The following is a 288358-nucleotide window of genomic DNA, read 5'->3' as shown; positions in this document are numbered from 1 at the left end:
TCCGAACAAGAAGGCTCCAAAAATAACCATGACGGACGGGCCAAACAATGGATCTGGTGTAGATAAGTTAAAACGTCTGTGACAGCATATACATCGGGAAAACTGGGCAGGTCTTTAAAACTAGATTTAAGAAACACATATTTAATTTTAGTAATGTGTAGTGGCTTAAAAATGTAGAATTGGAAGTATCCGATCGGACCTCCTCCATGGATGATAATAAGGGAATAATGTATCATCCATGATTAAATTCTGATAACATTGATAAAATTCTGACAACGGTGCTAGATTAACATAAAACTAATAAAAATGTTTGTTATTATAAAATAATTAAATTTTCCTTCCGGTGTGGTCGGAGGAAGTAGATTGTATACGTAAAATATATGATTTATTTTGGTTTATTATTTAGTTTGTTGTTAAATAATTTAAGTTATGCAAAAAACGTTACGCATATAAACCTTGTTTAAAAAATAGGGCTAATTTCAATTATTGGTTGGTTATAAGGGCAAACATTAACACTGACAAACTGCGTCATTTTATGCACAAACATTGTTCCTGTTCATTGTAATATTGAATGGGTCACTGTAAGTTATTATTACTTATTGCCATAGAAACTCCAAACGTGTAAAATATTATTTTGTATTTAATTTCAATTATGTGTAGTGGCTTAAAAATGTAGAGTTGGAAGTATCCGATCGAGCCTACTAGCGTGACTCTATTTTGGTGCCAGAGGATAACGATGGCGGTAAAAAGTCGATTCAACTAGACAAACGTTATTTTAATTTAAGACACTGCTATGTACACGAATATTGAAATCCACTATGTGTTGTATACTCGGACAGAAAAACACTGAAAGATTCAAACGTACGTCTGACATTAAAACAATTAACGTGCTTAATAAAGTCCATAATATCGTGAACAGAAATGGAAACAACCATGACGGACGGGCCAAACAATGGAACTGGTGTAGATAAGTTAAAACGTCTGTGACAGCATATACATCGGGAAAACTGGGCAGGTCTTCAAAACTAGATTTAAGGACCTCTGTCTCAACTCACGCATAAGTGAAGAAAATATAATTTTTCGTCCATCATCTTATCGAAAATAGTCACAACACGAGGGAGAGTTTTATGAAATTTAAGCATTTTACAAAAGTTTAAGAATAGCCATAAACTGGATTCTGTTGAAAAATATGAAATTTATTAACATTTTAAACATCTGTTTAAATGTTTAAAAATACTCAAACTATATTACTTTAAAAGAGACAGTTTGGTGTAGTTTCTTTGTATTTTTAACAATGTTTCTGGACAGTACATCTTATCATCAGCTGATAAACCAACGTGAAAGAAAGTACCAGGAATTGGAGTGACATAGCAGCTGCACACTTCTACCAGCCTACTGTCCGCAAAGTCGTGATTGTGTGTGCACGTGAGACCTTCGTAATGTTCGTTTGTCGTCTGTTTATTTTATTGTTCTTGTGTATACGTAATTTTTTGTTATTTAAACTTTAAAACCCCCATATGGAGCACTATTAACCATTTTTAACCACCTGATGATAGAAATTGTGTTCCGAAACATGTTGTGGAACCTGCATTTGGAACTGTGATGACAATGTATAGTACCAAAATCATGCATAAAAGTTATAAAAAAGTACCAAATTATCAATTGATTACGATTATATTTTTATTAATATATCACATATGTAAAAGATCAGTTAATTAAAAGTATAATTTACTGCTGTAGGATTAAGTCTTGAAGGAAATTCGTATATGTTTTAAATCGTAGTCTATTTTATACATATTTCATTATTCTACGTATTTCCCAAGATTTTTATAACTAGAAATTTATACTAGTACAATTTCCAAATCCAAAGTGTAAGTGTATTTATTTTAATTGTAATTACAGTGCAAGTGTCCTGAGTATATGGCTAAATGTATAGTTAGAGCTTAAATTAGACTACCCATACATGTAACCTAGTAATTTGTTAAAATTTATCTACTCATCCAGTTTTTTTATACTACATTACTTATATTACTGTATACCTTGTTATATAACGGATTATTAAGATAAAATCATATATGAGTCGTGTTTTAAAATATTGGAATACATATTTTATAAAAGACGCTTTAGAAAAATTCTTTGAAATTAGATAAAATTTCAGTTATCCTATAAATAAATTCAGTCAAGGGTTCAAAAGCTAATACAGATATAGAAATAACCGTTAGTATGTTATACTTATTTATTCATTGTAACACTTTCAAACTTTAATAATCAAGGGACGTTACTCTATATTCTATCAACAATTTCACTTACATAACTTTCGGTTCTTCTGTAAAATGAATTATAATAAGAGTTATTTTAGTATAAAATAGTTAATAGCCTATCTGTATAAACTAAAGAAATATTTCCGCAGTATTATTATATTTTTGGAGAGATTACCTTAGGAGATCATCATATTCGAGGAACTGTCTACTCCGATAAGTTCGTGGAAGTCGTTTGCGTGTCATAAGCTCTATAAGGAAAGTTAATTCAGTCTAGAATTCCTGGAAACATTAACTTTTAAATACTGAGAAATTAAAAGTTCACAAAATCCAATACTGAAGTTAACTCTATTTATTAGTAATAATGGCACATGGCGTCCTAGCACAAAAAGGCAAAATTAAAAACCGCATTAGAGTAGCAATAATTTAGTTGTTTTGCTGCAAGAAAACATGATCAATAAATAGAATTTATTGTAATGATATATACCGATTTATCTCATGCTTATTATTCTTTGTTCTTTGCAAAATTGGTTTATATGCGTTTTATTTATATGTGCTTTATTAATAAAATAGGAATACATAAATTTAATTTCTGTTATAATTTGTTACACTTGATTGATTCTTTATCCTTCATTTGTAACTGGTTTAAGTGAGACAAGCTACTGTTCCCACTCGTTGTATATTTTTCAGTTTAGTTTTAGTTTCGGTTGTATTGTTGCACTCGTAATTATATCGACGTATGATTTTCTACATTTTCGAATAATTATCGTTCTGTTGTTGTTTTGTTGAACAGTATTAACTTATTAATGTATATACATAGTATGCATATATACATGCAAATCCTTAGTCCGTGTAACATTTTGTTACCTTGATTATTGTTTCTAGTTGCTATAGACTTAATCGTTTTTGTTTATATATTTTCTTATAGTACTTTATGTAATATTTACTACGTTTGTATATTTTAAAAATGGATTTTCCGTTAAACAAAAAAAACCCTTGTATTTAGCTTTTATAATTTGACCAGACGGCAGTGATACAAATTTTATTTTAAACAGTTTTAAATAATCGAGCTTACAATAATTGATCAATCTTTCACTTACTCCATCATTTTCATTTTTATAAAAAAGTTGTAGAGTTCTGTCAGTGAATCAATAGAGTTTTACTGCGTTTCATAACTTTGCTAAATATTTGATATAAATTAAGAAAAACATCATGTTGTTCCAAATAGGTACAATCTGTCCGTCTAACTTTCTTGAACCTCCTTAGTCATATCTACTTGAAATTATAAAGCTTCAATTAACTGATAAGATGAAAGTTTGTTTCGATCAACAAGGAAGAAATCTCTAAATCTAACAGAGGAAGAAACGACGCTACACGACATTGCTTGTTCCCCCTACGTCCTTCATTTATATATTTTTTTGGTTTAAACAAAGTATTACTGTACTTTCTACATGAATATGAGCAGTATGTGACAATACGATTGTGATTATTCTGTACTATATGCAGTGATAATTATTACATTGTAAAGTACATCTATAATGAAAGTTATATATTTAATATTACATTTTACACCAAATTTAAAATTGATTTTAATACGAGATTTTTTAAAATCTGGTTCTGCTTCCGGCTCTAATTGTGAAATAATAAATACTGTATACTGTATGTACTGTAATAGTAAAATGTGATTGTGTTAATACTAAAGACCTTTAATTATCAGATATTGCCACACAGTTCCAATTAATTAAGTTTTATCCGACAAAGAAATTTGATAACATTAAGCATAAGTACCTATATTATAAAACATGTTTGCAAAACCTGCCTCCAAACCAATATAGACAACTTTGAGTGTATAGTTGATAAAATTAAATAAAAATAATGTTTTGTAAAATAGATAGTCAAAAACGTTCCAAATTAAAATGTTTCTTAAAATGAGAGGTATTTGGTAATGAGAGTGTTTGGTAATGCAGAAGCAGTAATTATTATGGAATAACTCAATTATTGGTAGTTTCAACATCAGTGAGGAGGCTAACACACTGAGAAGGGTTAGATATGATATTACGGCCTGGCAATGTTCAATAGTGCACTTATTGATGGAGAGAAATCGATTACTATGGAATAATTTCCTCTTAGATCTTTCCCAATGTTTTGGTGGTAATAAAACATCCAATTTGCAACCGATCTCCGTGCTAGGCTACAGGAAACTCCACACGTTGGTTGAGGACCAGTAAGAGGAAAATTGTCTCCCTCTTTTGCGCAACTATCTGCTCCTTCATTACCTGTGATTCCTCTGTGACAGGCACACATGTTAGAATAACTTTATTGGTTTTCGCCAGTGATTTCATGGCCATACAAAAGTTTAATGTGCATGGTTTTGTTTTTATAGCCTCTTTCCATATTAATCTCGAACTTTCGCAAGGGCAGTGACTCCAGCCTCAAAAACAGTTGCCAGTTTGCCTAGGTTAAAGCTAGAGCTGGCTCTATATATTTAGCTGGCTAAGCTAAATATGGCTCCTCAAACATCTGCCCCAGTACCCTTCAGTCTTCGATCCGGCCTTCATCATCATCATCGCCTCATAAATGGATACGGGGCACCTTAGCAGTTTTGAAAATCTGACCAAATCCACACCACATTTATATCAACTGTAATAAGAAAAATTATAGATGGAGACGACAATGAGAAAGATGAGGAAGTGGAACAGTTCATATACAAGGCATTATTGAAATCTTATCGTTGTTTGTCAGTATGTGATCCAATCTATGTCCAAGGCAGAACTCAAAAAATTGTATGGTTAAAAGGTAAAAGTGATTCTTTTAAAGGTAAAAGGGCCGTCTATCCGTTAGTCGTAATTCGGACAACTCCTTATAGAAAGATTCTAGAGACATGGCACTTGGAACATATGTTTATCTTGATCTAAGGAACAAATCTATTCATTTTAGATTGGGATCATAAAGTTAAGAAACAGTCTGTCTGTTTGTTCATCTGGACTATAACTCAATCGTTCTGTTCGTACGTTATGTCGAGTCCTTTGATACTTCGCTATACTGGTTTATTAGTAATACTTCCTAGTCAAAACATTTGACGAATGAGATTTTTTGGTAAGAGCAAACAAGTACGAGACTCCTATTAAAATAATAACCAAATTATTTTAATTCTTATTTCAAGAACGATTCAACGATAAGATACATTACATTACATGTAATCTTATCGTTGTTTGTCAGTATGTGATCCAATCTATGTCCAAGGCAGAACTCAAAAAATTGTATGGCTAAAAGGTAAAAGTGATTCTTTTAAAGGTAAAAGGGCCGTCTATCCGTTAGTCGTAATTCGGACAACTCCTTATAGAAAGATTCTAGAGACATGGCACTTGGAACATATGTTTATCTTGATCTAAGGAACAAATCTATTCATTTTAGATTGGGATCATAAAGTTAAGAAACAGTCTGTCTGTTTGTTCATCTGGACTATAACTCAATCGTTCTGTTCGTACGTTATGTCGAGTCCTTTGATACTTCGCTATACTGGTTTATTAGTAATACTTCCTAGTCAAAACATTTGACGAATGAGATTTTTTGGTAAGAGCAAACAAGTACGAGACTCCTATTAAAATAATAACCAAATTATTTTAATTCTTATTTCAAGAACGATTCAACGATAAGATACATTACATTACATGTAATCTTATCGTTGTTTGTCAGTATGTGATCCAATCTATGTCCAAGGCAGAACTCAAAAAATTGTATGGCTAAAAGGTAAAAGTGATTCTTTTAAAGGTAAAAGGGCCGTCTATCCGTTAGTCGTAATTCGGACAACTCCTTATAGAAAGATTCTAGAGACATGGCACTTGGAACATATGTTTATCTTGATCTAAGGAACAAATCTATTCATTTTAGATTGGGATCATAAAGTTAAGAAACAGTCTGTCTGTTTGTTCATCTGGACTATAACTCAATCGTTCTGTTCGTACGTTATGTCGAGTCCTTTGATACTTCGCTATACTGATTTATTAGTAATACTTCCTAGTCAAAACATTTGACGAATGAGATTTTTTGGTAAGAGCAAACAAGTACGAGACTCCTATTAAAATAATAACCAAATTATTTTAATTCTTATTTCAAACTGACTAAAATGAGAATAATTAACGTGTATTTTTAACTATTAAACATCGCAGTGAATGCATATTTTTAAATGGAGTGGAATGAGGTTGTCCATAATGAAAGATACATTACATTCTAGTTCCAAAACCACAATAAGGTAAAAGACTATGCCAGTCTAGGGTTATGAACTGATCCAGTGGCAGTGCTAGGTTATTGCAGTAATAAAACATGAAATGTAATAGTTAATATTTATAGCATTGATATTGGAGTCCAATTTCATAAAAATATTATTACTGGAAATATAAGGAGTAAATTACTTAAAAACATTTACAGGATTAAAGTTGTAATTTTGAAATGAACAAAATTATCTCTCGCATTTAAATATTTATAATAAACCTTCTGAAGTTTTAAAATAATTTTATCGTAAGAATTAAATAAAATTATAATTATACTGTAATTATATAGTAATATATAATTACAGTATATCCATATCGGTTTTTTCATAGTTTATTTTCCCGTTATTTTAATGAAGTAACTGTGGTGCAAATTATTTTGTGATTTATGCACTTCCTCGTTTAAGTATTAAAAGCCATATTTTTTCCAACTATAAAGCGTTTTGATGAGCAATAGTTACTTATATATCGTTAAATAAGAAATCTTCCAAAACTCAGGACCAAATATAAGGTTGTAAAAAGTGTTCAAATGTAAAATTATTCTTAGAGGGGAAACACTCAAAGTAGTTTTACTACAAATTATAAAAATTGCATTTATGAAAATAGGTTGTTAACAGTTTATGAGAGTGATTAGTTCTTTATGTATTAACAATTTTAATCCAACCTTTAACTTTCCAGATAAAACACAGAATAAACGGGCAGTGGCTTTAAGTATAATGGACTAAGGGAGGAACTGTGTTATTTCAAAGAAGGCAATAACAAGAAACTGCAATGTTAAAACACGTAGTTGCTGGAGGGTATCTACGGAATTTTAGGCATGAAAAGTGTTTCTCCTTCATGACAGCCTGTGAAGATTACCGCTTCAAGGATATTGTTGTGTGAAGCTTTTATCTGCAGGCGAGTGCCCTTACAAAGCTTATGAGGTATTAGATTGTGTAGAAAAGGACTGAAAATCATCATTCAGGCATAAATTTCGTAAAGGAATTAACAGGTAGGTTTAAAGTGTGAAGTTGCTTTATTGGGTAATGTACGGCATTCTTTAGGTTAACCGTAAACCTTTCTGACATTGTAACACCTCAGTGAAAAATTTGTACAAAATTATCGTTTTTCAATATTTTAATATAACGTTGTACTCTTTTCGTGTTAGATCGCAGATTTTTTATTATATAGTCATACTTTTAATTTTGTTAAGACATTAAATATTAAAATCTGAAAGTTTGAGAACATTAGATCAACGATGTAGTATATTTTAAATATCAATGAATGGATGTCAATAATATAATGGCTTTTCACCATTATATTATTGACATCCTATCTTATCTTATCTAATCTTACCATTTAATCGATACGTTACTGAATATTAAGGTAAGGTGATGTAAGACAAAGGTAATTGAGAGATATTACCCACCACTCTGATCCAACTCTAGCTACTTTGGTGACAAGACATCCTAAATAAGATAAATTCTACATCTCAAAGAAATACCTTATTTATCTATTATGCGTTTAATCACTAAAAATATAAAAAACTAAAACAATAATATAAGTGCAAGTAAAACTGTGAATCTATGTGGATATAGTTTAGAACGATTTATCGCTTTTACGCCACGCTCTAAAATGTAAGTGAATGGTTTACGTTTTATGTTCGACTGTTTCTATATGCAAGAATAAATAGTCAATAACTGACTGGAATTTAAAATGGTAGCACACTTGTGCGGCTTGAGGTACACGGAATAGGAACAATTTTAATTCATCAATACTTTCTATTTTGGGTAATATTTTGGTTAGTTCCTTAAAAAAATGTTTCGGGAATTTTAAAATGTGTACAAAAACTAGGTTTATATGAAGAACTTAGGAATATTACAATATTTTTCATGCGTATTTAGTGAGTCCACAGTTCATAATGCATTAAAACGTCTGTAAACTTCACTTTATGCTTGTTTTAGAAATGTTGGAAGCATGTTTTAGTGAAGTTTTTTAATTTGCAAAAGTAAATTAAAAACGATGATAAATTATATGAGATTTAGCTTTTAACTATATCAAGCAATACGTCATATCTTGTAGTCAAGCCCTGAAAAAAATGATTTAAAATTAAATTCAACATCATGTAAAAGTTCCTGTTTTTATATTTATATTACCTAACACATTATAGAAATTCGACATCATGAATAAATATAAAAAAAGATGTATGCGAATTTTCGACACAAATGATTGTCGACAAATATTGAACCTGTGTAGTTCATAAAAAAATCTAAAGGTAATTTACACCCGTTTATGCGGTTACCTCTTACAAATGTCTTGCTTTCTGGTAGCACGGGACAATTTTCTATTATTTATGAACAATTATTCTCCTGAGAAAAGCATAAAATCATAAGTATTTTCCAAAATATTAAACATTCGATTTTAGTTTTCATAAATGTAAAAATTTCCGATACTCACTGTATAAGAAATATCAAAACAGGACCATGTGTTTGTAAAAAGGAATATTCTAAAATATATTCATTTGGATATAAAATTATTGGTTACCTTCATGAATGCAAAAAACCTTTAAAGTTTTGAAAATCTACAGTAATATTAGTCGTCCTGTACATAAACCAACTCCTCTATCCTCATATAATTGAATATTTTACAAGCGAATAATCCATTCAAAGTTATGAGATTATGACAACAATACTTACTGTAAGCGTATCCTTATTCGACAATATTTAGTTAACTAAACTATGTAAGTGTGTAATAAAGTACTAAGGCTAGGTTTAATGAATTATAGTGAATTTATAACTTCGAATTTATATACTTTCCTTACCGTGAAAAATGCCATTTTGTACAAAATATTGATTATTCATCACAAATTATACTCAAATAATTCTCCACGCCCAAGAAGGCTTCTAAATCGTCATAACTGTAATTTTAAACCAGTTAAAAGGAGTATTTAAATGGATGTTGGTCCATTAGGTGACTCTCAAAGTGATGGAAGGGAAGCAGGAAACCTGTTCATAAAATATGTACCTGTTCCCAACACTAACGTATGGTCCCGAACTAGTCGATAAATCATTCAAACTGCCCAACGGTATCTAACTTACTAAAACCTGCAGTTATTATTATCGTTGATGGAAGCAACTAAACTTGCCATCCTTACAGGTTTGTAGTTCCTTCGCTAACTACAAAGAAAGTAATATGATCGTTGTAAAGCAATAGTTCTTACATTTTAATCTTTATATGTAAGGCTAAATTGGGGCTAAGAAATATGGATTCATTAAAAAGTGGATACATCTTATCCTTTGATAGTAAATACTACTAAAACATCCGTGTTTTGTTACGCTATAATTAACATGCGCGATGATAAATTTTGGTTTGAAAGATCCGATAGTGAATTTCTTGAAATAAAAACACAGACTACCATTAAACCTTCTTAGAAACAATGTGTATAAGATTAAGCAATGTTGCTCCTCAGACTGCAATGGTACCAAAATGTCAGGAGAACATGAACAGGCCACATACTCGTATAACTGGTCCTAGGAAACACAGAAAATCCATAAATCCCGTCGTGAAATTCAAAGCTAACCTTAGGTTTTATTCATTGTCATCGTGAAACGTACCTTACTAGCAAACTGCACTTTCCAGCCATTTAAACTGAAAGTGGTCATATGATGGAATCAATGGGATTCTAAGTAGCAAAATCTGTTTCTTTCCCTCCAGTGTCTGTGCAGATTGTTGATTCAATAACGTCCCTGTATAAAGCTTTAACCTCCAATCACGTTCATTAGTTCAAGTTTCTGAAGAATAAGATTTTGAAGATGAATTATTAAACATATAGCAGTTTATATTTAATTTCCATGGTTAGGCTGGATATACTGAAAGTAATTTATAATTGAGCATCTAAGAAGTAAGGTAAAATTCGTTATGTACTTTTCTAGTTTTCGTAGTGATAAATATTGTCATTTTAAATATTACTATATTTTCCACGCTAAATTCAATCATGATAGCACTATAAACTTTGAAACATTTTGCTTTTGTTAAAAGCCATTTTTTAATTTTTTGTACCATCATGATTTGGTTGGCACATTCGATTAAGAAAATGATTTTAGGTTTTAGGAAATAACCCTTTTTAATTGAATAGGTGACCCAGAAATTAGCTGCTAATAAAAAACCGTGAAGATTAGACAAGAATTCTGTCGTAGAATAATATCAATTCCATTAACATAGGCTATATATATTCAGGGTGTAATCTGTAATCGACTTTTTCTAACCTGACAGTGTTTTAAACCTTTTTGGATCTGGAAACCTTTAATAAAAGGCAGTTATTGTAGGGTTACTGGATATATAACAGCATTATCTTGAAAATATAAGTCAAGAGTGTAATACAGTTAACTATTTCAGACTGTATGTTAAAGTATAAAAAGATTAGATTTTATTGTTTTTTGTTTTGTAGCTACCACAATTCTTTCATACATTATTATATAACTCTGAATATAACTATCCAATTTGAGATAGACTTTATGAAAATGTAAATGATTAATTTTTAGTTTTCACAGTAATACAGCAATATGACCATGAACATCATACACCCAATGGGTGTCATAAGACAAATTAAACCATTTTTAGTTTGGTTGTATATGAGTTGCTTATTAAGTATATTCCTCGTTGCATTGAAAACCTTTCTGAATTTAGAATAAGAATATTTTCTCCATAATACCCAAAACCACTATTTTAATGAGACAAACTGTAGAACTTGGTGTATGTAAAGTTATTATCACATATAAAGAAGAACAAGCTTTCAAATGTACAGTTTAGAACAAAATTTTTGAAAAATCTTGGCACTAAAGCTTATTTTGGTGGTATTAATCGGATGAAGAATGTCGACGAGTTCAGAAAAAAAGATCAAGCTTATCGTCAGATTTTAGTATACTATTATTCTTCCAAACACCATTCATAAATATCCATCGATCACTCTCTCAGGATGACGCCGCAGAGTAGTGAGTGACTACCCCACAAACAGAGACGCTAACGAGTAATAATTTGGTTGTGTCTCATATGCTGCAGAGAAAATAATTTGGCATAGCAACCGCGCAGGTAAATGCTGCGTTCCTGGACCTCACGCTGGATTCGGGACTGTGCGGGTGTGCGGTTTTATTTATTGGGAAGCGTAAGTGACAAAGAGGACAATGCGAAGAATAAACACGCCCAAAGTGGCAGACGGATAACAAGGCTCAGAACGAGGAAAAATGAAATAGATGCTGGAGTAGGAGCATACCCAGTGTTCCCTGCCAAACTGTGCACTCTTTAAACTGGTTTTATTCATTGAAATTTCATATTCTTGCTATGAGGTTTTTCATAATTTTGAATACATTTCAAAGTGACGATTGACCTCATAGTCATGCCTACTTAATAAAATAAAACGAGTGTTTTTTTTAATTTTAAACCATTCTAATGTAGTAGGGAACCTAGTTCTACTCTGGTTTTGTCAACGTATCCCGATATTTTTCTCAGAAAGATAATGTTACATATTGTATTATTTGGCACGACGCCTGTAACTCTGGATGCTGTGGAACCTCTGTTATACACGTATCAGTTTTCGTACATTTGGATTTTCCAACCTTCCCTGTTAATTCGGTGGTTATTTGGTGTTTTATATACATTTTTGTACACCTCTGTTTATAAGTTGAAATAGTTGTCACATTAATTCTGTCCAGATATTTCTAAATTTCTGTCAATTAAGTGAGGAGTAATACAAAGCTTCAACAATTTGGCTTGAAATTTATGTACACAAATATAATCCATTAAACTATACTATGTATATGTACTTACATATCAGCCTCCATTTGCATGGTAAAAATAAATTATTGTTTAGATACACCAAGAGTTTTTCCAAGTAAACTAACTAGATCATTCCCTGTCCATTAGTTCAGTTTTCACGAAATACATTTTAAAAATTATCCTTTTAATGAGCGTATTACAATATTTGTTAAATATACGCACAGTTGTTGAACATGTTTCTCATTTCTAATAGTATTCATAAATAAAAAACGTATTCACAGAGCACATCCATACAAGACCAACTATCTTCGACTCTAAAATAGATATCTTCACCAGAATCATTACTTAAATGTTTTTTATAGCAAAATTAAGTATCCATCATAGATCTGTTAACGAATGTATTAAGGTATAATCTGTAAAGTAACAATATATTCTAATAATCATAGTTTTAGAACATAAAAATTGTAGTATACGTATATAATAAAAAATGTTTAAGGGATTTCTCAGTAATCAGCAAATTATTCAATGGCTATAACAAAAAACATTAACTGAAATGAACAACATTTATAACTTGCCAGCAACATAAAAATAAAGTAATTTTAATGCTTTTAGATCATGAACATAGAAGTTGCCAAATAGCTGACGGACACCTTTATGGATAAGATATTTGTAATGTATCCATCAACTCACACGAAAATTTTGAAGAGACGTTTTGTTTTCTATTCTGGCCTGGAAGTTTTCTTAGTAGAGTGTCCATCGAACTAGAACCCAGGCAATCCTGAACCATGTTCACTGTAGCATGATAATAGCTGCAATCTGCTGTTCTACGTACATGAGGAGACGAATCAAAACAGTATACCAGTGTATTGCATTTATCCTGTACCGCCATGAATATCACCAGTAACCGGCAAATGCAGCCGTGTGGCACATTTAATGTTTGCCTGGATTGCTCATCATCTACTTTTGGTCAAGCGGAGGTGCACTGAAATCTTTTAAAAAAATCTAAAAAGAGGTTGTGCATGCCCAGCAATCACGCTTGAGGCTTACCGCCCTTCTATTTTATCTCAACTAGCGTGCGAGATATTCACTACGTGCGGATTTGTAAGAGGTAAAGCTTATGGAATTCTCAACTTCAATATTGAAATAATTTATTTGGGTTATTTACCAGGATATTTATAAATTCTTCTTCTAAGATTTATGATTTTGTTTAATTTCTTTCAAATAAATAAATAAAGACATTTATTTATCCTTCGGCAAGTCACATAACAAGCAATAGACATCCAATAACAATCCAATAGCAATAACCTTGCTTAGCTGTTCTTTATAATTTCTGAAGCCAATTTGAAGCAATAAAAAATCATTTCTGAGTATAATGTGATGTAAAATGTAATCATAAAAGCCCAAGGTTCAGCTGGATTACAGTTTTATATTCTTTCACGTTGGCATTGAATAAGCTTTGAAAAAAATATCTCTTGAGAGTTATATTTAACAATCTGTAAGTCTCTCAGACTTAGTCTTGCCTAAGTATATTACTTGTAAGAGAATAGTAAAATATATTGTTACTTATTTATTTAAATGATAATACAATAGGCAAAACGCGTCTTTGTCCTACAAGATCAAAAGGGGGAAGATGTTTTGGCATTGGCTACAAAACTCGTGTAAATGGTTTGTGAACGTTATTTTCTTTATGCATTATCATATTAGACTGTTATTTAGGATAAAGAAATAACATTCATTTTCTTTTAAACTAAAATAAGGTTATCCTTTATAAGCTGTTGCTAAATTTTGTATTTGGGTGACAGGAAGCGTAATATAAACCTGTAATCATTGACGCCGTGTATCCAATATCTCCCGAGTCCAATATTCAATAAACCTCAAACCGATATCATGAACGAAGATTGGAATTTCACTTTTATATAAACATAAGAGAATTTATGCAACTGACGTCACGTTTTAAAAGTTCCTGTATGCATGTTTACCTATACCAGAAATAATAACGTTGGGTTTTGAATAAACACATATACAGGATTAAAAAAACTATTTTTTTGTTGTATTGTCTAATACACACTAAATTGTTTTATTGTTTAAATCTGCAAAACAATGTTTACCATCTCTAAAAGCTCTTACATCGTAATGTATAATGATATTCCTGCAGTAGTTTCAAATTTGTAAGTACTATAAAAAAAGATGCAAGATAAACATTTAGACATAAGCAAAATAAGTTCAGTAGTTACATTTCCTTCAGTTTTCATTTTTAAATCTCGAGATATATATATATATATATATATATATATATAGAGCCAATTTAAAAACTAATATTCACATGAATGAGCGTTTTTCAGTAAGAAATCAAAAAAATCATTAAACCATAATATATGTGGGTTTGCATTATCCCTTTCAAAAGAACAATGTATCTCTAAAATATGGTTCGACGTCTCCAGTCGACCCAGTAATATCTGAATGTCTGCATTTAAAGTCATAAAGTATCGCCATAGTGTTCAGAACTTTTTCATCTCGTATCTCAATAAGTGAATCACGATATCCAGGCATTCTCAGTAAATAATTGCTCTTGATCCACTATTGTATAAACGTTTTGTTGTAATATGTAGTGCTTTAGAGATGACTAAAAAGTGTATGAATTTTCTTACTATTCGGCGTCTAATGTTCAGCTTTCAATATGGAGTAAGTTTGAACTTTCAGTTGGACGTATCCAGTTAATAATTCAACTGTAACTGAACAAGATAGTAAACAATGTGAGAGGGCATTAGTTCAGCAGACCCGGAATAGTACTAATATTTTTAAATAATAAATTATCTTGCTCATTTGGAGTTTTAAGGCTTTTAATGTCTTGGATCTGAACTTGGGCTGATACACCTTACATTAATTCCTCACAACGCTACAATTGTGTAAATCAAATTACAGTGATAATAAATGCTCCGTCCTAACGTACACAATTTAAAATACAATAATGCTAAGAGTAATTAATTAGTATCAGTGATGTATTTACAATTTTTTGAACAATATCGTATATTTGTTTTGTTTGCGGATTGACGTGAAATGATTGAAGTAGAACTAAACTTTTTGATTGGCTGTTGGATTGGTTTCTAAACTTTCCAGTAACCAATCAGTACACCCGGCATTTCACAATGTACAGTACTGCGTGTGATGCACCAAATTAATGACATACAACATGCTATGTAACGATTCCAGTTATCGTAACATTACAGCATAGTTTTAAAATTAATATAGTAATAAATATAATACTAATATATGCTATGCTATGCTAATATATGCGTATAGTATATGTACTAATACGTACTGTATGTACCATATGTTATTTATGTAGTATAATATGTTCCTTGCCTATTAGCGTACCAAATTAATATCATAGTTTATTTGCTTTGAAAATGCAATTAAAATCTAGTAGCTGAGTTTCACCTGTACGCGTATTGTTTAGTCTCATAGAGAGTACAGACTAGTACATCAAAGTACATTCTGAGAATTGAAGTAACTTAGACGTCATAGTGGATGCAAAGATATACTACATCCCTAAGGTAAACTTTTACTCATCCAAAGACAGCGTAAACACTGGGAGGTAAATTTCTACCCGACCCAGTCCTCACCGGCCATAGCAACTTTCGACTGTACAGTTTGAAATGAGTAATTTTTAAAGCTCGGTGTGTTCTTATGAGGAAGTGGAGCACGAAAACGCTAACCACACGTTCTTCTTCTGCATACTGTGGGTAAACGAAAGAAGGTGACTCGAGATTGGAATAGGCTAACTCTCACCGTACACCATTGTTCAGAATATGGTGCCAGAATGACAAACTTTGAATATTGTATCTACTTATGTAGAGGGGGCTAAAAACCAAGAAGTTAGAGGAAAGGTAATACAGCCCCAATGTTGCCTAACTATCCTGATACTGTTGGTTTAGGTAGGCACCTTCTTGAAGTAATGTGGAAAGCAGTCCCGAGAGGGAGTGATGCCTGAACTGGTGGGGTTTTAGTGGGTTGGAGTCCCACACACCAGCGGAATACGCTGACGGTGTATTAGCACTTCCCCACCGTAACAAAAAAGTGCTCATCCAAAGACATTGTAAAATGTTACATTTTATAAATGTTGAACTTTACTTCAAAAAGAGTATCTTACAAATTCAAGTTGACTATAATAATTATTGTTTCCGTACAGCTTTATTATTATTAAGACACCCCTTTGAGAGTAGAAAGCTGATTTTAAATTAAAAAATCGACAATATAGAAAAATGTAATATACAGTTCATAATTAATAACAAAGAAAATAGTTTCCCATCACAAAAATAGGAACTAGGGTCTTTAACTGTATAACACCGTTCACTTTTGGAAATATATTCATAAATTTTAGATTTCATAAACATCGAACTGTAAAATTATAAATAGAATGATTATACCCTTTCCCAAAAAAAAAGAACATAGTTCGATATCTTTGAAAATGTTTGTTAGGTTATAAAATGTAGGATATAATCATGGTGTATTTACGTTGTGATCAAATTTGGTTTGTTATAATAAATTTAACGTGATACATCTGTTGACTCACCGGTCAGTGAATAGGTTATGTATATTATAAGATTATACAAATTTAATGCACTGAAATAGAGCTATATAACTCAACTCGAAGCAATATAATGTTTAATTATTGCAATTGTTGTTCTAGAACATCCAAGCTTGGGATCTAACGAGATTACTTTGTATAATCTAATGAGCGCGTGTTGCTGTAAGAATTATAAAGGGAGATGAGATGTATAGACGTGGACATTCTTAAAGAACCTATTCTTCGGGCTCGGTCGAGACCATTTTGTAAGTTTATAATTTCTTAGTATATTCCTAATAGGTTACAGAAAAAACTTGTTTGGCCTAATGAATGAAAAATGATCCTAACTTGCCACCAATCTTGTTTTGAACATAAAAAAGCCGATGTCATCGCCAAACGGAGGCTTTTACTCAGAAACTACAAACAGGACAATGTTTTTAGCGATGTGAGCTCTGAAATGTTATAGCAATTCTGTGAATATCTCCGACAGAAGTAGTAACAATGATGTCTATGTTATATCTGCATCAGTCATACGAGATTGGAATTCGGTTGATGACAATACATAGATGGTTAAAATTGAACATAAAGATATTCTCATGAAAGAAATTTGAAAAGGGCAGGTATAATTATCACGAACTCATATTGCTGGTGTAAAACCGGGAATATTATTTATGTTATTACGGTGGTAACTGGTTTGTACGATACTTATTATAATTTTCCATTTGGGTTTTATTGTTACAAATATAAATAAAAGTATAAGTGGAACGAAACTGACATAGTCTTATCGGACAGTCATGAAAAGTGTGTCAAGGAAAAAAACTGACAAGAAATGATTATAACGAGCGATCGTCATGATGGAGCTCGCAGACAATAATATTCCTATTTACATGAGCTTATAAAAGTTTGAAATGACTAACCCGCATTAGAGTGTTCTGAACGCGAAGTATATTTACCGAGCCGTTTATCAACACCGGCGAACTTCTGTTTGTCTGTCGGCTCGGCTCCCCACCCCACCCCACATCCTGACAAATAAAACTTCTCTCGTCTCATTTGAATTTATTGTTGAGCTCTTTAAAAGAAGCCAGTAAAATCATTTATTTGTAAAAGCTTTTTTCTGTGTTCGTTAACTCTCATCGTTTTACTTAATGCTTTATTTAACAATGTAAAAGTTGTTTTAATCTGAAATTGTTTTGTAAGTTTACCTCTTATAGATAGGAAAAACGTGTGTATTACTAATAAAAACCTACTTTTAAGCAACTACTGATTTTATGATATCTGGGGGACGAGCCACGGGGTATAAGAATAAAATCTTAAATTCATATTAAAAACAGTCCCTCGAACAAGAATCCAAAAGGTCTATTCCAACCAAAATGATGGTGTTAATACTTGTCTTTAGTTGCGTTAAGGAAATAAAAACAACTGACACTAAAATATGATATTGATACAAAACCTTATGAAAAAAACCCTTTTCGAAAGCAAGTAAAAATATATGTATAGTGTATTTAGGTGACTGGGATCTCAGTGAGAATGAATTAATGACATAATTTGCGAGAAATATATGGTAAAAAATGTTAAGTTGTATATTTATTTCATAACATATTTCCGGATGAACCTTACATATTAAGGTCTACCTTATGTAGAGCAGTACAATGTTTAGAACGTATTAATGATATCGGCACGTAAAATATTGTGAAATAGTTCGCAGACATAAATATGATACAAATAAATAGAATTCCTTAAATGTATTACAAACTTTCACAGAAAAGCCCCACAGATTTGTATTGCATCAATTAAAAAAAATATCAGCGTTCTTTTCAACTTTTAAAGTTTTGCATGAATAATGCGACTACTTGTACTGCTTCAGGAAGTCGATTTTGACAGATGTAGATATGTGCAAGCATATTGTTTTATCAAGTATTGTAATTTACAAAATTAATTTACGCTTAAAAGGACTACAAGTAGAAATAGCTAGCGTTATTAGAGAGGAAAACGTTATTAACTGAAAGAAATAGAAAGAAAAGTACTCACAAACTTAAAAAAGTTAATGCATGGGCTGGGATAGTTGGCAATTATATTGTTGGGCATTTTATAATAAATGGTAATTATAATGGGAATTCATATCAATTCATGTTGAGAAATATAATTGCAACGGCTTTACGTACTTTTTTAGACCTGAATTGTAAGAAAAAACTATGGTGCATCACCTTCATTAGGTTGTACAAGTAAGAACTCTGCTCGACGGAGAGTTTCGCAATCATAGGATTTGACATGAAGAGTGCTAGAGTGGCCAACATTTCATCCGATTTGAAACCACTAGATGTCTGATGGGGTTATTAAAACACAAGGGGTTTCTAACAAAACTTACCAAAACACATAAGCTAACTAAGACCAGGAAAGAAAATTTGGGCAAAGTACCTCCTGATATGCTACAAAATTATGTTAACGATTTCACTCATTTGGACTCTGTCAAGAGATTTAGAAATAAGTAATTGTCAAATTTCAGTATTTTTTTTAATGCTAGATGTTAACACGGGTAATACAAATTTGATTTATTTAATAATATATGTATACTATTAATATGTATATTAGCACTTTATTGATCATGTATTTCATCACTTGTGACACAAAAGAACAATATGGTACAGAACACGTTATCATGTATTTATATACCCACTTATAAAAGAAATAACTTTTTGTTAGACAACTACGAGTTTTGTAACAAGTAGATTTGACGAATTCTATGTATATATAATTATAAATATGTGTGTATTTATCACTATGATCACATTGAAATTGCACCAGTAATTCTTAGATTCAAATATGTATTAAAGAAAATATATTACAATTTTCATTTACAGCTCTCGCTGTTTATCAATACACAAATCCAAGGTTATTGTGTTATTTTTTAAATGGAAAATATTATAACTGATTTGTTTTAAAGTCATTATAAAAAGCCAAAATAAGTTCACCTTATATATTTTATTAATATAAGTTAATTTATAAAAACTGTAGTGCATAAAACCAACCAATCATTTGGGTTTTGTATTTTTTAGCAGTAAACAGTTTTCTGCTCAGAATAATGTGTGCGGATAACGGTTAAAGCCGCAGAGTTGAATAAATATCAAACCGTAAGCCTATGACCTATCCTACATAATTCATAAACTTGACGCGGAGTTTGTGCAGCTGCCTCTGCAGAGATTCTTGCGGAACACATATTTTTGTGTCATCTTCACCGGAACTGTGTGGAGCGAAATGCGACGAGTTCTGAAAACGCGTAATAGTTTGTGGGACCAACGCCAGTCACCCTTTATTTACTATTTAAATACTTTATCACGGTTTTACGGAAAGTGGAGATTTACACGACTTGTAGGTTTCAATTATATCAATCTTAAATTATGCAATAAAAATAAATGGCACTGGCAAATTATTATATTTAGTAAGGTAACTCCAAATGTAAATTTTTTAATAATTTCAGGAACACTTAAAACTGCTTCATATGACACTGCAAATTACAAGTAACACTGACCTATATTGTGTCAGATTCCATGCAGTAAATACACATGTTTTATAGTGATTAGTTAATGCTTAACAAAGCAACGACTGATTAGCATTATTGCCTTCTACATAGCATTAATACAGAAAACAATTCAACAAAACAAAATTACTACGAAATTACCTACTATTATTATAAGATCGTAGGAGAAAACTTAAAATAACCTAAAAGGAAATAACATCAACAACGAAACTGTCGAGAACATAGCAGCCTGTTGTAAACAAGTAATATTGATAGTAAAAATGTCTAATAAAATTCGCTCTAGTGAATAACTATAGGGCTACAATTCTTTCAATCACCTGCAGAAATGGATGCGTATAATTGGCAAGTCCAGTTTACCTGCTGTTTACTGAAGACGGCTCTCCACAACGAGGCCAAAATATTTCAAGACTAAAAACTATGTACAAAAATGAAAAGTTTCGTTGTTTGAGATACTGTTGTGGCGTGTCCTTCCTAGTAGATCTTCATCAAGGCGGAACTCCAGCGTGTCCAAGACAAGGGCTTGTTGTTGGGTACAATGAGTGTGCTACAGATTCCATGATGTACCGGTCTCTTATCTTACAGCTGATTTGCGCTTCATTTTCCGAGAAATGTGTACGTTTTTCTTAATTACTTAAAGTCATTGATGGTATAACAGACTATTTCTGCTGAGCTGTGTGAACTTACATGTTCTACTTGAACAAGATCAAGATTAGACAACAACTTGCGATCTACCAAGCTAAAGTTCGTGTACACAGACAGTGGAACAGCTTTACTCTACATAGACCACTGGTATTCTCATGATTTCTTGCCGGTTTTAAAATTAGCATTTAGAGAAAAGGGAACAATGAAGTGACGTAATATAAATTTTATATGTATTTAACATATTATTGTACGCATATAACACTGTGTTCCTGAGTATTAAATTATGTATCTTTTAAATTTTTTACGTCTCTCAGGTTTTTGCATTTTCCTTCTTAAATATTGCCAACTTTGTAATAATTGTTCTCATACTTTCACTCTTAAGCTATCTTATTAACGTTTCTTTTATTAGAGCTAGTATTAATTAGAGAGAGGATTGCAGTTATTCTAAGAAACATTGGTATATGTATAAGTATAATATATGATATAAGTATAATTGAAAATTTAATCTCCGTTGGAAATAAACTAAAAAACTAAGGCCCATAAAACATGAACATTTAGCAGAAAATAGTACTAAAATAAAAATGAATAAAACGATAATAAGCCATTGACTATATCAGAAGTTTAGCATTGGTCGATCATGACATTTCTCCTGTGTCCAAAGAGTCGACTCGAGAACGTCGTCAGCGAAACTGATTCATGAATTTTATAGTATATTTATAGTATATCTAATACAATAAAATAAAATAAGTTATAAATAAAACACAAATCACAAGGTGCTTGCATCAGCAATTAAGAAAGAAACATACATACTGTGAGTTATTCATCAGCAAAATCCAATCCCTTAAACAGTCTAAACCAATAAAGAGCTTTGCTGTTAGGTTTATAGAATTCCTCAACCTCTCCTGAATGCGTACCGACGGGAAAAGGTCGTAAATGTATTCCCCAGTTTGGACCATAACCACAGGCCTGTCTCTATTTGACGTTCCAAGATTTACATTGACCCACACCACTAGGGAAACGGTTAGCAAATGCTAGTCCTTACGAGTTAAATCCCTTCCGTATAATGTTAAATAGTATAAATAAACTAAAATTTCATTCTTCGTTCCTTAAACTAAAACTCGACTGTCCAGCTAGCACTGGACGAGAATTTTCGTAGAGCGAAAAGACTACTGATTTGAGAGGTGATTTGCAAGACCTAAGCCTGCTCTCACGCGATGATGGTCTTGTATGATGGGTTTATGTTGTGCAGATATAATTTTCCCATATTAACTTAATATCGCTTCCTTTCAGTAGGAGCTATATTACACAGCACTTCCTAGCCATGGTAGTGGGGTTGGATAACCATACTCAGCAGTGAAGTATACTAGGGACAAGGCAGATGTGTGCAAAGCTTTGACATTAATATCGTTAGTAATAACTTTTGTGATGAGCTTCAACAATTTCAAGATATTCTGTCATTTTAAATAAGTTTTAAAACAAAGAATATACAAATTTGTGAATTGAATTGTTTCCTTAAAAGTGTTTTATATTAATTGTACAAATACTTATTACATACAAATTAATTGTAAATACTTAAATTATTCAGAAAATTTAAAGAGAAGAATTTATTTGCATGCAGCGGCAATGCATTTTTAAATATACACACAGAGAAGCAATAACAGAGGTTTTTAATAAGTAACTAGAATAAAAACAGGAGATACCACACGTTCATAAACCATAGGTAAATAATTTTTAAAGAGTCTTACAATAAAATAAAAAATTAAATAAACTATGGATAAATAACATTAAATAATACAACAATATTAAATTTGATAATACAAGTTGCATAATAACAATAAACAGTATAACCACAAATATGTGTGATAAAAAATATCGGTAAAAAAATAATCGGTAATTATATCAACAATGGTAATGTAAAATTGTGAAAAATAAATAAATTCTAATCAAAATAGACTGCATGAGTCTAGAAAAGGAAAATAGTTAAAGAAATATGATCCTATGACAGAAAATATGATTCACATGGTGAAATTCTACTGAATCAGAAACATAGTTTCCAATGCGCTACGAACGAGTGAAAGGGCTATCACAAATTCTTTGTAATATTATCCATTGTATACATGTTTTAAACTTCAACTTAGCCCTCTGTCTAACGCGGTATTTAGAAGAATTTTGTTTACTAATTAACGTTTTTATTGAAATATAGTCTCTAAAAATTCCTTATTCCAATGACATATAATAAACGAATGGATTTTACCGTTTTACCAAACTATGCTTCGTTATAGTACTACTCATAATAAATATGTATATTATTTGTTATAATGTTCATGATATGTCTTCGTATTTATATTTATATTTGAATTTTGAATGGCTCCGAAAGTGGACTAGGAGTAACAGTATACTGTCTACTTATGTATATGTCGTGCAGCCATTTAAAGATAATTTTAAAACTCATAATTTCAAATTAATTCGATTATAAACCAAAGCAGCTTTTAAAGCTACATAAGTATCTCAGAACTCTAAAATAAGTACAACTTATTTTGGGCTTATAACATCATAGAATCATAAATCGTATTGTATTATGATTGTTTGCCTTTCACAAATGTAATGCGTAGTGAAAATGTGTGCCACGTTATATTTTCCATTAAGTTTGAAAAGAAGATTTCATTTTGTTTTTTTAATAGTAGCAGGTAAATGTTCTCATAAGTGCTAATAAGTTGTTTGCATGCGATGTGCTACAGTCGCTATATATGTAGATATCTAATTGTTTTACTAAATTTTATACTCTACTTTTGTAATAAGCTAAATCAGCAGAATATTCTTATCTAAAAAGATAAATTGTAATTAATTTTTGCTACTAAGAGATCAAGAAGATATCACGTACAATGCGGTTTTATATTTAGGAATAAGAAGCACTGAATAATTAAGGTACAGACATAGAAGACCACATGAGTTGGTCTACAGAACTTCCAATCTAGTTTATTTATACTAAGGTAATAAAGTACAATTGTTTATGAGTAGTTAATCAATTTTAGAGAATTTTAGCCTTATGTCAGGGTGCTTTATTTTGAAAACACATCATAAGTACTTGATATAACTTTTAATATCCGCATGTAATCATTCACGGGTCCAAACTAAAATTGTACGACTGAAAAAGTCCACACGGCTAAAAAGCTTACAAATAATATAATAGACATAAAATATACTTGTAATTTATGTGTATCAAAATTTATTTTTTAAGATAGAACTGTCATGTTAATTTTTAATCGCAAATAATGTATACAGTAAATATTTATTAGAATGTATAAAATTCAGTTCTATGACAGTTGAGTTATAAATAAGTTTATTTGTTATGTATTAAATTGTTATTGTTATGTTAGTTATATTGTTAATTTATTGTTATTCCTTAATTATTATATTATAAGTTATTATATGTGTATAGTTTGTTGTTATCAAATTATATTGCTTATCAAATACAGGGAGATGGTGGTACAACAAAGACTGCTTGTATAGCCTAATAAAATACAGTGTATTACAATTAAATTATAATAACCCCGCACGTGCGAGTGCACATGGGGAATGATAAAATGTTAAAAAAAATGTTTTGTTGAATAAAGTTTTTTGAATTGAATTGAACAGTAAATAAAGTAAAGTAAAAGTAAGTATAAAGTACGTAAAGTATAGAGTAAAAACAATTATAAAGTAAAAAGTATATGAAGTATAAAAAAGTAAATTATTGGTATAGTAAATAATCAAATATATAAAGATTAAAAATATTATTAATAGACAAACACATTTTGTTCATTCAGTTCAAGAACTTTTCATTCCATAATGCTTCAATGGGACACTAATTAAAAAATGTACATCATATACAATTAATACCTCCCTATATTTTCAATGATATTGGCACTAAAGTTTGATACACATATCAAGTATTAAGATTAATCATTACATTAATACACGGAATATCAAATCTGTTTAACTGCACTTAACTGTATGGTTGTGAGGAACATTGACTATTTGGAATAATCTATTTGTATTGTTTCCACTGCATGGTAACATCTGTGCATCCCACGTGACACTCGAAGATAGTAACGCGTGTTTCGACAACACCTCCACACCGAGAGCCCTCAAACCTCGCTTCCCCTTTATTCCATTTCGGAAATGCACCAGTCGGCGCTGCCCACACCTACCGGCCGTTTTCAATAATACAGGCAATTGATTGCGTGTTGGTCCTTATTGGGTTTACCTTTTCGATGTCGTTTTTTGTTATCAACTGGGAAACAATTTTCTCTCGTATGTCTTTTACCTGAATCACTAAACATAATTTCATCCTGTTAACTAATTGCTATTTCTATAAAAAATCATCACGTAATACTCATGTAAATGAAGTTAATAGAAATGATTTCAGATTTTTTGTCAATTACCTTAGTTAAATGTGACCAAGCATTGAAATATGTGCGTAAACAATAAGGTAAAAGAAATGTATCCACCGAGCTGTGTTATTGCATGTGATATAATATTTACCGCTTTCACAATAGCATAAACAAACGTGATGGCCTGGTAATGCACAGAGAACCCGTAAAGTGGGATTTCAATCTAAAAGTGCCTGTACAAGTGACCAAGAGTTACCAGTGTCAACCTTTCTCACTTCAATAAATCGATGAACAGTATGTTAGTTCAGTGACAGCACAAACAATAATAAGCTTTGCATTCTGGTTAGTGACGAAACTGTGATGTTTGCAATGTTAACAACGATTTCATTAGGGAACGATATACTGATATTTCATTTAAAAAGTTTATGGCAGTTGTCGGTCTAGTTATATCGAATTGGTTACAGTTTTGTAGTAAAAAAAAAAAAAAAAAAAAAAAAAAAAAAACTATCAGTTTGATCTCTTTAACTATCATTCGTACCAAAAATAACTGCATATAAATATATATATATTTATTTATATTAGGGCCAGACCAAAACCTTCACAAAAATACCGTCTTCCTTAAATTAATCTACAGAAAATCTCATTCTCCTTTACTTTATAAATATAAAATATCTACGGGAAAATGTACGAAAAAACGCTAAATTAAGGAGAAAAATATTATGTAAATTCTTTTCAATATGAAAAAAAATTTCTAATCCGAATCAACTATGTTTAAATTGAATGAAAATTCTGTTAAATTAAACTTCAGTTAAGAATTGTTATCCTACAAAAAATCTATCTTTCCTTGTTCTGTTAAAAAGTGAATGTCAATCTATAAAATCAATGGAATCAATGAAGTATCGGTTGAGGTTAGTTTAAATATTTGGAAATCAAGATCTGTTGAAAATGCTGTAAAATCTATTGGACATCAATGTACGAGTATAATTGTTGAGAATGTTGTAAAATTTGCTGTCAAACATATTGAGGTTAAGTTTAAATCTGTTGGGAATCACTATAACATTCTGTTTTAAATAATGAGCATTCTGTTTAAAGTGATTAAACTTTAACTCGCAAATTTAAAAAAATATTTCTAGAACAAATAAAAATTCTATTGAAAATAAATATAATTTCTATTTTAAATCAGTTAATTAATGAATATATCAGGAATTAAGTTTTAAAATTTTTAGTTTTTGTTTCTATTTTATATATTTTGCATTAATTGTTTAACAGAATATTTATTCATCAGAACTGTTATTTGCTTTCAACATTATTTATTTCAAACATAATTTTTATTAATCTTTAGCAGAATTACATCAAAGTTTACTCTAAAGTTATAGTATTTAGTGAAAAACTATTTTCATCACCTTTGCAAAGGGGGTCATGTCAACACAATGCATGCATGATATCCTTCATTAAGACTATGAGAAACTGAGTAATAGTTCTGGGCTGGAAAAGGACGCAGATTAATAAATTAAAATTGGAAAAGAGATATTTAACTATTTGTGTCATCCTATGAGATATTTTTAGGACACCTAAAGCCTAAAGCACATGTGGCAACAAACACTATCCTTTCCTTGTTATCAATGAAGCGGAACCAACATGTTTATGGTTTTACCCATCTTATCTACTTTGAAGGCTTTCAATTCTTCCTTTGCCCTTTCAATTGAGCAGTTGGTCGCTTATAAGCTGTGTACGAAATATTTTAATCAAATTTACTTTGGACTATTTATAGTCAGTGTCATTTTATTTATATCTACATGGAATTATCAGAATTTGATAGGTTGACTGCTTTGATGACGAGAGGTTATGGCGACCATTTGAGATCATACGGTGTTGTAAACCTATTGTAAACCTATTCAATTATTAGTTTTATTATTAATCCTATTACATGGAGACACATGGAGTAAAAACAGGAGAAGGTCAGGTAGCCTTCCACAGTTGATGAAGATAAAATATTAGATGTAATGCAGTTTTTCATATAAAATCCTCATTTATCTGTGAGCTTTGCAGCATATAATTGCACATAGCTCAATAAAAATATCCTAGTTGAGATTACACAAACCTTTTAAAGTTCAATTAGTAAAGCTTTGAAAAGATAACTTTGATTGTAGGATTGTATTTTGTGACATTATGATGTGTAAAACAGACACGGGACCCGAGCTAATAAACAGAATACTGTATAGTGATGAGACCACATTATGACAAATGGTAACGTAAATAGGCATAACTGTCTGTATTGGTCCGACATAAATCCACATTGGTATTGAAGCTCATTCCTCGACGTCCATTAAAGGTTATTGTTTGGACAATTAACAACACGTTAGTTGGACCTTTCATAATTGACGGACATTAAAACAATGAAAAATATTTAGATATGCTTGCCAGTCAGATTGTGCCTGCTCTTCAACACATGATTGTTTGGACAAGAGACTGACATCGTTTGGTTACAACAGACAGAGTACTTCCACATTATGGCCGGAATGTGCGACAATATTTGGACAATAATTTACCAAGAAGGTGGGTAGGCTGAAGGGGAGCTGTGGAATTGCAATATTCTGGCGCGACATGAAAATTTTAGTCTGCCAAACGAAGCCAATTAACGTCCACAACTTCAATTCTAGAAAAGGCTCAATTTATTTCTCGAGAGTCAATTTCTAATGCTATCTCAGCTTTTTGCACACGGCTAGCCCACTGCTAAAGTGATGAAGGTCAGCAATTTGAGCGGTTTTACACTAAAGCAGGTAAGAGGTGCCCAGCTTATCCCTTTACGTTGTAACTAAATTTTGTGTGCATAGTTTTTGTAAGAGTTGTCTTAGACACTTTCTCTAGGTGCTTTCAACCTCAAATTCAAATCATCTTTATTTAGGAAAAACACATTATATATTTGTCTATAGTTCCCATGCAACTCATAGGTTGCGCGTGAGATTAAAGTAATGATTATACAGTTATTATATACATTTATACAATGTCCTTACGACAGGAATTACGTGATATACAACAGCTATAGCATGGTATACAAATACATATTGTATGATATAAAAATGTAACATTTTACAATTATAAACTTCATATTCAATAACAAATAACAAATTAAAAGGTTATTTAACCTTTAAATAACATACAAATGGTTTGGGGTTGTTCTTTGCAATGTAAAGGGATATTTGCCTATGCCGTTTGAAAGGAACGTTGTAGAGATGTTTTCTTCATGTCATTGTATTTCTATTAAATTTGAAAATCTAAAACTACCCCCTTCTCCCATTGAAAAGTGGATGAAATATTTTATCCTCCAAATAAATCGAACAAACTATTTTGATAAGTATGGTTTGGTTATACATTGATGTCTCGATTGGAATAAATTTGGTGATCTCATGTGAAAAGACTCATTATAATTTTTTTAGCACCTTTCAAATTGGATATCGGCAAGGGCATAAAAAAGGCAAGCTAAGATAGTAACTATTTGAAACTGCATATAAAGCTATAAATATATGATTCATTGATCTAATTATTATATTTCATCTAATACAAATATTTTTTATATTAAACTATGTCAAGGGCATACAAGATACAATATTATTCACTCTAATATTAAATTAAGTAAATCAAACTTTAATGAAAGTAAAATAAGGAATATGGTGGGAGAAGACGGAAGTTTTGGGTTGCGGTAAATGAGGTCACAGGCCTGTGGGGAAAGGACCACTTCCCGTTCGAATTCATTTGTGGTCACGGCGCAGCGGCGAGTGCGCGTGTCCGAGTCGCTCTTTACGGTGTTAACGGATTCTGAGATTACTCCGATTACTTTATCCATGTAGGATCATGGCTAGATTTAATCCATAATACAACGGGAACCGCCGATCTATAGAACACTGAAGCATCATGGTGTTGTGACTATTTGAGCCACGGTCTCACTCTCACCAAAATTTGAAGTTGGTAAATATTTAAGGGGAATGTTAATGCCAGATTGTCGTGTAGCACTAAAACCATTAGACATCCTTGCTCTTTATCTAAAGGAAAGCAGGTTTTAAACACAGTCACAAAAGAAATGACAATATAATACCATTTTTATCGAACATCTAGACTACATTTGTCGTACATTTTTGTAATAAATAATATAAGGTTTAGTTGTGGTAGTGTAATAAATTTTACGGGTTAGTATAATAGGTGAACAAGTTTTATTTTTATAAGGATCGTGCAAAATTTATTTCTAAATTTTATAAATATATTGGTTTGGTTCCTCATAGCATAATTTGGCTTATTATACTAGAGATAAGCAATTGAAGTATTTAAGTAAATAATGTGCCTGTATTATAAATCTAGCATAATGTGAGTACAATTTTAAACACTAAATATATGGGGTAATGCGTTCTAAGTTTACTAATTATTTGAATACAGACACGACAAGAAAAAGTAATAGAAACGAGAAAGATATTCACAGTATGATACATATAAGGATAGTGCAATGAAGAAACCGATATTAAATAGTACAGTGTGATCCGAGTAATAGTTTTGAACTGTATTATTTAATAAACATTAATAAAACAGTTATAAAAAGAGTTTTACAGTTCAAAGGTGAAGTATGTAAAGTCGTAGCTTCATTAAGTGGATTTCATCAAAAAGAATTTCTTGGTCGACATCAAACGGAATTTAATTACAGTTTACACCTTGTTGTATTTATAAACTCTTCTTTTGAAGCTAAAAACAGTGAACTATGTTTATTTTCCTAGTGTCTGGAAACTTAAAATTAAAATTTCTGAACGAGTTTCAAGATTACACACTTCGTTCTTCAAAATCAGGTCAACAGTTTTGTGTCAACACTTATTAAATCAAACAGTTTGAGTAGTATTTTCAGAAAATGTTCTACCTATCAGCAGATAATTATAATTTTCCGACATAATCAGAAAAAGTGGATAGTACAATTCTGTTTAATTTCTCTTTTTAATAACCACAGATTTTTTCAAAATATTTGGATAAATCTTTTTTAGTGAAATGAGCAGACCCATGGTGGTCTTATTTTAGTTTTATAAGGATTAGGTAGGCCAAATACATGAACAATTATATGGAAAAATCAGACAAACTGAATTACCACAACAGATTCAGTTTTGTTAAGTTTATATAATTTACCTCAGAGATGCCAGGAAATATTACTTTTTGTGTTTGGCTTCAGGAAGACACTCTACTGAAGGCGGTATGAAGATCCTTCCTGGAGCAACGGGGAAGGATGGAGTCTGGAGATTGGGGTTTTAAAAACAACTATAAATTTCCTCAGAGCTGCTGTGGGAAGCTTTCCAGTCTACATAAGAGGTTCAAACAGGATTCCCTTTAGGATTACTTTTTTTTCATTCGATGACCATAAATTACCATATGATAGGAACATATAGTTTATCGTTTTAATGGTGTGAGTAATTTCTATTATGGAAGTAGCATGGAATCCGTCCTGGAGCAATGGGACAGGATTACGTGCGGTGATTTGGAATTTTTCAAAACACCATTATGTTACCTCACAGAGTTGTTGTGTGAAGTTTCAGATGACGCTTCTCTGAGAAGAAACATGATAACGAGCAACTATACGAAATAAGTTGCTAAGATTCAGTTTTCTTCTAATTAATATCACTTTATTTACGGATGCTAGGAAACATTTCAATCTTCGTGTTGGTGTTTTAAGTATGTTTCCTTTGGAAGCGGTGTGTGATATATTATAGTTTACTTAAATACGAGAGAGGGTAGGAGATAAGGTTTTCTGAAACCCCTTACTTATCCCAAAGACCAATGTGAAATTTTATAATTTATTCTTGTGGGATTTCTCTAGGGAGCCTTAGAAGCTTGATAAGGGCAACGAAACGGAATAATTTACTGAGTTGTATTTTTCCACGTATTTCCATAACTTACCTCACGAATGACAAGAAATATTTCGCTATTAATCTTAGGAATTTTATCTTAGACTTCCAGAGTAGTGAGGAAATATACAGAGTGTCTCGTGTGTAGGCAGCCCAACTTCAGGAGATTATTCCAAAGGTAAAAACAAAAAAGCATGTCATGTTAAGATATAATCTATCTCGCTCGTTTCTGTCTATATTTGATTTTTATAAAATGTCAATATCTCAGGAATTACTTTAGATAAAGTCATTAAACTTGGTATAAGTCTTGATAGTTTGCATATTCCTTAAAAGTATTTTTTATTTTTGTAAATTTCTTTTTTAAATGGAGATAATTTTAAATGTATAAAGCTAAATATATAAATATTAGTAAAAAATTTTTACAAATTTGTAGTAAAACCTGTAAGAGACCAAATTGTTGAAAAATTGAGTCGTACAAATTGTGGTATAACACTTTTTAAGATTGGACAACTATTAATTGGAAAATGAAATCAACTGAATCAAATAAAAACTTGATAGTAATTAATAAGAAATGTTAAATTAAAAAGCTAAAGCATAAAAAGTAATTAAAAAATAATTTCGAAAACGCACTGATAATAGGATAAATAATTGAGAAATCACATTCAATAAATGTGTGGATTCGAGCCTGTGAGAATGTGGCATAAGCAATACTGTACAATCGGGGATCATCAGGTGGCTGTAATATTGGCGGTTCATAGTTGGAATACACTTTTTATTTATTATTGAGTATAGTTCTTTACTGAACAAAAACAGTAAGATTAAGATGTTTTTCTAGTCATTTTTTGCTGGTCACTCCACTATTATTCTATTATCTTATTTAGTTTCTTAATACACCGAAATGCCCGTTCATGCAAACTTATAGTTAATAGACATTCGTTTTATTTATGGATTGGCTAATGCAACCCATGAGAGGCAGTGTGGCTGTATGCATAAAATTTCCTAACAAAAGAATTTCGTACAGAGAAATGTCCGCGAATGTTCATATGACTTTTAGGGAGCGTGGAACGTTTACTCTGATACGTTGGACCGTCCAATTACAGTGACAACATAAAAGCTCAAAAATGAAACTTTTTGGAAAATCAATGTTGGCTGCGCTTGCAGTTACATTATTCTCTTCAAATAAGCTTGAAGGTTTACCACAAAAATATTAAATGCCGTTGAAGAAGACCCCAGTGCAAATTTCAAAAGATTGCCATAGAAGGAAGGAATTATATTTGGCGTGTTTTAAAATTGAAACAGTTTTATCCATATAATACTCAAGGAGTCCAAATTATTTGAACACGGGATAAGCAGACCATCCTAGAATTAATCTGTGTCAATGATTTTGAGAAAACTTTCTTTGATTCCACTATTTATCTCAAATGCTTTGTTTATTGCCTAGGCAGGATTTTTGAAATGAGATGTTACCAGTTACCAAGTACGTTTTTCCCTCAATGTATGTATGTGTATCTTTCATAACCAACGCGTGTAAAAAGTATTGAAACGTAAGATAAAGAATATTAAATGGCTTTAATACGATTAGACAGAAAATGACAGTTTTTGAACGAATTGAAAGTTCTATGAAAAAGCGGCTTGAACGATCCATAGACGTGAATAGTAGACACATTGAGCACAATGCTGTTGGAGCGCTAGTACTTTTGTGTTAGTATAGTTAAATTACATATTTGTTACATCTTTTAATCATAAGAAAGAGCATTATGCTACCCTTTTCACATATAAACTACTCCTACTGTACCTATTTTTTGATAAATAAATTTAATTTTCTCAAATTATAAATTTCGTATTAATAACAAGCAAGTTATTATTTGATAAAAAGTTTGATTTCTCAGTTAATAAATTGTATGTTAAATGTTTATACATCATAGTTTATAGGACTAAATTCTTCAACATTTTTGTTAGTCTTGTACAGGTTTTTACTCAAGTTTTTGAGATATTTAGCTTTACATATTTAAAATGACTGTCATTAAAAAAAATTAAAATTGAAACTTTTATGGAATATGTACAATATCAAGCCCAATATTCATACTAAGTTTCATAATTCTATCTTAACTAACTTCTAAGATATTACGCTTTTTGTAAAAATCACATGCAGACAGATAAATGGAAAACGAAGCGAGATAGATCATATGTTCACATGACATGTTTTGTTTGTCTTCACCTTTGGAATAATCTCATTAAGTTTGGGTGCCTACATACGGGACATTCTGTATAGTATATGTATTTTGTGATCTATTAAATTAAAGTTGCAGATTCATTCTTTGAGAAGGCCAGTTGAAAAGAACCCATACAGATTAGACGTTTCTTTGGATTTGAATTGAATGCAGTAATTCTATGTAAAAGTTTACTTTCTTTAATACTTAGGGATGGCACGTCAGTAGGAGAACACGTTGAATATATTTCATGGAGTAGTGGTACATTATGGAGTGCGAAGATAGCAATTTCTCTAAACGACCGCAAACCTCAGACGTGGTATTGAATATTTTTCACTTCATGTCAATTTTAGGTACCGATCCATTAGTGATTCCGTTTTACATAACATGGAACAACAATACGGAATAAGTAAAGGTTTATTGCCTTGATTGAATGAATTACCCACGTAGAATTGGCAGGTTTTAATACGAAAAAAATAGCTAATAATTGGAGTTATTAAACACGAGGTTCTAATTCAGGAATACATCTGTATTCGTAACTACAGTACAGGTTACAAAACAATGTCCTCTAATATGTAGTTTAGTTTAAAAAAATGAAAGCTATTTAAAGCTAATACCTCACAAAGTTTTAAGGTCGTGTCAAATTTGAAATAGGCTAAAAAGTGGTGGTCTGATACCAACAAAGACATTCAATACAATTTTATCGTTAGTTATGTGATATTTAACCTGGGAAATACTTCTTTGATAATCGAAGAAACGGTTTTTATTTGTTTTGTTAGACTGCATAATCATTGTTCAATAAACATATGCGATATGGTTGTACAAGTATAAACAATAATTTCTCACAGGGAAAGAATTCAATATAAACACCATGATATGTATCTCTTCTCTTGCAAGAAAGTTTACCGTCTACAGTGTTTTGTTTACCCAAGTATTAAAATGATATTAAAAATATCTACATTTTCCACTTATTTTAAGGAATAGACTGCCTCTTGAGATTTTTTTGTAAACGTCCGTGTTTTGTAACTTATTTCTAGTAAACGTCCCTTAGGAGAGTTCACTTCTGGTTAACTTATACCTTCCAGTTAAACCTGCACTGAGTACAGAAAAAACATGTGTCACTTACATATGTGTAACCCTTTAGATGCCCAGAAACGACAAGTCACTAACAGAATACGTTAAAGATAGTTTAATTTTCTGTGTAGAAATGATTGAGGTAAATGGTTGCATAGTTGAAATGGTTATCTCCAAAGGATGGTAGTTGCATGCTAACTAAACATTAAAGTATGATACCCGATTTTCTATTTACACTTTTAAAATAAAAGTTTTATGATTAACTTTGTTGAAGTCTTACGCAGAAAAAAATTCTTTAAATGGGTGATATCTTACTTAATAAATGAAATGAGTTTAGGTAAACTTGGTTTATAAAATTATAATTCCAAAATACAATTTCCAACTTTTTATGGCCAATGTTCCAGTCCTTGTAATCAGTAGCTCCGGGGAATACTGACGAAGTTATAAAGCGCTTTAATGAACTTCGTCGGTCATAGCATACTCCATATTACAGGATAGATGAATAAAAGTTGTGGTATAATATATACTCCAACAATAAATTAATAACAGACATACTTATATCAAACAAACACTGAACCAAGTAAACTATTCGTAGGCATGTTGTAATTTAATTAGTCGTCGTATAATATTTCAGTTATTATTTTTAAATTTGTTTCTTATAATCTAAAATATATGATGTACTATACAGGTTTTTGCAGAACCCTCGACCAATATATTCAGGTATTATTCCTTGACCAAAGCAAACCAAAATATAATATAAACATTTTCTATAACTCAATAAGTACCTGAAAGTCGCCATTTTTTAGCTTTTTTATTTAAGAATGACTTGTTGTAATAAGTTGAAATTTGGTATATAACTTTATAGGGCCTAATACAGAAAGAAACTAAATTGTTAGAAGCTTCATATTCAAAATGGATGCTTCCTAAAATATTTAAACGTAAATATCTTAAAAAAGATATATGATAATAATTAAATTTAATAAAAAATCCAACAATACCAAGTTTAAGAAAATCCAAGTTAAATAATAAGAAAGATTAAAAACTTGACCCTTTTAAAAATTGATTACTACACAATATCCATTGGAACAGCACTGTTTATGAACACAATATTCAGCAGTTTTAATTTTAGCTGTTCTAATTAGTTGATTATAATTAAATTGTTCAATTTAGATCATAATATCCTTATCTATTACAAAATTTAGTTTTATTTTGATTAAATTTTATATTAACACTCAACTGCCATTCTAAAACAAATAGCGAATAAAAACAAATACAGCTGAAAGTTCGCTCTTATGTTTAAATATTCATAATGATGCCTGTACATATAGAAAATAAAAAAAACTGTCGGTTGGATCAGTGCTTCTGATGTATGCCGTGACCTAGTTAGTTAACATCTTTTATTGACTAACTCTGACACGCTTAGTCTGTACAATAGCGAAAGTTTACCTAAGTTAAACTTTTTCTACTAGTGTTTTTCTTTAATTTTTCTTTTTATTTAGTTACGTGATTGAAGACATAGATTTCTCAATAATATAGTTTATTGTAAAATATCAGAGTAAGATTTAATAGAATTGATGAGAAAAGGGTGCTTCGGAGATCTACAAGTTCGGAGCAATCGTATCCTCCAAAGTTTTCCATAAAACTTGTTTCTTCGTCTTATAATCTGCCATTAATTTGCTCTTTAGTGTTTTAAAAAATTCCTCTTATTTTTTGACGATGTACGTCATAATACGTTTAAGCATAAAACTTATAAGCGGAATGCATTACAATGTTGCAACGTAGTTTTTGTAATTACTGCAGTGGAAGTGTTCACTCAAAAAAGATTAATGTTATTTTTTTACAATATCAGTATGCCAAAGAGTTAAGAAAATCTGCCACTATACGGTAGATTTAAAACAGTGAGATGTAAAGAGACACATTGTTGATTATGCAGACAAATACACAGTAAAGGGGCAAGGACCCTTCATGGCCATTACTGGAGTCGAGCCAAGTTGATACCGCATAACTGGGTTAAGCTTAATTCTGGACAGTTGCATAATGAAACAGGAAGTTGCATTATTTCCATTAAATTTCAATGAGAAATTCCAATGAGTTTATATTTTACAATCTAAAATATAACGGATCCTAAAATATATCCTAAAATAAACTCAGTAGTCCTGAACTTAAACTATCTATTAAGATTTGTGTGCATTAAACTATTGCATATAATTATTCATTATGTAAACAAAACTGCTACACTCGATCAATCCTCTTATAGGAAATCTAACAAGAAACGTCGAAGAGATCGCAGTTTGGGACGGGAGAAATGACAAGGTGTGTCAGATCTGTGGCTCCAATGACGTCATGGACCGTAAAGAAACCGTTTCTCATCTTCAAGGGAAAGTGAGAATAATCCAGGCAGTATCAGTCGCATAACACAGAAACAAATCAAACTATATCCAGGCTTACGTAAAATCACATTCAGAAACAGAGGACCCACAAGCTATAGCACACTGAATTAAAACATATATCTATATGTGTTTAAACATGCCGTAGATCAGTAAAAGTATAAATCAGCCGTTAGAGATGTCTAATAAAAGTAATATAGTCAATTCTGAAAGTGTAATCGACTATAGAGAAAATCAGGGTACAGAGATCTGGGAATGCATAATGGATAATAATTAAAAATTGAAACATGTATTTCATATAGGTTCCATTCATTTATAAACCTCACCATATACACTACACTTGGTGATATAGAACATTGGAAAAACAAATTACTCACAACACCTGTAAGATACAATACGCTTTATTTAGAAACAACGCCCTATTCATATCTAGTTGTCTGCAGCAATATATCACACTGTAATAGCTAAAATGTCACTATTAATTTTCATTAAAACCTTCTAAAGTCAGCTTTGCGATCAGTTAAAACTCCCCATGACATAGAAATCTCCAAAATAGGATAAACGAGTTGATCCATCTTTTGAAATGTATTTCTGGGACTCTTAAATATATATTTCACCTTAGAGGTCGGTTTGAATTTTTTCATGCCGGAATTCATTTTATACTCAATAACAAATGCAGATAGATCTAATCTTCTTTGAACAGAACGAGTCTGTATAATGTAGTGATTAAGTTTTATTTAATCCACCTAAATGACATTATTTTTTTTTCTCTTTATGCGTATTTACTCATAAAAAAATAAATACTGTTATAAAAATAAAATTCATTTCGGTGAACATCAGTGGTATGTTTGTTTAGAAGGACAGATACGGGTTTCAGATCGTTACGAAAGGGATTTTCTTTCTGATTCGGAGTTTTTAATGTTTAGAAATAGAAAAAGGTCTTGATAAAGGTGGGTTAGGAAAAAGCTTTTAAAGAAACGAGAGCATATTGCTCTTACCCTACTTTGAAGTACTCTAGAAGCTAGCGGTAGACAGGTTAAGTAGTCAACTTAACTGCTCATGCCAAGTGCCTTTCGAGAAATTTCCACATAGATACAGTCGGACTCAACATGAGCTAATACATCTTTGGTTATATTCAAGTTTTCTAGTTATATAAGTGATTAATTTTACAAATAGATGCACTGCTTACCTTGCACTCGAATGTAAAATAGACCATGATTAGTCGTGCTTGTGGTTTAAATCGTAGAGGCGGTATGAAACGCAATGAGAAATTTGTGTTAAAAAAAAACGCCTGAAAACACCAGTGGCTTCCAGTGTTTAGCCTGTAATGGATATAAATGCAAAGTGATCAAACTTTTCAATCGATTGTCACTTTTAACAATTAGTGACAAAAATAAAATTGTGGAATACTTCTGGGCAAATGACTGCTACGTTTTGAAGAATTAAATATATACAGGAGATTATACATACTTGTGAAGGAAATTTGATCAGGACATTTGCCATCGTTCACAAATACCATCGACACGATGGCAAATGTCCATAAAAATCCTGTTTCCTTCAAAATCCTTCCATCGTCAAAAATAAACTTAAAACAAAGGACCTAATACTTGTTCTTTAACGAAAACCAAAAAGTGGCATGATAAATGTAATCCGTACCATACTCGTATATTCAAAAACATAAACTGGACTGTCATGGTAGCGAGCAGCACAGTAAATGTTTGAAGGAACGTATTTATGAAAATTATTGGTAAATAATGGTTGGAGTTCGTATGGAACTTTAAAATAAACTTAAAGAATAAATCTGGACATTTTTGCATATTCTTTACTAGAAATTCTTAAGAGGTATATAAGCTGTAGGCTTTGTAGACGCGTATCTGTGTAGACAAGCCTGGTAAAAATAATAGTACTGCAGAGCTTTTTAAGAGGTAAATATAGAGCAATCCGTTCAAGAGATGAAATGACGTCAAGTTTTTGTTTAATATAAATCTTTACATGCCAACTAATACTTTAAAATGGTCTATAGAAATATAAATGTATCTTTGCGCAAATAAAAATTTTCAAATAAATTATAATACTCTCATACTTGTGAGATTTGCATTATAACAAAGTTCTACAAGTACGCTTTCGTGTATAAAGTTAAAATACAATCTCAAGATTGTATGTAAGTTTGTTTTAATACATGTTACATATAAATCTAACAATGTTTTATCAAACACGTTTATTATTTGGGATTTCTCAAGTATATATCTACAAATCACGCATACACCTTTATACACCATTGCATCGGGTAAAAATACTAACAAGAGTAAAAAGGTACTGTATCGTAATTGACAGTAATCAATAAGGGATACTATTAATTTCGTTTGATCAAAGGCCAAAAGTTCATTTCGCATCCGTAATACAACTGTACATTTATTAAAAGAATCAATGTCAGCGTACCCGTTTATAGATCAAATGTTGATATAAATTATGGTGCACTTGTTTTTTTAAATTTCAGTGGTACAGTTCTTCCCAGTTTAAGCTATCAATAGTTTTTCTGGCATAATTTAATTTCTTGGAATAATCATCATGGCAATTTTCTTGTTTAAAATATACAATATTTAATAAGACTGTATTAATATCTATATTAACATTTGAAATGTACATTTTGGCGATGTTCTCTTCCCAAAGAGGATAAAAACTTTATATAAATCAAGTTCCAGGACTTGATGCTGTTGACAAGGATGTCTTCTAGTTATTTAAACAGTTTAATTCCAATTGAGAGAGGTTTTGTCTTTAATAAGAATGAACCACTGTCATATAAAATAGTTAATGATAACAAGGTAACACAAAGTAGATAATGCCAACATAGCTAATTAGTTTGCCATTAGCGATAGTCTAGTTAACCAGTTTGATTTTTAAAAATCACTTGCCAAAACCCACCAGGTAAATTAAACAATAGTTTTACGTTATAATCTTGGATTTTCCACTGCAGAGAAGAAATTTACCATCCGCTTAAAAGGATAACAAAGAACACAGAGGAGAACGTTCTCTTTTAATTTGAAAGACCCACTACATCCACTTCAAACGTAGCTAATACATTGGGTTAGGGTTTCCATTAGTGAACGTGAATGAAACATGTTTTATTTTTAACTCTTTTGAATAGACTGTACATATTGCTTTTTGGATGAGTATATATTCTCTATTTGAACTGATAACGATCATGTTTTTAGAGACACAGTAAACTTATACGATTATCCAGCCGTATCTCGAAAATGATTTTAAATTAAGTTATAATCACTGTCCTTCCATAATATAAGTGATATAATACTAGAGGGCTGACACACCTATCCTCGCACGGAATAACAACAATAACACAATAATAGAACAGCAGAAGAGTATTATGAACACTAAATCTGTGGGGTAGGGGCTTCACGCAGAGTCTTCACGGCTGGATGATACGTGATTAAATTTGAAGAATAATGGTATTTTTAGTACTACATAACATTCGTATTATTTATTTTCTCTCCTATTTCTAATCTTGTTTTTCATTTATGTTTTTAAAAATATAAAAGAGTTCAGTTCTGATGTATCAAAGTAATGTTTATATACATAATTAAGTCCGGAATTTATTAGAGTAAATATAAGTAATATAAAAAAAATAAATAGCAGTAAGGTTTAGTTTTAACCACACACTAATTCTTTTGAACGAACCCGACAACAATAAAAGGCCCCAAAATAAAGCAGTTGCATAATATGAGTAACCCCAGAAAATGTCCTGACTGTTTTCGATGTCATTCACTAATTATATTTTTATGATCAAGCTCGTGAAGTATGCGATATATGATTTTTAAAAGCTGGTTGGGATACAGCTGAGCGTTAACTTTTAACATGAACATTGAAATCACTGCTTAGCGCTTGGATTTCATTGCTGTTAACCTTCTTAGAATTCATAAGTGTTTTATACTTCTAGATGCAATCTGTGCATTAACATTACTACAACTGGCCTGTGCGTCTACATTCATAAACCTGTTTGCTATACAAGAGACATGTAATAGTCAACAGGGCGTATTTTTGTTTACCAAGGTTATTGTGATATTCAAGGCAGGAACTTGTATCTTGTTCGGATAACGAAGGATCCTTTAAAGCTTCAGTGGCGCTTGAACGTTTTGTGCTAATTTCTCATTCTCTTGATTTGCTGCAGTTTTGTTGTAAAAAAATCATTAGGACCACGACGTACCGTTTTAAACTTCTGGAGAGTCAGGGTATATCCATCTCAACTCATGGATAGTCTCTGATTCTGAATCCCGTTCTAGGTTACGTCGGGTCCAAATCATCATCTGTTTCATGACAAACACGACAGCAGGAAAGTGAATATCTAGCGTCAAACTGACTGCCTTTATCACTGAACTCATACTGGCTGAATTAAGCGGTCGAGTGTAATACGGTGGTGCTGATAGGAGGTGACCAGTTATTCGACACTGAGAAAGAACGTCTAAGCTGATATCCGTGCCATTGACATTAGTGTGGTAAGTGGAGTTCCTGTGTTAAGTGGTCCGCATGCTGTGGAATATAATCGGTCATTAACCTTGCTTCGATCTCATAATTCAATATCTTGGCTGAGGATTTATACTTTCCATCTTGTACTGGTGTGTGATTTCATTGCTTTCAAATTCGTCTTTCAGAGTTGGAGTTAAACTATTTTTAGAGGTGCAGGGACTGCGAAGGTTCAGGTGGCTCTTCCAACTTTATAATGCTTGGACATCAATTGAATGAACAAAGGTAATTTCTTTTGTATATGAAAGACTTACCCACAATTACTTTTTAAAGTTTGTAATTGGCGATGGATGATTTGAATGGATAGTAGGATTTCCTAGCGTTATATGTTACAAAAATAGAACACTATTTTTCAAAAATTGAAATCTACCTTCTTCTTTAGGCGTTAAGACTGTAAGGCAAAAAGCTATATGGCAAGTTCATCAATATGTTTTTTTATTTTTCAGTTTTTGGGAATTTGTACTTCAAGTGTTAGGGTTTCGACACATAACAATGCCAAATGTTGTAAATTCTATTACCATACGAATCTTTCATATTTCAATCCGGTTGTTCCTTCTTTTCTCTTCATGTTGCTGGCAAAGTAAAAAGGTAAACAACGACAGATTACCTGGTGTGTTCCGACGAATCAAAAAGCAGTTTTTAGTAATTATTAAAAGTGGCTTTTGAGGATTCAGCATGATATATTATCTCACCTAATTTGTTTTACGGATCTTCACATAATTGTATTGTATTCCTTCAATGTAATGTGTAGCGTATGGAATATTCAACATTCTTTATTACGAGCACGTGTTTTTTTTAATTATTACATACCATAAATAAATATTAAATAAAATAGACCGGTGATAAAGAATTGACGACAATTGCATTATATCTCATTAAAATTATTAATATAGCTAAGAACTTAATATAAGTCACAAGACTTAAGTTATAGCTTGGAAGTTGGTAATGTTATAATTCCACAATAGTTATTAAAATATTTTTAACGGGGTCGCGGGTTTTTATGTGGTGATTATTTAATTTTATTGCTAACCTACTTGTGAAGCCTTTTTTATCACAGGTACTTATTATAAAGTATGGAACATCGTATACTGCATTGGGATTATTGTTACACGTTTATTAGTGAATAATTACCACTCCAATCAGTTTGTAATTCCAGTTTTAAATAAAATTTTCTAACTAAAATATTTCAATATAATTTTCGTGCTCTACAGAAAACACTTTGTTCTGTATAATTTGAAATTACACCATAAGAATACCCGAAATGTCATATTGTTGTAAACTACTCAATTATATTGCTAATGATGGTGTAATTCATATCTTATTAAATAAAGTACTATATTTATGTGGATGTGAAATTAGCATGTAGGGAAGTTATAAATATACAGTTATTTATTTTTAAGTTTTTTGTACGGATTAAAGTTTATTCTAATGACTAAACCAAAATAAAGTTAAATGCGGATAGAGCTTTCGTTGATATATTCATTCAATATGGTTCGTTGTAGAATACTTTAAACCCGAGTGATCGCTTGGTCATGAATATTGACAATATATTGTCAAGTTTAAGACATAAGCTGCTGCATGACGAGGCAGCCACGTCCTATCTTTGACCTTTATAGTGGATAGAAACCCCAGAGAACTGCTCCCAACAGGCTACCATTGCCCCAACCCCTTCTCTTGCAGGGATTACCTAACACAACTCTGAATCAAAGATCGAACTATCGATATAAATAATCGTTTGTAAATTATACCTTTAGTTGTAATTTGGGAAATTTTAGGTTTGAAAAAATTACAAGACTAATTATTCAGCTAAAGATGGAATAACGTTTCACCTATTATTAATTTTAACAATTAATAACTTTATTACATAATTTTAAAAATTACACTTATTTTCTTTAACCTCTGACAGTTCTCATGGACTGGCACGTGCCTTGTCTACACCTTATCAAACAGAGTAAAGAGGAGAGTCGAAGCAATTTAAGGTCGGTAGTACTGATAAAAAGTGCAACGGTCACAGATAGGATATCCCCACGTCATCAGAAACTCATATCCAATGCTCGACTCCTCTAATCGTAAAGCCAACGAATATTCCATTAGAATCAATGCCATTTAGTACAACAAAATGAAATAATTTCTACAAATACTAGTGACGCTCTTAGTAATGGAGGTACATTTTTGGCAGTGGTTAAGAGGTGTACAGGGAACGACCGGTTGAGTCTTCCGGGATCATGACATGAGAGAGTTCTCATTCCGTTGAGAAAATTTGAATTATGTAACAAGCATTTCACGACTGTAGGTTCCCTCTTTGTGGCCTGAAGGTGACTGCTGATAAATGCATGTCTTATACCGTGATTGAACAGTGGAGGGTTCTTTAACTAGAAATATTTAGCGGTCAACCATCTCAAAGATTCAGGTAATATTCATGCTTTTCTTGCACATAATTATTTTAAATGTAAGAGTATTTCACAACCATTTTGAAGGTGCCAAGATAATTCTCAAGTCTTAAATAAAAAGTAATTTGCCGATAATATGAAAAATCGTGTGACTTTGGTGAAGTAACTTGAAACTCTATAAAAGAATTAAAATACAGTTCATATACTGATTTTGAATAGCAATAAAATATTGCAAAGGGATAATGTTAATTCTATTAACAATAAAATTTGTATTGACATAATACAAATACAAAAGCTAAAAATAAAATGACAGCTGGTACTGGTTATTTAAGTAATTCTTAAAATGGTTAACGCATTATTTCCATAATCATATTAGTGTTATGATTAATGTTAAGGATTTGTTTTATCTATCTGCATTGTGGAGAGATAAATTCTTTAAAGTAAAGACATTTAAGTATTTGAAAACATTATTTAAAACAATCAGTAACTATATTCTACTGTTAAAGACGATAGGATATGCCTCTCCAGCAGTCCTATAGCCAAAGAATCATACTGTTTCTATGATTTATCTTTGAAACTTACAACGAAAACTATATTATAAATATTGATAGACTTACACAATTACATGCAGGTTACGGTTGGTTTAAAAAATTTATAACTCAAATAATAATTTAGTGTTCCAGTGATCTAGATATGGTATGTTGGTTACGTCTAAAAGAAATGTTACAAGCAGATAAACACATGAAGCGAACGGGCCTACTGGGGCTGGTAACTGAATAACTGGCTTATTGACACATTCACTAACACGAGACACTGGAAAACTCCAAACATTGCCGATGTGTGTATTTAAAGTGTACATTTTGAGCTCTGAAAGCAATCCATGCTTTCGTAAAATACATTTGAAATACTATAAAGAACTTGACAGGTCCTTCTTGAAGTCCGTTTGTACAATAACTCGTGATAAATAGGTTCTAGATACTTGAAATAGATAGTTCGTAGGTTCTAAAAAAGTTATACGACTTGAATTTTTTAATAAAAACGTTTGGAGCAGGTAAATAACGCGCGCACGCGCGTGTGTTATTAATAAATTAGCTATAGGGTAATATATATAGGGTGTTTCATGAAACGTTGGCACAACTTCAGGATATATAATAGACACAAAACACTCATATGGACATATCTCCTATCTTGCTTCGTTTAGTGTCTGTTTATACATATGTGTTTTTTTTTATTTTTAAAATCATATTTACGAAGCCGTTTGAACAAATAACATGAAAATTAGCAGTTATGTAAAGCTAATTTAATAGGAAATGCAAAAAAATTGAATACCTATTATCAATTTTTATTTAAAAATGGTGGCAATTAACATTTATCAAACTTTGATATCCCTAAAATGTTTAATCCAAAGTTAAAATTGCAAGAATAATTATTTATTTTTAATTTATAGAATTTTTTGACCGGTCGAGAAATAAAATAACTACATACATTTTAGTTGGTGATTGTTTATGTTTTATTACATTTTGTATTTATCTACTGTGTACTATTGGACTGTACTGTACTATTTGTTTTGAACTGTTCTTCTGCTGTACTAACTTATTGAATAGTTTAAAAGAAATATTATTTGTCTTTATGTAAAAGTAACTTAAAATACACTTTACAAAGAATTATAGAACTAAAATGTACGAATAATAAAAGATCATACATAGATTCTCGAGGTTCACTAACAGATACTCGAGGTTTACCAGTCGGAGTCTTCCTCTTGATTGATCAATAGTGATTATGCAGAACTGCCTGGATTCCACCCTCTAAGTAAGGGTTTGCAAAGTTCATTGTTACGGGTTGAGTAGTAGTTGATTAAAACAACGGATTGCGTATACTGAAATATTTGGATCACGAATGAAGTGCATTGATTATTTACATCAGTGATATGTCTATAGTTTCGTTTTCCAGTAGGCTATTATAGGAAATTCCATTGACCCTAAATCGTACACATTGTACTGTGTGCATGATACCGCTATACTAACTCATTGTACTACTTGTTAATTGCTTAAAAGTACTGAAATATATCACACACGAGTAAAAACACAAACTGTTTTATAATAGGTTTAAATTAATAATCGGCTGTTTTGTTGTTTTGTGCCATATTTCAATATAAGTCACTCTTGAATATTCCATAGTCATATAGTATTTAATTAGGTGTCCAGGAGAGATTAGAGATTTACTTCATATTTTTCCCTTGACATTCCCTTCGCTCAGATTTAATAACTAGCCAAGAAGCAGAACATTTTACTCCGTGCTTTTAGTATCTCGATTTCATCATGGTGTCACATAGCGCTTTTAATATTGCACCTGAATTTAATTCTGTGTTTAATATAAATTTTTGAAATATTTCGTGAAAGATTATAATTGAGATATATCTATTTAAACGTTTTTATTAGTTTCGAAAAGGATCATAAAACCTTACATTTTATAGAAATTGTTTTCTTTAAGATAAACACATAAAAATATGATCTTGTTATCATGAGTAAGCAGTGCACAGAAAACTAATTAAATTTATATTTTGAATAGTTCTAATCCCAAAGAAAAATTATAATTGTAGATTTGTAGTTTCATTGTTTTAGTTTCTTGCATGTGTATTTATTGATTTGTAAAATACAACTATGAGGAAGAATCTAGCTGTATCATACAACTGTCACTAATGTAAAATATAATCTTATGTAAAAAAAAAACTTTTTGTAAGATTATTTTTAAATTGTCGAAGAAACTCCTTTAAATTACGCGGCATGAAAGTATTTTAATGATGGTCATTAACCTACTCAAAAATGTAATTTATGACTTTAAGTTAGTGCAAACAGTTTTCGGTTAGGTTATTGATTTTAAATTCATGCCATAGCCCATAATGGACAACATTTTTGACCACACAACATTTACTCGTTGAGTAGTTATTTGAAAATCTTTTAAAACAGTTGCAAGCAATAACGGCTAAAGATATTGATGTGGAGTAAAAGAAGAACAGCAAAGTCTGGATGTGGAATAATAATGTTAATAATTACATTTTTAATGAAATATAAAATAAAGGAAATTATTTTGCTTAACCACAAAGTCTTGTTAAATATTTTCATTACAAAAATAGGTCCGGGATTCTTTGATCAAACGAGTGACAATAAGGGTAGAGAAATCTTCAAGGGAAGCCTGAAAAGTACCGTTAAAATGGACGTCAATTTTGTATCCCAACAATATTTTACATGGTTTCCCGACTTGATTGGTTGTGTAATTTATACTTTGGGCATAGTTATATATTTTAGGTTTAGGCTTGCGCTAATTTTAAACATGATCTTATAGCATTGTTATAAGTATGCAAACTCACAAAGAGAATACATATTATACGTTTGTAAAGACACGTGTTTTAGCAGTTTTAAATATTTTAAATTAATTCGAATCGTCAACGTCTACTTTGTAATGTGAATGTGATTTCTTCAGGTGTACCCTTAAATAGATTTACTTGCAGTTTTAATATGATGTATTTTTAACATAATATACTATAGGTATAGTGCAGTGACATACAACACGTTCGCTAGTAGCAGTGAGTGATGTGTCACCTAACATCAGATACTTAGTCGCGTCCCCCGGCAAGAGTTAATCTGAAACCTTTATGTTAATCGATGTATGTTTCTTAAATTTAGGTCACTTCAATTGAATTATTTCTTTAATATGTAATCCTTGCATACTGATATTGGAAATTTAATCAAAATTTTATTGTAACAGGAGATATCCGACTGATGTCACAACAGTTTTTACCACATCAAACAACACTTCCCCTCATAACTGTTTGGCATGAAATATGTTTACTGGACATATGTTTCAATAATTAGTAGAGATACAATTTCAGAACTTTCTTCAATTTTAAATCATCTCTGAGGTAAATATTCTAAGACTTCTAAGACGTTATATTAAATAATTGAAACTGTGCTGCGCATTAAACGTCTTAGTTCTTTGTCAACTATCAAATGAAAAAGTGAGGATTTTATACTGTTTGTTGGGAAATAAAGATCGAAATATAAATAGCAATGTATATTTTACAGCATTTCGAGTAGGTTATATGACAGATACGGTATATATAAATAAGGACAGAAATTATAGAGTTAAATAATTAAATTCTCGCCTGTATATTTTTAAAAGTCCAGATATAATTAGAATTTTTGAAAATATAACTAGCTTCAATGTATAACACTTGTGTATAACACAATGTATAGCAGCGGATCTGATTATTCTATTGGAAATTGTATTTGAAGCATAGGTTATATAACTATTAATAGGAAAGAATTAAATATTAGTCTTTTTCTAGTCACCCTTCCACATTGAGGCGATTCATCAAATTATGAATAAATAAGAGCAAAGGAGCTCTACTGTTCTCGTGAAATATTAAGAAGGATACTGCATAATGTTAGTAGTGTCTTCTTCGGAGTTTTTTTCTTTTCAGGAATGAGAAAGACAGTTGAGTTACATTTTACATTAAAGTATATATCTTTTTACACTTTTAGGTTTTGTGAAATATTTTACAGCGTCTAGTTTTTTTATCATAAAAATGTAGTTTTAAACATTTTTCGGGTATTTTATTTCTACTATTATCAAATACGTACTAAAAATTAATTCCATTGTTCTGTTATTCGTAAAGAACAAAGCATCCAAAATAACAAAACTAGAATTAGGCAAAATACAAAAATATTAAGTAATAAGCATGAGCAAATGAAATATTTAAGGTTTTACCTTAATCTTTGCGTGTAATATTGTCATCCGTCATAGGAGTGTTCCTTTGTAAGTGTTTTAAATGTGCCAATACAACATTCATTGGGGACTGCAAAATCTGATTGTTATAAATCTTGGCAACCCAATAAATATCCAGGAGTAGCTCATCACTATCTGAAACTGACGAGACATTGGGCTAAAGAGATTACTTGATCAATAGGTTTAGTTTACTGATAAGGTTGGAGTGGGTGGAGCTCCAATACAGGCATTATAAAGTCTGACCGTGAAGAACACAACTCCCCTGCCCACTTTCACTGGTAGAGGCTCAAAAAATATCGAAATTCCCAATCCTCAATAGCTGTATGGCAGAGACGGGGAGGGTTTTAAATTCATGATCATAGGTAAAATTTTACTCTATACATTTCTTTTGGATTAACACCAAATGCTCTTGAAACAATGAAGATTAGTTTTCACCGTAGGTCTTTTCTAAACTCAAACTGCTGATGTGCTAAATGGAGGTGATCTATGCAAACAGAAAACTGGTCGTTGACGTTCTACAGTTAAAAAAATACTGTCGGTTAAAAATTACAACCACAAAAGAAACACACGTTATTAAACGTTACCACAACAAAGACAGAGTACTATCAGTTAGAACACAGCCTTAAGTAGTGGGTAAATAAAAGAGAAAGCAAGTTATAATTTAAATCTTTATATCGACACAATATTGCTATTTTCCACTTTAATATATTGCTCCATTAGTATTGCAGCACAAAGATGATATTCAAAAATATTGTAGTATTGGTATATGTTTATCTGAACTTCAAAAATAATTTAAACGCGGCTCATGGAAAAAACTAAAGTTTTAGTTAGTTTGTTTTAAGGATGTAGCATTCATAAAATTTACAGTAGTAGTGTAGCTGCTATGAAATATGCTATCTGTAATATACACTTAGTCTTACTGTGACACAATTTACTGAATGCATAGTCAATAGTATGCGTATGAATGTTTATGCCGGTTCCGTCGTGAAATAACGGTAAATGCTTTTAAAATACAAAAAAGATTAAAATGAGTAGTTTTGTGGTCGGAAAAATTTATCTAAATGTATTTCGATGTTTAATGAAACATCGAAAAAAAGTATTTTACAAGATACCTCTCAGTTACCCTGTATATTAAACAACTAACTATTAAGATACCGGCACGTCAACTTCGGCGCTGTAGTTACATTTTAGGACATATTTGTTCACAGTAGATGACCTGCAACGCCGAGGGTTATTGATTTCATGTCACTCCAGCTCGATACAATCACTCACAATCACTCTCTACCTACGATTCCAGTCCACATCTTTTTAGCCTTTTCTCCCCTCACAAACCGTTTCTCTCGTATATTTCATGACATTTCAGATACAGAGTAGAATAAGTTAATGCAATTCAAGCATGAGAAAAAACAACTTTTTTACTTTCAGAGCAGATTATACTTAACTTTAATTTTAACATCAGAGTAGTGCGAGTTGGGTAATTTACCAAGTTAATTGTTCTCTTGATGTGATATGTCAATAATGCGATATGCCAATGTTGTCCAACACTTTTTCTTTCTAACTGTAAATAATTAAATGTGTAAAATGCAACCTTAAGTCATGCGGTTACAAGGTAATGTATACGTCGTGCATCACTTGTCTCAGACCTGCTCTCCTTAAGAATAATTTGCACGTCTCCATGGGCTGCAGGTGTATACGAGGATCCAATCAAACAGAATAAAGTAGTTATTAGTACGTAATATTTGTACTGAATAAAGTTGTATTGTCATACACAAGATTTAAACGGCCGCTGTCTCTAAATTACTGACATCTTAGACCGTGGGATTACTGGAATTTCCGCCCAAACTATATAGCATATCAAACCATTATAAAGTAATTTGAGTTATTATTGAAATTAATTTACACAGTGTATTAGGTACTTGGAAATATTAAATCGCGTACACAAATGGGTTTTGTGCTTGAATTGTGTAATGGTTACATTTCTCGGTATTTACTGCAGTTGGAGTATATAAGGTTGGACAATTCTTCCGAGTTATGTATTGGGATACAAACCAAACATTGCATTTATTTACTTATTTATCAGAAATAATGTAACTTGAAAATATATATATTTCATAGCGAATCGTCGTGTTAAAATTTATACCCTTCAATAAAATAATGAGATTTTGGATTTGAAAAAGTTCTCAAAAAAACCTTTACGAGCAAAATATCTTTCATCTTACTTTGAAAGCCTTATGCCAATATTTTACCATGTTAATATGAAATGTACACTTTTTATTTTGAAAATTAATTATAAATACATCTTCAAGGGGCTTTATCAAGTTAGTAGGGGGAGGGTATTACCATTATAAACACTAGTATTATGAACAAAATAGACTATTAACGTGGTTCTTTGAACTTTGACTTATTGACATTTTAATTCCCAGATAGATGCAGCGTTAGCACAGTAACTCACACATTCTTACTTAGTTTCTAATTTAATATGTTGTATAAAGTTACATATTTAATTTACAGTAAATGTCACTTTACCAACAACAACGTTATGCTTCAGAATCAGATATAAATTATAAGATGTATGGAGCAAGATATGTTTAATTATATCTCAAATGATACAGAATTGATTTTGAACTGAGTGTTATCAAATCAGTTCTTGATGAGTTTAACAGTGTCGTAGGCTTTATAATTAACACTATTTTCTACAATGGTCTACAAAACTTATTTTTGTAATTTCAATAAAAGTTATATGAAGGAACCCTAGGTTCATTGCTCAAGTAAAGTTTTTGTGTTTGTCGAGACATTCTAATGGTGACGTTGTGCCGATCAATACAAAGTGCTGCGTTATTTACAGCTTTACTCGAGTTGTGAGAGTGGAACTTTTGACCTGTATCCCCCTCCCATTATGTTCTCTTTTCGTTGTCAGGACAACATGCAAGTAATGCGGAATACAAAAAGTTTGCAAATTCCGAGGAATAACTCGAAACACCAACCTTATTACAAAGTAACTTATATAAATTTAATATAGCTTCAAAGCTAAAAATGTTTCATGGTATTGGAACAAATTTACAATCATAGTGTACTAGGCCATATTACTACTAAGTATTTATGGCAGTGGAACGGGAGATGCAGCTACCAAAACACTAATTGGTTCAATCAGTTACTTCTGCATCAACTGTATTTTGAAGTGTAGGAGACTAACATGCTCCAATTGCATGATACTCACCCAACCAATAGCAACCCAATGGTACTTATATTCTTTATATCTTTACACAGTTCAATTCCAGCTTTCTTAAGACTCTTAAAGGCAAAATACAATGAGGGTATTGATTAATATTTTGTTATTTATCATTTATACTCTGTCGAGAGGATTGTGGCCTCTGAAGTATTATGGATCCTAACCGATTCTAGCGCTCTCACACGCACCCTACCGCACAACCGTGACGCTCGCCACAAAACAAACCGCGTTGCTAGTTTCCTCATTTAACCATCGGCATCGTTTCCGATCTCCATTGCTAATTCTTATTGGATTCTGTGACTTTTATTAAAATATTTTGTATACATATGAAATAGTTTTATAAAATTAAAAATAGCTATTATATTAAAAATATATAAAAATCATCTATATTGTCGCGATTATTGTATAATATTACATCCATACCGTGAATTTTAATGTATTCGTACAAACGCATATTTCATAAAAAATGTTTAACAGATTCCAAAGTATAAACATTATTCAGAGTAGGCAAGTTGTAGTGTTATGGCCAGTGTGAGTATAAGTAAGAGTATTTTTCCTTCAAGAACCACATTCACCGGACAGAATATATAAGAACAAGAAATTATTGGTGAAACTAAAAAAAACAATATTTGTAGAGTTTAAAGAGCACCCCAAGAGGTAAGATTGGATGATTTTAAGTAATAGGCTATACTGATACTTTTATAACTTATACTTAGTATTTAGAACACTATGTGCCTTATTTTCTTTATTTTCAGGTAATACATTTCTTTGTCAGCACTTTCCTCAAAGCAAATGTTCCCAACCAACTTACTAATAAATAAAAAAAAATTGTAATTTACAAAAGGTTTATTTTCATAATCATATTTAATAGATTTATTTAGCAATTAATTTTCCCATTTTCTCTTTTTTAATGTCTTGTGGTAATTATATTATTAGATGAAGAATCAATGAAAAAATATAACGCAAGGGCTAGTCTTATTACCAGTGTAGTAATAAAATAATTAACGATTTAATGAAATATAGAAAACGATTGTTTTTAAGCAATGCTATAAATAGTGCCGTATTGAATGGAGGAAATCAAAGGGAAAATGCTGTGCATTGCAACAGCCCACCAGACTGATGGAAATTCGGATGATGCCATGCAGTAATAATAACTCAAGAGGATACAAGCAACGTTGTTTTCCCAACGTCTCCGTGACAACGATACGCGGCGATGGAGAGAGGCCGATGGGAAAACGTTTGCCAGGGACTTGTAAAGGTCAGACGTTGTGTCGGGCGGTTTTTACGGCGGCTAGATAATGAATGCATCAATATCCATTACATCAATGTTTAATGAGCTTTTCCATTATAATGTTTCACCGCTAAAACACTTCTTATACGGCTTCTGGTTTTTAAGATTAGTTCAGTTTTATTTGAGGATAAAATAACTAAAATCATACTAATTTAGTAATACATTTCAATTAATGCATTGTAACATTTTACATGGAAAGATACATATAATACAGCAACAACCTATCTTAACTATAATAAAACATAATTTGATAAAAGATTCTATACTTTGAAGACTTTCAATAGCTTTAACTTAGTTAATGCTTAAAGTTGGATATTTTATTTAATATGATCAAGTAGATCTCTTAGGCTAGGTATAAAAACTTATGTATTATATCTAGATAATAGGATGACGTTTGAAAAATAATAAACACCCTTAACAATAAAAATATATTAATATTGTTAATATTAAATTAAATTAAATGAATATTTGCAACAGTATTAAGCATAGATTAAAAATAGTGTAAAAATAAAGAAATATGACACAGACACCATTCTTGATTACACGTGATAAGGCAAATAATGTGTCCTCGAAAGTACTTACGATGGGATTATAGCTACAACACAGGATCAAAATAAGATTCCTAAACAACATAGATTGAATCCATTACAAATATTTTTATCATATTTTATCTTCAGGTGTTCCAAACACCAGGTTCCGTTAAAATTTCAAGATTAAATCCAAGAACTCGAATTTTGACACATTCTGTGGGTAAAATTGAATTATATACTTGTTTATCAATTTACAAAAAAGATTTTTTTCCGGTTATTCATCCATAACGATGTATTTTAACTATAAATCTTTTCTTTTAGGTTCTGTCCTTTCCGAAAACGCAATCAAAATGTTCGACGTAATAAAAACCGAGCTTCAAGTTAACAACTCTTAATTACACAACAATGAGATACTCAAAAGACACTAGACTATACATTTACGTTGAATAATGCATTTCCTGGAAAAAATTAAAGTGAAATATCCTGACTATAACTTTGACTTTGATTCTAACTGAGAGATAGTGTTGATTGAGGCCCTGACTGTAAGCGTTGTAATTTTTCTGTAATTGTCGTCATATAAAATTACACAAAATATAACTTTCTCGCATCTAGCTATTTTAAAAACATGTGTTAAAAGTAAAATACAAATAAAAATCAACGAAAAAATCAATTTATAATTAAAAATATATGACTATTTTACATGTATTTAAATTGCGACTCTAAAGGGATAATAAGTTAGCGAAGGAATTTTACCATTAGTAAGAATTACAAAAAAAACGTACACTGCAAGTTATCGTACGTCCTCTTGGCCTAAAATAACGTTAAAAAGGGACATATCACCGGTTGTGAATTCAACACAAAAAGCCAATTTAACATGATGATAAAAGAATAATATACATAATAAGAATTAGTTGAACAATCTAAAATTTTCAATGCTGCTGGATTTAAATCATCATCTTAATCTGGTCGAAACTAATATGAGTGAATAATTTATTGCAATCTGGCGCTTAATCTATGTTTCATTGCGAGGTGATTGCTGCAGCCTTAGGTAAATGCGATAACACGATTCATTTGTTACTTTATAAAAGAATCAGTCATTTATATATATTTGAAATAAAATTCTTTCAAAGGCAAATATTTAAAACACAATTAATACTTTATTTCCCCTTGATTTTATTGCTTAATAATATGGAATGTTTGTCTCAACATTTATTGAAATAATCGTTTAACGATTGTTAATGGAATGTTAATTTTATAATATCCTTTCATGGAAATTGCTCAGAATGAATAATATTTTTTTATTGATACATAAGAATTCGGTTGAGTTATAAAAACAGCTGGTTTAAAGAAAGAACCAATACATTGCACTTTATTAGTGATATTTCAGTCTCATGTAAGACGAAAACAGAAAAGATAATGTTCTCGAAAACAACATAAATATCACTGTGACCAAGTTCTACGCTGTGAGATATTGCGCTAGAGGCAACCTGTGCAAATGCTATTTGAAGTGTTCTACAATCGCGTAGCGGTGGAATCGCAATATTCCGATATTAATATTTTTGTAAAATAAATACACACTATTTTAATTGCTAGGCTATTTGAAAGTAAATGAAAGTTAAACAAGTAATATGGATTTTGCTATATTATGTGTTGACCCATGATGTTTGTAATACAGTATATTCAAGATATAAACCAAGTGGAAAATATGTTATGGTGGAAGATATTTTAGTGAAATATAAATTAAAAATACATGACTATTATATTTATAAAATTAAAAATCAATTAAATAATAAAAACCGACTATTTTAGTTGAATTTTAAAATTTACTATTAGAGTACAGTTCAATCAATTTTAATGTTTTGGTTAAGACAAACGGATGGGGAATAAACATTATTAATAATAAAAAAGGATATATTATAAATAAATATTACGTATTTAAAAGGCATATTTAATTTAGTGTTTTATTTCAATTGTTGTATGAATTTATTGGATGGTATTATCTTTGAAAAGAAATTTCTGACTTAATAGAAGAATGAATAACGCTTTTATTAATAAAAGATGGCCACAACTTTGAACCATACTGAGAATTATCTGAATAGTAAAATAGTAAAAAACGAAACCTGCAGTTTATAGAATTTAAAATATATTATAACATATATAGTCATAACTTTTTAGTACATTTTCATTGTTATAATAAATGATCACAATTGATTTATATCTATATATTGCATTTTGTTGAAACATTTTTTTAATCCTAATCTGTCTCATTTTACCAGCTTCCTCTTATTGGAAACTAAATGCTTAATTCATGAATAAACAACTCCAGCAAGCTGTCCTGGTATAAATCATGATCCTTTGCACCTACGTTCTGTAAAATATGTTCACGCACTCTATAACATAACACTCAAATACCTTTCTTAATAAAGGTGACATGAAGGAAAATCAGTGACCTCGGGTCATTATATGAACGAGTTTGTTACCTCTAAAAACGGAGTACTGTCTTTAGCGCGGAGATATCCCACTATCATCTAACTGCATCAGTTAATATATCTAACCTTTGTTACATGCACGGTCCTCTGCTGTTCGTGTTGAGATATAAGCCTATCAAGAAATTATTATATTAGTCACAATCGATAAAATAACACCTTTACTATTGTGGTGAAATAGTTATTATTGTAGGTGGAGTAGCAAATAGTTAAAGTTGTCCAACTCTGTTAGCTACTGGTTGTAGCCACCGTATTTGTCATAATAAGCCTATACATCTAAAAAAAATATGTTTCGAGGATTTTACACAAATACGATTAAAAAAATTGTTCAATGACATTTATAAAATCAGTGTCGCAATAAAATTTACTGTTTTGATATTTATAATCAAATGGTTACTGAAATATAAAAAGCTTTAAAGGTTTTAAAGCTGTAAAAAATTTCTGAAATTTCTCTAAACCAAAAGGATTAGAAAGCTTTTACTTTTTCAGTTCTTTGAGAACTACTAGAAATCACAATTCAATTACTGATTTGTTTGAGTGGCGTTGTTTTTAGAAATGAGTTTATATCTCGACACGGTGTTAATGGATTAATCTAGGTTTAAATTGCCCACAATATTATGAAAGTGAAAGGAGTTCAAAAGAATAAGGATTTACGAATTTTTTTACATATGGCCGACCAACTTATCCTGGACAGTCAATAAAGCTGCGCAGTCCAAAATATTCACTTTGGTAGCAAAAGGTCATTGTACACATGCAGCTTGTAATTGGGTGTGCTCGAACTTCTTCAACCTTCAACAAACAAGCAAAACCTGTCTTAACCCTTTATAGGTCACTCATTTTGACCGGGAACGCACATGGTTGGAAAATCAACCCACCTGAAAGAGGATAGTGTGTGCACGCCTCTAAAAAAGTTTGTAATATTGAACTGAAACTTTTTTTTTTGTGGTCAGTGGTATACACAAATACTCTTAAAAATGTTAGAAATATTCTTATATATTTCTCTTTTCTCTAACACTATGGTTGATTTTTTCAACCAGTGAGTGTTTAAGGGAATAGCTTTACCTCCGTGTTCACTGGTTGAAATATCGACCACATTTTTGTGGATAAAATAACAAATTATTTGAGTTAGATGATTTGTTTATTTGTAACATATAACTATATTAGGACACATATGAAGTGTATAAAATACATTTTTATGATATAATGTAATAATAATTGCCTTTATAATGGTATATTAATACAATATAATAAAGATTAACTAAAAGAAGTTGTGTTTTTATAATAATACAAAAAAATATGGCTAGATAAGTAGTTCGTGTATTCTTTTCAAAATAAAACCTATTTTAATGATAGAAGGATTAATAGTAATTATTTATTTACTAAAAGAGAACTGAAACAGAACAAGCCCTAATCAACTTTATAAGGTTAAAAATTGAGAAAATTAACATGTTTTGAATTTTATAAAAATAAAAAACTTTGTGACTTGTTCTGTAGTATTTTACACTTTTGTAATTAATTATTCTGACAGATTCATTGGTCTTTATGGAAGAGCGCAAAACAATTAATGCACAAAGCAATTTTACACTTCTCGCATTCAATTTGCCACACCTCTTAGGCTTTTCTTTAGTACTACATCGAGCACAATGGCGATTTGGTGTAGGTATAGGAAAATGAAGGCCAACATCTGCCAATAATACCTCATTTACATGGCTTCCTGGAAAGAATTTTCTATCATTTCTAATGGTACCACATATAAACGAGAATTTAGCTAGCAGTTTTTGTAACATGGGATGGTTTGAGAAAAAATCTGTCAAAAAATAGGCAGTATCCCAGGCCCTCAAAAGCCTTTGATAATCTCAGTATAATACTTTCTCCTAAAGTTTTCCTCACGTCCTCTTGTGGTTGATTTTCCTTCATAAACTTCAAAACAGAGCATAGACCCTGTTACACTACAAGCCAAACCCATATTTTGAAAACCCCACTTGGTAGGCTTATTTTGGAGGTATTGTTTCAAAGAAGTACGTCCCTTAAAACAAACCTTGTTTCTCATCTAGGCTATGCTCAAGTATCTGCTTGGATTAAAAACTTCCCTATACTAAATAAAAACTTTCCTATAAAAATATTATAATAAACATTTAATTAAATATTTAAGTATTACGCGACTGTAACTAGAAATAAATTAATCAAACATTATTTTAGGGGAAATAACTCGCAAGCCAAAAATTTTTAACTTGTATTGCTATTATATTTTGTAAATACACATGTTTCTGTGTTCATTGGTATATGTATTGCCAAAAATATATCAAGAAACTATCAATTTATAAACCACTGAAAACCTTGATGTATTTGAGGTTAGAGTAATTTTAATATATAAGTTTAATTTTCATACTGACAGTTTCAGATAAAAACTCTAGATATACATGTTAAAAGGCAGACAATTTAACCATAAACAAGTATCAAAATATATCATGTTATAAATAATTACCTGTTATAAACCAGATTAAAATTTCCTGATGAACTACCCTTATCTCGATAGAAGCTGCAGGCTCAAACGCTCACTGGTTGAAATTTTCAACCACTTTTAACAGGCCAATGAGATAATATGGGTTCACGTTCAAACCTGAACCTTTCAACCAATGGCACCGATGTTCCTTACCTAATACAATGATACTGTGGACATAGAACCCATTTTCCTTCAGCAGGTCATTCAAAAATGAACCTTATTATCAGGTGGTTGAAATTTCAACCATGTGCGTTCCATCAAACATTCCATATAATCAGGTGTGCGTTACTGGAAAGTTCTTGGTGGTTGATATTTTCAACCATAACCTATAAAGGGTTAAGCCATCCTCAATACCATTCGAGGACTCTCCGACAAATTCACTGACCACCACCCTAAAGGCTAGTAATTGTAACTCCTGATAATTGTCTAAACATAATTATCACAAGAACCTAGATTTATGTTATGGTGAGCCACAGCTATTAAGTAATAATAAATACAATAGCAGTTCTAGCCCCAGGAATGTGATCAGTAAATGTTATGAACCAGTAAGCATCTCTCTAAATAGGCAGGAAATACAAATATTATGCACCCTTTTAAAAAAAAATTTCATATCGAGACAGTTATCAGATTCATTTTACACGTAAAAAACTATAATGGATCATGAAATGAAACGAAATTATCGGCTGGTTGATGTCTAGCCTAACATCAAAGCTGCAGCATTTCACTGTTTGTGTGCAAGGGAATATGTACTGTTAGTGTAATTCCCAACAAAAAATAAAAACTGTATCAGCAGTACTAATTACCTATCAAACATTTTAAATTAAGTAATAATTAAAGCAGCATATATGTGAATTCTTGTACATTAACAAAAATCATAATTACTGACAAATTAGAATCTCTTCAATATGTTAAAATCATCTTTAGCAGGTCTCAGATGAAACATAACGAAGATTTATACGCATTTATCATTACCACTAAGTTTACAGTTGAAAATAATTTCACTTAGTTCTTTGAAGTTGAAAATGTAGGGTTACATTACGAGCAAAGATTCTACTCCAGTTCTTTTCACCGACGGATTCTTTTCCCTGGGCGGTAATACTCTCAAAATATAAAACAATATTTGTTTATTTTATGTAAAACTTTCCTCGTCTGGTATTTTAAATAGATTAAAGTTAAAAGAAACTCATCATATGTCACGTTATTTGATAAAAATAGGTAGATCCTATCAGCATACAGGATATATCAGATTTGGTTTTATTAGGCAAGGATCAGGCAATTTGTTATATTCTATCCTAACAACACGATTAATTAAAGCAGAAAACAATTAGTGTGAAGTCTACAATAGTTATGGATATCTTTGCGTAAATCCATATACATATACACACACACACACACACACATATATATATATATATATATATATATATATATAAAATTATTAAAAAAATAAAAGCAAATTCAAGTATAAATTTTTGTGGAAGCCTTATAACAAGAGTGTTTTAAATATAATAATCTTGTAGTAAAGTTTTTAGTAACATATCAATAAATACGCCAAATTCTGCATGAACAATCACTCAAACGTCATATTATAAATGTTCTATTCATATAACTTGTTTTTAATTGTAGAAAGAGAATAATAAACACGTGCTCCCACCAGATTCACATTAAATGGGTTCTAAAGGAAGCTTAGTACCCATTACCTTAAGAGCAGCATTTACTACGTTTATATTCATGAACGGTGCTACCGCCTCCATGTTTAAAGTTACGTAAAATTGTGCATTAATTTATGTAAAAACTATAAGTGTCAAATCGTAGACAAAGAATAATAAACATGAGTTTCTACCATATTTACATACAATGAATGATAAAAGAAACTTAGTATTGTTAAAAAATGTAATCTAATAAGTAATAAATTCACTACCATGCCAATGTTGTAAGGATATATAAACTTGTATATAATTAATTGGATTTTAATTTTATTAATAGTAAATATTTTCCACGAAAACAAATATCATATACAATTCAGCATTTGTAGTGTACCATATACTTCAATTGAAGGGTATTGCATAAAATTAATTAATACTAATTTTGAGTTGTTAACCCTTTTAAATACAATTGAAAGCTTGAATTATTTGGAACAAAAACTATTAATTAACCGTCTGTAATAAATTTGTGCCAATGTGATTAAAAATAAACGTCTTACCAAATAACGAAAACCTCCAGCTCTCCAACAACATTAACGCTTAGGTACTGATCTTAGCTATGAGACCCGTAACTGGCTAGGCAAACAGGTCGGCTTGGGTGAAGGTACTGTTTTAACTGAAGCAAAAATACAAAAACAAAAGACTGACCAGGGTTATGGCCTTGTAATGTAGATGTATCGCCTAGAACCCTTACTTGACCTCTCTTACGACATTAACACATTTTAGTTCTTTAAATACAGTTTTAAATTTAGCTAGGCTTTAAAAACATAATCAAGGGGACGGTTTTTATTCAGCCAATCCTTCAACATGAGTTTTGTAAGTGTTCCAGGCAATAGTACTAGCTCCGTCTCTTCATATCAATCCGTTTCATGCCACATGAAAAGTGTTCCTTTACGTTGTTATGTACTAAATAAACCCTTAATATAAACATTTCTCTTTGGCCTTTGTGTGTATGTAGTCATAGTTTATTACCAGTAATTAACGTTTTAGAGAAGGAAACTGTTCATAGAAAAGATTTTGCAAAAGCTTTGAATAAAAGGTTTATTTAAAGATTTTATTTATTTAAACGCGTATTACGATATAGGATGAAATCATAGACATTAAACAATAAGGTGCTTTAAATTAAGTTATTGCACTTCCGCTATATCCCTTAGTACAGCGGTACCAAATCAATACTATTGTTATATTAGCAAGTAGTTCGAACTATTATAAATTATTCTTATAAATAAAGGGTTTTTTAATTGGCAATATAAAAATCCAACAAATTCGACGTAATATTAAGTTAAATATGTCTTTGAATGGGCAATTAAGCATTAATAAAGATTTTATCTATTCTTTAAATATTGTGATACAAAATTTTCTAGAAATGTATACGGTTTTTGTATGTGGATACGAGGTCCACTAGTACACCTCACCGATCCAAAAAATGACAATGACATAGTACTAGTATAACTGGTTGAAACTTTGTTTAAGGTTTTATTTTCTCAATGGAAGGATTTTTAACTTAACGGGATGCTTTCAGAAATTTTTCGTCTTTCAGTGACACAAAGGAAACTTCCAGAACAGCCAAAAATGGAGTTTGCTTTGCTCAACCTTGATTGCTATATCTGTGTAACATGTCTTTATTCAAGAAAACGATACGTACTCAAAATGATTTCGGAAGTAGTATAGCAAAGAATCTGTGTTCTCGTAAATCAGGCAGTCAACACCACAACACTAAAGTACCCCTAAGATCCAACACAACGTGCATTCTTTAAAGGTGATGAAATCTGCATTCGAGTGGGTTAGTTTAAAAGTAGTTTTTTAAACATTTATAGTCACAGTACTGTAAAGTACCTTTCCTAAAGATGAAATATAAAAAGAAAATTAATAATTTGGAGAAGAGTTGTTAGTATCTAAGGTAATAATTAGAAACATATTATATCAGGACCTCAGTTAACCAAAGTTAAGGATAATAATTGTTTTACTCTATGAATTAGAAAACAACTAGAGGAAATGGTATACTTTTATTTATAAAAATATTTCTTCTATTTGGAAGTGTAACATTTTGTAACTTATATTTAATGTAGAAATATGGTATTTTATGAAGTTATTGATCACGACACTGCATAATATCAACATTTTTATTTTCATTTTTTATTAGGGCCTAGTTACAAAACTGCCAAACTTCGTATTGAAATTGTCTTTAACTACTCAGTCTACGAGCAAATTAATTATACTTAAATATGCTTTATTTCCTTCTTTAAGGGAATTATCTTAAAGAACTGTAACTCTGAATGAAGCAAATCACTGGATCATGAACCAATTAATGGTAACATCGCCAGTTTCATAAATATTAACTTAAATATTAAATAATAACTCGTATTAAAATTAAGTTAAGTACTACAATTTATTTGAAGTTTGAAGGGATGCACGTGATTATTTTCAGTACAACTTATAAAATAAATGGATGGTTGCACACAAATACAAATTTATAAAAGCCCTGCGATTGATGGAGGGATCATCATCATAAAACTTCACATTATTGTCCAGAATAGTTACCATACAAACGGACAAGCAACGATATCAGACTTGCCTTAAGCTATTGAAGAATGAAATACAGTCAATATAGTGAAAAACAGGCTGAGCGAGTTTTTATGTCTTTGATTGCATACTGAACATCGTCAACGTACACGGGCAGGATTGTTTACGCTTAACTAAGATACGTTGACTATCTCAGATTCCTCTCGCAGTAGCTCTTCATCAGAAGATTGATATACGGAAGTGAAGTACTTTCCAAACTTTGAACACTGCATATTCGCGTGAGTTACAACACTGTCATCAATATTGACAGTTGGAACGAAGAGAGAATCTTCTAGAAACTGATTAACATATTTCTAAAAGTTATTTTAGATGTCTGTATATGGATCCAGTTCTAATTTCACAATCGTTTGCGAATCTTAGTTGGTTGTAAATTGCGTAATTATCTGTAACTAAAACATACTAAACTTTTCCAGGAACCATTCCACTTTAACGAGGTAATCCAGTTGGCTAAAAACCACTTAAAGTATCTAAAAAATTACAATACGATTTTTAGTATTAAAACTGTATTGAAATATTATAACATAAAATTAATCTTCAATTGCTTATGTAATTTTTAAGACATTTACTGTGAAAATATCACAAGAGATCTTTAACTCAGAGCAATGAACAACAATTAATACAGGAAACAAAATCATTTTATTTGTTTTAAAGCAACGTTTAAAATATAGGGTTTACTTTTTTAGCTTTCGTTAAGTCTTGAGGGTGCAAATTCTGTATTGGGTATATGATGGGCACATAAAGTGATCTTTAATGCACACAATTAACCAAGCACAACAGACTGGTGTTGCAGAATCGTTGCATTCGATACTATCCAGTACACTGCAATATTGCAGTACTTTGTACTTATCGTAAAACTTGTCACTGAGAGAAACCTATAATGTGCGTAAGCATCGACTCATAAAAATAAGAAAACACAGGAAAGGATTTTCCTTCCTGGATTCATCAGGTAAGACCTATTTAAAACGAGTGAGTCTGATGAATTATGATCGCTGTAACCAATAGTGGGGCTGATAATATTGACTTGGATTGATTGGTGTATGAACGAGAATTCGAATACATCGAATGAAGTTAAGAACTATAATTTGTATAATATTCCAAATAAATATGAAAACATATTTAAAAAATGAATAGTGGAATGAGTGATGAACGTTATTCCAAAAAATAACAACTAAAGAAATTTATGTTATTCCAAACCAAACCTTTTTAACTAACGAGGAGAGACTATTATTAATAATAAAACAGTAATAAAATAATAAACTTTTGCATGTGTATTGATTATATATTTAAAATTATATATTATACGAAGAAAACGGGAAGGAAAAGTGCATGAAATTAAACATTTTACATATTGTGAGCATTTTATGGGGGTACAAACAAAATTAGCGCTAGTCCAAGCGCACCGCTGGCAAGCAACGGACATAACATCACCGTAATAGGGAAGAGATGAGTGTTTTTTTTTACTATCGAACACACTTGATATTAAGAGGGAATAAAGAGATTTGATAAATGTTCGTGACAAAAACAATAGAGAGCGGTCACCGAGATTGAGAATTACGACACGATGTGGCACTGCACGGAATTGAGCGTTGAGGTCAGCGGTGGTAGAGACGCTGGCGTGATCTCATCAGGCGATGTAAACCACCAATCAAAATGTACCTCTGAGAGTCGTTTGATTGGCTGAGAGGGATTATAGTTGCGTAGAGCAAGCAAATCTTATATTAGCACAGTGTACTAGAAGCGCAATTATAAAGATTGAATTTTTCCAAATGCGTTATTAGGTCAAATATAGTCTACAAAATATTTATTTTGTAATTAAATAAGTTTGAATATATCAGTATTTATCCAAACTTAAAGATTTCTTAATTGAATTTAAAAAATCAACTTTTTAAGTCGTTTTTTTAAATTTATATTTTAATTTAACACATCCCGAACAGAATGTACTGCAAATATGGGGAGCCAATAATCATGAAAGTTTACTTTCACATGTGGAGTTCTACAGGAAATCACTCCAAACCGGTGCTGAAACTTAGAAAAAATGTGGATATGGGGATTTATAAAAATAACTAACATTTCGTCCATCGAAAGTTTGCAGCAAGATGTTGATATATTGGTTAAATAAAATGTTTGTTCATTTTATGATTTAGATAATTATTGTTTGTATAATAAAGTTTCCCTATTTGCAGCGTATTATGAACAAATATAAACACTCAAAACCCTTGATTTGAATTAGAAACATAAATTATAATCAATGAAAAGCAATTTACAAAGGTTCATAGACAAATAAAACACTCACTGCAAGTTATGTTTGTATGTACTCACAAGTTTTGACTTATAAAGAGTAGCGAAACAATCTTCAAAAGACCTCTTGCTTCATTCGTTTGCATGAGTTTTTACCGTAATATTTGCAAACTCTAAACGTTTTAGCAATAGAATTGTTGCTTTTATATTATATTTTCCTTAAGACCATATAAAAAATACCATATGTAGAAAAAATATAATCTTTAATAGCTATAAACGATTTTATGTTGAATTTAGTAGAAAATGAAGTATAAAAAAGTGGCTTTTAAAAGATTGTATGATTTACAAACTCAGATATATCGGATGGTAGATATTTGACTAAATCCAAATTTGCTGTTATTTTGTTTCCAGAGATAAGTGTAATAGCATGTTTTTATATATTAAAACATCAATGGTATTGTTAACAGAATCAAATTTGTATATCCGAGTGGTTAAACAGAGTGGACCTGCAACGTTATAAACTTTCATAAAGAGTATTCCTATTTCATACATTAATTATGAAATATGAGTGTATGTTAGTACACATGAGATGAGAGTATGATATACTCATTACTTATTAGTTGTACAACATGCTACTGTATTACAGTAGTGATAATCGTCATGCCCATTTTCTATGTAAGCCAGAGTTAAACTCGAAACATGGGAAAGGAGACAGGGTCTGTATAGTATTGATCTGTGCTCTACGAATTGCGGGTAAGACACGCAGGTACAGGAATTGATTCAGTCTTATAATGATGGACACGCACTCCTCCTCACCTATATCACCTATATAGCTAACCTAACTAAAAAGCTATTAACGATATAAATAGCCTAGAGGCGAATTATAAATAGTTTTATAAAATTAAAAAGGAATACTTAAAGTGACAGTTGTTATTGAAAAGATTAAGCTTACAACCTAGGTTAAAATAAAGTTAATAAAGAACGATTTGTATATTATTGAATACTAAAAATATATATTGCAATATACAGTGCATACATTGTAAAATAAATTTAATGAATTACTCATACAAGTTTACAAAATGGGTCTCCATTTGATATAGTAACTTAATATATGACTTACATTGGAGATAATGATATTATTTTTAAAAATCTTATAGATTACATTAATTTCATAGACGATGGATATACTAAATCACTTGTGGGTTATGAAAAATTTTCGTGTAATTTCGTGTACTTGTAGCTTTATTTAACTTAGACATGGCTTAATAAGAAACGGTGAAATATTTCAGTTTCTGTAAAACAAATTTGGTACAGAAAAAAGAGGTAACGTAAATATTAATATTAATACCGTTTTCATAATCTGTAATTTTGCTGTAATACCAGCTTGGGATTAGCGAAAACACTTTTTTTTATTTTACATACAGATAATAACTAGTAAAAAAAAACTTGTGACCTGACCATTCGTGAGTGAAATCTACTTTATTACAGTGCAAAAGTTTCAACTTTTAGAAACACAATACAAGACACTCGTACACAAATAAAAGAGGTGTAAAAAACGCTAAATCAATATCATTATTTCGGGAGAAAACCGAAATTAGCACATCAATCGATTTGTTATAAAAAATCATATGTATAATTTTAATTTAAAAATCTCACCGTTGGTTAAAACGTATTTTTTAAAAATTCTTCGCCTATTTTAGCTAAAAACTCTATTTTTACATTTCTAAACTCTTGCTATCACTTAATATGTAAATAAACTTTACTGGTTATTACATAACAGCATAGGAGTTACAAAATAACAGGTATTGTTTCTAATAATATTTGTTGCGATCCATCAATTTTGAATAGCATTTTTATGTATGAGTTAGCTGTATGAAAAAAAGTTTATTTAATAAACGTTTTGGATTTAGCTTCTTATAAAAAGAGTTATATCCTGATATAGCGCTTTGAAGAAGACATATTATTTGAAAAACAGTTAAAACTTTGTAACTTTAAGTGTGTTGAATTAGCCCTAAATTTGGCTATATCATAATAAAGTAATAATTCCGGTTATGACAACTTAGCAGAGGGTGCTTTGACCGAGGTTTACGAGCTTTTGTGCGTTTAAAGACCTGTATCATGTGAAGTATCAAATGAAAGGGAGTATAACCCTCGGCAACTGCAGTTAATGTTCAGCAAGAGCAATAATCAAAATTCATAAAGGTATCCATTAAGATATACACCCCTTACATTAATTAGTATTTAATTAAATATTGAGGTACGTTATAGGATTACTTAACTGATACCATATATATGTAATTTGCTATTGAGTTCCCAAATCTGAAATCTCTTCAATACACATTAATGTTATCTGCAATCTTGAAAAATAGAATGTTTACATTTATTTTCTTGTTGTATTTAGTCAAGGAATTCAACAATGAAGTTAAACTTCAAGTAGTTTTAATCAATCAAACGGTTTCTTCCCAATAGAACAGGTTCACAAAATATCGAATAAAGCGTAGTCAAGTATTAAAGCGTTGATATAACTGGTAGTTAATGTTAAATACAACAATTGGGGTATTTCATACGAGAAAATTATTCCTTATTTACTTCAAAGAATATCGGTGAACCACAGGCGTTTAAGTAAATGGATCCAGAGGCCATTAATCATAGATTAGGCTGTAACATTGTACAACTTTCTCATTTAGCATCTCCTCCCTCAGGCCAGTGTAATAAATCAACTCTGAAATCAAATGCAAAAGTGCTTTTTAATCCTGACCTTTGGATTCGGTACATCGCTTGTACAAAGGTCACCACTGGAGAGAACAGTTTAATATTAAAGTTGACACAAACATAAATTTAATAATGTAGTTTATAACTTATAAAAGGGGTCACACCATGAAATTCGCATTGTATTATATACAAAAAACTGCGATAGAGCTTTCTATTTAATCGGTAAAGTTCGTTGTAGATATTATTTTAACTTATCCTTTATGATTAAGCCGTTAAGCTGATTTACTTAATACCCCCTCTCCATTAAATTACATAGTCAATTTTTAAGTGGTTTTGATTTCATATTTACACTATTGACCATAGATATACGGGTTTAAATTCTTTAAATGATTTAGGATTTTTTTATTTGTTTTACGTTGTATAATGTTATGTTTATTATAAATCTGGTTGAATTGGAAGGGACTCATATTTTACGTTTGAACCTGAACCTTTGTTATATGGATCAATATTTTTCTTATGTCTGAAGGACGCCATTGACCAAAATACATTGTATTCCTTACTAATTGTTAATAGTTTAGATTTTTAAAATGTTTTATACATAAACTTAAAAAGTATATGTGTAAAAGTTACCCAACATTTCACCTGCAGCAAGTAGGGAGGGGGACGATACAACTAGTTTACCTACTGATTGATTTTTACCATGAAGGTGTTGAAGGTTTGGTATTAAATTTACATGATTTTATTATTCATCCACAATTTTCATAATATCCTTTAGTTTTTTAGTTGATAATCTTTAAACATTTCTACCGAGGTAATCCAACGTTAATATTTTACAGTTAGAAGAGTGTAAGAAGTAGGGTTTTAAATGAAAACTCATTTCTAAAAGACTCATACAGAGAGACGGCAAACGAAACATTCCGACTCACGTTATTATAACGTTTTTTGTTTAACTTCGCTTGAAGAACAAATCCCCAAATGATTACCGGAGAGTTCGTTCATATAACAATCATTATATGAAAATATAACGCTACTCCCATAGTTGGAGAAGTGCGTGCTGTGATTACAATATGAAGAAATAATATTCATACTGTATTTAAAACAAAATATGTGTCAATATAATATTCTAACAAAAAATAAACGATAAAAAGTTTTAGTTATTTTAAAGTTATAAATACATTTCCCCCTAATACATGTTTTATACTACTAATTGAGTTTAGTAAATTTAAATAATTCGAATCCAGGAAGTCAACGGATAAATTCCTGTTTAGAATAATTTTCAAAATTTATATGGTTCTTAAATGACATAAAATTTCTTATTCAACAATGTTTAATTATTTTACTCCATTCATTCCTTATTATGTTATGCCTTATCCATATTTTACCCTACCTTACATCCAAATTAAATAGTGTATGATTTGCAATGTCATGCAATCTCTCCATTACAACCTTAACCTTATTGTTTACTAATGTTGAAATAAATACAGATCAACTATCAACATGCAGTTTTGAGTTATAAGGTAGTGTGCAATCCTCAGATATAACCCATAACTACATAAGCATTATTTAATGTGTATGCATGTGTAACAATTTAGTAGAAGCATTATTGAATCCAGGTGTCGAGTTTAGATGTGACGTGATACGTCAATTAAATACGACGTCATTACTGACCCGCACAATTGCACCCTCTTCACCACGACATCACCAGTGCTTGTACCCGGCCTATTGCTCACCCACTCGCTTCATAACTTGGTCCTACGTTCTTCTGTTCGGAATGCTACGCAGTGGAATGGAAAAGTAGCAAAGTGCACTTAACTACATACATGAAATGTACACTTTGGAGAATATAATTGTAATAAATGTCTTACCGAAAGGGTTGATAGTTCCAGAGGGTCCAACCAATATAAGCGTACCAAAACAGAGGAAGTGGAGAATTAAATATATATATATATATATATATATATATATATATATATATATATATATATATATATATATATATATATATATTTCAATAATGTTTAATACAATTGCCATGCAAATTTATGTGTTTCCAAGAAAAGCTCCAGGTGTAATTTATTAGACGTTTGTATAGTTAACAAGTAGAAATTTATAAATTCCAGGCAAAAATACATCAGTTTTATTTTGATAATACACATTTCTTTAACTACTTAGAGAAGCAAATACATACATAAAACACGTTTTTAAGTATAAGACCATGGTATATTTACCATAAATAATTAAAACTAGAGCGTTGAAAGAATATTTTTCTTAAAACCAATTTCAAACTGTAAATGAAGAGCAGTAAAGATAAAACATAATCATTGAGTATCAAGAAACAGGAGATTATTTTAGTGTTAATCAACTATAAGATCAGGCACGGCTTTAGTTCTTCAATATGTTCTATCACATGTTCGGCATCATCACTTTCATCCTCAAGACGTTTATTGTCTGCATCCTCAAGAATAATTAGAGTTTAACCTCATTTTCTTATCGGTATGGGACTGGTGATTGCTACTGAAGTCTCAAGGTTGACAACAAGTCGCAATGTGGTTATCAATAAAATCTTCATTGGTTAAAAAATATATTCAAATAAACATTCTAAATTCCATGTTTCTCGTCTCACTGGCGTTTCTGATATTGTCCTTTAAGTATGAAGAGTGAATCCTTGAATTATTTGTCGTAAACGAAAATAATTTTAATACATGGTGACATGTAACTAAATAAATTGTATTTATAATATACTTTCAATAAATATGTCATTACGTTTGGTTTATGTGTGTGTTCTAATTTATAGATGAATTCTCGACTATCGCTTGTCAATTTAGCAAAAACACTTCTAATTTATTGAAAAAATATTAACTATTGTTTTTATTACCTGATGATTCAGATCTATCATTCGGTACCGCCTTTGTTCTACCCTTTTCTTTAAATCCACCAGTCGGGATTTATTTTTCTTTCTTAAGCGCTATTAACATGTGACATCACATGTTGATCTTTGAAGTATTTTCCAAACGCATGATGCGTCTCATCCATTAACCTTTTTGATAAAATAGGACGCTAGCAAAATGCAGTTCTGACACTCTGATATTCTTCAACCTTATTGAAAGAAAATTGTTTATCTCTAAAGGTTTCACTTTACAAAAACAGCAAGAGGGTGAGGAAACTGTCTATGTGATGAATTGTGTAACCTTACCATAAATCATTTTAAAATAGAGTTTGTAGTGTAGATTCAACAACGTGCCGTTATTATGACTACAGTTTAGTGGAATTTATGTATATAACTTTTTATTTATTTAAATTTGACCTAAGTTCTTTAACGAAAACAAAACTTAACGCCTTGTTATAGAAAAGCAAAATTTGTGACACAATTAAATTTTTTGACATAAGGTGTCAGCTATAAAGTTACGGCTGAAATAATGAAAATATTGTCTTCAGACGTCTAAGGGCAATGAAAGAGGAGTTTCATAGCACTTTAATTTGAACAAATATTGCTCATATGTTAATTTTCAAAAAAGTCATTTAAATTGAAATAATATAGCTACGATAATATCTGACAGAACGTATAATAACTACACCTTCACACACAGTAATTAATCTAATCCTGTGTTCAAAAGTCTAAGATATGAAGAACGTAATACTAGTTCTCCTACATAATTTTCAAACAAGATAGTCTTCATTCTTGGTCTCAATATAAAATGCTATATGTCTTATTCGATTGATAATTGACAGATATTTATAGTAACATCTTTATATTTTTTAATGTCTGTCAGCAAATCATGAATGAAATCAGTGACGACTTTCCTAAATTGAATTGAAATACATGATCGTCTGTTTTTCATCGAACGCTTTAGCTCTATGTATTTTCGAGTAACTGTAGCGAAATTGATTTCATAACCTTCATAAAGTATTGAACAAGCACTTAATTCCTTAATTTCCTCAAAATTAATGAAAACATTTAATACACGGTGTTTTACTTAAATAGCATACACAGTAAAAAGAATATAAATAAAAAAATACGCTTTGCGTACTGAATCGACAAGCAACATTTCGAGTTAAATACTAGAAAGCAATTAAAGATTTTAGAGTATATAAATACATTACCTATTTCTCTCTAAATTATCTAATTAGATATAAAACTATACCCAATTTGGTATAGGAGGTTTGTTCACCAAATCATGATAGGGTTTATTATACATATTGCTATAGAGCAGCTAACGGTGAGTAAAATAGAAAAAAAATCACAGTGAATACTACGAAATTGAGATTTTAATGTTTAAAAACCTGACAATTTTAGGGTTTCCTTATTGCCTTAATAAAAAAGTGCTTGTCTAAGAAAAACAAGAAATTCATTGTAATAATTAAAGTATAAGTATATAAGTACTAAGTGTGTAAAATTACGACTTTTTCGTATGTAGTATGTTTTTGGAGATGATAATAAAGAACGTTGACAGTTATAGCAATATATGGATGGATACACCAAGTTACCTTATCAGAATTACACACACACACACACACACACACACACACACACACACACACACACACACACACACACACACACACACACACACACACACACACACACACACACACACACACACACACACACACACACACACACACACACACACACACACACACATATCTATATATATTTATTTATTTGTAAGTATTTAACTTTATAGAAATATTTAACTTTTTTAAATATATAACTTTACACACACTTTTTTCAGTTTATCTTGTTTCTCATAGGACAGACGTAAGCCTCATAAGTTACTGTTAAGTCTATAAACATGCTTTAGGTATATTTTTTACCCAGCACGAATATAAATTTTATAAATTTTTATAGCAATAATATTAGTACTAAATATAATTGTACTTTTGACGTTCCAAACCTATTTTAGATACACAACTAAACTGTTTTGATGGAAATTATTCTAAGTAAGAAATTTACAAAAAAGAGACCTTTGTACTTCAAAAAGCAACTTATTTAAGTGTTATAAAACAAATTGTTTCTAAGAGCTCAAACATTTATCTATCGGGGATCCAAGTATGTTTTTATATTCAAGCTTTGGTCTAGAAATAACAACTTCATTAAAATGTTTGGTAGATTACGTAAAAAACAGGTTTATAGGTGTACAGGATTAAATATAGAAAACGTTAGACATTAGATGTAGCCTTTGGTGGAAACAGAACTATGTAATCTTTCCCAGATCCGATTTTATCTACTGAAAATGTACAAAGTTTGTTGTTTGGTACAACTACCGGTATGAAAACAAACAAGTATACTACCATCTGCTTGTTTACGGATCTGCATAAACTTTACAACCGTGACTCTTGGTATGCAACATAATATAATCAGTATTGTTTAGAAATGTTGTATATGTGTTGTAAATGGGAAATCATTACAAATTTGATGGCAACCAAAGAATATAATTTTATAATGTTTATATAACAAATCTAAGGTTTCAAATGTCAGATCGAACAATATTTTATGTAGTATATAAGCAATATTCATTTGATGTTCTTGACCACAATCTCCATTCAATTTCATAGGCTCCGATTACGAAAGACAACGCGTCTCCAAAAATGATAGAAAGTTTAAAACTTTGATATCACCACCTCTTCTAGATATCGTCGTCAATGCTTTTAAAGAGTACAGTTATTTTAAAAGGGACAATTTAAATTCCGTTGTAATTTATCAAGAAAGTGGAAGACTATAAATTATTTTAATAGGCTGCTTATTATTTATAAATTATAACTTTTCCCTCTGACGTTCCTTAAAATTACGACACGTTTCATCAACAGTGTGACATAGCGTACTGTTTGTTTTTCATTTAAACATAAAAAGAAACGCCATTGCGGAGATGCCTGCAGTCGTTAACGAAATTCAGAAAGTAAATTTATATTTATTAATCTTGACAATGATACAGCAGAAAGAATAAGTTGTGCTTAATATGATCTATTAAGCGCGCTGGACAATCAGAATGTGTTCAAAGGTGTATGATTATACGGTGGCGTGGGGTTGCTGGGAGATACACTGAATCGGTCTGAGAAATCGCTCCAACTCGTACATTAAGCAATATTAACTAGTCATTGAACATAAATACAAGGTAATTTTGTGTTTCAGGCAGTCAGTTTACAATTAGTGAATTGAAATTCATTTTCAAATTTGCTCTCATTTTATCTGGCTATCATTTCAGAGATTTTATTTTGGTCTCTTTCATTTCAAGCAGGACAAGCATTCCCGATTTAATTAAAGTTTCTAAACTGGTGTCGATAAACGAATAGCCTTGGTACGTGACCCAAGCTGATCCAGTGATCAAAGTTAGTTAATGCGGTGTAAACAAAGATACTTTACCCGCGTACCATGTGCTCTGGCAGGAAAGTTGAGCTCAGTGACAGGCTATACTTGGGTTAGACTATGCTTATTACGTGGTTCTCCCTGATTGTCAAACAATGCAAGAATATCACTGGAGTTTCATGATATCTATATTACTGTGATTTCAACACGATTTTTAAATTAACATCGTGTAAACTGCATTTATATCTACACATTGTTCCTTTGTTTTGATTTAACAGATTTACAGTCACTTTTGAGCTCTCATTGAATAATAGAATGAAAACTAGAAACTAAAATACCAGACAACTACTGTTTGTAAATAATGATCTCCTTTCGACACGGTAGGTGATTTTTGTAACGACCTCGGCCGGATCCTGAAGTACGCCTTCGTGTTTTTATTGTCGAGCGTTAATACAGGACGTTTGTTACTGTCAATTATCTCGCTATACGCAGTACAAAAGATGGTTGCAATCGACTTGCACATTTTACAAACAGTTTTCATTGCATTTTTAATCATTCTCTTTCGGTATGTTGAATTTTAGAACTGTGGAAGTGTAAGACAAAACTTGCCAGGAGGCTTCGAAAGTAAAGTCTCTTTGTTTTTTTACGTAAAGTAATATTGACATTGACGATACAGTTTTATTCAGGAGATAATATGATTGCAACAAGACACGGAACTTCTTACAACTAGCAAGTGAAGTGAAAGGCAAACATGCAATCCCAGTTGACGTCTGATTAAAGTGATAAGTTAATCACTTCTTCATCTTATATATTCCTCTGACTTTTCATAACTAGATACATAGATGTATTCGATAACAGGTTTATTATATACCCCTATGATAGAATATTCAGTACAGTATATCAATATTTTTTGCATTGATGTAGGATTGAAGTTATTAAGATATTTATCAGTAAAATACATTTATTGACTTTTTACTACCTACTGTAAGACAGCCATAGTCCGCCTATGTAGTAAATACTCTCCGAACTCACTTTAATTTTAGATCCTTTAATATTATAAATATTTAAAAAATATATTCAAATACATATATTTATGTATGTGTATTTTTTAAATTGTACATATTGTTTTATTCCAAAAATTTAAAGGCCTTTTTTTGTTTTGATAATATTGTCGAAAATAAATATAGAACATGTATATTGTAATAACAAAAAATAAATAATGATAAAAATGTAATGAGTTGAATATAAGTTCAGTATATGTAGTTTGAAAAGTTATGAGGTTGAAAATACAGTTTGGCGCAATATATAATATGCAATTTTCTTTATAATCGAGAGTGTGTCCCAACTTATCACTTCACTTGAGCACGGCTTTATGAGGGGTCATTTAGAGGCAGTAAACTGATACATGTATAGCATCATATTTTAGCACTCGAATCGGACATTTTTCTCTGTTTTATTTAATATAAAGTTATACAATTTAATTTATCACGCATTTATCAATGGTGTTTATAATTTTTTCAAATTTGTGTACTTATTGCCAAGGCATCTTAAATGTGGGAAACTCTAATTTGTACTACATTCAGAGCTAAACAATCATTATACTTAAAAGTACTTAAAGTACCGGCGAGCGTTAAAATTAACATTTTATGTACACCAAATCAGTGATATGTGCATATTTTTGCCCAAATTCCTTGTATAATTCTTAACCAAAACAGGTAATTTTCCACAAACTTAGAGAGGGAATTCAAAATAATTTACCGTGTTTACGCTAATAGTTTGATAAGAGCATTTTGTTACTGGCCTACATCTATAATGTTATTATGCGTTATATGGATTGATAAAGATTTTTGTTTCTATTTCCACGCATGTGTATGGAATTTATTATGCGACCAATTCACCAAACACACATATAAGACATATTGATTCATATCTGTACTCGTGTCTGCATACGATCCAGAGAACTCAGCTGTACGCTTGATGCCGGAAAGCTCAGAAATGATTAGTTCCATTACACAGATCTAATGGCATGTTATGTATACATCGTCTGCCGTTGCATCGTTGAGTTGCCACTTTGCCAATGTTTCTATGAAATGGTCGCAATCAACTATTAACTGAGCGTTATCGAAGCCTTTAACTCTAGGGGTTGGACCTTACTACTGTCTGTATGTCTCGCACTATAACTCGAGAACAAACTGATTTATAGATTTAAAATTTTGCTTCAATTCATTTATATTCAGGAAACATCCAGTTCGATGTTGGAGTATGCCATTCCTTGCGATTTTGCTGAACGTCAGCTAACATTTAGATACAAGTCTTGACGACAACGAAAAAACCGGAGATCTGTAACCAAAATGAGTACAATCATATAAAATTTTAAAATTTGATATAGTACACAGATAACCTAATAACATGAGCTTTACCATTTTGCTGAATTCCCAGCAGAACGTGTTCATGGCACATGGTGTGGCGTTCTCCTATATTGTTTTAATGACGGAGAAATAAAATGAAATTAAGTTTGGGTGTTTTAAGTTTGATTTTATCATTTAAATACATTACTTCAAAAGTACGATACATATTCACTATAGAAGCCAGGCACCACATAATTGTAATAATCTCTTACACACCCAATGTGATAAAAGGTGGCCTACTTGTTTGTTGGAAAGTTTACTATCATTATTGGGTATCGGTATATTTTAAATGAGAGTAAATCATGTTGCCGTCCCTAAATTCCCTTTTGCCCGTAACCCCACTTTTACTTTGTAAAGCTCACTTATCTTATTTTAAGACAGCTACCGACTATTGCATTTTCTCTTCTTGACTTTTCTCTGGAATAAATCCTTTTATTACAGAAACTTATTTTGAATGTTTTCTGTAGGTACCAAGTTGGTTTTTGAGTTTGTTGAATTTTATTTTATATATTGAAACAGACACAAAAAAACCTAAATGTTCAAAATCTGTAGCTTCTTGTATAAAATCTCTAATAGTCCTATTTATTCTGATCAGGTTTTTGGTATATTTATTTATTTATTTCCTTTCAACGGTCAAAAACCAATTTACATTTATTAACTTATGATAGATGATTAAATCATACTTAAAGAACAGGGCCAAACCAAACATGCAACTGGACTCTAAATCAGATCTAGGCATAATTAATGTATAATGAATGTAATAAGAAAGTATAAATTATATTAAAAATTAGTGATAGTATATAATAAATTAGTGATAGTATTAACTTAAAAACACTACTGTAAAAGATGTGATACCATATGGAGAAACAAAACGATAAATAATAACAGTGCAAATAAACTATAAAATTATTAACAACAATGAAAGATAAACTTTAAATGAATAACAAGAGTAAAAAATATTAACATTAATGACTGATAGTGGTAAATAAAAAAACTGAAAAAATAAAAAATATTTAACTTAAATGCATATTTAACTTAAATGCATGCACATTACTGTCTAGGACGTGACATATGAATAAATAAAGAGATAAATAATAACAGTGCAAATAAACTATATAAAGAAACAACAATGGGGAAAATACTATAAATGAATAACAAGAGTAAAAATATATATATAGGCACCAACAGAGAAAAAAAACTATAAAAACAACAAATGCAAGAAATAAATGTAAATATATAACCATATATATATACTGTATATATATATATATATATATATATATATATTGTATGTGTACATATATGTTTTATATAATATAATATGTGTATGTATATATATGTGTATATGTAATATATTCCTTACTAATTGTAAATACTCGTATAACTACAACACTTGTTGATCGACCACACTAAAAGTCTGTACACGCACGCCAATCAATTGAATAATTTTTAGTAATAATTGAAACATCAAAAAATGTTTTATTAGTTACAAAATTGTTAGAAAGTTTTATATATTATAATCTACGATTATATTATATATATTCTATGTTCTATGTGCTCTAAAAAGTTTACTTAACATTCTATAAATTGTTGTTTACTTCTTATTTATACCAGATAAATGAATACATTTGTTGTTTATTTGGATTTTGTGCTACATTTAGTATTCAGATTAATATATTTTCAATTAATTATTATTATTAACTATTGTTGTAACAAGTATGTTAAACATGTTAATAACCACTCTAAATATAAAAACTCAACCCTCTCCCTCATAAATATTGTATGGAATTACACAATTAAAAATATGAAACATGCATCTGGATAAATAACTAATACTGATTAAATCATAAAAGTAGTCTTGAACTTATACATTTCCAGATAAAATTGTTCAGTTTAAAGCATTAGTGAAAACAAAACAGGTTTTTAAGGTAAATCCAGCCTTTAAAAGCGGACGCAATTGCAATGAAGAAGCTTAGGCTATGCTAAAATCCCTGAAAATTGGCAAGAGACAAAATTACCATCCATTTACTTGCTTTTAGTCCAATTAGAACATTTTACTCCAATTATTTAAGTTTAAGGCTTAATTTTTCTAAGTAGAAACGAATTATTTGAGACATGAATATTGTTATGTTTTATGATCAGAGTGTAAAAGAAGTAGTGAAGATATTTACAATATACTATTAGTTATTCGTTAATGTTTAGCTGGTGTGTAAGAAACTCTGCAGATTAACAGGGGACGTATGGATGCATGTCTATGTGATTAGTGACTTCTCATAACATCATATGGAGGTTCGTATTTAATTTCAATTGGTGTTCCATATAATGTCTCAAATAGGTTGTCAGAGAACGTATTATCGCAGAAGAGTGAACTAATAAAAGGCTTTTCGACATGATTAGCCTAGAGAACATTTTTAGAAATGTTTTCAGCATTTTAATCATTGCTTATATATTTTTTGTATAAATAATCTAAATCCGTAGGTTTGGGTTTTTATTCTGGAGTTTTCAAAATTAAATTTATAACAAGATTCTATTACAGTCAAAATCCAAAACTTCAAAACTTATCATCTGTAAAAAGGAAACTTAATTTTATAGTAGTGGCCAGATTCTGTAAAGTTTAAGATTATACAGTTTACAGCCTAATGATGCAGTTTGTAAAGATGAACCTCAGTGGTAGATTTTTTGTAAAGTCCATTTTCTCATAATTGATAAGGAAACACCTATAATGAAACACACTGTATATTTTGACTATATATTGTAAAATCTTTAAAATAAATATGAATGTTTAATTATTAACAGATTCACATTAAAAATAAGATAAGTAAAAAAACCATTATTACTTTTTAACCGGTACCTGATGATATATATTTTTACATCGGAATGAAAGCATGCGAAGAGTATTTTGTAACTCACTCTTAAGTTTTGATTTCATTTTAGAAAGCAAGAAGGTTATTAAATGTATATAGAAAACTGTATATTAAAACGAAAAGTAGAGTCAACAGACCGTCCCTTGGGAAAACACGTCGCAGCTACTAGACCTCCCTGTCCACACTTAATTAGAACTGCTCACTTCTGTAATTTAAACGTTCCATCAAGGAATAGCATAACGTAATTTTCCAAAGCATGGGTGGAAAATACAGTTTCCATGAATTATATTGCCAAGGTCATAGCAATGTAAGCATGGATTCATTTTAATTTTATCCTCAAGGAAACTAACTAATTTAATTAAACAAACTTGTTACTCAGTTTGTTACGTCGATGTATTGTTTATAAAACACAAGTTAAAGGCTACATTAAACTCAGTCGTAGGTATTTTATTATCAGATGCATCAACAGCACAGTGAACCTCAGTTTAAGGATTGAAATAATTTTGGTAGTGTTGGTGTTTCAACCCAAGAACTGTCCTAGAAAGAAGTTGAGAAACACCCGTTGATAGTATGTCTTAGTTGATTAGTATCAGCACTTCATAAGTATGAAAATACTGTGCAAGATATAAATTTACAAACATATAAAACTATGAGTTTAACCAATAATCGATCAGACATGGGTTTCTAATGAAACATTTAAAACTATTTGCATTGCAATACTATTGCAATAAAACATTTTGCAAATTTTCATATTCAATCTTCTCCAGAAGATTGCCCTGACTGATGCCCTGCATCAAATGTTAACAAGTTTAGACCAAAAGTTATTAACAATTGTATTTAAACATTGTAAGTAACAGGAATAATTTTGCAAACACACATGCGCAAATGCACAGTGAATATTATTTTAATATTCTACAATGAACACGGAAAGTATACATAGTTTACTATTCAATTAGTGGTTTATTTTGAAATTCTACCCAGGTTTCCTTCTCAAATATGGATAACTAGTACCAATGGCACTTTAGTTACTTAGCCAAGAAAGCATAGTTGTTTGCTGTTTGAAGTAAGTAAACAACACTTAGTCATCTTTTATGTATTTGCCCAAAGATTTCATCCGGATTAATGCTGCAGACTTCCTAATGTATACCAACACTACATAAAGCTTGCATTAGACCCTTTTAGCCTACTTAAAGAAGAATTATTGCACTAATCCTTGTAGTTTAATGTAGTGTTGCATAAATGATTATCACTCAGTTAATTATCACCACTTTGGTTGATAAGTATAAAGTTGTTCTCAACTGATTATCAAGCATAATAGGGAAAATTAAATTTGTAACAGCTGAGATTGTTATTGATAAGAATGACGAAGAATTTATTTAATGAATAATAAACATTCAATTTTAAGAAAATTATACACATTCATCTGTAGAAATATAAAGAATATAGTTGAAATAAACAATAAAATACTTATTTTGGCTGGTATAGAAAAACATAAATATAAAATTATACTGATTTTAATTTAAAATAAAAACAAATTTGTATAGTATATAATTCTATTTGTGTAAGATAATAGGTACCATACATCCAAAATAACGCATCATCGGCAAATATTACTTAGATATAAGGAAACATTTATGTTATTTCCTAAAAAGAAACTCCATACAGATGAAAAATTCAACACTTAGGAACTAAATATAAATAAATAATTTCAAATTCAAATAATGAACTTTATAGTGAGATGTACTCGTCTCTATACCTCACGGATTTTGTAAGAAAGATGAGTTCAAGAATAAGTCAAAATTGACATGTTTTTTTCGGTTCTCAAAGTCTGCCAGAATTATTACAAGAAAAATAAAAACAAACGCGTGTGTGTGTGATATTGTAACCTGATATCTGAGCAAATGGAATGAATAAAGACACTTTTAATTGCAGGTGCAGTACTAACGGAACTCAATATGTCGAATTACAGCGCTTTGATTTATCACAATAAGTGTTTAAATTAATTACAAATTTAAAAGTAAGACTACAATTATGAAATTTAATTTGGTTCTTACTGCGCCTCAAATAAAATCGTCAGTAATATTTTTTTATATTCGCAGAGCATTGGTATTCAGTTATTATGTATAGCTGGAAGTATTATCAAATTTATACTTGACATTGATATCCTTTCGGAGTTTAATAGAAGTTATAGTGAATAGTAAAGAAAGAAATCATCAAAAGCGGTTTTATATTTTAAATTGACTTCATTTAGGAAACTGAATTAATTTTAATAATGGATTTTCAAGCTGAGTACATACATGCAATTTTTCTATGCCAATTTCGTCATCGGTGAATTAAATACTATTTGTTCTTTGTTATTAGAATAAGATATATTAACGTTACTATTCATGAATAAATATAAGCAAGAAAACACTTTTGGCACTAAAGCTCTCTTCTTAAAATTATTTTTACACAGATTGGGTGTGATATCACTCAAATTTTGGATAAGAGTAACAATGCAACGAAGTTACATAATTCTTGTAAGACTCAGTGAAATAAAAATAAAAGTACTTTACGTCATCGCTGAAACCAATAAGTCTACAGGATATCCCATAACTCTCTGAACAAAGTTATATCGCATTATTGCTCAGGGCAAGGGAAGCAGATTTCACCGTATAAACATGGGTCTTGCGTGCTTATTTTCCCAATTTTTCTTTCTGTCTGTGCTTTTCATAAAAAGGTTAACATTTTAAAAACTACGTCTTTTTGGACACTAACGAAGAAAAAAACAAACCTCTTAATTAACAGTAACAAACATTCATTCAAAAATACTGTTAAAAACGAAATAAATGTTGCTTTAACTAGTTTAAATTTTGCTTATTAATAGTAATAAACAAGCAGTTTAAAAAAGAAAAAAATCGTAAGCAACATATATTAAAATAAATTCATTGACCACAAAACAGTTGACACTTCTCTATTCTGAAATATATGTATTTAAATTCTTTTGCATCATAAACAAAAAACAATGAGATAAAGGCATACTCCAATTAGATTATTCTCCGGAGCTGCCGATTATTAAATTTGGTGATGGCTATTTGTTTAGATTATCAATGTGAGCCATGTCTTGCCAAAGTAAATTTATTTGTTACTTGTTATTCAACTTATTTATTACTCGGTTTAAACAATTGTGGTGTCATTAGATTTGAAATAAAATATTCTAAAACAATTATTCTTATAATTATTGAGACATATTGCTGGTTTTTATGATATTAACAGCTAAACAGTTTTAACGGCATTCATTTTGAAATATTAAAAATAATATAACTTTTTTGAAATAACTGACCTTGTTACCACAAAGGTTTTACCTAATTTTGGTATGATGTAATTTATTAGTTTTGAAGATATACTGTTTTTATCAGAAATACATACTGACAGACAGATGGGAAAGTAACCACCGGAGACCCATGTTCATATGGTGAAATGTGTTTTTCATACTTGTGCAATAATGTGATATACCTTTGTCAAGAAAGTTACGGGTCACCCTGTATATACAAGCCTAAAAGGATGTGATAGAATACCGACAATGACAAGGTTACGGACATTGCCCTTCGTTTCATGTTATTGCTCCTTTTATCCTTTCAAATCATTCATAACCAGTAATAAACTTTGAACAAAGACATGACAGGAAACAAAATGCTATTGCCGAAGTAAGGACAAAGGGCTTTCACAGAGAATCTTGATTCACAATGTAACAAACATCAAGCACACAAGAGGGCTTTCTGCCCCTATATTTAAGAGAATTTCACGTATCGTCACAAATACGTTCGGAGTAGCTCTTCTCAGACTGTGTTTGAAATGTGTTGTCCTTATGAATTATAAAACATCAAACTTTTATTTGTAACCCAATATATTTTATATTCAACCTATTCTGTTAAATTTGATTAGCTTTCTTTAAATGCTATCGATTTCACTGTATATTACAAACAATCTTTCTCACCCAGCCTTTAATTACCACAGGTAATCTTAAATTACCAAAAAACAACTTTGCGCTTGTAATAATTCATCAAATCACTAAACAATGTTGTGATGAATATTTATTCTGAACAAATTTATCACCACCATTCGAAAACTATACTCCAAAGTTATGTTTTCTAAATCTTACCAGCGAACCAATTTGAATTTGTTACATATTTTTAACATTTTAGATACAATACACAAGGTATTATTTAATAATGTATTTAAAAGATGAATTCCACGATTAAGTTTCCGAAGTGGAAAAAAACGTTTCTTAAGAAATCTATTAAAGTGAAATAAAATTCCCTGATAGTGCAATTTACAGAATTATTACTCTTTCAAAGTTTTATTACATTTAATACATAGCATTTAATAATTACATAGCTAAATAATTGAAGAATTTTATATTTTCAAACAACATATATCGGGATTTACTTATTAATGTATATTACGAAAATAACAGAAATGGAAATATAAAAAAATAACAAATTTTAAAACCCGTATTTCTACGTGAGAACATCTGCTGAAAATCACGAGTGAAATTTCTTCTTACAAATGAGGGACTTATGTTACAGGTCCACAAACCGTAACCTTCCAAGCAAAGTATAGTGCGCAGTCAATGGCTGTAGAAGTAGGAATATTTCGTAAAGATCAATAATGATCTCGGGAATTTTTGAGTGCAGGAGCCGATATTCCCTGTGGTGAGGTTTGACAAATCAGGTACATGAGGTTTGAAAGAAAGACACGCAAAAAGAGAATCAACGAATACGTTTAAATATGTTTGATTTTAATTGGCTTTATAGTATATTATTGAAGCCTTCTATATTGTTTATTAAATATGTGTTTATTTATATATATGTATTTGAGATTTTGTTTACTTAACTATGTACGGCTTAATTTTAAGTATTAAAGGTTTTTTTTAAATTTTACGTAAGTATCTGATTAAACATATAAAATAATTTTAGTTAGATTAATAGAAGAACGTATTTGCCTATTTTAATGTACAACGTATCGAAAGATTATTGCAGATAAAGTAATAAAACTTTACACATAAGTACTATACCTAAAAATCTACTTCTTCAAAACATCTCTCATCTCTCAAATGAGGCAAGAGAAAATATTAAATGAGGGCATTGGTAAAGTTGCACATTCAAATAAAAAAAAAATTAGGACAAAACCTAGCCAAAAATGGTGACGGTCTAAAGTTACAAACTTGAGCTTGTTGAATGAGCTTAGATGTCATTCCTTGTGTTGGAAAAATAATGACAGTTCTGTGGTTAATATTTTAAAACGTAACACATACCACCCTTACAAAGTACAACTTGTGCTTGAACTATCTGAAGATGATTTTTATAAATATAACATTGTCACCTAGCTCTTGTATAAAATTAATTATTTTTATGTTGTTGTTATTATTATACAGGGAACAGTATATATTTATTACCTTACTAGAACAAAAGCTTATTTTAACGGGACACAAAAAAAACCAAGTGCATAATAACCCTGTCAGAAACTTTTTCATTCATTCCTGAACATGCATAGTTCGTCAAATCCACGGGTAAAATTTTACATTCAAAGACTTTGAAATTTTTTGGAATGTTTCTAGAATTGCTACCTGAACTTAAACATGATATTATTGATTAATTTTCGACTAAATAAACTGAAAGGGAAACACAGTGCTGTAAATCAATCGCCTTTTTCACATATTAAATGACTTGTAAAGTATTACAATGTTTTTTGAATCCAATAACTCGTTGAGGTGACAAAATAATACGGAATGTGTATTTGTAAAAATTCATGCACGCTGTTAATTAATACAGTTTTTGAAATCTTAAGATCAAAATTATCTTGTCCAATCGAATTATATTTTATTTTAGAATTCAGTTCCAAAGGCTAAGTGCAAGAAACGGTTTAAGATTTATCAGTTAATATTTAAAAATATCTTATATATAAATATGGCATAAAGGCGGAATTCAATAGTTAATGATGATAAAGATAGATTAGAGAAGAAATACAAAATAAAATTGAATTAAGATTTTATTAACAAAACATACCAAATACATGTTATATGTGTTTCATAAAATACAAAATAAAATATTTCATATTATTAACATTTTTTTATTGCTGCTAAGGAGAGAAACGAAACCATTGCCAGAAATTATGTGTAGGTTTAATTTTTGTAGAGTGGTCATGAGATTGGCAGTTCTATTTTGTATGATACTTAGAAAAAAGAATGTATTTTTTTACTGTAGTTCTTTATTAAAACTATCTGTGTCGATTAAAATAGAACTTCCATTGAGCTTTTTACGGTTCCATTATCAATGAGCGGTAGGTGTGATTTTAATGATTTCAATATATGTAGATGACAACGGACATGAATAAATAGACAACATTGTGGAGGGATAGGGGCCAATGGATCCATCACAACGGGATTACTAATAAGCCTCTAAAGCCATCGGATGTCCATGGTGAGCCTTACTGTGAGAATAAACTTTACCAGCCAACTCGCTCAAACATTCTCGTGGTTCAGATTCAATCTAGAAATGATAAATGACTTCATATGGGATTTTACAAATAGGTAAAAGATTATTTTCAATACAATACTATAAAATACATATTGTTGCAGAAAATTCAATAGAAAAATTTGATTACTAATTAATTATTTCACAAGATTGTTTAATTATTTTTTAACTTGTTATAATGCAAGTCACATGGATTCGATCAGAGATACGGAATAGAACAAGCAAGCAATTACTTTTACGGGATATACTCGTAATATGGTTTTGATGCTAAAATGTCAACTATAAGAAATAAATACAAATTACTTGAACAAAATCAGTTGGTTATATTCTTTGACTAAATCTTTCTGCCTAAACTAAGAAGATTTATTGACATTGAAAATTTATTTCTACTTAAAAAAATAATAAATAGCAATTTACCGCATTCTATGAACCAAACAACAATATCTTTGAGACACAAATAAGATTTACACAGTGGGATAGCTAACAATATTTTTACTAAGGAACCTATTAGCATCTAAATTGGCTCATTGAAGAGAATCAATTCAATAGGAGGGCAGGAGGGTATTTGATCACATTATAGGGAATAAAACTCTTTCCTTAAGGGTCGTTGCAGTTTTAATAAATGGTGGGAAGAGGAGATGTGGTCAATTTTACATATTTGTCCTAAATTTAATAATATTAATTGTAATGAAAACATGTATTGAAACAATAGCCGCTTGTTTCTAATGTATTCTGTCATGTCCATTACGATTAGTGTTCGTCACAGTTATTTTATAACAGTGTGTTTAAATAGTTCGTATTTGTCTATCATTTGATCTATGTGGCGTGTGCGTAATCACAAACACACAAACACACACACACACACACACACACACAAACGCACACACGCACACAGTAGTGATATAGTATACCGGAATGCATTAACATAGTTTACAACAAGGTTATCGTGTGATCAGTTTGACAAAGACACATGGATAGCGTGATATTGTTAGAGACTCCAGAAATAACAAAATATCAAATCGACCAGTCAAAGTGTGAGCACTAGTTGAAGGTTGAAGCTAGTTGAAGGAAAGACAGAATTGGACCTGTATAGTTACTGCTTGTGGAAAGAATTATAGGTTTGGATTGAAATAATCAATATTTATTTATGGTGCTGTTATAGTGTAGTAGAAACGTTTTTACTTGTGAACCGTGTACGTGAACAAATCTTTAGTTTAGCTTAGAAATATAACTAAAATAGTTTGTAGGCTTTTTGTTATAACCTATTATAATAACCTGTATACCTTTTATAGAAGATTACAATTATATTATTTTTACTTCACCTTTTGGAATGTAAATTTTAAAACTGATATCGGTCTTCAGGTTATTTTCAGATACCGCTTATGAAGGTGTATGGGGCTGTATATCAGGCAGTAAGCAGTCAGTGATGAAATTATGTTTCTCATAGCTTTTTCAGTGTTACATTAATAAAAGGACACGAAACAGTTGTATCATTACTTTTAAAGTCTTAATAAGTTTAAAATTTGATCAAAATTAAGATACAAAATAAAACCAGTAGGAGATTATAATTTATATAACTAAATTTATTACATTTGTTGTACTTCAGTATTAAATTTAGTTTATATATATATATATATATATATATATATATATATATATATTAATAAGGAACAAAATAAATTGTTTATACACCTTGTATAGTTTTTTTTGTCGTGATATCTAAAAAAATTACCAACAAGTTTTTTGATGTAAAAAAACATTACCCATTTTATACTTTGAAAATACAACACTTGTGGATACCAAAGTAATGTAATTAGTTTTGGTTCTATTGAACCGTAATTCGTAACCGTAACCGTATGTAACAGAGTTATTACTATATTTAGTAATAACTCTGTTTGATACATTAAATAAGAAACGAAATGTCTATATCAGAGATTGAGCCTCTAATACAAACGAATCTCTTTTCTAAATTAACATAGAAATACGCTCGGAGTAGTGTACAACTGCATAAAGCATAAGTTGGAGAGTGTTCAGCTTTTAAAATAAAAGTTTGTTATAAACAGTATTTTAACAACTTCCATTGAATTATACTTTTGCATGACGATGCAAATGACACTGTAGAACATAAGAGATAATCCATTGGACATGTAAGATTTTGTTTATAATGTAATAGAAAAATAAAGGTCCGAGAAAATTTCTCACCTCAGTATGTAATCAACTTGGCTTGAGGGCAGAGTTCACTTCACAAATCCGAGGCGATCTATTTGCCGCCAGTAGAAAATCTTTGAAGTCGAGATAAAGGTTTCTCCAGTACCCTGAGGCATCTACTTTGTGAGGCGTCTTAGCTGTGATATAAAAATGTAACGGTTTTGTGCGGTTGGAGAAGATTAATAAATGGTTCATTTGTCATATATATATATATATATATATATATATATATATATATATATATATATATATATAAATATATGAAATCCATATGAGACATATTTGAATGAAAATGAATATTTCTATCCATTTTAAGAGGATATGTTGTTATACTTGAAATAAACAATGTACATAAACATTTTAAGTATTACCGCAGGTATGAGTTTTATTTACTTTTTTTATTTAGTAGATATTTATTCATAGACTCACTAATGGTCTTCAGTTTCTTGATAAGGAATATAAAATAAGCGAACTGTTATTGCAATACGCAATAAGGAAAATGCTGACACGAAAGTCTCAATTACACGAGCTGAAGCAGCTGTCGTAATCCTTATTGACTAGCCATTTCTTATAGTCCAACAAAGGCTATTCGTAAGCGGCTTGTTGGATGGAACATTGTTACAAAGGAAGCTTTTACTGTTGATGATGGAAGTAATATAAGGACTTGCTGAACTGATGCGCCCACTGAGGTTCTGAATCTGCCTCATGAACATAGTAAACAAAAACAGGACACAAAGCAACCAGGTAAACATTCTATAAATAGAAGTTATCAAAATTTATACAAGCAAATCTTTTATATAAATAACAAAAGTAAACTGGCTCTGGTAATCTTGGTTTTGTTTTTTCGATAGCATGAATCTACTTTTACGTAAACAGTTATTTTTAACCGGTTCTAAGCAAACAAACTGTGTTTAATGTACAAAATTTGCAATTTTCTATAGAAAACTTACAGAGAAAAACATGAGAAAACATCTAATTTGAAATTCAATAAATTAAAAGCGTCATAAAACATATAAGCATTTCAAAAAATAGTCAATGGTTAAATTGTAGCATTGCATTGACATGTGGTTGACCTTATTTAAAAATATTGTTTAGTACATTGTTCACTGTTGAATCAAATAGGTTATATTAAATGTTTCTCTAACCTTTTAATTACAACATAATAACTGAAAGTGAAAAGATAACGACCAAGGTATATGATATAAGGAAACAATACATTGGTAATTGATTGATATATTGCGAGGAACGCAATTGCTATATAAATTAATGCTATAGTGCGTTAATGTTTCTTTTATACAATTACGTTCCTATCAGTACCTACTGCTAAGAAATGTTAGCTGACAATTACTGTCTTATGTCAGATCTTCAATTTTGCATATCAAAATATAACCCATTATAATTTGTCAAAAAATATTAATTCTTACCTTTCAGCGCATTATTGTAATTACTACCACATTGGCTGTCTTATAAGAAATTTTTCCAATAATACACTGGAATTATAGTAGGTAATAGAGTGCATTATTGATTGTGCACAGCCTCAGCAAGCATAATAATAATAATACAACCTTTATTATCTAAGAGGTGAGTAACAATATTGGAAGCTTTACCTAACAAGCTGTATAACTTCTCAAGTTCAGTAACAGTGATTAACTGATTTATACGGTATTTGGCAACAATTCAAAGCACTATGTTAAATGAATGTAGTTGTATGTGACTTCTTGCTCGACAATTTTATTGACAACAAAACATATATCTCTATTATTATTTACTGTTAACAGTGTAAAAGTATAAGGAATGAAATGCTAATTTTACTACTAGCATACCCATAACATAATATAATATTAATATATTTACCACTAGACACTTACTGACTAATCGCTGTATCTGAAAAACGTCAATTTATGTTAAAATTATGAAGTAAATGCTTATTAAGGGTGTTAAAATCTCGAACTCTAAGTAGCCAGCTAATAAACTTTTTAAAACTTAAAATTATAGTTTTATTTTTAATTTTTAACTTCTTATTGGTGCCGAAAAACATCGTGGACTCGATATAAGCTTTCCTTTGTTATGTAGATGTTTTAATTCCTCGTATAAGTTAAAATTAGCAGATACCTTTTTGAAAAAGGCATCTGCTAATTTCAAAAAGCTCCGCTGTTTTTCGAAACATAACTTAAATCTCTGATTTAGTTTGTAGTAGGAGAGAAGGTGTCCGTTATGTATAATTGAAAATTTCAACGAGATTTTATCAAACGTATTTACTTTAAAATATATATTTTGTTAAATTTGAAATAACTAACGTACTTCGTAACTGGTGATTTTTAAAATGAAGTTACGGAACTTGAATTTACGTTGTAAATCAAAATGAGAAAATATCAAAGAAATTGATTGAACAGATTTTTAAACATGACATTTTGATACTTTTACTTGTACTGTATTTAATGGAACACTTTTCATAGATTTAGGTAAAATGCTATCATACTCCTCTTTTATATGTGACAAGGTCTTTTGTTACTTGAAATTTTCATATGATTATATATTTTTCAGGTACAGTTTAGGTAAATAATATTTGTTATTTACTGTCATATAACTTTAATTTCACTATATCGTCTCTTAAGGTTTTAAAACGATATACGTCACATTTAAAAATCCAAACTATGGAAATTAGATACGAAGCTAGGCTTTTTATCTTTTTTTATCAATGGAATCGGGAACTTGAACTTCAACCTTTAAATTCAGTAACATCTGGTTTATTCTGTGATACTGACGGAATTATTGACATGCAATAACGCCAATAAAACTTTGGAAGAGCTAGAATTCGAGCTAAGCACAGTAGACGTCTCTGAGCAGACTACTGCAAACGACGACTTTTCTCTGAGAATGGCGGGAGAAATCGGAAAGGCGCTATTGGAAGAAAATAAATGTTTGAAAGCAGAAAACCTCCAATTAAACAACAAAATCATAATACTAGAGGACCAGATATCGGGTCTTAAAGCTAAAAACAACAAATTTGACATGAGACAAGAAGAGCTTCAATGTCTTTTAAATGACAGTGACCAACACAATATTAGAATGAGAGATGAGAAGGCCTCCTTACAAGACTTCTTTGAAACTCGGGACTCAGAACAACTTAAGTTAATCATGCAACTAGAGAGTGAAATTGACAACCTTAAACAAAAACTCAGGGTACCCGATTCTAGGAGGAAGGAGAGTACTTGTGATTTTATGAATGAATCAGCTCATCCCAAACGGGTAGATGATTGCAAAGACGATGTTGCCTCAGAAGATACATTTATAGACGTTAGCAGAATAAATAGAAAGTGGACACTTCTGGATAAAAGAGTGTCAGACATTGAGGATAAACACTCACTTCATCATCTCGGATCGAGTACTTACAACGTAGCACCGAAAAAATGCATACTCCAACTCCGAATTCTAATTCAACAAAGGATACCAGTCATTTGCAGATTGTCAATAGGAAACCACCATCAAGTGCTAAACTTCGCCTTGAGGGAGAGTCTTTAGAGGACTTTTTCGAGAGAAATTTAGAGGAATACCTAAATACAAATAGAAAATCTCTATCACATCATGACGCAGCGAGTATGACCAGTCAGCCTCCTACTAAAACCAGTCAAGAAGTGGAGGATTCTAAACACCCTAAGAATGCAGTGGCAACTCCGGAAAACAACCAGAGTTTTTTAGATGTCAACAGCAAAATAAAAAGCAAGTGGAAAAGGGCCAAACAGGGGAGACAGTTTGTAAACTCAAGCAGAAAGAGTATAAGAGCATAAGAATTTTTCACCAAAACGTGGATAGAATTGGCAATAAGATTGAGAGACTGAACCATCTACTTCACTCCATGCGCCCGGACATTCTTGTTCTCATCAAGCATGGACAGAGCGCAGAAAAAATCACCAATACTAGGCTTATTAACTATAGCCTAATCTCAGCGTATTCTAGAGACAGCGTTTCAAAAGGAGGAGTTGCTATTTACAGGCATGACGATCTCAAGAACGAGGTGTCTACGTTAAACGTCGAGCATATGAGCATTTCTCAGATTTTCGAGGTCTCTGCCATCTCTATTAAAATCAATAAGAAGAGGAATTTGTATGTGGTAGGAGTTTATCGTACTCCCAACAAAGATGAAGCATCTCTTTTAACCGCCCTGCAGACCTTATCAAACACCCTGGATTTATGGCATGCTCATAACCAGACTATCGTTATCATGGGAGATTATAATGTTGATCAGCTCATACCAACAAGAGCAGGAACAATGCTTAACGAACTTCTGGCAACATTCAACATACAGAGAATGACTTTACCACCTACAAGAGTGTTTAAGGACTCGTCCTCGTCGATCGACATGGTTTGCATCTCTTCGGATAGTTTGGAAATTGCAGAAGTTAATATTATAAATTCTGGCCTATCGGATCATACCGGTCAAATGTGTAGCTTAGATTGTGCAACTGTAAGAAGAGTAGCTACCACAACTACCCGTCGGCACCTCAATACTGACAATTTGCAATGCTTGAAGAATTACTTAGGAGGACAAAGTTAGGATGAGGTTTTCGAAGCTGAAAATGTCGAAGATGCTTACAACCACTTTTCGGCCATCCTCTCCACCGCTCTTGACGTAACTTGTCCCTTGAAGAAATCTCGCTCTAAGCCGTCGTTGTCCATAAAACATATATATGACGCTGATGCCAAGATCCTTAAAGATCAATTCCTCGCCGCTCAAAATAAGTACATGACTAGCGGGAAAGAAGAAGACAAACAGATTGCAAGTCAATTAAAAAAAAAATATGACATAAAACTGAAATAACTCAGACGCGAGGCAAGTTCTAACTTCATATCCAACGCTAACAACAAGAACAAAGCAATTTGGAGGGTGATCAACAGCGAGAGGCAGCCCAAAGTGTCAGCGGGATCTGATGCTTCACACCTGGTCGTGTCCGGTCAGCCGGTGAATGATCCTGTTGAACAAGCAAACTACTTCAACGTATTCTTTGCGTCGGTAGCTGACGAAACCCTGAAGAACATACAATCTAAGAAACCACTCACAATCTCAGACAATTGCATACCCTTTCCTCTGGAAGAATTCGAACCAACCACGAAGAAAGAACTACTGAAAATCATAAGTCAATGAAAAATAAAACCTCCTCTGGATTGGACGAATTTTCGTTGGTTATGGTCAAGTGCTGCCTACAGGAGATTTCAATGCCTTTGATTGATATCATTAACAAAGGTTTCCGTCAGGGTCCCTTCCCCAGTAAATTAAAACATTCTAAAGTTATCCCGCTTCATAAAAAGGGGAGAAAACATGACGTTAGCAACTTTAGACCCATATCCTTGGTGTCAACCTTTTCTAAGATTATAGAGAAGGTTGTCCTCCACAGAATATTTGAGCACTTACAAAATAACAACATCGAATTAAAGGAGCAACACGGCTTTCAACAAAGAAAATCCACCCAAACTGCTCTAGTGAACTTTGTGGAACACGTGATCGATCGGCTTGAGGAGGGAGAGAACGTCATTAGCCTTTTCCTGGACCTGAGTAAGGCGTTCGACTGCCTTAGCCATGACACGATCCTAGCAAAGCTCAGGTCTCTTGGATTCCAGAAATCTACCTGGTCTTGGTTTAACAGCTTCCTCAGGGATCGAGATCAGTTAGTAGAGCTCAAATTCAACATCAAGAACACAACCACCTCTTTTAGATCTCGCCAACTTCCAGTCTCTAGGGGTGTGCCCCAGGGGTCGGTTTTGGGGCCCGTGATCTTCGTCCTGTATACTTTTGACTTGCCAGCCTATACCTCCCAGTACTGTAAAGCTATATTGTACGCTGATGACACGGTCCTCCTATCCTCAAACCGTTGTGTGCAAGAACTGGAGGTGCAGTCATATATTGCCCTTAATATGGCTGTTGAATATTGTAACTCGCATGATCTCGTATTTAACGAAACAAAGACCAATCAGGTAATCATAGGAAGAAAACAAGAAGAAATCTCTCCCCTCCCCAGCTTACAACTCATGGAGTCTACAAAGCACCTTGGCATCATTATAGATAACAATTTGTCATGGGTTGATCATCTGGACAAATTGTGCAAAAAATTAAGCAGCGCTCTGTTTGCCTTGAGACGAGTAATGTCAATCAGCACCATGGAAGCAGCCAAAATGACCTATTTCTCATTGTTTGAGAGCAACCTGAGATATGGGATTGTGCTTCGGGGAGCGGCTTCACATCACAACCTTCAACGGGTGCTGATACTCCAGAAAAAAGCCGTGAGAATGCTGGCCGGTTTGGAGTGGAGGGAGAGCTGCAGAGAACCTTTCAAGAATCTCCAAATCCTCACGGTGATCAACATCTACATACTGGAAGTCATCACTGCAGCCTGCCGCTCCAGCATTCCTTGCCGCAACGAGATGGTGCACAGCTACAACACCAGACATGCTCGGGATTTTAATCTCTCAACGCACAACACCTCAAGATTTGAGAAAAAACCTTCCCACGCTGGTGCCAGACTCTACAACCGGCTGCCTGAACAACTCAAGAGCTCCAGCCCTCACATACTGAAGTCCCGACTCAGAGACTGGTTACAGCAAAGACCATTTTATAGTGTTGCCGAGTTTTTATCCTGGTCAGGTACATGACCTGAACAAGGCAGAGACTGTTCTCTTTGACAGTGTGTAATTTATCATTGACGCTATTTCATTCTTGAAGTCTGTAAATAAAGTTTCTCTCTCTCTCTCTCTCTCTCTCTCTCCTCTCTCTCTCTCTCTCTCTCTCTCTATACGCATGACAGAAAATAAAAACAGGCACGGGAGTATCTTCAAACTATTATTAGCCTAGCCTAACACTTCGAACAATAGCTTTGCTTAAAATCCATTTCTTTGAAAATGTTTACATTTTAACCATGAAACCTCGGTAAGATCGGTTAGGCCCTGAACTTTATCAATATAAAATATAAGTACAAATATTGATACATGGCATAAAATAATCTTTTTTAGTTTTTAGTGAATTCTTGAAATAACTAACACTTTCACTATCTTAAAGAGAATTCTTCAAATGAGAAACAGAAACTGACTGCTTATAAAATGACGTGAATTGTGAACTAACGTATTCTACTGAACTGTAACTCATTACATTTTGCACATCAAACCCTTAATGTTCAATGTATGCAGGAGGTCTTATTTATCTCTTATGTTCTCAATAAATAAGGTGTGTTCTCCAACTCGGGTTCTCCTTCATTAGCCGGCAGTGGTTTCTTAATTTTTAGAAAAAAAATTGATTACCTTAAATTAAAAATACAAATATTACAAAGGTCACAGTCACACGTGTTAAGGTCAAAGCTAGTTGTGTTCATAAGGAAATAGTTTTTTTTACCTACACTACTACGAAAACTAGTTATTTCAAATTTATCGAAAGAGTAACACTACAGCTTCGCTACATGGGATTAGTGTCGGTGTAATGTTGTTTGATTTAAGAGCTTACGATAGCATCCTTGTGACAGCCCAAGAATTTTCGAACCTCTTACAGTAAAACATGACATGGAGCGTCAAAGGAAACTTCTATCAAAGACTATTACAGACTCTTGAGTACGTCTCGATATCCATGTGAGAGTATCCTATGAGGCCTGCGTTGAAACAATAGTGTGTGTAGCCTTACGAGAAATTCTGTTAAGGACAATTTCAATAGATCACAATTGTGAACCTCTTAAATAAATTAATAGGTATTCAAAATAAGATACGTAGCAAATTATTAATTTTTAACAATTATTTTGTCTACTATACCAAATCGAGGCGATAAAAATGAGTCGGTTTTGCATGCAAATTTAGTGCACGAGGTTGGATTGGATTGTATTACATTGAATTAATGTAGATTCATCTAGCAATGGTATTCATGCCAGCGGAAAAAGGAGACGACTCAGCGTAAACTAATTTTGATACGCAGACAATATTCACGGCATCAGAGTCTTTATTTATCCTAAGGCCGTTCACTGTTAGGTTTTACACTCTAGTTTTCAGCTCCCCACTGTCCTTAAAAGTTATGAATTCAACGATTCTCCCAGATATCAAGATGCTTGTGGTAGTATAAAAAAAAGATGTTGGCGATTTACCTGTGCGTGTTGAAGCCACTGGTAATAGATAATAAAAAGTAACATTTCTTTCTAAACAAAGAATATTTTATTTTCTAATATCACATTCAACAATAATTAAAATTAGGAAGCAAATAAATCTTATTTATTTTTTATTATATTATTTATAGATATACGTTTTAGTCTAATTTGACATGGAAACGGCTGAGCTTTGAATTACCTCAAGGAACATTATTTACGAATTAGACTATATTTTTATAATTTTAAAATTTCATCATACAATACATACAATACCTAACATACCTTGATGTATCTCTGTAACAGCTAAACCAACCATTTTAAACTACTTATTAATGTAACTAAGAGTATTTAATAGTAGCAGAACTGCTAAAATATTTATAACTCTCCTTTTACCACTACTTGCCTCTTAACAAGGCCTAACTTCTCCTTCGCCTTTCTCTCTCCCCATAATTCACCTTCAGACCACACTTCTATTATGTTCCCACCCTTCTTACCACTACCTTCTCTTAGAATCACGGACTGACTATGAATACAGGCATGTATAACAAAGCCTTTGCTGGCATCCATAGTTTAAAGAGTTTGCTTTGTATTTGCCATTCAATATTAAGGTGATGATGGTTAAGACACTTATATTTCCACAAACTACTGTGACGTGTTTAGTAATTTGATGGTTGCAATGGGAGCAATCAGACAGACGTCACTGTGCTCAAAATTACTGCATTAGATTTATTTTTAATATCATACGTCATTAGCACGTTTAAAAATTGTTTATCAGTTATCTATTACTCATGAAACACCAAGAACTACGCCGATTCCATATTATTTCCATCCTACAGTCAGTTATCCAAACTAAAACTCCTATTTATATGTCTTATCGCTTAAAATATTTCTCTGATATTAGTGAATGACCCTACAAGAAGGGGAGCCACTTTAATATCAACTTATATCGTTTACTGTTTAGGCTTATTGCCTTTGAAACGGTCTCCTTGGTGATATTAGAAGTACTAAGGGTCGTGCGTGCTTTTTAGTGACAATGAGGGACCTGCTAGTGGGGGGACTGTGTGATAACGGGCGGTGGTGCTTGCGGTGTGTGTGGGGTTAGACAGTGTGTGGAGCAGTTGGACGGGTTATTGCTCTTTTTATTTTCTATTTTCCATTGTTAGCTTTTTTTCTTTCATTAAGAATTATATTATTATATTCATGAGTTATTTTATGAAAATTGTGTTTTACATTTTATTATAGAGTATATTTATTTTAACAGTTTACATGTGTATATGTTCAATTATTGTTCATTAGCTGAGTAGTAGAGAGGGCTTGAAAGTCTCTTTAATAAAATAATTTTTCACTTATTTTCTTCTCGTTCCTTTATTGAGTGTTATTGAAATAACGCAGATTCATATGATAACTTTGATTTCAGTGATTGAAACCGTAACTTTCTAAACCTGGAATACCTTTCTCAGTACAAGAGAAGGCATATTCTTGGGATTTAATTTATTTTCATATTTACAATGAAATTTATAAATGAACTTCTAATACAAGATAGTGATCAAAAATATCATGTAATTTTTGCTACATAGAAAATGTGTTATATCTCTTTCTTGGAAAGTTTAAGTTTGATTACCTATACCAACTGTAGTATTACAAAATTAAATCTTACAAATTGTTGCAGATTTTATTTAACCCCTCGTTATAACACATTCTTATATCCAAGTTCTGTGAATCTCGTGACCTTGCTCTGTATCAGTACTTAGTAATATCACTACTTCTCTATCAGTACTCTACCACGTTGGTTCGACCATCGCTCCTGTTTGTTTATCCTAAAGGTTTAGTCTCAATTTAATTTTATTAAATAAACACTTCGTTTATATTTTCATACAAGATTACATCTTACCGCAATATTAGGAAATATGGCATGGATTGCATTAATCTGAAATATTTAGCATTTAATGGACACCATGAATGACCCATCCCGGCCCCCCATGAAATGTTTAGTCCCGGCCAGAAAGAGACTCTAAAATGTCCTCAAAAACTCTTATAAATTCGAGGGACCAGTCTAGCTAGACTGATCATTCCGAACACACTTTTAAATTACTACACAGCTGGAGATGGAGAACAAACTAAATGGAGAATACAGATAACAAACAAATGCGACCTAACGTCCAACCGATTAATATGTTAAAATCTATGACTACTGATATGGTAAATCTTATAAAAGTGTTCATGAACTATACACATGTTTCAACACAGCAGCTTATACCACATCAAGAGCTAAGTTCTCACTTTTAAACTTTGAAGGGGGTCTTATTATAATATCCTACTTGTTCTCGTTGTATTCATTCTTTATTCGAAAGGCAAAATTCGATTTAACATAAAATAACGTGCATTAAGTTATATATGACCACCAAAATAATCAACCATATATCATATAAATGCAAAATGTAGTATAACAACGAAAGAACGTTAGCTATATAAGTTTAACTTTCAATTTTTGAAGAATATGACACAAAATATTAATACGAAAATACTCACAATTCTAAGTGAAACAACTAGTTAATTGTAATCAAAAGAAGATATAAAATATGATTAGAAAACTTATCATAAATAGTGTAGTAAAGGATTTCCTAAAATGTTAGTGCAATATATTTACAACAGTGATCGTAGGAGGCCTCAAATGGTTTAGCCTGGAAAGATGAAAGCGTTTACGCTTACCTTCATGTTTATGCATCCAAAGACTACACGTATTTAATGAAGCAACAATTTTGCTTCCTAACCCTTCAACGCTGAAACATTGATTTCTAGTTTCATACCCTCACCAAGGTTTATTGACGAGGAGTTATTTTTACGCCGAGGAATATTAAGGATTAATAATTGTATCAGGGAAGCTGTATAGCTGAAATATTTTATTTGTTACAACACGTTTAAGTTTATTCTGTTAATATGGGGCGAGTTGTTTATTTTTCTGTTTAATTGTGACTTTTAATATTAAAAAGTTTTCTTTTAAACACTGTGAGTATTGTTTTTGTTTTGTTTAGTATACGCATACAGTAAAATATTGTTGGATGAAGTACTACAGCTTCTCAAGTATATTTTGTCTTTAGTCTAAATGATTATGTTTTGTAGTTTGTTAGTCATAATTAGCAAGGTAAAAGTCAGCTGTGTCTGACAGACGCCACAAAGTGCGACTCAACTGGTAGCAACGAAATATTTATGGACTCAAGAATTTTATTAGTTTTTATTTCGTACAATCACTGACCACAATACTTGTAAGAGTGGTCAGTGTTTTCCAGGGAAATTTTCATTTAGTTTGTTTTTGTGCATTTTAAATGCTGGAATAAATCATTATTCTCTCTCTCATTATTCTCTCAATATTAATTAATGCGTGATTCTATAAGATTCATACATCAGATGTTATTTAAACATAAACGTGGTACAAATTCGACACATCACTCTGAAAAGTAATAAAAAAAACTAATTTGTTTCAGAAAATAGGTATCAAACACATTTTTCAAGTATTTATTTTATCTATTATTACACATGTGAAGTAATAATATACTTTTTATCAAAAAGATAATTTTATATTCCTATCAATACTAATACAAGCATTTAATTTTGGATTTTTTAATCTTATAAAGAAAACATAAGGTGGCAGATCATTTTATTCCTAAAAGTGACGAGAAAAAAAATTAAAATAGCTATTATAATTGACGTATACTATATCTAAAATTAACAAGAAGCACGTTGAATAAATAAATAGAAACCAATAAAAATAAAAATTTTAACTGTCTACTCTCTTACACTTGAAAAAAAGTCTAATTTTTGTAAATGTTTTTTCAAATAAAGTCTCGTTTTGTAAATGTATTATTAATAAAATAGGTATAATCCAGAATGGGATTTGTTTACATATAAATGAAATATTTTAACGAGTTTTAGTTGGTCTTTTGCATTATTTGTGTCAAATGTGAGTGTATAATATCACAAATTCAACCTCATAAGTACCATTGAAATAATAACTATTATATTATCCATTAAATTCATATAGGTTCCAATTTTTTTATCCTCTAAAATAATGTGTTAGGGCAATATTTAGTATACTACAGTCATAATGTTTGGGTTTTATTACCAATCTACTCTTAAAATAAAGAAAATTTAAAACAATACAATAATAAATTAACTAAATAGCTAACTGAAAACCGGAAGATTTCAGGGATAATTCCTCAGACAGAGAACTGGTGTTTTTGACTAAGAAATTGTGTTTAATGGAGCAGTAAATACAAATAAGTATACAAATAGATATAGGCGTTTAACTAAATAGTACTCTGAAAGTGATTACCCTCAAATAATTAGCGAGTATGCAAACAATAAGTGAGTAATTAGTCAGTATAATCGTCTTATTGTCTTAGAAACCTGTTAGGATGTTCTTAATAACTGTAAATTAATTTGAGACAGGTGAGTTTTAAGACAATTATACTTATATTACAACATACCTAAAAGAGTAAAAATAAGAGTTTAACCTTAGACGATATGTTAGAGCATTTACACACTATTTAAGACCTTAGTTTAAGTCCTTATGTAGTTATGGATATATAAAGAAATTCGGATGTGTCTAAGGTTGTGGAAGGAAGACGAATACGTATAGACGTTTCAAACGATTGGGATATTTGTTTTAAGCACCAGCATACAGATCTACTGAATTAGTTTCATTTAACCAAAAGAAAAATTCACGATCACAGTAAGTCTGTAAATTGGATTTTAGTTACAAACAATTAGAAAGACGTCTAAATCGGTCTAAAATAGCCTAAAGTGTTAATATACTAGATAATAAATTCTAAGCTTCCATTCACATTGTAAATACAGACATGACAACTCACCGCATGACGGATGAGTTATTACACATTCATTAAAAGCCTTTTGGAACCGAAAGAGGAACAAGCTGCTGTAGTTTTTCTCTGTGACGAACCTTTGCTAAGAATGGATGATATTACCAGTCCGAGCTAGCATGGTAATGATCGGTCCTGAGATGTGTTGCGTTGATTTTAGACCTTGTTATTTTGACAGGTTTGTTTATACCTTGTATCCAATATTCACTTGCTTTCAGTCTGAAGTTATTATGTTTATATAAGTTTGTTACATAATATGTATATTTTAAATTTTCACGTGTAGTTTTGATATGTAAAGTACTGGATTTACTTGAAAACATTTTATTACACTAAGAGAATTATATCTATAACCTCACTGTTGTATCACTGAAATTTAAGATTAAAACATTTTCGCAACATTTCCTTTGCAAGAATCAAACAAAACCACACGTATGGATCTTTCTTAGAGGTATTCTTCAGCACAAAGAATTCCTCATATAGATTTCCGTATTGGTCAAGACCAAAAATAATAGTATTTATGCTAAATATTCAAAGAGCGCTCAATGTTACGGAAAGCGTTTTGTAATCACTTCCCAAAACTAACACACAAGAAAAGTTTTTACACAAGATTTAAATATACGTATTGCGGAAAAATAATAAGAACATTAACGCTACTTACAAATTCATTTTCCTTATAAATATTTCTTCGTAAGTCAATACATTCATACATACTGTTATACTGATGTAAAAGTGTAATTTATTATCTTTGTATAAATAAAACGATATTTGTGTATATTTGATTATAATAAATATATCACCAACTTTGGCCTAAGATATTATACGACGTGATTAGTGGGGTTGGCAATATGCTATAATACATACTCGTATAGTGATTAGCGTCAGACCTCCACCGCAATATCATTTCTGCTGTACTCGGTGTACTTATTATTGCCTGAGATTTCATCTGCTCTGTAGTGCGTTTTTTCGATTATATTTATCGCTATCTATTTGCCTAACAATATCATTCAATTCATATGGTAGATTATTATAAGTGTATTTTAATCGAACACAACACTACACTCATAAAAGTATTAATATATATATCTTCGTTGTTTTTAACTATGCGAAATTAACATTATATTTAATACACATTCTTTAAACTCCCTAATCTGGTATTGTAGAAGGTAATAGGTTGTAATATAAAATAAATTGTGAGATAGTTTACTTAAATATCTTTTAATATTAAAATATTTGACAGAAGGAATTCGAATAAAAATATTAGGGTCTTGAAATAGAATTTATATTGCAGCAAAATTAAACTCTTACAAATATTTTATAATTGGCAAGTAACTTCTGCAGATAATAAAAAAAAACGCTTACTTGGCCTATACATTATAAACATGACTTAAATAGATACTTCTTTGTTTGAAAGTTATTTTTTATTTACCTTACCAGCCGATAGAGGCAACGCTACTGTTGTACTTGACTCAGTAGCGTATAAAGAAAAGATTGCGGAAACTTTAAATACTGGTAAATATACAATTTTAAATAAAGACCCAACTGATTCATTTGAACGCAAAGTAGCAAACACCTTAAGAAAACATAAAGAATTTTTTTCAGATAAATTTAGATCTAAATTAACTCCTCACCACTCCAAAATCCCCCATATGTATGGCCTTCCCAAAATCCACAAACCTACCATCCCTCTCCGGCCCATCATTAGTTCTCGTGATTCACCTTGCAGGGAACTGTCTAAAGTCCTCTTGGACATCTTAACGCCATTGGTAGGAAAAACTGACTCTTTCATCAAAAATTCCAGGGATTTTGTAGAGAAGTCAAAATCCCTAAAGTTGACTGAAACTGCCAAACTGGTAAGTTTTGATGTCGAAAGTCTATTTACAAATGTACCAGTTCCAGAAACTCTCGGAATTATTAAATCACGTCTCTAAGAAGACCAAACATTAAAGGATAGAACTAAACTTCCCGTGCCAGTAATTATGGAACTGTGCACTCAATGCAATTATTTTGAGTTGGAGGTTAAAATTTAACGTCAAGATGAGGGGATGGCAATGGGTTCTCCACTGTCTCCTATTTTCGCCTATATCTTTATGGAGGAATTTGAGCGAAAAGCTTTGGCTTCAGCTCAGTTCAAACCGAAGATTTGGTGGAGGTATGTGGATGATACCTTTGTTATTTTTTTTTTTCATGGAGACATTGAATTAAATAATTTTTTGAATTACATTAATAGTATTTCTCCTTCCATCCGCCTCAAAATGGAAGTGGAAGTCCAAAACAAGCTTCCCTTTTTGGATGTGTGTGAATTAAGAGGTAGGGATGTCCTTAAGACTGTTTTTAGTAAGATAACACACACAGGAAAATATTTAAATTATCAATCCAACCATCTAAAATCTGTCAAAGAAGGAGTAGCCTACTCGTTGTTTGATAGAGCAAAGAGCTTGTGCTCAGCTAAAGATGGATTAAAAGAAGAATTTAAGAAAGTTGAATCGGATCTCAGAAGCAATGGATACCCTCAATTAGTAATAAGTAAGTGGAAACGAACCAGAAGAATCATTCCTGAGTCAGAAAAACAGAATTGTGATAAATTTGCGTTTATGTCAATCCCTTATGTTTATCGGAGAAAATTAGAAGAGTAGGTAGAAAGTATAACATTAGAACCGCGTTTAAAACACACAACACTCTTAGACAAAGTCTCGTAAAAACAAAACCAAAAAATGGCACACAGGATTCCAAAAACTGTGTTTACAGTATAAAATGTAGTTGCAATAGGGAATACATAGGCGAGACAAAAATACCACTAAACGTAAGGATAAAAGAGCACAAAGAAAACACGAGAAAGGGTCTCACAGAAAAGTCAAAAACTTCACACCATCGTTTGTCCGAAGACCATCATATGAATTGGGATGAAGCCAACATAATTAATCGGGAACCACATTTCTTCAAAAGGAAATTAATTGAGGCAACATACATTAAATTGGCAGACGAAACAATCAGTCAACCATCAGTCGAGATTAGTCCGCTTTGGTTGCCAATTTAAAAAATGAACTAAAGAGAAAACCAAAAGTATCAAACGGATCAAATGGATCAGATATTTGTAATAAACCAATGAGTCACAATATGGTTTTAAGAAGTTTATCTCGCATGAACCAATAATAACGAAAGGGCCCATTCCTGTCCCCCTTTCTTTTTTATTTTCGCCATTGTTTTACTCTGCCATGACGTCGTAGGTGGTTAGTAGACGAATGAAGAAGTATTGTGACCTGTATTCCGTAGTTAAGTTTTAATGATTGGTGTTTTGTATAGTTTTTTATTAAGTGCACGTTTATAGAGTTAGTGAAGTTGACAAACAACATGTAGGTTGTGATTCCTGACTTAGGGGTGCCACAGCGCTTTGGTAAGATTTGTTTATTTTAACCTAGTTTGTAATTATGTATTAGGTTAGTTCTTTACCTGAAGAAGAGATCAGATTTCAGATCTCGAAACGTAGTGTTACTGATTTCTTGTTTCACTGAACGATGGCAAATGTCCGGAAAAATCCTATTTCCTTAAATAGATAGTTTACGTATCACATAATTATATACAATCATACAAGAAAGAAAGAATTTTCGTCTCCCAATAAATATGTCAATCCTTCGCCTAATAAAAACTGGATTTAGTAAAATTAACTGTAATAGTGCACAAGATTGATTAATTGTATAATTTATCTTTCTTTTTCTCTTACAAGACTAAAGCATTCTTTAACACTAACACACACAAGTATATATATATATATATATATATATATATATATATATATATATATATATATATATATATATATATATATATATACTTGTGTGTGTTAGTGTGTGCGTGTGTGTGTGTGTAAAGTGCTGTTTTTTATTTTTTCTGTCTTCGCGGTAAATAATTAATTTACATTTACAATCCGCATGTACATTAATCACTTCCGGCCTTTTTGAAGGTATTATCTGTTGTTTGTATGTTTTGATTTTTATTGGTAGATTGAATCGTGTTGTCAGAGATAAATTTGTCAAGAGTTTTAAAGGATAAAGCATTGTTTCGCAATTTAAAAACTATTTGAGACCGGAACTTAATAAAACAAAACCGCCTAGCCTCTTACGTTGTAAATGGAGAGGAAAGTTGATGGCAAACGTTAATAACTAAGGAGAATAGGTTTTAATTTTCGCTATTATGTTAGCTGAGGTAGTAAAACACAGTTTAGTTCAGTTTGGCCTACCACTATCGACACGCTTCCTAACAACTATATAAGCTAATTTTCTTGGAATTGCAAGTGGCTGCTTGCTAAAATTTTCACCTGTAAGTATCCTCATAAATACGTTGCTTTGTATTACATTGTCATATGGCAATTTTAATATCTCCACATTTTTCATTTTTGTTTCGTTCATAATATCTGAGTTTTAATCTCTACTGCAGTTGTTGCGTAATTTCTTATTTTAGGGCAAACTAATGATATATAATTGAAATGAATGGGGTTTTCAGTAAGTTAGAATATTTACGACTCACCTGTGGCACCTCGGTTATAAATGAGAGAGAAACAGAGAGGGGTTTGGGGGCCGAGACCAACCGGCAAAATTTATAGCTTAGTTGTAAACACTTAATCATTTGCACAGATTTCGCGAAGATTTTCCTAAACAGAATACTAAATATTTGAAATCGTTGAGCATACTATATTGACTAACAAATTTATACTAGTCCTAAATCAAAATATACACTTCTAGTTCTTTCCGTTTTCTATTGATTGTTATTGAATTACGTATAAAAGTATTGATTTTGCTTTTAGTTTTATCTGGGATGTCAAAATATATTACAAGGAAAAGAAAATTAGTTTTTTATAGAATTTAAAGTTATTATATTAAATAAAATGATTTCGAAAATTTGCTATACTGTTATTTTAAGTCTTGTAGGCCTGTATCAATTTAATTCAAACAAGAAGTACATGACACTTAATAGGATTTGCCAAACTTTCAAAAATATTTATAAATACTTAGTATACAGAAATATTATTAAGTACTATTCCGAAATAAATATTTTAGGTCTTACAAGTAACCTGTGAAAACTTTTCAAAAACTGCCTGGAAGATTATAAACGATTCGTCTCGAGATACAAGTTTGAACAAACATACAAAATCAATTGCTATACAGATTAGAGACAAAATTGTTCAAAATAAATCACAAGTTGCCAATGAATTTAATAAATACTTCTCTTATGTCGGTTCGGTTAATCCGTCGCTCAGAAAACATCAACCTTGCGAAAATGTTAGAATTCCAGTTGCATCCATGGCCTTGGCCCCTGTGTGTGTGGAGGAGGTGGCGCGTGTTGTGCAGAAGCTGAACCCAAAGAAATCATGTGATGCCAATGGAGTATCGGTGTGGCTTATCAAACGATGCTTTAGGCATATTTTGAGACCACTAACAAAACTGATCAATCTCTCATATGACACTGGAAATTTTCCATCTCTTTTAAAAACCGCTAAAGTCATTCCAATTTTCAAAAAAGACTACCCCTGCTTAAAAAGCAACTACCGTCCTATTTCGATCCTTCCACTGTTGAGAAAAATCTTTGAAAAGGTTTTCTATGAAAGAATCGTAAGCTTTCTAGAAGACAACGAAATCCTGAACCCTGAACAATTTGGATTTAGAAAAAACAAACCCACAATTGATGCAGTAAACAATCCAGTAAAATGTTGTCGATGGTTTGGAGAGACGAGAGTACGTGCTTAGCGTATTTCTCGACCTTTCCAAAGCTTTTGACTGCATACACCATGAGACACTGTTGTACCAATTAGATAAATGTGGCGTCCGGGGCCTCCCGCACTTATGGCTCACTTCTTACTTCAAGGATCGAGACCAGTGCGTAGAAATTTCAAATGTTGTTTCTGAAAAAATCTAAATGGCTCATGGTGTCCCTCAGGGTTCAATACTCGGGCCCCTTCTATTTCTGATATATGTCAGCAGATTGAATTCAGTAATCCACCATGGGAAACTGATTCAATATGCTGACGACACGACTCTCTGCTTCAAAAATAAATCTCTTAAAGATTTGGAGATCACATCATTCACAGAATTAAATTCAGTTATACAGTTCTTTTCGGAAATAAACTTGAAAACCAACCAGTCGAAATCAAATGTTGTTCATTACTCTCTCCGACAGTCAGATGCAGAGCAGCCTGCTGTTTTTGGGAATGAGGACCTTTTGGAGGAAACTAATTCCATGACGTTTTTGGGAATGCTCCTTGATAGGGGACTGACCTGGAACGATCATGTAGATAACGTTTGTGCTAGAGCTTCCTCAGGCATATTCGCATTGCGAAAACTAGCTATGTACTGTTCCGCAAGAGTCTTAAAGATGGCTTATTATGGGCTTATCCATGCACATTTAGCGTATGGAATAAGACTCTGGGGAGGTTGTTCAAAAAGCAAAATGGAGCGAGTTCTTAAACTCCAAAAAAAAGGTATAAGAGTAATTGGAAAGTTAAATTTTAGAGAGTCGTGTAAGGAATCTTTCAGGGAGTTGGGATTGCTGACTTTACCCTGCCTCTATATTTCTGAGGTGATCATGTACTGCTTCTCCAAGTGTGTCTTGGTTCGTGGCAGGGAAGTTCACCAATATGAAACCAGAGGCAGGGACAACTTCAGAACACAGCAACAAAGACTGACGTTGTCTCAACACCTCCCGCAACAAGTTGGTGTCAGACTAATCAACAGGCTCCCTGAAAGTGTGAAAAATTCAAACAACACAAATCAATTTAAAACTCGTCTCAAGAGCCTTCTGGTGTCCAAAGCGTTTTACTCTGTTGAAGAATTCATGATGAGCCGCTGGGAAATTTAAAAATCGAAATTTAAAATCAAAATTCAACAGCTGGATCTGATGTCGGAATGTATGTGTCTGTATGAATGTTTAAAATGTATGTCTGACTGATTGAAAACGTGTACATGGCTTTTTAACAAAATGTGTTAAAGTTGACAACTATTAGGTGGGATCGGATGGTGTTTCCAAATATCTGTTTCTTGCAACACTGGCCATTTTGCGAACCTAACTCAACTCGCTACGGGTGTGGTTTCCTCGTGGCCTAGTACTTCCAATACAACGTTTCTAGTCTATACTAGGTCAGAGGATTCCTCTATAGGAAACCACCAACAAGAGGATCTATACCAGCTCGCTCATTTCTCGGCCCTCGAAATGACAAAACTTCTTATATATTAACTTATTATTATTGATAATCCACTAGAGCATTTAGATACCAGTTTTCATGTACTTTAATTCTGGTTTTAAGTTAACCTTAACACTTTTTTACGTATAACAATTTAGAACCCTTAAAAACAAGCCTTTTATACATTTTTGGTCACACTTTCAAAAAATGCCAAATAATAGTCCGTCCATGTTTCATTTTATTTTGATCTACGTATACAGTACGTAAAATCTGAGATAATGTCACCTCAAAAATGGTCCCAAAATAGGATCCAGAAATAGGTTTCAGAAATGTTCTTTTATGTACGCCGTAAATGCATCAGTGTACGTAATTTAAATCCTGTTTGAAAGTACATCTGGAAGTTCTCTGGAGTGTTTTACTCGTGAGTGATAAAGTGATTCAGTCACGCTCAGTCACTACGTCAGACTTTATTTTAATTGAGGTTACAAATTTGTATTCATTCATTGCCTTCAGAAAAAGTCCAAACCTGTATAAAATTAAAAAATTGAACTATAATTTTGTCAGAATAAATAGAAACATAATATTGAAGACCATATCTAAATACTTAACAACACTACGAATAATGTAAAATGATTTACACCTGATAACGTGTAATATATATATTATATATATATATATATAATATATATATATTTATATAAAAATAATACGTATTTTTCTAATTAAAAAACTGTTATTTAAATATAAATCATATTAAATTAATAATCTCAGTGCAACATGCATTGTTATCAAACACTTATTAAAAACTTACAGTCATGATTAACACTACATAAGACATAGGATGTTAATAAAATTTTCAAATAACTATCAACGAACTCTTATTAAACTACATATAGGAGTAAAATAACATATTTGACACAAACAGGTGATTCAAAAGAGTTTGAAATTGATTTGAATTTGCTGACTTGATGCCCTCAGGAAGCTTGTTAATTGCGAGTTTTATTCCGCCTTGATCTGACTCTTAATGGAATGAAAAAAATCTGTGCTACTGAACACAAAGCATTTCCTATACCTGGTATTTTCAGATGCACCTCGGAGTTCTTTATTACTGGTATTGCACTAAAGGCAGTATCTGCAAGCCAAATTGCCAGAAAGTATATTTGCGCAAGTGATGGAATCAACGTTGTGTTGAGCTTTGTTTTCAAACCTGAAAAAATCTCTCTCTATGTATATTATTGTTATTCAACTTTAATAACATAAGAACATTTCAACCCTTTAGTGGAATTCAAAAGCAACATCTTCAGTTAGAAAGATGACTGGCATTCTAACGAGAACTTTTAAGTACAGTATTGAAGAAACCCTACAGGGTTTCATTGCATTTGGTTAAAATGGTAGTTTTTGCAGTGCAACCAACCATGTTATATAAAAGTTTGTTGAGCTTGGCACAGGACCACATAGGTACCTCAGTCTTTTTCTATAATATGAATCCATTAATTGTTTTCCTGAGAAAGCGAACTCTTAAATGATGGAAGATATTTGTGATGCAAACTTTACTCTGAGTTGCTAGACACAGCTCAGGATATTACAAAAATAATACCAGTTATATATCTAGTTGTCTAGGTATTTAACACTACAGAAATATTCTTGTGGAATACATATGGCATTAACGGTCTTTGCTACTATACGATCGAATTTCACACAACATTTTGTAAAAAAACAAAATGATATGAAATTAAAAAAAACTTGCCATACAAACACAGTAATATGAAAATACATTATAATATTTTAGCAATGTCTCTAGGGAAATATTCAGTTCATTGCCATTAGCGTGGAGCAACACCGAAGGCGTTTGCAGAACTTTTACTATTGGCCTAAGATCTTTCTGTTATACGAACAGTCTTCCATTGGTGAAGTTGGAACAACAATATTTTATATATTCATATCAATGTGTTTGTATATAAAATTATTTAAGAAAACTCGCTCATATAACATAAATGAGTTTTTGTATGCTTAAAATCTGTTTGGTATTTAGTTATGGCATGGCAGGTTTTCCTAAATATGTAATTTTTTAACGATTGAGCAACCCTAAGCAATTTACAGCGAAATCAATAATAGATTTCTTTCATCTCCACAATTATTCAAGAGACTGCATAACTAGGTAGTCTTCTGGAACGAATGCTTTGAAAGGCGTTAGTTATTCTTACATGGATAACTTTTTTCCATGTAAAGGTCCTTTTAAGCTTAGTTCTGTTGTTTCTGTTGTTTCTTAGGAAACGCAAAGAAACGGCTGAAGAAATGGTGTGAAAAAGATCTTAAAATACGTTTATTATTTTTTCAAATCGTAGTTCAGATTATACCTCTTAAAATATGGTATCACTACCCCTGCTAATAGCAGCTACCTAGCAAGTAAATGTCAAATTAAGAACTCTGCACCATAATTTACAAATGAAAGACAAGTCAGTACCCACTCTGAAGATAACAAGAATGAAATGGAAGTTTGACAAGCTTTACTTAGATAAGAAGTTAACAGATAATGAAAGACACTTTAAATTATCTTTTTTACGTAACTATGCAAACAGTTATTTTCCAGGCAAGCAGGTTTAAATCGATTACAGAAATCAGCAATCCCAATTACTTTCTCAATTCTTTATTGGAGACGGATGTTGAAGTCTGTAAGAAAATGAATGCTTGATCGAGGAATATGGAAATAATCTTAATTAGTTTACGAATACTTTTACAATGGCATTTAAGTCAGAGATTAAAAGGAATATATCAATACTATTATTAGTAGATTTCCTATTTTTTAAACATTTCTCAAATGTACCTATCTAGCTTCCCGGATTTGAGCACTGCTTTATACATCTTTTGACCGTACCAGTAAGTGTGACGAGTGCCAGTTTATTATTTCCTCGTGAAACACAGTGACAATTATATCAGGATTGATTTTACCTAGTTGAATTACTTTACTTTATCAAGAAAACACTGAACCTAAACGATGTAACTATGATGTCTGTTTTAAAGAAAGCGAGAAAGGAGAGGCAGAACAACACAATCTATCTATTATGTTTTATGAACAATCCAAACTGTATAACAGTTGTAATTCATTATGTATACTTACATTTTTATCACTAAAACTTTTCATATTTAATTACAGTAGCTCATATTTTACTTTATCCTGCTATGTCAGTTTTAAGATATCTTTCTTAAATATATGAACTGAAAAAAGAACTCATCTGGAAAAAATGTGGTTGTATACAACGCAAAAGTGTTATTGTTTTTATTCGATAATTGATTTTCTTTTATGTGTACACTGTTTCATCACGGTTACACATGTTATTTATAACAATCTGGCAATTAGTTACAATCCGTTGCAATTTATCAATCGTAGTTTTTTATGGATTTTCAATCAGGATGGGTCCGAAAAGTATCTATAGGAAAGACGATACATGCCAGGTATCGCTGACACCGGTATTTCTTGTGTTGTATAGTTAATAAATGCAACGTTATAACTTTTGTCAACAACATAATATATTAATATTTTTATTACTTTTTTGACTTTCTGCGTTAAAGTAAATTTTCGTTCCTTTGTCGTGAAAATGATTAAAATCAGTAATATTATAGATAACAAAACAAAATGTCGCATTTCAAGATGTATTTCGAGGTGGTTACCAAATCATCTCACCGTGCTAACTCATATTTATCGCTATGGAAACGTACCCAACATAATTGTGTTCCAAAATCATTATTGTAGTAATGAAGTACAATGCACATTGTGCTTGTTTGTTGGAAAATAATGATGAAGCGTAGAAAGCGTTCATGTAGCGACATGAGCCCTGTGGCTGTGGCGCGCGCACGCTCTCCACCCGATCTATTCACTAAGCCTGCTATCAGTGCTTGATCATACACATTAGGTCACTGCTACTACCAACGTGAGTCATCAACCCTGATTATGTGAAAACTAAAATATGCAGTTCTTCAGTTGACAGTGTTATTAACTTTGTAATTAACTGATCCTTTTTGTAAGAGCCCTCTTTTAGTACGGGTCCCTATGGGGGCGCTTTATATCTTGCACCTAAATTTACCTGTAAGTGTATTTAAATCAAACTAATCTGCTTCTTTTGGCACTCAAATCACCAAACAATCGAAATTACAGAAACCTTTACGATAAATACCCTTAGTTTGGGCAATAAACACTTAAACGCCAACATTGATTATAAATATTTTATAAATTAAAAATATAAATAACTATACAAACTTTATTAGTTATTACTCAAACAGTTTTCATTTGCCATTCTAAAATATTAGTGCTTTTCAGTTTTTATATTTGGTGAAAGTTATATACATTAAATATATACATAAAAAATTGCGCAATAAGTTTAATTACTTTTAGAAGTAAACAATTAAAGCAAACAATTTTGCCATGTGGTTACATTATCTAGTAGTTACTAACCACAAAATTCATCTTATTATTTGTTTTGATTTTAATTTAAACAAATTTATAATAATACTCGTATGTTCCTTTAGACAAACTTGGCAAATATTTCTAAATATAACTACGTGAATGTAAATAAAAGTAATAATATATCATACACCTGGCAAACAAATAGTACAAATTGAAATATATAAACCCCGAGCCCAGATCAGGACAAATATTTATATTTGTATGATGACATAAGTTCGCCTACTTACAGCTACAGGAGAATGCATGATATTGCAACTTACACTTTAGTTCAGACGTAGGCGTGAAGTAAATATACTTATTTTACTGTGTTAATGGAGTAACATTTTTTGAGACATTTACATATTTAGTGGTGGGTTCCCGCTATATTTAGTTAAAAAAATATGAATTGAGTTCATTGAACGCTAGAAACTGAATATAATCATTCAATACATATTCGAAATAATTTCGACGGTATTCTGTAGTATATCCTCAGTTTGATGATATTTTACAGTCAGTTACAGGAGCCGAGTAGCAGAATTTGTTTAGAGAATTAACTATTATGACAACGTATGCGTACTTGAAATAATAATTTTTATTAACTAACTAACAATGCGTAAATAGAATATTATTTTACTAAATAGATAAATTCGTCCCTATGCAATGGAACGAGAAAAATAATTGTCCTTCATGAAATCAATATATTTTAAAGGCATATCATAATCGACATTACTAAGAATCATGTCAAAAAAAATTGAATTATGTTACTTAATGCATGTGCACTGAGATTATTCATTTAGTATGCCCAATGCTATACAAAACCAAATTAATAAGTATAAAAAACTAAATGAATACATTGAATAATTAAATGAATGTTTTAATGAGCAAAAGAGTGATCTAAGTCTCTTTAGTATATAAGAATTGCGAGATATCGCAAAAAATTCATATATTTTTTATTTATCGTGAAAAACATTTATAGAATGTATTTAAAAAATAAAAGAAACATCCAAAGGGTCTTTGTTTAAGAAATACTAGATATATTATAGATTTTTCAATTGAGAATGGTTTAATAAACAGAGTTAATTGACTAATTATACAATTACATCAGACTTCATCAGTATTTCCAAAATCCCCCCCAAAAAATATTGTAGACATTATAATGAGATAATTGAAGTAGTTTTTAATTTTTAAAATCACGAGTTCTTACTCTAAACTGCAGGAGAGGTTTGGAGTCAACTCATATTAAAAGTATTAATGAGTAAAAACACTGAAAACAAGAAATTGAAAATCAGAATTTCCTAAACAAAATGGTGCAATTTTTACCTCCAGAAGAAAAATAAATCATCGCCTTAGTTAATTTTATATTTTATTTTTAAACTGTTGAGAATTCCAATAGAAACAATATTATAACACACTTTTCTAGTCAAATTATTAATATTGCAACACGGTTAAGCATTGATAGTATTGATAAGTTTTAAAAATATTTCTGTCGCTCTTCAATAAGCACACACGTGGCAGTTGAAGAAAATGCTTCGTCATTGTTCATTGGATATATTTATTTTCTCCAATGTGGTGTTCACCGTTTTAAAGCTGAAAAATAAAATTCAATATAAGTAATGGATGTATGATTTAAGAATGTTAATACTTTATTTCCACCCTGTATATACATATTTGTAGAAAATGTACAGCTAAAAAATTCAATAATAAAAAAATTATAAATATTTATTGCGACTTCCTAAAATCACTGAAACAATGTTGCAGTGAAGGTGTTCTCGTATTACATGGGTGGATCACATCCTAGAGAACTGGTAGATTTAAATTTGGATAATACATTATTCATGTGGTGTACCTGGAAGCGCAGCACGCGTCTCACAAAGAACCAGCTAAAATATCTGCCCACGGACCGGCAACATTGTTGATGTGTTTCGCACGTTAACCTCTAGCGGCATATTATAATGCTATTATAACAGGACATGTGGCACCACGTCACCTGCAGGCATTCATGATAGTGTGATTAATACTCTATTGTTCAATTTCCTGTAAACGTGCTGTCGTGACAGTGTTAAAAAATTATGTAACATAATTGGCAATTAGTAGAAATGGATTTCTTGTCCACAAATACTAGTGGATTATCTGATAATTCTTACGGTTAAAAACAGTTTTGTTATATTCCTATGTTTTCAACTATCTCAATCCTTCTCATTAAGTCAAAAACCTTTTTGAAATCTTCATTATTAAAACTGAGATGTAAGAACCAAACCATAAAAACTTTCTAAGTGTCCTAAAACCACCAAACTAAGTTATTATCGGCCTTCACAATCCTTGTGACGATCCTCCTAGGAAACTTAGTGGCAATTCCAAAAACTGATTCTGACAACTAAGTTAAATGTTGATACGACTGTTTTTGCGTATCGATTATAAATGACATAACCATTATATTTTTAAATAGTCTTTATTCTTGATGCAAACTAAGTAAATGTGTGGACTATCCGATACGAGATGAGATTATTGGATATAAATTTATTACGCCTAAGTAAAGTCTTATATTGTGATTCTATGCAGATAGATAATCTTAGTAACTGGCCAGAATTTAAAGCCTTTTCACCTATGTTGCTGTATTCATTCATAGTAATCTAATATTTTGATGGACTTTCAGTTTTGTACTATTTAGTATTTCTGTATATATTAAGTATATCTGACTGTGATTGTTTGTAATTCTTTTCTGTTGTTCAAGATTTACGAACTACCATGTGGCTTTGGATTTATCACAAGTTTGATTGGTATAAAATATTATTCATTTCATTTTTTGTTCTGTGTAATATAACACTTTTTATCACGTTATTTTCTTGGCTACTTGGCTACTATATCGGTTTTGCATGATATATATATATATATAGCCAAGCAAACCCCTTGTATATGAAGCATATGAAGCGTGGCTTGATATGCTTACTTGCTTCCTTTCCTCTTTCATTACAAGTATGTGTTACAATACAGGATGCCACAACATTTTTATTTAGAACTAACAAAAATGCGAAGAAATATAACTTTCAGGTACTAATCCCACGTCTTTAATCCACTACTTAACAAGAAACAGACAGCAGGTATTTAAGTAATATCTATACCGTAACTTTGAATATTTAACCAATCTATTATTGGAAAAAAAAGAATGATTTATTGATACGTTGGACAGCTTGTTGCAATATTGATTGTTACTGGTTTTACGTATAATATGGATGCCTTAATTTAATTGTTTTGTATGGCTGCAATACCAACTACACTCTCGGCAGGACACAGGACTCATGTTTGTGTCACTATGGAAGCGACGATTGCATAGTGAGCAGATAATGTCATTATCAATTGTCAACTTCAGAACTACAATCCTTATTTTGAATTCTTATACTTGAATGGAATGATGAGAATAGATGCTAGACTACATTCCGGCGTACTTATGCCTATAGCCATATCTTCATTCCACTACCAACAGTATAAACATTATCACAATTTCCCAATTACCTTAAAGTTCATAGAGATAATTCAAATTGAATGAAATGTTATAGTTAAACTCGCTTTAGAAGGGGTTTTCCGTTTTAATAAATGTTAAAGTTGAGAATAAAGTTTAAAGTCAAAACAACTCCAAATCCAATTTTGAAAAATTAAATACTATGTTATTGTAATAAAATTTATATACGTAATAATAAAAAGAAAATTAGAATGATAACCTAGAATTTATCATCAATCATTTTTTCAAAGGAAACATATTATAGATCAAGATAATTAGTATAACCACCACTTAATGTGAACTAAAGACGATCCTTAAATTATGCTACGTTAACTCCCTGTATACTAGCAAGTCTTAAACCACTGCCTAAGCGAGAGATCCGCAACGATTCATACAGCTGCTACGTTAACTCACTGTATACTAGCAAGTCTTAAACCACTGCCTAAGCGAAAAATTTGGAAATGTCATTATACGCTATTTATTTTGAAGCAATTAAGAAAACTCCATGGAGTGATATAGTTATGGTCTACGGAATTTTAAATATTCTTTTACACAATTTAATGTATTCACTTTCACGGAAACGTAACTGTTCGCGATTCAGTAACCTTCTAAGCCATATTCTAGTCTTAGGCTGAACATTTATTATGGCCTAAAAGTTACAATCAGTCATCCAGCAACAGAATTAAAACAAAAAAGGACAAGAATGAGGTTAGCAAGTAAATATTTATCGGTGAAGTCTTAGATGAAGGGAGCCCGTTTCTGTTAAAGGGCAACTGTATATTGTTTTTCTTTCATCAGAGTTGAGTTATAACAATAGCCTTGTTGACAAGCCTCAATCATGATTAGGTATCCTGCGCTTAATAGTGCCACGAACCCTCTGGGGATCATATTATTTACATAACCCTTCGAGGTTTATATAAATATGTTGAGTTATTTAGTGGACTATATTTCTATACACATATAGTCCACTGAATAACTCAACAAATTTATATAAACCTCGACGGGTTTATGTAAATAATATGATCCCCAGAGGGTTCGTGACACTATTATATTGCTTTTTATATACATATTAAACCATACATATATATATATTATATAATTCATACAGCAAGTCTTAAACCACACACACATACTAGCACTATATCTAAAAAAATAAAATAAAAATATTTCCGATTTTTTTGTATTTTATATATATATATATATACACACACATATATATATAATAGTGTCACGAACCCTCTGGGGATCATATTATTTACATAAAACCGTCGAGGTTTATATAAATTTGTTGAGTTATTCATATATAGTGAATTAAAAGTATTTCATATATAGACGTTTTACTTAATTATCAATGTATATTCAAACGGCAATTAATTTTCCAAAAATTTTTAATAACAGTGCAACTAGCGCAATATAACTGAACTGTGCAATTAATTTTGTACAACGTCCATTCCTAATTTTGCATAAACATTGTGTGATTCAAGCGGTATGATTGGGGTTACTCCCGTTATTGTTGGGAATTGCCATAATAACACGCAACTACACATTAACATACCTTACTATTTTGCTAATACAAGAAATTAAGTGAGAAAGATTATGTATGGGGACAAGATGCCCATACCTACTGAAAAAACGCGATTTTTCACTTTATATGAACTTTTTTTCTTGCAACTATATTTTGTTTTCTTGCTCTGATAATATTTCTATGTATTTTCCGGAAAGATTTTCCGGTTTTTTTTTATTGTTTATGATAGCAAGTAAGATTACTGCTGCAATGTTTAATTTGTAATACGTCCTGGCTAAAATTAAGAACATAACATTATACAGGGCGACCGTGAAGTCTTCATTACTGCTAATTTATGAATGGTTACAATAAAAAAATGAAAACTAAAGGATTTTAGGTCGATCATTCTTAAATTTTAGGTAATACACATTTTTTTTTGTATTTAACTGAAAGTTTGTCTTTTTAATACAATTTTCTTCAATTCAACCCCCTTGGTGATTGATTAATTTTTAGAATCGGAATAAAAAACAAAGATTTTTGTTAACATTGAATGTATTTTTCTTCTTTTTAGGACATTTTAAATTAAACTTCAAATGAAACCCGCTATTAAATCTTAATATCACATATTTTAATCCGTAAATATGGTATAGGTGCTACATGCTCAGTCATGAAGCTATGCCAATAGCTGCTGTTTAAAAAAAATCAGGATAAAATCTTTATACTATAATTATGGAGTTTTATTCTAACGGATGTTACAAATCGATATGTTGGAAAATCGGGATTTAGTGATTTTCTTTAAAGAACCAATGAAAAATCTTTTGTTTGATCTTAAGTATCAAAATTTAAATTAAATTTTGTAGAAATATCAAATATATATAGAAAAACTAATTTAAGGAATAAGTGTGTTTTATATAAAAAAACTTAAAACCAACAGAACCTACACTGTGCTATTAATATTGTTTTCGCAAATACCGTCATGCTATTAAAGAATTGTTTTGAAACATTAAAATAAAGTTAAACTGTTTTCAACGTGGATTTACTATATCACTACTAGTTAATATTTAAGACCAGTTGCAATTTGAAGAGTATACTTGAAATTCGGAAAGATTTATCCAGCTTTATCCAAAGGAGATTCTCTGGGCCTTATTTTTTTTAAAATAACGGTAGCTTTGTTTTCTGAATAAATAGAAACAATTTTTATTTTTTTCAATTGAATTATGAAATTTTTAAACTTGGTCCAATTATACTGTCGACATAAAATAAAATTTGTCAAACATAAAGTAGTAAAATATATTACGTTTGCATCAAAACATTTGTTATATCCCTTTCCCAAACATGCACCCATAAAGAATGTTAAGATTTAAAAATTAACTGGTACTCTTCGGAAGACAGCCTGGAAGTTAGAGGGTTTAGAAAGTATTTTGACATACAAGTTTCCCTCATATTTCTTTTTTATATATAGAAAGGTTCAAAATTATCATGGGAGAAGACTTTACGATCATCCTGTTCATTACATTGGCTTCCTGTACAGTAGGTTTGGTCTGACTTACAATTTAAGGTCTCAAAAATAACTTACAAAACGTTTATCATCAATGGCTTACATTTAACCTTCCAAACCTTTGTGCTGGTATATATCCAAGTTGTTTCATGTTTGCAAAGTAATATCGTCACTAATCCATGAAAGGTTAACTTCTTGCTAGTTTGTACATGGCAGTAGGACCTACTGGTACAGCACTAACGACGCGTTATTCTCATCCGGGCGCGCACTGTATGTACAGGAAAGGCGTATCACTAAGCAAAGTTCAGATAGTAGGTTAATGGAATAACATAATCGATATATCTAGGTCACTGGCGAATGGGATTGTTGAAGTGAGTGTGGCTTTCTTGGTGTTGAATGTTTTACCTAGACTAAACGTAAGGATATAAAGTTCATGGCCGGTATCACTGGTAAAGGCTAAAATAGGAAAGTCCCTTCGTCCAACCTGTCATATATGATATAGTGCTTATTATGTTATTATGTTATGTCCAATGTTTCAATAAACAAATTTGAGCTTCAAAAAGTAGTTATATCTTAAATCGATAGGCATGTAGCGACGACATATGTTGGTGTGTATGACTACTGATAGAACATATATATATATATATATATATATATATATATATATATATATATATATATGTGTGTGTGTGTGTGTGTGTGTGTGTGTGTGTGTGTGTGTGTGTGTGTGTGTGTGTGTGTGTGTGTGTAACTAATAAACATTTTAAGTTCTATAAAAATTAATACGTGTGTTTTATTTTGTCTACATAGCAATAATATTCAAATTCTGTTTAACAATATTCCTAAATTTAGAGCGATATATATTTGAGCTTTATGTCATTTATCTTTTTTGGTAATTTGATTTTTATACTAGCATCTCTATACGTTTACATCTTAAAGCTCAAAATATAATGTCACTGTAATCTAATATACATAAAATATTCGAAAATAACTTGTTCAGTGATATTCAGGTAACCATGTATACTTAAAACTACATAGGAGTACAATAGGGAGTGAATGTAATATTCTATATTTTTGAAAATAATTTTCTTCCCAAAGAGACTTCCTATTACATATCATTAGTTTTAAAAATTAAAACCCAGTTATTCACCGTTGAATATCCCTGTAAAATTGTTTATTTACTTACAATTTAGCCAGAAATATTTGCCTGTAAACTGAAGCAGTGTTAGCCGTCACTAAAGAGCTTTGAATGAGTGGATTACCCCGCACTCGCGTCCACAAGTCACGCGCGGACCAACATTGCTGTTCTCAATGACAGATACGTGTACCGTGAATATACATGCGGGCCTTCCTCTCATAAAATACATCTGTGAAGCTCAACATCTGTATGAGTAAGATGCGGCTATTACTGAAACAAAAGTGAGTTATATAACTGTGATATATACTACCACTATTGGTAATATTTAATTTATAAAATAAATATTTCCCAAGCAATAGTTTCCTAATTAGATAATTCATGAACTTACAATTAATAAAACATTCTTATTTCATTGTTTCATTCAGTAAAATGAATTATATTATTTTCTATTAAAATAAAACCTATCACCAATTGAAAGAATTGTGATGTTCAAAATGTTAAGTGAGTCATATTTACTAGAATACCGATTTTTGTTATTGTTTATATGTTGTTTTAAACAACGGGTCATTCTTTACTGTTTAGTTTGGAATTAAATGACACAATTAAAACGTATTAAAATGAAAAGTAAACAAATTATATGAGAAACTAATAATTACAATTACAGTTTTTAGAGAAATAATGGGTATTTACTTAATTGATACAGATTAATATCCAATAAAAAATACCATTAATTACAACCACACGAAGCACAATCAACAACACTACTTATCTGCAACAATTGCACCCTCCCTCAGACCATATTATATAGCTTGGACCTATTAATCATTGATACTAACAAGTTGAATTTATCTTATATGGCAGCAGATGTTTCAGCTTCCACAGCTATCAAGACCATATATATGCGTCAGTTTTATTATCCAAGCTATAAATAAAAATGCAGTGAATTAAGATCAGAAGATGTGGATTCAATGGCTCGGGTTCACCATTTACATTAAACTGCTGACATGAACACAGTTCCAGTAAGCTACATAAACAATTGTAAGTCATTTTAAGCATCATCATTCTGTAACCACCCAGGTATGTACTTATGGTGATGCAATCTGTATTTCGTTGGAATAATAAATAAAACCAGAATTATTTTGGTCACAGCCATTTAAGAACCTTTTCAGAAGAAAGAATACTGTAATACCATATTATATTCAGGAAAAACTGCTGAAGATAAGGATATGAATATACACCGTTTGTATTTGAAAGATTCAAAACTAAAATTTAACGTTTTAAATTATATTTTATCAAAATGTTCTTTTCATTAAGTAGCAAATCATAAGAAATGTCACTTACTGAAGCAATAATACATGTACGTACTGTACATTTTCGAAATGTTATTTTAAACTGTTATTTTGAGTCTAGGTAAGAGTTGCCTGAATTTCCTGCCTTAAATGCATGTAATCCCTTGCAGAGAGAAACATAATAATCTTTTCTGTTGTAATAATATTTTAAAGAGCCCTAGGACATATTTACAGAGAAGTTGAGCTGGTAATGAAAATTTTATGAGGATTTTCCGGAACCCATGGATGATTACGTCTTGAAGTATTGTCCCCATCTCTATAAATGTTGTCTTATCAGTAAAAGGTACTGTATGAGCTACTCTTAGTAAAAAGGAGTGAACTTTGTTTGTTAATACAGCACCATAAATTAATATGAAAACAATGGCTTTTAAATTGTGAGAAATTTATACGCTTTAAGGATAAAATCAACTAAAGTTTTAATAATCAATTAAACACGAATTACTTCGATAATTATACCATTATGTTATTTAAAAAAATTTTGGAGACTGAATTTAGGGCTCCAACTACTAGTACTTAAAGGTGAGACAACGTATCTCAAAAATTAATCAAACAAATGCTATGAAACATAATCTATGGCCTCAGAGCAACGGCTTTAGAAGTTAAAAAAGTAAATAACTTAAAACTTAAGACTTCAATCTCACCTAAATACTATTATACTAATGCTACTTCAGTAGGCAAGATTTAGCTCTTATATGTCAGTCGTCTAACTCGTTTATTCAGATTTATTAATAAAAGATTATTATTAATCAGTATTCAATGTTAAGTCTTGTGGTCGTGTGTGGGGAGTTTTTGGAAAGCCATTTGAAAGGTTCTGCCTTAAAACCGGCACATTGAGGGGAAAGGCACGTAACCACCTGCCACAAAGTATACAGATGGTAATCTTGTTAGAAACAGTGAGATTCTAGATAAGTTGGAGAGAAAGAGGACACAGAATAACTCTAGTGGCAGGAATATGAGTTCTCAAAATATGAATGCTAAACTCAGGGATGTTGTAGGATATCCTGTGCTCCAGATGGCAGCTCTTGATAATTACCCATTTTCAGAGCACGATGTATGACATTTAATCATCATCGAGATTATCACGTTCGCTACCGAGCACCACAAGTGTACAGTGCTAGTTCAACTCCCACAGACTACAGTTTTAATTCAGTAATATACTTTTCATAACCTAAAATACATTAGTTTCACACACACACACACACACACACACACACACACACACACACACACACACACACACACACACACACACACACACACACACACACACACACACACACACACACACACACACACACACACACACACACACACACACACACACACACACACACACACACACACACACACACACACACAATATATATATATATATATATATATATATATATATATAGCTTTTTTTAAACAACACATTCGCGTTGATGGCTCATTAACAATAAGAATATTATGTATTTTGGGTATGGATACTATGTAGTAAATATATCAACCGTCAGTTCAAGTATAAAGGATGACTAAAACTAATACACCTACTATTACAAGCCACCCGTATAAACTTATTTGCACTAAACTGTAATTTATATATTTCCTCTATTTTTAGTATAGGATATAACTATATAATTTACAACTGAAGGTTATATTTAAATTTTAAGCAAGTTTAATGAATTGTGATGTGACGTCACGAGTACATCCAGACACAGTATGATCCAGACACCAAGCGGCTCTCAGATGCGGCAGACAACAATTTAGTCTAATACGGAGGTTTCAGATATTTAAAATAGTCCTGATTGTAATTTAGTTTGTATTTTAACTTAAATAGAAGTTTAATCATGTTTTTAAAAAGTATTATTTAGATTCGGTATATTTGCAATACTATGTTAAGCTTTTATTGGGCTGTGCATCTAATTTAAATATAAAAAACTTTACAAAACTGTAGTTTAATTTTTCAAAAATGTTAGTTTGGACTATAAACCGTAAAAAAGTAATAATCTTTTAATTAAAAAAGAGATATATTGTAAAGTAGTTAAAAGTTACAATTGTATCATTGATGTTTAACATGGGATAATCCATGTGGTTTAGTGTTTTGAACAGAATTTTCAAAGTGAGGCTCAATATGTGATGAAGGATTATAAAATCTTTGGAGATAGACTTCTTATTTCATTTCCCATTGTTGACTAGAGAGAGCTGTATGATTGACCGCCACACAAAAGAATTTTCAGGAACAGTTTTCAAAGACATAATTGGAGACATACTTATAGACTGTAGAATACTGATTTTCTAATTAGTTTTTTGCCACTTCTCGTGAACCCCAATAAGGTGAAATTTAGATATAAAAATTAGGATATATTAACTACTTTTTAGTTATCTAAAAGCGGTTATTTTGCATTATTGTAGTGGGTAAAAATGTAATTACGTGAAATAAATTATTGTATAGGTAAGAAACATAAATTGGTGAAAAGTCTGATACTTATAAACTCTTGTTATAACTTATGGTTTACTTTTGGCTTAAACCAAAACCCTTATGACTATTCCTGCACGTAGAAGTAATCACTAAGTTAATAACAGAATTACCTCATTGTTAAAAAGTAACATAAAGTTTAAAAAAATGTTTGACAACCCGCAGCCTAAGGTTACATTGATTTTAGCGTATAAGATTAAATGTTTAAAGTCATTTAGTAACTGTTCGATTTTCTGGTTCAGAATTACTTCACCAAATTTTCTCTGGTTTCCCATTAGGTTTCAATGGAAAGTAATGAAACGAATGCTATGAGTTTGTAAAAACTTTTAACGTTTTCCCGCGGATAATCATAATAACGTTTTTATTAAGAATAGGAAGGGAAAGGGATAGTAATTATTTTGTATGTATACCCTATACAACGTCAATAAGGATTGATGAACACAATTCTTTCCTTCGCTGGCACTCGAGTCTTAATCTCTCACTAGAAGGACGTGCTTTTTGCCAAAAGCCATTGTAACAACCTGTTTTACCTGAAAGAGACAGTGGTTTTTGAGATAATTAGGTATATAAATTCTACACTATAACTACACTTGTCAAAGCTGTTAAGGTAATAGTAATGTTAAATCATTTAGTACCCAACAGTAGTGTATTGAGGTATCAATTATTTTATATTTACGTTAATAGTCTGCTTTCGTGTCTACTTAAAGGACGTTTATTTATGCATGGGGTTGTCACAGCGATAATGGTTGATGAACATGATGACTTCAATGTTGCAGAATCCCTAACTACCAGCTGACTACTACGATATTACTAATTTAAACTCTCCTCACTATGTGTCCATTAGACATTCTACAACCCTCAGTAATTATGGTAAATGTCTATAAGATCATACTAATGCCGCCAAAAATGAAAGCCTTGCTTCGGCATTATCTCCTGATTATTACATAATCGTAGATTATTTTTAATTTATTTTTTCATTAATTAAAATGGAAAGATGATGTTCGCATCAATACCGTAACCTATCTCATCACATACTATACCGGTATCTCTTTATGAGTGGCAATCTAACCATTATACATGGGTGAACGTTTCAATAATTAATCTAAAGTTACCGTTAGGGTTTGAAAACAATAATACATTGAATGTGTTTATACGATATATATTCTTAGGATAATTAAAAACTGCAACTTTTTATTAAGTTTCGAGATTGAGTATTATAACATGTGGATGTATTCTATTCTTCACCATTTATTGTCTGAAACGTCATGATAAGATAACTACAGTTATACCGTTTCCTGTACATTTTATAGTTTACGGTACGGCTTGGATTTTACAAAGCACAATTTGGTTTTTTATAAAAATGTTATATAACAAACATTTACATGATTAATATGACATGCTTTATTATAACATAAAAAATCTAATAATAAAGAAGTGTATTTGGTTATAGACATACTAAATTTACCTGAATAACAGTATTAAAAAGGAATTTAGATATTAAGATTTAGGTATAGGTCCATTCTGAATAGATATTTCTTTTTTATTTGGAAATAAAACAGGCCCAAATTTATATATTTTACTTTCGGCGGAACTTGGTCAAAGTATAAATAGTATTTTAATTAATTAAAATCTTTTCTTAAATGGAGTGAAATGATGTTTTTCACACTATACTTTTATCACATTAAAACATTTTGAAGTTTCTAACAACACAATATTATACCATATGTAGTGAATAATTGGGTATGAAAATAAAAGATAAGCAAGTTTATTGTTGACTTTTGCGCGGTGTATAAAAAGCGTGCATTTAAAAAGACCTTTTACGATTTCCTTGCTTAGTGTTTATCATTAAAGCAACTATCATTAGTAAATTTTAAAATGTTAAAACCAAATTTTTATGCAAACGTATTCCAAAGTATTTATCGTTGTTTAACAGCAGCGTTAAAAATTTTAATTTCATAATTATTTGTATTTAGTACGTCCCCTTATTTTCTTAGAAAAACTGTACTTAAGAAGTTAGTGAATTGCTTTAAACCAATAACAATCGTCTGCTAAAAATGTTTAAAAGTAGATTTTTAAAATATGAAAAAGTATATTGTATTTAACCAGCAGTCATGAGTAATGGAAAAATTGCGTGTTTGATCTTGAGGATTAAAAGTAGTAAACTGTACATGTCATTGTAATTGCAATTGTATTTTACAATACTAAATTTTTATTGTAACCGATCAATCATAGCCAAAAAGAGAGTGTTTCTCTTTAAATATTTAACGAACAGGTTATGTACTTTCTTAACTTTTAGACTTTAATAATCACATTTACTGAACTAATAAAGTGTGCAAATACATTACTTAAGAACAAAGAAATAATGTTTATGACTGCGATCCATGTAAATTAGTGCCTCCAGGTCACACAGTGTTTCAGAAAAACATAGTAGGCTGCAAAATCAAAGTAGTTAACAGTTGAAGTTAAACAAAGTAATACTTTGGAATATGTTTGCATACACTGTTATAACATTTAAACATCTACTAATGAACATTGATTGAATGATAAAAATTATGCAAAACCGTATTGATGAGAAGAATCGTCAGAATAATATGACTTTATAAGCAATACAAGAGCTGTGGCAGAAAATATATCTGCTCAAGAGTGATTTGAAAGAAAATTATAATTAAAATCTGCTCCGAAAGAAGAAAGCAAGTTAGAAGTTAATTAATTGAGATTGAATATTTCGGAATATTTCCAATGCGCTATGAAATTTCAAATGCGCATTCTGTATTAGTATCAAAATGGAAACATGAAGATAGCATTATTTTTTAAATGGGCTCATACTACAATGGCATGGGCTGTTACATGCTTAAATACTGGTAGTTCAGCCAGTGGCTACAGTATATCTATTGGTTAACATCAAGATTTAATAAAGCAACACTTCTCTTTGGGATATAATATTGGAGGGTTTATGTGCACCATCAGTGATCGAATACGAATTTACATCGTAAGGAACTATGTTGGCCTACCATCGGTAGGACTGTAAGCTATCGCCTTTGTTAAAAGGAGGAAAACTTCTACCTAAGGATGATTTATGAAACTATAATACCTACACCAGTACAGGTTAAGTCCATTTAAATAAAAAATATATTTTCCGTTATCTAAATGAAATTCAAAATAAAGGATTAACATGTCACATAAAATAAATAAGCGAAATAACTTACATAAGTAGTCAGACGGAAAGGAATCTCAAAAGATTTATATTCTTTATAAAACTGTGTAAATTCATGTACAAATATAGTGTTGATCACATTTTGTCTTCTTAAATATTAAATATTAATCGTAAAAACTCTTGAAAAGAGAACATTTAAAAATGTTAATATTCTGAGATCAGATGTTAATGTTTGGTGTCTCATCGTCACACACATGTCCTTATAAGATGTCATTTGATAATAAAAATTAAAAATAATAAATTTATATATATATATATTACATACATATTGTTGTTTGTAAATCCAGAAATTATATACAAATAAAATTTGTCGTGGTAACTTACAGAATAAAAGATTATTTGATTTGACATTGGTGGGTGCGAAAGGAGCTAGTAGTATTGTCATTTATTCTCTTCAATGTGACGTGTATTACCTGATAGACGTCAAAGAATATAAAGAATAATTGAAGTTTTAGATGAGCACAATATTTCTTGACGGAATGACTATATAATTCCACTCGTTTAGTTTCGGTTTTAAAATTCTTGTAATGCTCGGTGTTTTTTAATACAAACAACTAACATCAATATACATGTTTAATTTGAAGTTGTATAATATAAATTTACATTCATTAAAAGATACGTTTAATTTAGGGTAAATGCTATTCAAGCACATTTGTATCCGAGTCTAATAAAGGTGGTTATTATTTGGAAGAAACCGTACGCTCCAAATAAAAAAATGGTTTTAACAGATTACAGTACAATAGTATTTACAAGTTATTTATCTCGTAATTTTCCATCTCTGCGCTGCGCAATGACCTCCTTTTAGGCATGAAGTTAGCAGTGAGGCAGTGTGTTCTACTCATGACAGTAGTGGTACCGTGGGTGGCATACTAACATCCACGTCCCTTTGTGAGTCAGGGACAAGACTGACATTTAATGTAGGAGCTGTTGACCCTCATGTCACCCTCATCACCTGTGAGGGTGTAATTGCTATTCTGATTGCATGATCTCATTAAGCAAGATAATTTGCTATAGCTTCTAATCTGTGTGACTGAACATAACACAAGTTCTATCTCATACGTGAAATGACTTTGAAGACAGCCTGCTGAATAATGTTGCATTCTTAGTTTACTCTAAAAACCTCTCAGCACGGCGTACGATACATGCACAGTGTTAGGAGTCGACAAAATCATTCAAAGACACGCTTGTCACATATATGTGAGCACAGCTGTTTTTGCTATAAATGTACCAAAACAATCAGTACTTTATTGTATTGGTTTGTGTTTACGCAATAGGATGAAATGTTGAATGATAATTTAAGAGAAGCCTGGGCCATAGTTCTTACTTTAATTAAGTAGAAGCTGATTGCCAGTTAATTCTAAGACTACAAAATATAAAAGATATACAAATTGTAATTTGAATCTTTTGCCAGTAATCTACAAATTGGGGAGGTTAAACTAGTTTGGAATTAGATTCCACATTAGTTATCCAAACCTAAGAAACCTTTTAGCTGGGACCCATTAGAACGGAAATAGCGGCCTCAATACCATTAGTCCTTACTATCTGTCAGTATTAAGTTTTTCAAGTCAATATAACGTAAAACTTAAGTAGAATAGTTCACCAATTTATTGTTTTATCTCTAATTTACTTGTTCAATATAACTGTAATAACTGTATAATATTGTTAAATATAACCTGTTCAATCAAAATAAATAAATATTATTATATAGCACTTTATATTATTTATATTGATATATTCATATACATTTTTATACACCCAGTATTCATTTATATACTTATTCAGAAATACGCCGAAGGACAATGAAACAAATATATTAACCCATTTAGTGCCTGTATGGTATATAATCATACATTAATATATACATAACATATCATAATTTGTTGTTTGTTAACCTGCAATATATTTTAATTTATAAATTAAAAATGTACAACTTGACAAATCGAAGATTTGTCTTTTCCTTAATAAAATTACCAAACCTTAACTTCAAGTCCTATAATCTTATATATTACTAACAATCTTTTTATCGGGAATTACCGATTTCCGCATATTGTTCGGTCAATTAGTGTAAAAATAACAAATGTTTTAAAGTTATTTATATTAACTAATCAATGTTCTTTAAAACTGAATGTGAAGTGTGTAATTTGACTGAGTCATCTGTAATAATGGAAATATTTTTCTTGCACTTTGTCATATTGTTAGTAAAAATACGTGACAATAGTCTATTATTGAAATAAATAAGCTTTATATGCCAGTCAATTTTAGCAAGCATTTACAGTATATGATTTTACTGACCGATATGATAACTTAAGACAAGTATCATATCGGTGACGAATATCCAAGTATATTTGATAGATTGTGTTCAAATTAAATTCATTGTGTAGAAAATATAATTATAATTAGATTAAAATATACAAACAAAATGAAAAAAATATTTAAAATATCGCAGAAATCTAATGTGCCATGTATGATATATTTCATAAGAATCAATATAACAGATTAAACTTTGCTGATACGACAGATAATTATGATACTATTTAATGTAGAAACTTTCAATTAAATGTACAAACGACACTTACATTAATATCTCAGATTTGTTTCTTGTATTAAAAACAATTGGGTTTGCTAAAAATTTACTGTTTAACATATTTTTATAAGTAAGCCAGAAGTATTACGATATACTTAGATATTAAAAAATATATTTTATTATTAACTTGTTTCCACAAAAAGTAAAATAGGTTAACTTTGAAAAGTTTAGTGAAATATTTATTCAAATTAAAAATGTGATATACTATAAATACAAGGTAATCTTAAAAAGAGCAGATGCTTCTTATGCTCGTTATCCACAATAAACGTTTATAACTAACTGTATAATCTCTTTGTTTGAGTTATGGCTATCGATGATTTCAAAGTCTATAATTAAGTTAGATTACTATTAAAACTATTAAATTTTTCAAATTTTATTTAAATTACATTTAATCAATCAATCAGGCCACAGATATGCCCAAATGAATAAAGCGAGTTTAAACCAATTCATTCGGTCGTGATATTCCATACATACGTTTTTAAATAATCTGTGAGTTATAGAGTATAGACTATCACATTGTTCGGTATTGGACATATCAGATTGGTTCATTGTCACATACAATGTTCACAAGTGTATTTTATTTCATTTACCTTCTGCTGAATTTGAATTTATGGTTGGTTAGGTGCTCCCCCGTTGACACCACCTGCAGTCTGTAGAAGGTGGGCAGACTTCAATTACAGCTCCTGCAGGTGGGAGTACCGCTGCAACCTTTTTATTTCATCGAATTAAATTTCAATCTTTACCGCCTCGTTGTAGGACATTCTGTGCTACAACAGGAGTAGCTGGTACGTAATTCGCTTATCACTCTACCTCGAAGGTAGATTTTATGACCGTAGTGTAGATTGATAGCTATGAGCTGAGGGGCTTTTAAAAACCACGCTGCAAAAAGTTATAATGACTATATAAATTATGCAAATAGATTTTTTAGTGTTTAGCAATTGCTTTTAAGACTATAAATATAAACCAATTGAAATTAGTAGGTAAATTAATTAAACCTTTTATCGTGCTGTCATTAGGGGCCCGGAGGGATTTCATAAATATGGATAGGCTTAGGCTTTACCGGGGGCCCAAAAATTCTCCGTGTAATATTTTAGTACAACTGGACCATTTGTGTTTATATTATTACTAAATACAAATAACACACACAAACGCAGGCGCGCAGACAGATACTATTACATTTTTTTACAATAGTATGGATATAACTTCAAAAACATTAAAAAAACTCAGTTTTTAAACTTTTGGTTCATGTATACTTATAATGAAGAATATAAAACAGTTTTATTTAATATATTTATTTTTTAAGTATATCTAAATTGTATCCACGCTGCTTCTGATATCTTTACAAATGTATAATCCTTTCTAACAAAGAAAAACCAATGCTCAAATAAACTGAGTTAAACAAAACCTGGAGCCGGTAGAATTGGTAACCAATATAGTCTGCAGGTGACATCATAATTATATAAACGTATTTGTAGGAAATGTTTTATATGCAGAAAACAGAGTTTTTACCTCCATATTTATGTATTTACATAAAAATAAATTGTAAATTATGAACCATGGTTTTTTACAGCAAATTCAATTAGCATAAGTAATTTATACGCAAAGAATTTTAACAATTTTATATTTATTCAATATGGCACTACTATTTAGGGCCTTTGGTTTCGCATCTAATATAAAAATATTATGCTATTAAACATAGCTGTTCTTGAGTAAACCTTTTTGAACACAATATTATTTGATGGTGTGATTAACATTGTAAATACTGTGTAGAATAAAAATATAATTCTATTACATTATCTTATAAATTATTATATATTATAAACGTCATATTTTAACGTACAATTTCCTCAATAATAATAATAGGTGGCTTAAAATTTACTTCAAAAGATTAGAATATAATGATAATGTTACACCAGAACCATATAACTACACTATAATCACTTTTACATGTTAAATAACAACTTTGAATTACTTATTTGGGTAAGTTAACAAACATAACTTTATACCTGATTTCATATTAGAGCTTAAATCAATCACTTCTTCAAAATCTTGTTTCAGATATTTGTTTTTACCATAACAACCACATTCAAGCGCCAGACAAAACATTTTGGTGTGATGTGAACCACACAGAGAAGGCGCTTCTCTCAGTGATTATTCATGTCTGTATCGATTTATTTTAATACATAGTAAGCAGGTCCTAAGAATCACAGGTTCATTTTAATCTTACTTTGGGGATAGGAGGTTCTGAGTTCAAGTAAAGAATGTGAGATTACGTATTTACAAAATAAAAGTTATAATTTAAAATTTAAAAAACTTCCTTAGTGTTTTTAGTTGGAAAAATTACGGAATAATATGGTACAAGGAATATAGTATAAAGAACGACACAAACCGGTGGGAAAGATTGGTGGAGGAGTTATAATGGTGGTAGCTGACGCAAGTAGTGGTTTAAACGAATAAGCCGATTTCATGTTTTTGATACTTATAGAAAATATGAGGTAATCTGATTAGGCTTAGTAACACGTAAACGTTTAGGAGAATCCCCTGCATTACATGGATTTTAAAACTAACAATAGTAAATAAACATTAAATGTACGTATAAACAAACCGAAAACTACTAAATGTATCCTATTAAAACTATAAAATCCTGTATTCTAAAATATATTAAGATCTTAGAGTATTACAGATTTCATATAGTTTCGGCTAACGTGCAGTGTTCTTGGTGGTAGAGTTTTCTATCGTCCAGTTTCTTGAGTATAATTTTTATAGGATAACATATTAAGTATTTGCACAATAGGAGCATTGCGTTACAAACTTTTGAATTTTTTCATAACAATTGTTAGTTTCTCGAATATATTCTAAATTTGACACGTAGAACTCCTGTTTCAATTTAATAACCTTATTTAACCCCCCACTAGAGAATGTTTCATTTCAAAAAATCCTCTTTCTATACGTCTTTACTAGATGTGAATATTAATGCTTGATATTAATCGGCTTTATAGTTAAAGGCCGATTAAGAAGGCAAAAGAACTAACAAAAAATATTTAAAAAATACAACTAGTTTTTAATAAAAAATACAACTCTTCGAAACGCTATAAACATTTTGAATAAGTTGTATTATTTAAAGGTAATAACAGAAATAATGTATTGTTTCTCACTTTTATATATGTATGTATGTGTGTTGCATGTTTGTAAATAAGTGTTTAATTTAGTGTTATAACGTAATTATAGGTGAAAATGTATTGTCATTGTCGCATCAGGTGCACATTTTGGTGTACTAGATGTTTAGATACGATTTATAAGCACGGTGAAACAACATAGTTTTCTACATATAATGGAGCTTACCTGTTAAAAAATATGAATATTGAATTTAGCTCCAGTTCACTTCCCTCGCAGTGCAGCTACAAAATATGATCTATTCGCTGATTTCGAAACGATTTAATGAGAATTTTGAGCTTCTTCGACGTTTTAGGATCTCTTCAGACGGACAAGATTTCAGATATCAAGTCTGTGACAGCGTCAGATCCCAGACGCTGCGCTGAGAGTAAGGTAAATTGGAGCTAAACACACAGACATATTGAATCGTCCCTTCCCGACATAGCTACGTTATGTCTAAATATTACAAGCTACGTGTTTTGGGAAAATGGCTCCAATTCACACAAACATTTTGAGGGTATGAATAGTTAAAAAAAAATACAACTCTACGAAACGCAATCAAGAGCAAGTACTTTTAATTTAAATAAAACCTCCCATAGAGAAATTCATTGGGCGATATTAGATACAAGAAACGGAGAGGAAGAATTATGACTATTTCCTTTCTTCACAAATACAAATAACAAAGAATATAATTTGCTAAAAATCTTTTATGGACCTACACAAGATGAAACATTGGACAAATGTAGTACATGATATATCAGTTTGATCCCTAATGCTATATTTCGTAGTCTAGGAATAACCGTGTGATTAATATTTAAATGTGTCTCCTATAACTATAAATACCTATAACCCCTTACAGGAAGAATATTTCTAAATAAAAGTAAAATAGTTGCATGTATTGCTAAACCATGATTTTAGTTAGGATTATCAACATCTTTTGATAATTAATAAAATATAATTTACGAGAATTTAAAAGTTGTTACAGACCCATATAGGTATAAATTGAACGTTTTTGGGCACAAGGTCTTTTACGTTTAACTTGCATATGCAAAAATATTTTAATACAATACAACTTTCAATTGATTAAGCATAGTTAAACAATATTTCAAAATTATGTTGAGTAATAATTGATAGGTATCCCCAACAGAGTAATCGATTCTCACAGATCCACGTTACACGTTCAACGGAAAACTGCGAGACATACGATACTCAAATAGGCATAAAGACCTAGTAATGAAATAAATTTGATTTTCGATCCACTAACCATAAACCAGTAATATGGAAAAATCTTAAATGTTGTCATCGTAATATATGTGGGGCCGCTCGTTTTTCAAAAGATCGAAACCCGTTCAAATCAGTTCGTCCAAACGATTCGTAAGGTGCATGAAAATGTGTTTCACGACCGCTATGGAAACGAAAATATACAATAAATGTAAATACAAATTGGGTGGTAACTGACGTGTTCCTAGAATTATGCATGTGAAAAGCTGACTTATTTTAGAGAACAAATAAGCAGGGCAAAGTTGTGTGTCGCCCTTTTGACATTAACATTGATAAATTTAATTTTTGGTTAGTATACTTTCATAGAAATGCATATATTTAATTGTGAGTTTTACTCCTGGTTGTTCTTGCAGAGGTGATTAAACGGCAATTAAGGTGAAATCAAAAGTTACGTAAAACACCGTTCTCATATAATTTTATTCTAAGACAATGGACATATCCCTGGCTAACGGAGAGGGTTTCTAGACATCTTTCTGTTAAGCATGGACATTAAAGATTTAAAATATTTAATCTATGTCGGTCTGTTGGTTCTGGTAAATGAGTATGGCTTGAGACACTGAAAGAAAAAGATGTCAACGCGTTCTAAATTCATATTCCGGTTTCCCCATGCCGTAACAGTTCAATGCAAACCTGGTACTCTAAACACGTACTTTGATTTGTGAAAGAACGTGTATAGAATTCATATTTTAAATACTGCATATATATATAGAATATTTGATCATTGATTTAGTACCTCTTATTACAATTGAATTATAATAACTATTTATGTCCTAAGTAAAAAATAAAATAGACATCCTATTTAAAACTCTTATTTCTTTTTCAATATTAAAGAAATTAATACGGTTATCTTGTATGGATACTGATATTCAATTAAAGCTTTACTATCTGTCATATTTAAGGTTTCATCCGACATAATAATACACGCCCTGTATTTTAAAATGTATAGAACCTAATGCATTGCATAAATTAAAAATTACTAAATAAAAGTAACCTCAAAGAATAAAAACTCATCTTACAAAATCGAACATTGTTTTAAGGATATCGCTAAAAGTATTATTAATTGATGCTCATTCATTAAATTATTGAAAAAAAACTAACACGAATTCCTAAGGAAAACTTATCGATTCTAACAATGTGTCATACTTTTTCAGCACTATTAATACTAGCACTGGTCTAATGAAAATACGAGTATAACTTCTAGTAATAATAGGGCCCAGACAGAGAACTTCTTCACTGCAAGTTACCACTGTCTGACTGTAAGAACTGTGACGAGTTGATGGCCTTGATTTACTCACATTTCAGTGACAATCACACGGAAGGAAGATTTATGCTCCAGTGTGGTCTCTGGTCTCTTTACTTGAAGAAAATAAACAATGAATGAGTCAAGATTCTTTAATGTAACCCAATCATTTACTTTCAAAATTGTACTTTGTATTGAACACGAAAACTTGAATAATTTTGAAATCAGATATTTTATTTTAAATAACTTAAAAACTGTCACTCTAAAACACCCATACTGATTTGAAATTTAAAACTAAACATCATAAACTACTGAAAATATGTAAAATGTATATTATGGAAACTAATTTTGATATTTTAAGACGAGACGCAGCAATGGAAATCACACCCTGTCAGTTAGGATACCCTACACCCTTACTTTCACCTATGAAGTGTCACACCGCTTTGGTAACGCGTGTCAACACTAATTTTATTTTGCATCACACGACTGTTGTTCTTTTACTGTAAAGTTGTTTTATGTAATTAAAACAATGCATTATTTGTTTATGCAGTACCCACTTTACCTCTCGGTAAACTCACTTGAGTGGTGGTTGGGACATTTATGTAATTCAAAGTAGTCATAAAATGAGTTACAGTAATAGCAAGTAAAATGAAATAATAACAGGATTGTTATTCTTAAAAGTTATACTTTCTGTTCGATCAGTAAGTTAACACTACTACTCAAACAAATGTGGTATAGTTTATAACGATTAAGTTGTATTACCTTTAATCTCATCTGGCAGTTGATTAATCGATATCTAACACAAGAGTAAACAAGATCGATCACAGAATCCGTAACTCTGCAAGGCCGATTCCAACTCAATTTAGAATACAGATCGGCATTGAGTGGTTGATCGAGTGAAACGAGAGAATCCTGTTACTTAAGGAAATCAAGTTTACTTGTGATCGTGCGCGCGCGTGTGATTGTGTACTTGCACTTTGATTACGCAACTTCGATTAAACATGTTAATGAGTAAATCTTAATGTTGAGACAACTTATTCCGGTACCTCTCTAACTCTAAAATATAATTTTATTTATACATGAAACTTTCCCCTGCACCTCACATGTGTATAGAAAGATGTTTACACACGTTAAAGGTAAATAGCTCTGTACATACAATTTGAAAGATTGACAGCGTGATGTATTAAATTTCCTACGGGCCATAGACAATAAACTAGTTTGATGGGTTGTACTTGACATTGGACATTGAGTAGTAACTGGTCCATGTGTCGTGTTTGGTAAAATGGTACAATGTATTTTTGGAAATCTCAAGTTTTACACAATACCAAAATCTTGTAATCCCGCTGGTGAATAAATTCCTCTAAGTATTTACAATGAACACCAAACCAAGGCTCACTGCCTTATATAAACTCGTTTCTTTACCAGGTGCAGCTTGTTGGTAGAGTTGCCGAGCACAAATAGGTATCTGATAACGTCATTGAAGGACATCTTATACAAGTTGTAACAGTCAAGTCAAGTACAAGTTATATAAGTCTTAAGATAGGGAATTATGGAACACACACACACACACACACACACACACACACACACACACACACACACACACACACACACACACACACACACACACACACATACACACACACACATATATAAAGATAGATAATTTCTTTTTGGATGCAAAGTCTCTATATACTCCAAAACCAGGGATCTTGATATATTTATAAAAAATAATAAAGAATTGAAAAACATTTATATTTATGTGTTTCTTACTACTAAATTTCTTTAGGTTAGGAACTTCTGTGAATGGGACAAGAGGACGCCTATTTTACCATATATTTAGTAATGTAGTGGAAAATAATTAATAACCAAACAATAGATAACCAGTTTTCAATAAAAAAATAAATCCAATAAAAAACAATGGCATTAACTTACAGGTATGATGAGAGCAATGTAATTAAAAGTTATGATTTCGAATGATGGCCCTTGACGGACAATAATAGAATGATTATGGTCTCGTGAGTGTAGGCCTGGTATTAATTTCAGTAATAAGTACAAAAAGTACATTGCACATAAACACAACTTTATTATGTCCTAATCTCGACTGAAATATTATTTTCTGAGTTATTACTAGGTAACGTAAACTGCGTCTGAGGGTGCGAGCCCTATGTGCTGTGAGAAATAATTTCCAATTAGATGATTAAAATACATATCTCTCTTGAAGAACAGGCTATGTTTTTTTTTAATATTTGATTTTAATTCTGTAGCAAGGAATAATAAGGTCACGGCAGGAATATAATTTGAACAAATTTAAGGCGGTAAACTTATTAAGTTAAAGTACTATAAACCTAGTTAAACATTATATTCAACTAGATAACGTTAACTTATAATATATATATATTTACCTCAATATATATCTATATATTATATATATATATATATATATATATATATATATATATATATATATATTCTTATTGTTTAAAATAAAGTAGAGTTCAAATAAGCAATAGAACTAGATTTTGAATTAATTTTTTAAGTTTATTTCTGGAAAAAACATATATACTTGGCCAGGATACTGAGACTGACACATAAGTACACAGGGTAGGTGTAAACAAAGGCCTCTTACAGCAATGCGTGATTAGAAGTATTGTGCAGCGTAGGCCATCGTGATTGCGGGGCTGAAGGACTCAATTCATGTTTATTTGTCCTACAGTTCATGTTAGAAGTGAAAAAAATCCTCGTCTGTAACGAATTCATAGTTGCATACTAATAGAAGTATATTATATGACATTTATAATTATGAATACCAGAAACTCCATTTAAATAACTAAATGAAATATTTTTTTATTTGTCGAAGCAGAGTTAGGGCTGTTTTACTTCTCTCTTCTACTCATCCGAAAATAATAAATTAAAAATAGAGGATAGCTTCCTGCCGTCTGTTGCAAATCTTCCACTTCCTTGAACATTTATTTAGAGCTATCCAAAGGAAAACTGTTACAAAATTGTTAATGGTTCGATTACAAAAATAAATTTACAAGTTAAAAACTATTTACTAACTTCCTAATAAGTGCCTAAAAATTACTTTTTATGTCACAAATGGTTTTTTGCCTTCTTAAGAAGGCTGTTGAGTGAGAGTTAGAGAAAAATCTTAATTCCAAACAACCCATTTATTAAGTGATATTATACACATTAAAGTTAGAACCTAGGAAAGAATGGCACCATTTGAATTATTTTAAAGTTATTAACTAAATAGTTCCCATAGTTGATCATAAATCCTGCTCAAAAATACTGCAGTTTAATAAGAAAACGTGATGTACCAGAAATGGAACTCCCTCAAAACAGTAGAGTTTTACTTTAGATATATCACTCTAAAAAGTAGTAACTGTAACCTTTGGTGACCATATCGATCAGCAGGATCATTAGTTTTAATATATTCTCACTTGTCTTACATCATCTTCTTTGATCATGCTGTTGCCATGTTAACGGTATTCAAATATCATTTGATAATTAAATTATACTACTATAATATACTACTATATAACTTAAATATTGAGAATTACTCTTGTATTAATTATAAAAATTGTGAAATATTATCGCCGATCTTGCAAAACTGAAGTTAAATATAACTTACAAAGCACGGTTTGCTTATGGCAGCATTAGAACAATACTTTATGGGTATAGCAATGTGCCATTTTTGCGCTAAAAACCCATTTGTTCCCATAAACAGTGTCTGTCACCTTATGTTTGGTTGCTTCGTGAACCAGATCGTTTCACGATCGTGCTCGTATTTCATGTAGCTTAATTTTAGGTTGGCTTATTGTTTTGTTGGTTTTTGGTTGGGGTTATAGGTATGACTTTTCGTATTAGACTTGGCTGGATGTATCTTGGTATTGCTGTAATTTGAATCATCAAACAACACCGAGTATCTCAGAGAAGAACGCATAGAATAGTCAACCAGATTGAAGAGATAAACGTAAGGAGAATATTTAACCAAACAAGGTATCCTGAGTCAATCAAAACCAGTGCACACCATATCACATTATTTTAGAATACAATAGAACCTGTTGAGAAAGACTGCAGTACTACAAGTATACTTCAATATGTAGTTTACAGTTCAAATTAATGTCTAAGTAGCTTTAAAATGAAATTATGTTATAGATTGTACGCTATTTTCAATTTCAAATGTACTATTTTGCATAACTTAAAGGTTGAGAGGGCTAAGTAAAGTCACTTGAGAATGTAAAACCTATAGATTTACAGTTGGGAGCGATCAAATATTCTGAGAAAGGAATTGAAAAATACAGAGTTCGAGATAAAAGTACTCAGTCAAACCTTTCTGAGTACACTAAGTGAGTGCATCACTAAGGCGCATCGTAATGATCAGCTAATGGAAATACAGTAAAGCCTTTTTAGAAACATTTGTAAAACAGCAGAAGATTGAGTAACGTGTTGAATTTGATATGCTAAATTAATGGTGATAGCTGACATGTTCCTTAATAATAGGAAACAAATGTAAAACAATTAGTATTATGTTATTTACATTTTTGAGGCGTATACAATGTTATAGTGCCTGTTAGAAAGTAGTAAAACCTGCTTTGAACTTACGGTATTAAGCAAACAACGAATTTGTTGAAGTAAAAACATGGTTTTTATTAGGACATTACGTAATTATTGTAGTGCTTAATTTACCAAATATCGTAGCATACTTAGCAAAAGGTGTTGGCTACTTTATATCTCGTAAAACTAACATATTCACTCTATAACGCGATATAAGATTGTCATGAAACCTTCAGTTGTTGAACGAGATAAACAGAACTCGCAGCCCTAGCCATCTCACGAAACTTAGTTGTTGAGTTACGGTGGGAGCGATGTTACTGCACCATTTCAACTTTATCTACTTCCGTCTATCAATAATTTATTTTACTGTATGGTATTTACTTTGTCCTCTACGTTTCTGACAATAACGCAGTTTTAATCGAGTTCTTTCACGACGCGTCATTATCAGTTACAATGTAGTTAATGCACATACAACATTTCCTAGCGCTACAATTCTGATTTTCCTGAGCCAAATATTAAAATAATGAGTTGGAATCCGTAAAAAAAAGCTTTTTTTAAATATTATACATATTTATAATTTGTATATAAATCATGTATATCATGTATTCCTCAATAACACAAAGCTCAAGTAAAATTACGATTTTTTATAGTTTTCTCTAATTAAAATAGTTTATTAAATTATGGAAACATTATTTTTATTGTATTACACTAATACTGTTCAATATAAAATAAGCTGTGCCGTACCAGTAGAATTTTTTGCTTTCCTTGTTTTGACATTTTTTCAAAATTGTATTCCTAATAAATAAAATAACGTTAGTGGTTTCTACCCGTAGAATAGATTAGGCCTTTCTAGCAATCCCTGGATTAGGTGTACAATGATGCTGTTTAAATTGTAACACTCAGTATTTATTTTACAGAAACACACAATCAGGAGCAGTTATGTAACAGTTAACGAACGTTTAGTGAAACGGTATAACAGTGAACAATGACCGATTACCCCCACGATGATCATCTTACCTCGCTCTTCGACCTGTCTTTCTCTTTCTTAAGGTATTCTTCCACCTCTCTTCTAATCTTTCCTAGTTTTATGTTCAGTAGCTGATCTGTCTGCATGTAGTAGATTTTATTTGTTTTTTTTTAAAAATAACTAGTTAACTATGTTTTGGTTTCTGTAAGCTTTCACTGTTAGATCCCATTATTAATTTGTACTTTATTTATTATTTAATTTATTTAACCGTTGCTCAGTTAGTTGTAATTGATTTTTAGTTCTTTATATGGTTACTAAATTACTTTTAAGACTCTTCATGATAGAAGTGTCTCATTTAAACTAGAAGACTATATAGAAACTTATAGTATAACAACAGCAAATACAGGAATATGTATACAGGTAGGGACAACCCTCCTTGTTACGATAAACTCATATGGTGGGTCGAATGTCAGACACAATGTTAATTTCAAGATTGTGATGCCATTAAAAAGGTCACAGAATATCATTAGCTAACTAGTATAAGAGGTGGTCATGCAATGTGCCTTTTATATTCGCAATATGTTTTCATTTAAGTGATAAGCAAACATATGTTTACAGTAATATAATTAAACACATTATTATTTAACTGGCATATGCAAGATTCATATATGATTTTATAATTTGGATCATTGAAACTTGTAAATACATAAGACTTGCTATTTTCTGAGGAAACGTTTTGGTATACAATACGAAAAATTATATTTCATTTAATTAGCTTAAGAGATAGTTTAAAAACTGGTATGATACAACCACATTCCTGAGCTATTGTTTGAAAATGAAAACAATCCGTTTGACTTTATTATTAGGTCAGTTGTGGGATAAAGACTACGCTAGAATAGACATTCCTATTTTAAATTCTTTGATGTATATTCTAATAGTTTGATAAACAATTATCTACGAATATAAATGTTCTTCATAATAAGTGCCCATACTGATGAGAATTGTCGTATCAACAAACATTGAAGTAGGCAACCAAACTAAATTCAAATTACATATACGAGTGTATTATTTTAAGACGTAAAATGTACAGTGAAACAAAAGCTAAGTACACATACTTTTTCAGCCATTACGCAGCGCTGAATCCATCGTTGTTATGAACTAATTTTATTTATTTGTGCTTACTTTTTTATTTTGAAATTGTACTCATTCAGATATACTGTTACCCAGTGCATTGTCATAAAGTAAACAATTGGTATTATTTGGGACTCTGCTGAATTGTCAGTTTAAGTAATTTGTGACCGCTGATCATCTTTTGGAACTGTAGCCTACTCAATCAAGTAGTCAGTCACATAGCGTGTCACCATGTAATAAGAAACTAGTCTCTTTTGGGTTAAATCCTACTGCATTTTCAGTTTAAAACTGTATTAATCAAATGATGAAAGAATACGTTGGAATTAATTTTTAGTAGAAAATACAAGTAAAGTATAACATGTATATAAAAACCTAATTCTACAATTAGAGGAAACTTAATAAAAGATACGAATGAGAAACCTCTATAAAACTTCGAGTCTACTCAGTTAGATTATACTTGGTAAGGCGAGAACATTTATCAGGTGTGAAATCTCAAAGGGTGTTCATCAGTGGCACAGTATTGAGGGAGGTCAGTTGGACCGGGCACGGGGGTTCAGTAGTCAGTAGAAATTATCGACTCGGCTCCTGAAACGTATATCTGTAACAGCCCACGTATTTTTATATTTTATATGTGAAGAATAGTTAACAAATTTATAGGCTGTTGTGGTAAACGCATATGTTTCTGTTGAATACAAAATAATTTCGGTGTCGGATACTGCTTTCGTAATAGTAAAATTGACGTTCTAACGTGTTCTGCCTATCTTGTGTGATTATTATGAAAAAATAAGGCAACTATCAAGTGTTTTCAAATAAGAATTTATATTAGTATTTTGTTAAGTTGGCATAAATTTGTTTCAACTATACATTTTATGAGAGATAATATTTCGATCAAATTACGTTTTCTTAAGTGCAAGATTATTTAAGGATTTTATTTTGTTAAAACTTTTGGCCACGATTTGCCTTTTATAACACAAAATGTCATCAGCAAATAAAAATATGCATACTGTGCAATTTTAATTAGGTTGTATTAATGACGTAAATTAGAAATAGAATTGGGCCAAGAGTATTACATTCAACCACAAAGTGTTTCCCGAGGACCTCTGTTCACCCCTCTGGTGACACACGGTGATCTATCAGTGAGATTGCTCTGACAGCGTGCAAGCTTCCTAATTACCGAAGTTTTGTCAACAGGAGTTGCTGGAACCATCACAGTGAAAGGTGATTTTTATAATTTCTATGTTTGTTAAGATTAAGTAAATGCATTAAAAAAATCTCACATTAATCTGTTGAGACATACTCATGTTTTACCTAATTAAAAAAAATGCAAAGGTGACTTTTAACGCCTATCTAACTCAATGTTAACTATATGCCATTTATCTCAGGAACTATATGACATATAGCCATATTTTTTTCTCCTTGTAGGTTATGTCTTATTTGAGTATACTCCAGAAGTTGTTTCAAAATTATATACCTAAATATTTTTAACTTTCTTTTAATAAAAACACCTTTTTACAACTAAATTTTTTTTAAGGGTATAATGTAACATTTTATGAAAACCTCCTGGTATATACTAAGTAATAGGGTCATACAAACACCATAAAAATTTAAAGTTTATATCTCAATAACTGTCTGAGAAAATAGGCTTAAACTAAAAAAAAGCAAAGTTTCGGGAAACTCAATAAACTGGTAGGTCTACCCTACCTGTAGATGTCTTGCTGTGTTGAGATCAACTGACTTCAATAATGTCCTGCTGTGTATGAAGGGTTGTCAGGATCCTCTTCTTCTTCAAATTGATCTTCTAATCTCTTCCTTTTTAGTGCTCTGGAGTATCTTAGTTTCTTCTGTAGGTTTTGCGCTTTTTTTCTGCCTCTCGTAGTCGCGACGCTTCAAGTAATTTCATAGCCTTCACAAGATTTGTACCCGGCCAGAATCCCAAGTTTTCAACTATTTCCACTTTGCTCTTGAAACCATCGTTGAAAGCACATACAGCAGAGTAGTATACTCCATACTTGAGAGTTACAAGTATGGAGCAACGTCACAAATACTCGCTTCGGAATTATGGACCATACTGTGTTGTTGAATGACTCATTGGGGTTTTGAGTCTTCCCCTTACAACATTTTTCAAGAAGTTTTGAGTCAGAAAGATCTTTAAAAATACTCTTTATTTCCTCCATCACAACTGAAGGTAGGTGGAAATGCTTACTATGGTTATAGGGTTCTTTATATTATGTATATGAAAAGACAGATGGCTTAAAATGTTGCGGGTGGCGTCCTAAATCTGTGTGCAAGCGTTCAGCATTTATGTTTTTTGATTTAGTTATACCTAATTATACACCAAAAAGAGTTATATATTTGTAAAGTGGAGAAACTAAACAATAACTTACAATAATAAAGAAGAATTCTCATTTTCATAAAAATTTTGGTTGAAAGTCCCCTTAAGATTATTTCAGTAGTTTCGTCGAGCAAACCGTCATTTAATAATGAATAAAAATGGTTTTATATTTTTTAGTGTAATTTTGTATTTTCATATACTGTGTCACTGTATAACTTAAATACAGATATTTTTAGAGCTTGCCTCTTAGAAATTCTTAAGAAATGTTTTTTGGTGGCTGGATACAAAAACCGAGCGACTTGCTCTACTAAAAAATCACTAAAGGTATCTTTGCAACTCTTATTTTAACTTGAAGGGAGTGTTAAAATCCATGATTTAACCAATCATTTAGAAATAAATTCCAATTGAAAAAATTACATTTATTCAAAATAGCTTTAACATTTTGCAAAATGTCCTAAATCGTACCACATAAAAAAGTATTCACTGGGTCAAAGTTTAAAGTGCCAAAAATAAGAAACACGTGTAATCAAGTCAATATCATAATTGGTTTCTGAGAAAAAGATTAATTTTCACAAACTAAAATGGGCAAGATAGGGCATTCCATCCCCCTTAAGCGTTTCTGGCACAGAATGAGAGGGTTTTTATATTTTGGAAAAACTACTTCAATACGAAATACTTTTATTTATGTCTTTATTGATGTCACACAAAGTTTGTGACATTTTAAACAATACTAAAATCATACTGTTCCTGATATAGAGTATTATTTTCTTGATGACAAGTAGACAATTTTGTTATTTGCCTATGTGTACTTTGAATAACGTACTTGATATGTAAATTGCGCAGAAATTGATTTGACCTTCAAACTAATTTATATTATGAAGGGGGATCAATTCTGCTTATTACATTTAATCGGATAACACGTTGTAAAATAATAAGCTGATTTAATGATGTTTAAATATAAAAACGAATACTTTACTATAAAAATAAAGACTTATTGCAGACCCACGCCGTAGTTCGGCTAAATGCCATATGATGTTTATGCCTGTCACAATACTTAATATAAAATCATATTTCTGTTATCGTCCAAACTCCTTTGCACTGGATGACTTCCTGCATTTATAAAAATTTGCCAAAGCTCATTTGGGAGAGCAAAAATAATTAAAACCATCACCTGTCTATTTTAATAAATTAGACTTCGTATTAGAATATACTGATAGAAATCTATTGATGGGTAATGATTATAGTTTTTACCTCTAATTAAGTCTCATTAATAATTCCTCAAATTATTAAATATTACCATTTTACAATATATTTTATGTCTACAATAATGCTCTTTCGTTTTTGCGCAACAACGTAAAACAGTTTGTATATTTCAGAATGTATGTATATATTAAGGTCTTCATTGTCCACACGATCGCCCAATTAGAGCAGTGATAGAATACCTGCTTTATTCTGCTTGCGGATGGCGTTAACTAGCGCTGCTAAAATCTAAGCATATTAGTTAAGTTAATGGTCAATTAACGGATACACAGTGTCATTAATATAGTTATGATACTAATAGAAGATAAATGTAATTACAGGCATTAACATCAACTGAAGTTATTGATTGATCATACGTAGTAAAACATTTTGGAACATGATTTTGGGTATAACTCTGTTTTTATCTTATAAATTAAAGATTTCTGTTAAATATGCATGCTACAACTAAGATCTAGCTGCAGTACTTTTATCTCATAAATCTGATTTCCATCCCATATAAATAAAAACTATTGTCCCTAATAAATGTAATAAACTTTATCCATTTTTGCAGTTTGCATATTTGTTAAATTATAAATAGAATCTTATAAAAGTACAATAATGCAAACTTAAGTAGTAAAAAACACAAATATATTTAATTTATCTTACAGTTAAAGTTTTTCTGTTACAGATTAATTGTGTGAATTATAAATCGCTTATAGTGAAAAAAGTCATGTTTATGTGAGGACTCGTAAAAATTTGTGGGTAAATTGCTATGCAACCAAATCACGTTATGTAATTAGTAATTCAATTAAATTTATACAAAATAACACAAACTGAGAGGTTATTTTTATTTAACATAAATTCTGTTTTTTAACATAATAAGTACAAACAAAAATTTGCTGATGACATGGTGTTCTTTTCATCACCCAATTCCCATGCATGCACAGTTTGGTAAATATCTTTATCGTAGAACTAACTGGTTTTATTAAACAAAATATTCCTAAAAATGTGAAAATCAGAAAGCGTAGTCTTCTCGTAACCGTCTTTACCTTCCTTTAGTTTTTTATCTCAATAGCCATTATGTCAGCGCTCCTTCTGTAGTCAAATGCTTTGAAATTAAGATATAGAACAACATAAAACTAAGTATTCAGATAGATAATATATTTAAAATACTTAACTCATCAATTTATGCCATCCAATTTCTATTTTATTTAAGTTCCAAAAAAACTGTATTGCTTGCATTATCAAGCTTAAGTTGAGCTAGGAAAAGTTTAAATTTATAACGCAAGTTAACTTCAAAAGTGTTTTTTCTCCTAAAGAGAGCGTTAAGGTTCGTCTTGAACCTGTAACAGAGTGAGAGGTAAGGGGACATTTTCGGACAGATGGAATTTTAACATTAGCTTTGATTTATCAAGTTGTATTTTACATCTCTCTCTCTCTCTCTCTCTCTCTCTCTCTCTCTCTCTCTCTCTCTCTCTCTCCCCCCCCTCTCTGTCTCCCTCTGTCACCCCCCTCTCTCACTATATATATATATATATATATATATATATATATATCCGAATGGCAATTTTTCTCAAGGATAAAATTTGTACTACAATATTCTTTTCTGCGTCGGATTCTAGGAATAGCTTCTTATATTTTGATGAACTTTGCTGAGGCTGCATGATTTGTTTGTCTACGCCATATAAGCCTACAACATATCCTAATGTATTTCAATATACAATATTTGAATATTATCTGTTTAATCGAGGAGAGGATTAATTTTACACCAAATACAAAATACGCACATTTTAAGTTATGTTAAAAAAAAACGTTATCAAGAAATAAAAAAAGTTTAAAATTTTTAGATTCACTAGAGATTATATTACATTTACTTTTAAATTTTAGTTTATCAATTTTTAAATCGGTTAAATGATAATGGAAGAGTTTTAGTACTAAGAGCAACCAGGTAGTTTAAATATCAGTAAGAATGTCCTTTGTGATGTGTACGAAGGTTATGTGCTTATAATACTAGAGTACATAGCTTTTACCAATTACATTTCGAGTAAGAATTTATGTATGAATGAAATTGCTAGTTTATTTAAAACAATGTTTATATATCAGAGACCTTTCAATACATGTTCTCCAAAACTTTACTACGGTTTTATATACGAATAAATAATTGTAAAGAAAAATAAAATAATAGTACGCTACACATAGTAAATATAGTGCTTTTTATCTGCGTGATAAGAATCAGCCCTACATCTGCACTTGAGTCAAAGACAGTAAGTTATCAATTTCTTATATCACTAAAAGGTGGTAAATATCCAAAAAAATTCCTGTTCAAAAACAAACATTTTACAAATAGTTTATGAATTGCTTGCCAATTACTGTTCCAATTTTAGTGATAGTGAATAGAAAGCAGATTAACGTAATTAATACATTTGAATATTGAACAAAGAAATGAGACGCAACCATGAAAAGTAAGACACACCGGTGTCAGCCTACTGTTCCTATTCAGATAGTAAACGGTACAGAATCGCAGCAAATAACGCTTAACAAATTCTGGTCACTCCCAATCTGCTTGTATTACTCTCACCTTCACCTTTAACCCTTTTTCAACGCTCCTGGCGGTGACCTGATACCGCTTACTGCAGTCGCGTCCGGGATAGGGGCACTCTAACGTGATTGTGGTCGAAGCGACCAGCACAGTTGGGTTGATGAATATTTTCTTGTTGTAGAATCCAACATGATGACTATCTTCACTTGCTGCATTCTTCGGGAAGGTACCGGGAAGGATAGAGCCTTCTAGTGGAGTGTTAGCTGTTCACTGATGAATACAAGACTTACGGGCAGTCCATCTGTCCCGCCGCTTTTGGGATGAGATAAAGCCAAGAATGTCGAGGGGTTTGCTCTTATTTTTGCAGGAGCTATAACCTTTTAAAGTCTAACCGATAGGATAAGGTAAATTCGGGATTTAACCTAATACAATTTGAACCGTGTGACCCGTCACCGTTAGATTAATAATACAAAATTAATCATTATGGCGTCTAGTATGTGTTGTCTGTAGGTGGGGACGCATCTTGAAATCCATGAGTTGCGGCCCTTGCAAATAAGTCTAACCGGCAGTCTTTACGGGCCATAATTCCTATACAATTTAAGATATTTGAAATAGATTTCATATATGTTGTCCTGAGAATAGGTCAGTTCAAATTATGTGCCATATGACATCCTTCGTATTTATAAATCCCTACCTAAATCCAATATGGCGAATTTCAAAATGGCCGTCGCTATCACCATAGCTTCTAAACGTTCCGCTCCCCATTAGAGACACCTCACACAAGATTTTGATTCTTTCCACCCTTCGACTATTATAGGTGTGTATTCATAAATTTTGCCTAACCCTGTACTGAGTCTTCACTCAACCTCCGTACAGTTTACTTATTCTCCTACCAGCCAACTACATCCGATTAGTATATTAAAAATCTAGAATTAAAACTCTATAACCTCAAAAAGGCGTAGAACGAAGATGATTGGGTCTTGAAATAAGTCAACTGTGAGAATTGGTCATCTGTTCAGAGGTTAAATACCATCATATCCTGTTAAAATTTACCAAAATCGTTAATAAAACGATATTTTGTTATTGACTGTACATTCAAGAATGAAAAAATAAACAAATTTATCATAAAACTTATTCAACGGAACTTGTAGACGTATACTTTCTGCTTATATATCGTAACTACGCAGAAGCATATTATGTATACAATTCTCCTCCAATCTCCGACCATCTTCCGATACTGAAAGACCTTACACGGTTTTGTGTAATTTCTTGTGTACGAATATATACTGTTACAACTATGTAAATACGTTCTCTGTTCAAGCCAGAGATGGTAAGGGTAGCTTTGAACCTACGGTCTAGAAACCATTAAAGAATAGTAATTGTCACTGAAAATTCAAAATTAACTTTGTTACTATAAAGTCTTTCTGAACAATATTGCTTGAGATTAAGAATCAATAAAGATGCACATGTCCTACATGATGATTATTCTGAACCGTAATGCACCCAGTCCGTTAATAGTAAATAGTGATCATCTCAACAAGAAAAATTGCTATCTCTATCATTAAATTTAAAGGAATGTGGAACATTATAGTCCATGTTTTAGTAAGAATTAGATTTTAGAGGTAAAATTTTTGCAGATTCGATCATTTGGGAGATCATAATACCTGCAACGATGGACGTCATGGTTTACGAGGGTCCGTCATGGTTTTATAATTGTTTAATAACAAGATATGGAGAGATTTAAAACTTAAAATCTTAATAAACATTAAAAATCTTGCGGCTGTTCTAAATCAGAAATAAAAGTTTCAGACTAAACTTCCACCAATCATACGCCTAATGCTATTTAAAGAGATGAGATTTTATCTCGCGAATACAGGTACAGCATACAATAAAAACTTACTGCTTCCCTGCAACGCAGGACTATACATTACTACAAATAAAGATCAGTGTATCAAAATTGCCGGCTTAATTTTGTAATACGTAATATTTTATCAAAAATTATTAATTTAATTTTTACCATTCATAGTTCAATAAATGATTAAAAACTACATAATCCATATGTCGACAAATATTGTTATTTATTTTTGATTTCACGTAAAACTACTACACGTAAAACATTTAATATTCAAATGAGAAGAGCCAAGTCCCACCCTGGTTGCTTAAGAAATGTAAGACAATGTATAAATGTCTAATATACTTATAATAAAACCATATAGATTTGTAGAATCTTATACACTGACAACAAAAATCATCAAGTTTAAATAACAATCTGAGATCATTATTTGACTCTCTTTTTTGCAAATAACCGGCATTGGCCTTTAACAGCTCCTAAAATATCTGTGACTAAATTCACAAAACACACACACACAAATTTGTAGGGGAAATATTTATAATATGTAAAGTATGTTATGTAATTAAACTAAGTATGTTATGTCATGTTTTAGTGCTAAACCACCTATTTAAGTTTTACGAAATTTGATGGATAACCGCAGTCTTAACCTATAAAATGAATTATTTAAGTTTAAACAAGCTTTAAGGAACAAATCTGATATCGTTTTAAATACAGATGTATTAATGAAAAAAAGAACGTGAACAATTTATGTTCTCCAACAATACATATTTTACGATTCAGTGGCATAAATTCGGTAATATCTCATGCGTAATAAGACCAACACTTCCATCTAAAATCAACGTGTACAATATTTGTTAATTCAGCTTAGGACAATGAGCCGGTGTATTGTATTGTGACCAAGATAGATCACTAACCGAAATGGCAAAAGCAGATTAATGCCAACGGCAGAGTACCTGCTGAGAGAGGAATGAATGAGGAACGAGAAGAGGATTGATTGGGGATTTGCGAGTTTGATGCACATAGATGAATCTGGTTATTTTAGTAAGAATTAATTACTGATTGGTCATCATATAGAAAAGTATGAATTATAAATTTAGAGTTTATAAAATAGGTGGACTATTTACACCTTAAACCTCAATTGATATTTCATTGTATACAGCTAACATGTAGTGTTATATAATGAAGTCAATGTGTAAATATCTATGATCTATATTATATTAGTACACCTACACGTAAATCTCATGCTATAATGTTGAATAGAATATAGGTCTGACTAAACACTATATTGCATTAAAGAAATATGGTTTTTGTGAAATATCTTGCATTGTAAATAATAAAATTTACATTCATTATTTAAATAGGAGAGTGTATGATTTTAAGTTGAACATTTATATGTGGTTGACGCAAGAGGAATCAATCAAATGCATATCAACATATTTAATATGTACCAGACTTCTGTTTATACACGATGCGTCGTCCTGGGCTTTTAGCGACTACCTCACTGGTGTTTTAGAACTCTCTACTCCCCAGTTACAACCTACTCAAAGAGTGTAACTTGTCACAGCCAGATAATCAAGACTCTCGGACTTTACAGCCTTCCCGGTATATAACCCATTGCGTCCGGTAATTTGTGGCCTCACATCCAGGTACCTTTAGAGGAATTAAGACTAGTGAATTTGTTAAGACAAAAAGTTCTCTGTGATCGTCATACAAATTTTATAGAAGGAACTGTTACATTCGTCAATTTATGAACCATATGTGCATGTAGATAAATCATTAAATCTGTTCTTACAAAAAAATAAACAAATAAGAGACATAATCTTTTAAGCTTTACTATGCCCGTCATCATAGGCCTGCCATTGGATGAGGAATTTCTACTTAATATCTTTATCCAATTTCTATTTATGAAAGAAAATCGTACAGTAATGTAACACAATATTTTATTCACAGCTAAAATATTACAAAAATTAGTTTTATATTATTAGTTTTTAACAATATATAATCACGAATGAAACGTAGGAGAGAGGCAGAGGCAGGAGATATCGTTAAATCCCATGTGATTCCAACATTTAAAACAATTATTGCATGTAATTTTATGAACACTCTAGCTTAGCTGTTGTTTTTGTAAAGGGAATATAGTGATTTAAAAAATATATTTGTTAACAAAGAGCATCTCACTAGATCTAATAGACACCCTCGTAAAATGTTAGTTACTACATTGTTTCCTCAAATAATTAATAACGTTCAAATTGGTATATGTGTAGGTTTTTTATATTTATAGTTAAGTATGTAGGAGTATACAATGTAAATATATTGTAGCTCAAATTTTTGGGGTTAGAAGCATAGATAATTTTGTAATCGTTCCATTACTATTAATGATTTTTAATGAAATACTTAAAGAACCAGAGTTAAATGTTTAGTATATAAACATTTCCCAAGTAGAATTTTATTGAATTATCTTTATATGACAGCAATATTACAAAGGTAGAACAATGACGTAGGAGATATAACATGCAGTCAGGTGATACATTTCAAACAAATAATTATAAGTAGGATAGAATATCGTACAATATTTCAAATACAGAATACAAAGTTCTCTAAAAATGGTTTGATAAAAAAGAAACAAAAAGCAGCACTTAAAAACATAAAGGTTTTAATCCACAGATATTTATTTCTTATGCCAGAAATAGTGCAATAATTATACTAAAAACTGTGATAAATCAAAATAATAGAAGACGATAAAAAGGTTTTACTCAACATACAAAGTCATTAAGCAGCTTTAAAACCGTATTCACAAACTATATATTTATCTAAATAACGGCCTTTTTTTATCTGCTAGGCTAATTTTCAGTCGTTTGTTTCAAACCACAAAAATGATAGTAAGCATAAAAACTCGCCGAATTTGGTATATTTTTTTAAACTTTTGTCATGAAGGAACATACTAGCCTATAATGGGCACTTAACTATAGAATGACCTCAAATTTATAATAGATCAACAATTAAATGTATTTGTAGAATATATTTATAATATAAATTTTGTCTTTACCCAAACATGCTTCAGAAGTAGCGTAATAGTACTGAATCTGAGGTAATAACTCTTCAAACTCATAAAAGAAAATTTTTGCAATATTGGTAAGGTTTGAATTCTGCGATAGTATATATTTTTTAATAATCAGTGCAATAAGAATTTTTCTATCTCATAAAAACAATTTTTGTAAGAACTGTATTAGGAGCTATTTTTATAAATTTTGTACCAAAGGCTACGGCAGGTTGTTTGAAAATCTTTTAAAATGCCAGTAAAAAGGATATAGAAGTTGTCATAAAGATGGTGTCCCTGCCTATGGTTCCTAGTATTTCACATAAAACTTTGCTTATATTCATTCTTCTTGTGTAAATAATTGACTCTAGTGCACTTACAATGACTCCATTACCAATGGCGCACTGTAGCAAGTACAACCGCAAGTTAACTGTGTCAAGTTACGTCGAGCGTAGCTTGGATATGTGACCGCTAATCGATCCTGTCCTTGCTACAGTCCAACTGACCGGACGTTGGTGGTGGTTCGGAAGTGATTTTTAAGCCGTTGGTTCCGAGGTTAGAGAATGCTTCTTAACCCTAACTTCGCCTGGTGAAATAAGACATTCTTTAGCATTACTACATATTCTTATCACATCAAAATTTTATCTGAGGTATAACCAGATAAATTTGTAAACACAATAAAGAGGGGAGAAAGAGAAATATTCATTTCTTTATACTCTGAATTTGTAAAAACAAACATTAAACATACACGCAGGGAATCAAATTGTTTCATCTTTATAATATTTATCATTATACTCACCACTGATTGACAGGGAATAATCTGAACTGTTTTCCCTTATCCTCTACTGTTATGGTGCCTTCTACGGTTAAGTTAATATACAGAGTGAGACATAAGTGTGCATACGCCCCTACAAAAGTCGAACGGAAGCGTGGAGTCATAGGTTCTGATATGCGTTGTTTCTAGATAGGGTTGCATATTTTAGGAGCAATGGTGACAACGGTGGAAATCTTGAATTCCGCCATCTTGGATTTTGGTAGAGTTTTTCAAGTAAGAAGGGCATCGTGAGGCACATAATTTTATCTGTCCCCCTCTCAGAAATATACATATAAAATGTTTAAAGAAATCTTTGTTCTGGTAAGAGTTATTAAAAATCCTATGTGAATTATACTCCTATAATTAATCTTAAAAGAAAACTCAATATGTAATAAAATATTCTGTATTATGCCTCATTATGTTAAAATTATTATTATTTGTGTAATGCACAAACATTCCATAGTTTTATATTATATTTATAGATAAAATATATATATATATAATACATAATATAAATATTTAATTTAACAGTTTATTATACATACATATATATTTTGAATTAAGTTTTGATAGCTGTAGTTAAAGATTAATCATTATGTATCTCTGTTGGATACAAACAACATTAGTTAGCTGAGCAAACGCAATATTCTTGATTCGTAGTTACTTTCATTATTGATATAATCATGCTGGGATTGTAATTTACATATTGAATGCATAGCTTTTATATGTAACTACAAAGTGAATGAAACTGAGCAGCGATGCTCGGATATGTTGGTGTGCTTGTACAAGTTCGCCCACAATATTGCAACCTGAGCACGTTTCAAGACTCTTGAATGTGTGGCGAATATGATACCTGTAAACGTCAACCTTTTCACAAAAAAGACTTGTGTGCTCTTTACGTACATCTCATAAAACAATGACTTTACTATTTTCATTATGTGTAAAACCAACAAAAACTGTATTACAGTTTTCCATGAAACAATGGATATTTGTTTGATAATTATAAAATCCAGGTTACACCATACTGCAGTCATTTTTAGGCTTTTGCTGTAAAATTCGATCAGGCTTTTTAAGGGCAGGTTTAAAAATTAACCATAAAATTTAAAGTATTTTAGGAAAAAGATTGGACGTAATTTTCACTTCGCTCATGAAATTAATTCTGTTCCGTTAAGGATTATAGTAACCAACAGCATACCATAACGCAGTAAAGAATGGATAGCAGTAGTAGTTACGTAATTACGTTCGTTTTGTATACCAGCGTAATACGCAACAATCTGTACGGTCAGTTCGCGTTCTATACGTACACTAACATATTGGGATAATTACTGAAACCTATACAGAATAAAAGACTGTTTAAAAAGATATGCATATTGACATGGATTGCATTTAAGGTTTCCATGACACTTCTCACCGGCCATCCTTTCAATGGAGGTCAATGTGGTCGTGTGATAGTTATTGCATAAAAGAGCTTGTAGATTTTATCTGTTAATGAAAAAATTACTAACATTTTTACAAACATTTTACACAAGCTGTAAATATATGATACTAGCAGTTACCCGCGGCTTCGCACGCAATTTTCTGTTGAAAAACTGGACAATATATCTATGTATTCTTTTTCTATGACATAATAAACAGTGTAGAGATCCAATTTAGACTTAAGTTTAAAGAACAGAGGTTTGGGATCCTGAAGTCGTAAAGTGAAACAGTTTTTATAAGATTAGTACTTTCCCTCCCACATTTCATGATAATTTATTGAAGTTCTTCGATGGCTTCAGTAACAATAAGAGTTAGCCTTTTTATCCCAATGACGAAAGTGTATCGTACAACTAAAAAAAGTTGCTGCGGTCAATATGGGTCTGTTCTCATATGTTGGTTTCGGAATCTAACTTAGGTTAAATTTTGATGATTAAATGATTTTGATATTTTTACTGATCACTAAATATGTATTAGGGGTATATGCTTCAAGTATTAGGGCAATATTATCTCCATTTGCTTTTCAATAACTACAGTAAAAAGGCTATACACAATGTAAAGGAACTAACCAGATTATATTACGTTATGTGCAAACATTCACAGCTTTATACAATAAGGTAGTTGTTATAACAGCGTATAAATAGCATTTCTATTGTATTAGATGGATTATTGATCAATGGCGCAATCTAAATTAAAATTAAATAACTTCGTATTTGCAATCTGCATTACCCTACCGATTAAGCACTTTACAATAATTCAATATTTACTAAAATTTAAATGTTTCTGCCTCTTTGATGAACTTCAGCTGACAGTGTTAACAGCTGTCAAGTATCAGTTCAATTTATATTACGTGTCGTAGCGCAATCTGCCGGATCCAATGTAAAACACTCCAATATCACAACATTCGAATGTAAACAAACTAATTTTTCAATTTGAATTCGACTTTATTTGGTTAAATGAATGTTTTATGGGTGGTAAAAAGCACTTAAAGTGTTAATTCAGACCAAAAGCTATACCTGTTCCGAATTTCAGCACAATCCGTGTAACAGTTTTATCGTGATTCGAGGACACACCTCTAAACATCTAAACATACAAACATCCAAATATCCAAACATTTAAACTTTCGCATCTATAATATTAGTGGGATTTAAATAGAAACCTTATTACATAAATGTCTATGTATTTGTATATGTGTGCTTCCTTACATGCCTTTCTTTAATGACAACACTAATCCCATGGGAAGTAAGGTTACGTATTTTTCTTCATTGTAAAACACTTGGGCGATTTAGGTTCAAAAGATTGTTTATTAAATAAAATAGTATGACAAATTTTAAAAAGGAAAGTCAATGAAATATATTAAATCTAATTACCATGTTAATAAACTAATTCAATAAATAGATCTTTTAACAGATAAAGGAAGGAAAGAAGAGAAAAAAAGGCTTCCCAATATTACGATAGCAAAAACAAAAAGTGCTATGCAGGCAGCGTAACCCCGAAAATTTACGGTAAATAACAACCAGTAGTTATAAGCTGCTTTTTACTCCGTGTCAATTTTCTGCAACTTAAAAGGTTTTCATTATTAAATTATTTATACCTCAGAGTACGAAAAATATTAATTGTAAATGTTATTTTATCAAAAATATTTATTATTTAAATTTGATATTTATTAAACATTGTTTTCATTTTATCGTAAATTATATTTTGTAAGGCAAGTTATAAATGAATTTATGAATTGTTTTATAAATCATGAAAAGGGAAGCATATATTGGTTTCTAGAGTTTTTTGTTTACTCATATGGAATGAGATTAACAAAAGACAATATACTGTAAGTACATTACTAATAAGATATAGTAATAAATGATGTATATTGAGATGTTAACAATTATTATCATAGTAATTCTATTAATTACTATTTTTATTACACATATTTGTATTACGTATAAGTAAACGATTTAAAATTGAAAGTTTTAGTTACTTTTCAAATGTCCGATTAAATAACTAAAGGTTTCCTATCTTAATGAATATTACAATAACAATTGATTACATACAATATTTTGGTACTTAAACCAAGGTGTTTTATTATAAAAAAGAAAACAAATATTTAAGAGTAGATTATAGAGCAAACATTAGCTACAATCAGACCTCAAATATATGGTTTTGTCTATTGTTTCATTGGCCTATTCGAAATTAAACTTATTAATTGGTTAAATATAGTTAATAAATATTATTAATCAGATATACTTATAAAGCGTCCCTAGTAGAATATCTTGAGGTTGTGGTTGAGAAAGCAAAAACGTTCATGATAATACGATTATTTCCTTGGTGTTTGAATCCGCACCTTTTCCGGTCTCCTCTTTAGCACTTCCGCAATTGGACAACAGCTGAAACCCGAAACCCAATTCCTTTGCTTCCAATTTTAGTAATATCGTGCTCGAAACCTAAGATTTCTCAATATTTGCATAATTAAACATTCTTATCATAACTAGTTTAGTGAAAATATTGAACGAGTGCATTAATATTCAGCTAGAACAGATATAATTCTTACATATAAAACTGGTCTCTTATTACAAAATTACCTTCGGGATTTTAGTTTATAATAAAGTTCCTTGTAACCAATATATATAATACCATTTAAATAGATTAAGTATCGTGTGTTTGTGACCTGACTTCCATAACACAAATTAGTATTGCAGATAGAATAACTCTTTATTTCATATTAATTTTAAGAAATGGAAGGAAATTACATTTGATTTGATTTGTTATATTATTGTTTCTCAAGAAAAACCTGATACAAAGAAATATTTTAAAATTGTTTACCTTATTAGTTTTTTTGCATTATATCCTATAAAAAAACTTTTTGTTTCAGCATCATACCCCCAATTTCATGAAAATCTGACAATTTTTTGAAATTGGTATTGAATACACCTCTTACAAATATTTTTAAGTAGTCAGCAGCAAACATTCTATTGTTAGCAGGTTATCTAAATATTTTCATTCGAGACCAAACTGAAAGATTTATAAGTACACGTTTTATTTGTTGGTATGTAAACTAATTACCAAAAACTGAAAGTTCTTTAGTAATAGAGGTAATGCAGTAGGTGTCTAAAGAAAACTATCAAACATTTACAAAACACGTTCTTGTATTTAGTAAAATATTCTTTTCATTTTTTATACACAAAGCATTTGTCACATTTTTTGTTGAGCCATTAAATGTATTTCTTGTGTAAATGAGAGATTTGGGAAGTTGTATTGGCCAACAATATAAGCCCAACTTGGCTCAAACTTTGGTACCCCTGTCATCACAATAGACTTTAATTATTCATTAGAAAAGTTCGCTCTAAAATTTATTATAAAAAACTTCTAAGAAGTTAGTTTACATTGTTTTCTACTCTTGAAGCCAACACTGAAATAAAAATGTAAAAAGTAGATTTGTAACAGCATTTGATAGACTATAAATATATAATCAATCAATGGCAATCAATTAATAAATGTAAATTACAAAATATATTTGACACCCTACCTGTAAAATGGTTTACATTTTTGTATCACTCCCTGTAGTACTCTTTCAAGTTATCATTTTTAGGAAGTTCAACTAGTTAAAGTTAAAATTTTGGAAGTAATTTTTAAATTTCAACTTATAAGATAACTTTTAGGGTTTTGAAATAGCTTTACATTTTTTGCTGTTGATTTATGATTAAAAATGAAGCAATTCAAGCTGGAAACTCCTCCCTTAGTTTCATAATAGTATCAACTATATAGTATGACGGGAAAAGCACAAGAGGTTTATAAATGGTACAAAACGTTATAAACGATTTTTCACTTAAACGATTCGATTGTTAAATTGAGATGAGTGATAAGGTATACTGAAAATGCAAGGTTCCAAAGTCATCTGAAAGCTCTTTCAGGGGCTTGGCCAGTTGAATCCTGGAAAGGTCAATAACTTGAAAATATCTTTTCTGCACTTTCCTCTGCTTAACCAAGATACAACACAATGCTAGGGCACGTTTGGATTGAAAATTTTGGTTTCTGAAAGAAAATACTTAGACAGGCGGTTTTTCCAAACGTGAGACGTTCACTGTTTTAACAATAACCTGTATTGTTTCTAAAACCTGATTTTTATCGCGTAATCTTTTTGGTGAATACAGTGAAACTGTATAGGTTTCTCAACTCCAGCATTATGAAATGCATTCCAAAGAAACCCTAATAAGCCTGATTCGGTGTCACAACTACTTTTCATGCATCTATAGTTATTGTTATAAATTTGTTTTAGATCTAACTGGAGTTTATACATAGCTTAATGTAAGTGCGGAAAAATGTATCAGTAACATGGCTTTTCATGAAATAGACTCCTGCTAATTCTTCGATGATTTCTGAATCACTACTTACACGTCTAGTAACCAAATCGGACACATCTGATGCTACAAGTACGACACAAATTTCTTACATACACCTTCAAACTGGTATCAATTGTAATGCAAATCAGTATATATCCTTCTATCGAACACGAAAATGTATTTGGACAGAAGTTGAGTGAATAAAATATCTCCTCGGTTACCTTTCAAATGCATGTTTTTACTAACAATAAGAAGTGTGACATATTTTCTTGAGAGAGCAGCTTTGTTCTGATGTTTAATTTGAGTATAATTGTCTTCATATTTCACATGTATTTTTAAACATTACACTTTTTGTCTTTAGAATCATATATGCTCTTACAATGTTTTGTTTCAAATACCTATGAATATTGTAATATTTCAATGTAGATCTATTTTTTATTAATGAAACACAAAGTAGTATTGTTTTCAACCTCACTTATTAAACATATGACACCCACTATCAGCTTTCCTCTTTTTGGACTAATACATAATTGAACTAAGTGTTACAAAAAACAAACCACTCGCTGAACACTGTAGAATCAGCCTTTATTCATCGTCACAAAAGGGCGGAAGCAGATTCTGCATAATGATCGTAATGCTAGGTAGGTGATAAGTAATGAGTTGAGCACATAACCGTGGCTAATATTTAAATGAATATACTTTAATAGTTCGATAACATAATAATGTGCATAAAAACATTATTTAAAAGATACGATCTAACTAATAGAGTTAAGTTATCCTATCCAGTGCGGATATATTCCTCACTGTACTAAAACTCATCGTCGTGTCGCTTCACAATTTACGAAAATTAATTTTTGCTAGCCGGTTACAACCAGGCATGGTTTGGTCTGCGGCCGTAGTTTGAGGTCCTTGACAAACCGCAGTATAATTCTGATTAACCCAATGCTTCATTCTCAAATAAAGATATATTTTATTTAGAAGATATTGGCCCTTAACGAAGAAGATGTAAATACGCCATTCATACTTTATATTGTATTAGTATTGAGACTTTTTATTATATATTTTTAAAAATTACGAGTTTTAAAGAGCTACTTGCAAACTGTACATTAATTAACCACTACTTTAAGTAGTGCTTATACCATCACGAGAACCTTTACCGTCTATATTCCGTAGTGTTTATCCTAAACTTCTTTGTTTGGATTTAATTCAATAAGTAAGTGTTAACTCCGTCAAAGGCGTATTAAAAGTCCGTCGAGTCCACACATATACCTTTACAGTCTCGTAAACAAGTTTTCATACGGTTTGCTTCCTCAGTTACGTTTGTTGTTTAATAATTATATTTGTTGGAAATATAATTATTAAAATTGGTTACCTCCAATATATTATAGTATTCACCGGGATAAGTTTCTATTCACCAGGATGTATCGAATGTGTGTTAGTGTGTGTGTGTGTGTGTGTTAGTAAAATTTACAAAATGTTGGTTTACGTTCACCCACTTTAATAAATACTAAACAATGTGACTCAGTCCCCATTCTATAAACAAATTAATTCACGATCAAACTATTTCTGAAATACAACTAAGTTTAAAAATATAAAAAAAATAGTGGACAATTTTTAACAACTGAACAGCATTCAGACATCTGTGGAAAGAAAAACAGTGAAGAGGAGCATAATTGGTGACATTTTGCAAAAAGTACACTACTAATAGTGGCATCTGAGAGAGTTTCAGCTTTTCGTTAATTACGTATAACATCGTGCCATTTAGTTAGGCTTTTAACAATGACAGAGGTACAAACTAGGTCTCGGGCAGTATGCTATGTAAGAGACCGTGTATCCAAAATCCATGGCCGCATCAAGCGCTTGCAACGTTTTGTTCTTCTTTCCAGCTAATCCGATTCATACGTGTTTTGTAGCTTGATTGAAGTTTTAGAAATACAAGTAAGCGCCTAGTAAGTTGGCAGCTGATCAATGTGGCATATTCCTCTTCGAAAATCCTTGTAAATCCTTCAGTAGAGTCATTCAATTATGTTTTCAGGTCACATTATACTTTAATTAAAAATTGTACAGAAAAAATGAATACATGTTTTACACTATTGTTGATCCAAAATATAAGAGCAAAGTTTTCAGTTAGTATAGTTATTCCTATGTCGTAAAATTGAAGCTGCGAGAAAATTTTTCTGATGAATCTTCATGGGCATTACATGTTATACTGTAAGAAGGTATATTAAGATTGGAAATGCGCCGTTTATATTTAGTTCTATTTAAGATTTAATGAACTTCGTTGTTAGTGAGATTTACTTCATTAAAATTTGTAACGGCTTACTTGAATACTGATCTTTGTTCCACAAGAAAATTAACCGTGTACAATGCGAAGCTTATGAAGGCTCTATTAGAGATTTCAAAAATAGTATCTACAAGCCGATTAAGTGAATTCGCTGATAGAGGAAACTAGGTCGAGAATGGAGCTGAGGAGTCTGATCAGGGCATAATAACAATCCGATCTTTGATGAGACCACACTGTTCCATGAGCCTACGTAAACAGTTTACCGTTTTTATGTAACTCTACTTGATAAATAATCCTTGTCTATCAGCCCAGAAATGTGTTTGATGTACGGCCTAATACCATTATGATCTAACACGTTAGCATAACTTAACGTAATATATTTGGTATCAATTTACTTACTAACTCTGCATGATTAATCATGCTAGTCCACAAGTATATTAATGACTTATATTTATGTATTATTGCGTATATGCGTATTTGAATATGCTTATGCGTGGTTCAGTCTTCGAAAAGTAGTTGTTTTATTTGTGAAACATATAACGATAGAAAATGTCTGAAATCCTATTATTCTTTCGGAGTATTACGATTGATAACCTATAAGTTATGGTTAACTAATTATATTACTACTTCAACACTTTTCGGTTCAGTAGTTATTAAATATCACGTTAAGCAAGACATAAAACTCTAAAGGTTTTTAAAAATTATTGCGTGTAATCTGTATGGCATTAAAAATGATTGTGCTAGCCTATGTAGCTTTTTTATTGGTTTAAATTCTAAAAACCGGCATTTTACAAAATTTATGAAATATAAAAACAATTTTGTAGCAATAACTTAACATATGTTGAGTTGAAATGTTGAAATAAGCGCAATCGTATATCCTTGTTATTTATCAGGATTATTATTAAATTTAGTTTTTGATTTAATCTAATTCTCAAGTTATGAATAAACTACATAACCACAAGTTGTTACGGATTATTTACAGACTACAGTACATACAACTATACTAAAGCGTGCTACTCGTGATTCCTGCAAGGAAGTGAAATACGATATTTAAATTTACTTAAAAGGTGAAGGTCTCAAAGTATCTTATTCCACGAGTTATTACGATCAGGATCCATTATCTTTAACGCTAATTGTTTCATGTACAACCGGCCTATACAAATTATTACGACTAAAAATATTCAATGCGGTATTTTGACCCGTATAACGATACACACAGCTATCAAACACTGGCTCTTCCATCAACACGCACATGTCAATGTCATAGAGGTTGTCATCTCATTAATAGCTTGATATTATGAGTATGGTTTGCCTTACCATTATCGAACAATACTTTGTGTCAAAGTCCACACATTCATGGTCGTAAATTATAACACTCGCTATAATAAAAACGGCACCATAAATAGAATCAATACAATAAACTCATATTGAGTGGTAGTTTTAAAATAGTGCACCTAACAAACTGTAACTTAATTTAATCATTAATCAACGTTGATCTACAGTTGTGTTTTAGTAATAATTTGTTTTAACTAAACTTGCATACCGTAAGACGATTAAGTAATATAGAAACTTTAGAAACCCGTAGGCTACAGCCATATTTTCGGATTTATGTTTATACTCAGAAAAATTCACATCTAGAATGCAAGAACGTTTGTTGATGATAAATTACATAAAATAAAATAAGGTAACCTGCAGAAGAAAATTGGAAGAATTTTTTTGAATAACATAGATAATCTGTTAAAAACCTAAAGCTTGGCAGTTGCATTTATTTAAAGATCTGTAAAATAAAGCAGAAACCGTTAAAGAAGTAAATTAAAAAGTTGCAAATGAGACACACGGGATTTGCGTTGCCCGATTAAAGGATCAGAGACAGGACACTGTGACGAGCTCGGACCACTCATTTCTCCTGTCGTACAGTTTCCATTTGTTGGTTTGTTTTGCTTTCAGAACACTTGACAGTGTAGGTGGTTCCAGGAACTAACTTAGGTCCCCGTAGTAATGGGGTTGCTCGATACAAGCGTAGCAGGCTCTAACGTCGAGCTTCCACCTCCATCTCTTCCACTCATAGATGGAAACTATATGGTAAGATTATTCATTTAGCTTTTTATCTATTTTCTTCTCCAATATTCTTAAGAAAATGGGGTGAGTATAAACTTAAAACAGATTGAAGGGGGGATATATTTCTTAAAGTGAAATATTGATTTCCATATTGTCGTACTACAATCATGATTTTGAAAATGAACCAACACTTTATTTCTTAATTATTTTAAAATATTTTGACAAGAATAAATAACTTATCTTTATTTTAATTGTAATTTATTCTATAAAACTCAGACCTACACATTGAACTGCGGAAGGATCTCATCATTCCTAACTGATAACATAAGTAATGAAGTTTCTCAGCAGTTTGTAAGGGGAAGGCAAACTGTAAAGGTTTCTTGAAAACAAATACTAGATGAGCACCGTACATGACAGTATTACAACATTGTAAACACAAAGTACACCAAGTTAGAACATTTGAGTTCTTAATTTTAAAACCTATTTTAGTCCAAAAGAGTACATTATTGATAAATATGTTACGATTAATAACCTGTTAGTTTTACGTAAAACGACAGAGCAACGTTTTACACCTAAACATTCTTTCAAATACTAAGGGTATTGGCAATAAATTTAATTGATTATGTATTAAATACTCAAAAACAGTAAATGAGTAATTAAATCATAGAATATAACGTTTTGTATAATTTGTATTACGTTCTTACATGTATCAGAGCAAAAAGGAAAGTATAAGTCCACTTAGCTTCTATGAACTTAAAATTCTACTATTTAAAATAAAACAGTTTCAGCCCCTGAATTGGTATCCTAATATCCATAACTATTATAAATTCCTCCGTAAATGCATAACTGAAAAGGTAGATTAAAGCTCTATGGGTTTTTAATTTGTTTAACTTTATAATCATAAATGTACATATAATTTATGTTATTGTTTTAAATTATAATTCAACAATACAAATTGGAAGGTCAAACAAGATTGTGTTTTTTATTTAAATGAGTTGTAAGTGATTGTGTTTTTTATTAAAATGAGTTGTAAGTTTTAACACACCTTAGACGATTCTTGGACATCGATAATGTGTGTGTATTTTATAAAAACGCAGTGCGCACTTAGTTCTCTACTTGAAACTGTGTAAATTTAACACTGTGCATTGAGAAAACATATTTTTAAAATACGGTGCGTTAAATAGATGATGTAAACAATCATATGAAATTAGTAAACTAATTAAGATGTAATCTGTATTTATTATAATAACAGGTAAAGGAGACGTATAAAACACTAATCACTGTGGCATCATAATGTCAACCTTCTTGCATTTAGTCAGGGCTAGATTGGAACTCCAGCTGGTACTGTATGATGGCGCTCTACAAAATTTGTGGTCAATATATTTGGTCAAATGAACTTAAACTTGTATGTTTGTGTGTAGTTCTGACAGCACACAGTAATGTTCTCATTTAAAACTATTTACTGACAAAACAATGCCACAATTATTAAGATATTATTTAATAACTACATATTTGTAAAGCTTTTTATACTCTGGCTTTAATGGTCCAATAGACATTCGATGCCCCTAGAATAGAATAAGATGATGATGTTTTTGAAATTAGATATAAAAAGTAATATAAAATATATGAATCCCGTACGTAAATTTAGTAAGCGACACACTTTTCATTGATTTTGGATCATGACAGAAATAGCTTAATGATGATCCTTAATTTTAACACTGAAAGAAACCCTAGTACGGCAATAATAATGATACAAAAACAGCAAATATGTTTCTTTTTACCTGAATTATGTAGGGGAGAGTGATCTCAACAAAAATGATACAGCACACATAAAAACTATGAGAGAAATATGATTTGGTTTCCTAAAACTCATAAAGAAATCTATTTTAATATCAAAATGGCTATTAATAAAAATATACTGATATCTATATTTTGTAAAGACTGAGAGACTGGCTTGGACCTAGAATTTAAAAATCATATCCGTAGTCCTAAATACATATGGATTTTCAAATAATATGGCTGTTGGTAAAGAATAATATACTAAAGGATCAGGAATTGTTATTTTAAATTCAAACTTAGTGTGGCATTCTACCAAGCATGTCAATTAGATTTAAGAGATTACCGAAAGTTCTCATGATAGTGGAAGAAGTAGTTTATTATAATATTTATTAGTTGTATAAGACCTATACTATTGCTATCACATAGTAATGGTGATCCGAAAATTTGTTCATACTTACGTATACCGAGAAATGGTAATCAGTTATTTATTTAGAAAACTCCATCATTTCTAGATTTACTCTTCTCAAATCAATATTTAAGTTCATATTTTAATTTAAAAATGTACAAAAAATGTTAAGTTTGTAAAATACAAAACCTTTAAGATCTCTTTACACCTTTACTTACATTAAAGATTAAGAAAGTAATACAATAAAGTTTATACGATCCATCTCCCGGGGAAAATAAAACTACGCTGATTACATATAACTTAGTTTCTTGCCCTGCTTTAATGTGCAAACATTAATTATTATGTGTTCAAAGTTAAACAAGCATTAAACAGTTTTCAGTTTTTTATTCACTCTGTAAATTTATAAAAACAAAATAATACACAGTTCAGAATCAGGATTTTAAAACTATCTAAGTAAAAATAGTTTTAGTTGAGATTAGGCAGTAATAAAACATATGCCTCATGTTAAGGTTATGTATCACGTGCAATCTACCTAGAACGTAACGTAACGTGAGGCCCTAGGTTTGGGTTTACATACTTTTAAGATATTAATACATTTCTTAGGGCTATCTTTCATAGATCGTATAGGGTGTAGGTAACATAATATGAATATTTTTGTGTATGCCGTTGTTTATAAAAAGTTTTTAGTGCAGGACTGTTTAAGTAGTGCCTGTTAACCATGGATATGAGTTATGCATATGAGAATTTACGTAACTTAATTTCATTCATTACAACAATAACTTTAATTTTATTTTACAATCTTAATATTGAACAGAAGGTTTTTAAACATGTCTCACAAAAAAATAACGTTACGTCAAAAACAAGTATAGGTTATTTAAAATGAATATAATATTCTGTACTTGTTTCTTTTTTCGTCACAAAAAAACAAGTATTGAATATCTTAGCTAAGCAGAGATTTTTTTATTAGCTACAAGTTACACTAAACAAGTGTCTTTGTTAAATTAAATCGTTTTGATTACACAACATGACGCTGTTCAACTATAATAAATAAAAAATATTTAATACGTTATTGTATGTTACAAGTAAATTATGTAGATGCATAATACTACTTTTAAATACCTGCAATACATATTTTAAATGTTTATATATTTTCAGATGATGTTTTATAACTGTTAAATGCTACAGTATATATTATGTAGTTATTTAATCCATTTTAGTGTTTCTGTATTTTAGTTAATATTTTTTATAGTATTTCTATAATAACATATATAACATATTGTGCATATATAACTCTCGATTTTACAACATTGCGCACTTAGAGTGCAACCTAATTTAACTGGTTATAGCAAATATAAATATACTCGTATATGTTTCAAAAGAGGAAGGGCGCGGATTCATATCTGCCACATCTTGCCATATATATCCACTTCTGCTCATTTTTCCAGATAACATTTAAAAAAGGTTTTTACTGGTTTTAATTAATCCACGTAGTCTCAGTCTGAGAAAAAGACTTCCATTTAATGTTATTAATAACGAATTAAGACATTTATATTTGACAGCAGGCTTGTACACGAACATATGAAATAAATATAACAAACTGCAAGTATGATTTATGTGTAAATTGACCTTGACATTTTATCCAGATCTGCCGATATGAGGTTGCTGTTTTATAACTGCCATATATATATATATATATATATATATATATATATATATATATATATATATATATATATATATATAAAATTCTGGTAATTTTATCCAGATTACATTTAATAAGTTTATACTTCTTTTAAAATGGAAAAATTAGGCTAGTGTAGACATTTTCATTAGAAAGATCAAAATTGTAAACAGGTGAGATTTTAAGTAAAAGTAAAAATCGTACAAGTTTGGTACAGTACGCAAGGCTTGATGTACCAAAAAGCAACGCCAGTGTAAGTGCATCTTACTGTCAATGCTTATGTTCACACTAAAGTAGGAGATAACATTTTAAAATCTAATTAATCAACAGGTAACTTCTACAGACTTGACACCCTGATATTTCTTCTAAGCCCACGTAAATAACTTTTAAACAAACAAGAAGTAAGAGTAACACTGAAAAAGAAGTATCCATCATGACCAGTTCAATAAGGCCCATTTGCATAAAATTATTTACTTTTCTAGAAATATAATTTTAAAACATTTTGACACTAGGCTTGTTTTAATGTCTGGTGCTGTTGTCTGACTGTCAAACCAAGATTTCAATTACGAAGAGTTAAGTAGCTTGATTATATTGTGGATTGAATATGTATTAAAATTGGCAAATTCCAAGGTTTATTAAATTAAGTTGAAGTATGGTCTACCTATACGGAAATATACGAATAAAGTTTTCTTCGTTTGCCAGGTTAACCTGTTCACTAACTACTTCTAGTGCTTTGTACACCGCCTGATTTATACACTGGCGTAGAGCACAGTATGGCGTCTACCACAGTGTCAGTGTGACTAAGTGCAGTACAATACCTCTGTAGCTGCAGCATTACATTTATTAAATGTTAAATGTCTTGGTCAGACTAACCTTATCACTTTCCTGGCGCAATGAGGTCAAATAAAGCAAATCCTGTGTGTTAAGCATAATTTAGTTTTATATATATATATATATAGAGTGTGTGTTTTGTACGTTAATAGGCAGTTTGTTTAGTTATAGATCAGTATCAATCATGGCTATAGTGTTGATTGTGGATTTATAAAGATAAAAATATGTTACTTAAAAAATAAATGTACTTCAAAAATATATTTCTTGGAACAAACTTTGGAATATTATGTTAAACTAATAAAGTGTTACCTCATTAAGTAAAAAAAAAAAAAAAAACACCATCTAGAATGATCAAAACGTGTTTATTAAACATTATTAACACATAAAATATACAAATACCCTATGTGCATAAAAAAACATTGCTTGATTATAGAAAGTGCTTCCTTTACAAAAAAATACTTCTATACAGATATTCTGTAAAATATTTTGCCGCTATTCCCGTTTTTATTGATCTTATTAAGTATGACCACACGAAAGTTCAATTTTATACATAGTAGTTGATGTTATTAGATGTACGTAATTTGTGAGAAAAATGCTGTGTTTTTCTCCATTGTCACGATTAGACTACCAGTTTTGGCGAGTGTTGAAAAGTCGGTGTTAATAACATACAGCATCACTGGTTTGTGCTAATGTATCATCACATAAATCAATAGTAATAGAAATTTTGTTATTTTGCAGTGACGATTTTATCGTTTTAGTAGCCTCAGGTAGAACTATAGCCCGTGCTTCATGCACGTCAAGAAAGAAATATATCATAGAGTCCGATTACATAAATCATATTAACATATTAAATTACCCTGACAAACTTGTAAATTTAAGTCTTAGATTGGAAAACTCTATTGATAACAGTCGTTTTGGCTCATTAGCAGGAAGCAGGTAGATTTTGTGACAACTGGCATATTATTAATTTATTATAATGAGATTTACATGACGTACTGAATATTTCGAAAACAGTTTCGAGAAAGAATTTTCATTCTCAAAGAGTGTAGGAAATATTATAAAAAAACCAGAACAATTTTAGTTTTTAGTTTGTTAGTAAAACATGTTTTGTAAATAACGATGCTGTGAAGTTTGTAAACTTTGAAGGAACGCCATATTGGAGCAAAATGGCTACCAAGCTAGCCTATGACCTAAGCCGAGATACTTACATGAGAAATTTCTGTACCAAGTTTCAACTCGTTTCGGCTGTCACAGGACATCTATCGTTTCCACTAGCCATCTTATAAGGTATATATATTTTTATTTCGTTTGACTTTACCTGAAGAAGTATGAAACGAAATATAGTACTTCAGTATTAATATTATTGTGTGTGTAGCCTGTGTCTACGCACACAATAATGTACGTACGCAAACCCAAACGCACATACACATTACCATTAGATTTTTATATGTTTATATATGTTTAGAGGTAGTCATATTTAGATAAGCTAATTTTTCATTGATTGAAGAGTGTTTATGCATGGATAGGTTTGAATATGTGTATTTAACAATACTTTAACATGTATACCACTATCCAACATAATGAACACAACAACGGTACATAAGGCGAGCCTTTACGCACAACAGGGACAAGAAACATTTCTCAGTAAAACACGTTATTTTAAAGTATAATACTATCCAACATTAATGAACACAATAACGACACATAAAGCGAGTCTTTACGCACAACAGGGACAAGAAACATTTCTCAGTAAAACACGTTATTTTAAAGTATAATACTATCCAACATTAATGAACATAATAACGACACATAAAGCGAGCCTTTACGCACAACAGGGACAAGAAACATTTCTCAGTAAAACACGTTATTTTAAAGTATAATACTATCCAACATTAATGAACACAACAACGACACATAAGGCGAGCTTTTACGCACAACAGGGACAAGAAACATTTCTCAGTAAAACACGTTATTTTAAAGTATAATACTATCCAACATTAATGAACACAATAACGACACATAAGGCGAGCTTTTACGCACAACAGGGACAAGAAACATTTCTCAGTAAAACACGTTATTTTAAAGTATAATACTATCCAACATTAATGAACACAACAACGACACATAAGGCGAGCTTTTACGCACAACAGGGACAAGAAACATTTCTCAGTAAAACACGTTATTTTAAAGTATAATACTATCCAACATTAATGAACACAACAACGACACATAAGGCGAGCTTTTACGCACAACAGGGACAAGAAACATTTCTCAGTAAAACACGTTATTTTAAAGTATAATACTATCCAACATTAATGAACACAACAACGACACATAAAGCGAGCCTTTACGCACAACAGGGACAAGAAACATTTCTCAGTAAAACACGTTATTTTAAAGTATAATACTATCCAACATTAATGAATACAACAACGACACATAAGGCGAGCTTTTACGCACAACAGGGACAAGAAACATTCTCAGTAAAACACGTTATTTTAAAGTATAATACTATCCAACATTAATGAACACAACAACGACACATAAGACGAGCTTTTACGCACAACAGGGACAAGAAACATTTCTCAGTAAAATACGTTCTTTTAAAGTATAATACTATCAAACATTAGTGAATACAACAACGGTACATAAGGCGAGCCTTTACGCACAACAGGGACAAGAAAAATTTCTCAGTATAACACGTTATTTTAAAGTATAATACTATCAAACATTAATGAATACAACAACGGTACATAAGGCGAGCCTTTACGCACAACAGGGACAAGAAATATTTCTCAGTATAACACGTTATTTTAAAGTATAATACTATCAAACATTAATGAATACAACAACGGTACATAAGGCGAGCCTTTTACGCACAACAGGGACAAGAAACATTTCTCAGTAAAACACGTTATTTTAAAGTATAATACTATCCAACATTAATGAACACAACAACGACACATAAGGCGAGCTTTTACGCACAACAGGGACAAGAAACATTTCTCAGTAAAACACGTTATTTTAAAGTATAATACTATCCAACATTAATGAACACAATAACGACACATAAAGCGAGCCTTTACGCACAACAGGGACAAGAAACATTTCTCAGTAAAACACGTTATTTTAAAGTATACTACTATTCAACATTAATGAACACAATAACGACACATAAAGCGAGCCTTTACGCACAACAGGGACAAGAAACATTTCTCAGTAAAACACGTTATTTTAAAGTATAATACTATCCAACATTAATGAATACAACAACAACACATAAGGCGAGCTTTTACGCACAACAGGGACAAGAAACATTCTCAGTAAAACACGTTATTTTAAAGTATAATACTATCCAACATTAATGAACACAACAACGACACATAAGACGAGCTTTTACGCACAACAGGGACAAGAAAAATGTCTCAGTAAAATACGTTCTTTTAAAGTATAATACTATCAAACATTAGTGAATACAACAACGGTACATAAGGCGAGCCTTTACGCACAACAGGGACAAGAAACATTTCTCAGTATAACACGTTATTTTAAAGTATAATACTATCAAACATTAATGAATACAACAACGGTACATAAGGCGAGCCTTTACGCACAACAGGGACAAGAAATATTTCTCAGTATAACACGTTATTTTAAAGTATAATACTATCAAACATTAATGAATACAACAACGGTACATAAGGCGAGCCTTTACGCACAACAGGGACAAGAAACATTTCTCAGTAAAACACGTTATTTTAAAGTATAATACTATCAAACATTAATAAACACAATAACGGTACATAAGGCGAGCCTTTACGCACAACAGGGACAAGAAACATTTCTCAGTAAAACACGTTATTTTAAAGTATAATACTATCCAAACATTAATGAACACAACAACGACACATAAGGCGAGCTTTTACGCACAACAGGGACAAGAAACATTTCTCAGTAAAACACGTTATTTTAAAGTATAATACTATCCAACATTAATGAACACAACAACGACACATAAAGCGAGCCTTTACGCACAACAGGGACTAAAAACATTTCTCAGTAAAACACGTTATTTTAAAGTATAATACTATCCAACATTAATGAACACAATAACGACACATAAAGCGAGCCTTTACGCACAACAGGGACAAGAAACATTTCTCAGTAAAACACGTTATTTTAAAGTATAATACTATCAAACATTAATGAATACAACAACGGTACATAAGGCGAGCCTTTACGCACAACAGGGACAAGAAATATTTCTCAGTATAACACGTTATTTTAAAGTATAATACTATCAAACATTAATGAATACAACAACGGTACATAAGGCGAGCCTTTACGCACAACAGGGACAAGAAACATTTCTCAGTAAAACACGTTATTTTAAAGTATAATACTATCCAACATTAATGAACACACAACAACGACACATAAGGCGAGCTTTTACGCACAACAGGGACAAGAAACATTTCTCAGTAAAACACGTTATTTTAAAGTATAATACTATCCAACATTAATGAACACAACAACGACACATAAAGCGAGCCTTTACGCACAACAGGGACAAGAAACATTTCTCAGTAAAACACGTTATTTTAAAGTATAATACTATCCAACATTAATGAACACAATAACGACACATAAAGCGAGCCTTTACGCACAACAGGGACAAGAAACATTTCTCAGTAAAACACGTTATTTTAAAGTATAATACTATCCAACATTAATGAATACAACAACGACACATAAGGCGAGCTTTTACGCACAACAGGGACAAGAAACATTCTCAGTAAAACACGTTATTTTAAAGTATAATACTATCCAACATTAATGAACACAACAACGACACATAAGACGAGCTTTTACGCACAACAGGGACAAGAAAAATGTCTCAGTAAAATACGTTCTTTTAAAGTATAATACTATCAAACATTAGTGAATACAACAACGGTACATAAGGCGAGCCTTTACGCACAACAGGGACAAGAAACATTTCTCAGTATAACACGTTATTTTAAAGTATAATACTATCAAACATTAATGAATACAACAACGGTACATAAGGCGAGCCTTTACGCACAACAGGGACAAGAAATATTTCTCAGTATAACACGTTATTTTAAAGTATAATACTATCAAACATTAATGAATACAACAACGGTACATAAGGCGAGCCTTTACGCACAACAGGGACAAGAAACATTTCTCAGTAAAACACGTTATTTTAAAGTATAATACTATCAAACATTAATAAACACAATAACGGTACATAACGCGAGCCTTTACCCACAACAGGGACAAGAAACATTTCTCAGTAAAACACGTTATTTTAAAGTATAATACTATCCAACATTAATAAACACAACAACGACACATAAGGCGAGCTTTTACGCACAACAGGGACAAGAAACATTTCTCAGTAAAACACGTTATTTTAAAGTATAATACTATCCAACATTAATGAACACAATAACGACACATAAAGCGAGCCTTTACGCACAACAGGGACAAGAAACATTTCTCAGTAAAACACGTTATTTTAAAGTATAATACTATCCAACATTAATGAACACAATAACGACACATAAAGCGAGCCTTTACGCACAACAGGGACAAGAAACATTTCTCAGTAAAACACGTTATTTTAAAGTATAATACTATCCAACATTAATGAATACAACAACAACACATAAGGCGAGCTTTTACGCACAACAGGGACAAGAAACATTCTCAGTAAAACACGTTATTTTAAAGTATAATACTATCCAACATTAATGAACACAACAACGACACATAAGACGAGCTTTTACGCACAACAGGGACAAGAAAAATGTCTCAGTAAAATACGTTCTTTTAAAGTATAATACTATCAAACATTAGTGAATACAACAACGGTACATAAGGCGAGCCTTTACGCACAACAGGGACAAGAAACATTTCTCAGTAAAACACGTTATTTTAAAGTATAATACTATCCAACATTAATGAATACAACAACGGTACATAAGGCGAGCCTTTTACGCACAACAGGCACAAGAAATATTTCTCAGAATAACACGTTATTTTAAAGTATAATACTATCAAACATTAATGAATACAACAACGGTACATAAGGCGAGCCTTTACGCACAACAGGGACAAGAAACATTTCTCAGTAAAATACGTTATTTTAAAGTATAATACTATCAAACATTAATAAACACAATAACGGTACATAAGGCGAGCCCTTTATGTATATAACAGGGACAAGAAACATTAGCATGTTTATCTCATAATCAAACATTTTATAATACTAACACTAATCAACTAAATGCTTTGTGTTTTTTCATGAATATCAACAGTCTTATCAATATTTACTTAATAACCATCCTGCGTTTAAGTCATATTACAAAATACATCATATTAACCACTATTTGATTGTACATTTAAGGGTTTTTGCTTAGTTTTGATATACTTAAATGTTGGTCCCTCTTAAATTAAAATCATAAAACAGATACTTTTTATTCCCTACATAAAATAAGTTTGAAAAAAACACTGCCAGGATATCTCAGGTTGTATGCTTTATAAGAATATTTTTTGGGGATAGGTATATTTAATTGGAACTATTACCCGTAAGCAAATACTCAGTATGAGTTAAATACTTACTTAGTTTAAAATAATTAAAAAACATACGACAATATTTCGGAAGCAGTCATAATGGAACACTATTAATCCCAGATATATCTCTTCCAATGCTGACGTTTGATTTCACCATGATTCATAGAGGTACCATTTTGCCAACTAAGTAGTTAATGCAACAGCATTAATGTATAAACTTCATATGACTACAATTTAATCCAGATTACTATCTGCGGATTACCGTCTCAAAATATGTTTAATTTTTTTATCTATACTAGCTTAAATGGAAATAGCCACATAAAAATATATAAATAAAACATTTTATTACAAATGGCTTATAAATTTAGTCGTACGTTAACTGAAAACAAAAAATTATTATGGAATGTATAAAATTATAATCAAAACTATGTATTAGCCATAGACGTTTTAGGCAACAATGAGTTACTTTCAGTACCACTGTATACAACAAAATTTCTCAACAAATTCGTAATGTATGAGTATGTCAGCTATGAAATCTGACTATCATATTATATGCATTATACTGATATAAACCTACGGAAAACCAATTATTTACAACACTAGTTATTCTTACCCAGAAATTAATCAATCATACTTAACACTGAAATTACACCAAATTGTTGATTAAGCACTCACTTTATGTATATCTTTAAATATACTTAGTATGCAGCCTATAAATAGGAATGGTCCCATTTAACCATTGGATTTTGCTTTTATACGCTATATGTTTACCTTTACAAGTGAATGTTAAAAATAACAAAGAATAATTCATCTCTCTCCTTTTAAGGCATATACGTGATAAATTTTATTAGCACGCTTCCAAAAATCACACTTTAAATGTTGTTATAGAGGTTTATGTTCTTCAGATGTAAAAGTTAGTTTGTCTTTCAAGAATGTTCGTCGGGTAACGTTGTTACCTTAACTTTCTACGAGCTCTTCCAGTGATCAGTGTGGAATGAGGAACTACCTTCAGATGGTGGTAAAGTAAAAACAACCTTAGAGATAGTGCGTATCACGTAAAAGAATACAATTTTAAACAGTGTGATAAAGTTCCTAAGAGAGCAATCAATATTAGAATGTATACAAACATTTAGAAGTTTAAGTGGTTTGGTGTGGTCTAACAAAAAACACCACGTTTATGCATGGATATTCATAAACAATAAAGTGAAGAAAAAATATTTTAAATATAAATAGTAGACACATCTACCCCATCTCACAGACCCCCCAACGGGTGCAATGTGATGTTTACAGATAGGAACCAAAATCAGTTCCAAAATAACTGTTATGAAAAAAAATAAATCAATTAAATCTCATTTTATGTAAAAAAATTATGTTCGCTAAACATCTAATCCAATACGCGTAAGAGTTACAGGCTACCGATTTGTCATTGTTAACAGCTAAACACATTTATTCAGTCACGCCATAAATGCGCACAGTCAATATTATCTAGAAAAGTGTTATACCATTACAGGTATATACATACACACACACACACACACACACACACACACACACACACACACACACACACACACACACACACACACACACACACACACACACACACACACACATATATATATATATATATACACACACACATATACCTTTAATATATATACCGGGTGAGTTTCTTAAAGTGATCCAATAGCTAACTTTTTTATTACACAACTTAGCACCACACTTTAAATTTGGAACTTGCTCCATTTTAAGTTTCACTCAGGGATACACTTTCAAATTTTTTGAAGATGGCCGCCATTTTCCAATATGGCGGCCAACTTTAAAATCATTTATGGAACATCCTGTATTTTATGTTGTTTTCAGATTTTACTCTACAAAATAAGACATTTTTGTTTTTGAGAGTTTTTCAATATCTCTAATGGTTCAGGAGCTACGTGGGCTGGACGTTTTCATCAGTGGCATGAACTCTTAAAGCACGTTTAATCAATGTTAGTTTTATGTGTTGTTAGTGTTTTGTTATGTGTGTAGTTTGTATGTGTTTTGATATTATACATATTTTACGCTGAGCATTAATAATTTTGCTTTGATATTCATTTAACTTTTCGACTAAATGTTTAGTAAAAAAAGATTTGAGATAAAAAAAGATTTCAGAAGCGGCGACTTAGATCACAGTTAAACAAACACATTTAAAGAATACATATTTTATTGAACACATTTAAAAAGTATTTAAAGAATTATTATTGTAATAGGTTCGAATCCTGTCGTTGCACTTTTTATCAGTACCAACGACCTTGTGCTGTATCGACTCTCCCTCTTATTCTGCTTGATAAGATCCTCGCACAGGCCAGTGGCCCACGAGAACGGGCAGAGTAAGGCTTAAAAGGGGATCGGCTTCTCCTTTAAATATATATATATATATATATATATATATATATATATATATATATATATACATATTGGATTCATCAAATATGTAAATTTGTAAACTTTAAATAAAAAAAAAACTAAATACGGTTGAAATGTTATGTAAGCTAGTAGAAAATTTGCTGCATGGTAATAATAAAACTTATCCAATTAAAGGAACAATTGATTGTTACTTAATCAACGTTTTTGGAGTAATGAATATATATGACAAACGCGCTTCGTATTATTTGTTATAATTGGCCTATCTACACCATTCTTTTCAAAATTCAATTCGCTACAAGTTGTACAAAAGTTGTAAAAGTGTACAAATCTTGCGTGTTTATCACGTATTTAATTAAGTAAATGTACTTCAAATCTATTCACAATATGTTTCTCGGGACCGAATTTGGCATATTTTGGCTGATATGTCAGATATCAGGTGGTCTTACAGGTCTGGAACTTATATTATTACAATTTTCAGTTAAACTTTCATAAAATACAATAAACAGAACACCTAACCTTAAAAAAAATGTTATAAATGTGTATACAAACATAAGTTTCGCTTTATTTGTGCCCTTTCCCAGAAAATACCTTGATAGTAACAACAATCAATTCTTATTTCAACCCTTCCTGCAACCGTTGTTGAGCACATAGTAAGAAAATCCATATATGAAATGTTTTTAGTACATCTTTTAGGAAAGTTTTAGTCAGAATATACTTTGAACCTTACAATTTTCCAAATATTAAGTTTAGTATTTGGTCAGTACTGTAATGTAGACAACACTGTTGTAACAAGCATATTAAACAGAATTAGGCTTCTCAGACCTGTTTATATACATACATACATATATATATATATATATATATATATATATATATATATATATAATATGATTCTAACCTTAAAGTGTAGGAATTTTACCATCGTAGGTCTCAAAAAACATCTCAAAAAAACCCATATATTGAAAACGCAATAAAGAATGAAATTATTGATATTACAAGAACAATATATACCTTTATAAATGGAACGTCCACCGTGAGAGGTGTGCTCTTTAACCTTAGTAATGAATTAATATTTTACAACTCAGATCATACACCTGACGTAAGACAATGAACACGGACCCATTCTTCAAGATGGCTCATTCATTAAATATAAATATCGTCTGGAGGATAATTTGCTACAGTACAGTTTAGTTTTTAAATTGTTTATTTTGGAAATAATACCGTTTTTATGAAGAGTTTATTGCAAAGGAAAACTTAAACTCCTTTATTTATATTATCAGCTTCATGCAATACTGATTATTTAATCAGTCTCTTTAAATATTTCTCATTTTATTTACATAGAAATGGCTACAGTCTTTCTATTTATTCTGTTAAAAAGTGTCTATGAACAGCTTTGACTATTTTTCCTCCCAGTCATTCTATTACTACACTGAATTGTAAGGATAAATAGAAAGAAAGAAGAAATAAAGAAAGAAGAAAGAAAGAAAATACACCTCCATAAAATATAACTACTTTTTTATAGTTGGAAGGTCCACACGGGACCTAGGAGTTGAAACTGCCATTATCAATATGACCTCTTTCTCACGATTCAGTATGCCTCCTAGTTTTCATCGCTGACATCACGGCCTGGCATAATATTATATACCAATTATAACCCATTAGGTTTAGCCATTTCTCTCATAACATGCTGCCAGACCAGCACTAACCTCAAATAAAACTCGTAGTTTTGTAGTCTGTCAAACTACTTGGTTTTCTCCTATAGCAAATATTATAAAAACAACACCGGTGTTCAACAGTTAAATATAATGAAAAGATATCACTACCTTGGACTGATGAGGGCCAATGAGGGCTGAGGACATACGTAAAAAAATGTGTATTAATGGTTAACACTGTTGGCTCGATTACGTTCCATTTTTATATTACCTACTAACTAATGCACAGCTTATCTCAGGTTTAATCATATCCCTCTTATAATAATGATAAGAAACTGAGACTTTTATATAACAATATAAATTTTATAAACCTTCAAATATAATTTTTAAACCATTGAAACAGTACTAAATTTAGCCAATGGCGTGGTGTAGCGGGTACGGCGGTTATCGCGAGATAACCAGATCAAGCAACGTCGAGCGTGGCTGCTGCTTGGATGGGTGACCGCTGAGCGATCCTGTCCTTGCAAGCAGCCCGCCTGCCCGGCCATTGGTGGTGGTTCGGAAGTCACCTTTAAGCCGTTGGTCCCCAGGTTAAAGTGTTTAGAGAGGGCTTCTTAGCCCTAACTTCGCCTGGTAAAATAAGACATTCTTTACTTTTACTTTTAAATCTTTTTCTTCATAAAAAAAATACTTTAAAAGTATAGAAAATATTTATTTAAAACGCATGTTAATAACAAGAACCTATAAAGGCTACGTGAGCAGCCCGCGCAAAAAATATTTCGATTTCGATTTTTACTGGCCCTTCTGAATCCCCATTATATTACTTCTCGCTCAAAACGGTTGACAATTTAATATGTATGGTGAATTACTGATCCGTATCAAAATCTGTTCCAGCTGTTTACGACAAGGAAACAAATATAAGTAGTTGAGCTTTTTATTCTTTTTTGTCTCTTTTGTAGCGAAAATGTAAATTAAGCTGACAGTTAGATATAGCTACGTCATAGCGGTTAGAAGCGACATGACAACACCTCCTCAAATTAATTCGGTCTGTTTTCGTGTGGTTTACAATAAATAATACGCCTACTACTTATAATCAAAATGAATCCGAGCTGACTCCCGCTTAAAAACGCCTTATCGTGCGACATTATCGGGTCCAGAACAGGCACCTATTCAGCAACCAAAGCTTTAATCTAAAGTAGTTACGTTAATTGATAATACGTAAACTAATATAATTTGTCTTTGTTGTTGTAGTTTCGATTTAGTCGTAACACAAATGTAAGATTCATTTTATTGTTGAGTTACCCTAAATGTGTCGTGAATTGCATTCTTTTATGAAACATATACCTAAGTGTTTGTGGGAGTCCAAATCATTCACACTATCACAATTATTACAACCATTTAGAAACCACGCCAAAAAATATTTATTAAATCAAATATGACCAAATATGAATGAAATCAATAGTATATTGAAGTAAGAGTTAGATAAATTTTGTTTTGTTGACATTAAAAAGCAACAGATTTAGGCTATTCCTTCTTTGTAATGAATACGATATGACTGAGGCATTTCCAACATTTGGATATATCGTAAATAAGCTTGATTTTATCAGTATTTTACTATATCCGATTTTATAAGTAGATTTACTATATCTCCTTATCGTCGCATAGGAATATTCCATAAGCTGTTTTTTTGTGAAGATTTTCCCGCTTTTATTTTGTTCCAGCTTTTTTCCTTGATAACCGCCCAGTGGGTGGGACACTTTTATGTTCCCCTCCCCAAGTTTCTCTCTTCAAGTAAATGGTTCCTCAAAAGCGTGTAAATACTTTCACTTACTTTTGTATCTTGCAAGGAGTCTGTCTTCTATTTTCAGTGATTTGACTGGGTTGGTTTATTTTCTTTATAAGTTTTTTTATTTGAGGTTTCAATTTCAAAAAGACATTAGTTTTAGTTTTGGGAAATATACATTCTATTTCTATATATTTTAATTTAGAAACTGATTTCACTTATGAAACATAAAGGAATAAAAGATGAGATAAAATTACAACCAAAATTAAAGTAGTTTTGTTTCATATTGTTTTGTTGATATAAATAATGGTATTTTTTTGTTCAAATTAAAAGTGCAATACTATAGAATATTTAATAATAGAATATTGCTACTATATTTTCTGGTTTATATTAAAATCTTTTATTTTACATAAAGAATCATTTCTTGTAACAAACTAAACCTACTTTTCCCTCATCATTAAACAAGTTCAACAAAATTCTTTTCACCATACTTCACTATATTATGTTCCATTTTAATTTTTAAATGCATAAAATTAAAACAACTACGTAATTCGACGGAATTCGTACAGACAAGGTTAAAGTTCAAAATAATTCTATACTTCTCGTCAACAAACGCGCTGACTGAAATTAACTCCAATTAAACTATAACACGAACAAAATATATAATATCCCATTTACTTCTTTCTACTTCACCTATCTACTCGTACTTTAAGAACTACATGATCATTTATAATAGAATATATATTTAAAGTAAATGTCAAACTATTTGACTAACTTATTCATACTATTTATTTACAACTACAAAGTATAAATCACTGAGCGAGTAGTCTTGATTTTAGAAACTCATTTTATAATGTACATGGCATCACTTTATATAACAATCATTTGTACCTTACCAAATTCATCGATACAATATTAGAATCGTACTGTTTTAGTTTATAGTCTATTCTAATTTATTGATTAACCATGACCCATCCGACAAAAATGATTCTACGTATCGAGTATAGAGAATCAAAACACATCCATTTTAGATCTCTTCTAATTTATCAATTAATATCCAAGAACTTACCTTTTATGCAATTTACATATTTTAAACGCATAAAAACTTAATGTTTAAAAATAAGTCGATCCTTTTTTTATTTTACCTGTATTATCGGTTTGTACAAACCTTTTTCGTAAACTGGTAAAATACTTGAACTAGAAATTATAACATACCAAATCTTCATATCATAGTAGGATCTTCCAATTAACCCTTCGATCGTTACAATGTACTCGTATCTCTGAAAACCTAAACTTAACACACTTCACCTCACTGGATACCACTATCTGAGAAACTGGTGCTATCTTAGTCAGAATATGACAATCTCTAGTAGTTCATCAATATCCGTAGGCTTGTTCCTTTACTAATATTATTATGTTGATGATTATGCGAAAGTTATTATTCGACTATCTCCAATTTACAAATTGAGACATAGATTCTTCTGCCTAAAAGCCCAAAATCCACGATTCCGATATTTAAGTCATACATCATTTCAGTTTCTTCTTCATTTAGTAATTTCTAAGAAATATATATATACCTTTCTCAATTTATAAAAATATATTTACGAATTTAAGTCGTTACATCATCCTGTGTTGATATAAATATCAGTGTTCGTTATTAAATTTCTATAGTGTTTTTACAGGTTTTTGTTTCCCTTTCTTAAAAAAAAATAGCAACAGAAGGTTACAGAGTGCATAGTGATTTTATATTGGCACAGAATATATAATGAAAACATCGGGTGTGATATGAAGAGAATATACAGCCTCTCAAAGTTAACAAAATTTAGTAGGCAGTAACATTTATACTAAAGTTCTTTTGTGTTTTAAAATGTTTAGAGTTAATTATAAATACATGTTATATATTAAAGTATATTCAGATCATAATAAATGCGACTGGAATGTATGGAGGATCCGCCCCAGGACGTGATGGTATCTCGGGCACTATGTTAAGAGATAAAATTCACATATTTTATAAATTCTTCTGCACGTAATAAATTTAAGTATTCCATTTTGTATTTTCCCAGATATTTTTCATTCAAGGTAATTCCTTTTCATAAAGTTTACAGTTTTTTCAGAAAAAAGTAATTTATATCCCATTAGCCTTTTGATTGTTTTCTCTAATATTCTTGAACGAATAGTTAAATAACAACTAGTAGCCTATCTTTCTAATAACAAAATCTTGTTTGAGTGTCAGTATGGGTTCAGATAGACAGGGACATTCCTGATGGTCTGTTTGATGTCAATAGGCAAATTAATAAGGCAAAATCCAATAACTTAACAATAAGTCGCTTCTACAATTGGAATTGTCGGTGGTCCATGGTAATGCGCTTTCTTGGTGCAAAAGCTACCTCACAAATAAGCTACGGACAGTGTCTAGCTGTGGCACCGAGAGTGATGCTCTCCCAGTCGACTATGGGATTGTTCAGGGCAGTACATTGGGCCCAATTTTGTTTAGATATATATACATCAACAATATGCCTAAATTAAATATAAACAATAAACCTGTTTTATTTGCCGATGATAGCATTACTTTTTTATTAAAAGTAATAGTTTCATTAAAATAGTCTTTCACTGACTACCTCAAAACTAAATTCATGCCTATTTTTCTCAAGTTAATTCTCCCTTAGTTATTTCTCTCTATGCAACAAAACTATTACACAATATTGTGGATGTTATAATATTGAATTTTGCTCTTGTTAAAGTATTGAATATGTTTTGGTTTATAAATATAGTCGTTATTTTTAATAAGCGTTTAAACTGGTGGTTTTATGTTAAATGTATGAAGAGAAAGAGAGGAATTAAATATTTGCATTGAAAAAATTAAGTGAAATTTGAAAAAAATATACTTGCCTATTTTGCCTACGCCCAATTATTGTTTTCGTTTGGAATAACAACCCTGGGGTGGATCGTACAAAACTCTATTACAGCTGCTGTATGAGGTTCAGAAGGCAATCCTAAAACCTGGTTCTATGCACAGGAATTCTGTCCATGTATGCTTATTTCCTAGATTAAAATAATTTTGTGTTTTGTGAATGAACTCAAGTTTTAAAATAATTTAATTTCAAATATTAATGAAGGTGCAACTAGTTCATAAATTAATTCTATATTTGTAAGATATCAACTAAATTTATAATTACTAATTAATTTCGATTTTTGTAACATTTATTTTATTTTAAAGAAGTTTGCATTTTAGTTTTTACATTGTATGGATGTCATACATTGGGAAATGAATTGTGATTTAGTTAAATTCAATTCTATTACTGTTTACTAGTTTGTAAGGTTTTAACGTTTCAAAACGCATGTCGAGTGAGGCTAAAAGCTGGAATTTAACATTTAACTTGGATTGAATTTCTGAAGATTATGACGCGTAAAGGAAATATACAGTTTAAGTGCGATTTGTTCTTTGTTCAGAGCGATTCAGAATAAAACACATTTAGTTATCATACTCTATACCTGCAGCTACAGTGATCATCTTATCTTAGTGACTTAAGCCCGTATATACTCCTTGTGGGTAACGCCAATTAAAATTGAGTCTTGTGGTAGTGAAAAGGTTTGTTTTAAGACATTTTATTCGACCTAGTATTCCAAGAGAGGTACATTACTTATACTTTGTTGAGACATGGATATGTCTACCATAACCCAATACCATTAAACGGCACTCTAGCCCTTTACTTGTCCCGCAATACTTTGTAAACGCTTTACAATGTTGCGAGTAAGGACATTCATGTAGTTATATCGGATACATAGCTGGAATGTGTAACAGTACAACGAAAGGAGAATGCTGAGCTTTAATACCACGCAAGCTTTACACACAAGCTATACTACAAGTTTTACAACCTCCCAAGAATGACATTGACAATATAGAAAGCATGAGTGGAAACTTATAATCGATCGCTGCATACAGTGGTAACTTGAGGAAACACCTTAGGCACATTTTCGGGCTGTTGTAACTATATTAACTCTACAAACGTTAACGAAGGAAATATAGTTAGGCCCTAAAAATAAGTTCAGTTAAAATTGTAGGAAAAATTAGAAAGTTAAATAGTTCGGGTTGAGAAAGGCTTTGAAAGAACTCGTCTGGAAAACAAATTAACTGAGACTTTCCAGTTGAAAAGAAACTTTATAATTTCAATAGTTTTTCCGCTTAAAACAATAATAATGTCGTTTATTGTGAAAAGACAATACCCCAATTTTATCACAAGTGACCTAAATCCTCCCTACCCATTCTCGGTGACAATTACCCACTAAAACTTACACGACATCATTCAAACTTCTCTTCACAGTTTAAAAGTCCGGCAATACGATTTAGTGAATGTTTGTGCTACTAATTATCCCAGCGGTTCATTATAAACTCGTCAACAGAGTAAAATGCCTTTGACACATAAATGGTTTTCAACTGAGCTTTTAATTTATTTGTCACATTGTTGTTTGATACAATCAGGGAGACTGTTGACGTCAGAGAGACTTTAAAAGATTTAAATTAAGATAACCTGACATGAAGCTAACACTTAGTACAGAGCAAATATATAACTCACTTAGTATAGAGTCTCATTACAGTTTTTTGGAAACTGTTTCGTTTTAAAACCATTATAAAACCAAAGTTTTTTGTTATCAGAACGATATTTATTATTTGTAAAGTGGGTTTTATTAATGAAAAGAATATTAAATTACAAATACATACTTAACTCAAAGCCAATGCAATCATTATAATTAAATGGATGAAAGATTTTAGAAAGAAATGCATGTATTAGATAAATGTAGTTGGTGGAATGGGCGATGAGATTAATTGCAGTAACCCCTTTTCCAGGTTAACTAGCGCTTTTACCGTCGAGCATACGAACTACGTGAACGGGAAAACGTAGAGAGTACAGGAGCCAGTAAACTGTGGAGTCGGGAACCAATTAACATTATATTTGTGAGAGCTAGAATATAATGAAATCTACAGAGATTTTTTTCAAAACAGAACTTAATAGTTATCTGCATTAATCTTTGTCGGAATCTAAAGGAGTAGTAATCGAAAGTGTAAAAACCGAATTATAAAGTTTCTTTAGGTTATAGTTTTTATATTTATAAACTCATGACCAACCGTCAGGCACCAAAACAAAAGTTAAATTAGCGTCAGGTAAAGAGATATTTGTGAGTGGCAACACCAATATCGATTCTACTAAAAACTAAATGTGGTGAGCTTTCGCAAATGCGAATTGACTCTCAACTCGCAGACCGAAGCGCCTTTGTTTTGCTGGACTATACTTGTGGTCTAAATGGTTCAGGAACTTTGGTTAAAAAAATTATATATGTTTTTTATGTTTGTCAACAATTAATGATAGCAAAATTTATCTTTAGCAACGGTATTCAACACCATATTTCTTTAGTATATATACAATTTAAAAGCATACAATTAATTTGATATTTTTTAAATTATTTTGATATTTTACCAAACTTATTAAAGCTGGACAAAGTAAACAGAGCAAAGTGGATAGTGGACACAAGCCAGCAAAAAAGTGGTGTTGGATGTTGATTGTTCAATTGATAGGCCATAGCAACAAAGAGTGGAAATACATTTTTTAAATAACAACTAAAACCTAGTTCAGGTTAATATCTTCTATCATTTTGGAATTAGAAAATAGTAGGAGTTGAAAATCTATCCATAAAGAGTATTTAAGTTACTTTTATATTATACAAGGCTTTCTAAATCTAAAAAAATCCTTTTATCACACTTAAAAAGGTAAAACTACTATCATCAAGGGTATGATGGTGCTACCTTTCTATCTCGGTCTTTTTAAACTACATATTTTCCTGAACAGGAAATAAATTATTGTGTAATTAAAAAACTATGGGTATTTTATAGTTTAAATAAGCTTAGTTTCATTGGTCTTTACAGTGGCTATGCAGAGGAAAAGGCATTCCTCTCTTTCGTATAAGAATGGAATGTGGAGAAGATTGGCAGAACAAACTCGTAAACTTAGCATTATGAGAACGGGTGTCACGCTGTTTGACAGTGCAAGGGTTTGATCTTTGTTTAAGCTCTACGCTTGAGAATTTGAAAGCTAGACCCGATTTTATTTACACCCTGGTCGTTAGATTATTTAAATTCCACTAGCAGAACTCCAATTGTCTTTTTAAAAAAAGTCTGAAGTCAATTTTGTTCTGAATGTAATAGACGGCTTAGCACTTCTTTCAATGCAAATCTAGAAACGTTTTGACCTTGGGCAGTTACTTTACAGAAATTAACTTTTTTCAGCTATAGTGTTGTTTCTTTAATAATGAATGAGGAAATCTTAAATGAAGGGAAAACTTTCTCATAAAATACTAATTGACGAAGATAAAGTAGAAAATCTTCACTTCCTAAGTGAATTATAAATTTGGCAGACAATAAAAATGGTTTATATTTCATGTAAGATAGAATATAGAGAATAGTTGATCCTCCAAATCCCAGTAGATCACTTCGATTTGATTTACGGTATGTACCAAACAGGAGAAATCATAACATTTCTAAAGTAGTAGCATAGAGACGTATACAAACTATACACATAACCGTATTACAAAAATGTTTTAAAGTAAAAATAAAGAAGATGATTATAAGAATTGATTTAAAGACAACGAAAAACCTCTCCAACTGATGAGAAGACAAATCCCATAAATTCAAATAACCAGAAAAAGAATCTTGTTTTGTTTTCAATAGGAGATATGGTAATGCTCTATCAGATGATTGAATACAGTGCGGACATTGTCATAATGGATTAGGGAGGGATTTGCAGACTCTTGTATAATCATCGTATTCGGTGACTTATGTCATGACAACTGACGTCACGAAACAATTTATTGTCCATTGAAATGATGTTTCAACAACACTAGTTACTGTAATAAATTTATACTCAAGATAATTGTTCGTCTTATTATATAGATTTAGTAAAAATAATTATACTAGCAAAATTAGTGTGTTAATAATCTCATGAATAACTTATAATTAAGTAAATTTCAACGCAAAATGCACACATTTTTCATTTTACTGAGAACAAAATTCAATATTACCAGAGTACCTTGGGAAAGCAGATTATTTATTGAAGTGAATCCTTAATCTATGTTTTCACATCTGCTAATTGAGTTTCATAAGTAACGTCATTTACATAGATTGTTAGTAAATTGTAGATAATATTTATCACTATACGCCATACTTTTTTACTTCACGCGGTCTTTACAAGCAATTTAAATCAAACTTATCTATACACTATGTCCTGGATTTTTAAGACAGCTGTTAAAGGGTATTTGTGAGTATTGTCTATTCCATAGACGTACAGGAACACCCTGTAAATTGAAACAGATAAGACTAATTTTATAAAATAGCTGATGGCTTGTTTAGTGGGTTTAATTTATTTGGTGGTTGTAGCTTATACCGTTTATCCTTATATTAATAATGGACGGTGGTCTTGAACACTCTGTGTATCGATGCCAATATTTTAAATTGTTTGCCACGAAACAGGCACTGTATAATATTTCACTAAATTGTCTTGAAAGATTTATTACTACATAAACTGCACAGCGAGGATTACGAAAGGAGTGATGTGACAAATCCAACTTCCCTTAAGTGAACTCGATTACCAATCATGGAATATTGATATGTATCGCTCAATGCGTGCATTTTATATTTATCTCAATCATGGTCCTAAAGTAGTAGGGTCAACAATGCTTTGATGAAAAAATATTACAACTCATCATGTTGAATGGTTACAAATGAGTGAGACTAACCTAAAGTTGTGCACATCGTATCGAATATCGATACAGCATACCTGAAAAGACCGAGGCTTGATATCGATACAATCGACGCTTCGTAATTTTGACAATGAAATGGATAAACATGTTTTAGGTTAGTCACACAAAAGTATTACGTATCAAATGTAGAGGCTGTCATACATTTACGTATTGCGTCGTAACCGTTACATGGTTGGTTTTCTATTACTACGAACATCACATACGAGAGATTTCAATATCGTCTGCATCATATTCTGGATATTATTGTGATCGATGCAATTTATCGATTCATTGATCTGCATTTTACAATACTAGCAATTATCTAAAACTGTCGCTAAATCCTTCAGAGGACAAAAACCAGTGAGGCGATTGTTGTGCCCCTCGCAACATAATAACATAATTTTGAAATGATCCACTTTAATAAATTATTATTGAAATATTTTACGTGCTTGTTATTCATCACATTTTTAAGGACTAGAGAACATGTGATGATAAAAAATGTTACGATGGGATTGTGATAGTCGGCGCCTTTTAATCCGACAATGCAAGTTCAGTCGCAAAGCATTTAAGTTAGGAAACTGCCTCCAAAATGTGTTACGATTTTTACTCTAGATGGAGCCACAGCGTGTGCCGCGGGACCTCTCGTAAGTGGACAAGGTGCTTCCTTAACTTGAGACCTGGTAAGGAAGTGAATTGATGCACACGCTTAAACGGTTGATCAAGATAACTGATAATCATTGACAAAGGATTAAATACTAAGGAATTTGTATTATATTACTATTAGTGATTTATTTCAGGTTAAGTAGCTACAATATTAAATTTTATTTATAGTTTTATTTATTTTAATAAGTAAAGGTTGAGAGTGTGTTACAAATTGTTTATCCAGGAATTATCCGGGAAGTTGGTTCTTTAACTTATATGTTAATTTGGTTGACTCCTGTGACACTTCTTCGTCAAAGTCTGGAGTACGTAGGTGGACATAATTTAGACGTTACTACGTTACCTCCTTGACACTTCTTCGGCAGACTGGAGTACGTAGGCGGTCGTAATTTAGGCGTTAACTACGTTACCTCCTGTACCACTGTTTCGACAGTCCGAAGTACGTAGTCGGTCGTAATTTAGGCGTTAACTACGTTACCTCCTATACCACTTCTTCGACAGTCTGAAGTACGTAGGCGGTCGTAATTTAGGCGTTTAACTACGTTACCTCCTGTACCACTTCTTCGGCAGTCCGGAGTACGTAGGCGGTCGTAATTTAGGCGTTAACTACGTTACCTCCTATACCACTGTTTTCGACAGTCTGAAGTACGTAGGCGGTCGTAATTTAGACGTTAACTACGTTACCTCCTGTACCACTGTTTCGACAGTCCGGAGTACGTAGGCGGTCGTAATTTAGGCGTTAATTAGGTCAACTCCTTCGTTTCGCAGAGTCTTGAGTGCCTGTAGGCGGGAGTGCTCTTACGTACGAATACTAACTTCATACTTTCCTTTCTTGGCAAGATGATAACCGATGACTACAACCATCGACGAAGTTAGCGTTATTTGGGTTCAGATCATATCCTCCTTAACCCTTGATACTCTTCAAACAACCATTACTATATTAGTAAATGGGGTTAATTGGGGATTTATTCTATCCTACTGAAAATTATCAAAACCCAAGACGTTGACCTAATAGGCTTTACAGTCATCTGTCAACGATCCGATTATCTGCTTTGTGGAACTTGATAAAATCGAATGGGGTGTATTTCTGAGTTCACCTTGTATATCTTATACAATACATACACCTTAGCCTGTTCGAACTGGATCATGAAGTCCAGGCCATAGGGCTCCCAGAATCAGGGAGTGACAAGACCTTATCACTCAGTAAACATCGGGGTTCTCAATTTTGAACATATATATAGTTTTTCACGGCTCTGAAAACAAAATGCAACAACAACACAAAACAAACTTACAATAACAGAATACTCTGTATTACTCCATCACACATCCGGCAAACACGCCATCTCTTTTAGCCTTTTCAAATACCATCTGTATCTACTTAAGGAGGTATGTCATCTCGATACCATATCATAAATCAACTAAAACATTAATAATCAAAAGAAATTTACCAGTTTGGTTTCACCCCTTTCCAAGCATAGTTGATACCTTTATCTTATATAGCGAAACCTTATCAATTTAAACTTTATTTCATACCAAATCACACTGTTTTTATTGAATCTATTGACATAATATTTCCCACATCAGTTGTCTGCCTTTAATGATTATTTTTAGAGAAATAGATCACTCTACAGCAAGTAATTGTAGAGTATTCTGCATCAGATAGATTGATGTCACAATTTTGTTTAATATATTATTACAAATGTTTACATAGCTCTGTTTAATTAATAATTTATAGTGAATTCAAATTACTATGAAGTCTTTTATTTTCATGGACAAAGGGTTGACTTAAAGATGAAATACACAATGCAGTTACTGACATTACGGTTAAACTTTCCACTCCACTGCTCGCCAGCTTTCTGCTTTCCGCACAATGGCGTTTTTTTTTCTCCTCGTTGTTACGGCTACACTACAGAGTTGACAAGCTCGCTTCCAGCAGCGCTATCGTTATATTGGGGTGGCAATTTACCGTATTGTATAATGTGTTTGTTACTATAAATTTGTACTAATATAACTCCCTTTTAATACGTACTGTTGTAATTTTAAAATCTATAATTATACAACACTAATGTAATATTTATAAACATAACACCTTAACCCTGTTTACTATTTCAATTAAATTTTCGTATAATTTGTCATATAAATAATTATTGTATTAAACTTAATATTTTGAAAGGCATCGGCCTTACAGAAAAGTCCTTTTTCCAAAGAAGGAACAAGAATTTTACTTATATTTTAACTGAATTCTAAAATAACTATTCGTTGAACAAAATACAGAAACTTCAAACATTGAGATTTATTTGTTTTCCACACGCATTTGAATGATTTACTTACCTATTCACCGTAAGCTATCGTTTTGAATGTGATACATTCTTTAAAACTTTATTCCCCCACAGGTAGTAGGCCTTAGTTATATAGTTCATAACTAACATAAACCAGAACATAGCTTGTATAGTATAAGTACAAACGATCCTCCATTTTGAAGAATTGTTCCAAAATTAACTAAAAATTTCAAAAGTTTTGGATACCCTTAGTTATAAGGATCGAGGTTATTAAAATACAATTTTTTGTATATCCGGACTATATTTAACTACATATTTTTTCAAACTAATCAGCAAATATGTATTATGATATCTAACTGCAAGATAAGTATGCAGAAGAGTATTCCCGTAGTGTTCCTCGGGTTGCTGACAACGGGTGCGGTATCATTGAATGAGTCGACCAATACAAATACCTTCTAGTATTATTTTATGTAAGTCGTGCTAATCCCCACACGTTCAATACTTCAAGCAAATGATCAGAAAAATTATCAATGCCCTCTCACAAGTATGGTCCTGTCCTTGGATTACTGCAAGATTGTTTACTTTTTCTACGTAAGTGCAATCGGTGTGAGAGAACTCAGAAAGTAGAGAGCACTCAGAGAGCAATTATCAAAATTTTATAATAGGGGAAGGATATACCAAAGTAAGATGCTGCATAGGGAGTTTTCAGTTCATAGTATCCGGCATTAATTCCTTAAAATATGTAAGTAAACATAAAGAATAGAAATGACTTTATTATGTTCGACACCGGTATCCAACGCGAAACCGAACTCATACAGGATATTTTAATCCTAAGCTAAGTAGTTATAGAGGAGAGTGGACTGATGGACAGATAAGAGTGCACGTGGCTCTATCGCTCCTGTGTTTTATCATAATTCCAGTGGGTTTTTCTTATATGTTTTTGTGAATACTGTGCACAGTGTGGCTCAAGTACCTTTTGGACACGAGGGTAAGAACAGTTCATCACCTTTTTTATTTTTCAACCTGAAATTATCCTTATCAGTGTAATTATGCCAATGAGTCGATCCCCTGTTGCATCACTTGCAGTGACCCGCTCAAGGTCAACAGATAAGGAGCCAACTGATAAGGAGATCAAGCGTACCTTATCTGATACCGGTATCGGCAATGAGATCTCGCCCCAGGTTACTGCGGCAATAGAGCTGGCAGTAAACAAAGCCATCTCATCTCAGCGACTTGTAGCTGACATCTCGGCTAGAGTCTCCGAGATCGTCATCGCTAACCTGACAACTGCGCTGACCGCTGCTAACAATCGCATCGACCAACTGATGTCCGAAGTGAGCAGATTGAAGATTGAAGCGCTACAGAGGCAGCGAGCGTTAGATGATCTTGCTCAGTACCAGCGACGTAACAGCCTCCGGCTCTTCGGTGTACCTGAGTCTCCGGGGGAAGATACGGACGCTTTGGCTCTGGATGTCTTCAGTGAGAAGCTGGGTGTCAAAATTGAACTTCAGAACATTTGCCGTTCCCATAGGGTTGGCCGTATACAACACTTAGGCGCCGAAGCAGAAAAGATAACCGCGTCCCATCTTAGTAAAATTCACCAGCTACAGACAGCGAACAAGAAAAAACTCAAAGGAACAAGAATAACAATACGGGAGGACTTCACTGCTGCCAGGATGGAGACGCTCAAGAGAGCCACTGAAACATTTGGGCCTAGGAGTGTCTGGACTCTTGATGGCAGGATTTTCTGGGTTGACAGGGATGGACAAAAGAGAGTTGCCACGTCTGTAGATGACATTACTTCCGCTTAGAAGCTCCATACAAAAAACTCACATATATTTTATATTTGATTTAAATTTTATTGTTTGTTTCATTTTTTTTTTTTTTTGAAAAGATTGATAAGTTTCAATTATATACTATCTTGTTTTGGATGTATAAATTATTAATTACTGACGTATAAACTTGAGTTGCTATTTATATGAGTGGATTTAAATTTTTAACAATGCGTTTATAATTTAATGTAATATTTTTGTCAGTGTAATGTGGAATTGATGAAAATTTTTATTTTTATTATTAATTTTTATTTATTTAATTTTTTTAAATTATATAACAAGTTATAGCTAGTACTAATTTTACTGTTTATTTATACTTACATTATATTTCTAAATTTATTTTTACTACTTGCTTATATTGCATTGATTTAAATTGCAATTACTTACTGACCTAATTGATCTAATTTATATAATGTTCTGGACCCTTGGACATTTTAAATATAATTTTCTTTCTTCTACACTAATGAGCTTAGAGCTTAAAAGTGCTATAAGATCATCATTGTTATGATCGTTAGTTATAAAACAAATGTTTGTTTTTTCTTGTGTATATATCTATTTCTAGAATCTGTTTTTTATTACGAGTATATGTTGTATTAATGTAAGTGTGAGTGTGTGCGTGTACAGGAGCTCCTGCCGGTTCAGCTTGTGTGCGGTTGCCTGGTCGGCCGTGTCCCGCCGATGCTACCAGCGGATCCATTTTAGCGGGTTCGCTTAGTGACGACCACGGTCCTGGGCCGGCCCAGGTTAGGCCCTCTCTTCCCTTCCTTTAAACATGATCTCCACAGCTCAACTCCTGTCCTCAACGTTGTCTCCTTATCAGAAACTCTTTAAAGCTACTCATATTAACGCTCATTCACTGCCTGGACATATAGACGAAATCAGAGAAATTTTTCGGCCTCAAACATTTGACATTATTGGCGTATCAGAATCATGGCTTAAGCCGAGTGTTTTTGTCAGGTGAGGTGGCCCTCTCTGGCTATGTGCTGCTAAGAAATGACAGAATTCTAAAGATTGGTGGCGGTGTTGCGGTTTATGTCAGAGAGGGTCTGAGGTGTAGGCTTTTGTCCGCATCTCCCTCTGAATACTCGGCCAGGCCTGAGTTCATGTTTATTGAAATTGGTTTATCTGTGTCGGATGTCCTGTTGATCGGTGTGTGCTATCGGCCTCCCAGAATAGGTCATCTGATAAACTTTGAAAATGCTCTCTTACACCACCTGCCTGGCTACAGTCGAGTCTTGATCATGGGCGACTTTAACACAAACTTACTAAAAAAGACAGATTATAATACAGGAAACTGATAACAATGTTCGACTCTACTAACATGACTATACTGCCACTAGGCCCGACACATCACACTGCCGAGTCAGACACCCTTCTGGACCTTCTAGTTGTTACTGACCCCTCTGACGTGACGCATCCAGGGCAGCTTCCAATTCTAGCAGTTTCACGTCACGATCTTGTGTACTGTGTTATCAAGGTCAAAGTTCCAAAGCCTAAAGTAAAATTTATTAAATACAGAGATTTTAAAAGTATGGACGAAGCCTCTTTTATGTATGATATTTATTCGACCCCATGGCAGAATCTACAGACATTGCAATCTGTCGATGACATGGTTGAAGCTTTTAACACCACCATTCTGGGGCTATACGATAAACATGCACCAGTTGTTACCAAACGCATAACAAAGCGGCGCCCAGTGCCTTGGATCACGTGTGAAATTCTTAGCTTGATGGCTCAACGTGATTCCCTGTATAGGAGAGCTCGTCGAGCTAGTGACCCCGTTTTAATAGTTCAATATCGACAAATTAGAAATAGAGTTAAACAACTTCTACGAAATTCCAGATTGAGATACACGCGTAAACTGTTTGGAAAGAAACAGTCATCTAGCGATTTGTGGCGCAATGTTAGGAAACTTGGTTTGGGCAAAGACCGCGCTTCTCCTCCGATCCAATTACCCTTAAATGATCTTAATGAGTATTTTGTTTCATGTTGTCAGACTGTTAATACAAACCAAGTTACGGATTATGCTAAAGAACTTCTAAATATGCCTATCAATCGGCACGAATATGAAAAATTTACTTTCAAACCTGTAATACAATCAGACGTTTTGAAAGCCATTCGCCGTATTGGCAGTAATGCTGAAGGGTCTGACGGCATAAAAATTCAATTAGTAAAAAATATTCACAGTGTGTACAAGTAGGTGACATAACATCCGACTGGCTGAGTGTTGGGTGTGGTGTTCCTCAGGGTTCCATACTTGGTCCTCTCTTGTTGTGTTGTACGTTAATGACTTGAGCACGGTACTGGTACACTGCAAGTCCCACATGTATGCTGATGACCTCCAGATATATCTCCATGTAACATACACCAAATCGATGATGGCATTACCATGATAAACTCTGACATAAAATATGTCCTGGACTGGACTAGTGAACACGGACTTAAACTAAACCACGACAAAACTAAACCAATTGTGATATCTCATTACCGCTCTCGATCTTTGATCGACTTTACATCTATAGGTAACGTTACTGTGAATGGAACTGTACTACCTTATATACAAGTACATGTTATTATTTTGCGTGTGAGTATGTGATTATAAATATGTTTATATACCTTTTTATCGTTATATACCTTTTTTATTTCATATTCTTAAATAAAGTTGTACTTTTTGTTCATATTGAAAATGTTTACAATACAATATTTAGTTTTATTATTATTTAAAAATAAAAATATTTTGTTCTAGTTTGTATATGAGGTTAAATGTAAGAAAGGGCCATAAGGCCCTAATTTCGCCTCAAATAAAGAAATATATCATTTCATTTCATTATACTGAAAAAAACAAATTTTCTTTATATTTAACAAATCGTCTACACAAAGTTATCCAATTGTGTATTGGGGGCTGAGTGGAGCAGTGTCACCGCGAACGTAAGAGGGTGAGTGATTGATCAGTGCAGAGGTGAACACAGCAGAGGCTCTTCGTAACTTCATAACTCCATCAAACAACACGAACATAATTTTTTTGCTTACATACAACTTTGCCTGCACCAAAAACATACATACCGGATTTTAGTATGTTAATTATTGAATACTTATAAAAACTTTTAAATCTAAATGCTCATGTACGCTGTGACATACTCACACTCTCTAGGTGTACAAGCAAATACAAAGTCTACAAGTGCTTGCTGTTTCAGTATAATTACTAATGATTATTTTCATACATATATAATATGTTCTTACATACATTAATTCTTAAATATATAAATGCATATTTAAAACGCATACAAGTTTTAATTAAAAACTTGTGATTCTACAAACAAACATATTCATGTAAGGTGGAGACTTATATAAAATTCAAATGCAAGAAATTATATATTGATTAAAAACCGGAATTAAATAGTTTAAAAACTATAATTACCTTGAATGTTGGATTTAGCACCTCTTAGTGCAGCACATGGAACCTGACCATAGACTTGACTTCTGGAATCTGGAGTCATGTTCGTCTGAAGAGATCCAAAAAAGGTCGACAGAGGAGTAGCTCGAAACGAACCCTTTACATCATTTAGATATCAGAGACATATGTGTAATCTAAGTGAAGAGGTATTATAATTGTCTCATCAGGTGCACAGTTGAGTGCACTACGATAATTCTGACACGATCTCTAAGCACAGTGGAGAGAGGTAGGTAAACTGAACGAAATTCAACACTCACATTTAGTCAATCCTTTTCACCATTTTTACTTTAAATAAAAATAAATTAAATTATATTCTGTTAGTAAATTGAGAATGACTCCTATTTATAATACAAACTTTACTAGATATATTATTATCTTATGACGCAATCATATATGCAAATATTAGACCATGGAGAGTTAATTTTAGATCTCACTTGTAAAGGTACTCGTCCTCACTAACAGATGATATAGTTTTTGTACAGACTTTATAACTGGATTATATATATATATATATATATATATATAATATATATATATAATATATATATATATGAATCGCTGATTGTTAAAAGGGACCTAAGTCACTTTTTTTGTCAGTTTTGAGTTAAGTGAGGTTTTCATATGTTTGGAGGTCTATCTACATTTGAGTGTAAAAAGGGACCCTGAACAAGCTTTCTAAATACTCTTTCTGGTTTGATAAATTTCTGTTAGAGTGTAAAAAGGTACCTGAGTCACTGACTGAAGTACCTTTTAACACTCAACACTTGGCACCACTGCCATCAGCTGTTTGACAATCACCTGCTAAACAACTGATTCCCTCCATTAGTATTATTGAGGTTATGTCTTAATTGATATAGTTGGTAATGTAATGCTGTATTGCCTTGTAAAGCATACTTTTAACTTTTAAAATGAGTGACTGATAAACGAATAAAGCGGTTACGAAAATTGCTTCTTATCGGAGAGTCACCTCGTGACAAACGTGGAAAACACCCATGTGTAAAAAAAGTGGGTCCAGATGAACTTCTAAGCATACACATGCATATAAGTTCTTTCCCTGTAAAAACTTCCCACTATGGCACTAGAGAATTTAAGTATATTTCACATGAATTGTCTGTGAGAAAAATGCATGACCTGTATAAGATAAAGTATCCAGGAACGTGTACCAAGTACGAGTTTTATCTAAATGATTTCAATGATAATTTTTAACCTGAAGTTTGGAAGGCCGCAAATTGATAACTGTTGTTTTTGTGAAGAAAAAAAGTTACAGATAAAAAGTCCTCACTTGTATGATTCTGCAAAAAAGGTAGCTGCTGCTGAATTAATGGTGCATGTTTAGGCGAGCAAAAAAGTTCACATCAGCTCTTCATGAAACAACAAAATTATCGAAGGACAATGAAAACACTATAGGGGCTAGTTTTTTATTATATGCAAAATATCAGTCTGCCGAAAATTCCTGTACAGGAAATGTTCTACCTAAGACAACTAACAGTGAATGTATTTTGTGTTTTAACACAAAAATCGACTTGGCTCACTACTATGTCTACCATGAAGGCCAAGCTCACAAAGGCCCTGATGAGGTAACATCATTCTTGATGCACTACATTGCTAATTTTTTACCAGAAGTCAGTGACTGAACTTCATCTATTTTCAGATAATTGCACAGGACAAAATAAGAATCACACTTTGTCAAAAGTCTGCCTTGCCCTAACTGATACTGGTAGGTTCCAAACTATTAAACAATTCTTCCCGTTGCGAGGACACTCTTACAATCCTTGATGACAGAAAGTTCAGCATTATTAAAAGGCCTATAAGAAAATGTGACAGGATTTATACACCAAGGGAGGTATGTGAACTAATAGCTAATGCTGGAAAATAACACCCAGGAACTATTACTCCTGTAGATACAAACATAATTGTTGGTTATTCATCTTGGTAGCAAACTATTTATAAGAAAACATCTGTTTCCTTTGAAACACGACATCTTCCTAAAAGTAAAAAAATCCCACTTTAGCATCTCTAAGTACCACTATTTTGAATATTCTGCCTTAAGGAAGGGAGTTTGTGAAAGAAAGTGAGTTTATAAGGTCGGGGGATTTTATAACCCTTGGAGACATTTTTGCTTCAAAAGGTGAACCATGTTTAAGTTGCCAGAAGAGGAAGCTTATCCTGAAGGGAAAATCTCAATCAAGAAACCAAAAATAGAAGATATCATAAAAGCTATGCCATTCATTCCAGACGATCACAAGGACTTTTACAGAGAAATTATTCAGTGGCCTAGCACCGATACAGAGTAAAATTTAAGTTTTAACAAAAAAAGTGTTTTAAATGCACAAGTGTTTCCTTCCAATGTAGTTCTAATATTTAAAATATAATAAATAAATAATTTTTACATTAGAAATGTATTTATTATTATTGACTAATTCACAAACCCTAAAAATAAAAATATAACTGCATAAATCTTATTGAGTGTTAAAAGGGACCTGAGTCAATGTGTTTAATTAATTTTTTTTTATTAACACTAATTTGATTCATTTAAAATATTCTTGGTCAAAAACATAGCTTAATATGTAGAGGATACTATAAAAAAACTTTGTGTTACTTTTACTAATAAAATTGAACGGATTGTTCAGTTTTTATTGTTTTTCTCAAATTGACACAAAAAGTGACTCAGGTCCCTTTTAACAATCAGCGATTCATATATATATGTATATATATATATATATATAAATATATATATATATATATATATATATATATATATATACATATATAGATAGTGTATTGCTTGTAACCTATAATATGTGAATTAATTCAATCAAATGTTGCCCAATGGATATGGTTTTAGGTTATTTGATCTGTAATATTGTTAGCTCATTGAAGGTAAACTGTTGTTGCCATTTTAATTAGTAAAGGTTTGAAACATTTTGTAATTAAATCTTGTGGCTGCTTAATTATAAAAACAGCTGCGTTGTTAATTAGCAGTACAATGATTAAACAAATAACTTTGGCCTCAGAAATGTTTAGATTTCAAAGCACCACATTTATTGCATGCTGAATATTGTTTTTAAACAAATAAAATTAAACTTACTCCAATTAATATTTGCAACCATGTTATGATTCAAACGTTATTATTCGATAAGGTATTAGTTTCTTACATTTAGATTTTTTGAGTATTTTATTTGTGAGTATTTTACATTCTGTTATACTACAACATATTGAAATGTTCCGAACAAAATCGCTTCAGAAGAAGAACGGGCCACGAACTATTCCCTCTGACGATTATGGTTCAATACATGTAATGTGGGGTGTAACTGCCCAAAAATAGTCGCCGAAGTGAGTTGGTGTTGCGGGAGTACGTTGATCTTTGAGCACCGACTAGCTTTATAGTAATATTTAGGAACCATTTCTTCCATTCCATAAGTCATTGACTCCGCTCGGACTGGAAGAAATTGAAAATATATACAAGACTGATCTATCACAACGTACGTACGTACTTCGTGTTTCGATCTAATTGGATCTCTTCAGATAGGATCTCTCACAGATTTGAGTGATCTATCTTGTTTTCGGACTACAGAAAACTTGGAGTTGGCGTGAAGGCACAAGAAATTGTTACCTTGATCACGTATTCGCTATTAAAACAACCCAGTATTTAAAATAACACTGGTGTGCCCAGAAGATCATGTCGAAACATCGTAGTGCACTTAATTATACACCTAATGAGGCAAAGAGGACATCCTATCATCTAGTTTTCCACTAGAAGGCTTCTAAGTATCAACCAGATACCAGAAGAGCTCTGTTGTAGGCTAGGACTCTCTGGTGTCAAAACGATGCAACACGTCAGTTCATTCAGTTCGCTCTTGAACCTCTAGCTAAGTCATTTTCATTGACTGAAGGCCCTGCTTTAGCTACATCGCAGAGGCTATATCAATGAATTATTCTGAACTAAATCGCTCCAAAAAAAGAACGAGCTTCAAAATATTTCTTTTTACGATTATGGTCAACACATGTAGTGCAGAGCACTTATGTGTGACTTGCACAATGGCAATCGCCGCCGAAGTGTGCTCATTGTGTTGCGTGAGTACGTTGAGCGTTGAGCGCCGCCTGGCTTTTTGGTAACGGTTAAGAACCATTTATTTCATGCCATAGGTCATTGGCTCCAATCGAATGCAAAAGAGTGCGTACAAGACTACTCTATCGCTTGTATTCCGTGTTTCTATTTTACTGGATTTTTTCAGGTAGGTGTCGATCATAGATTTCAGTGATCCTACGACACGATTTTGGATTACAGAAAACTCGTGGATTATATGAAAATACAAGAAATTGTTACCTTTATAACATATTAAGTCCAATTGATTACCACAAAAAAGCAGCACGAATCAATAAAAATTACCAAAATACACCTTTAGTTTTAAGACAGGGTGGTTATGATCACTTGCCATTTAAACATATGATTGTCGCAGCGTCGCTAATTCTTACGGTATTAAAAGTTCATAAAATACCGTCGTCGCTAATTTTGAAGTTTCCTATTTCGATAATACTTCATATAATACAAGGTTATTTTGGCCAGATAGCCAGATACGTATCGATAAATACGGGTTTTATGTTGTTTCCTTACTCGTTTATCTGTGAAAAATATGTTGTTTGGGTACTTTGGTATTATCAGAAGGCACGAATTTTCGCTATCGGGGTCCAAAATAAATTACAGCATTAAAAAGAACAGACTTTATATAACCTATTTTGATATTAACAAGTCATTACGACAATCAATTTTCATTGATTGACATATAAATCAAAACAGGACCTAAAATAACGAAAACTTATAGTTTGAAATTGACAGGTAATTTATGCGTATAGGCCTATTTGAAGGTTCGCTCGTCTATCCCTATTTGCAGGCGATTTGGATGACTCATCGAATATTTTTCTGGTTATTAAGAAAGAAGGACAGTATTAGGAACGTATAATGTAGTTAATTTTGGTTCCCGATAAAGAAAACTCGTCCAAAAATTCTGGACTGCGATATACAGTACCTATCCGATGATTTTGTCTTCCAGTCAGGACGTAGCGAAGGAGAATCGTGTTGCGTAACGGCCATTCTTGTTGTCTATTTGCCAAAAATCAAACATTTGAGTAAATACAAACTAAAATAGTATCTTCCACAGTTCACGTAATTTAGTGATTTGAGTTGTGTTCAAGCGAAAAACGCGAGTTTTCAGTTTAAATATAATAGGGTTAATTTGGTGGGTTAAACTGAATTATTACTATGTAATTTCTAAACCATGACAATTTATAAAATGTCGAAATTTTGTCTGTACATATAATGCCATGTTAGTTGTTATTGTAGAATCATATATATTATTCATGGGCTTTATTAAGAATTTTATGGTCCTTTATCATTGTATATAGAAAAAAATGTAAAAATACCGCATACACTCAAAAAGGTTTCAAACTTAAATTTTTATAACCCAAATAAAGACAGAAAATGTTATATTTTTATAAAGCAAATTGTGTTTATAATGATATGTCTCATATTCTCCATTTAATGAGAAAAAAACAATAACAAAATTATGAAAATATTTTGGATAGGTATTTTAGAACAGATTTTTTCCAAAAAGCTTACAAATATGCAAAAACCGGAAGCTCTTTAAGCATATTTGGAAAATGCCAGTGGAACTCAATGTGTTAATACCATTGTGTTTTATTGCCAACAGTACGGCAACTTTAACATTAAATGAATTTCATTAGTCTATAAATCATTTCTTACGAGAATAAGTAATTTAAATATGTTTTAGATTTGTAGAAGAAGTGATACAGAAGGTAACGTAGTTAACGTCTAAATTATGTCTACTTACGTACTCCAGACTGCCGAAGAAGTGTCAAGAATGTAACGTAGTTAACGCCTGCATTACGACCGCCTACTTCATTCGGACTGTCGAAACAGTGGTATAGGACGTAACGTAGTTAACGCTTAAGATACGACCACCTACGTACTTCGAACTGTCGTAACAGTGGTATAGGACGCAACGTAGTTAACGCCTAAATTACGACCGACTACGTACTTCGAACTGTCGTAACAGTGGTATAGGACGCAACGTAGTTAACGCCTAAATTACGACCGACTACGTACTTCGGACTGTCGTAACAGTGGTATAGGACGTAACGTAGTTAACGCCTAAGATACGACCGCCTACGTACTTCGGACTGTCGAAACAGTGGTGTAGGAAGTAACGTAGTTAACGCCTAAATTACGACCGACTACGTACTCCAGATTGCCGAAGCAGTGTCAAGGACGTAACGTAGTTAACGCCTAAATTACGACCGACTACGTACTCCAGATTGCCGAAGCAGTGTCAAGGAGGTAACGTAGTTAACGCCTAAATTACGACCGACTACGTACTCCAGATTGCCGAAGCAGTGTCAAGGAGGTAACGTAGTTAACGCCTAAGATACGACCGCCTACGTACTTCAGACTTTGCCGAAGAAGTGTCACAGGAGTGAACCAAATTAACATATAAGTTAAATAAACCACTTAAAGGATTATTCCTAGATAAACCAATTAAATACACTCTCAATCTCTACGTACTAAAATTAAAAAAACTATAAATAAAATGTGATATTGTAGTTACTCACCCTGATATGAATCACGGGATAAATCCTCATTTAATCATTTACGACTCTTCCATAGTTAGTGTTACAAAATCATCAAGTAAAGTCAATTATCTAAAATAGCAGGGATTCGAGAACTAAGAAGGGCAAACTAAATATCAGTGGTAAAATACTTATTTACAATAAAAATAAATACATAAATAGAGTTATCCTCATAACTCTTTAAGGTGAACAGATCAGATCGAAATTGAGCTTTTCATGCATAGTCACTGTTTAGCAGTGTTAATATTCTATTTCATATAGTACTCAAGTTTTAGTTTAACTATTCATTGCATTGTTAAAAAATACAAAGCTGATCAATGCTTTCTGTGCTTTTTGAGCGCCACAACATGTTTTAGGTGAGAACTATAATAAAAAAACTCAAAATAATTCTCTCCAAAGAAAAAAATTTGGTGGCCAATGCCGAAAACGTCATCTATACAATTGAAATCTTGCATGGCCTATCCATAAGAAAAGAGCTACAATAGGACTTTACTCTGTGAAATATGGGTTGTGTCATAAATAAAACAGTACTTCCTGTAAGTATCATAAATCAATAATATAGGTTGACTGAATATAAAGATTCACTGTGCATTCATTCTTCTCCTTCAGTACTACTAGAAATAACAACTATCTTCCATGAATTGCATAGTGTACTCATGGAAGTACACAAAATATTAGCAAATCGTTAAATAACATTATACGGAGCAAAATAAAAAAAACCGTATTTGTTGGACTGGATACCCTACAGCTATGTGTACTTAGCGCAATAGGCCTTCACGTGACTTGATATTTAAGGACGTGTTTTTTGTAACAAAAATATTTTATTTTTTAATATTTATATATAACGTATATATGATGTATATATATATATATTTCTAAAGTCAAATTTTCTTAAATTACATTGAGTAAAGAAAATAATTCATTTAAGTCGAAAAGAGAAGTGAAAATATCCCTCCTTGAAACTATAACTAATGTACATACTGTAAAAACGTCGTATCTTTACTTTCAGCTTTTATGTAGGTCTGAATACATAATTACCAAATGTTACACTTCTAACGTTATAACGTGTTATAATTTGAAGTGGAGTGATATAAAGTACTGTTATACTTATTTTGTATTTACGAAAGTAATCTTAAGGAGCTATGAATTTATACATAAACGATTTCCAACCCTAAAATCCATTGCATCACCTTAATTATGCCTCGCGGAGTAAACCACTACAAGGCTCGATTCTATAAAGCCATTTTAATTTCCAGGTAACCAAGAAATCACGAGTGGTAGCTCCCTTCCCTTCATACTAGCTAAAACTTGAAATACCACTCATGGTGCCAGGAACATCAGCTGTGATGAATTAACTCTAAATTATAATGACCTATAAATGCATTATAAAATAGGAAAAGAGGAGATTCATGGCTAAGTATTTATTTAACTACCTGTAGTTATTTTTATAGACTTATAATTTTAATAAATGCCTCAGCCTTAAACTTTTGGTGTGCCTATGTCGCCTACAAGGGAACATTATATAACTCCTACAATATTTAGCACCTCCTACTTCTGTGTAGGAGTGTAGTTTTGTGTAACTTGTGTGCCATCGGTACTTTTTCTCTCACATTCGCCCAAGTCTTTCTTATGCAACAGCAAACGCTTACTTATGTAACTTATTCAATCAGGTTATCTTAACTTAAATTACTGTGGATAATTAGACTACTTCCACATTTATATTTAACCCATTTCAACAGTATGGGCACTAGCCCTGCTACTCAAATTGGATTCAATTCGTCACCTTAGCAAAAGAATTACCTCACGCGTCTTTAAACAAGTTTTTTTTCTTATTAGTTGTCATTGCAGACTATCAGTCGCTCAATTATCACTTTGGATCTATGTATTTGTGTATTCTTGTCTTAAGGATGGAATGTAGGGAAGAGGTAACCTAATCTTTTTAAGGACTTCTATGTCAAAAGAATGAAGTATAAACAGTATTTGAAATTGTATTTTATTTTATAGAAAAAATAATTATGTTCATTTTGCAAACCCTTCCATTCATTAGTATCTAATTATTAGTTTGCTGGTTCATTTTAACTCCTACTGTGCTTCATGATAGTGACATGTTACTTAACTCTGATCATATATGAAGATATTGATCCATTTATTTAGGAAGAAATCTCAATTTATCACTTCAGTACCTCTTTGGTAACTACCTAATTATTGAAGATAAAAAGGTAGTACTTAAAAACTTAGCAGGGTAAGTCTAAATGTTTAATTTTAAATTAGATGTTTTTGTGCCAAATAGTAATGTGACCTTGTGGTAATTTTAGGAAGACAATCTCTCCTCCATTCAATCACAAAAAACATTCCTAATTTGAAAACTCTGAGAGTGAAAAGACATAATCATACCTAATAATTTTAATGTTTGACCAATAAATTGATATTAACAGCCTAAAATCAACCAAGTGATCTAAACTGGTCCATATCCCATCGATTTTAGCTGCAAATACTCTTATTCACGTAGTTATAATAATATAGGAATTTACTATATCCATTATCCCTTTTATCTTCAGAATCCCTTTTCAAGTGTACGATGCAACGTATTCTCGAGATAGCTTGCTAACTAGAGACATGAAACCCATCTAACTTACACGTATTTTATGAGTGTATACATGTGTATTACCAGCTAAATTTACTTTTTTGTGTAAAAAATAAAACTGGACTTAATTTACGTCATAAGTTCTCTACTAATTAATTTAACTAAAATATTTTAAATATAACAAATTATAGCCAGATAAAGATAACCCTTCCCTAAGTGCGTGTAAATGTGCGTCTCAGAATTGGTAATATTGAACAAATATTACATGGACGTTATGATATTGTAACGAAAACTTCATTTAAAGTCGTAAAATGGCATTTTTGCAATTTTTAAATTAATAATTTGTTTTGTAATACTTAAAAAATAATCAAGTTTTTGTTCACTTGAATGAGAAAACCTTGTACAGTATTGTAATGAGTTGGCATTATTTATAGACCATTGGATTCTTAATACAATGGTCCGAACAGTCGATATAATAACTTTCAGGTGTTTGAGTTTATTTTTTTTTAATGTATGTCTCAACCGTCATAGTTACCAAACTGATTGCCTAATTTTGCCTCACACAATAATTTCATTTTCAACATTTTATTTTTTTATTTTTTTTACATTTTTTACTTTTGTATAGTTATTTTACTCAAAATTAATTTATATACTGTTGAAAAGTAAATAAAATGTTTACATTTGTTTGTATAGCACATTATATGAAAATACTTAACACGTGGTATTGATAACAATTACATTGATATTGTCTGACAATAAGACAAATGATAAATTCAAAGCAATTGAAGTCATGGGGTGTTTGATGGGGACTTACGGTCGTAAATTGCATCTATGTTTCAATTTAATTGGCTCAGTAATGCAGGTGCCTGCGGCGTGGAATCCATGGTAACATCAACATTAACGAAACAAAAAATATACTTAATATAGCTCTTGATGATAAGTTATAAGTTGTAACATTAATATATTATAGACAACCCATGATAACCCTGATATTCGTTTGGCTGAAACTACTCGTCACCAAACGAGGGTTTTTCTACCGACATATTTATATTCCGAAAATGGTACATATCAGGTGAGCCTTCGTGATACGAAATACGGCTTAGAGAAACCCAAATCATCCAGTACCAGTCCAAAGGCCCGACTGTTAGTAGTAGTAACATCAAGACAGTAATAATACTCGTAGGAAATTCGAGAGCCCCTCGGCCATGTGACGTCACTGTAGCTAATTTAATGATAATAAAGTATTACATATTTCTTCCTTCATCATGTTGTGTATAAAGAACGAAACAAGTTTCAAGAACTGATGATTGCTCTCTTCGTCAGTTGTCAAACTGAGAAATTTTCATCGACAACAGATCAAGAAAGAAAGCTCTGAACACGCCAGATTTTGACTTAATAATAGAAAACATTATTTGCAGGATTTCAACATTTGAGTTTTATCCATAGAGTACAAAGAAAAAGAATGAACATTTAAAGTTAAAATTCGATAATAGTTTGCTATCAGCGTACTTTTGCGTTGTAGTATCCATACATTTTATTATTTCAACACAATATGTGGCAATATATCTTGAGAAAGTTTTCATCTATTGACCTTATATGTTGTGTGAAACTTCATTTCTACATAGGCGAAAATGATTTCTATGATGATGAATGATCAACCATGTAATTGAGCTGAGAGTTCGTGAAGGCTATGGTTCAATAGGCTGACAAAGTTTCTCTTTTGCATGCCAAGGAGTATCATTGTTTTAACGATTTTATACCTTTCTATCTGATCGCAGAAAATCTCAAGAATTAAATGATTTGTAGATTTAAAGGTTTGCGTGGAACTTCAGTGAAGACCGTTACGGATACCTTGTTCAATTAATTATTGCCTACAAAGTAACTATGGCAACGCTAAGTACTACTGCGGTTACTTATAATATAATTAACTGTGCTGGTATTAGCTTTCGGATTGACGTGTACTACTTCTGTTAACACAAACCTTGTTCAAGTAAGGTTTTTTAAATGTAACACAATATTGCTTATAATTGCTCGTATTACTATAATATGGTAGGTCAATTCCGGAAAGATAATACAAAACAGAAGACCTAATGTTAACAAAATCTGATCGTAATTTTTGGAGCATTTTTTATTAAAAAATATGACCTGAGGAATGTTTTCAGGATATCGTGACATAAAATTGTCGTATGTTTGCGTGAGAGGTGTCCCAAACAAGCCATTTCAAATTACAAGCTACATACGTTTTTATTCCACCCGAGACTAAAACCTAAACACGTTCAAATTCATGCCTATTCACCATTTAACAATTGTAAATAGGAGATGTAAACGTAATAGATATTACTGAAATCTTAATACCTGATAAACATGCTGGTAAAATGTACAATTGAATGCTATATAAGCTCTGCTACTAATATCCGTTTGAGTATATTATAGGTTTTTGATCTTAAAGTGCAATTAAAAGTGTAGTAATAAAAATTGAACAGATTTGGGAAAGTTATGCTTATATTCCTAGTTTTACATGTATTGTAAATTCCGATTATATTCTATCATTATGAAAAATTAGAATTGACCTCAAATTCATATGTTAACCTCTTTTAATGTAAAAAATAAATTCTTTGCGCCATTTTGTGAGAAAATAACTCTAAAAATTTTGTTTCTAATAGTCCGTTTAATATACAATGTTTTAAGCTTCCTTTCCGATAGATTAAATTGTACACAAAAAACTTACAAGTCCAAACTTATATGCAAAATTGTAAAATATTTCTAAATATATACAACAAAAAGGGACAAAGTAATATCAAATGATTATGGTGAAACCGAATAATAAGCAAAAATAACATTTTAAATCTTTATCTCTCTCTCTCTCTCTCTCTCTCTCTCTCTCTCTCTCTCTCTCTCTCTATATATATATATATATATATATATATATACGGATACCTTATATATATATATATATATAATTGATATACCCCATTTCATTTAGTTTTTATAGAAGCATGGCGGTAGAGGTGAATCACATTTGAAAAGTGCTTTAAGATTGCTGAGCCGAAACCATTGTAATTATTTTATACACTATGGAAATTTAAATAATTATTAATTTTTAACTATACTATAATCCTACAGGTATATTATAGTCAGATGTTCATTATCATTGTTACTTCTACTGAGCAATCAGAGTACTCTACATGAAAACCGGTGTTTCCGCCACACAGCAATGTCGAAGTTAACAAGTTTTCGATTGTTAAGATAAAACATATGGCTGCTACATGTATAGCTTACTAGTAGTACGTAGTGTACGTGGTCTTTATATATCGTACTTGAATTTCATAACTTTCTTGAGATACTTATACTACGTTCCTATCCATATATTTGGCTAATGCCCTTTCTCATCCTACCATCCTCCCATATCGTATAATATAGACACTACTTACATATTCGGTCATACGACACACTTACGTCAGTATTTATCTCCTTACTCAACAATGACACCTTGCTTTAAACTTGCTAAAGAATCTCAACATGTATATTCAAAACCATGATCGTATTCTACTTATAATTCTTACGATTACCTCGCCATCCTCTTGTTTCCTACCACCCACTTTTGACCTGTCCACAACTTCCCCTCACCAATATCCTCATTGTACATGTTCTGTTAATACATTTCTCATTACTTGGACTACCTGATAATAAGATAAATGATACGTGATAATTTCACTAAAATCATATCGCAATCATTGCATACTCCCACTTCTTAATAGTTGTGATATACTGTGGTTATTACTTGACCTGATCATGATTATGTTGACCACATGAATTCATAGATTCGTGTATACTATTCCCTAACTAAATCGATTCTATACGACCTCAATATTTGCCCATTCTTGTTTTCTACAAATTCTATTCGTAATGTTGGTCTTCACCTTCTTGAATGATATTCATACCTTGCTTTTATCCTATCGTATATCTTTAGTATTTTTAAATTTCCATGACCCTTCTCTATATTATAAATACTTAACTTATTAATAACCTTTACGAAGTCATACTAATACCGCTCCAAAAACCTGTTCGTACCCCTTAATTTTATTACCATCCCGTGACTATATTTGTGTCAAAAAGTGGAACATAACTGTACTAACATCGAGTACTAACAATCAAATTTTAGCAAATGCATAAAAGGGGTATCATATAAATTGTGAGTATATTAAGTGTGTCGTAATGTAAGGAAAGGATCCATTCTCATAAAATATGAATTCGATTGTGGTGGATACTGTTTTAGGGATATAACTGAGCTGTGGATATAACTGAGATTGAGAATCACAGATTAAATTCTTTTGCTTTCATCGATCATTTTCCAATTTATGGAATCAGATCGGAGATTTTGGATAGCTTCTGATCAAGTGCTTGGAACAAAGGGAGATTTAACTTTCCGTAACATTTCATTAAAGGTTGAAGGTTAGGTTGGTGGACTGTAAACCAGTGAAAAGCCGAAAGAGGTTCCATAGAGCTGGCGTGTAGCTTGTTTAGTGATGGTGGCCTGAGCGTATATTGTTAAATAAAGTAATTTATCGTAAATATAAGTAGCTGATCGAAGACAATAACGTTTTGGATAGAGTCAATTGAGTGGAAAATCTACTAAAATCCCAAACGTTTAGTCCTCTGAAGCTTCCTCCTTCGTATGCAACACAAGGTATTGGTGCTGATGCAAGACCCAAACTGTAGCTTCTCATGGAAAATCAATGACTAATATTTAAGCATCGCCTAGTGCAGGAAAACGGAGATGGTGTGTAAGGGGATATCACTGTCAAAGTTTTAACTTACTGGCAAACTGTACGTCACAGCATCCAGCGCAGTGTTGACACGAAGAGGCATTGTGGACACTGAGTACGCCCTGTTTGCTTGCTTGTACAGCTTGCTAAGTTATGTTTGTGTTAGATCCATCGCTACTCAGTGCAGACATTATTTATTGTACAAATCGAATAATTTACTTTATAGGCCTTTATTACCTGCTCCGCATATTAAACTATTATTATAACTCGGTTAATTAAAAGTAGGGTGTCAGATGTATCAGTTTATATACTGAAAAACGGTTAGTTAAAATTTGAAACGTATGACCCATAGAGGTTGACGATATTAAGATGTAGATCTACTCGCACGTGAAGTCACGTAATCCACTCTTCTCCAACGTGACACAATTTTATAGTAGTGTTGGTCGAATCATTTTGGCAATGGCTTATTCCTGCAGAGAAATACTACTAACCTTCGATGACATTCATTGATCAACAAACATTTCTGGAAGTGGTGGGGACAAAAGCGTGACTTCTACCCATTAATTAGTGACGCGGCGAACACCAGCACAGTCATTTAATTGTTGAAATTTGTCTTTCGGTTCCAAAATATTTTTAAAGATTCGCTTTGATTAGTCTTTGAAACTTGATTGGTTTCTACTCCATTAAAGTCACTAAGGTCTGTTGACCGTAAATGATAATTAATATCTTTATGATCTTTATTGATACAGGTTTCTGAGGTAGAGAAATAACATGTTATACATCAGGGTTATCATAAAAAGAATGGTGCGGTTTTGAACATGGTTTAAAGAAAACCCGAATTACTTACAGTTAATGTTGTTTATTCATATAATTTGTCACCTCGAACAGTTATTTTACATAATTAATATATTTAAATTATGTGCGCCCTTAGTCGCTTCACAACTGTCCAAACGATACTCAACTTCTCTCCAAACAGTCGTTAACGTTTCGTCAATTATGGTTCTCATTGCTTCATTAATCTTGTGTTTTAATTGGTTCATTTCGTGAATTTTTGTGAATAAACAACGCTTTTGATTTACCACAAGAAGAAAATCACAAGGCGTCAAGTCTGGACTTCTTGCCGGCCTATGTCAAAATCATTCGTTCAAAGCGTCCGTGACCAATGAACTGAAGTGTGAGGAAGCACCATCTTGTTGGAAATGAAGTTTATGAATGTTTTCAAGTGCATCTAGCTGAGGAAAGCGATAATTGGTTAACATGTCAAGATACACAACTTCGTTATAATTTTTTTCAGAAAAGAAGAAAGGCCCTATTACGCGATTTTTCATCACACCACACCACACATTAACTTTAGGCGAATCGCGTTATTTTCCAACATTTATATGTGGGTTATCAGAGCAATATGTACATGAATTGTGTTTGTTAACACATCCATTTATATGGAAAGTAGCTTGGTCTGTAAAAATTATTTCATATAAAAATTATTCGTTGTAACTTATTCTGTCAAAAATTTCAACAGCAATATTGTAAAGGTTTACACAATCATTGAATTTCAATTCTTGCAGTATCTAGATTTTATAATCGTGTAATTTCAGTTTTTATGTAAACATTTATGAGCTGCTGTTTTTGGAATACCTAATTCAACACGAGAGATGGACTTCCCACGATTTCGAATTGCCAAATGTTTAATTAGTTTAACCGTTCCGACTGGTACACCTGGTCTGCCGTTTGATTTCTGTTTTATAACTTGTCCAGTTTCTTTGAATTGTTTAAACCAGTTGAATCACGTCGGAAAGCATGTCGAACTAAAATTACGGATTTTAATTCAGCGAACAATAAAACACACTTTTCTTTACCTTTATCCGATAATATAGTAACTCACGAAACTCACCGCAACAATAATACAAGAACTGATTTTGAGGTTAGAACAGATTATAAACAAACTTTTGGGTGGAGGCTTTCAGAGATACCAATATAACTTCTAGAAATGTCCCTACTATCTTCCTACGAATTACTGAAACTGCTCCATTCTTTTATGATAACCCTGTATAATAATAACCTTACATCCACTGTAAGAATAAAATATATTTGTGTATGAAGTTTACCCAATTTTGGTATTTCAAAATCAATAACCACTACATTACAAACGGAAAATACAACTACTATGATAGCCCTCATGATGACATTGGGTTTACTGGAGGTCTTATATTCATCGCCATTAGGGTAATTAAAAGTAGACAACAGTCATTCTCAATATGTCACGGTTTAAAAGTTTTCAGGGGTTCGACAGTGACATTCATTGAATATATGTACACAACAGAGTCTGACAGATGATTTGAACACCTGCAATTACTTAACACGTGCCAGGAAGTTTTGACGTTGAGTGCCATATTACTTCTACTCTAGGCCTAAACTTTGGTTGCGTATATAGTTTCCCCAACTATGATCAATCACCATTACATTACAAATAGCAATTACTGTCTCTTTATCATGTCAAAAATGTACCAGAGTCTGGCACTGTAGCTAAACGTGATAATTAGTAAATATGTAAATTTCTGGTGATCAATGAATAATGAACAAATTAAACATTTAGCTTTTCAGTTATAGTGCTGCCGTAGTCATTTATTAAATACAAGAAATCATACAGGATACAGTGCACGTTGTAGAAGCTTAAGATATTGTATTATATCACATTTAAATAACCATAGTATCTTATTTTATTACCATACGTAATAATAAATATAGTACTACTACTTCATATTTTTTACACTGGCCTCACACATTGCTATTCAGAATTCTTGCAAATTAGCAGAATGCCCTTCCTTGCAAAATAGCACTAAAACATTCTTAGAAATTGTTAAGACTATTATTTTGTTGGTAAAACTTTAATTGGCAAGAATTTCATCAATTAGATCCATACGAGCGTGAAACGTTTTTAGGAAATGGTAGTCTGAATCTATCTGAGGGAATAATATTTGGCTGTCTTGCATTATAAATATGGTTTAACATGCAAAATAATTACGATTTTTCGAAACAAAAATTAAGTGGTAAACTAGTAAATCTGCCAATATGAGCCTTCCACTTGATTGGATCACCTCTCTACGATTGTTTTAGTCCCATGTCCTTGAAAGGCTTGAAAATCCTCACCTAAATCAGGAAGATTTTTCTGAAAATAGTTAGAGATGAAATGAAAAAAATGAAATGAAAATTCGATTCTTTAAACAGGCAAAGTTAGGGCCTCATGGCCCTTTCTTACACTTAACCTGTCTGATCAATAATTATTAACAAATATTAACCAAATTAATATTAACACTAATCTACCTTAATAAATACATTAAATTAAACATTAATCTAAACACTAAAAAAATTATAAATATGATACTTCTAAATAAAAATATAATTTATTAGATTTATTTATGAGATGGTGCACTTCCTTCATATGATGCCCTCTTTATCTTGATTCCAACACGCAAATGTATAAGAGCTTGAGCATATTTTTGTCAACAAATGTCAAGAGGCAACTCAGGGCGTATATCTCATAAGCTGGTGCTGATTTCATAAATATGGGTCTCCTATTTATAATTTGAATCGTAATCAACTCCTAAAAAATTATTTAATGAAATTTTGTTTATTCCATGGCCAGCTAGAAATAGATCTGAAGGGCAATTTAAAATTGCATTAATTTAATCTCTGGCAGATACAAAAGAAATTAATTTTGAAGAAACCCGTATTCAAAATGAGGGGAAAATTTGTAAACGTATTTCAAAGATGGTAAAACAAATTTACACCATATTTAAGGGGTTTATGATTAAATAGGAGAATGGTGTCTTACGTATAAATACGTTTTTCTGTGGTTAGTGAACTCAGTGGCAGAGTTTCGGACTTTAAGGTTGATTATTCAGAAAAATAATAAATAAAAAGAGGGCCAGGCAAACGCTTAGCATACTCCAGTTTTTATAACAGATAAATCTGATGGGCAAGTACTTGTATTTTATTCTGTTTTTAAATACTGAATGTGATTTTTTATTCAGATCCAAAACATTGAAGAATAATAAACTCTAAAACAACAATTAAGGTTACAGACCAGAGTATGTTTACTGCACTCAAGGGCAGACAAGAAGTGCTTGGACATGAAAGCTAAACCATATAGTGTTTTCTTCGATAATCGACCTTTTCAGGCAGACTGGATTGAGCGAGAATTTCATATTGCCCAGACTATGTCACGCGTGTAAAAGGTCCTTATAGTTATTTTATATCAGTATAACGAAATAAATGAATATGATTGAAGTACGCAAAGGTGCAATCTAATATAGAAACATATGAGCCGAGCTACCAGATATACGGGTGTATATTATGTCTGGAAACACCCAAATATATCCTTTAATAATTTAAATATAAATTTGAAACCTCTTACAATCGTGATAGAGATTGGGCATCTACTTTTTGGAACAATGTTTTTGTTATGTCACACCAACGGGGAACGTCCTGCCGAGGGTATCGTGAATATTCTTAATGGAAGCCTATACCTTGTGATACATAATTTTAAAGGTAATAGCTTACTGAATTGAATGCCACAAACCGCATCTCAAAGGAAATTTATTCTATCAGAAAATAGAGCATTTTTAGTATTGAAAAATTTACTGATGTTCAACAATGTAATTTTAAACATGGTTCTTGCCACAAAATGTGTTACACTAATTTTTTAGCATTTTTTAAATGTTCAATTAAAATAAAATAAACAATTTATTTTTTAAGCTGGTTTCATTAGTACAAATTTACCAGTTTTTATTACAATGAATAAAACTTATGAGTCACTTTCTCTGATTACTTATGAATCTGTACTTGGTGTTTTTCCAGTCAGCAGGAAGGTTTAAAGAGACAAAGGTCACTAGCCTATGAGAAACATTATTGTGTTATTAATCATCTGGTCTACAGGTTTCAGTTTGTTGAGCATGGAGCTTTCACTAGACAGGTCTAAGCTTGGGAATTACAAATGGACAAAGGTCATATCATTCCTGTCGAGTTAATCAGTGTCTCTGAAGCATTGCTGTCAACAAGTTATCTAATTACAGTAGTTCAGTTTTTTTATTTGGGCATTTTAATGGAATTGTCTGAAAGAGAACGAATTACTCTGTTTGATGATGCGAGGATATGGCGATCGTCAAAGATCTTTATCGGGATGTTTGTAATTTGTTTTAATGACACTTTCCCAGAAAGGAATCCCATAAGTGTTTTCACAATATCAAAAACTATTGAGCGTTTTGAAATGACAGGGAGTGTACGTAATCGGCCAAAGTCGGGTAGGATACAATCTGCAACAGATGAAGAACATGCACTAGATGTTTTGCAAACATTTATTGAAGACCCACATACATCTCGCTCAGAAAAGCTGCACAGCAACATGATATGCACCCTATGTCTGTGAGTAAGATTTTGAAAATTAATAAATACAAACCATTTAAAGTTCATTTAGTCCAACAGTTAAGTGAGGATTGATTACGACAGAAGAGTTGAGTTTTGTGAACTTGTGATGCGCAAATGTGATGACAATAGAGATTTTTCTGACCAACATACTATTTTCTGATGAGGCAACTTTTTTCCTAAATGGCAATGTTAACAGGCACAATTGCCGTTACTGGGCTAGTGAAAACCCACATTGGATTACTGAGTCCCATTCACAGCAACCACAAAAACTGAACGTATGGTGTGGAATTTTAGGTAACAAAATTGTTGGACCCTTTTTCATCAATGGAAATTTAAATGCCGAACTTTACTACAATATGCTCCAAAATGAAATAATCCCAGCTATTCAAATTGCAATCAGGAGAATACTTTGATAATGTATGGTTTCAGCAGGATGGTGCTCCACCCCATTATGGGAGACAGGTAAGAGAGTATTTGGATTTAAGGTTTCCTCATAAATGGATTGGCCGAAGAGGAGAAAATCGAATGGCCTCCAAGATCTCCGGATTTGTCACCAATCGATTATTTCCTATGGGGTCATTTAAAATCCAATGTTTATAGAAGAAAGCCTCATAATTTGGAAGACCTAAGAAACAGGATTATAGAGGAGATTGCTTTGATAACTGAAGAAATGTTAGGCAACTCTGTCGAATCATTTTACACAAGATTGGCTCATTGTCAAACCGTAGAAGGAACACAGTTCGAACAATTGCTTTGACACCAAATGCAGGTAAAACGTTTGTTATTAACATTATTTTTTTATTTGTAATAAGAAATCAATAACATAAGTATTTCCATAATTGGTACTGTAATAAAAACTGGCAAATTTGTGCTAATAGAACCAGCTTAAAATGAAATTTTTGTTTTTATTTAATTGAACATTAAAAAAAAATGCTAAAAAATTAGTGTAAACACATTTTGTGGCAAGAACCATGTTAAAATTACATTGTTGAACATCAGTAAATTTTCAATACTAAAAATGCTCTATTTTCTGATAGAATAATTCCCTTGAGATGCGGTTTGTGGCATTCAATTCAGTAAGCTATTACCTTTAAAATTATGTATCACAAGGTATAGGCTTCCATTAAGAATATTCACGATACCCTCGGCAGACGTCCCCCGTTGGTGTGACATAACAAAACATTGTTCCAAAAAGTAGATGCCCAATCTCTATCACGATTGTAAGAGGTTTCAAATTTATATTTAAATTATTAAAGGATATATTTGGGTGTTTCCATACATAATATACACCCTGTATAGTTTGGTTTGTGACCATGGACAGGTAAATTCCTTCTGAAAAAGTAATGTAAAACATTAGAGTCCATTAGTTATCAGGCATTATACTCTGTACCAGTACGATTACCGGTAGTTATCTGTTTCGGGGAAGTTATCGTGATAAGATCCCTTATTATGAAATTGCTGCCATTACCCGAAGATATATATAGCGTTTTCAAATGTTAAAGCAATTTTAAAAAATATACATATTTTAAATTTTTTTCTTGAGGTTAATTTTATTTATAAGCCTATTTTTACAACCAGAAAGTAATTTTACATACTGTTTAGCCAGCGCACATTGGATCAATAAGTGGAAATCAAGAATCCCCATCAGATTATGGCTCAGTGCTTTCCAGTGTTGCTTTGACGATGACTGTGATGAAAATTCAAATTTGTTGTGCTCGCATTGAAGTCTACGTTGCATCAGCTTTTGCTTTAGCGAATAATTTGTTGAGAACGTTAATGAACTTTAAGAATGGCTTTTTTTCTTTGCTGCGCCCGTGGTCATGTGCTAGAGACTGAGTACAGTTTCAGTGGTGCATACCGCGACGGTGGGCACGCAGCGATAAGTGATCGTAAGAACTGGTCTTGCCTCAGAACTACCATTGTGTAGGACAAATATTTATCAAGTATTTGCGGGGGAACTGGTGGGTTAAAGCAATTCACATTGGTTAAGGAACTTTATAATTAATATCAATGCCTTCGTAGACCTCTAGTTTCCTTTCATGTCTACGCCGGGATTATATTTAGTTCGTCCTCGTTCAAATAAAAAACCATCTAAACAATAACACATATTAATGGGGAAGGCAGCATTTCGGCAACCCGTTCTATTATGATTGGAATACATCATAATGCTGTGACATAGTGGCAGTGGCTTTTTCCGATACTGACTGGACTGTGGCGAAAGAGAAAGTTGTTGAACACTAATGAGGGACGCCGTAAACCCGACATTGTCGGCAAGAGGTGAAAAATGTGTCCCGGCGACAATGAGTTTTCGTTCGTGGTTTGTGAGTATCACCAACAATGAGGCTGGGTTTATTTTTAACTTATAACCATGCCTTCAGTGGGTCAAATAAAAATTACACTTGATGTTTAGGTGGTTTGAATATTGGTGTTACTAGTTAAATTACATTGTAACACTTGCTTGTGTTCATAACTAACATAAAAATACAATAAACCATACCGTAGTTTTTAACAGAATAATGACAAAAAATTTTTCAAATCGCACGATTGAATTAAGTGAATTGCAGTGGGTATTTTAATATTGTTGCCTTCAGTCTCATCTAACCTTATACTGTCGGTCTCAAAACAACTAAATGGGTAGGCCATATTTAGCAAACAAATTTGAAATCCAAAAACATTTATATTACATTTCTCATAATCAAAAACAGCTTACTTTCTCGTCTTTCAACATTTATTCATTTAAAAACCCAATTATTCTATTTTTTAACAGTACAATCACACTATTTACAGCATTTTTTTAATGTGAATTTGCAATAATACTTACATTAACAAAATATAATTGAATTCATAAACAATTAATTTTATACTTCTTCAAACAATCATTTCTTTCACATTATTACATTATAAATGAACAACCCTAGAACATTAACTACCATTATTATTACAAAATATCTAGAAGAATACATTTTTTAAATTATTAAGGATCTTTGCTTATTATATTGTTTCTGCTATTATCTAGAGCAGATTGAGAGAACATACACGATCTGCTTTCTTGACGTGACAGGTTAAATTTACCCACCCACAATACAGTTCTGATTTCACAATAGATACCATTATGAGGAAAACGTAGATTTATCAGACTTATTTACAATGCATAAGATTAGCACTAAATATGATATTTTTGGTAGACTAAATTAAAAAAACAACATTGAATTAATTATATAATTATTATTATTTTCAATTTATAAAATAATGTACACGATATCGTTCTCTTTTTGCCGTGCATCTTCAAATGACGCGGACTTTAGGAGAATAATCCTGCTGGAGTAATATGCTCGCTAGAGGAGCAGGAGTTTCACGGATGTATGTGGTTTGTCCACCCACTCAAAACTTGGGAGTTGGGTGAGTTAAAAGGGGTAGGTATTATGGGTACCAGTGCTCTTTATGCCATTTTATGTTCTACTCTGATGTGTTGTATGCGCCCGTTTACGTCTCTGGGAATTTAAAAGACAATAAATAACATGAACGTAGTTCGGCAAACTTTTGCACAGGGACGGTAAGCGCTGGTGCCTTCAAAATTACATTCTGACGCGCCGTCGCGTCTGAGCTTCATGTGCCGTTACGCTTTAGTAAGAAAATGTTCCGGGTCACCCAAGTGTGGTTGATTTCAGACCGCTAATTAAAAATAAATATAAAATCTCTATAAACAATTATTAATCCTGGCTCCTGCTCTATAAACTGAAATTTCCTAAGACATAATATTTAGTAGACGATGAATTTTAGAGGAGAATAATAATGTTTCACTTTATTCGTACTATTAAATACTTGACGAATCATTGAGATTTTCAAATTTTCTTTGTGATGATTACGTTTATTTTCGTTTATCATAAACCACTCTGACGAGGATCTAAATAAAATTGGAATTATAGAGGAACAACTTTTTGGCTCAATTTGTACGTCTTGCTTTGAGATGTAGGAAGAGAAGCAATAATCTTACTAACTATAAATCTGTTCGGTTACTCCTGATAAAATAAATTCAAAGTTCTTGAATGCTCCCACAAGGATTCATATTTTAATAAGGCCACAAGAGCCACGTCCGAACCTGGTCCATTCCCCTAAAAGTGTACTACTGTTTTAAAATAGTAATTATTTGAAAATTATTATTTTTAATTTGGAAAAACTTATAGCTATTTATCATTCAAAACTTTGTAAATTTAAGTGCACAATTATTGAGTGTTATGATTACATTTTTTATGAAAAGACATTCATTTCAATATTTACTGGATACGTATTAGATATGTGGTTTTAAAACTGATATTTAAAATAAAATTATAGAGTAAGTGAAATAATAATATAATATAGTAAGTGAATAAAATATTTTATTGAATTATACGTGATAAAGGTTACATTTTAAAATCCAAACAAAAATATAAAAACCACATTATTAAACTTATACTTACATGGAAAGATAAAATTTTGGAAATAATATTAAATTCATTTCTTTGTTTGAAGGTTATTTTTTTCATAATTTCATTAAATTCATACAGTGTTACATTTTTAAATTCTGGATTGAATGGTTCTTGTTCAATAACAAGTGTAGTGGAACAACTATATATTATACGAAAAATAAATCAATTAAGTTACATAATCTTCGCCCTATTAGTCTGCTTTCTGTGTTTTCAAAAATGTTTGAGAACATAATGAAAGTTAGGTTAATGAATTATTTAAATAATATAGGTTATTTTAGTATTAGTCAATTTGGTTTTCGTAAAGGTAAATCTACTGAAGATGCTCTTGTAAACTTTACAACTATGATTTATTCTAGCTTAAACTAAGGGAAAAAATCAACTGGTCTGTTTATTGATTTAAAAAAAGCGTTTGATTTAGTTGACCATGAGATTTTGCTGTTGAAATTGGTGGCGGCGGGAGTACGGGGCGTAGCCTTGAGTTGGTTCTGTGGTTTCATCACGGGCAGGGAGCAGCGGGTACATGTCTGTCAGTCCGTCAGTACACCACTTCCGGCCTCATCTGGGTACCGCAGGAAAGCGTAATCTCATCTACACTTTTCCTTATTTTTATAAATGATTTGTTAGAAATAAATTTTAAAGGGAAGATTAGTGCGTTTGCTGACGATATTGCTTTCTTCTATTCAAATAAAAATGTGAAAGTGCTGAAAAATCAAATTTTAGAAGATTTATTATTATTAAAAAATTGGTGTACATTAAATAAAATGCAAGTAAATGTTGAAAAAACACAGTATGTAAAATTTAACTTTAATGATTTTATTTTTGACCAAGACCTTAATAGTATCATGTTTTAAATTGTGAAGAAATTGACTGTAATTGTAAGATAATTAAAAAAAGAAGACCATTTTAAATACTTAGGAGTAATTTTTGACAAGAAATTAACATGGGAAAATCACATTACAATTGTAAAAAACAAACTTAATTCAACAATCAGAAAGTTTTATTTTTTTTTTTTTTTAATATTTGCGATCAAAATTTGTTAAGAACTTTATATTTCGCTTTGGTTAATTCAAGAATAGAATACGGTATTATTTGCTGGGGGGGAACAAGTACTTAATAGAGAAGTTAAGAGTAGTTCAGAACCATTTTATGAGAATTATTTTGTACAAGCAGAGGAGAGATGCTTCCACTTTTTTGTCAACTTAAAATATTGCCTTTGCAGAATTTATTTATATTTAAGGTATTAAGGGCTTTTTATCTCAGAAGTGGCAATTTGGGAACTACTGATCTAACATATGAGACCAGAAGTATAGAAAATCGAATTTTCCTAATTCCTAAAGTGAATAAGTCTGCATTAAACATTCTTTTTCCTATGTTGGTCCCAAGTTTTTTAATAGATTGCCATACGAAATAAAGTTAGCAAACAATATAAATTCTTTCAGTTTTAAGCTAAAGACATTTTTATTATCTTTGGAAGAGTGTAATTGGTTTTATGATTAACTTCAAATTCAAAATTAGCACTAATTTACAGTAACTTTAATTTAAATAAAATAAGATGAGTATGTTTATGTTATTAATATAAATGATTTTCAATCAGTGTACGGTATATTTGCTGGGTTTTTATTTTTAATTTTACTTGTTACTGTGGAAGCATAATTTTCATTGTTTTATATTGTAAGCCATTTGTTATCTAGTGAGTAAGGTATAGAAGTGTATTGATAAGCCAAATGCTAGTGTTAAGACACAGATGCCATAGAGAGCGACTCGGCTGTTGAAGCACATTAAGAAACTGGACTCTGAGACAAACAGTGGATTTTATTTTGCTATGTTTATACTGGCAACAATACTTGTAAAAGTGGCCAGTTAATTCCAAGATGTTCATTTTTTTTCATATTAACTTTGTTGTTTTTGGAAGGAATAAAATCATTTATTCTTGAGTTATTGATTTTAATTTCATTCCTGTAACAAAAAATTTGATTAGAATGAAAAATTAGTACTTATTACATTATATGTATATTTTAAATATATTTCTCTATCTTAGGCAGTTAGCGCGGATTCAATGAAATCACTTAAATTAGTTTCTATTTTATAAAGATTTATAATAATTAGAATAATACGGAATAGGAACCCTACTACATATTTATGTAATGTTATTTTTAATGTAGACGTCGTAAAAATATCACATTCAAATATCCATAGTTAGTTTTAAAAAACATATGAACATAATGTATCAGTGAAATTAGTATTTCTATGTATAGGTGCATTAATGTTGAGTTGAATTCAATTGTTTCGTCGGAGCCCTGGTCGTAGTGGGAGGGAACATCGTTGACGTATTTAAACTGATGGTGATCGAGAATTCCAAATCGACGGATGCCAAGCGACGGAGTTATTTACATAAACAATAAATTTTATGCCACTCAAATACATGTTTAACTTTATAGCTTGTATGCAGTACACTTGACATTTTAACAGTACATTTACTGATACAAGAATTATTTAAAAGAAGTATACTAGTTAGCAGGACTTTTAGTAGTGATGAAAGTATATATTTAACGACTAAATTACTTCCACAATTTCATCGTAATACGACAAGAGTTTTTAAATAGATTAACTTATATTGGTTTGTATTGAAGGCGAGCCGTCTCGTATTTGCATTGTCTAGTTCGAGAAAGATTTGTCAAACTATTCAATAGATCGTGAGTAAAGCATGTCTTTGGCATGTGTGAGATGACAGATGATGAAAGTGTAAGGGAGAATTTACCGCACTGTAATGTGACTGACTACTACACCATTGCCCTTATGATCACGTTGATGTTACTGATACTGCATTTATCGATTACCGATATAACTGTTATGCGTACCTACTGGGAACAGAGGTTACTCACTAACAATAGCTTTACCGAGGTTCATGTTCTTCGCTACTTTAATGTACATGTATATATTTGAAATGATTCGTTGATGAAGCAATGACATGGCAAATGCTAGAATCCTTAAGGGGAGATGTACGCCCTATAACAGCTCATGTTAATTTTCAAATATTTATGTTCCTTTTTTCTCAAGAAACTATGATACCTAACGAATTGAAATTTTTAGCACTTCTAAAACATACTATTACACACAAGCCCTGCCACTTTTAAAGATTTTCAATCAATATTTTTGGCTTTAGAAATTTTTTAAAGATACTCAATATTTTTTTCAATTATTTGTTTTTAAAAAAATTTTATTTTTTTTTAAATTTTGACCTAGACTTATGAAAGTGGCAGGGCTTGTATGAATAGGTACGTATATATATATGATATAAATTTCATGAAGATTGGACAACTAGTTTCCTGAAAAAAAGGAACATTTATGTCAAAAAAGTAAATTTTCGGTAATTCACAAAACACTTTTATGTATACAAAAATATGATTGAAAAGTACCTTTTAAAACATTCCTGCTTCATAGTCTTGTTCCTTGGCCTTATCATCATCAATTAGTTTCTTCCTCACCATTCTTGCCCGTTTCCTAGCTTGCTTTGTCTCTTCTTCACCAGCTTTTTCGGCTTTCCTCACTCGGTCCTCATCAATCTGACGTAGGGTATAAACACAGTTTTTGGCCTAGCTTTATACCTAGATCATTAAGCACTTTTATTCTGCCTTGACTTCCTTCATTAAAAGTAATAATACTGTCAAAAACACCAAATCTTAGTGTTTGCAGGCCTAACAAAATTTAATTTAGGTATTACGCGTCCACAACACAGAATTAAAACTTTCGTTTACATTCTGTGTTTGACCATGGAGACATTTTTTAAGCAGGTCTGGTGAAGCCAATGCTTGGAAAGTTGGTTTGATGGCATCCATCACAGCTTTATCTAATGAATTTTTATGCTCATAAGTTTCATTTTCTTTTATGCATTTCTTATATTTACACCACGAGTCATCGCAGAGATTATGTTGTGGATTCTCGTCAGTTGACAATTTGTGAAAGTATATGGCCCATATATCTTTTTTCATCTTCTCTAAATTGTCTGTATTTCTTCTTATTGCTAGGCCATAATAATTTTGGAGGGAGTCTATAGCTGCATCAAGTCAATCTTCCTTTCTTTCCACCAATTTTCAATCCATCACTCAATACTTTCCCCTTCATTTCTCTCCGTAACTTTCTAAGTCGACCCCCCATTCTTTTCTGAACGTGCCCAAACACATTCCAGTTTTTCAATATGAAAATTTGGGCCATATGGTTCAGAATTTACTACTGTTTGAAACCCTTTGGAATCACCATCTCCCAGGTAATATTTGTATCTTACTTTTCTAGTCATTTCTGAACGAGCAAACACAGCCTTAGCTCCTGCAACTTCCATAGCTCCACTTGACCCGTTCAAAATTCTTATCACAAAAATGAGGTTTTGGGTTTTTGATTGATTTGCATGTATGGCAGTATTTGGTAAAGTACTTCTGTATCTAAAATTTTACTAGAGTCAAAACTTGAAACCGACACTACACCGTTCAAAGACGAAAACCCACGTCTTTGCCATGTACCGTCTAAACCAACACTTATGTCTCTGCTCACACTACCATCTTCAGACTCATTCAATGCCACTGCCTCTTCTGTAGCATCAATCATTGATTGTGTTGCTACTTTCTCTACTGACCTAATAAACAAAGGATTGTAGCGTTCAAATCTCTTAGGAGGGTTAGGTAAAATCAAGGATACCGAAAAGTGGTTTTCCGGATATTGATCCTTTCCCTATTGATCTCAGACCATATACTGATCTGACGTTCACGTCATAAAAGCCATTAGTTTTTTTCTGATGACCAAAAATAATACTTATTATTACAGTTACTACATTCAACAAACAGTTTGCAAGCTAGGCCTTCTCTTGCAGCTTCGTTCTTCTTTCAAGCTCAAAGAATTTTCTACTTTACAATATTTACACACAGTAGCATGAACCAAAGCTTGACACAAAATATTCATACTTACAATTACATTATTGTGACCAACTGTGTCTAAAGTGTTTGGTAATATACCGGTACTTATTTTCCTTCTTGAGGCAGAAAAAGGAGTAGGACGAGGCACTTCCAACACATCCACTTTTCACGTAATTCACTAACTGCAGCTGAACTATTTACAGTACCCGACGATATCCGAGCATACTGATTACCCCGGAAATGTTTTTTCTTTGTTATCTTAGTTGATCGAGGCATATTTGTTATTCTAAAACACAAATGGTATCAATAACTGAGGATCTATTTCAAATGTAAACAAACACTAAACAAAACAAATACCAGCTGACAAAACACACTAAAGGTTACAAACAACTAACAAGCTACCCAAAGCCAACAAATATAAGAAGTAAACTAAACCAAAGAGTAAAAAGAAAAAGAGTAATATTAAAAAGTGCAAGTTATGTATATTAAAATGCTCAAAACAATATCCTCCTATCGTTCAGAACGTTTTCGATACGTCTGACCACGGATCCGTGCGCCCGACTAGCATGTTTATAATTTTTTTTTTAGCATATAAATATAACCCAAATATATATGTATTATATATCACTGAACTCAGAAAAAATCTATACTTTAAGATAAAAAAATATTGATTTTTTTTACAATATAGGCGTACATCTCCCCTTAATGATTATTTGAAAGACCAGCAGTGAGAGGTTGAAGGAGTGGATATTTGTCATATTTGTCCATGACAGGAGTAAAGAAGTAAAATAACCCGTTGAGCAAAACAACAGGTTCGTACTGTGCTTTACTGTTATTTGCAAGAAAAACAAAGAATAGTTATTATAAATGGTAATTAGTGGAGTGAAAAAAATCCTAAAGGTTAAAAAAATTAATTACTTTTACCTTTTTGTATATCATACAATGTAAAGATTTAGTATTATAACTATGATATATTCAAGTCATATGGAAAAATTTCAAACTATTTTTGTGCAATGATAACATAATGACGTATATTTACACATAACGCAGCTATGGAGGGAAGGGTTTATACAATGTGAATCTTGAGTTTAGCTCCAGTTCACTTTCCTCTTACGTGCAGCATCTGATATATGATGATTGAATCCTGAAATCTAGAGAAATGTTCTTCTGAAGGGACCAAAAAATAGTCGGCGACGATAAACGAAGATGCTCAAAACGAACTCTTTACATAATTTCGATAACAGTGACAACTAGACTGCAAAATGTAGTGCAATCTAGGTGAAGGGGTCAATCGTCAATCTAGGTATTCTAATTGCATCATCAGGTGCACAATTGAGTGCACTACGATGTTACCTGTCACGATCCCAAAGCACATTGGAGCAACCGAGTCTTCTACACATAACGCAGCTATTGTGGGACGGGTTAATTCAATGCGAATGTTGAGTTCAGCTCCAGTTCGAAAGACGAACATGGTCCTAGATTTCAGGAGTGGTCTGTGATTCCAGATGCTGTACGTAAGAGGAAGGCAAACTGAAACTAAACCCAATATTCAGACACATATCTGTTTAATAAGTATTTCAAATATTAATTGTATTTATTTAATATCTTAATGAATGTAATAACTTTAATCCATTTTTAAACTGGTACCCTCAATAACTTTGAACTCATAGTGTCTGCCTCAATTCGTCCGCAAAACAGTTATAAATATACAGTCATAACATTATTATTAATTATAAATTTTAATTGTATATTTTAACTCAAATATAAAAAATAAACATCACCAACCTTGGTGAGACCAAGACTTTTTCGAAACCAATGTTTGACGAATAAATGATATAAAATAAAATAGAAGCATTGTACGTTTAGTAAGCAAAACACTTTTCCTATCGAGGAGTGGTCACAGAGGTGCACAATTCACTGGATGCAAACATACAGTGAATTGTGCAATACTGTAAAAATGTAGCTGCTAATCATGTTATACAGGGCGGTCCAACAGTCACTTGACAATAAATGCATTGCGACAATAATTATAAAAACTTATGAAATATTTACGATATAAAATATATCTCTCTGGATTCTCATGTAAAACAACTAATAACAACGTATAACTCAACAGCTGTAGCTATGGTCAAATTGGTACTGAGCAACTAATATCAAGCGACTTTGGTCTAACCTGTTTTTCTGCAAGTACAGATGCTTTGATTAATTACTCATTAAATTCTATTACAGGCACCAATTTAACTGAATGAAAAACTAAAAAGGACGGTCTCTATTGATGGACATTAACTATTTTTAAGAAAAACCAAGGAATGACGTCGAAACTATAGATACAGAAGCGGAGGTTGCAGGTTTGCTCGGACGGCGAATTATAGTCGTCTTTAAGCTTAAAAAAAAAAAAAAACACAAATCAAACGTCTTTTCAAAAATATTTTTTACTGTACATATAAATTGGCATTGTAGTCCACAAATTGGAAATATTTTTTAATATTGTTCAAATAGCCATGAATACTGTTTTTATAGGTTGGCATATTTGATTCAGTAGCCAAATAATTATTGAACATCGTTTTGTGAGCAGCTTACGGAATTTTACCGTAATAAGCACTTTAAACCCCTAAACGTTACTATAAAATGTCTACTAGTTCACCTCCTTATTGAAAACTAATAAAACGTGTGTTCAAATTAACTAATACCTTCTTTTGACAATGAATTAATTTTAGTGCCAAATCAGTGGTTTTATCATAATTATCTTTTCTTACGTATCTAAAACAATATTAGTACCAATTATTTTACAGTAATAAAGAAAAATCCATCCTTTGTTTCCAGGATCACCTTACATATCTTATAAATGCAAATCCATCGAAAAGACAGGTTTGCATTGAGTACTATCTGGTCATACTTTATACATCCACTTACAAGGGATCTCACACGTTTTACTTTCATAAAAAGTAGAATTTTGAGCGTAAATATATAATATAAATTATGTTAGAACTATATTCAGTTCTAAATAAACAATCTATCTAAATTCACTTTAATCCATTAAATTAAATGCATGAATGAAAATTGATTATTACAGGGACTTGGTAATTGTGTATTCGTAAATACTTCAAATACCTCCATTAATTTTATATGAATCCCTTTTTTTGTATTCTTCTTTAAGCATCTGGGTATGGATTTAGTCCTTGAAAATAAAAACTTATATTTTAAAATAATTCAATGAATTGGCTTTAATTACAATGCTTTATTCTAGTCCTGGTTGTTTTAATTTAAGAAAAAATTTAACTTAAAAGGAGTTTAACGATGTATTTTTGCAGGGTTAAGACAAGAAGAACAAATCCACTCCTAGAAAGTTTTGCTTGACCTAGTTATATTGGATTTTAGTTTGGTGGTAGTTTATTGCAAGCTATTATATACAAAGCGCCTTTCAGTTGCTACGATACCATTTATTTGTTACAGTTATCATTCAGTTCAACAATTATTACTATTTATGGCTATTAATATACTTATATTATATTAAGTACTTTTTGCGATTCAATGTTTATTGAAATTAAATAAGGCTATTGCCATTAATACAAATTTAATGTAAATAAAAGTCATTTGACAGGTATTTGGTCTTCCGATCATATGTTAGTTAGGTTATTTAAACGCATATGTGACAGATACGGTTAAATACAACATAATTGAATCGTAAAAAGTAAGGGCTCTGTGGTGTGATGGTAGCACATTCACCCGGCCAAGTGAGAAACCCGGGTTCGAGTCCCGACGGAGCAAGTACTTTTTGCGATTCAATGTTTATTGAAAATAAATAAGGCTATTGCCATTTATACAAATTTAATGTAAATAAAAGTCATTTGACAGGTATTTGGTCTTCCGATCATATGTTAGTTAGGTTATTTAAACGCATATGTGACAGACACGGTTAAATACAACATAATTGAATCGTAAAAAGTGAGGGCTCTGTGGTGTTATGGTAGCACATTCACCCGGCAAGTGAGAAACCCGGGTTTGAGTCCCGACGGAGCAAGTACTTTTTGCGATTCAATGTTTATTGAAATTAAATAAGGCTATTGCCATTTATACAAATTTAATGTAAATAAAAGTCATTTATGGCCATTTATATTCACGCTGGTAAACCACTATTACAAGATATTAAACGAATGATTCTCTGAATCACTATTGAGTACACGATCAAACCGCATTTAATTATATTCATAAATATTGTCGAATCATTTTAGTTATTTGTCAAGATATAACTTAATATGGTAGTGCATAAAATGTTATTATATAGCTGCAAAACAGTCCCGTAAAAGTGGATTACATTTTTGACAAATTACGCTTTTTTAACAGTTTTGTTACTTTTTACTGTTATGTGGAAATCCTTTAACACGTATTCATAAACCATCTATACTAAATTTTTAGAGAAACCTCACAACCACGCAGCACTCATAGTTTTAAAATATGAGTAAATTTGTAATAGTTTAGGAATCAACAACTAAAATATTCTTCAACTTTCAGTCCTGAATTATGATCTCCAACAATCTGAACATTCAAGGGTGGGATTACTGATAGGGTGCTTCAGACATACTTTGTCCTAACCAAAGCTCTAATCTTGCCTGACCGTCGCTCGGTTTCCCTTGTGCCACAGCCACGTCGGCTTCTACTAATTAAGACTCTAACTTGCTAATTGCCTGTAATCCATAATGTTTAAGCTTTACTCACGCTTGCTATGGACATAGTCCAAACAATACTCGTAATTGTTAAATAACATCTTGCGTCCATGCTCAAGCCGGGTTTTGATGTAAGCATTTCTTTCAAATCAGTTAATTATTACTATAAAATAAAATTATGTATTTAGCATATACATTAATTTTTTATTTTATATATTTAACTTTTGTAATAAAAAATAAAGTGAAATGTATGTCACACTGCTAGGAAGAATAAGGCATAGAAGCAGTGAACAACACTTTTAATACATGAATACTTACTTGGGTCTACTTCCTCTCTACCATTAAGATGTAAGAAATAACCTATCGTCTCAAAAAACCTTAAATACAAGCCCTCTCTTCAAGTGCATAAAAAAGGTGCTATTTTAGATACTTCAGGAAAATAAATAAATATTTTATTAGCATCTAGTACCATCTTCAAATAAATGCTATTGCAACACTTTTCTGGAACTTTCAAGATAAATTAAATAATTCCCTAAGGAATGAAAATATTGAAACAGACTTGAAAGCTTTATAATTTTTAAGATATGTCACTTGAATAGAGTCATTATGTGGAATACCTTTTATACGGGATGGCTTGGTACCTTTGGTCACTGGGAATTGAACGTCATTAGGTGTTTTAAATTCTATCATTAAAAAGGAAAAGCAATGTATAAACCTGATGTCATAGTTGTAAACGAAAGAGCCTTTTATATATATATATATATATACTTTGCCGTATATGCTGTAACTTACTAAGATATTATTATATTTATTAACAAATAGGCTAGACAAAACTTGACATATTTAACAGGGTTATATTTAAAATGTAAAAAAAATGAACTTTTTTCGTACACACACATTTCTACAACATTAAAAATGTTTAATTGGAACGCCAGAAAATGCTTGATACCCTGAAATTCTTGTTTTATACTCGTGGAACTAAATGTATTATTTTTATAATTTTCCCTTATCCAAACAGTCTCTGAAGACCGATGTAGGCCGAACTGTAGGTTATAGCTCAGATCTGATGCAATTAGGGAATGAAAAGATAAAAAAATAATTCTTTTAGTGCTGTATCTATTCGATAAGCAACAAAAAGCATTCGAATTTTTTTTTTAATTGTTTCTAACAATGACTGTACGTTTACGCTTTTTGTAAACAAAATAACGCCCAAATTGTACGTCCTTTTCAGCATTCAAAATTCCCATCAGCATGTAGGTATTTAAGGTAACTCGGTAAACCTGCAAAATGGTCAGAAACAAAGCATGTATATAAAATTGTATACTGTTGTGGATTTATGATTTTGATAACCTAACCGTTTACAATTTACCGTAGCGCTAAACATGAATGACCTTCCAATAAAAAGTGAGATTTTATAAAAAACAATATCCTAACGTAAAAGTTAAAAAATCTTAGAGAGAAAGTAAATTTCAGTTTTCCAAGCTTAAGATTTGATCAGTGATAATCTCTCTCTCTCTCTCTCTCTCTCTCTCTCTCTCTCTCTCTCTCTCTCTCTCTCTCTCTCTCTCTCTCTCTCTCTCTCTCTCTCTCTCTCTCTCTCTCTCTCTCTCTCTCTCTCTCTCTCTCTCTCTCTCTCTCTCTCTCTCTCTCTCTCTCTCTCTCTGGCCCTCCCTCTTCCTCTCTCTCTAATTGGCGGGAAAAACTCTACTAATGCCATATATAGGTGCACAACTATGTTGTCTTTTAGTGGTTTTTTTATCGTTTTTTAAATTTGTTTCATGTTGTTAGAGGTATGAAATTGTAAATATTGCATTGTTGTGCTTTTGATGCACTCTACATATATTATGACAAGTCTGTTACTGCTATGATTTGATTAAGGGATATCAAACGGGTTTAAGTCAAGCCGTGGACGAGATTCACGTCACGATTTATACAGGACATAAATTCTATAATACTCAACACTAAATCTACCATCATCCCAAGTCTAAGCATACATATATGAAGTATAACAACACGACCCTACGCGTATCTACGAGGCCATAACGGTGACTGAGTCCAGAGATGTGTCGTTCGGTCATGATCAGTTCAATTCTAACGGTGAACGGTCAAAGTCAGGTGAACGAGTGATCCGAATCAGAGTGTTTCAAAAGACCCGTTCACTCCGAACTTTTCCTTCTCTTTTTTCTACCCAATAAATAAATTTAATATTTTCTTCTAAATCAGGTATATTATTATTAAGAATAGTTAAAATTCGTAATATTAGAAAAAAGTTCATTTCAAAACCCTTAAACATAGAAAAAATAGCTTAAAGTTATATGCAACGAACTAAAACTATAGATTGTATGCGTTATACGTTAGTCTCGCAAAACGTGCATTTCGTTCAATCGTTCATTTCGTTCAGTCAGTCGTATCATTCAGTCATTAATTTCTTCAGTCGTTCTTTCGTTCACTGCTGACCGATTAGGAATAAAACCGTAAAATAATTCTCGAGGGAGGTAGTAGGAGGGTCTGGGTATTATAAAACGTGGTGGGAACTTACCGGTTAGATGTCTAATATGCTGTTATTTATAAATGTAATAAAATTATTTTCAAACGAGCAATGTCTCTGTTTGATTTTTAGTAATTTATTTTAAGAGAATAATCTAACTTATAATAAATCAAAGGCAGGCATATCAATCAATCAGGTCCATTTTTCATGTGTATTAACATGTAAAATATTTAGCAAAGTATCTCGTAACTTACAGTAAATTTATTTGAAATCAGTTTTGATGGATATATTTATTTTCACTAGATTACGAAAACAATAAATTTGTTGTTATATACATTCCGTGTACAATATGTTGTTTCTTTCTCTATTCGCTCACTTGTTTGCAAGTGGATCCTGATGTTCATTAGGTCATTCTGTTCAGTCGTATGACCGATATGACACGCTCTAGCGAGAAGGCTCAGTAACTGCACTGACCGGGTCAATTGAACGGGTCTTCTGAACGGTTCGCGGCAGTGAACGAGACCGACTGAGACGCATCAGTCACATGATCCGAACGTCACACTACTGATTTCTCTGGGTGATTGTACCTTGCACAAAGACAATAAGTTTCATGTTTTCCTGTTGACACCGTTGTTAGTGTTCTCGAGAGACAGGGTCACCAGTCGTTGCTTACAACGGAATGGTAAGTTTCGTAATACGATGATCACGTATCATTAAAGGAGCAATTTTTGATTTATAAAGATGCTAGTGTTCGTGTATATTTGTTTGCAGTACCTTCCTCGCATCTGGTTATTCACTTTTTTAGAGCATAGTATTTTTTAGATTTCGCAACTGTTTGATAATCATGTAACTAATTTGTAAGCACGCATATTTGTAGTAAATGTAGTATTGTTGTATCTGAGGTCTGAGTGTAGTTTTTATACTGAAAAAAAAAAAAAAATGGTAGAGCCACCATAATATAGTACAAATCAATAGTACACATGCTACAAAAAGAAAGTGTGACTAACATCACAATCATGGTTGCAGCAACATTGAGTAAAGTTTGATAAAACGTTTGTGAGTATCCACTTCTACTACTTATCCAAAACAAAATAGGAATTTGTCATTAATTTGACTATGTGTTTTTGAATATCCGTACTCTGAATGAAATTCAGGGGTAGCCATGTTTTACAAATACATTCTCCACACATCAAAACATCTGCTCTGTTTACACTTCCCAAATGTTTCCTATTAAGAGAACATGTTTAATATCATACACGCTGAAATTAATTTATAGTTAACAATGCCTTGATGACCACAAAGTAGGATGTGGACAGACCGATACTGATAAAATAAGCAGATCTTATCTCTAATTACCTCAGTCCGCCAATGTGATACCAACAACCGTGTTACGTTATGTTAATTCTATAAACACTATTATTACTTAAAAAACAAATGGGCCTTAAAAAACACTATTATCATATTATGGGCCTAATGTCTAGGTTTAGGAAACTGAGACGTATAACACATGAATAATTCTGATGTTCTACCGCGTATAACATGAATAGTCTAGACTGTATGGTCATGTCATGTGTTCATATGAACATATTCAATATGATAGGCTATATAAATGCAAAGCAGATGACCAAACGAGGAGTCCCTTAAAAGCTTTACCATTTGCATTCAATAAATAAATAAATTTATCATTGTTATTAACTATTCATAATTAAATTATCGTATAACAACTTTAAAATTTTGTATTAAAATACTTTGTTATCATCATTAAATTAAGCTCTTTTGGGAGATGTTTAAATGTAAGGGTAGGGCGTGTGGTACATAATTTAAAGTTGGTAATTCTTTGAAAACCTTATTGGACTTATATTTATATAGAAAGATCACGATATACATTATTAAAAAATTTAATACTATATGCACATTTATTTCAATTTAAACGAAACGAATAATATAGACTTCTTTCTTATATTCTATATAGATCGGGTTTTTATGAATTAGGACATAAAGAAATAAAGAAATAGTTATAAACTATATTAAATTTATATATCAATCTGTTTAACAATTATAATTTCTAGGTGAGTCCACTACAACTTCAGATCTGATAGTTTTACGCCGTTCTCTTACACTATTGCTTTATACCGGATAGATACGAGTGCAGTCGAAAAGTAGGCAGCGTGGCAACGAGACTGACATTTTCCTCTTCCGCGCGCCAGTACCAACAGCAAAACAAGCCAAGGTTATTGCTTGCCAGCAATCAAAGCCAATTTTTGTGGTTGGCTAATAAAGGAATGTATTCTACATCTATTCAAAATCATCCACTGTATCACAGTAGGCTTTCATAATAATAACTGTATTCATTACATTTCAACAATAAGCAGTTACAGAGACTGTAGATCACTACAGTTATTTGAGCTTCACATTAAACTGGTGCTCGATTTTACCTATTCTGATTTAACTGTGACCATTTTAAGCACTCCCATTAAATATATGTACGCCTGCAAACCTCTGTTGTTTCTAGGTACGGGAAACAGCTTTAATATAAAGGTCAAAAAAATTACATGTTGTAATACAAAACAAAGTTTGAATGTTCCTAAACAACTACATTTCTGTACGTCGTATAAATTATGCAGTTGATGAATGCAGTTGACAACTTGCCATCGAGCAGAGCAACAATTGAACAGGTGGTGGGTGGAACGGTGAGAGAGGGGACGGGAGACTATGTTATCAGCAAGAGAAGAGAGGAAGGGGAATTGTGAAACCGCGTTATCAGTAATCAGTCTGTGAGCGTGCAAGTGTAGTGAGTACGTGCACTCTGTAGTTACCGTGAGACTCACCACAACGCAAGGCTTTCGTTTCATTTGTGAGTTTCATTCTGTTTCTAGTTTATCACTAAACAATATTGACGACTAACTGTCATTGAAAATCACAACAGCGTGCTACTGTATGTTTCGTAACATTCAATATGTTCCAGTTGCCACATAGTTTGGCCAAGAAGACAGTTTCGCATAAGCTGTAACATCCTACATTCATACTTTTATGTTTTAGAAATTCTGCCACTTTATAACACAATATGTAACATACTGTGTTTGAGGCTGTCACGTGTATCCTTGTCGATTGGGAATTGAATTTGAAGTTGACATATTTTTATTTTTACAGCTGAAGGATTCAACCGATGTGTGGAATATAACCAGATAAGTTGGTCTGAAATTGAGAGTATTGTTCAATACAATAAAGATAACAGCTATGCTCATGAAATTTTGCTTGGCCTTATCGCATGAAACGTGCGTGAATACACCACCATTGACGTATTGATGGTATCGCCAGTTTACGTCAAATGGTCTCATTATATGAGCAGATATATCTGAAAATCTTAAGAAAACATAAATTATCCTCATGTTATTTTTTTACCTGAGGGATTGGCTTGTAAATATTTTTACTTGTAATAAACAGCTCCCCCAATAATTGGACTTGGTATCTTTGGGCGGCGGGCTGCTGTTGTCACCTACAGTGCAAATTGTTTTGTTTAATATTTTTTATTTGAGCTTAAACGTTAAACGTTTGAATATGTTTTAATGTATGGATATAAATTGTTTTTATTAATTTACATTCAATATTAAAAAAATATATAATTACAGTTTTAAGTCAATATTCATATTTAAATAAGTCAAATTGTTATGACTGAAGTAAGGTAAGGCAAAAGTTGTACTAGAATTTGACCAATCGTTTTATTTATTGTTTAAAACTGTTTACTAACACTAATAATTAACAGTATAAGGCATTTACTGAAAAATAACTTTCAACGTATAATTGCACACCATAACCTAAAACTGCACCTCCGTTTAAACGATTCCAAAACAATGATTAAAAATAGTATAAATGTATATTATACGTGCTCTTCTGATTTTTCCATTCCAAAATGACAAGTGGTTATAATACTGTCATATAGTTGTTTACTATAATTAAACATCGCTCTTACTTTTATACGATTGCAAAACTATACTTCAAAACCAACTGGCATTTCACTAATAAATTGTATAACATAATTTAGCATTGTTCTTTCGATTATGAGTTTATATACCTCGTACACAGCTGGAAATATTCTAATGTACATTAAAACTAAGAACTGCTCTTCTGATTGTTCCATTGTGAAATGACAAGTTGTAGTCATATAGTTGTATACCATAATTAAACATTGCTCTTCCGTTTATACGAGTATACAATAAGATTTAGTAAACAACTCGTCTTATAATGTAATAGATGTTACACAGTAGAAGTAACATATTCATTCGATGGTATGAATAGTCTGTTGCTTTAAGTATTTAAAAAATATAACTACGTGAAGCACAAACATCGGTAAAGGAAATTCTTTTCAATCCATTATCTAGAAGTTTCCGCTGCTGGTAGAAGTTAATGTTCGCCTTCCTGTTATTTCAACTTGTCCTACTGTATATAGCGAGTTAGTCTGCAGGATGCATAAGCAGAAATAGGCTGGATAACAGTTACAGGGGATATATTCCGTTTAAAAGAATCGTTTATTCACGCCTAATTCGATGCGAATGATCTAGTATTGGCATCACAAAGACTTTTAACGATAATGTCTTTACCAACTTGTTAACAATCACATTACAAAAATTTAAAAGGTTTTTAATTATTTGCTTCTTTGTTTTTTCGTAAAAGTTTCTTCTTTCATGCAACACTATAACAACCATTTTCAAATCTTGAAATGATGTATGAATTTCTTGCATTTATAAATATTAAGTTTAGAGTATCAAGAAATAACATAGAAGGCCTACCAAGTGAATTGAGATTTAAATTTAAATTTGATTGCTTGTCAAGTCTCTATTTATAAGACAGTAAAATAATAAATACTATGAAACTGTTTAATTCAAAGTAATAATTGTACGAGTTGATATATTGATATACGTTAGTTGTATTGAACAATGAATGTGCCAATGTTGTAAAGACTAAAACTCTCAATGTGCACATAAAACATCTTATTGTTAACCATGTGCACCCAAACCAATAAATACTAATCTAAAATTCTCTATAGTAAAAGCATCCATTAACTAAAAGAAAACATAAAATTAAATGTTATGAATCAAATACATACTTATATGTGCTCTTTATATTTAACGAAATTATCTACTAATAAAATTACAAGATGAATATTAAATTACTTTCAATAGAGCCAACAAAACGAAGCATTTATTAGTATGTTATCACAATTGTCTATGAACCTAAATTATCAAATCGGTATTTAATAGGTGTATTTAAGCGTAACCATTTTACTGCCAGTGAAATAGCCTTTAATTATATGTTTCCATGAATTTACGACGAAATTACCTTTTCAAAGTATATTCCACCAGCCAAAAACATTACAAAACGTTAAATAAAAATTTATACATTTTGCATTTAACTTGCCCTATAATAACCTATTGCATGTTATTAAATATAACATTTTACGTCATACATCATAATGTAAATAATAATTAACACCTGTGTTTTGCGTTTAATAGATGACTGGTTGATAAAGGTTTTTTTCAGTATTTTTATTAAATATCTTTTAAAGTTCGTTTTATAATTTCTGAAATCTAGTGTGGTACAAAGTGAAAGGTCCTCGGCTTAATTTTAAAAAACGTTCATAAAATTGTGTTTATTGATCATTGAAACCATTTATTACTTAATTTAATCTATTTAATATAAATTTAAAAATAAGAACTCAAACTGTAATAATTTGCTATCATTATGTTACTAATTTCCTATAAAATAAAAGTACCCTATCATAGAAAACTCTGTGATTGAGTTTCGTCCTTTGGTGCTACTTTAACTAAGCTGATGTCAACACAAACCTAATTCATGAAGCTTTTGTGTAGCCGCTAAAGCGACTTTCTTTGAATAATACACACAGCTACTCCTTTATGACTCTATTTTCCAGGAACGGAATAGTGTAGGTAGGAAGTGTTATACTGTTTAATTCAAAGTTCCACACGAATAGCGGAAATAACTTATTTATTTAAAACAAAATAGGTTTAGTCGTCCTTTCACACAGGAGTTGTAAAACTACACAACTTATAACTGCAATTTGTAATGACTTTACCTACAATAGTAGAATTATAATAATTTACGATTATTGATACGATCGTTTAAGGGTGCGACTCAAACGTTAAAAACTGTAATAAGATATATTTTAATTAAGCTGTAAATATTATGCAAAAGCATAAGAGTTTATTAGTTCTTATTAGTTATTGATATACTAAGTGAAAAATCGATTTCATAACTTATATTTAAATTTATGAAGTAAGAATACTAATATAAAACTGCGAATACAGTCTAATAATTAATTAACAGGATGCAACAAAAGAGTTATAGTAGAGATGGACCGACTGCCATTTTACACATTCCCCGCAAAATCGATAAAGTTCTTCCTTGAGAAACACACATACCAAGTTTATACTCTAGGATCTTTCTATCAAGAGTTTTCGCATAAACGGATAGACGAACAGATAATGACTCGATTTTATAAAGACCCTAAACTTGAGGCTCCTAATACAAGAGGAGAATTTTGTTTAGACCCAAATATGAGTGCAAGTAATTAGAATCCAAAACGCATAAAAGACATCAATAAAGTCTGGAATATAATATACTAATAATACAGGCATTGCATAGTGATAATAAATAATATTTATAGTATGTCTATCGCATTTACTCATAGACGTACAATAGTTAGTTTCAATTGGATTAAACTGTCTCTTGCCTTACTGTCCGCAGAATATCTTGACAATGAATGGAATGAAATTCTTCATGACAATTATTTCCTACATGGGCAGATGGGATTTAGTGATATTATATGTACCTCCACAGGATAATTATCATTATATTCTGAGTGAAGACCGTTGCGCAAAACACCATCTAGCGTACTACTACTTTGCCTTAAACATTGAATTACATTCTTCTAAGGACGTATAATTTCGTAAAGGCATAGGATTAGTTTGAGTTTTGAGTGAAACATTTTAATATTTTTCTTACTGATATTTCGGTTCACTAGTAACAAAGATTTGCAAATTCATAGTTTATGTACAAAAGTTAAACGTTGATTGGAAAACATATGAACGATGTTTATCTTAGATCTGGTTACAGATATTTGCTAATGGCTTAGTGTAATGGGTACGAAATCAAGTAACGTCGAGCGTGGCTGCTGTTTGGATGTCTGATCGTTAAGCGATCCTGTCTTTGCAAGCAGCCCGCCTGCCCGGCCGTTGGTGATGGTTCGGAGGTCACCTTTCAGCCGTTGGTCCCCAGGTTGCGTTAGAGTCGGCTTCTTAGCCATAAAATAACTCGGTAAATAATGTATTCTTCACTTTACATTATTGTTATAGGTTTTAAATGATCATCGAACCAAAATCAATATTTATCAGGAAATGTACTCAAATATGGGAGCAAACCATATATTATGTTCAGCAACTAAAGGTTTTCTAAGTAAATGGCGTGTTATCAGTGAAATTTAACTAAATATTTTCTCATCATCAAAATCCGTTTTCACTTCTCTCCGCTTCGGTTCGATGGTGCTTAGGAGTGATCAAATCGTACACCATATTCTTCTGATAAGTGTCTGGTCAAAACATGTATATTGGAGTTTTGAATAAATAGAATTTATGTTGAATTATAATCATTGATGGAAATGCATATTCTCGTGAACTTTATTGTATTGTGAATTGCATTGTATAATGAAAGAAAATAAATTATAATTTAGGAATATATCCATATATCCAACATACTATGTCTTCTGTATACATTAAGAGAATCAAAGATGTTTTTGTTTTTAAGAGAACCCTTTTGCAAAGAGATTTCCATAATATTCCATATTCCATAAACGTTGGGATATTGAACATATGAATATTAAATACATGTTTAAAATGGAAGACCGAAACAACAGGAAGGTTGAAGCAAATGGGGTCCTCCGGCTACACACTACATCTCGCTTCCATTAACCTTTGTCAATCTGTATATTTCACGCACCGCTTGCAATACAGGAACGCCTACTACTTTTGGTTTTACGCATGTGTTGATTACTATAAGAACTTCGAGAAATTACTTGATTTTGTACAGATCCCTTGCAAATGGAATCCTTATAAAATGAAACTGCAATCACGTATTATATTATACGTAAGAATAACAATTACTCGTAAACAAATTATGTAAAAGGTCATCAGCTGGTACTGAGCTACTAACCACAAAGAAAATATATATATATATATATATATATATATATATATATATATATATATATATATATATATCGTCTCTATGTTCTACGCTCCAAATAGGTTCCATATTCACTTAGGAAGCAACTAATTTTAAATATCTTTAATTATTGTTATTTTTTTATTGCCCACTATTTTTTAAGTTTCAATCATAAATATAGATTTTGTATTTATTTACGCATCACTATCTTTTTAATTTAAGAAAAAAACTAGTTACTACTTAATTCATTTTCAAGTAAATAAAACTTTTAAGCCCAACATATTTTATTACCTTTCCGTACGCATTAAGCATTCCGTCAGTAATGACTCTAGATCATTCATAAATTCCTAGTGCTGTATTTTGTTTGTATACAACTCTATCAATTTTAATACTCCACTGAAGCATAATCATTTGTGAGCGTGTGCAAAAAGCGTTCTGCTTTTAGCTAGGAACACCGCACCAGTTATAATCCATTGCAGTAGAGTATCAGTGCAGCGCAGTCTGTAGATGACAGCTGGCCGGCACTAGACGGGCAGCTGATAAAAGCCAATCAGCCGACAAACACTGACTGATCAGACGTTATTGCCAGATCATATAGCCACTGCCACTGTTTGTAAATGTTGCCGCTTCGCAGGTATATCTATTAATAACCCCTATCACAAAGGCTAGTGGCTCTATCGTTAGTGGCATGCCTATGCAAACGATACGATATTACTGATAGAATTATATTTGACAGATTATTATCGTGATAATTTATTGTTAACAGTGTAGATAATATCAATGAATCAGTACATACTATGCACGTTAATATGTGTCAATATTATAAAAATGTAAAATCACCACACCAACTCCATAAGTGTCTTTATAAGTGGTGTTGGCCGTCTTGCGAGATCATATATTTTAATGTTAAAATGATATAATAGATTTTGGTTAATGGTTTCACATTTTAATTATAAATTATATCTATACACACATATATGTAACGTATATATATATATATATATATATATATATATATATATATATATACAGTGTGTCCCGTTACACTCTGGACAAAGATATATCACATTGTTGCTCAGATCAAGACAAACACTTTTCACTATAATATAATGATCCTGGATACACGGTGCTTAGTTAGTTTCCCACCTGGCTGTCTGTACGTGTTTTTGTTACAAAATTTATATATTAAAAACTAATAAATTTAATTTTACTAAATTTTGAAGTCAAATTTTTATAGTAACATGGTCTTCAAATCTTTAACTTTTAATATCTTAGAAAGAAGTACAAATATTACCTATTTTTAATGGATTTCTCAAATATAACAACAATAAAGTAATAATAAATAACTTAATTACCAAAAACTTACTGTGACATGACACGGACAATAGCATCAGCAAATAGCGAACTTGATTAGCGAATAGCGAATTGCAAAATCCAATAAACCTCCAGAATACTTTCTATGCCTATTGCGCTCAGACCACAGTCTTTTGATTAGAAACGAAGTACATTAAAAACTTTTGCTACATAACTTTTGTTTTATTCGAATTAATAAAAACCAATTCATGTGTTGTATAAAATTTATTACCAATTATACACGTCTTTATAAAGAATAACAAGCAAATACAAAGTTCTTAATTACCAATATCAAACTCTTATTTACAATAAGGTTTCATTTATTCACAACCCTTACATAATAAAATAAAGAAATACTGGGTTGACTGTTGCCTGTTAATAATAATAATAGCACAATCTTGCAGTAATGTTCAGACAACAATGTTTTATAATTGTAAACTGCATATATAATCCATATATCATGTGGGAATGATAGCTGATTGTTGTATAACTTAATTTTAGTAAATAAATATGTCCTAAAATAACAGATACTAAAATAAATTCATTGATCATGGTGACTCTAAACTATCTTTAGATAGGCCTGAAACGTGTGTTTAAATTATTTTGCATCATAAAACAAACAGACATAATAGATATAAGATATTCTGGAGCCGTTTATTCAAGTGTTGTATTGTTGGCTTTTGCTGAGAACCTCAGTGTAGGCCTTATCTTGTCACACACACATACACTTTAATTCAATTATTTATTATTTAATTTAAATCCTTTTGTGTGATTAGATTTGTAATAATCTTTACTAAAGAACTCTTTAGTAAAACTGCTGGTTTTAAAAATATTCCAATATAAACAGTTTTAATGGGCCCCATTTTGGAATGATTAAACATAATGTGATATAATTTTTTGTCGTAATTGGTCTTGTTACCATAAATATTTGATCTACATTTTGTATGATTTAACTTATTAGATTTTAAGGTATTAAATGCTTAATAAAAACACGTACAGACATACATATAGGAAATTAAGTATCGAAGACTCAAACTCTGTTTTGGTCTTTATCTGAGCATTAATGCAATATATCTTTGTCCGGAGAGTTACGGGACAGTCTGTATATTATTCTATACATATCTTACAAACGGCCTTCTATATTGCTTTACCAGTTGTGCAATAATACATATGAAATGTACATGTAAAATGCTCATGTAACGTAACAAATTCATCCGGAAGAAGAATTACAACTAATGTTACGATTATTACTAGATAATTAATATTGCTAGGTATAGAAGACACTTCCCAAAAGAAATTGTTAAAACTAATCTTATCGTTAACATAGTCAAACCTTAAATGATATAAATAAAGACGTTAAAGTGTAAAGTGAAGTACGAATGTATTCATCCCCTTTTAATAATAATTAATATATGGATATTGATAATGGATGGCCAAATACATTATACAGGGTGATTCATGAAGTTCTCCCCCCACTTCTACAGCACATTGTACTTGTAAAAATAATGAAAAAATGTTATATAAACATAGGTCCGAAAACGCTTCGTTAGCGAGTTACAGCTAGCGAAAGATTTCGCCTGAATTCCTGGGTAAAGAGTAAAATAAAGCCATACTGAACTTTTGGAAAGGTTAATTAAGTAAGAAATATCGTGGATTCTTATGTATTTTTACCTGATAAAGCTAATAAAATAGGTTTCAGAACTGTACCTGTAGTAGTTTTTGAGGGATTCAGGGTTAAATGCAAAAAATTGGGGCACGAAACAATGTTTTTTTATGTTTGATGTACAATAACTTTGTTAAATTGGTAATAAATACATAAAATCAACAGACATTAATTGTAGAGAATTTAATTCTGAGAAAATTGATATAATCAAAGTCTAAAATAAAACAGAAATAAGTACCAAAAAATCGATTTTATTCAGTATAATACATTACTAGCTGTAAAGAAATACCGTACGGTATTTAGTTAAAATAAAACAAAAACAAAATGTTTGTTCCTTAATGATGAGATAAATTGAGAAAACAAGATTAACTGTTAAATAAATTTGCTTGTAAATAAAAATATCATGTTTTATTACGTTGTCAATGAAGCAAACATTTTCCCATTATTGTTTACTAATCATCGAAATGCAGTTTTTTGTTTTATTAATTTCTAAGTTGGTAACGCACGAATAACAGCTGATCAACAATGGTATTCTGTACTGTTACGTTAGAACTGTGTATTAGTGGTGTTTTGCAAGCTACAGCAGGAGATCGGGTTCTGTGAATCGTGTTATTAAATGCAATTTTTCTGTGAGTTATAATTCGATTGTTTATTTAGCGAAAAAATGCCTTACTTATTTACATCAGAGGAATACGCTGATATGGTTTTTATTTTGGGTTACTGTAATGGTAATGCTAGAGCTGCTGTAGAAGAATATGAACTACGTTACCCTAATAGGAGGATTCCAGATACCAAAACAATTTCAGGAACTTTTCGTACTCTTCGGGAAACAGGATCACTACCAAGTACTAGAACCAATTATGAACGAGCTGTCCAACTTGATGATGATATTGTTATTAATGCTGTTCATCGCAGTCCAGGTGTAAGTACACAACGTATTTCTAGGCGGATAGGAGTTTCGCAGTCAACGGTGTGGAGGTCACTTAATCGAAACAAATTTTATCCGTTTCATAAACAAAAGGTTCAACATCTACAGCTAGGGGTTGGTTCGCTTCGCTTGGAGTTTTGCAACTTTTTGAATATTAATAATCAACTCTACAAGCGTATTTTGTTTACGGATGAGGCACAATTCACTCGGGATGGTGTCAATAACTTGCACAATGAACACTCATGGGCAGAAGAAAATCCACATGAGGTAGTGGAACAGAACTTTCAACACCGATTTAGCGTTAATGTCTGGTGTGGCCTTTTGCACAATCGGCTGATTGGACCTTTAATATTACCTGGACGCCTAAATGCTGAGTTCTATTTGCATTTCCTTCAAGAAGAGTTGCCGCAGCTGTTAGAGAATGTTCCTTTACATCTCAGACAAAATTTGTACTTCCAGCATGACGGAGCACCTCCCCACTTTTCACGTGCCGTTTCTGCTTACTTAAATCATCAATTTCCTGGACACTGGATTGGTCGTGGAGGGCCTCACCCTTGGCCACCAAGATCACCAGATCTATCTTCATTGGATTATTGCATCTGGGGATGGATGAAAGACATTGTATACAAGACAAAAGTGAATTCTCGTGATGAATTAATTGCCCGTATTATGGATTCGGCTGTGTAGATACAGGGAAGTCCTGAAAAATTAAGAAACGCAATAAAAGCAATACACAAACGTGCTGCAAAATGTATTGATAATGATGGCCTCATTTTCGAACATCTATTATAAAAAGGTGCGTACGGTTGGCCCAACCTGATTAATTTTGCTTAAAACTAGTAATGTATTATACTGAATAAAATCGATTTTTTGGTACTTATTTCTGTTTTATTTTAGACTTTGATTATATCAATTTTCTCAGAATTAAATTCTCTACAATTAATGTCTGTTGATTTTATGTATTTATTACCAATTTAACAAAGTTATTGTACATCAAACATAAAAAAACATTGTTTCGTGCCCCAATTTTTTGCATTTAACCCTGAATCCCTCAAAAAACTACTACAGGTACAGTTCTGAAAACCTATTTTATTAGCTTTATCAGGTAAAAATACATAAGAATCCACGATATTTCTTACTTAATTAACCTTTCCAAAAGTTCAGTATGGCTTTATTTTACTCTTTACCCAGGAATTCAGGCGAAATCTTTCGCTAGCTGTAACTCGCTAACGAAGCGTTTTCGGACCTATGTTTATATAACATTTTTTCATTATTTTTACAAGTACAATGTGCTGTAGAAGTGGGGGGAGAACTTCATGAATCACCCTGTATAAAATATTGTATGGAAAACAAAAACTATCAAAAGCATATATATTATGCCTGTTAGTAGTTTACTAAATTACTGTATAGTGGGCCACAAAGATGTCCAGAGTTTGTAACAGATTTGCAACGCATATAAAACGGTTCGCAATTAATTAATTAATATTTAATTACTAATTAATTTATATGTTGTAGGTTGTAAGCTATATAGAAAAAAACAATTCCAAGCTGCTATGGTGGATTGTGTGAGACCAGAATATAGTTGGTCAATTTTGGAATATACCAATTTTATTGGAATAATTAGCGTTAAAGTATTAAAAAACGGTTGTATATCCTTAGATTTATATCTCGAATATAATTGACGATGTATTTTCTTGCTATATGATTACAAATGATTACTTTTAGTAGTTTTAATGAACGGTTTGACATTCGTTAAAAGTTTTAGGAATAAGGCCACTGTAATCTAGTTGAATTGTATAACGCAGGTTTATAATAACCATCTTAACTTAATTAAATAAAGCTACCAACTTAATTTAAAGCCACCAGGAAACATGACCGGTTAATTGGCATTGCATTTATTGCGCAGTTTTGTAGTTTTTTACTTATATCATTGTAAATCATTGTATTAAACTTATACTGAGTAATTAGTATGTGTATAATGTACTGAGCCGTAGTATATTTAATAAACAAATAATAATACACTACTATCTACATGGCTCCAGGTGAAGAGATCATATTTAGACGAGGACAGTTTTTATGGAAGTTACACAGCAAAAAATTGAAACTTTACCTTTCACAAAAGATTTACCTGCATGTTTCATGAACACATTGCGGGAGAATAATAAAATATGTGGCAGCACATGCTGCTCCTTGTTTCAACCATTTCGTTTCCGGCAGTTTTCAGTTGTCATACACGAAAGATTTGACGATTTATGGTATGTTTATCCAAAGCAAATTGAAATTAAATCTGACAGAATGTTTCTTAACCGTCAGCTTTGAAATATCTTCTAACCCATAGTATAGTTTAAATAGTTTAAAAATTAAATATATAGGGTTTAGTTTATGGCAGCTTATTATCACAGAATATTAATTAATATTTGATTGATTGAGAGTATATAGAAAAGATTATACTGTGGTGATAGTTTCTTATCATGGAATTCCAATTTTGGTTAGCGACAAACACAAAACAAATAAAGAAGATGTGCTTTAACAAACACCAACACGGCCACCAATATAGACCAAGGACGAGGTCGTGGAGATCATAGATATTCTCTATGTACGCCACCCCCTTTTTATCCGGCACAATAAGTGGAAGATCACATCTTGAACTTTTCTGTAATATTTTTTATCCTCTCATCCTCGATATGAGTGGGTAATTTTTCTCGGTTGAATCCGAGAAATGTATGTTTTGTTCGTTCAATGTGGGGTCTCCCTAGAGTCATTATAACTACTGAATTTTTACTATCTTAATTTATTACCTATTATGTGCTATCCTAACCCTATGTATTTAATTTTTAAACTATTTTAAAATAATATAGGTTATCCTATGTAATGGTTCTTATTCGCTTGTAATCATATCAAATTAATACAAATACCTACGCCAATATTAAAACTCGTTTATTAAAGTTCAACATAATAGCTAAATTTTGTAAAATTAAAAACTGTTTGGAAAGTAAACACTTAAAAAGTATCTTCTTGAAGTCTTGATTTACTTTTATACAGTGTTCTCTATGATTGCATATATACCTTTTACGTTTATTCAGTTATAATTCCCTTTAACACTAATAGTATATACAGGGTGATTCATGAAGTTCTACCCCCCACTTCTACAGCACATTGTACTAGTAAAAAATAATGAAAAAATGTTATATAAACATAGGTCCGAAAATGCTTCGTTAGCGAGTTACAGCTAGCGAAAGATTTCGCCTGAATTCCTGGGTAAAGAGTAAAATAAAACCATACTGAACTTTTTGAAAAGGTTAATTAAGTTAAGAAATATCGTGGATTCTTATGTATTTTTACCTGATAAAGCTAATAAAATAGGTTTCAGAACTGTACCTGTAGTAGTTTTTCAGGGATTCCAGGGTTAAATGCAAAAAATTGGGGTACGAAACAATGTTTTTTTTAAGTTTGATGTACAATAATTTTGTTAAATTGGTAATAAATACATAAAATCAACAAACATTAATTGTAGAGAATTTAATTCTGAGAAAATTGATATAATCAAAGTCTAAAATAAAACAGAAATAAGTACCAAAAAATCGATTTTATTCAGCTATAATACATTACTAGCTGTAAAGAAATACCGTACGGTATTTAGTTAAAATAAAACAAAAACAAAATGTTTGTTCATTAATGATGAGATAAATTGAGGGAAAACAAGATTAACTGTTAAATAAATTTGTTTGTAAAATAAAAATATCATGTTTTATTACGTTGTATTTTTGTATTTTGTTTTTAAATAAAAATTTACATCAAATGTTCGAAAATAAATGAAGCAAACATTTTCCCATTATTGTTTACAAATCATCGAAATGCAGTTTTTTGTTTTATTAATTTCTAAGTTGGTAACGCACGAATAACAGCTGATCAACAATGGTATTCTGTAATGTTACGTTAGAAACTGTGTATTAGTGGTGTTTTGCAAGCTACAGCAGGAGATCGGGTTCTGTGAATCGTGTTATTAAATGCAATTTTTCTGTGAGTTATAATTCGATTGTTTAATTCAGCGAAAAAAATGCCTTACTTATTTACATCAGAGGAATTCGCTGATATGGTTTTTATTTTGGGTTACTGTAATGGTAATGCTAGAGCTGCTGTAGAAGAATATGAACTACGTTACCCTAATAGGAGGATTCCAGATACCAAAAACAATTTCAGGAACTTTTCGTACTCTTCGGGAAACAGGATCACTACCAAGTACTAGAACCAATTATGAACGAGCTGTCCAACTTGATGATGATATTGTTATTAATGCTGTTCATCGCAGTCCAGGTGTAAATACACGACGTATTTCTAGGCGGATAGGAGTTTCGCAGTCAACGGTGTGGAGGTCACTTAATCGAAACAAATTTTATCCGTTTCATAAACAAAAGGTTCAACATCTACAGCTAGGGGATGGTCCGCTTCGCTTGGAGTTTTGCAACTTTTTGAATATTAATAATCAACTCTACAAGCGTATTTTGTTTACGGATGAGGCACAATTCACTCAAGATGGTGTCAATAACTTGCACAATGAACACTCATGGGCAGAAGAAAATCTACATGAGGTAGTGGAACAGAACTTTCAACACCGATTTAGCGTCAATGTCTGGTGTGGCCTTTTGCACAATCGGCTGATTGGACCTTTCATATTACCTGGACGCCTAAATGCTGAGTTCTATTTGCATTTCCTTCAAGAAGAGTTGCCGCAGCTGTTAGAGAATGTTCCTTTACATCTCAGACAAAATTTGTACTTCCAGCATGACGGAGCACCTCCCCACTTTTCACGTGCCGTTTCTGCTTACTTAAATCATCAATTTCCTGGACACTGGATTGGTCGTGGAGGGCCTCACCCTTGGCCACCAAGATCACCAGATCTATCTCCATTGGATTATTGCATCTGGGGATGGATGAAAGACATTGTATACAAGACAAAAGTGAATTCTCGTTGATGAATTAATTGCCCGTTATGGATTCGGCTGAGCAGATACAGGGAAGTCCTGAAAAAATTAAGAAACGCAACAAAAGCAATACACAAACGTGCTGCAAAATGTATTGATAAACGATGGCCTCATTTTCGAACATCTATTATAAAAAGGTGCGTACGGTTGGCCCAACCTGATTAATTTTGCTTAAAACTAGTAATGTTACTATACTGAATAAAATCGATTTTTTGGTACTTATTTCTGTTTTTATTTTAGACTTTGATTATATCAATTTTCTCAGAATTAAATTTTTTACAATTAATGTTTGTTGATTTTTATGTATTTATTACCATTTTAACAAAGTTATTGTACATCAAACATAAAAAAACATTGTTTCGTGCCCCAATTTTTTTGCATTTAACCCTGAATCCTGAAAAACTACTACAGGTACAGTTCTGAAACCTATTTTATTAGCTTTATCAGGTAAAAATACATAAGAATCCACGATATTTCTTACTTAATTAACCTTTTTCAAAAGTTCAGTATGGCTTTATTTTACTCTTTACCCAGGAATTCAGGCGAAATCTTTCGCTAGCTGTAAACTCGCTAACGAAGCGTTTTCGGACCTATGTTTATATAACATTTTTTCATTATTTTTACTAGTACAATGTGCTGTAGAAGTGGGGGGGAGAAACTTCATGAATCACCCTGTATATCTGAACTGATGTTTTTATTGTTTAATGTTTGTGAAAGATAAGGTTTCATTTAAATTGGATAGGCCCGTTTCGATCTCATCTATAACCGGTCGCTGAGCATAATAACGCAGTTCGACGACGGGTATGTTACCGGCTGTAGCGGTATACGCTCCGAGCAAAACACAAGTATGAAAGCCTCTTAAGGTGATGTGGGGAGCGATAATCACTGTTGTCGCTCCAAGCAATACATTCCTTAGACGCAAAAATGGTTCATCCAAACTTAAAATCATACCAATACCTTAAATAAGAATGGTGTTAAGAGTACTTGTATTCAGTAATTCCTCTAAAATTCAAAGTGACACCCAAAAAACTACTTTCAATCTGCATGACTGCCAGGTATAGTAGAATTTGTGAAATGAAAACAGCATTTATTGGAGAATACTATTTCAATATACACATTACGATTTAACTTAGATCATATAGCACATTTATCACATTACCTTTTACTTTAGTAATGCAAGCAAATTTCTTTATTACTGTTAAACATTGTACTATTTAAATTATGCATTCGTTGTATACCAAGTTAATTGTGACATACTTAGGTATTTTTTTCATCAGTTTGTTGTTGCGTTTATGTTTATTACGCTAAGAAAGGTGATTGTTACTAGACAGCACCGATAGGTTATTTACAATTAATTTAGTAAAAATGGATTTTGCGTTGATAAATAAATATTTTATTTCCATAGTATACTCGTATTTACTTGGAAATCACCATCACATTTCACTTTTACTATGAAAACATTTTATAGGTAATTGTACCTGTGGCGAAGGACCGTTTGTGAAATAATTAAGATTATATTTAAGAAATAAATTATTGCCATATGACATTATTTTATTAATATATGCAAATTTAAAATTTAGACATGTTTAATCTGTCCTATTTATAAGAAAAGTACTCAATAGTGTTTAGAATTTTCTATGATTCCTCCTCATTGCCTTTATTTAAATGTAAATACGAGATTACAATTTACCTGTACTGCTAGTGATTAATGTTGTCTGTCACATTTCTGCTGATGTATTAATTAATTGAGTGTCCATTGTAATGAGAGGTCGCTTAAATCTATTTCTTTCAAACTTTTGGACACTAGAGGTAGCTTCTTTCAAGTTAAATTAAATTCAGTAAAACAGATAATCAAATAGAATTCTAATATATTTTAATACATAAAGTGCGGGAAATGGGTTATGGGTTACGAATAAGTAGTTGTCTTTTTATCTCATTAGATGTCAAACACTTATTTAAAGGATGCACATATTAGCAAATCTGTTAGTTATAATTAAATAAAAGTATGTATTTCTTTTGTAATTCAATTCTTAAGTTATGATTTATAATAATAACTTAACCCTCCAAGTGGCGGTCATTTTTTCCTGTAGTGGCGGCATGTTTTAGAGAATCGTGCAAGGGTTTAAAAAAAAATGTATTAAAAATATAAATTAAAAGTAATATATATATAGAAGTATATATTTTTGTGTTCATAATTAAACATATAATAATATTAGTATTTAAAGTTGGCCTTAAAAAAATGTTTACTAAAAATCTTTTTCCATGAAATTCAAAATTTACATTTTTTTTTAATTTGGGGGGACCATACCTAGGAAACCAAGTTATAGTAAGAAAACCATAAAAGTGAGATAGCCATTTTGTGTCAAATTTATTATAGTTTCAGAAAAACATAAGCATTATACAAATTTATGAAACTATAATAACGCTATATAACAAAAAGCAGCGATGCGCATAAATTGTGAAAAAAGGGTGTACATGTAAGAGTTTGCTAATAAAAGTTTTACTAATACAGTTTTACTTGAATACATGTTATATTCCATATGTTATTACTCAGAATGAAGTAAACTGTACAGCAGCAGTAAAATAAATTCCATAACTTTTACAGTATACGAACATAACGAAGCATGCGAAACCATAAAATCGGTCGTAAATCAGATGTATTATAATATTTAATACTTTCTTTGGCTGGAATACAATGAAAATTGTAAGGTTAAATTATGTTAATGACCTTTTCTGCTCGTTAATTCACACGAAAAAGATGGATTTGCATTTGTAGTGTGTCCATTAAGAAAAGAAAGAAATTTCACATGTTCAGAAACATTGAACGAAATTGAGTGGTAAGTGAAATAAGAAATTTGAATTTTATATTCAAATAATTTGACGTATATATTGAAAACAAAATAAAAGTAGTTTTTAACTAGTTTGCTGTTACCCAAAACTATCCTCACCTGCTATTATAGGTTAAGATTGCCAATTTGTGGAATATTGACCATTATTAGGCATTTCAATTTTTTCAGAACAACGTAGAAAAGGCTACTGTTGATTAATTTAGTTACTCCAGGATTTTTAGCACTCTTTGAGATTAGAATAAAGTTTTTGAAATTAGATTGCGATTTTAAAAGACGAAGCATTGATTATTGTCGTTATAAAATAAATAGACATATTTCAAAAGAATGTATTATATTGTTCATTTTTCACATCAGGAGAAAACGTCCCTGTGAAGAATGAAGAGAGTTTAACCCGTAATTTGTTGTCAAAAGAGCTTGAATCGCTGAGCATTAAATACCCATATAATACTTTTTGAATCGTATAAGTCATAAGTCTTGCAAATAGGTACATAATTAAATTTCATCTGAAATATCTACAAATGAATAGAATAAAGACGTACAGATTGAGCCAAACTCATGTTTTCTGTCACAAAGAGGGGGTTAAAATCTCTGATATGATCGTTGATTAAAGTATGAGTTTACATCTTTCGTAATACAATGTGTAGGTCCTTTAAAAATATAAAAAAATATTCTTTTAATAATAAAATCTAATATTTCTTAAAGTAAATTCGTTTTATTTAAATATAAAATAAATAAAAACACACACACACATATATAAAATAGATTAGGTAAATAGTGGAAGGTTTACACACTTGCTTTTGAATTAGTGAATATAATGTCATACAGTAACTGTTTCCAATACATTTTAACATTGAACACTTCGACAGGTGTTATTGGAGGTAGCAAGTGTACGTGTCAAAGAATTAATAAGTGTGGTGAAACAAGTCGCAGCGTAACGGAGCTAATCCCGACGACATGTAACAGTTAAACACAGTTTCATAACTTGGGAATAACACCACGCCAACAAATTATTTGGATGTAGTGGTTATTCCAATTTAACTATACTTAAGACTAAGTGGCTATAATATAAATACTAGAAAATCATACATTAACACAATAATAGTCAATGCAATGTTCTCTCTGAAAGTAAATAACAATGAACCGATACAACGTAGTATCAAAGAACCTGATCATAGGTAATGAAACAGTTATCGTACAGACGGACAGGCTGCCCTTTTTGTCTTTAGACCCTGAAATACTAGAAAATCATACATTAACACAATAATAGTCAATGCAATGTTCTCTCTGAAAGTAAATAACAATGAACCGATACAACGTAGTATCAAAGAACCTGATCATAGGTAATGAAACAGTTATCGTACAGACGGACAGGCTGCCCTTTTGTCTTTAGACCCTGAAATACTAGAAAATCATACATTAACACAATAATAGTCAATGCAATGTTCTCTCTGAAAGTAAATAACAATGAACCGATACAACGTAGTATCAAAGAACCTGATCATAGGTAATGAAACAGTTATCGTACAGACGGACAGGCTGCCTTTTTGTCTTTAGACCCTGAAATACTAGAAAATCATACATTAACACAATAATAGTCAATGCAATGTTCTCTCTGAAAGTAAATAACAATGAACCGATACAACGTAGTATCAAAGAACCTGATCATAGGTAATGAAACAGTTATCGTACAGACGGACAGGCTGCCCTTTTGTCTTTAGACCCTGAAATTAATACAATTTACTCTAAGAGCTACATCCACCTATTACTAAGTTTCTAGCCCCTAGGGCCTTTTTGTGAATAATTATCGCAAGGAATTACAGACAGTTGGACGGACTGCCCTTTAAGAGTTTTATCGCAACATCAATTACTTTGTTTCCTGGAGGCAGATGAATCTATGAACGAAGTTACTAGTCTGTAGGGCCTTTTATGCAGATGTATCGCGCAGACGCTCATATGGATTAACAACGATATGATTTGAAGTAGTCCATATCTGACCCTTAAGGGTGATGTATTAATTAAGCATTGAAACATCCAAAAGAGCAACATTTTTACATAAGTAACATATTAATAATTTTTGACATACTTATTTAATCTAGTTTTATTTATATTAAATTAATTTATTATTGTAATATATTATTGTCTTTTTGTGAGTAAACGGTAATTAACAAATATGAATTATGACGGCACAAACGTTAAAGTTTATATATATATATAAATGTAACCCATTTTGATTAGGATAAATTAATACATGTTAAGAATTATTAGATAGTGATTAATTGTCTCTTTATTTTAAATGATTTACCAATTCTTGTACCGACTTTGTGGCAATCACCAAACATTCATATAGTTTTAACAATCTAATAAATACTAAATAAGATAGTTATAACATGTAATGATACACAAAATACATAGACATACAAGACAAATACAAATTCAAAGCATTTGGTTATAATATGTATTGGATAATTAATATCCATTTTAATATCATTAATGTTAATTTAATAATATTAAGTTTTTTATCGTCGTATACAACATTTAGTACTAATTTTTTATATAATTCTATTTTCTAATGCATTGGGCATTATTTTTATGTAAATCGATATGGCATTTTTCCTGAGGTTAAAAGCCAGTAATAAAATAAAGTATTTTAATAATTTTAAAATTAATTAATTGAATCTTTTTATCTAATTTTTGCCTTTCACTTCAATTCAACCCGCTTCTACAAATAAGTTCTTCTCAGAATTTATCTTTACAGTAGATTAATTTTCTGCTCGGTCTTTTAAAATACAACATTAGGACAAATATATAGAAATACGATATAGTTCTATCAACTGAAGATGCCCTTAGGGTATGTCTTTTCTGGGGGATTTTCTTTACCTTTACCCCTACAAAGGTTTTTTTTAGGTCTGAATTACATAATAAGGAACACTACCTTGAACCACAAAAGCCATAAATCATCATGCAAAATTATATCAAGAAAGAAAACTATATTGAACAACAAACTGGACTGAAATTCGTTAAACATGTAGTTAATGAATTGAATGGTTTACTCATGTCGATTAAATATAATAACTATTTATTTCGATTGATTCCAGGACAAATCTATGAAGTTTTTATAACTAACAAACATTTTCAAAAGTAAAATTTGGGTTTTAAGCATTTCTCATACGTTTGTAGGTATTTTATTTTATTTTGTAACAAGTTTAACTCTATATTGTAGACTATAACATACATTGAACCAGATTTTGTTTTTATTGGAATTTAAAGATTGAAAAATTAACACTATTCGTATTACAATACAATATACGAGTAATTTAAACCCTACCGGTAACTACTAGACTTTAGTTAGAACCACCAAAGTTTATACAAACTAAATTGATTTTAAGAGGTTTTTACCCGAAAACTATAATTTTTACAATTATCATTACTTGTAGATAGTAAGCCCGTTGATTAGATTAGTAGATTAGTTGATTATACCGTTAAAATGTATATACCCTTTTTCATTATTTATAACCAAATGCACAAGAAATACTCAAACCATAAACAAAACGCTCTTCTCATTGAACTGCATTCTTCAATAAATACTTTATTGTTACTGCATAGCAAGTATGGAATTCCTTTCCCGACTACATCAAAGCACTGAAAATCCGGGCGCGATTCGCGTTAGCTTTGAAAACTCTTTTAAATTGTATTTTCGCAACCACCGAGACTGATGGCACAAGCTTGGGAGTATGCAGTCTGAATAAACGACTCGTCGATATAGATAAGTTTACTGTTATTCTTTTCTTTTTGAATTCTTAAATAAGTGTTTTTTACATTTACATTATTTAAAGCAGAAGTTCAAATTAATTACTAGTACCTGAATCTGGGTTTTTCAGTACTAGTTATGATTAGTAGGTAATTTTAAGAAAAGTCAGCCAACCTGACGGTCCGGTAGCCGGAATTCACTTTTCATTTTGCAAGGACAACCCCTATTTTCTACCGCAAAAACTACTCAACCGTAGGACCGTTTGTGGTAGTCGGAATGGAGGGTAAGACAATGGTAAGACACATGTAACATGTAATATTCACAGTTAGGTGATTTTATAACTTGATACAATTAAAAAGTTAATTCAACTTCAACATTTTCATCACTGGTTGACTGATTCAACGTGTCTGACGATTAGTTTTATAATATATGTATTAAGACAAAAATATGTTCTATTAAAAAATTATTGTTTTATATTTTTAACCTCTTCGACGTCTTTAAAATTTTGACGTCCACAAGAACTTGCGCGGCTGACGATCAATATGTTCCTTACAGTAAATTTTTATTTTTATTTCATAAAATACTAGGCTGTGAGCTTATACAATGCAAATTGCATCTCTGTTCCCGAACTAACAACTTTGCTGATGTATTTCAAAGCCAATAATTAATTAATTAGTATTACAATGCACAATAATGTGGCATCTTATTATTATTTACTAGTATTACTGCGCTTGTCCTGTCGGATGTTACTAATTACACAGTATATGGTTAATATGAACGTATCTATATGTTAATTGGTACCACAAGTGTAAACGTTATTTTATCTCAGTTATTTGTTCTAAAAAAGGAATTTTAACAATATGCTCAGGCAATGCCTTGTAGTTCAACATATCAACACTAAATTTCCAAAAACCAAAATATATGATTCATGTCTTATTGTAGGATGAATTTATAATTTAATATATCCGGCTTAAACATTAAATATATTTATATTTTACTTAAATATTTTCAAAAACTTACTTCCTGATCAAAATATTATATCTATCAGATTATTAGATAATATATTTCCATCCGTAAAACTTTAATATGAGTTTCTGACACACACACAATGACAATTAAAACATTTATATTCGCCACAGACTTACGTCTTTGGCACAGGCTTAACCCCTAGGCTAACCTTAACCCCTTGAAAACTGATACAGTAGTCTTTTTGAAATACCTATTAACCTGGTAAAAGTTCTTCGTTATTTATTTTCCTAGTCTATTTATTGTTGTACTAATCTTATCTTCCTAGGATCAAGAAAATCATTGGTATTTTCAACTCGGTCAATTTTGTCTTTTATCCAAAATGTCCCCGGTAAGCCATTATTATCTTAAAGGCATACTATCTCCCCCCCCATAAGAATCTCCCGCTAATAAATATTACTGTCTTTAGTCAAACAGTTTCCAGGTAAACAAAGGCCGTCTTAGTCCAACCCCCCGTTTTACTTAAAGCCCAATTTTGTAAAATCTTAGCACACCTTTTTAACAAATAATAAATTAACAAATCAAACACAAGAAACCAACAAGAATTATGTAATAAAAGTAATATGTTTTAATAGTTTGTTAAAATAATTTTTTTTTTAAATATAATTTTTATATTTAATTGAGTTTGTTTTGAATCTGCATAATGTTAATTAATTTTGAGGTAACTACCGTATTTTGATTCCTATAAACATAGAGTTCTATTCAATTGAGATTTTATTTAATATTTGAGTAATTTGATATCTTATTGTTCTATTAATATTTTTGTAAACGCCCTTACGTTATGAAATATTTGGAAAAGTTTGGTCAACAAATTATGTGATTTGGGTCAATATATTCCCTATATTAATTATTGCAGTTAAGATAGCCAACGTTTTGTTGCAGTTGACTAGTATTATTATTGTTGTTATTATTTAAACTCTTGTGATGCAATTTTATTTTTGAACGCTGCTCTAATTTATAGTTAATGCTTTCACGATAGGTGTAAACATATAGTTGTATTACTTTGGTCCAAGTATACATTCTCCCTGAATTGATTAATTTTCAAATTGCATTAAATACTATTGGTATTATTATCATAATTCATTACATTATTCTTACACTCGTTGTTCAGTGCCTGATAATGTAGTATACTTTGTCTATTTCAAAGTCCTTCAGACTCATCTGTGCGTGACTATTGGAGAAAAGTCAAAGCATACACATCTGAAAAGGATAGTTAGTTGAGAAATTTTTAAGTAGGTACAATAAATAAAATAGTCTATTATGTATTTTTATTTATAATTTATTCTTTGTTGCGTTCCTATTATTAAAGTTTATAAAATAAATCAATATTAAACTAAAGACCCATGTTACACTTTCTAATAAGTCAAATACTGAACAATACAATAATACTCAGTATTTTCCAAATATTGTATTAGAACATATTTGTAGGAAATAACTTAATAGAAAGTTGTAATTTTTATTACACAGAGGAGTATATTTTGCATTAATCGAGGAATAATAACACTAAATTGTGATTCCTTGTTGTTCAATGTTACTTCATAAGCTTTTGTTTGAAAGTTTTGAAACTGTCGGAAACGTTCCAGGACGTACGGAAGTTTGTTACAGGTAGAAGAGGAGACGTTACATTGTCATTATCTTACTCACGCTTGGACAGAGCTTATATTTTGCAAATTTCCGCAGGATGCAAGATAGTGCCAGCTGATTTGTAACAGGCCAAAATGTAGACGAGACGTTTGCAAGGAAATGAGAATTTCCTTTCCACCAGAAGGGTCCATGTTTAGCAAGGAGCTGTTTAAAGGAGAAGAAGTCGTTCAGGTTTAAAAAAATATGAACGATTGCATTAAAGAATCTGATATCGAATACAAGAATGATATAGAAGAAGATACCATTTATCTACCAGGAGACCAGTAAAACAGGACATCTCATTTGATACATAGAGTTCTTTTTTTGGCAATAATTGCTTAGTAAAGTGGTCATTGAATTGAAAAAGGGTTCGTAGAAAATAATAGCACAGTGCTATTATTACAAGAGGTAGGTGCTAATCACATACTGGAAACTGGACATTGAAATTAACTTTCCAATTACCAGACCCCTTATAATGAAATTATGGCTCGTGTCTCTTTCATTAAAGGCCCCTTTAAGCACTGATGACTTCGATCGCTATTTCAAAATAACTCTTCAATATATCTAAACAGTCATTTTGTGCACTGTTATATTAGTATTTATACAATAATTTTATATAAAACCTTATTAATTACGAGTAAAGAAACCTATAATATAATAAGTACATGTTATAATAAAATAAAATATTTATACTTGTATACATCTTTTATTGCCTCCAGAGGAGACTTTTTAGTGACAAAAAACTTTTTAAAAGTATGCCTTATCAAAATTTACAATCCCTGTTCTTGTCATATCCAATACAAATTATGACATTTATACTAGATACTAACGTTAGCCCAACAACGCTTCTGGGCAGAAGGAGAATTGATCTAGTGGATTTCATAATAAGCTCAAACCTTAGGTAATTATTATCGAAATCCTATATTTACACTGCTGATTTCAATAACAATACTACTGTTTGCCAAATTGCTATGAAACTTGGATGGTTACCTATGATCGACCCTGCTGTTTTACATCTACAAGAATTCTTGGATACAAATCTACTAAAATTTTCTGAATAAGGTGTACGATTAATAGTTATTGCACTACATATGGTTTTACTTTTTAACAGTAATATCCTACAGCCACAAGTGAAACTCTTGATAATGTACATTATTACACCAAATTGGCTTTTTAAGTGTGCCTTCACCCTTGTCTACAAGCAACTGACTGGTGAACTGGAATTGGCGTGGCTAAAAAAACAATAAATGTATATATAATAGAAACGTTCATAAAAATAATGGTCCTTTAAAGGGAAAGTAACTTTATTTAACAAAATCGCGATGCTGACAGATTTGCCAGTTGCATAAGGTCAGGTGTTCCTTTAACAATGAATAATTTTTATTAATGAGTATTCAAAACATTTTCCGTGTGGTTATTACACTATATTTTACTATTTAAGACCTGGGTTTTGAAATTTCTATTGTCCTTCTTACACAAGTGTTACAGGATACATTTGTATGCATAGTCTAACTGGAGTAATATGGACCATTATGTATGATGTCTCTGTTTAAATATCTAATTGATACCCATCCAAAATGTTTTTATTGCCAAATATTTTGTAGGTCGGATCTGCTAATGATTGTTCATGTACAGCGCATGTTGCAAATTGAAGGTATTGACGTGGTGTGCTTGACTGAGCACTGCCTCAGGGATGAGGTCATGTCCAGCGCTACACGATGACCGCTATGACAATCTAGAACTATTTATATATATATATATATTATATATATATATATATATATATATATATATATATATATATATATATATATATATATATATATATATATATATATATATATATATGATTCTATATATCTCTTAATGGTTTAATTTTTTAAAATAATTATATGTTTAGTAACATGGTATAAAATTATATCGAACAATACAGTTTTTTTTTTTTTTATTTAAGGGTTAAATTTTAAATTAAGTCCTCTAATATTGTCAATTTATATTTTCAGATTCACTGAAGCTACACGTGCTCTTATTCGTTTATAAGTTTCTCGTATGGATTCTAAATTAATGATATTGTTTCCAATTTTGTTACCAAGACGTCATCTACCCTTATATACGAGTCATGGGATATTTAGGTTCAAAAGAATTAGCTAATCTTACCGACTTTTTATCTGAGATTAATATTGTACGGTGCCAGATTTTGAACAGCTGCTACCTTAAAGAACAGTGTTCTTCTTTTAAAAGAGTAGTTATTCATATTCATATATTTGTATTTTAATTTATTATAAAATTATACATAAACCCAAACGTGAAAGTGCATTCAAAAATTAAATATAACAAAAAAATAGTTTACAATATAAATACTTATTTTAACCTTTTTAGAAAAATGCTAAATAAAAAATTGCCCAGTACCGATGTCTGTTAACGATTTTCATGAAATATAAACTGACTGCAAACAGTGGCTAGCACACTAAAGAATTCCAGCAGAGATAGATATTTTTGATGAAGCTGGTTCACAGAAGCTTGTAACTAGGGCGTAATCGGATGGTGACGTTATTACAGTTAGGGAATGATTAAATCAATGTTTGATGAGTTTTCATTTGGTTAAAAAAAGTCATCTTATGGGGCTTTAGGAAAGCCATTCCAATAATTTAGCACTATGATTATGATGTCGAGCGACATATGCCCTTCCAAAAGCACTTACCTGTACTTAAAGTTACCTGTATTTTTATTTTAGACCCATAAGAACAATATTAGCCTATGCCCTTATTTTTGACATATAATTATGAAATATTTATTTTATTTTTTAGATATACTTAATGCGCTTCTAAGCGCTTTTTAGATTTACATATATTTTTATTGTTCATTCAGGAAATAAACCTTGAAACAATTTATATTTTAGTGGTTTCATATTCAAACGAATGGTGCTTGGATGAAACACTATAAACAGTATAAATAAATTATAATTATTTCTAATACTAAAGCATTTTTCATAATTCTGTTACTAAAATAAGGCCTTCAAAACGTTTGCGGTTAAGATATTCTAATGGGGAAAAACTCAGTTCGTTCCACTTCAGTCGACTTTAGTGAAACGACCATGGGTTTTAATCCACAAGAACAATGTTAAACCTTGTGCACTTTTTGCCCTTAAAATAATAAGAGATGTATAGTTTTAATAATCTGATTAATACTTATCCAAACTATTTTTACTTACGCTTTTACCTGATTTACCTGTATATATCGTTTTTAAAATCTCACATAATTCTTTGATTAAAAAAATTATCATAAAAGTGTTAGAATCCTAACACGGTCCTTATGCTGAAATTAACATAAATGACAGTACAGATTATATCAAGATACGTTGTTTAGGTTATGAATGTAAAGATCAAAATTAAACCAAGTTGTTATCTAGACCTTTGTAGTATGTTACCGGCATTGATGAAATAGTGTACCTTCTACTAGCAGTATACTAGTTATTACATTTGCCGCTCTATTGTCTCATTGAATTTCATCTGAATTACTTGAATTGCCCAATTACTGAATAAAAGAGTAATACTGCTCAAAGAATGAACTAGTAGTAAGTAATTAACCAACCAGTAGTAAATATTACTACTTTACTCAGCTTTGTACTCACGTATCAAATAATCAAGAAATCTTTCTAAATATTTGGTGCATAGACCTGAAATATGGAACTTTTATTTTACGTTGGGTTATAAGGAGACTTGTTTGGTCTAGGGAGAAAACAATTGAGAATAATTTGCCAACCTAACTGGAAATATTTTTAAAAATAAAAATAATCTCTTGTTGTTTGAAAATTTATCTTAAGTACGTTTATATTCGAAAAAGAAATACATATGCATAACACTGTAAGCGTGCAAAACGTGATAAGCAAAGCCGAATGTCCGGTGCACAGCTGTTATCAGCTGCCCCTCCCCCCAAACTTACCAACTTAAATCCTACTGATTCTGCCGTTTCTGTTAACTCTATTGCATTTCTATCCTGTTAAGATACGCTGTCATTACTGTCGATACTTATAACTAAATTACTACTCTTTTTTAAGATTTTATTGTGTATTTATACGTTTATAAATCTCTATAAAAAGAGTTTGGCTTGTGGAAGTTTGTATACATTTGATCTTTTCTCGACGTATATTATATTACAGATACAGACGCCACCTAGATTCTACTGTAATATATAGCATTTTTCAAGAGGTCCCATAGTAGTTTTGGTGCTTTGCAAACTGTCGATTTTTACTTTTGCTCATGCTATTTATATATATACTAGTCTTTTTTATATGGTTCCCTTGGTTTTATTTATTAATTTAATCAATAGAGAAAGGTTTTACTTGTGAGTTTAAGAAGTTATAATGTTTAATCTTGAATTTCAGCTATTGGTTTTAGGTTACCTATTCGAAGTTCATTCATTATTTCTATTTCTTACTGTGTAAACGCGTAGCTCAACATAAAGTTAAATAAAATTTCATGTTAACCTCTTTTTAATTCACCAGTCTTAAAACATGTTATTTGTTTTTTAATTATTTAGTAACATAGGATTCCTTTACTACTTCAAACAACTGTGATAATATTTAGGAGGAAATTATTGTTATTGACGACATATAGATCTCCCATACAGAAGTAAAGATTCATAGTGATAGTGGGTGTCTTATCTCATCTTGCCTAATACACAGGGCTGTCATTGTGCTTCATGTGGCGAATAACTGGCAAAGGTTTCAAGGTTTCAGCCGATTATTCAGTTACATTCAGGTGTCAATCCTTACCATACTATGCAACAATACATCACATATATATGACTAGAACTTACACTTACTGATCAATTTCAGGGCTTATGGCAGCGGGGGAGATATTACTTCATGATTTTCAGATACACAAATATATCGATATTATCGCTAATTTCCGAGCCCCTGCTCAGCGAGTAAAAAGAATAGTCGTTAAATAATAGATGGCACAATTATTTCCTTATTCCAATAAAATGAAATACCTTTCAGCACACATCCAAATCTCCATTCAGTTTCCTATGGAAATTGAATCTAATTCCCCCTATATCTTATCACAACCTCAACTTAACGAGCAGACTGTGCTTTTCAATTCAGATGAATTAACTGTTACAGGGAGGAAAAAGCGTAAAAAAAGTGTTTAGATATTAAATTTAAAAAAATAAAAATGTGTTAAGAACAAACCTGGAGCAGACAGCTAAGCTGTTGCTACAGCTAAATACAACGCAACGGCATAACTACCTAGAAGTGATAACTCTTAGTCTGGTATTAAATATGAATGCCAGAATAATTATTTCAAGAACAAGATTGTAGATCTTGGTCCTTGGTCTGCCTGTACCTGGTGCCGGGCATTGAAGTGAAAGTACGAGGTCCCTGGAATTTTTTACGGTAGCGGCAATATCCAGCAGCCTAGTCTTAAACCATACCCTGAATCCCTTAATAGCCTCTTTACCCATCGGCCGATGGGTAACCTAAGTTTGTAACGGCACCAGACTTCAAGTGAAGACTTTCCAGAAACAGGTCACCAAAGCCAGAATTTGAGAGTCATAAAGTAAAGTATAACGAAGGTCATAAAGGCTTAAGATGTTTGTTTATTTATAAATCATGGAGAAACTATTTTTAAACCACGGATTCCTCTCATCCCCAAAAACTCATTTAAAACGTCTGCCATCAATATGTTTTACACCATGACTATACACAGGGTGTTTGAAAAGTATGGGTACGGCTTAATATTTTAAAAACCATAGGAGATAACATCTATAAACTTTGCACAGTGTCATATGGCTATGTAAACTATTTTTCCTTGCTATTACCATGACATGCCAACCATGGGGGGACGGCCCACAAAGGAAAACATGGAACTCTTAATTGAAGCATGGGTCGAGTGATACCTAATTTGGAAGAGCTCACTTAGTAGAGTTGAATTCCGCAAACCGCATCTCAAAAGGTTTATCCAATCAGAAATGGCGGCTTGTTTTAGGTACACACTGTGAAGTACATTATGCACTGCCATTTCTGACTGGATCGTCGTATTCTGATGCGGTAGGCGGCGTTTCACTCTACTAACCAATGTGTTTTCACTGACTTTTTTTAATTAGCAAATTATGTCATAAATGTTTAACACAATCAATAAAACACAATAAATACCAATGTTTCTTAATTTTATTTATTGTGTTATAAATTTATGACATAATTTGCTGATTAAAAAAAGTCAGTGAAAACACATTGGTTAGTAGAGTGAAACGCCGCCTACCGCATCAGAATACGACGATCCAGTCAGAAATGGCAGCGCATAATGTACTTCACAATGTGTACCTAAAACAAGCCGCCATTTCTGATTGGATAAACCTTTTGAGATGCGGTTTGCGGAATTCAACTCAACTAAGTGAGCTCTTTCAAATTAGGTATCACTCGACCCATGCTTCAATTTAAGATTTCCATGTTTTCCTCTGTGGGCCGTCCCCCCATGGTTGGCATGTCATGGTAATAGCAAGGAAAAATAGTTTACATAGCCATATGACACTGTGCAAAGTTTATAGATGTTATTTCTTATTGTTTTTAAAATATTAAGCCGTACCCATACTTTTCAAACACCCTATATAAACCACAGAGACAGGATTTCAATGTAGCTAGTGTGGATGTTATAAACTCTTTCTCCCATGGTCAGATTACGTAGATTGTTTGACGTATTAACATCCCCATATTGAGAACTATTAAAACATAAAACACAGCATTAGGGTCAAACATGTGTTCCACGGATAATCTTATGAAGGTGTTTTTGCATGTTTTAATAACCAACCACGATAACTCGTATCCACGATATCCATCCGCGATCAATGACAACACGTCACACCTCATAAATATTGCATACCGAAGCTATTGTAGAAAACATTAGATTCCAAGTATTAGATTACAATTTTAAACATGTATGCTAATATCCATATTTAAACCCACGAGAATACGGGTCTGGTGCAGTGGGTTACGAAAGTTACTGTAAATATGTTAACTTATTCTAATAAATATCACAGATTTTAGCAAAGTTTTGGAACAGGTGCGACCCAAATTATTCCTCAGTGCGACCCAAAGTCGAAGGCCTCTTAAGAAGACTATCAGCAAGAGATCTGTACAGTTCCAGGATAATGAACCATGATAGAGAAGAACACTCTCTACTGCTCTTCTTTAATCTCTTTTCTTTGATCACTTTTTGGTTAATATGTAAGTTGAATTTGATTCGTTAAAATCAAAATAGCTGACCTGTGAGGATAAGTGTAACTAAAAGACGCCGTGTACTATATCGGGAAATGATTAAATTCTTTGGAAAATTTAATTCAAAGAGATGAAATGATTTGATTTCTTACACAATAAAAATGTATGCATATCAAATAGCTAATATATATTTATTTTGTTGACACCATTTCTATCAATGTAGCGAAATATAAGCATCCTATAAGAAACAGGTTTTATAGTGTCATTGTTTAACCGTGAAAATTAGTGAAATACCGATTCGTTCAACGTTACCATATTGAGATATTAAAACATAAAAATAGCATTATGGGCCGACATGTGCTAAATGGATACTCTTAAGAAGGCGTATTTTATGTTTTTATACCAATCACGAGAACCGTGGAGATCTGCACACTCCACTACAACAATATCCAATGCGGCAGCTTGAAATATGGATAGAAAAAGATTTGTTTACAATTATGAATATAATGATGCTTGCGTGCAGCGGGTTATGAGACAGATGGTGCAAAAAATCGTGACTTATTCTAATGACCATTACAGATTTTAGCGAAGTTTTAGAACAGGTCCACACCAACGCATTGGTTCCTGCCAATCCTGTATTGCTTACCACAGAGAGCCGCTACGGGTATTCTAGTAGGTAATAAAATGAATCTTTAACTTCAATTACTTATTCGCTGTAAGAATATTTCTTCATTTAAGTAAGGCTTAGGAAACATCCATGAATTAAAGTTTGTTCCTGTGTAAGCTGGAATAGTATATCATCTGTAATAATCATGTGCTTTTATTTATAACTTTTCGAAAGATAACAGGAAACCTAGTTGGCTACTTGCTAGGTTGACTTTTTTGAACTTCTTGAATAATATAATGGATATAATGGAGTAGCAAAAATACAGCATATCCATATATGAGTTTAAACCGAAACATGTAATATTCGGCCCCCATGAGATGGATTTAAAGCAGTGTAGTTATAAAAAGCATTATTAATATAGAACACCCATCAGAAGCGATAAAGCGGTCCCTATGGACTTTGACTGAAATCTCGCCTGGGGTCTGCTTCTTTTTTATGTGTAGTACACTAAACAATCGTAGTTTATAGAATTTATGTTTTTGAACTGCGTATCAATATAAATGAAACTACGAACACAAAAGTCTTGGAACGATAGTTCTAAGACGTTAGTATTTAAATCTTTCTTTTAAAGAAAAAGTTATCGTGTGCATTATTTTCTCTTTTTTTTATTTGAAGAGGATCACGAAAGCCAATGTGGTCCTTTTTCCTTTATAACATGTTTTATCATGTTACTACTATATGTATGATATTTTTTTTTTCATCATAACGCAAAATCATCATGAAAATCATCATAGTCAACTTAAAATACTAAGTTAAGTAATATACCGACACATAAACAATTGTTTAAAATCTGCTTTACAAACACCACTTATGATTTATAATTATTCGACATAATAAGTATAAACACCAACAGTACTATTACCGTAGTCAATGTCTATACGTCATTGTCAATAAAAACATAAGAACAAAATTTTACTCACTGACAATGTTTTTTTTTTACTTTTAAGGAGAAGGAACATATTTGGCATTCTATTGATTTCATAAAGTAAAGAGCTGTTCATGTAATATCTTGGAAATTGTTGATTTGTTGTCGTATATAACAGTACTTCAAATGCTTACCGTTGACATGTAAGCAAGTTTATTTTAAAAAAGGGAGATATTTGGCGAATCTTGAATTTCTAACCGTATTATTACATGGACAGAGTATTCCAATGGAATTTCAAGAACGAAGAACCTTTCCATGAACATACCTTCAAATGCAGAATATTGTTTTATAAACAACAGTTTAGATTCAGTGAAACAGATTGCCGACGTAAGTTTACATTTATTTATTACTGTTTCCCTATTAAAGTAATTAGCATGTTTTATGTTGACTATATAACATGCACATTTAATTTTAAATAATTATACTCATTGACTAGATAAAACCCTTTGCAAAATCTGATTTGATGAAACATAGCTCCAATTCTTAAAGTTATTTAGTCTAAAAACTAGTTTGGATTACGTAAATGAAATAAATGTTTTTATTGTGCATTCCACTTTTGTGTGTCTTATTTTGCATCAATAGTTCATGTTCGCTTTACGGATTACCAATGTCTGTACTATTTGCACTTATGATCGTCCACTGAACAAGTTCCAGCTTTAGTTTAAGTGTCACAGTTTAGTTGCTGTGAGAACGTCTTAACGTGCTTGCGGACGCAATGACCGTTGAATTACTTTCCCAGAATACCACAGGTGATGCTAAGCAGTATTATAATTTGCTTATAAATTATTGTTAGCAGTTAAACCCAATATTAAGTCTCTTATGCTTTTTAAACTTTTCATATATCAACCCATAATTTATATTAAAAGAGGAACTGTTAGATTTGTATCGAAAAAGTATAAAGGGTTGGTCGTTTGTTAAGGTTTTCCGAAATAGTGGTTTTTAACGAAATATACTTTAATATAAGGGTGTTTCAAAAAGGATGTACGCATTTCTCAGTATTATTTTGTCCAAACTCGATTGCTGCGCCTCGGCTTGGCTATTGGAGAAACGAATATATAACTATAATCTAGTTTTTATTAATTGCCGCTACATGTCGGTAGTCTTCTCTTTTGCTTTGTAACTGTCATATGTTGTTTACCCTTCAACAGAAATCTTGTTGTGTTCTTGAGCGAGCGAAGTGATCAATTGATTCCGAGTTATCAATCCTCCATATGGGTGGAACAATCGCCGATGGTATCGACAGTTCCAGGATGTGTATGTAAAGGAAAGAGTCCTGGCTGGCCTTGTATTACTGAAGAGATGTTTCACGAATTGAAACTGCTTTTCAGCGTAGTCCTTTAAAATGAACTAATCGTGCCAGTCGGGAGTTACAAGTGTAAGGGAAGTAATTCACTCTCTCTACATAATATTCACGTGTGTTCCTTCTTCTCTGGTCATATAAAAATATTATAGCTCTGGTTTTTTTCTCTCAATTGAACTTACTTTTAGCTACAAATCTGTACAGTAAGGTTTGGGTTTTGTAAAAGAAATCTTTATCTGTAATAAAAAAGTTTAACAAATTTCGATTTGGCAATATATATATATATATTTTTTTTTAAATTAATCCGATTCTTTCTAAGAAGTTTTAGGGAGGTTTATAGAACTTGAGGAAGAGAAAATAACGTGAAGTAATATTTTCTAAACATTATAAATATATTTAATAAGTAGTTTTTACATGCAAAATTAATATATTTTATGCAAAATACGATTGTCCAGCCTCTTCATCTTGCTCACAAGTATCCTGAAGTCTTTCTTCAGAAGGCTTTTTATTTTTTTACTTGTTTAAATTTATTTTACTGCTTTTTTTCAGTATTTACACGTAGTTTACCTAGTTTGGCCATCGCAGGTGTAAACTGTTTACCGGGGTTAAACCTATATTGAAGCAAAATATTGCATTGTCCCACATTAAAAGTTCATCATTTACAAGTTTAAACCACGGTGTACGTTTAAAAAACCTCTAAATTTTGGTTTAAACATTACATTATTCTAGTAAGTGAGAATAAGCAATGTTATCATACGCCCTATTATTTTGTTTTGCCAGTTTTAAAACTGCACCTTGTATCATCGGAGTTTGGACAAAATTCATGATAAGGTGTTAATTCCTGAACACTACATAAAAATACTTGTATGAACAGCATTTTTCATATAACATTTGTCCTAATTTTTTTCCAGATTCCTTCTATTACTAGGCCATAGTAATCTTACAGTTTTAGGACAGCAACACCCATAAGGTTGTTTTTTACCCTCCAAGTGACATTTTATTTGGAAGCTGATTTTTTCATTCAAAGTTCTTAGTCATGTGCCCATTCGTTTTTGCATATGATCTATACATTTAGCCAACATATGAAAGTAATACCTACTATGTGTAAATATGTACTATAACAACTACTGCTTGACATTCTGACCAGAAAAACTAAAAATATGCGTTGATAAAACAATTTTTAAATTACTTTATTTTTATTTATATTATATACCAGTGGTTCCCAAAGATGAGTCCGCAAGATATACTGAAAAATGAAATTATTTTATATTTAACTTCACTTCCAATAGCCAGTGTTGTAGTATAGTTCCCGTGCAAGTTCATCAGGCAACTAATCATTACAGTCAACTGGAACCAGTTCATTCTAGCGACAATGTTAGGTACTACATCTACTAAGTAATATTTTTTCAATTTCCACTGCCTGTCAACAATAGGACACGACAGTGTTATTTAGAAGTGTTAATAGCACAACTTTTAATTTGTTCGGCAAGGATCATCAAGTGACAATGGATCGTTAAACGTGATAGACCGTATGGATCGATTAAAAAGTGGATCGTTAAAACGTGATATACCTGTTGTCAAAGAGAATGAAGAGTTATTTGATTGAATGTTCAATTTGATAAGTCATTGTCTTGGTTTTGAAGATTGGTTTTACAAATACTGGATCTGAACATGAACCTTAACCCCAGTGTTTGATTTGTTATGAAAATATTTCTAATGAGTGTATGAAGCGTGCAAATCTTCGTCAGCATTTAGAAACAAAGTATCCGGAATACAAAAGTAAGTCAATATTCTATTTTAAAATTAAACTAGACGAACTAAAATCACCCCGAAAAGTTATTCCAAAATATTATAGTAAACGTAAATGAATATGCGGCCTTTACTTCTTATGAGGTATTGCAACCTGTAAAATGTGGTAAATACCATGCAATTACTTATATATGGAAGAACTTATATTACCATCAGCAACAACAATTCTTTGTAAAAAAATGAAATCTGATGCAGCCGCTAAGACCAAACTACTGTCCAACTCTCAAACAATACTTTCAAAAGATGAATTACAGATATGGCTAGCAATATGGGAAATACCATATTGTTTAGGCTTTGCTTACGTGACATGTTTGCTCTTCAATTGGATGAGAGTACAGAAAAATCAAAGAAAACAGTGATATTGGTTTTTGTTTGTTATTCATGCGATGACCAGTTTGAAGATTTTTTCATGTGAACTACTTCATACAATAACAAATTATATTCTAAATGCACTGAATGTTATTATTAAACATGAGACTGACTGGAGGAAATAGTGATGTTTGTCTACAGATGGAGCAATATCCATGACTGGATACAAAACAGGTATTCAAGCTCGTATGAAATCTGTAGCTTCTAACATGAAATGGACGCACTGTTGCATCAAGATGCTTTATTAGCCAATAGATTGCCTAAGATTTTGTAGAAAGTTCTTATCAAAGTGTTTTAAATTGTTAACTATATTAAAACTCGACCTATACAGTCCAGACTTTTTGTGTAAAGAGGTGGGCAATGAGCATGAGCAGCTTCTTATTCACACCGAAATAAGATGGCTCTCTTGAGGTAGGATCTTGACAAGGTTTTTTAGCATAAAGTTGAGGTCAAAATTTATACCAAGGTTGCAGATTGCCTCACAGCTTTTTCTTGGCTTTGCTTAACTGTTTACTTAGCAGATGTGTTTGAATATTTTAATGTTTTTAATCTAGGCTTACAAGGTACAGTATAGACATATTCAAAGTTGAAGGTAAAGTTAATGCCATGGTTAAAAATAGTCACTTGTGGGTAACAAGTGTCAATAAATGCTCTTTTACTAGTTTCCACACTTTGAAAGCGTTTTCGGAGTCTTCTGATGAGAAATTAAAAAAGTAAATAAAGGAAAACATAATTGAGCACCTTTAAAGCTTAGCAACCTTTTACTTTTAGGGAAATACTTTCCCGAGCCAGATCCTAATCAAGGTTGGATGAGAAATCCGTTGTGTACCCAATTAATAGAAAAGATCCACAGTCTCTCAAAAGAGGAACATCAGATTGTAGACCTGACTATTAGTGGCACAAGGACAAACGTTTTTAATGGCGAGAACCTTGTGGAACTTTGGTTTTCAGCACGTAAGGTACAAAGCTCTTAGCGATAAGGCAATGAAAATATGACTTTCTTTTCCAACTACCAATGTGAACAGGCACTCTCGACTATGTAACTCAAGAAGAACAAATACAGGAATCGGCTTTATATGCAGTATGATTTCAGAGTGAAAGAGCAGGTTCAACGTATCTCACTGAAAATTTTGTGAGTTATTGTATAGTTTTTTTTTTTTTTTTTATTTAATACTTTTGATTTAATAATATAATTCGTTTCTTATTATTATATATTTGTTATCGATACTTTTTCTTTGTATATCACAATTAAAACATACCCGTGATACTTCTTATTACTTCATTAACACCTGGTTCCAAACAAATTAATAATACAAAAAAGTATATTACATTTAGTATTGAGTTTGTTTTTATTTCATTCTAACGTATTTATAGTCTTAATTTTTGTTTCTTAACTAAAAATTAAGATAAAACATTTGTTGAATAAACTATAACAAACTTGTGCTAGCACTAAATTTATTTTTTATAAGAACGGTTTCTGTCTTAAAAGTAAAGGGTTAGAAAAACCATAGTTAATAACTAAATAACTACTGCAACTCAGTTTATTATGCATGTAGTCTACCATTTACGTTTAAAAAATAGAGGGGTCCGTATCAGTAAAGTGACATAGTATCAGCTGGTCTTGAAAATATTTAGTTGGGAATCACCATCACAAATTATATACAATTTTAAATAGGAAGTTTATAGCTAAAAAGGGGCAAAAACTGAATATTTTGGATTAAATAGTCCCTTTAAATGGATTTTGAAAACAACAAATAGTTTTAGAAATAGTAGTTATATCAGACTTGATAAGACATCTGACATATACAACGTGGGAGAGTTTTGAAGTAACAGTTTAAAGAGATAATGGCGGATTGTAGTTAACTAATTAAGAACAAAAATCATTGCACATTTTGACTTAACTTTACCTAAAATATGGTTATAGATCGTGGTAACACACTGTATAACGGGACTAACATAGCATTAACGCTTGAGTGTAATGCATACTACTACTATTCATGGATTTTAGATGGTCAATAATGTGTTGGTGTATGCACGTCAAGTTATGTTGAATGAGAGTTTTATAAACTGTATTCTCCTTCCCAGATAGGACGTAAACAGAAAACATTCTTCATACATTAGCGAATTGGAAAATTCATGACAAAGAACGGATTACACTAAAAACCAAATCAATAAATTCTTTAATCGTGACCCAATTAGAAAAATACTTGATATTGAAATGTTTCATAATGAGTAAATATTTTAGGGCTCTTTCGAGTAAACTATCGATGTAAACCTCTCCATAAAACATTGTGTGTACTGTATAAAGTATCATGTTGGTAAATATACATTTGAAAAAAACAAGATTTACAGAAGACAATCTTGTATTTTCTTAGTGATGCTTTTAAGTGAACACATATATTGATCCACAGGAATACTCAAGCTATTAATAGTTAATTTGTTTAATATACGTAATATATCCATATGGTTTCCTATAGATACACTGTATTAAAACTTGCATGATATTTGCTGGACAATGCCAAGGAGTTAATTAACTTAGCTCAATCAATATCTAATTAATTAGTGATTACAATACTTGTCGCTCCTGGCACACATCATATATTTTAAGGAGTAAACCATTTAATAGAATATTTGTATGAATTAAATTCCTAATAATTTATTCTTTCAGCTATATAATTTGACGGTTATTATGCATAATATCATTTCCGTCACACCACAGGTAACAGATTTTAACTTTGTTTGCGAACGTTATTGAAAGAGTTTTAGATACAAAGTATTTGCAACATTGCAAAGAATGTTCATAATCACGTCAGTGTTAATCTTGGTTAAATGTTGTGCTCTATTTATTAAATTATGTCTTTGGGCTATATGCGATTTCAAATGAGACCGTTGAAAAGTGAGCACTAATTACGTTTTGAACCTCAAACCTTTAATCATCCTGAGCTTCCAAACATGCCTGACGCAGATGACGAAGTTTTAAAGTGCGGGTTCTATTTGTAATCAAGGCTTGCTGTTGGTGATATTTCCTATTGATGCGTACGGATGAGGGGGTGGCTAGATTGAATAGGGCACCCTTACACAAGTTTGAAATTCTAGCCAATTCGAAAAGCTGATTGGCTTGTTTTTCTTACTTCTTCTTCTCACTAGTATAACCTATTCATTGAACCTGTTTCTCTCTAGCTCTTTTCTGTTTGGATAAAGTAGAACCTACGTTGTTATTTATCTATATCTTAGGTTTTTCAGTTGTATATTGTTGAACTTAAGTTTTTATATATATAACCAATATATTTTATACTCACAGATCATTGTATTTATTGCGCTATCTTTGGAATACAATAACATAAGGTATCCATTTAAATAACTCAGAAAGAACTCAATTTATGCGATTTTTAAATAAGAGCACATTTAAACAAATCTAAGGAGTTCATTTGAACATTTTTCAAACGTCTTGGACAAAAAATATTGAATCATGTTTTATTTATGAACTTTAAAAAGATACTGCAACAGCTTAAGTGTAATGTTTATTATATTGTTTAGAGAAGTTTAACAAAAAATTTCTTTTTTAACAAATATTACTTTTCGTTATGGGCTGAGATATGTAATGTACACCATCATTGTTGTATTAAGCACAGTATATTAGGCATAGTCCTACTTTTTTATCATTGTTGGAATCTTTCCAGAGCTCCGAATATAATGATGAAATATCAAAACACTGAAGCGATATTTCCTTTCCTTTGCAATAATATTCATTTACAAAGAATTATTTAATGTCCATATGAATCTTCTCAAAAATACAGATTTAAATGACGTGAGATTCTTTTGAGAAGGGCTCAAATATGAAAATTTGAAAATTATATACTATTATTATAGCTAAACATTTATTGGAAATGGGCCTTTTTTAGTTTAGGAAATGGGCCTTTAAAAAGTTCAGCTAGATACACATGTCAATAAATCATAAACATTAAGTTGAAAAAGTGACAGTTAACACTATTTATGATTTAACCAATTTGCATTATTGTTTTTAATGGTCATTATTGTAGGCTATAATGAATGCAATAATTTTTGTTAGTAACAGTAAATATTTTGTTATCATTAAATATTTTTTAATTGGTAGTTACAAATTATTATTGTTTTTGCACGGCTAAATTTTCCATTATGTTAATGTTCAAGTCCATTATAAACTTCTAAAATATACTCGTACATATCATAGGAGTACTCTGCAAAACAAGCTAGGGTCTATCAATTTTATTGCAGTTATAATGAATTTTACTATTGAGTTGTTCAATTTTCTAATTAAGTCTTTTATCTGTTGAACTTAAGACAGTTAGAAGTGCAGTTTAGATCGCTTTCTTGCTATATAAGGTGCTTGACAACATGAGTAAGAAGAAATGACAAAAATATATAAATAGTAGTTTTTTAACTAAAAAGTTTTACATGAGCATTTCGCTCATTAACGGAGATTATCGTCTTCACGGTGGGTAAAGAAATATTGTGGGAATGACTGGAAGTGACTTTCAATTGTTACTGAATCTCAAATTACCAAAACCAGTACTTGTCGACAAGTTTCCCTGGTGAAATGTTGGCGGCAACCGTTGGTTTCCTTGCGACAAGTGACAGCTACAGTTCTGCAATGTACCTTGGTAACATAGATTTCTTAATCAGCCATTTCAATTTTAAATGCTGTGTACTGTACGTCCATGCTGCGTGAGTGCCATTGTAACTGATTTCAGAGGTTATATTAAACTGTTAATTTATATCTGACAATCCTTTTGTGTTAGTAAGGTTTTGTGTAGTGACTGAACTTTTATTTTATTATGACTTTTATAATTTCATGTAAGAATTAACTTCATAAGATATATAATTAAAAATACCGCACCTATTAAACGTTCTGTTTGACATAAATCACAGATAGTAGACTTAATATTGGAAAAATGGAGAGTTATGAAAATATACAAATAAGACAAAATTCTGAGATTTAGCTATGGAAACTTACTACACCTAAGTATAACAATCGGCTAATCTTTGGCTTTACATTAGCTGAAAATACAGCTACATATATTTGTAACAGTTAATTACTTACGTCATAGTTATTTAAGAAAATAAACACTTTCATATGGAAGAAGTAGTGTTCTTTTATTTATAAAGAAAACAAATAGGTTGGCAGATTAGAGGAAACCGGATAATATAATACACTGCGGCAAACATAGGGTTTGTGTGGCTTTTGTAGTTGGAACTGGTGACATTCCACATCGTAGTCTCTCGTTCACATTGTTGTAACAGTTAAATATTCTAGCCAAACTTTAAGATAACTAGCTTGGGGGAAGTATATAATAAAAGAATTCACATAACCTGTATAATGGTGTAACCTCTTAGCGAAAGTAATCCCTTTGATTAAATATATTGAAAGCTAATAAAAATACAAAGATCACGTGATTGTAAATGCGTGACGTAATCTGTTTGTATTTTAATGATCATAACATTGAGCCAAGAGTTGCTTGCTGTCCTTTTTCATGTCTGTGACAGTGTAAGTAGCACATAATTTTATCCAAAATTTATTTGTCGTGGTTCTTTCACAGGCACTTGTTGTTCAAAACCCATTACATGGTTTTAGTAGCCTCTTCAAATTAAATACAACGTGAAAGATTCAAGTGTAGAACAGAGATGTTCTCGTTATTTCCGATTACGGTATGCCACGATGTCATAAAAATTAAATACAACCAATACAAATTCTTTGGTTCTCAACTCAAAACTAATTTTTTATCAATGATATCAGCATGAGAAATCTGACAAATAAAAAGGAAAGATTGTAGGAACTACAAACTCCACACACAACTCATCTTCTACATTGAAAATTTTCAGTTTTGCACCAAAACGCACAAGGCGCTTCTAACAAAGTTGAGTCATCGCTCATGGTTAAGAAGCAATACCCAGATGATTTCAAAAAACAAATCTGAAATCAACTATTTGTTTAAATCAAACAATTGGCTGTGACATTTCTCAAAAAAATTAAAAAGAGGGAGGAGTTTGTTTTAATGTTTTTAAACAAAAAACTGGTAACCGTTGTAATATAGACTTTTAATAAGAGTATGTAAAAGTAAATCTATTTTCTATCTGAAGAAATACCACTATCTGTTTATGTAAATCTCCGAACGGTATGCTATAATGAATGTTATATTAAATTTATTTGATTAATCGTCCCACTTCAACATATAATTCGTTCAGATTTAGTGAGATTCATCATTTCTGTGATTTTAATTTCAACCTGGACTTGGGCCGTACCAATTCCGTGACTTAGCGGCTACGCGATATTCTTATCGCTTTCGGTTTGTAGTCGTCCTTGAATACGAGTGAATGCGACAATGAATTAAAAAGCAACCAGAAAAAGAAAGAAAGTACCTAACTTTGAAAAGTTGCAAAAAATAAACTTCAAACAAAGAAGTGCCTTACATTACTCTGAATATTCCCAATTGAAGGAAAAGACTCAATATTTATTATTTATGATAGCCTACATCGAATAAAAACAATTTTTTCTAACATTCAAGTAAAGTTTCTGCAACGTAATTAAATATACTGTCATGGAACGGGATATGTAAAATAAATTAAAGGTAAAAAATACGTGAAAACAATATAAACTATGAAGGAACACTGCAACTCAAGCACACCTAAAATTGTAAAACCCGTATAGAAAATACTGGTTAACTATAGAAAGATTTTTACAAGTTAATTTTTATTATATAGACATTACATGAATTATTTCTCTATATCAACTTGTTAAAACTATACAGTGGCATCGACATGGGATATCTTTGTGGCTTCTGAACTGCGCCTTCTAACACATTTTATGTAACACTCATAAAGTGTATTTATACAAAGATTAACCAAATTGTCTTCACATCTATTACAAAAACAGTAAAAGTACTCTGATTTTCTTGTTTTGTGTGAAGAGGACGATCGTCTTTTCACACCTATATGTATATATATATATATATATATATACATATAATATAGCCCTGTTACTACTATTGCGGGCCTGAAAAGAATTTTTGAACTTACAGTGACATCAGTTGGTTCACCAGTCTTTCTATTCTGGATGTCATGCCGTTTGTCAGATAATAATTATGATAACTTTGAGTATAATTCCATTCTTTAGTATTTTAATGTCTTAGGAGATTTATACACCTGAGGATGAGGATATATTTCAATCCTCAAAATGCAGTATTATGTTCTTTTGTAACATATAACGAAGCAAAACATTTCGAAAACCTACTATTGCCAAATGATCCATCGCTAATAACAAATTTAAGCAAAGAAAGAAATATTATTACTAAAACATATTTTCGTAGCATGCAAAATTGCATGAGGCGTAACTTTGTGGTAATGGAAACGAGATAACTGAGAAACTTGGATCCCTTTTCTGCATTGTAACTAGAAAAGTTGTTTGTTAGAATCGCATATTCCAGGATTTTTCAAGTGTGTCCGCTTCCAAATCAGAATGCGGCCTGGATTTATTTAACATATTTATATTTTATTTTGTCAGTGTATTTTGAAATGTGTAAAATAACTGTAATTTAAAACCCTGTCAATACAAAATGTTTACTACTTTAAATCTGCTCCGACACTATTACTATTTATGAGCATCGAATTCATTATGTCAGTTCTGTTTAAATAATGTTTGCTCTCTTTAATTTCTTGTCGTGTACTCTGATGTGTATGCTAAGTGAGGAAGGACAGCATTTATTTTAGATAACAGATAGATTTTAGATTTTAGTTTCAGGAATATATAATGTCAGCTTTTGCAAATTCCTCACAGGTAGATTGCATATATCTAGATTTTAGCAAAGCATTTGATAAGATTAATCACAGTCTACTTATATCAAAGCTTGAAGGCTATGGCATTTGGGGACCTCTGCTTCGTTGGATGAGTAGCTATTTGCGGGAACGTACTCTTATAGTCAAGTACGATGGAGGTACGTCCTTGCCATTCTCTGTCCCCTCAGGTGTACCACAGGGATCTCATCTGGGCCCACTGCTTTTTAACCTGTTTATCAATGATATTTCTAGTGCAATTTCATCGAAGTTTCTTCTGTTTGCTGATGATATTAAGGTTTTCAGCAGGGTTACATCTCCTCATGACCAAGAGGAACTCCAACATTCCCTTGACAGGATAAGTAACTGGTGCAGAGTAAATGCTATGGAGCTTAATATAGCCAAGTGTCTTGTCATCAGCTACACTCGGAGCAACACAGCCAGGCCCTTTGACTATTCTCTAAATGGATCCCCTCTTAAGATAGTAGACAGAGTCAGGGACCTCGGAGTTATTATGACACCCTCCCTAAGCCCTTACGAACACATAATGCATGTTACAAATAAGGCCTCTTCTATGCTTGGGTTTATTGCCCGAACTTGCAAAGACTTCAGATCCCCCTCTACATTGGCTATCCTCTATAAGACTCTTGTGCGTCCTTTGTTGGAGTACTGTTCCGTTGTTTGGTCTCCATATCAAGCAGGCCACATTGTGCTGCTGAACAGAGTACAGGTGCGTTGCTTAAGACTTCTTGGAGTCAAACTGGGATATAATTATCTTGCAACCCCCGTCGCTGAGATTGAGATGCTATATGGACTGCAACCTCTCCAGGAAAGAAGAAAATATATTGATATTTTATTCCTGTACAGGCTGGTGAACGGCTTCCTCGACTGCCCTCATCTAGTGTCGGATATAGACTTCTCTATACCAAGAGGTACCCGCTCTAAGACACTTTTCTGCAGAAGATTTAGGCCCACATATTATGCATCAAACCATGGAATATGCAGACTTCTAAAACTGGGTAGCGAGGCAGCGCACATCGACTTTTTTCACGATTCAAAATACACCCTGAAAAACAAATTATTAAATGTAAACACCTAACACATGCTTAAACAGATCCACTTACAGTAACTAACAGCTACGATTGTATTAATTATTGATAGTATATTGTTGAGTTTCTAAATTTTATTAATGTTATAGCATTGGTCAACTATTTATTTATCGTTGCTGTTACTGTATTGTTATTATTCCTTGTTATTTATTGTTGTTTTTGTTATTTATATTTATAGTATATCACTCTATTATTGCCTATGTTGTTCAAGTTAGAGCTTACATAAGACTGTGTATATTGATTATGATTTGTCATCTTGATTGCTAAGTACTTGATTTGTTGAATTACTTTTGTAAAAATGGTGGAACCGTTGAAATAAATAAATAACATTTTCTTTTCTGTAAACTATATATTTCTCTTAGTGTTTTCAAAATGTTAGTAATAAAACCCTGTAAACCGTTCAAAAGATATGGTTAAATTTAACCAATTTGTATTGCTGCACGCACATATATTTCGATGCGACGTAATATTGTCTCAGTTTGGACATAACTAACATTATACACTATCATAAGCGTAACAAAAAAGCAAATGTTATATTATATTATTCCATATTTCATTTTAATGACATATTAGCTAATAATAAAAGAAGCCTTAGTTTAAACGGAGGTGTCATGGCTATAACTATAGATTTTCCTGTAAACACTACGTTAAAAAATTGATAACATAATGACAGTCTTAGCAGTAAAATGGAAAACAGTAATGCAAAACACATTCTATTTCATAACAATGTTTGCCAAATGAAGCATCCATTCTAATTATGATTGACAACAAACTGATTTCTTTCATATAAGGTTTAAACGTGTTAGTTAAGCGCGCGTTGCTATAATTTTGTAGCTCGACTTTATAGGGGATAGAGTAAAAAATAGTCTTACGTTGGTTTTTCCATGTTATTTACTAGAAATTGATACTGCGTAGTTCTCGTCTAGCCAGAAAACGTGCTTATACCACGTGTTACTTCGGAATTCAATGGGCTAATGGGGCTAACTAAAACCAATGTTATTTCATTTCGTTATATCGACCCTAGAACGCTGATTCTGACCCAGAGGTGCTTTGACGTGAGAATTTCTCACGTTACTGTTTAGTAACAGTCATGTCAGATGAAGTAATCTCAAAGATTACAGATAGTGTGCCTGCCGAAATATTATCCTCCAAAATTATTTGAGTGACATTGTGGAGTACGTGTAACGGAAGAATTAGTTTCTAGCGTGTATATGATTGAAACGGTGTGTATAAAAGTTCAGCTGACACTGTTTTAACTAAAAAGATACGTAAAAAGTTTTAATGCCTTCAACAGAGCCTACAGAATTAACCAGAAGGTCGTAAAAACAGTTTTCTTAACACATACTAGTGATTTGTCACGATGTAATTGACTCAGTAAGCATTTTTATTATTTATGAAGAACAAAATATATTTTTACAATTCTTTAACAACGGCGATGCCATCAAAAGAACTAGCGATGGTTAAAGGTTTACAGAAATATCTGTTTTATTAGTTTTGATACGATCATTTCATTGTCAGTTATTCTATTTGGCCTTAATATTTGAGTAGTGAACTACTCCCGACCCAACAAGAGATGTTGAAACGCAAATGGTGATATTTCTATCTCCTCCAATGTAAAGAATAGGTCCCTGTATATTTCCTTCAAAGAAGACAGAGTACATAAAAACAACAAAATATTGAAAATACAATGTTTAAAAATTTTAGGAAAATTGAGATAATTTAACACTGCTGGATATGTTTGTACTATTTACCTCAATTGTTTTGCATCATCATTCATATGAAACGAAACACAATAAATTATGTTTGCCTGCCATTCATGAGGTTGGCGTTGTGGTCCAACAACTGTCAGGTTTTTGGAGGATTTTAACTGAAATTATTTTTGATTTACAATATTACAGAATGGTGTTCGCTTGTGCTAGGTATTCACGACCAATTCTATCGCCACACTGGCGGATTAGCGTCCATCCCACATTATCCTAGACGAGAGCAGACCATCCATCACGCCATGTCAACCCGCCAATAGGAGACGATCTCACGATCTGGAGTTGGGGATGAAAATACCAAGTCAAAAAAGTGTACTGATTATTTTAGAGAAGACAATTGCACGAACTATTAGTGCATGAGTATTGAATCTTATTCTAACTAAACATAATTATAAATATCATACAGCAGTAGACCTTATTAGTAGAGATCCTTTAATATTTAAACATACAATACAGTCATCATTAATATCAATAGATGAACGAAAATTAAATCAATTACAAATAAATTAAATCTGTAGATTCATTTAACAGTACATCAAGATTTAAATACAACATAGCAATGTTATTTATGTCAGGAACAAAATCGTTAAGAAAACCTAATATTTTTGTAAAAATATTGAGTTTTTACAGATTGTTAGAGAAACCATTACACAGTAACATTTTCAAGGGCACAACTAAGCAACGTTTTATTACTGAATAAAAATATAAATCAGCTTGTCGATGGGTTTAATTTATGAGACATGAGCTGAAATACGAAAACTGTAATTTCGCGGTTGAGAGAGCAAGGGGAAAGTTGGGAACGATTGGAGAGTTAAGATACACACTCACCTAAATGCGAATAAGTGATGTTCATTAACTGTCACTTAATGTAAGTCGGTAAAATAAACTGAATTCCCCAATATATTTTTGTGACAGAAATGTTACTTTCCTGTGGTTCCGCCATTATCAGTAATCCATGTAACAACACGCTGTAGTAATCTTGTTATGGTCAACGATATGCTTAATAACGTTATGGGACTGTGAGACTCTGAATACAACAATGCATCTTATAAAGAATACTTTATATATGGCATGTTTATATGCATATACTACAAAACACCCAGTATTTAAAAATAGATTTACTAAAAATATTGCCCATGTGTTCACATTATTATTGAGAAATGTCAAGGAAATCCAACATCGAACTCGATTATTATACTAACGTATAAATGTGTCCTCTCTATCAAAGATCTATGAAAACCATTCTATATTAATTAATGTTTTACAATTTTCTTACTTGCCACTCGTACATAATCTTAATATACTTATATACATAAACTTAATATATCTTTTAAGGATTTACCCTGGTTAAAATATCTGAAATGTGATTTGAGAAAATTATTATTACAAAATATTTCCATTATTTCAGTTTTCAATCGTACTTTTTGTAAAATATGTAGCTGTAAGACATTTTACAAATAAACGCATTAAAATAAATATAATATTCCAGCAGAACTACTTATTGTAAAAGAAAAATTGTTAATTAGTCAGCGATATCATTAGAAGTTGAAAACTGTGTGTTTAATAATGCTTTCGTTCACATGTTAACATATTATATGAAATGTTAACATGCCCAAGCATATAATTGGTTCCTAGTATTCCGCTTGTTTTCTCGGTCTTATTTTTCTTATACCTACAGCATAGTATGAACATTGTAAATTCCACGTTTCTGCCACTTGAAGCAAGGAACGATGGAAACGATGGAATCCCGCTACTTTATCAGTTATTAGAGACTATTTGTTAAACACCAAGAAATCATTATTAACTAATATAACATTTCCAGTTAGGGTAAGAAATTGTTCACATTTTTGTCCCAAAACACATTGGCTCCACTTATTGTAAAAAAATGTTGAGTCCATATGGTTTCATTATTAGGTATTATATTGTATAAACGATAGAACTTTTTTCAAAATATTTTTTCTAGTTAATTATTAAACATCAAAAGTTTCATTCGTAAGTTACTAAGTATGCGATCCTTAGGATGAAAACCTAGTTAGTTAGTCAGTAGTTTTAAATGATATATAAAAATCTTTCTCCATAATGATTTTTACAAATTACTTAATTCTCTGACTGGTTGGAATATAAATGAAAAAGTGTTCTGGTCATATAATTGATGCAACAATACAAATACAGATATTTTAACAAATAATACCGCTTATCAGTTAATTAATAACAATTACAATTTTTAGGTTGTGATGGAGCGCCGCAACCTTATTCTGACGGCGATATTCTCCACTTTGGGCGTTGTGCTGGTACTGGCCGTAGCTTTCTACGTTTTCTTGTGGTGCCACAAGCATCGCCGCAAAAGAAATGATGCTGTCGACAGCGAGGATGGTGCTAGGATGGAGGTCACGGTCCACAAGGAGAAAGAATCGAGGAATGGATTTCTGAGTTTCAAGACCCCGCTAATCTCCACCAAGACTTTGGGGTAAGTCTGTGATGTTTTTAACTAAATTTAATATGCATAACGAATGTTTTATGTGGATTTTGTCACTTTGTTATCAATTTTTGACGTTTCTAAAAAGCAGGCTACACTCGAATTCCATTCAAAAACTAATTCATTTCAATTCAATATAATACAAAACTTAAGATTTAAATTCCACTACATACAACGGAATGGGATGACGAAAGGGATCTTGTGGTAATCCCTTACTCACACTTATTTGACTCTTTACTACTTAAAATATAGGCTACTATATTTTTTGTTTTTGTTGGTGTCTGGCCTTACAAAAGCCATCTGTGGCTGTGGTGGTGACTTTGATCCTCACTTTTCTCTCAGATTTGTCGATTCCTAAGTAATAAGTTTCAGTTTAATTAGTTTCAGACCGTCGCATTAAATTTAGGTTTACTTATTCTCCACAGCTCTTAATAGCTGAAAGGGATTTTTAATCATCGATATCGATAGACTTTTAAATTGTACAGAATAATATAGTAGTTTACTCTATGATATTTTCGTGGCTTTAACAAGGCTACAAATTGAAACACATAGATAATATAATGTAAGTAAGTTGGGTTGGATTTCTCGCTACAGTCATACATTTACAAAAATAGATGTATTTTGGGGATATTATGACATATGCTGATTTAGTATTTTAGGCCATAGTTGCATTAGGATGTGAAAAGATAAGGAGTGATAAATTGATATTTAGATTATGGATACGTTGGATTCAAACAGTACATTGTAGGATAAATTCTGTAATATTCTATAGTGATACGGTGTTTATTCTTTATGTTAAACCTTACGTTTGGTTTATTCCACTATGTGAAACATACTGCTAGGCAAAAACTGGAATGATGTGTGTTTTTAGACTAATTTACTATGGCCAATGTTTTAATTGTTTTAAGACTCTACAGAGCCAGTATATACAAGGTTTTCAGGATCAATCAGAATTTCAACCGAATATGAGCTATGATTTAACGTAGTCCGATAGGACACACTTTTAGTAATACCAGAATAGTGCATAAACTGCGCTTGCAGTTCTCAATCACATATACCTAACCATGTATTATTGCTTTGCTGTACAATTACTGTTTATGTTCTGCATAAATGCTCTTACTCTCATTAATTGATGATATATCAACTGTGTTATTGCGGTATTTGACTACAGATATGCTAAGTAATAAATATAATGTTTCCTTGAATCTTAGATTTGTGTTAAAATGTCTTTATGATGATTGTTTTAGATCTTTATTCCCGTATTTGAGAATCGGAGAATACTTAGAGAATATATAGCTTAACCTGGAATGATGGTTATATAAAATTAAATATTTTCAATTGTATTGTTCAGTTAAACAAGTTTTTAAATTAAAATTTTTATTGCCAGATTAACCCGTTTTTTGCCATGATCCATAGTATAAAATCTCCCTCCAGAGGTAAATGTAGTTTCTAAAATAATTTAATGGGTGGACCTGAATAATATCAGTATTCGTTTTGCTTAACAAACTATCCTGTAGAGTCTCAGATTGTGTCACTGTGCACTCATTCAAGCCTACTAATATTAGAGAACAATAGGTACATAATACGTCTTCAAGGGTAATAGTCACACAGACAGTACCTTCTGTTGGTTTGAGTGATGATAAGAACACAGAGTTTCTCTATCCCGAATCACCTCGGTAATCGTCAGCACCTTGTCGCAATCTCTCAATATCACCAGCAGGTTAATAGCATTGTGTTCCTCACAAATATTTGATCCGATGAAATGTGGTACCATATTTATCTAAATAATATTTGTCTACTTGTATCTCTAGAAAAGAATAATTTGTTAATAATTTCTTGTTCTATACATGACAGATTGGTAGAATCCTGAATCACTACGATTATTTTTGTGGTTCTACTTGTCATTGTCGAATAAATCTGAGTGATACAAATTCCAAGTCTAGTCATAGAGTTATATTATTTGGTTTCATATTTTCACTGGCATAACGTTTATAAATTGTTATGTGTTTATGACAGAATTTGGCGACGTTTTTAAAAAATATATCTGTATGACTCTACTCGTGGTTTTGAATGATATAATATCTATAAGTATTCTTGGACTAATGAAAACAATGTAATGGTTACTGTAGATTTAATTAGTTCAAAAATTCGTAGTTTCAACTTTTAATCCTCGTTGATGATACTACGGTGTTCTTCATTACGAAAATGTTATTTTTATGCTTTATTCCTCAATATAAACGTGTATTTTGTACCTAAGAAAGCACAATGTATGTTATTAAATATACGATACATTTAAAAATCAAGAGTGCACAAGTTATGAAACTTCGCCTAAACTTCCCATAACATATTAAAAGAAATCATATATTTTAGAATATTCCGTATAAGTAAACTTAGCTTAGATACTACAGAGGTTTTCCTGCTGAATTATTGCCTTCAAAATGGCATTTATTCCTATTTCTATATCCTGTAAGGTTTAAAGAAAATGACATAATGCTCGAAAAGTTTATATGTATTCAAGCGATAGGTTCTTTTACTATTTTGTCGTTATTAAAGCTTTTATATTTAAAAAATTCCATAATTAGTTACACATGACCTATTAGGTTTCATGAAAAATGTTCACTAAGGTTGCACATATGTGTATAACATAAATTAGGCATTTCCTGAATACAAGGACTTATCGACCTTCTAAGCTATCGTTATTCTAAGCTACAGTAAGGAATATATCACCCCTCTTCTAGAGCAAATACATAGATTTACAAATAAGATATTGAAAATATTACTAAAACTATTTATAATTAATTTGCATAATATTTTTTATTAATTTAGAACATACATTTTTACCTACTCAAAGCTATATAAGACATTTTAGATGGTTTTTTAGTAGTTTAATAAGTTAAAAAAATCATTTTTTAAATAACCCATAAGGTTTATGTATTCAACCTTGTTAGGTGATAAATAATTTTAATATTAATTGAATGGAAAAAAAAAAATGTAAATATGAAGAAGGAACCTCTGGAAAAGTTTTATTTAAGGTGAAATCACTTTAAAGGGACTGTTAATTGCT

At 31.5% G+C, this 288358-nt stretch overlaps 1 protein-coding gene across 2 annotated transcripts; it reads left to right on the top strand.

Moving 5' to 3' along the window:
- The first annotated feature begins 141213 nt into the window (after positions 1-141213).
- On the top strand, positions 141214-285574 carry LOC124369057. 2 transcript variants are annotated; one of them, XM_046826760.1, is made up of 2 exons: positions 141214-141342; positions 285047-285574. In XM_046826760.1, exon 2 carries the CDS (start codon positions 285053-285055, stop codon positions 285287-285289), a length of 237 nt encoding a protein of 78 aa, XP_046682716.1. In that variant the 5' UTR covers positions 141214-141342; positions 285047-285052; the 3' UTR covers positions 285290-285574. The 2 variants fall into 2 exon arrangements, with proteins under 2 accessions (XP_046682716.1, XP_046682715.1); XM_046826759.1 differs by lacking the exon at positions 141214-141342 and adding an exon at positions 236218-236301.
- The last annotated feature ends 2784 nt before the right edge of the window (positions 285575-288358 follow it).

Source organism: Homalodisca vitripennis, chromosome X, assembly GCF_021130785.1.
Source record: "Homalodisca vitripennis isolate AUS2020 chromosome X, UT_GWSS_2.1, whole genome shotgun sequence".
In the NCBI taxonomy this organism is placed as follows: Eukaryota; Metazoa; Arthropoda; class Insecta; order Hemiptera; family Cicadellidae; genus Homalodisca; species Homalodisca vitripennis.
Note: the sequence above shows the minus strand (reverse complement) of the source record. Positions and strands in the feature narration are given on the sequence as shown.

Coding starts and splice junctions, on each gene's coding strand:
- LOC124369057 (XM_046826760.1), top strand. CDS start 285,053: ATGGAGCGCCGCAACCTTATTCTGACGGCGATATTCTCCACTTTGGGC.